Raw genomic sequence first — 288,358 nt, forward strand, 5'->3', positions numbered from 1 at the left:
CTGATCAGCAGCCTGCCTCCAGCCCAGCTGCTGCTGCAGAGATCATACTGCGTAGGAGCACCCACAAACGTATTACTAAGACAACCTAGCCACACTTTGGTCTCATGGGTGTAGTATATGTCTTGTGGTAATTAATTAAAATATCCTTTGTTCAAATCATTAGGCATCATTGTCTGAAAGCCATGTGCCATTATGCCTTAATTGTGAACTGCTGACCTCACCCTTCCCCCTTTGGGCTATGCCAATGTGACCACAGCCCTCATTAATATGCCAATATGATGACAGCCCTCATTAACATATGGTCTCCCATGGTCACAGGCATACATGGCAGCTGCTTGCAAGGCAGGAACCACAAATGGAATGTAGGTGACAGAATTCAGGTGTTAAGGTGAGACTTTACTTCACTCTCTGTATATGGACACCAGGATGGCTGTAAACGGGTCATTGTGAGGTTGTCTCTTGCCTCCTTCATGCATCACTCAACCCATCTGACCTCCTGCCTTGGAAACTGAGGATCTGACAATTCTTTCGACGAAGTCGCTGATGGACCTCAGAGCCCAGCCTTGATAATGGTCCACCCTCTGTTCCAGCAGTGTGATCGGCTATCCCATCACACAGCAGTTTGACAACCCTATATTGCTCCTCCCCGCACTCCTAAACCCACATTTAGCCCCTTTGCCGAGTCCCTTGACCCCCTTACAGATATCTGGGAACCCTAGGCCCCCTTGCAGAGCATGCAGCAACGCAGTCTCACAATGGCCTCCAACCACAACCCCCCTTCCCCTATGCAGCAATGCTCAAGGCTGCCGACCTGTCGCTGCAATGTGGCCTCTCGCCTCAGTGCCACCAGATTTCAATGGGCATGAATTCGAAGGCACGTGGGTGCCTTCTGCTGTTCACAAAATCGCTCACCAATCATTAAATCGGTTTTAATAATTAAAGGCATGTAAATCAGCATTTCAGGAATTTAAAATAGGTTCTCGTCGCGTTGCAGCGTCACTGACAAAGTCTGGAACCTCCGTCATGATGTCGGATATCTGAGCGGACGGTTGTGATGCGATTCTCCAATCCTTCCACACCACCATACCCACCCTCAGCGGCTGTGTTAAATTCAGCCCAATGTCTTGTTTATAAAACCTAGGATCCCATAAGCCTTTACAGCTGAGCAGATAGGCCACAAAGACACATCAAATAGAACAGAAGCTTACAGTATAAAAGGCCTGTGTCAGCTGTTTGAACGAGCTGTTGAATTTAGATTCACATCCCAGCATTTTACTGATAATCCTGGCAATTAGATCTCATCATGTAGAAATCATAGAAAGTTTAAGGCACAGAAAGAAGCCACTTGGCCCATCATGTCTGTGCCGGCCAAAAAACGATCCACCTATTCTAATCCCACCTTCCAGCATTTGGTCTGTAGCCCTGCAGATTATGGCATTTAAGGTGCATATCTAGACTCCTTTTGAATGAGTTCAGGGTTTCTGCCTCAATTACCCTTTCAGGCAGTGAGTTCCAGATCCCCACCACCCTCTGAGTGAAAAAAAATTTCCTCAGCTTCCCTCTAATTTGCCTACCAATCATTTTAAATCTATGCCCCCTAGTCACTGACCTCTCTGTGAAGGTAAATAGGCCCTTCACCTCCACTCTATCAAGGCCCCTCAAAATTTTGTACATTTCAATCAGATCTCCCCTCAGCCTTCTCTGTTCCAAGGAGAACAACCCCAACCTATCCAATCTTTCCTCATAGCTGCATTTTTCCAGTCCTGGCAACATCTTCGTAAATCTCCTCTAGTACATCTCCAATTACCTTTTAAAAGTTACTATAGGATCTGGTTCCATCAGCCTTTCAGGTCATGTGTTCTAGATCAGAACAACTCTCTGTGTGAAAAGAAAATCTTCTCATTTCCCCTTTAGTGCTTTTGCTATCTTAATCTTGTTACCCACCCACTTATCAGAGGAAGCAGTTTCCTCCTACTTGTTCTATCAAAACCCCTCATAATTTTGAATACCCCTGAGATTGCAAAACAGAACAATCCCAGCTTCTCCAATCTCTCCACATAACTGAAATCCCTCATCCCTGGTATTATCCTGATAAACCTGTATCCTCTCCAGGACCTTAATATCCTTCCTAAAGTGTGGTGCCCACAATTGTACACAATACTCCAGCTGAGGCCTAACTAATGGTTTGTAAATGTTTAGCATGACTTCCTTCTTTTTGTATTCATTGCCCTATTTATAAAGCCAAGCATCACATATGCTTTCTTAACTGCCTTGTCAACGAGTCCTGCCATTTTCAAGTATTTGTGAATATGCACCCCAAGGCCCCTCTACTCTTGCAACCCCCTCTAAATATTACCGCTTCGATTATACTGCCTCTCCATGTTGCTCCTCCCAAAAAGCAACACTTCACACTTATCTGCATTAAATTGCATCTGCCATGTGTCTGTCCATGTGATTTCTATACAAACTGTCTGCTCTGGTAGACTATCTTCCCATGTAATGTTTTTCTACATTAAAGACGATATATAAAGTCAAATTGATTTTTTAAATGGTCTTTTCTTAAATGGAAGTAGAATATCTTCAAGTGTCTTCTCTGGGGGTTGTGTAGCAATATTTTTCAGATATTTCTCTGGACTTCCAAGGATGTGAGGGATATTTATGTTGAAACATTTATTGATACTTGGTAGACATCCTTTAATCGTTCTTCCTTTTCCCCTGAATCTCCTGCAGGGACCTTTCCCTTTCACCAGGTCTAAGCCCACCACTAGTAGCCACAATAACTGAGGAATTTGGAGGGAAGGACTAAAGAATATGCCCCAAAGATGGTCTTTGCCAGGTCTCTAAACAGTTTTGACATTAGGCTATCACCAGCATTATGAAGTATTAACTCCTAATCCTCCGCAAATGCAGATAAGATGTGATAGTGTCTGTTCCAATATTTCAAATTGGCAAGTTCTAAGGCTGTTGCAGTTTCTTTGAACTTAGTACATGCAATTGATGTGACATCAATCATATCTCGTTCTTCCCATTAGGAGAGGTCTTTTCCCCCAAATTGTTGTCTTTGAGATACAGTTACCAGAATCAGTAGTAGTTGCATTACCACTACTTCCACTTTGGATTTTTTTCTTCTCTGCTTAGTGGAAGATCTCCACTAGTCATAATGAATAACAAAATCATAAACACATTTACAAGGAAAGTGTTTACATTTTTTCTAGCTGTACCACAAACAGAAAATCTTGCCTGATGTGGGAATTCAAGACTCTATAGGGGTGAAATTGGTCTACGCCAGCAGAACAAAAAGGCGCTCGTAGCGAATGGGCAGACTGTTAAAAACTGGCGCAGTTTTTATTTTCCATTGATTCGGACAATATTGCCAAGTTTTTTAAATTTCAAACTAAGTAAAAGTGACAGTGAGACTAGGAAACGGGTCTCCAAAAAGAGTTTGAACTATCATTCTGTGAATTTCTGTGGAAAGATTGGACACAGTGACAATAAAACGCCTGCTGATTCTCTCCAAGCCTGTTTCGCACTGCTGTTGTAGATCAATTTCACCCCCAATTGTCTCAGTTGTGTAGATTACTGCATACATCATGAGTAAGTTATGATCCAATGAGGAAGAACTATAAATTCCAAGGATAATTTTAAATGACTTTTGCCCAGCAATATTTTCAGATCAATTTTATTACCAGATTAGTAACCAACAGTATTCATTTTATGTCATATAAGCACAAGGTTGATTTAAAACACTAGATCCCACATGATCAGTTCATAAAGATTTTACAGCAAATATTTCATTAAGTGTATGTCATTACCTTTGCTAAACCTGCTATCAAAAGTTACTTGTTATTTCTCAAAGTTACCTGCATTAGTCATTAACATTCTATAGACCAGTAAGAAATGATCTATGCCTTGCCATGCTGATTGGTGGTCTTATGCAAAATTAAATCAGTTCTATCAAGCAGTTCAGACATTAGCATAAGCTTTGCACACAATTCAAACAAAACACTCATTTACTTGACAATCAGCATATTAGAGGTGTCATCAGGTTTGCATTGCCTGTGTACTAGTGTAGAAATATAATGTTACAATTGACAATATAGAACTTTCAAATGTTACGGCTTGAAAATGTAAAAGACACATAGGCACTTGATAAAAGATAACATCACAATGGGATAAGGCACAAAGACTAAACTCACAATGTCTTTGGAAAAGAGACAGAATCAGCATCACTGTAGAATGTTCAAATACATTAATTTCATCATAGACACTGATACCCAAATTGCACTGTCCATCACTGTATTTCCATATCTGTTTTAGCACATTTACACTGAACATACATTGATGTTTAACACCTATTCTTAACATTTTGGATTTGTTGTTACACAGATTTGCACTGTAATGTCACTTTAATACATTAATTTAATAAAATGGTAATTCAGTTTTGACTTTTCTGATATCATCAATCTAGATCCTGATTTTTATTCTTGATCTACCTCAATTTGCTCAATCAAACACTTTCAAAGCATTAACATAATTAATAAGAGGGTAAAATAAAATCTTTGCCCAACAAATGTCTGATCAGAGGGTTTGGATTTAGTCTAGAACTTAAATGTTTAAAATTAGCTTATCTTGCTACAATTAGATTTCAACTTTATTATTGATAACATGCAAATCTGAATGAGGAAGAAAAGTTGAAAAATACAGGTAGAAAGTGCCAGGACATTCGTTCACAAAATACAAATCTGAAAGTCAGGATTAAATCAATCATTCACCACTTCCCTTCTGATTTTCATATTCCAAAAGTGCAGAGTTACATCAGCATGAAGAACTTATCAGTCTGTTTCAGTAACGATTTTTAATAAGTCTGTTGGGACTCTTGATTAAAAATATTTGGAATTAAGTTCCACAGTGTTGATTGTTAAAGTTGAATAAAATCAGAACCGTGCTTTTGATATTTAAAAGGTTCTGTTATGTGTTATTTTATCTGTGCTTTAAACATAAATGATAAAGTAGGACATGAACAACATTTTGAAATGAATTCCTCATAAAACGGACACCTACGGTGTACTTAAGGGATGCCTTAGCTGCCTAAAATCTACTGGCTGAGTTGATCAGATTTTCAGAGGGCATGGAGAATTCCTGGAGGTGAAGCATCACATAAAATACTAACTGGTATTTCTGTACAAAACTTTTAACACTATAATTTATTCTCAAACTTTGTTACTGCAAGTTCGTTATTTTTATATCTCAGAGGCATTAAATATAATTTAGGAGCTTAAAAAGGCATCACAAGATGGATAACAATGAGGATTGTTAGTGTTTTACGATCACTTAGTTCTACATATTCTGCAATGGTATAAGGTTCAGCTACTATAAACAGAATTATAGGCAGAAATCTATCAATCGATACACATGAGCACAGTAACTAAGAAGACAAATCATCAAGAAATAGCTGTAAGTATGGTATAAAACATCTTCCAAAAATCTAAAGTGTGTCAATGTAATGTTTAAAATCATGAAAAATTTAACATAAATTGTATAAAAAGATAACCGATACATGCAATTCGATTATGGATTCGATTATGACTTGTTATCTCCCAGTAGGTTAGAGTAAAATTCATGGACAGCCCACAAAGAAGTAAGGATTCATGATGACATTTTCAATCATAGTTTTTCGCATAGGCGATTAAACAATTGTGTGAATTAGTAGAGCAAAAATATTTTTAGAAGATTTGCACAGCTGGCAGATGATGGCCGTGAAACTGTGCACGAAGGAAGAAGTGATGGGTCTGGCTTCGAAGTATCTCCTACTTAATTCTTTCTCAGCAGTCCCTTTTGATATGCAAAGAGCCCTACAGCAGCTGCAGAAGTGAGGAATGTTGACCATCCAAAAAGCTTAAAACATCCTGAAATTGAAGGCAAATTTCTCTCCCAGAACGTTTGCTTGATTGGGAATGCAGGAACATCCTGAAAGAAATATTTAGAGCTACATCAGGGGCCTAGTTCAGTGAAAAAATATTTTCAAACCCAAGCATTGCCTCAAACAAACAGGAGGCTAAAGCTGCAGCAGACTCAATATATGAGGGGACAAAGGCAGAAATATAATGTTACCTCACAACTGGATGGTTATATGCTTAAGTTCGCAACAGTCTAACACAAGAACATCACAGAATTTTATCAGTCTTTGTGCAAGCCAGCTTGGAAAATGGAGGAGGCCAATTCAGTGTACTTTCAGTGTTACAGAGAGAGCAAAATGGTCACCTTAATTGTCAAGTTGTTGGGCTGAATTTTATGAGTGTGCCACACTTTGTGGCAGTGCGCTTTGAACTTGGCGGTGTGCCCGCACTCAGAGCATAGAGCATACCACAGAGCCCCCGCAATATTACGTGCGGGGGCTCATTAGCATCATTGCGATGCATCGCACCCCCCCCCCCCACAATATTACATGGGGAGAAGCAGGACATCCAGCGCAGTGAGGCATCTTTTGTCAGCTATGTAGCAGGTGCTGGGGCCCTATTTAAAGTGCCCCAGCACCTGCTTTCTGACAGCTGCCAAAGAAATACTTACCTCACTGTTGAAGTGTGGGGCTGCTGTCAATCTGGCAGCAAAGCAGAAAGTGCTGGAGAAACTCAGCACATCAGGCAGCATCTGTGGAGAGTGAAGCAGAGTTAACTTGACCAAGTTGGCCTAGCCGCGTGTGAGGCTAGCATGCGTTTCAGCTAGTCGGCAGCTCTTAAAGTCAGTTTGTCCCTCTTAAAGGGGAGCTACACTGACAGAAAGGAAGCTGCTGCTGACTGTCAGTACTGCAATTGGAAGCAATGGAAATGGAGCACCAGGGCAGAGAGGACACCCTGGTTCAAGGGCGTGGCGCTGGTGCCTTAGTGATGGAGGCTGACAGGAGGAGAGGGGCTATGTTTCCGCAGGGCTGGTGGGTCCAGGAGACCATCTAGGAACACATCATGAAGGAAATGGGAGCAGGTCGCCAGGAAGTCCAGTGCAAGGAGTCTGGCGCCAAGGACAGGCAGTAATGACAGAAAATGTTCAATGACCTCATGTAGATCAAGGTCAGTGAATGCATCTTGAAAAGAACATCTCCTACCCACCACACCACCAACCTCTCACCCTGCTCAATGCACCACACCCCTATCACTCACTCTAGCAGTCAGGACTCAGGCTGCACATTCACATACTCCACCTCACTGTCACACACTCAATGCAGCCAGCTTCACACCCACCACTCACTGCCTCCACATATCTCCAGCTATTCAGCTATGGCAGGCACATCAGCCAAACACAGTGTAACAGATTCACTGACAATCTTCCCTCTCTCTTGCAGGACAAGGTGGCACAATATAGAAGCAAGACAGCATAAGTAGCAGAAAATAGGCATGTCTGCATGCCTGAGTCCTATGGAGGAGATGATGCTCCTGATAATGAGTCCGGCTGCAACAGAGACCACTGCATCTGTCATTGCTCAGAACACTGAGGATGGTGATACATATTACCTTAGCCGCTTTCTTAACTCCCACCTCACTCTCATCCTGCTATTTGGCATAAAGTGCAAGCTGCTGATGGTTTGACCATGGACTTTGCTTTCTAGCCCACTCCTTTCCCTCATCCCAACCCTTCCTTCCTGATTTTTTGCTTTCAGATACCCAAGAACTGCCACCGACGCAGCTACAGCAACCCAGGAGGGAGAGAATGAGATGCACCAGACCTCTGAGGTAGAAGCACTGACACTTGCAGCCATCAGCTCAGATACTGCACAAACATTAGAGGCTAGTATAGAATCAGGATTTGCATGTGGTTAGTCACCAGGCACAAGTGGGCTACATTGAGGCCGGGGTAAAGGATAGTGCATGTGCCTGCTCCTCCGGAGGGCACATCACAGATGAGTTCTGCTGTAGTGGACTCATATGAGGACTTCGACGGGGTGGCATACAGGAGAATGCTGATGAACATACACATGGAGATGTGTGGTGCATGAGATATCCTCCTGTTACTGTCAAGGAACACAGAGGAGTCTGGCTCCAGCTTGGCAATGGGCATCATGCAGAGCTTGGAGGCCATATTTTCCACCATGGAAGTGGTGGACAATTGCATGACCCCATTTACGGTCCCAATCATGATGTAGCATCTGGTGGCCACTATCTCAGCTTCCACTGCAGCACAGGCGGAAGCCATCCAACATCTCAGTGCTACAATGGAAGCTTAGACTGAGGTCATGAGATCCAGGCTTGCTGCCATGCAGGCTCGGACTGCTGCCCTTGTGACTGTGGATATCAGTGCTCAAAGGGGCTTTAAGGTTCCTGCGGCAGTCCAGCAATCTGTGATCCAATAGATTACTAGGATTGGTGAGGTGTTGCCCTGTGGGTGCAACAGTGGCTCCGTGGTGCACAAACCTGCTGCACTCTCAGAATGACAGCATTCATCATCTCACCACTGCCACTCCACCACTGCCCTTGCTGTTGCCACTCAGCCAGCTCACCCATAGTGTTGCTGCCCTTGCCAAGGTGGTATAGTCCAAATCTGGGCCTTCTAGGCTCACAGTTGCTCGAGGGCATCCTGCAAGGCGATCTGCAGTTTCCCACTGTGAAAATCAGCAGCCATCCACCAGCAATGTTGCAGCCACAGGGGTAGTAGACAGGTACTAAGGGAATGCACAGGGGTGAATAGTTCATTTTTGTTTGTATAAGTGGATGTAATTTCAGATAAAGATGTATGGAAATGTAATTGTTTGTGGCTTTTCTTGCAGTGTCTTGGCTAAGGTGATGGGTCATCCCATATGGATGGCAATGTGGGGAATGGTGGAGCCATGGTGGTGATGGAATGTTTCCCTAAGAGGAGTCAGATCAGGCACTCTTGGACAGCCTGTCTGGCGTGAGGGGGCCAGGCTGCAGATTCGCTGCCTCCTCACTCCTTAAGGTGGCCACCAGATGCCTGGTTGCAATAGCTGCTCCCTCATGATAGTGATATTGTGGAGGATGCAGCGACCACCACAAACTTGGAGGAACAGTGTGTACTTGAGTGCTCCCCCTGAGTGGTCCAGTCAATAGAAGTGTGCTTTAGAATGCTGATGGTCTGATCCATGAGGTTTCTAATGACTGCATGGCTTTCATTGTACTCCTGTTGTCCTTACCTGATCATGTTGTTTTGGCGGGGGGAGGGGGGGGGGGAGGAGTGGGGTCATCAGCCAGGTGTATAGTGGGTATCCCTTGTCTCTGAGATGCCACCCTCTGGTTCTTCTTGGAGGCATGAAGACAGTGGCAATGCCAGACTGCCTCAGAATGTAGGCATCGTGGCTGTTCCCAGGAGATCGGGCATTCACTGACATGATGCTTTGCGAATTGTCGTACACCAACTTAACATTGATGGAATAGTAGCCCTTTTGGTTCCTGTATCTCTCCCTGTTGACATGGAGGCCTGCAAAGTCATGTTTGTGCAGCCAATGGCTCCCTGCACCATTGGGAATCCCGCTATCCCAGCAAATCCACATGCCTACTCATCCTGCTGAGAGACAACACAATGTAATTGCCTCTCTCCACATCTAGGGTCTCTGTCACCTCCCAAATGCAGAGATGGACAGTATACTGGGAGATATTTGAGATGTCACCTGGCTCCCACCTGGAATGATCCGGTCACATCCATATTTAACAAGACTGTGACCTTTACAGCCACTGGCAGCGCCATCCTCACACTGGTGTGAGGTTGCAGGTCCTCTTGAAGGAGGTGGCACAGTTCTGTGACTATCTCGTTGTTGAATCTGAGTTGGCTCAGCTATTGCTCCTGGGTGAGGTGGAGGTATGAGAAGTGCTCTCTGAAACACATGGGGTGGGTAGGGCCTTCTGTGGAGATCCCTCCTTCTCCTCCCTCTTCACAAAGCTTCCCCTCTCTGCAGCCTCTGCTCCATTTGTTGGTCGTGTTGCAGACCCAGAAGCACTGCAACTACAGCCCCCAGACCTGTTGCAGACTTTTGGCTTGTACAGGTTATCAAATCCTTTACCCTCCCTGAATGTATGCACCAACTCACCAAAAGACCTTTAAAAACAAGGCACAGTACTTTCACAAACTTTGCCACAGCAAAAGTCAAAAGCACCTTACCAGCAAGCTGGATGGTTGTCCTTTAAATAGTGCTGTTGGGGGTTCCACATACAGCTGAACATGTGTTCAGCTGAGACCGATTAACACAAGCGTACATTGGACCTGCATGGTCAAAAGTTGCGAAAACTTGTGTTAAATCAGCCAGAACAGGGGCGGCACAGTGGCGCAGTGGTTAGCACCGCAGCCTCACAGCTCCAGGGACCCGGGTTCGATTCTGGGTACTGCCTGTGCGGAGTTTGCAAGTTCTCCCTGTGTCTGCGTGGGTTTCCTCCGGGTGCTCCGGTTTCCTCCCACATGCCAAAGACTTGCAGGTTGATAGGTTAATTGGCCATTATAAATTGCCCCTAGTATAGGTAGGTGGTAGGGAAATATATAGGGACAGGTGGGGATGTGGTAGGAATATGGGATTAGTGTAGCATTAGTATAAATGGGTGGTTGATGGTCGGCACAGACTCGGTGGGCCGAAGGGCCTGTTTCAGTGCTGTATCTCTAAACAGCTGACTGACGTCACTATCAGATCTCTCCTGATGTTTCTGGCACAGCATGTTGTGCTGCGTGGGTATCAACGGAAGTGCTACACACACCATTTTTTCCACATTGGGGCTCCCGTTGTGCCAGCACCAGTGGCACTATGCAGCCTAATTTCACAGCCTTAGTTTGAAAATTAGAGGATCTTTACAGCACCATCGACATCTGAGACAAATATGATGCACTAGGTAGTGCTAAATTGATCCCCACAGTTGTAACACCGAAGATTTAAAGGATGCAAATACCCTCACATGTTTTATAAAATTGCAGTAAATGTTTACTATTTTAGGTGCCTTCCCCTTATCAGCTACTCCGGTGATGTTCCGAATGGGGAGGCATTGCCTCAGAGCAGCTTCATTCATAAGTGATGGATTTAGACCAATTCAGAGCTCCTAACCCCCAGAACAAATATAATCTGAGAAGCACACTACTGACAGGGTCCTATGATATATGCAATCTTTGCAGAGAATTTTCACAGCAATAGAAGGGAGCTACCAATAAGTACAGATTTTAACCGATTAATTTTTAAAAATGTTTTAATTAAGGTTACATATAACAATAAAACAGGAAACTATTTTCTAAGGCACCAAAGACTTTCCTCTGAATGTAATACAAATTAAAGATATCTGAGAAGTTATTTAAAGAGACAATGGAAAGAACTGCTTAATGGTTAACTGCGGCAGTTTTAAGGAATTGGGCAGTCTTCAGTGTGGAAATCATGAGATGGTATATGAAGATTGTAAAATTGCTTCATTAGAACATATGCAAGTGCACATGACAAAAACAACTGACTGAACCCACTACAGTTTGCATCAACACTACTATAGTACTATTTTAAGAATTTTGTATTCATTCATGGGATGTGGCGTCACTAGCTAGCCCAGCATTGATTGCCCATCCCAAATTGCCCTTGAGAAGGTGGTGGTGAGCCGTTGCAGTCCATGTGAGGTAGGTACACCCACAATGCTGTTAGGGAGGGAGTTCCAGGATTTTGACCCAGCGACAGTGAAGGAACAGCGATATAGTTCCAAGTCAGGATGGTGTGTGGCTTGGAGGGGAACTTGCAGGTGGTGGTGTTCCCATGCATCTGCTGCCCTTGTCCTTCTAGGTGGTCGAGGTCGTGGGTTTGGAAGGTAAAAACAATTCAATTAAAAGCACTGGAGGTCCCAGTTGATGAACATGAAGACTGATAGGTGAAATGTGAGGTTGCAATTGTCAGTTCAGGAAGTCCATGAAACCATAGACAGTATACAATGAGACCTCATAGAAATGTTCAGAAACTTACCAAAGATGCTGGTTCAGCCTGCCAGATCTCACTTTTTGAAATCTTTCCCATTTCATGCAGGATCTGAAGGAAAAATCAGAGAAGTTTGTCTTAATAAATACAGATTATATTTCCAGTAATAGATTTACCCTTCGTAACAGAGAACTGGGTGACAGCTACAAGGTATTGACTTTTGCCAGTTGACTGCAGATATCAAATACTATTGTAACAGACAGTAATGTAAATTTAGATCAGCACACCTACATTATTCTCCAATCCACATCACCAGGGAAACATTTCAACATCTTCACAGGTATTTAGACTATCACCAGGACAACACTTCTATTCAGACTAACCCCTTGGGCCGTGCCTAGAATATATGGGGGTAATTTTCCAAGTATTCACGGCAACAGGAAGTACCACCCCCTACCGGTAAATATCAGGAAATAGTAAGCATGCTCCAATATTGTTATCGCTGGTCAATATCTGAGGGGAACAAATGGAAGAAAATTTGCCTAAATATTCTAAATGTGATGGTTGGAGGCTGGAGAAAATTACAATCAAACTCTTCAGAAGTAGCACCCTCACCTCTGAGTCAGGAGATCATGGATTAATTTCTCAGTACAGCATTTGAGAACATAATCTAGGTTGATACTTCAGTGTAATAGTGTGGACATGCTGCATTGTTTGAGGTGCTGCCTTTTGGAAGAGATGTTAAGCCCTATCTACCTATCTACCTGTTCAGATGTAGAAGTTTCCATGGCACTATTAAAAGAAGAGCAGGAAAACACCAAGTGTCCTGGCCAATATCATCAAAACAGATTAACTGGTTATTTATCTCGCTGCTCCTTATGGGACCTTGCTGTATACTAATTAGCTCTGCATTTGCGCACAGAATGACATTGATTACCCTTCCAAAGTAATTCTTTGCCTTTGAAACACTTTCAAAAATCGCGAGAACATGAAAAGTACTAATTAAATTCAAGTTTGTTCTGCCTTTCGACATTGATCTCATTTTCAAGTCAAATGGCAAAGTAAACTGAAGTCATCTTTCGGGAACCAGAATCAGCTTCAAGTGAGATTTTATGCAACAAATTTCAACAGCTTTCAAATTAAACATCATACTATAAAACTGTAAGTTCCGCAGTGCCTGACTAAACACCATAAATAAATTAACCAGAAGTGAATTAGTGCATGGGCAACTTTGACAGCGAGCACATCCCCAGGCTGAAGACAGCCCAATAAACTGGAAAATCTCCCTCCCTCTCAGTTGAAGCAGTGACATTGAAGCAGTGACACAGAAAAATCTTTGTCCACAGGCTACAGCAGCGATCAAACTGCTAATGATAGGAGATTGATAGAAGAATGAAGGATTCATGGTAGTTGATACTCTAATAAAATCTTTCATATTGACATGAAAAATATAACCACATTAAATTATAAAGACATTACATTACCTGTTTGCCATTGATTGGGAAGCTAAAATGCTTTAAAATTCAAATTAATTGTAGACCTTCAGCAAAAAATTAAAAAAGGAATTCAACACGTATTTTCCCAAACTCTACGCGGCAATTCTGCAGAACAAGCCTATTTCCTTGATGAACAGCGGCTTAAAGCCTTTTTTCAGTGAATTTCATCCATGCAATTAACTCTGTTTTCATCCTTTTTAGTAGCATGTGAATTCAAATTGCTCATTATACCACTGACTATCAAGGAATATTTGAAATTAACTCAATATTAAAACTTGTTAAGTGTGGACTGGTTTGGACTCTTGATTCTGTTATGAAAGTGCTTCTATCTTTTAATATTTTGTTGAGGACTCACGTTTTAGAATTGTGGAGATGGATTCATTGAAGGGTTGAAGTGATTCCATAGATGCTGGACTTTGTTTTTTTAAAGGGTCACTGGAAGGACTCTGTTTAAAACCAAGATTTACTGAATGTCACATGCCTTCAGCTAGGCAAACAACAGGTACCTTCTAACTATGGGAGTTGTTTACAAGAGAAGTGACATGTCAAGATTTATGGTGCTCAAGAGTGGGTTTTATTTCTGAATAATGTTTTGAGTCAGTTGGGTTTGTAGCCTGCTGAAAGAAACACCCAGCTCATCTTTTCTTCACCTCTCTGAGAAACCCTGAAAAATCCAGTGTGTGATAGCTAAAACCTTTGATGCCGCAATTCTCCTGAGAAGATTCTGGAAGACTTCCTCTCGATATCTCCTGAACGAACTGCTTCTGAAAAGATCCCAGTGACCAGTTACGACCGAGGCGGGAGGAGTGCACTGTTTATTCTAGTTGCACTTTTCCATGGGTCACAACATATATTTAATTTTTTTCCCACTTACCTAGATGGTCAATCATAGACTCTATTTTTATCCCAGAATAAAACACATCAACCAGGTTTCTTTAATAAACAACAAAACTATCAGTTTATTATAAAACAAGTCTTAACCAGTAATGAAGTAAAGCATAAACGCATATATTGAAATATTAAAGTTCCCTTTTTACCATAGCCTCTCACACTCACACACCTTTTCAGGCAGTCCTTTGGGAACGAGGATGACTTTCTTCCACTCCAAGATTGTTGGTCTTTTGGTGACTGAATAGTCCAATTATGGATCCGCACACTCTGCCACAGGTGGGGCAGGTAATGTTTGATGAGACGAGTGGATGGAATGCTCGAATTTCTGAACACTCCTTCCACTGTTTGCGCTTGGTCACTGCCTGGGCATGTTGATATTGTTCAAACTGGCTGGCAACTTCACAGATGCTTATTCTTCATTTTGGGCAGTCTTGGGCAAGAGATTCCCATGAATCAATGGAGATATCACATTTTTTCAGGGGGGCTTTAAGGACATCCATGTAGCGTTTCCTCTGCACTCCTGGTAACCTCTTGCCATGACAGAGCTCGGAGCTGAAAGCTTGTTTTGGGAGTCTTGTGTCAGGCATGCAGAAGATGTGACCCACCCAATGTAATTGACTAGCCATAACCAGTGTCTCGATACTGGGGGTGTTGGCCTGAGAGAGGACACTGATATTGGAGTGCCTGTCCTGCCACTGAATTTGTAGGATCTAGCGGAGGCACCGCTGGTGATATCTCTTTAGGACTTTGAGATGGTTGCTGTACAGTGTCTATGTTTCCGACACATACATGGGGGGCAGGTAACACTGCGGCTCTGTAGACCATGAGCTTGGTGCCAGATTTGAGGTCTTAATCCTCAAACACTCTTTTCCTCAGACGACCGAAGGCTGTGCTGGCACACTGGAGGCGATGCTGAGTTTCATCGTCGATGTCTGCCCTTGCTGAGTAGACGCTCCCAAGGTATGGGAAGTGATTAACATTGTCCAGTGGTTCACCGTGGATCTTGATAGTCAGGGGGCAGTGTTGTGCTGCGGAAGCAGGCTGGTAGAGGACCTTTGTCTTCCGGATGTTTAGCTTAAGGCCCATTCTTCCATACGCCTCCGTGAATGTATCGACGAGGGTTTGAAACTCGGCTTCTGAGTTTGCGCATACGCAAGCCTTGTCAGCGTACTGCAGATTGATGACAGAGGTTGGGGCGACCATGGTTCTGGACTGGAGGCGATGTAGGTTAAATAACTTCCCACTCGTCCTGTAGAGTAGATCTACTCCAGCAGGGAGCTTCATGGAAATGAGGTGGAGTGTTGCGGTGAGGATGATGGAAAAGAGCGTTGGTGTGATGACACAGCCTTGCTCGACTCCAGTTTGCACTCAGATCGGGTCAGTGGCAGATCCATTGGCAAGGATTACAGCTTGCATGTTGTCGTGCAGCAAGTGGAGGATGGTGACAAATTTGTCCAGGCAGCCAGGACTCTTATGGACAACCCCAGCAGACCTGAACGTCGCACCGCTATAATAGCACAAGAACTCTGCCGCTACAACATTGATATCGCTGCCCTGAGCAGGCAGGAGAAGATGAGCTCAAGGAACAAGGTGGTGGATTCACTTTCTTCTGGACGGTAAACCAGAAGAAGAGCGCCGACTGCACGGGGTTGGCTTTGCCATAAAAAATGACCTTGCCGATCGCCTCAGCGAGCCCCCTGGTGGAATAAACGAACATCTCATGACCCTCCGGCTCATCCTAGCCCAGGACCAGCACGCCACAGTCATCAGCACATACGTCCCAACTCTAAATGCAACAAATGAGGCCAAAGAGGAATTCTACTCCAGCCTTGATCATTTGCTGTCCCGTGTTCCCAAGGAAGACAAGCTGATCCTCCTTGGAGACTTCAATGCCAGAGTTGGGAGGGACACAAACATTTCAAGAGGTGTGATTGGCAAGGAAGGTGTTGGAAAGGCTAACACCAACGGAGTCCTTCTTCTGATGAAATGCCTTGAACATGGCCTAATCATAACAAACACCCTATTTCGTCAGAGAGACAGATACAAGACCTCATGGCAGCACCCTTGCTCCAAGCTTTGGCATTTGCTTGACTATATCATCGTTCGAGCGAAGGACCATCACCCGTGCCACAATAGGAGCCGATGACTGCTGCAGCGAGCATCACCTAATCTGAGCTACTATCTCCATAAACCCAGTCCAAAAACTGTAGTGGCAGCAGAAGCACTGCCGCAGGAAAATCAATGTCAATGGTATCGAGGACTCTGTGAAGAAAGACCTACTCAGGTAACGTCTTACAAGCAACTTCGCAATGCTCAACGAGCAGGAACCACAGAATGTTCACAATACCTGGTCTGCCCTCAAAGCTACCACAATCAGCACTTGTGAAGATACTCTTGGTTTCTCAACCAGGAAACATCAAGCCTGGTTTGATAAGAACAACTCAGAGATCCAGGAGCTACTAAATCACAAGCGCAAGGCTTTCCTGAACTGGAAGCATCACCAAAACTCGAGGGATACAAAGCAGGTATGCAGACAATCGAAGGCCGAGGTTCAACAAAAGCCCATGGCCTAAAGAACAGCTGGTGGGTTGAAAGAGCGCAGGAAGTACAGCAATTCACCGACAGTCATGACATGTGTGGATTCTTTAGTGCAGTCAAGACCATTTATGGCCAAGCACCCAAGGACCTACTGCACTGAGAGCAAAGAATGGAGCAGCACTGATTGAGGACAGAGAGGCAGTCAGCACTCATTGGAAGGAGCACTTTGAGATCTCCTCAATCACGACTCAGTCCTTGATGTGAGTGCCCTCGACCACATTCCACAGCGTGCTACCCACCACTTCAGCACAACCTGGCACAGTGGCGCAGTGGTTAGCACCGCAGCCTCACAGCTCTAGCGACCCAGGTTCAATTCTGGGTACTGCTTGTGCGGAGTTTGCAAGTTCTCCCTGTGACTGCGTGGGTTTTCGCCGGGTGCTCCGGTTTCCTCCTTGACTTGCAGGTTGATAGATAAATTGGCCATTATAAATTGCCCCTAGTATAGGAAGGTGGTAGGGCAATGTGGGGATGTGGTAGGAATGTAGGATTAGTATAAGTGGGTGGTTGATGGTCAGCACAGACTCGGTGGGCCGAAGGGCCTGTTTCAGTGCTGTATCTCTAAATAAAAAATAAAACAAACCCCAGTTGACATGAGATTGAAAAGGCCGTCTGACAGCTAAAAAACAATAAGGCTGCCAGCGTAGACGGAATTCCTGCCGAAATTCTAAAACGTGGTGGAAAGGCACTCTTGACACAAATACATGGACTCATCCACCGAGTTTGGCATTATCTGCATATTTAACCACTTTGCATTGAACTTTTGAATCCTTATCATTGCCATAAATTAGAAACAATAGTGTTCACAACAGTGATGGTACACTCCATTCAATACTTTCACCCACCCAACATAGCTCCTCTCCTTAGTATCACACATGTTGGGTGGTAAAAGTACAAAATAATCAACAACAATTTGCATTTATATAGCACCTTTAACATAGGAAACCATCCCAAGGTGCTTCGTAGAATCGTAATAAGGCAAATAATTGAAGCCACATCAAAGGAGGAGATATTAGGATAGGTAATTAAAAGCTTGGTCAAAGAGGTAAATTTTAAGCTGGAGGGGGCGCTTAAAGGAGCAGAAGTGGACAAAGGTTTAAGGAGGGAATTCTAGAGCTTAACGCATTGCTGCCAATGGTGGGCCAAAGGCATGGAGGATGCACAAAAGTCCAGAATTGGAGGCAAAAGAATTCTTAGAGAGTTGGAGGAGGTTACAGAGCTAGGTAGGGATGTGACCATGGGGGGATTTGAACATGAGGATGAAAATTTTAAAACTGAAGCATTGGTGGACCGGGAACCAATGTATGTCAGCGAAAACAGGGGTAAAAGGTGAGCGGGACTTGGTGCAGTTAGAATACAGGCAGCAGAGTTTTAGATGAGCTCATGTTTATGGAGGTTGGAAGATGGGGAGGCTGACCAGGAGAACATTTGAATAATCGATTCCAGAGGTAACAAAAGCATGGATAAGGGTTTCTGCAGTAGATATGCTAAGCCAGGGGTGGCGATGGGTAATGTTATGGAGGTGGAAGTAGGCAGTCTTTGTGATGGAGAGAATATGAAGCAAGAAGCTCACATGGTATGTGGCACACTCATTCCGGATTGGACATGTGTACTTCCTGATGGTTGCTGACCTGCCTTTACCTGCCGATAAAAGTACAGCTGCTTCCCTGCTTAGCACCGAGTTAAAATGCAATCTGGGTCCTATTGAAGTCCGATTTGAATTGGTTCATGAGGCTCCTGTTTGCATCCAGTGAGCACCTCCGTCACCTAACTGCATTCAGCAGATAAAGTCAGTCAGCAGTATTCGAGCAAGAACGGGGCAATAAGGCACAACACTTCATACTTTAAGGCACCCCCTATGCCATTCGAATTGGGCAGGATATGTTAAAATTGACCCAAAACTAAGGAAAATATGGACAGGTGTGCCATCAAAATCTCCTCCACAGTATGCCACAGAGAAAATATTAAAATATATAAACTGGTGTAAATAAAAGCAAATATTAACTGCGCTAATACATGCTGAATACTGTGAGCAGTTCTCAACTATGTACCTCAAAAAGCACATTGACGTATCAGAATATATGTATCAGCATGTTCTATAACATGCACCAAATCTCCTGCTGCTATCTCTGCCTCATTTATACTGTAATACAAATCTGTCAACAAGGGATAACTGTGTGTAACTGGATGTGTGGTATTGCTATGGTTACCTTACAGTTATAACAAGGATTATTCCTGATTGATGACAGTCTTAGAGAATGAGGATTATTTTACCTAAGTACAAGAAGAGGCTGAAGGGAAGATATATTTTCAGTATTTAAAATAATTAAGGGAATAAACCAAATAGATACCAGAAGACCTCTCAGTGCAGTACACTGACTAAGGAGAAAGAAGCTAAAGTGAGGAAACCACTGCCAAAGTGAGAAATTGTATTTTTCAGTGGGTTATCATAATTGGTTTCAGGAATGAATTATCTCCCAATGCAGTGAGTCATAGAGTTATGCAGTACAGAAACAGGCCCTTCGGCCCATTGTGTCCATGCCGACCATCAAGCACCTAAACTATTCTAATTCCATTTTCCAGCACTTGGCCTGTAGCCTTGCATGCTATGGCATTTCAAGTGCTCATCTAAATACTTCTTAAATGTTGTGAGGGTTCCTGCCTCTACCACCTCTTCAGGCAGTGTGTTCCAGATTCCAACCACCCTCTGGGTGAAATTTTTTTTCCTCATATCCCCTCTAAACCTCCTTCCCCTTATCTTAAATCTTTGTCCCCTGGTTATTGACCCCTCCGCTAAGGGAAAAAGTTTCGTCCTATCTAACCTATCAATGACCGTCATAATTTTGTATACTTCAATCATGTCCCCCCTCAGCATTCTCTGAAAGCTGAATGAACAATTACACCAAAAAAAGAGAAATCTGAGGGGGTTTACAGTTTGCAATGAGTATGACATGTTAGGGTGTGTGGTGAAACAAACAATGAATCTAAAATATCCCTAAAAACTTAGTTAACAATTGTAACATGCGGTTTAGCAATCAGGGACGATAAAGGAGAAAGCCACAGTCTGTTTAGCACAAATGGATAGGAGGAGAACAATGCTAGCCTTGGAAAGGAAAGGGTTAATGAGTAACAGTTTTGTAAATTAAATAATAGAAGATTCACTAATCTTCAATACATTAGACTGTTTCATACAAACTAGTGGCTTCAATTTTTTAATAAGTTTCATTAGTTATTGACACAGCTTGAAAATGAAAAGCCTCGGGACAGCAGTATAACCCATCTAAGGCAAAGAGGTGCCACTAGCCAACTCACTGTGCACCACATTCTTTCATTTGTTGCCTGAGCTTTCCCGTTCTTTTAACTAGAGGCAGATACAGAGAGGAAGAAGACTGTGCCATGATTGTGTCTGTGCATGTATGGGGAGGGATCATGCACATACAATTGTAAAGGAAATTCAGAAAACAGGAGGGTGAAGTTTTCTGTCTGCCCGTGTGACTCCTATTTCATCCCTTTGACAGACTGTTTGTTTGGATTGCCTGGCATCTCAGGATTCTTCAAACATGGCAACAGCAAATACATTAATGGCATTAGTGTGTTAATACTCAACAATTCTAATCTAAATTATATTTTCAAATTAGTTTAAAAGTAGTGAAAATTGCATTTCAAAATTACTTCTACATGAAAACAAATTAATTCTGACATTCTCTAATGTACTTTCAAATTAAAGTACAATAGTAATTTAATTCTGACATGCATTATGTCCCCCTCAAAAAAAAATATTTATCACTGCTTAATTAAAGCTGCAGAGTACTATTGGAGGCATTAGGAACAAGCTTAACATTGTGATTTGAGCTCTCTGTGTGGAACAAAAGTTGCTGTTTCTCCAGATGTAATCTCCAACATTCTTCCTCTTGGTTGGTCATGCCTCCAAATTTGGTATCATCAGTAAACTTCAATATCATTCCTCTTATGACTATGCCCAAATCATTTATCTAAATGGAAAGCAAAATAGGTTCTAGCACAGAAAATGGTGGAAATACTCAGCAGGTTTCGCAGCATCTGTGGAGCGAGAAACAGAGTTAATGTTTGTGAGCTGAAAGGTCATTGACCTGAAACATTAACACTGTTTCTCTCTCGACAGATGCTGCCAGGCCTGCTGAGTATTTCCAGCATTTTCAGTTTTCATTCCATGATTTCCAGCATCCGCAGTATTTTGCTTTTGTATTAGGTTCCAGCACAGATCCCTGAGGCACATCATTACCTATTTTCTGCCAATTTAGAAACATTCATGTATCTCATTTCTTTGCTTTCTGTCTCCAGACATCTCTCTATCCATATGGTTACACAAATTCTTATTGAAAGCCTTATAAACACAGATTCCCTTTTATCTATAAATTGACATCCTCAAAAATTCAGTGAAATTAATCAAGCACTACCTATCCTCTACAAATCCATGCTGACTGTCCCTTTTAGCCCATGCCTTTCCAATAGTTAACTGATACATTGCATATTTTATGAACTGTAGAACTTTACCAACAACCAAGGTATCACTAAAGTAAAAGAAAATACTGCGGATGTTGGAAATCTGAAATAAAACAGAAGGTGCTGGAAATATACAGTAGGTCTGGCAGCATCTGTGGAGAGAGCAAGAGTTGACGTTTCGAGACAGATATGACTCTTCTTCAGAACCGAAGGAAAATAGAAACGTTAAAATAAAAGCAAAATACTGCGGATGCTGGAAATCTGAAACAAAAACAAGAAATGCTGGATTCACTCAGCAGGTCTGGCAGCATCTGTGGAAAGAGAAGCAGAGTTAACGTTTCGGGTCAGTGACCCTTCTTCGGAACTCCGGGTTCCGAAGAAAGATCACTGACCCGAAACGTTAACTCTGCTTCTCTTTCCACAGATGCTGCCAGACCTGCTGAGTGAATCCAGCATTTCTTGTTTTTGTTTGAAAATAGAAACGTGATGGGTTTTATGCTGTTGAAAGAGGGGAGGGGGAGGAAGAACAAAAGGGAAGGTCTGTGAGAGGGTGGAGGGCAGGAGAGATTAAATGACAAAGATGTCATGGAACAGAAGGCAAAGGGAGTGGTAATAGTTGTAGTAAAATACAAAGCACTTGTTCAGAGAGAGTGTTAATGGCAGAATAATGAACAGCTCTGCCTGAAAGCAACAACATGAAAAACAAGTTTAATAACAGTACACGGTTAAAATAAAAACAATCAAAATGGGGGTCGTGGTCTGAAATTGTTGAGTCCAGAAGGTTGTAAAGTTCCTAATGATGCCACCACCAAACACATCTTCCCCTCCCCTCCCCTGTCAGCATTCTGAAGGGACCATTCCCTCCATGACACCATGGTCCACTCCTCCACCACCCCCGACACCTCATGCCCTTCCCACAGCACCTTCCCATGCAATCACAGGACGTGTAAGACTTACCCTTTTACCTCTTCTCTCCTCACCATCCAAAGCCACAAACACTCCTTCCAGGTGAAGCAGCGATTTACTTGTACCTCTTTCAATTTAGTATACTGTATTTGCTGCTCACAGTGTGGTCTCCTCTACATTGGGTGACTGCTTTGCAGAACACTTCCACTCGGTCCGCAAGCATGACCCTGAGCTTCTGGTTGCTTGCCATGTTAATTCACCACCCTGCTCTCACACCCACATCTTTGTCTTCGGCCTGCTGCAGTGTTCTACTGAAGGTCAACGCAAGCTCGTGGAATAGCACCTCATCTTCCGATTAGGCACCTTACAGCCTTCTGGACTCAACATTGAGTTCAACAATTTTAGACCATGACCCCATTTTGATTTTTTTTTTACCATGTGATAGTCTTAAACTTGTTTTTCATATTTTTGCTTTCGGACAGAGCTGCTCATTATTTTCCCACTAACACTTTCTCTGAACAAATACTTTGTCTTTTACTACAACTATTACCACTCCCTTTGGTTCCATGACATCTTTGTCATTTAATCTCTTGCGCCTTTTACTCTATCACAGACCTTCCCTTTTGTTCTTCCTCCCCCCCCACCTTTTCAATGGCACAAAACCCATCATATTTCTACCTTCGTCCGGTTCTGAAGAAATCCGACTCGAAATTCTGTTCCTCTGCTAGATGCTGCCAGTCCGCTAAGTTTTTCCAGCACTTTCTGTTTTTATATCAAATGGTCAATAACTTCCAGCCCTTTGGTTCAATTCCTGTTTCCAAATTACAGATATTCCTCTGTTATACCTTCCCTCACCAACTTCAGTATTCTAACACGCAAATCATCTGGGCCTGTTGACTCTTCTGTTTTAATCCCATTAACTTTTTAAATATAGTTTTCTTTTGAATATTTATCTCTGTAGTGCCTCTTGCATATACTTTTCAGGTACTCTCAAGGTCCTACTTTCACCATCCTCTAAAAACGGAGGGAGTTTTTTTTCTGTTAATTCCTCCCTAAGTACAAGCTGGTTTTCTTGTGGTCTCATCTCTTTAGCCATTTTGTACCTCTTATGTGCCTAGAAAAGCTCTTATTATTTCCTATAATGTGGCTACCAATCTTTTTCGGTTGCTTCCTCTTAGTTTTTCATATTACGTCTTCACCTTCCTGCAACTCCCTTTTTATTTCCTTTCTGTATTTCTCAAAGTTCTTTCTATATGATTCCCTTATATTTATTATATACCTCATTTTTGCTCCAGTCTCTAGAATTGTGCAACCCAAGCCTTTGACACATCCCTTTACTCCTAGTTGAAATGCATTTAATCTGCAATTGTAGAAAGCATCTGGCTGATCTAAAATGCTATTAAATATGACAATGTATTTATTTTCAAAAATGCTATTAAAATGATATTCAAACAAAAATGGATGGAAGAAGGAAAGGAGAGAAGGAAGAAAAATAAAGGAAGAAAAAATTTGCTTTTGTATAGCACCTTTGACTTTCTCAGGACATCTGCTTCAGAGTCAATGAGGCACTTTTGAAATGTAGTCACTGTCATTGTGAAGGGAAACAAGGCATTCAGCAAAGCCCCACAAACAAGAAGATAAATAGCCAGATAAATCTGTTATTATGATGCTGGTTCAATGATAAATTTTGGCCAGGACAACATGAGAACTCTTCAGATAGTGCCATGGGAGCTTTTATTTCTATCTGAGAGGGCAGACAGGGCCTCAGTTTAATCGAGGTTGGCATTCAGTTCAGCATTCCTTCTGAGTGTCAGGATAGATTATGTACTTGTCTCTGGAGTAGGGCTTAGATCCACATCCTCTGACTAAAGGCGAGTGCTACCACTGAGTCAAGACTAACACGTGAGTATTAGTCAATCTGTAGGTAGGACTGTAAATTTCACTTCCCATGGGCTCAATGTGTCATCTGCAAAAATTACATCAAATGAATAATAGTTAAAAACCAGCAGCAGGTAAGAGTCCAGTAGTAAAGATGCATTTAAGTTGCAAGTTCCCTATGATATACAAACCTTCCATCTCAGTAATGAGGTGCCAGGAATGTTTCCACTTATGCAAAAGCTATTTCATTGCAGGATTTAGTCTCACTTGTCAAATAACACTAACTCCCCAGCGCCAGTTATATGTCCTCAATTTACTGAAGTCCTGCTGAACAGCACAATGTAAAATACAGTTTTATTACAGTAAAGGATTCATTTTGCCCCTACCTCTCTGGCTGCTCTCTCCCCAGCCTGCACAGCACCCTCCATGTATCCACTCCACTCGGTGGCTGTCTCAGTGCCAGCAAAGTAGATCTTCTGAAATGGCTGCCTCAGGATTCTTCAAAGACAAAAATATTCATTAACATGATGCTTAGAATACTGAACACTACTACAATTAATCAATAGAAATGTAAATGTACACATATGCAGCTAGTCAGCACAAACCAGGACAACTATGTTTTTAACTGTAATTGTAAAAATTGGTGCCAATTTTTGTGTGTGCATCTCCTTTTCTGAGCTCCTCCAGGGAAGAACGGAACATCATTCAATTCATTGGCACTCACTGGCAGCATCGTCACAAGACACTTACAGATGAGAAAGGCCATTTGGGCCTTCTTAATTCATGTATCCAGAACAACCTTACAACTCGCCCATTGAAATATCAAATTATTTCTTAAATGATTTTAGGGATTTTGCTTCTACCATTCTGCCAAGAATGGTGGAAGTCCATTTCAGGTTTTGATCACTCCACATGAAGAACCTCCTGATATCAGTCCTAAAGTTACCTTTCACTAGCTTGAGCCTGTGTCCACTTAAGAGAATCTGTTTATTTTAAAAGTTATATTCCAGAGGAACCATTTTCCCTATGATTTACTGTCTTAAAAACATTTATAAGATCATCTCTTAAATGCATCCTATCCAAGCTGAAAACCCAGGTCTTTCCAGTCTTTCCTCATGATTCAGACCTTGACACTAGAGATCAGTAGTCTGATTCTTTTCTGCACTGCCTCCAGCGATCATGGAATCGTAGAAATTTACAGAACAGAAGGAGGCCATTCAGCCCATCATGTCCACACCAGCCAACAAGCAGCCATTCAGCCAAATCCCAATCTCCAGCTTTTGGTCCATAGCCTTATCGTTAATGGCACTTCAAGAGCATATCCAAGTACTTTTTAATGTTATGAGGGTTTCTGCCTCTAAAAACCCTTTCAGGCCCTGAGTTCCAGATCCCCACCATCCACTGGGTAAAAAAGCTCTCCTTGAATCCCCTCTAAACCTCCTATCTCTTACCCTAAATCTGTGTCCCATGGTTACGGACCCCTCAACCAAGGGGAATAGGGCCTTCCTATCCATTCTATCTCGGTCCCTCAATATTTTAAACACTTTAGGTCTCTCCTCAGCCCCCTCTGTTCCAAAGAAAACAACCCCAGCCTATTCAATTTTTCCTCATAACTATAATTCTCCAGTCCAGACAACATCCTCGTAAATCTCCTCTCTAGTGCAATCATATCTTTCCTATAGTGCGGTGACTAGAACTGCATGCAGTACTCCAGCTGTGGCCTAACTAGTGTTTTATACAGTTTCAGCATAACCTCCCAGCTCTTATATTCTATTCCTCGGCTGATAAAGGCAAGTATTCATATACCTTCTTGACCATCTTTATCTTCCTGTCCAGCCACCTTCAGGGATCTGTGGACATGCACTCCAAGGTCCATCTGTTCCTCTACCCTTCTCAGTATCCTATCATTTATTGCATATTCCCTTGCCTTGTTAGCCTTCTCCAAATGCATTAACTCACACTTCTCTGGACTGACCTCCATTTGCCACTGTTCTGCCCACCTGACCAGTCCATTGATATCTTCCTGCAGTTTACAGCTTTCTTCTTTATCATCAATCACTCAGCCAATTTTTGTATTGTCTGCAAACTTCTTAATCAGAACCCCTACATTCAAGTCCATTTCATTGATATATACCAAATAGCAAGGGAACTATTACTGAAGCCTGCAGAACCCCAGTGGAAACAGCCTTCCAGTCACAAAATCACCCATTGACCATTACCCTTTGCTTCGTGCCTCAGACAATTTGGATCCAACTTTCACTTTACCTTGGATCGCACAGCCTTTTACTTTGCACGACCAGTCTGCTTTGTGGGACCTTATCAAAAATTCATACAGACCATATCAAATGCACTACCCTCATCTATCTTCCTTGTTACTTCCTCAAAAAATTCAGTCACGTTAGTCAGACACGACCTTCCCCCTTAATAAATCCGTACTGACTGTCTTTGATTAATTTGTGCCTTTCTAAATGAAGATTTATCCTGTCCCTCAGACATTGAGCAATATTTTTCCCACCACCCAAAGGTGAGACTGACTGACCTGTAATTACTCGGTCTATTCCTTTCTCCCTTTTTAAATCATGGTACAATGTCAATTGTCCTCTAGCACCACGCATGTAGCCAGAAATGATTGGAAAATGATGGTTCGAGCCTCCACTGTTATTTCTCTTGCTTCCCTTAACAACCTTAACATTTCGTCCAGGTCTGGGATTTATCCACTTTCAAAAATGTTAAATCCCTCAATACCTCCTCTCTCACTACGTTAATTTAATCTCATATTTCACACTCCTCCTCCCTGATTGCAATGTCTGTATCGTCCCTCTCTTGTGAAAAGAGACACAAAGGGTGGTATTTAATGTAGGCGATGGGGATCTTGCCCGCCGGGTGGAGGGTCAGTGAGAGACCTGCATCACCTCCTTTCGAGAAGGCCAGACGAATTAAGCACCAATCAGGCACTTAGGTGGACAGCGGCGGGCCTTCCCTGGAATCAAGGACTCCGGCGGCAAAAGGCCCTTCCACCAAGAGCTGCTGGCCAATCAGAGGCCAGCAACTCTTTTGTCAAGCAGTGTAAATGAGGAGGCGGTGGCTGTTGTGAGAAGGACGTCCACCTGAGGCCCAGGTCGGTGCTGGATGCCGGACTCAACTCAATGATGGCAGGAGGGGTTTTGCAGCGGCAGGGGTGTGGTGGGTTGGCATCAAGGGCAGGGGAGTAGCTCTGAGCCGGTCCCCCACTTCCCAATGCCGGGTCCCTCGATCAGGCACTGAGTGCCTTTGAACGAGGGACCCCCGGCAGTCAGCAAGCAACCCCGCATAGGTTTGCATGTTGTGCTCCCCGTGTGGCAACAGGCCCACCTGCCACTGGGTTAATACCAGCAGCGGCAGGAAGAGGCCCTTAAGTGGACATTAATTGCCCCTTAAGGGTCTCAACTGACGGTGGGGCGGGTGGCCGTCCACAGGCCTTCCCGCCATGGACTTAATTGGGATAGAGGCGGGAAGGTGGTGGGGCCCCTACCTGTCACCATCCTGCCCAATTAAATGCCCTCCCCAAGTCCAAACTTGCCATGGGGGAAGAGCATAAAATCCAGCCCAATCATACCCACGTCAGCCGCCTCCACACGGGTTACCCTCAAGGTCCCTAATAGGCCCTACTCTTTATGTATTTGTAAAAAAACTTTCTATTTTCCTTGACTCTAGTGCAAATATCTTTTCATGCCCTCTTTCTTTCCTAATTTCCTTTTTAATTTTGCCCTACATTTTTTATACTACTCTAGGTTTTCTGCAGCATTAAGCCCTTGGTATCTGTCAAAAGCTTCCCTTTTTTTCTTTATCTTCTTTAAATCCCTTGACATCCGGGGGGGTCTGGATTTATTAGTCCCACCCCTTTTCTTTAAAGGAAATTACTTACTCTGAACCCTCACTGGCTCTGAAACAAAACATAAAATGCTGGAAATACTCAGCAGGTCAGGCAGCATCAATGGAGAGAAAAGCAGAGTTAACGTTTCAGGTCGATGATCTTCCATCAGATATCTGATGCCTGACCTGCTGAGTATTTCCAGCATTTTCTGTTTTTGTTTCAGATTTCCAGAGTCTGCAGTATTTTTCTTTTGCTTTGCCTCTATCTCTTCCTTGAATGTCTCCCATTGATCTGGCACTGATTTACCTTCAAGTTGTTGTTTCCAGTGCATTTTAGCTAAATCACATCTCAGCTTCGTAAAATTAATTAGCTTTTCCCCAATTGAGAACTTTTATTTCTGGTCTTTTTTTTGTCCTTTTCCATATCTACCTTAAATCTAACTGAATTATGATCACTTCCACCAAAGTGCTCCCCAACTGATACCCGTTCCACCTGTCCAGCTTCATTCCCTAAAACTAAGTCCAGAACTCCCCCTCTCTTGTTGGACTTGTTACGTACTGGCTATAAAAATTCTCCTGAGTGCATTTCAAAAATTCTGCTCCCTCTGTGCCTTTCACACTAATGTTATCCCAGTTCATATTCAGGTAGCTGAAATCCCCCACTATTACTGCCCTATTGTTTTTGCACTTCTCAAAGATTTGCCTTTATATTTGCTCTTCTATTGCCCTCTGACTCTTTGGGTATCTATAGATCACTCCCAGTAGTATGACTGCCCCTTTTCTGCCTTCACTTCAACCAGTATGGCCTCATTTGATGATCCTTCTACATATCATCTCTCTCCACAGCTATAATTGTTTCTGTAATCAATATTGCAACCACTTCTTTTTTACCCCCCACTCTATCTTGTCTGTAAGCCCTGTAACCAGGAATGTTGAGCTGCCATTCCTGCCCTTCTTTCAGTCATGTCTCAGTAATAGCTATAATATCATACTCCCACGTTGTCAATCTGTGTACTCAGCTCATTTGCCTTATTTTTTTTTTATTCATTCATGGGATGTGGGCGACGCTGGCCAGGCCAGCATTTATTGCCCATTCCTAATTGCCCTTGAGAAGGTGGTGGTGAGCTGCCTTCTTGAACCGCTGCAGTCCATTTGGGGTAGGTATACCCACAGTGCTGTTAGGAAGGGAGTTCCAGGATTTTGACCCAGCGACAGTGAAGGAACAGCGATATAGTTCCAAGTCAGGATGGTGTGTGACTTGGAGGGGAACTTGCAGGTGGTGGTGTTCTCATGTATTTTCTGCCCTTGTCCTTCTAGTTGGTAGAGGTCATGGGTTTGGAAGGTGCTGTCTAAGGGGCCTTGGTGCATTGCTGCAGTGCATCTTGTAGATGGTACACACTGCTGCCACTGTGCGTCGGTGGTGGAGGGAGTGAATGTTTGTAGATGGGGTGCCAATCAAGTGGGCTGCTTTGTCCTGGACATTATTCCACAGACTTCTTGCATTGAGGTATATACCATTTAGCATTGCTAAACTCCCTTGTTATGTATTTTCTAGCCTTTGTTTCCTCTGCCTTTCAAACACGCAAACTAATTTTCTACCTTCCATTTCCAGCTTTTCTTCTCTCCCTTCTGAATCTACTCTCAGGTTCTCATCCCCCTGCTAAGCTAGTTTAAACCCTCCACAACAATACTAGCAAAACCCCCTATGTGGATATCGTTACGACCGAGGCAGGAGGAGTGCACTGTCTTTTCTAGTTTCTGTTCCTCACAGGTCACAACATATATTTTTTTAAATGTTTATCCAGTTACCGATGCAGTAAATCATATACTCTACTCTTTATCCCAGAATAAAATACACCAACCAGGCTTCTTTAATAAACAAGAAAATTATCAATTTATTAAAGAACAAGAATTATCCAGTAACGAAGCAAAGCATTAACACACATTGAAATATGAAGTTCCCTTTTGAAATCCCTCATACACAAACTGAAAAAAATAAAGAAATTCTCTCTGCAGGGCTCTGTTACTAAAAAAACACAAAGAAGAACACTTTGGCCAAGTATTTGCTAATTCTTGAAGAAAAAAAGAGAAGATATGGAAGGATGTCAGTTGATCCGTTGGTCTGGCATCCGGGTATACAGTGATGGGTCACTGGAATCTTTTCAAAAGCAGTTCTAGCGATGTCAAGAAATAGTCTAGTAGGCTTTCCAGGAGAAATGTGGCATCGGGGGCTTCCACTAGCACACGCTGGTTTCGCAGGGTTTTTTCCAACAACAGGAAGAGGAGCTGACACACTGGACCTCTCAGGGTCTCTTAGAGAGGTGCAGGAAAGCTGAGCTGGAGTGTCTTTCTTGGCAGGTTCTACTTCAACTGCTTTTCAAACACTGTCCACACCCCAACTGAACCAAAACAATATCTCAGAAACGAAACCACAAAAAGCAGGTCAGAACCTCATGACCACTATAAATCTTAACATGTCACTTCTCTGCAAACATCTTCCCCAGATCACCAAGGTTTCTGTTGTTTATTTATCATAAGGCATGTGACATCCAGTAAAGGTTGTTTTAAAACACAACATCTCAGTGTCCTTTCAGTGAACTGTCAACAAAACAAAGTCCAGCAATCTAAGAAACCTTCAGCCTTCCAAATTCGAATCCATTTCCACCATTTAAATATGGTCCTCAAAAAAATAACAAAAAATGGAAGCACTTTCGTAACAATATTGGTCCCGGTCCTGTTGAGATGCAACCCGTCCTGCTCGAACAGACCCCACCTCCCCAGAAGTGGTCCCAAAGTCCTCCCTCCTGCACCATCTCTCCAGCCATGTATTCATCAGCTTTATCTTCATATTTCTGTATTCATTAGCACTTGGCACCGGGAGAAAACTACCTTTGAGGTCCTGCTTTTCAATCTCTCTCCTAGCTCCCTAAACTCTGCCTTCAGGACCTCATCCGTCTTGCTGCCTATGTCACTGGTGCCGATATGGACCATGACCTTGGGCGGTTCACTCTCTTGCCTCAGAATGTCCTGCAGCCATTCAGTGACATCCTTTACCCTGGCACCAGGGAGGCAACATACCATCCTGGAGTCACGTCTGTGGCCGCGGAAGTGCCTGTCTGTTCCCTTCATTATCAAATCCCCTACCACTATTGCTCTACACTGGTTGAACATGTTAAGCATTGAGTGCACTAGAACTCCAGGTCTCTTTCAACCTCATTCTTACTTATTTCAACCCCATTTACAGAACATGTGTTCATTTTTTCTTCAAGTATGATCATATCAGGTATAATACCAATACACCTTAAAGTTCCATTCACTTACTTTGTTCCAATAATGAATCTTAGTTCTAATGTTCTCACTGCCTATAATGAAGATGATCAGATGATTTTAGCAATTAATAAATAAGACATGTGGTTGGTGTAACTAGGCAAACATTCTAAAGAGCACATCACCACCAACAGAAACAACAGAAGTGCTGTTTGGAATATATACAACCTTTTAATCTGATCCACAGATATGATAGCAAATGTTACTGACTCCTCTGACCAGTATGGAGAAGCATGCTTTCATTCTGTGTAATGGCAATAAACCTGAACAAATGGTCCATATTAGAACCCTGATTGAATTAGCAATTTTCTGCTCTATAAGGCTTAATCTGAATCCATTCACACTTCAGTGAGTGTTTAACTGCTGATGGAGATAATGAAATTATTGCACTTACTTGCCATACTGAGTCATAATTCCCGGAGGGAAGTATGCAGTGTAACATCCACCTGAATATTGCTCCTCACACCAGTTCTTCTCTTCATAATGAATAGGCTAGACAAAAATACAAAAAGATTCAAAAAAAAAAACACACAATTCTGTGATATGTTGCACCTTTCTGCTTGAATGCTTAATTTAATGTCTAGAGATGCTTGACAGCGGATACAGATCTTTGAGGGAGTGCTTTTCAACAGAAAATCTAAGAGCACATGGTTCAAGAAACCTGGAGAGAATCTGCAGGGAACATCAACGGTGGCAACTGCAGTGCAGGTAATGGTTGCAAACAACTGTGACCCTGGGAGTCAGAGCTCAAAGATGACTAGTGTTCTGCACTTGGACAGCATTATGAGGAAATGCGTTCCAGTAGTGGCATGCATGCAAAAACAGTGATACGCACCTGCCACTAAAGATAAGAGGAGGGAAGGTCATGTCTTACCAACTTAATAGAATTCTTTGAGGAAGTGACAAAGTTGATTGATGAGGGAAGGGCTGTCGATGTCATATACATGGACTTCAGTAAGGCGTTTGATAAGGTTCCCCATGGCAGGCTGATGGAGAAAGTGAAGGCGCATGGGGTCCAAGGTGTACTAGCTAGATGGATAAAGAACTGGCTGGGCAACAGGAGACAGAGAGTAGCAGTAGAAGGGAGTTTCTCAAAATGGAGACGTGTGACCAGTGGTGTTCCACATGGATCCGTGCTGGGACCACTGTTGTTTGTGATATACATTAATGATTTGGAGGAAAGCATAGGTGGACTGATTAGCAAGTTTGCAGACGACACTAAAATTGGTGCAGTAGCAGATAGTGAAGGGGACTGTCAGAGAATACAGCAGAATATAGATAGATTGGAGAGTTGGGCAGAGAAATGGCAGATGGAGTTCAATCAGGGCAAATGCGAGGTGATGCATTTTGGAAGATCCAATTCAAGAGTGAACTATACAGTAAATGGAAAAGTCCTGGGGAAAATTGATGTCCAGAGAGATTTGGGTGTTCAGGTCCACTGTTCCCTGAAGGTGGCAACGCAGGTAAATAGAGTGGTGAAGAAGGCATACGGCATGCTTTCCTTCATCGGACGGGGTATTGAGTACAAGAGTTGGCAGGTTATGTTACAGTTGTATAGGACTTTGGTTTGGCCACATTTGGAATACTGCATGCAGTTCTGGTCGCCACATTACCAAAAGGATGTGGATGCTTTGGAGAGGGTGCAGAGGAGGTTCACCAGGATGTTGCCTGGTATGGAGGGCACTAGCTATGAAGAGAGGTTGAGCAGATTAGGATTATTTTCATTAGAAAGACGGAGGTTGAGGGGGGACCTGATTGAGGTGTACAAAATCATGAGAGGTATAGACAGAGTGGATAGCAAGAAGCTTTTTCCCAGAGTGGGGGATTCAATTACTAGAGGACACGAGTTCAAAGTGAAAGGGGAAAAGTTTAGGGGGGATATGCGTGGAAGGTTCTTTACGCAGAGGGTGGTGGGTGCCTGGAACGCGTTGCCAGCGGAGGTGGTAGATGCGGGCACGATGGCGTCTTTTAAGATGTATCTAGACAGATACATGAATGGGCAGGAAGAAAAGAGATACAGAACCTTAGAAAATAGGCGACATGTTTAGATAGAGAATCTGGATCGGCGCAGGCTTGGAGGGCCGAAGGGCCTGTTACTGTGCTGTAATTATCTTTGTTCTTTGTTCTAAAGGCATCAGTCGTTCATTACACTTGGCCACAGACTTTCAATGGGATTTTGCACTGGAACTTACTGTGAATTAGAGAGCCAAAACATTGCAGCGTCCTCGACAGGGCATGTGGAACCTGTGTGTATCTTCGTAACCAATTAGATTGAAGAAACATTAATGAACAGAGCAGAGTCTGAGGCAGGAAATATTAGGTAGAATATTTAATTCAAAGTCAAATCATGCATAGAAAGCCAAATAAAGAGAGGAAAAGAAAGGTGGGATTAAGAGAAAGAAAAAGTAAAAAAAAAAAATTCCAACAATAATTCAAATTTGAAGGAATATGACTCCACACTTGTAAAAGTTAATTTTCAGTGCCAGAAAGGTTGTTCGGGAGTAAATAAGACTTAACATGCTGTTAATAATTCACTTAAACTGGGATGGACAAGTCCTAGCTTTTTCTGGTGAGTTTAGTGGGTACCTATCATATAAGTACAACAACTTCACACCGTTCCATGTATTTCAACGCCAAGCCTCTCAGCGAGACATTGTTATCACACAGCTTTTGGAGGAGCAAGGCAATTTGAACATCACTTTCTGATTTCCGCGTTTAAAGTGCTATTAGCCTCTGCAGCAAAATCTAGCCCAATATGTCTTGCAGTTTGTTTTTTCCTATGGCACAAGTGGCGCACCCACCTGACAGGCCTAATCATATGAAACATTGCTTTAGCACCCCAAGTATCTTCTGCAAGAGAGCTCTGGTTCACCTCTGGGTCTCTTTTGCTGGGGTACATGAGTTGAGCAGATGTGTTGTCAATTATATTTACATCATACAGCCCACAGGGACACTTTTACAAGGTTTGGTGGCAGTGAGCAGCCTCACTAACTGATGAATCAATGTACTGGTATTGGTGTAACTTTGTACTCATGGTCAAATGCAGGATGTTCTCTGATTAATCTCTGAATAGATGTTTTTGCATGATTGACAGCTGCACGTTGAGAGTTATAATAAAGAGCACAGTTCCAAAACTCCACAGAGCTTCTGGTGCATTCCCAGTGGAATTCAGCTCCGAGTGCAGCAGAAGGCCCACCTTAAGCTGGGATCCCATTAGCTAGGTCTTGCCCTGCGCTGGTAGTCTCCCAGGGGCCTTGTGTGAGGTAGAACATTGGTCCTCCAAATAATGGCCCACCACATTTGATGGGAAAGGAACTTGCAGGCTGGCAGTTTCACAGCCCTGACCTGAGATTTGCTCTGCAGCTGGTACATAAGAGAAAGATGATATATTGCCTTCTGGTTAATGGACCACGAATCCACCTCCAAATCTAGGCCTGGGTCCTGTCCTTAACCCTGGAAGACTGTGCCTTGGCTACATGACTGTTCAACCACTTTCTGGCCTTTCCTGCAATTTATCCACCAGGTCATGAGGGAGCTCATCATATTATAATGAGAGCCAGTTACACTGCTGCTCCAACTTTTGTGCATTTACAATCACAAAGCACTCATACCTAGTTAAGTTGAAAATGATAAGGCATGGCTGTTGTCAGGATCAGCTGTGACAAGTGGAAGTGAAGTGTTTGACAGCCTGAACAATGTGTAGAATTCCAGTCACAATTTTTGCAGCTGGGAATGATTTTTTTTGAAGCTACTTTTTGGCATTCTGTCTATACAAAAATGTGCATGGGGTAGTCATTTTATTTCAATACCCCATACAGATGCTAGCAGCACTAATGCCATAACACAGCCACCCACCTGCCCAGAAGGACATAATTACAGTGGAAGTAAGGCAACTGTGCCGGAAGCGAGGGTGTCTGCAATTTAGGCCTCCTCTCCAGAAATAACTCTTTAGTGCCCCGAGTGGCATTTTTCTATAATAATATATAAATAATAAAAAACTTACCTATTTATCTTTGGGAGTCCACATGTCACACTCATGCAAGGCACAGTTGTGAACTAAAGTGAACTGCAGCAATTACGAAATTAAAAAATGAACTGATAAATACACTTCAAAAATGGACACACTTTTGCTGCCGACAAGGTGGAGTAAGAGATCAGGTGACTTCTCCTGTACTGCAAATATACATAGTGACTGTTGGAGACTAAACCTATCATCGCGTCTGGACTAGGCCTGGGGAAAACACATTAAAATGCTAAATGGCTCCTAACTTCATAATTGGGTTGACAAAGGCCTTCGCAGACAAGGAGACTCTGGATTCAAAGCCAAGATAACAGATGGGATATAACACCACTTTATCAAGATAAGCCACATTCAAACCCCATTGTATAACAATGGCCACACGTTCAAAAGAGCATCCATGGTCACCTGGCTGAAACCAAGCATGATAAGGTTTATTTCTTCAAAAAGAGCTCTCTGAAAGACAGAGACAGAAAAACCAGCCAGCCAGGAAACTGAGAAGTCCATTCCTGCCAAGAAGAAGTCCCTGTCTATAATATATTTAAACCACAGGGGCAGAGAGTGCAAGGTGACCTTGAAAAACTCCCCACTTGAGAAACTGCAACAGGATTCTCACTACCGACTTTGACTGAATCTTAACCAGAGGAGTTTGCAATACTTCAGTGAACCAAGAAAAGTTACACCAGGCCTGTACCGCTGTTTAAAAAATTCCTCCCGCAAAACCAAGAAGGTTTCAAAGTGAACTCTTTTTACAAAAATTACACTTGAATGCATGCTTTCCTCTAATCTCTATCTTCTTGTGTGTGTGCATGCGTGAGTGGGTGAGGTTGCGAACACTTTTGGCTATTGCTTAATAAATAATTTAGCTTTCTTTTAATCCTAACGAGGAAACCTGTCATTTGTCTGTTTATTTGACCAATAAAACACTCAGTAACTAAAGCAATATTTTTTTAAATATTGTCTACGGTCAGTTGAGAGGTAAAGTGGGAGTCATCCACACCATCTTCCCACTATCTGTATTACAGCGCATGTTCCCACATACGTCTTTGGTGGCTTGGTTTGTCTGGTCTTAGGAGACTTACTGCTACCAGTGAAACTCTGGGTCCCTCTGAGGAACCTACCCCTCCTGGTCTTGCTCTTTTTTACATCAGTGGACTTGTAAGGGGAGGGCAAAGGCTCCATCCCTTGCAAGGCCCCACAGAAATCACAATGGTAGGCCAGGGCTCAGCATTCTGGGTCACATCCTAATTTCCAGCCATTCTGGTGCAATCCCACCAGAGTTACGAAGGAAATATCCCAGAAGAGCTGGCTCTCCTGTATTTTGGTGGGACTACTGACTTGAAAAATAATTGCTGCTTCTGCTGTGATTGGTGGACATTATTGCACTGAATGTAAATGAGTGCATGGTGAAGCACAGCTTCAATTTCTTTCTTAAAATGTAATGCAAGGACATGTTTAATGCAGATGGTTGAGTCTCCATGGACTAGATGGCACTCCTCAGTTAGGGGATTCTAATGATTTAATCATTTCAGTGCATTGCAGTTCATGCCAGGTATCAGACTCTATTATGGTAGATCTGCTGCCTGGGAGTTGAACTTCAAATATGTATATTCTATGGCCCATTTGCTGCTCAACTGCTCCCTTCTGGTCCTTTGCACTAAGATGTTAAGGATGTTACATCCATACTGTGGGCTAGAACACTATTCTCAACTTATTGATCCCTGGTATGGCCTGTGGTTTAATAATTATTTTTAGTGTTTATCCTAGTTCTGTATGAGTTTCTCAGGACCGGCCTTTAACAAGCAAAAAGCAGTTTTCAATAATTACTAATTTACGTGAGATGATATTGATACCAGGGCACTATTCAGAATAGTGGTACAAAGAGATGGTCTTATATAACTATTTTTCTAGAAAAAAGTAATACTGGAACATATGGCCTGTGAAGGTCCCTCCCCTTCAAGATGAAATGTGTTTTTGGGAGATTCATCATCCTAAATAGAATTGAACATCATCAAGTAAAAGAGACTAGACCTTTAAGAACACAAGAGAAGAAATAGCTTACATGCAACGCCTCCTCAGACTCAAGCACCTTGGCATAAATCTCACAGATCTTCTGCTTCCTGCATAACAAATATAATCCAGGTCACATGCTATAAAATAAGCAGTGGCAAACAAAATAGATGCAGTGTATAACATGAAGTTTTATAGGTTTAGGATGTTCCATGGTATGACTTCCAGATGCAGACATTTGTAGTTCAGTTACTAATTTTTCACAGATTTGTAAATAACATTCTCGTTATATCATCCTAAATCACAAAATTAGTGATTTATATGCAGTACTTGTCATGCAAGGCCCCCACCTGCCAAGAATTAGGCACATTAATTTTGTCATCAACATTGATTTTAAACTGTTTCTGGAGCGAAGAAATGACTTGTTAAACAAAGCAGCCATGGCTGGAAAAGACATTTGCATATTAACAGACATTGCGTGGAAGGACAAAGTGCCATTCTCTGACACATTTAACCAACAATGGACCTTGATCACCAGGTATTGTGTGTAAGAGGAGCATTCCAGAGGCTGCTAAGGTGATACAATCCAGGACTGGTTAGACCAGCTGGTCACATGACTAACTGGCTGTTCCAGGGTTTTTTGAACTAGCCACAGAGCGTTTGAACTCAAGAAAAACTGTTTACTCCTGGACTGAGAAGATCTCTCCTGTCTGCTCCCATCTCTTTCTCACAAGCCTCTGAATCCACTGAAGACACATCAACCTCAAGAGAGAAAAGCCTCCTACAGCCAACAAGGATTAAGAAGAAGACTGGGCTGCAACGAAAAGCAATGTCTACCTACAATTAAGGGCTCTACAGTGAGCTCGAAGAACTGTAACAAAAACTCTTCAGGTATTGCCTCAAACTTTTCCATTTTATTTTTCTTCTGCTCTTTTCTGTCTCTATTTGCAGGTGTCTATCACTTATGCATGCTAGCGTGGGCGCGTCATGTATCCGATGGCATCAACTGAATTAGAGTCGAATTTCAAGTTTAATAAATTTAAACTTTTCTTCTTTAAACCTAAGAAAATCTGTTTGTGCTGGTTTCTTTGCCTTATAATTGGAAAGCAGTGAACAAGGATTCACCAAGGGGGAGCTAAAAACACGGTATTTTAAAAATGAAACCCTGTCACGATAAGACCAGGTGAAGGCTGAGAGGGACCCCTAGACACCTTTCTCAACTGGTCGTAACATACTTTCATAATGAACACTATTGCATCAATAGACCAAAACTCTCATCACCAATCAGACCAAGTAAGCAGAGATTAATGTACTGATTAAGAATGAGTGAACAGCGATAAATCTGAATACCAACAGAGCAACATAGCTGGACAACATTTCTATAAGTCTCAGGTCCAGCAGTTTAGCATTGACTAATGGAGCTTGTTTTAAGTAAGTAAATTTAAAAGTGCACTTTACAAAAATTATTTGCTGTTTACCATTACTGGCAAATACAACATGCATTTATATGGCACTTTTATTGTGGGGAAACTGCTCAAGACGTTTCAAAGGAGTCTAATCAGACAAAAATTAACACTAAGCCAAAGAAGATATTGGGATAGGTGACTAAAGGCTTGGTTAAAAGGGCAAGTTTTAAGGTGTGAGTCTTAAAAGAGGAAAGAGATTTTGGGAAGAAATTTCAGAGTTTAGGGCCTAGGTGGCCAACACATTTTCCATTAAAGTCTCATTATAAGACGTGACATTAACCATGTATAGCTTCTTATGAGGTTCACTCACCGAGCTTCCTTTGTAAGATTTATCAGACGCCGTGCTTTTCGAGCAAGGATAAATCTGAAAGAAAAAGAGTTGGAGAAATATATGCATCTAAAATACCTTGAACTGTAAATGTACTTTTCAAATCATACTTCAAAAATTGCTTTCAATGCAACTGTTCATGCAGCACCTACATATGGATAGCAGCCATTTTGTTGCTGCACAGAAATACTTATTAAAATTAAGAACCCATGGGCCTAGAATTTAGGTGTTGCTGCTCCCATTTTACAGGCATAAAATGGTCACCTAAGCATCCAATACGGTGAGTTGCTGTGCCAGAAGAGATGTGTCTGCAATATTGGTAAACATTGAAGTACGATGTACAGGCCCCATGCCTGAAACAGGCACGAGACCCTTTGCTTATGCCAATTGACAGCTTAATGTCTGTTTTAGGAACACTTGCTGAAAATGGGCTGACCTGAACACATTTGGTCTAACTGGCAGGATGGTTGGAGACTGCCACCAAAAATGTAATTAAAAAAAAACTCACCTGAATATGGACCTGGCTCCACAGCAGTCCCAAAGACCAATGCTGGCTCCTGCCCAGCCTGCTCTTGATGAATTATAAACTGTACACTGTGCAATCATCAGTGAAAAGGCCCAATTCTAACCTTATGATGGTGGGAAGGTCATAGAAGAAGATTGTTGGACCTAGGAGACTGCCCTGATAAATTCCCGCTGCAATGTCCTGTGCTGAGATGATTGGCCTCTAAAAACTACAACCATCGTCCTATGTGCAAGGTATGACTCCAACCATGACAGCGCTGACCTTTTGATCCCCACTGACTGGGTCGAATGATGTCTTTGGAATTTAGCTCTAGTGTCCATGTCTAATTAATGTTCCAGTGGACTCTGACTAGAGAAACATCATATTATGAGTAACTGTCCATTATCCCATGATGCTACAATTTTGCAGCAGTCAACTGTGTCCATATTATTTGAAGGCTTAAATAGACTGAATGAATGGCTGCTGACAGGCAAGCATAATCCTCTATAGCCATGACAGATAATTTCACTGAGCTACCCTTGAATTTCAGCTGAACATAAATATAAAGGAGTTTAATTCCTCAATTAGAGCAGTCAAGAATAAAGCAGAATGTCAGACACCTAAAAAATGTTTTAGCTTTTGCAACATATCTGCAGCCAAGGGAGAAATATCCAGGAAAAGACAAGCTCAAAATCTAGAATTCCGAGGCGTTAGTTTTAATTAAGTAAAAAAAGACAACTCATGAAGTGGGATAACCTTATTCCATGCGAATAATTAAGTGACTCTGATTATAACTATTGCTTCGCACATTCACCACATTGTGGAATGCAGTAGTTCAATAATTTGAACAAGCCTTGCCTCATGTGTGTTAATTCGGTCAACATTCAAAGTGATAGAAAAAATACACATGCAAAAGACACAGATATCCTGTTCAAGTCAAAAGGAGGTTACATCCCCAGGTCCCACTAGCATGCAGTACATATATGGTAGCATGAGACAACCCCACAAAAGTAACTCACTGATACTGCTTTTGGAGTCACTGAGCCACTGAGTCCAAGAAGGTATCCACAGCAGACGTGAATTCACAATTAGCGGCAGCTACCCCAGATGCAGTGTTACAATAATTTCAGCAAAAATGGAACAGAAAATCTATTATCTAACAATATCCATATAGAAAAAGATCAAGCTCGCATTGGTAAGGTTGGCAGCTGTTAAAAAAGAAAAGAGGTTTTCAGCTATAAGAGCACAGCCCAGATTTTAACTCGGCAGCAGTCGTGGGTGGTGGGGGTGGGGTTGTGCTGGTGGGGGCTGATCTGCGGTTGGAAGCAGAATGTCGGGTCCCCGTGCTCCTCTGGGACTCACAGATACACAAAGAGATACAGCACTGAAACAGGCCCTTCGGCCCACCGAGTCTGTGCCGACCAACAACCACCCATTTATACTACTCCTACATTAATCCCATACTCCCTGCCACATCCCCACCTTCCCTCCATTCCCCTACCACCTACCTACACTAGGGGCAATTTACAGTGGCCAATTTATCTATCAACCTGCAAGTCTTTGGCTGTGGGAGGAAACCAGAGCACCCAGCAAAAACCCACGTGGTCACAGCGAGAACTCCGCACAGGCAGTACCCAGAACTGAACCCGGGTCGCTGGAGCTGTGAGGCTGTGGTGCTAACCACTGTGCCACTGTGCTGCCCCTCACAAGCAAACTAATAAAAAGAAAAAACATTTACTTTTGTGGGCTTTTTCTGGCAGCAGACTCTTTTCACGAGGTTGGCCTGGTGGGCAAGGCACAATGGCTTCCATGTACAGGCCTTGAATTAAACTAGATGCCTCATACTGTTCAGCAAGCCAGCTGCTCAGCCCACCCTGGGTGACGGGGGTGCTGGGGGAGGAGGGTGCCGTCAAGCAGAAGTCAGAGATGTGAAAACAATGAGGCAGTAAAGTTGAGATATTACCAGCACCACTAATGGCATCAGGTATGATGTGAATAGTTGCAATGCAGCTTACAAATGCTGGCAAAAGAGATAGTTCTTTGTAAGGTGCTACCTTGTTCTGGAGCAGTGACAGTGCTGGCTGGCTATTCTTCAGCAGTTACAACAGCAGAAAAGACACAGATCCAGGAAAACCTTTTCGAATCAAACTTGCAACGTAGGATACCATGCATGTGTACATGAATGAGTGTAAGTGAGTGACAGAGAAAAAAGGGAGAAGAGAAGGATGTCACCTCAGTGCTATAAGAATTCACTTTTGACTTTGCATTGGTGATACAGATTTCCAAAGTTAAAACTAGCAGCTGCATTGTAGAAATCCTGAACAAAATGTCCCTTCATCTTTCATCTTTGGTCCATTTACTAAAATTATTCATTACAAATTTTGGATTTTCTAGGTAAGAATCAAATTCATGGCTTTTTTTTAAAAGAGCTACAGTGACTTGAGTTTAAAGTTGGCTTGTTGTTGCTGTCACACTAGCCTGACTCTCTGCCTCGATATTATCTTATTGGAAATCTTCCTCACAAGGCAAGTGGGAATAACAAATGTAACTATACAAATCAGCTGTATGTTTTTGTACAACTATGCAGCAGTATGCTATTCTAATGCAGAAAAACTCTAAAAGTAATGCTGTAAAACACAATGGGATAGACTTCACTGTGCAGTAATACAAAATGGATGACAGTGAGTCAGTGGCCTCTTCTACATTTCAACCTATTTTTATTTCCTTTGCTGATTCAATAACATCCTTTTTTTTATTCATTCATGGAATCTGGGCAGTGCTGGTGCCGTTGAGAATGTGGTGGTGAAGCCACCTTCTTGAACTGCTGCAGTCCCTGTGGTGTAGTTACAAGGAGGGAGTTCCAGGATTTTAACCCAGCGATAGTGAAGGAACGGCGACATAATTCCAAGTCAGGATAGTGTGTGACTTGGAAGGGATCTTGCAGGTGGTGGTGTTTCATGCATCTACTGCCCTTCTCCTTCTAAGTGGTAGAGATCGCAGGTTTGGAAGGTGCAGTCGAAGGAGCCTTGGTGAGTTGCTGCAGTGCATCTTGTAGATGGTACACAGTGTTGCCACTGTGTGTCAGTGGTGCAGGGAGTGAATGTTGAAGGCGGTGGATGGGGTTCCAATCAGGCTTTGTCCTAGATGGTGTCGAGCTTCTTGAGAGTTGTTGAAGCTGCACTCATCCAGGCAAATGGAGAGTATTCCATCACACTCCTGACTTTTGTCTTGCAGACAGTGGACAGGCTTTGGGGACTCAGGAGGTGACTTATTCGCCACAGAATTCCAGTCTCTGACCTGCTCTTGTACCCACAGTATATATATGGTTGTTCCATTAAGCTTCTGGTCAATGGTAACCCCAGGATGTTGATGGTGGGGGATTCAGAGACGGTAATGCTGCTGAACATCAAGGGGAGGTGCTTAGATTCTCTCTTGTTAGAGCTGGCACTTGTGCCGCGAATGTTACTTGCCACTCATCAGCCCAAGCCTGAATGTTGTCCAGGTATTGCTGAATGCCAGCACGGTCTTCTGCAGTATCTGAGGAGCTGTGAATGGTACCGAACACTGTGCAATCATTAGCCAACATCCCCCCCCTTGACCTTATTATGGAGGGATGATCATTGATGAAGCAGCTAAAGATGGTTGAGCCTAGGATACTATCCTCAGTAACTCCTGTGGCAATATCATGGGATGAGATGATTGGCCTCCAACAACCACAACCATCCTCCTCTGTGCTAGGTATTTCTCCAACCAGTGGAGAGTTTTCTTCCTGATTCCCACTGACTCCAATTTTGATAGGGCTCCTTGATGCCACATTCGGTCAAATGCTGCCTTGATGTCAATGGCAGTCACTCTCATCTCCTCTGGAATTCAGCTCTTTTGTCCATGTTTGGACCAAGGCTGCAATGAGGTCAGGAGCTGAGTGGCCCTGGCAGAAGTCAAACTGAGCACTAGCGAGCAGCTTGTAGCTGAGTAAGTGCCACTTGATAGTACTGTCAACGACACCTTCCACTACTTAGCTGATGATTGAGAGTAGACTGATGGGGCAGTAATTGGCCGCATGGATTTCTCCTGCTTTTTGTGGACAGGACATACTTGGGCAATTTTCCACACTATCTGGTAGATGCCGGTGTTGTACTGGAACAGCTTTGCTAGGGGTCCAGCTGGTTCTGGAGCACGTGTCTCAGCGTCTCAGGGCGGAACAGTGGCGCAGTGGTTAGCACCGCAGCCTCACAGCTCCAGGGACCCAGGTTCAATTCTAGGTACTGCCTGTGAGGAGATTGCAAGTTCTCCCTGTGACCGCGTGGGTTTTCGCCGGGTGCTCCGGTTTCCCCCCACCGCCAAAGACTTGCAGGTGATAGGTAAATTGGCCATTGTAAATTGCCCTTCGTGTAGGTAGGTGGTGGGGAATATGGGATTACTGTAGGGTTAGTATAAATGGGTGGTTCTTGGTTGGCACAAACTCGGTGGGCCGAAGGGCCTGTTTCAGTGCTGTATCTCTAAAATAAAATAAATAAATAAAAAATACTACACTATCACAGAAAGTCAAGATTTATTGCAGTACTTTTCATTACAGAATAATATCATGCAAAAAAGTAATGCAATCCAAAAATAAACAATTGCCAAGCAGAAGTAAATCACTGTCCATTCATAAGGTAGGTTGTAATAAAGACTGAAATACTGGAAATACACAACAGGTCAATCAGCATCCAGAAAGAGAAAAGACAATTTATGATACTTCAGGTGTGTATGCTTCATCAGAACCAATCTGAAAGCTTTCTATTTCATTCTGATTACTGGTTTTCTAGAGGTACCTAGTGACAGTTAAGGTGCCTAAGCCAGTTCACTACTTACCCCATGATAGCAGGGACAGATCCATCTGGTTTGGTGTCATCCAGAGTCAGACCAATAGGAGAATCCTCATCTTGAATTATCATGCTACCACAGTAATCTAATTAAAAAGAGAAATAAATCACATCTACTCTGGACAGCAGTTTTGAACTGATTGGTCACATGCTTAATATCTTTTGTTTAATATCTTTATAAATGATCTGGAGCAATGAGTCACAAGCATGGTGGTTAAATCTGCAGATGATACAGAGATAGATTAAGATTAAGGTAGTAAATTGCAAAGCTAAACAGGATAACCTGTAGGAGGATTTGTACATACTTGGGAATTGGGCAGACAAGTGGCAGATGAAATTCAATGCAGAGAAAGGAGAAGTGCTTCAGTTGGGACAAAAAAATCCAGGAAGGGACAGATGTGAGGAGGAATTTCTTCTCTCAGAGGGTTGTTACTGTTTGGAATTCTCTTCCCCAGTGAGGAGTGAAGGCTGGGTCATTGAATATATTCAAGGCTGAGTTAGACAGATTTTTAATTGACAAGAGAGTCAAGGATTATGGGGGCAGGCAGTAAAGTGGAGTAAGGCCACAATCAGATCAGCCATGATCTTATTGAATGGCACAGCAGGCTCAAGGGGCGGAATGGCCTACTCCTGATCCTATTTCTTATGTTCTTCTGTTAAATGGAAATAAAATAATGTGTATGGAAAAGGAAAGCCTTCTGGGTTCCTGACTGGCAGTAAGTTGAAGCTATTGCAACAGTGAATAATGCAAGTCAGCTGTTAGTATGTATTATATGGTCAAGATTGAGCCAAAATTGTGAGGTGATCCTGCCACATTATAAATCATTGGTGCGACACACTTGGAATACTGTGTACAGACTGGTCGCCGCAGAACAAAATGGATATTGCAGCTATTGAAAGGATACAGAAGAGGGCATATAACCAGAAAATACTGCCCAGGCAGCATCTGTGGAGGGGGAAACACAGTTAATGTTTCAGTTCAATGACCTTGCGTATAGACCTGAAACAGACATGAGAAGGTAGGCTTGTGGTAGACCGTGGCAGAGAACCCCTTAGCAGATTTCTCAACTAGTACGTCAAGGAAAGGGAGCTCATTTGACTGCTCCACTTCAAAGGTGAATTTGAGTGCAGGATGGAGCCCATTAAGACGTGTAAGGAAATTATTACATGCAGCTACGATTCAAATATAGCAAATGTATCATGCCTCTACCAATCAGAGTCCACTTGCCAACCAATCAGCACTCTCTTCTCATACAGTATAAAGTTGTTGCTTTCCCTTATATTGGTATTCTTGCAATTTGTCCTGTTGAGTGCAAGACGAAAAGCTTTGACAACATGTCTCTATTTTCAGCAATATTCAAGTTCTGTACTACCAGACGACAATTCCATTATTGTTGTCTCATGCAACCACCAGGATATGAGTAGGAGAAATAGAAGGAAAAATGGGGGTTAAATTCAATAACCCCCAAAAAAGAGCACGTGATCCTGATGCGGGATTAACCATGCCCATTGCTTCTGATGCAGGAAGCAAGCCAACTTGGTGCTTCCTGCTCATTAACATGATTGTAGCAGGTAACCAGTACAAACCGTGCTACAGAATAACTGCACGCTGGAGCAAGTACTGGAAGTCTTCTATAACTGATTTTGATGTGGGAAAGACACAAGAATAGCACAACGTGGGAGAGAGCAGGCTCCAAGATTTCCTGACGATGCACAGGAGGCCTTGGTCGAGGAGGTGCAGAGGAGGAGAGATGTGCTCTATCCACAGGGGGCCAGCAGGTCCTCTAGATAAGCTCTCAGAAGACAGCAGGACCAGGTAGTCATGGCAGTCAATACAAGGAGTCTAGCCCCAAGGATCTGGAAGCAGTGCCCCAAAAAGGTCAATGACCTCACATTAGTGATTAAGGTCATTGAATGCATATTCAAATACCGTATCCCACTAACTGTGCCACTTGCCTCAGACACTGTTCAATGCACCACATGCTCATCACTCATCTACCAACAATATCTATCCATCATGATTCATAATTAACATTCATAACTTCACCATACTCACACACATGTAACACTGCCTCAAGCCTCACACCTACATCTCTTAGCTTGTACAGGCTACCAGCTAATCAACCATGTTACTCAACCATGTTACACAAACATGTTACACCACACTCACCGGCACACTTCATTCTCTCTTGCAGGACAAGGTAGTGCACAACCTGAGGCAGGAGGTGCAAATCGGCAAGGGACAGGAGACGGTGCTCACTATCATTGGAGCAGCCATTGCTGGGGCCATGGCTAGCCGCAGGGCTAAAATCATCGAAGATGACGGTATCCTCATACCTAATCCTCCTTCTCACATTCCACTTACCTCTCATCCCACAATCTCTTCTGATTTACAAGTTGCAGATGGTGTAAGCACGCACCTCTTACTTTCCCACCCTCTCATCACCACAGCCCTTCCCTTGTCCCTTTCTCCTTTCAGATACCCTAGAAATGTTACCTAGTCAAGTCTTGATTGTGATTATGAAGAAACACCATCACTCAATCTCACACATGCAGTCACCAGCTCAGATACTGACACTGTGCATATTTTAGAAAATTGCTTAGAGGTGTGATTGTCACATAGTGAGACATTAGGCACAAGTGATATGCAGCCAGTGCAGAGGACAAGGGTAGCATAGATGTCAGCTCGCCAGAGGGTGAGGGCACACACAGGTTCTGCTGCAGAGATCCCAGATGAGAACATCAATTGGGAAGGCCAATGGGTATGCACAATGAAATACTTGGCATTGGCAGGCCTGCCAGAAAGTCTGCATGTAATGTCAAGGAGCATGGAGGAGTCCAGCACCAATGTTTTGGTTTAGATTAGTAAAGGAGAAGAGTAAGGAACAATCTAAAGTAGAACTTCTAAATTGGAAGAGGGCTAACTTAAATAGGATGAGAGGGGATCTAGCCAGGGTAAAATGGAACCAAAGACTGACAGGAGAAACAGTAACAAAGTAATGGGTGATCTTTAAGGAGGAGATGTTTCGGGTACAGGCTAGATACATTCCAACAAGGGTGAAAAGTAAGGGAACCAAAGCCAGGGCTCCGTGGATGACGAGGGAGAAAAAGAATACAATGAAACAATAAAAGTGGCTGTATGATGCAGGTGAATTCTTCAAGCGAGAACCAGGCCAAATACAATAAGTTGAGAGGGGAAGTGAAAAAGAAAATAAGACTGACAAAGAGAGAATGAGAATAGAATGGCACTTAACATAAAAGGGAACCCAAAAATCTTCTACCAGTATGTAAATAATAAGCGGGTAATAAGAAACGGGGTGAGGCCTTTTAGGGACAAAGAGGGTTATATATACATGAGGCACAGGCAGGGCTAGAATACTTAATGAGTACTTTGTATCTGTTTTTACTGAGGAAGAGGATGCTGATAAAGTATCGGTAGAAGTAGAGATGGTACAGGTAATGGATGGGGTGAAAACTGATAGGCAGGATGTACTAGAATTGCTGGGTATATTTAAAGTGGATAAGTCGCCTGGTCCAGATGGCTTGCATTCCAGGTTGTTAAGAAATTGGAGATAGGGGAGTGGCTTGACATAATCTTCCAATCTTCCCTAGATATGGGGAAGGTGCCAGAGGATTGGAGAGGGGCAAATGTGACATCCTTGTTCAAGCAAGGGTGTATGGATAGTCTTAGTAACTACAGGCCAGTTAGTTTAACATCAGTGGTGGATATGGTTTTAGAAACAATAATCAGGGAAAAAATCAACAGGCATTTGGAGAGGTTCAAGTTAATTAAAGAGAACCAGCATGGATTTGTAAAAGGCAGATCATGCTTGACTAATCTAATTGAATTTTTTGATGAAGTAACAGAGAAGGTGGATGAAGGAAAAGCAATGGATGTTGTCTATATGGAGTTTAAGAAAGCATTTGACAAAGTACCACATAAAAGGCAGGTTAACAAAATTGAGGCTCGTGGAATAAGAAGTCAGTATCAGTTTGGATAAAAATTGGCTTAAGAACGGAAAACAGCAAGTCATAGTAAATAGTTTGTTTTTCAGACTGGGGGATGGTAGACAGTGATGTTCCCCAAGGTTCAGTGCTAGCGTTACCGATTTTTTTGATATATATAAATGACTTGGATATTAGGATACACAGTAAAATGTCAAAATTGCCGATGATACCAAACTTTTTTTTTTTGAGATACAGCACTGAAACAGGCCCTTCGGCCCACCGAGTCTGTGCCAAACATCAACCACCCATTTATACTAATCCTACACTAATCCCATATTCCTACCAAACATCCCCACCTGTCCCTATCACCTACCTATACTAGTGACAATTTATAATGGCCAATTTACCTATCAACCTGCAAGTCTTTTGGCTTGTGGGAGGAAACCGGAGCACCCGGAGAAAACCCACGCAGACACAGGGAGAACTTGCAAACTCCACACAGGCAGTACCCGGAATCGAACCCGGGTCCCTGGAGCTGTGAGGCTGCAGTGCTAACCACTGCGCCACTGTGCCGCCACTTGGAGGTGTGAGAAACAGTGAGGATGATACCAGTCAATTGCAACAGGACATAAGAGTCATAGAGTCATTTCCAGCATAGAAGGAGGCCATTCAGCCCATCAAGTCCAGGCTGGTTCTCCACGCAGCAATTCAATCAGTCCCATTCCCCTGCTCAATCCCCATAGCCCTGAAAGTTTATTTCCTTCAAGTGCCCATCAAATTTCCTTTTGAAATCATTGATTGTCTCCGCTTCCACCACCCTTGTAGGCAGCGAGTTCCAAGTCATTACCACTCACTGTGTAAAAAAGTACTTCCTCATATTCCCCCTGCATCTTTTGTCCAATACCTTCAATCTGTGTCCCCTAGTCCTTGTACCATTAGTTAATGGGAACAGTATTTCCTTGTCTAATGTATCTAAGCCTGTCATAATCTTGTACACCTCTACCAAATCACCTCTCAAACTCCTTTGCTCCAAGGAGTACAACAATAATTTTTTCAACCTAACCTTGTAACTAAAATCCCCCATCCCTGGAACTATTCTGGTAAATCTCCTCTGCACCCTCTCAAGGACACTCACATCCTTCCTAAAGTGTGGTGATCAGAACTGGATGCAATACTCTAATTGAGGCCTAACCAGAGCTTTATAAAGGTTCATCATAACTTCCCTGCTTTTGTACTTAATGCCTCTATTTATGAAGCACAAAATCCCATATGCCTTGCTAACCACTATCTCAATATGTCCTGCCATCTTCAAAGATCTATGCACATGCACCCTCCAGGTCCCTCAGTCTATATTGCCTCACCCTATCCCTTCTGCTAAAATACATCACCTCACACATGTCTGTATTAAATGTCATCTGCCACCTGTCTGCCCATTCAGCTAGCCTATCTATATCCTTTTGCAGAGATAGACTTAATGGCACAGTTTTAAAGAGTGTGCAGAAATAGTGGGACCTGGGGGTGTATGTGCACCATCTTTGAAGGTGGCAGGACATATTGGGAAAGATGTGAGGGTCCTTGAGAGGATGCAGAGGAGATTTACCAGAATGATTCCATGGATGAGGGATTTTAGCTACAAGGTTAGGTTGGAGAAGTTGGGGCTGTTCTCCTTGGAGAAAAGGAGGTTGAGGGAGATTTGATAGAGATGTACAAGATTATGACAGGTTTAGATAAGGTAGACAAAGAAAAGATGTTCCCATTAGTTGATGGTACAAGGACAAGGGGACACAGATTTAAGGTTTTGGGCAAGAAATGCAGGGGATGAGGGAAGAACTTTTTTACACAGTGAGTGGTAAAGACCTGGAACTCACTGCCTATGAGGGTGGTGGAAGCAGAGACGATGAGTGATGGCAAAAGGAAACTGCATGGGCACTTGAGGGAAATAAACTTACTGGGCTACAGGGATAGAGCAGGATATTGGAACTGATATTATTGCTACACAGAGAGCCGGCATGGACTCAATGGGCTGCATAGCCTCCTTCTGTGCCGTAATGGCTATCACTCTAACTTTGCACAGGCGTTTGCACAGAGGTTGGGAATTCGAAAATGGCAGAGCTGCCATCAAATTAGCATTACACTTTGATTGGCATCATGATTTGCCTACTCTGCATTCTGGTGGACACTCACTGTGCACATACTAATGCCTGCACCAATAAAGTGCCCGGTGCGATTTGTACGACAGGTGTGTGTGCATATTGTTGACGCCATTTTGGACCTCTAAGGCCACTCACAGCATCCAAAATTTGTGCTGTTAGTCTTTTCTCATCTACCAATTCCTATGTTTTCATGTTAAAATGTTTTAATAGAATCAAAGGAATTCTTCCTCTGCTTCATGGTAGCTTGTTCTCCTGCCTCTAACTTCCAATTTGATGTCACAGGACACATAAGCAACAATTATAACTAATTGTGATAAGTGCTAAATCAGAATTTAATAAAAAGTTCATAAATTTAGACATAATATAAATAATAGAAAAACTTTTAACATAACCACTGTGCAATGCTATTCCCAAACATGTCAGCATGTCAGAGTCTTATTTTAATTCTGTCCATTACTCTTTTAGAAAAGCACCCACCTTTCTTCCTCCAAAAGTTTTCTCTGTAGTATACCATGCATTTTATCACACATCCCATGGGAACACGTTGAATGAGCTGGTTTCGCAGAGTTGGCAGGGGTGGTTCATAGTGAATCTTTGCACTGAGGGCTGGTGGAATGGCACTGATAACATATTTACCCTAAATGACAACAAAAAAGTATAACTTTCTTTTCACTTTTCCTCTTTTATTACCTCCACACACTCGCTCTGCCCACAAAGATCTTACATAGTTGAATAAACAGGATTCTCCAATAACAGAAAACTCTGTGGAGATTCTACATCAGAAGTTCCTCCCCTTCATGGGGTTGAATTTTGGGATAAGAACAGAAGATGGGCTGGAAATTGCAGGGGGGGTGGTGGTGGTGGTGGGGAGGGAACCCGAATCTACCAATTTTATGCTTTACTGACCAAGACATGACAAATTCTGGAGATGTGACGGGGGTGGGGGGAGGGTATTGACTTACAGATGGTTCTTCTGCCTATCCTCCCACACACTTTCGTTTCAGTCTGATAGTGTGCGTGGGAGCACTCCCAGGAATCACATCAGATACAATGCCTTAAGGCCCAGGTGTTGATGTCGTTCTCAGCTAAAATCAAAGGGCTACTGGAAATTGCAGCTCTAATTTTGCCAGGATTATAAAATTAGTGATATGGAGTAGCTGGCATCAAATTCCACTCATGGAATCATCACAGCAATTTCAGCTTTGGGCATTTACAAGACCACTTGAGTGTGTTTCATTTCCTTTCTCTTTTAAAGGGAAGGGGGAAAAAGAGCCCCAAGATTCCACCTCATTTTCAGGGCCTCTTTAGTGTAAAATCAGGGCAAGTACTTTTCATGGGAGACACAGTGGGGCAAAAGCCATTTCCTTGAGTTTTCTACTCCAAAATCCACCGCCCTCAATTTTCACATGCCTTTTGTCACTCCACAATCACACTCCGAAGCTCCAGTTACAGAATTAATGTATATTAAAATTAGGACCAGTGGCATTACAGCCACACTCACAGTTATCTGCCCACACTGCTCTGTCTGTGGCTATGAAGTTGACAACTGCATTTAATCTTTATGGCCATTTCCAGCAGCCATGGATTATCTCTGTAATATCAGCCAGAGTACATTTCGAGCATGCATTAGTTAGACGGATGATGCACCTTTTAGGATAGCTGGGGAATTTATTCAGTTTGGAATCACAGTAAGGCAGCATTGGATAGGTGTTTTTTTAAACAGGGTTTCTGATCTTCCCAAGGTTCAAGATACAACAAATGACACTCATGTCGATTTGTGAGCCCCTACATTTAACTACTTCAGATTCCTCAACAGAACAGGTTTCCATTCCCTCAATGTACAGATTGTGTGGGAAATGTAAGAATTCTAAATGTCAATGTAAGATTTGCTGGAAATTGTCAAGATATACTCATCCTTTGTAATTTAGCACTCCATTAGCGCTTCAAGGAAGAAAACCATGTCAACGAATAATTTTTGGGTGGCAAGGTACACTCCCTGCTCCCATTGATCATGACTCCATTAAGAATTGCACAAATGCCAGCAGAGGAGCACTACAATTGAGGCACATGCCTACACCACTGTGGTCATTGAGAAGATCATCGTGCTCTTAACGGCCTTAAGGATGGTTTTCACATCCTTGCAGGTTGAGAAAGGGGCTGCAATATAATCCAACCTGTGTATCCTACACAGTAGTAGCCTTCTTTGTCATGCACAACTTGGCCATATCTGGACTTGGGTCTAGATTATTGCATTGGAGACAGACATACATGGTGGGGAGCATCATGAGGCCTCCTCTGTGACTGCTACAAGAGGCATTAGAGCACAACTAATCAGTGAGGTCTTCTCTTCTGTTTAACACGTCTACCTTAACTTCTTCTCCCCCCACCTTCAAATAATCCAATATCGATCCTAGAACATTACAACATAGTTAGAGCATGAACATGTCAATGATGCACCCTTGTAAACTGGCTCCACAAATGACCCCCCCCCCCGCCCCAAGATTTGGGATAGATTTTTTTTGGCTTCGAGCAAAGGCAAGTGGGGCTTTCACTCTGCTGCATTTATGCTGACAGACAAGCCCCCATGAATTTCTCAGCCCCTATTCACTATCCCTAATTTTCTGGAGTGCTTTGGAGTAAAGTACATTACCAGTTGTTACTGTCCATTTTCCTCACCACAAAAGTCTCATGATCCAGTGTCTCCACAATGACTGTACCCTGTGTTTGATCAATCCAAATTACAGGCTTTTGCAGTTTTACGCAGTCTCCCAGACGGTTCATCAATTGTTCACAGATCTGACCAGAACCACCAACAAACTTTCGCTCCTACAAATGCAAAATATGTATTAATGGACTACTTGAAAACTGTGGATCACTATAATAGTTCATTAACTATGGCTCAGTTACACTCATGAATTAGACATTTAAGACATCAAAAAGCAGATTAAAGAAAGACTTGCATTCATATAGCACCTTACAGGACCTCAGGCCATCTTAAAGCACTTTAAAGCCAATTAAATACTTTTGAAGTGTATTTAATGATGTAATGTAGGAAACATGGTAGCCAATTTGCACAAAGCAAGGTCCCACAACCAGTAAAGTGATAATGACCAGATCATCTGCATTAGGGATAAATATGGGAGAATACCCCTGCTCTTCTTTGAAATAATACCATGCAATCTTATACATCCTCTTGAGAAAGAAGATGGGGGCTCACTTTAAGGTCTCATTTGAAAGACAGCACTTCCAACAGTGCAGCACTCCCTCCATACTGCAGTGAACTGTCAGTTTAGATCTTCTGCTCAAGAGTGGGACTTGAACCCACAGCTTTCGGACTCAGCAGCGAGAGAGCTACCACTGAGCCATAGCTGAAGACGAGGACTATTTTGGCTCACCAACCCTGTAGATGCCATTAAGGGGACAGATCTGGAGCCAAGTAGAACTGCTCTCCATTTTCCTATCCTTGTTCAAAATCTTGGGGTCAGGCTAATCTACATAGTTTGGTGCGCACTCACAATGCTCTGGTGCAACTTAGGCATTGGTCCCAGAGTTGGAGATAGGGGTTGAATTGGGTGGGAGAAACGTGGGAGGTGGGGGAGGAGAGTGTGGAACTGGCAAGTTGGACAAAGTAAAATCCATATATTCTGTATTAGCTCATTATCCTCTCCTTCCAGGGTCCCACTTCACATTTAACAATTTTCTTTTTACTGAAAATTTTTAGAATACTTTTCTGTTCTAATTAATATTTTTGAGACAGTCTCCTCTTACTCCCTCTTTGGTTTCCTTATTCATCTCTTAGCTTTTTCCTTCATTTCCCCGTAATTTCTCTTACTTCTATAATATATATTATACCTGTAGGCTCCATATGTTCTATTCTTCAATTTTATTGTTTGCAGATTTTCTATTCCATTTTCCTCCACAATTAGGGTGATAGTAGTACAACTACCCTGATGCAACAAAACTCCTTTGTTTTTAACCTCTAATCTTTAACTATACCAACTCTGTCTGAACCTCTTTTTTGCATAAAACCAGTCTTCCAGCAGAATCTTTACCCTCTTTAACCAAAATTGCCACTTCACCTCTTTTCTTGCCTATTCTGTCCCTCCTAAAAACATTATGACATAATATGTTACTTTTTTGTGCAGTGCTGAATCTGAACCCGTGAACAGGCCAGGAAAAGTTTCTACACCTCTGCACATCTGCTCTCCCAGGATGCAGGCCCACTTGATTGGTGTCTCATGTTAGTTGGTAGCACTCTTCCCTTTGAGTTAAAAGACTGTGAGTTCAAGTCCCACTTGAAGACTTCACCACAAAAATCTAGGATGGCAATCCAGTGTAATACTGAGGGTGTGCTGCACTACCAGAGAAGTCATCTGCTGTCTGTCCTCTCAGTTGGATGCAAAGCATTCCATGATTCTATTGTGAACAAGAGCAGGGGAGTTATCCCCAGGGTCCTGCCCAATACTTATCTCTCAATCAATAACACAAAAACAGATTATCTGTGCTGTTTGTGGGATCTTGCTGTTTGCAAATTGGCTGCTATGCTTCCTACATTACAACAGTGGCTACATTTCAGAAGTACTTTATTGGCTGGAAAGCTCTTTGAGATGTCTGGTGGTTGTGAAAGGCATTATGTAAATTCAAGTCCTTCTTTTTCTTTACTAATATCTATATATTAGCATCTGTGATATGAAAGGCTTCAGCTGGCACTTCCCAGAAGGACTCCTTGTGGCAGTCAGGAATACTGCCTTACTGGCATACAAGCATTGTATCAGAAAATCTATAAAAGACTGCTTCCTCCAAAAATCTTTCAGATTATTGGGCTGAGCAAATCTATATTCTCATGAAAATTCCGTAATTCTGTGTTGACTGTTTCTATCTTTCTTGTTTTCTTATCACTTGTATTCATCAGTATCTTCTGTTGTCCTTCTATCTCTGTGAAATTATATTACTTGTAAATAAATATGACTTTGATTTACCCTGAATGCAACAGTCTGACAGCAGGGTGTTTTACCACCTTTTAGAATAGACAGGATATGGGTAGCCCACAAGTATTCTGATATAATATTCTTTCTTTCTTTTTCTTTTGGGCCTCCTTATCTCGAGAGACAATGGATACGCGCCTGGAGGTGGTCAGTGGTTTGTGAAGCAGCGTCTGGAGTGGCTATAAAGGCCAATTCTAGAGTGACAGGCTCTTCCACAGGTGCTGCAGAGAAATTTGTTTGTCGGGGCTGTTGCACAGTTGGCTCTCCCCTTGCGCCTCTGTCTTTTTTCCTGCCAACTACTAAGTCTCTTCGACTCGCCACATTTTAGCCCTGTCTTTATGGTATAATATACCACAGTTAAAAGGTAATTGTGAGCCATGTGGAATGCAGTCTCACTCATGTCATGTTTAAGGTTTGAGACTTCAGTTTATTGGACACTCGTCGGTTTACGGAAATTGCCAGGAGTATCAAATTACCAAGAACATCAAGCAGAATGTACTATACCCTGAGATGAATGCGGAAATGAGATGCTACAACCTGAAAAATACTAGACCAAAAAAACAAGATGCTACAGAACCAGAACCATTCACATCCTGGGGGGTTACCATTGACCAGAAACTGAACTGGACAAGCTATATAAATACTGTGGCTACAATAGTAGGTCAGAGGCTGGGAATTCTGTGGCAAAGTAACTCACCTCCTGATTCCCCAAAGGCTGTCCACCATCTACGAGGCACAAGCCAGGAGTGTAATAGAATACAGTTCACTTTCCTGGAGGAGTGCAGCTCCAACAACACTCAGGAAGCTTGACACCATCCAAGACAAAGCATCCCACTTGATCGACAGCCCAGCCACCATCTTAAACATTCACTCCCTCCACCACCGCTGCAAAGTGGCAGCAGTGTGTATGCCATCTACAAGATGCACTGCAGCAACTTGCCAAACTTCCTTCAACAGAACATTCCAAACCCATGACCTCTACCACCTGGAAGGACATGAGCAGCAGATGCATGGGAACACCACCACCTGAAAGTTCCATTCCAAGCCACACACCATCCTGACTTGAAACTATATTGCCGTTCCTTCACTGTCACTGGGTTAAAAACCTGGAACTCCCTTCCTAACAGCACTGTAGGTGCACCTACACCAGAGGAATTGCAGTGGTTCAAGAAGACAGCTCACCACCACCTTCTCAAGGGCAATTAGGGCTGGGCAACAAATGCTGGCCATGCCAGCAATTCTCACATCCCATGAAAGAATTAAAAACTAAATTAGATAAGATTTGTAACCAATAGATCATATGGAAATTACAAAGATGAAAACAAATCCAAATAATTTTTTCTGCAATTACTTTTTTAGAAATTCGTTTTCATGGAATGTGGTTGTCACTCTGATGAAAGGTCACAGACCTGAAACATTAACTCTGATTTTCTCTCCACAGATGCTGCCTGACCTGCTGAGTATTTCCAGCACTTTCTGTTTTTATTTCAGATTTCCAGCATCCACAGTCTTTGCTTTTATCAGATTGAGGGGAGATTTGATAGAGATGTACAAGATTATGACAGGTTTAAATAAGGTGGACAAAGAAAAGCTGTTCCCATTAGCTAATGGTATAAGAACTAGGGGACACAGTTTTAAGGCTTTGGGCAAAAGATGCAGGCAGGATTTGAGGAAGAATTTTTTTTACACAGCGAGTGGTAATGACCTGGAACTCGCTGCCTACGAGGGTGGTGGAAGCGGAGATAATGAATGATGTCAAAAGGGCACTTGACGAAAATAAACTTTCAGGGCTACGAGGTTAGAGTAGGGGACTGGGACTGATTGAATTGCTCAATAGAGAGCTGGCATGGACTTGAGGGACCGAATGGCCGCCTCTATCTCGTTATGAGGCTATGACCCTCTTCTACTGCATATTCTCAGTTAAGTTATCCACCAGAACAACAATACGATATCTAAGGAGAATTCAGGGGCAATCATTAACAATTTTTTTTTTTTAATTCATTCATGGGATGTGGGCGTCACTGGCTAGGCTAGCATTTATTGCCCATCCCTAACTGCCCTTGAGAAGGTGGTGGTGAGCTGCCTTCTTGAATCGCTGCAGTCCATGTGGGGTAGGTACACCCACAGTGCTTTTAGGAAGGGAGTTCCAGGATTTTGAACCAGCAACAGTGAAGGAATGGCAATATAGTTCCAAGTCAGGATGGTGTGTGACTTGGAGGGGAACTTGCAGGTGGTGGTGTTCTCATGCATTTTCTGCCCTTATCCTTCTAGTTGGTAGAGGTCGCGGGTTTGGAAGGTGCTGTCTAAGGAGCCTTGGTGTGTTGCTGCAGTGCATCTTGTAGATGGTACACACTGCTGCCACTGTGTGTCAGTGGTGGAGGGAGTGAATGTTTGTGGATGGGGAATCAAGCAGACTGCTTTGTCCTGGATGGTGTCAAGCTTCTTGAGTGTTGTTGGAGCTGCACTCATCCAGGCAAGTGGATAGTATTCCATCACACTCCTGATTTGTGCCTTGAAGATGGTGGACAGGCTTTGGGGAATCAGGATGTGAGTTACTTGCCACAGCATTCCTTGCCTCTGACCTGCTCTTATAGCCACGGTATTTATATGGCTACTCCAGTTCAGCTTCTGGTCAATGGCAGCCCATAGGATGTTGATAGTGGGGAATTAATGCATCAATTGCTCGAAGAAAGTCAATTGATCTAAGTAAGTCACTTTTTCCCCACTCTACACAGGCAATACACATATCCAAATTTCTCCATTATTAATTATTAATCTTTTGTCAAGATATACTGGAACAAGTAAATCAGGACCAACATTTAAAATGCTTGCTCACCTGTCCACCATTGGTTGTCGAAAATATCCGTGTTGTCCCACCACACTGTTTGATATACCACAGGAACCAGAGAGCAGAGACTTCATGTGGTTCACAGGTGACATTTACATTTACAAAGAGTGTAGCAAAGTGCTTAGCAATCCTAGTGATTAAAATTAAAAGGGAAATGTCTAGAAAAACTCTTCAGATGTTCACAGAAAACAAGTTAGCTGACTTGTGGTATAATTCCTCAATTATGCAGATCAAGTAGAACTAGAAATATTCAAAACATTATACTAACAAAATATTTGAAATGCAACAACAGCAAAGCCTCTACAAGAAGGTGACAAGTTCAACAAAAAGGCACATGACTACAATAATCCATGGGATAGAAATTATGATTAACAAAGTTCATATACAGTCTCTTAATGCACTCATACAACATTTGTGTATTACTTTTTAAAGGTGTTAACCTGTTTAATACCTGTGCAAAAACAGTGCATGCAGAGATGCAGTATGAGTGCATTAAGTGTACATATATGAACTTTGCATTTGGGAGTTTCTGCAGTACAATGTGTCATTAAAAGTACAACAATTAATACACGTCCGTCATTGACAAGAAGGGCTATAATCTTGTTGACCCTTTACTTTATTAAGTATAGTATGAAATAAAGCACGTAGATTAGTTTAACAGAAAAGTTCTCTGCAACCCTGGACTACTGGCTGAACCAGACCATCTGTCATCCCAATGACATGCTCAATCTTAATCTGAGTTTTAAAGCCCAATGCCTATCCATCACCAAGTCTGCTAAGTGCTACCTCTGCAGCATTGCCCATGTCCAGCCCTAACTCAGCCCTTCTACCACTGAAATCCTGAATCATTAGTCTGTCAGCTTCAGACTCAATTACTGTTAGAAAAAAAGTTAGCATTGAAAAGAAAATGGTGCAGTGGTTATTTTGTATACAGATAATGATTTTTTATAATTATCCCGTCCTCCCAAAGCTCTACTACATGTATTCAGTCCCATATTTAGTCCTGCTTGCTCACCACTCTTGTTTTTCACTGAGCTACACTGAATCCATGCAGCATATTTAAAATCCCTATCCTCATCTTTAAATCTGTCTATGGCCTTGACCTATCCTATCATTACAATATCCTCCAGCCCTAGGTAACCTCCTGAAAGGTACATTCCTTTGAATCGACCTTTTGTGCATCTACCCCCTACCACCCTTCTCTGCACTCTTGGTGATACAGCTTCAATGCATGAATATAGCCTGATGACCTTTTCTCATCTTCAGTACATAAGAAAAGATCTATAAGATAGCAACACTATGCTTACAGCATATTCACGAATCAATACTTTTGAATGCTGTATATTTTAAAAGGAACTGATGTTAGGGCACACAGCGACTTTTCAAATAATCTTTAAATTACTTTGGCCCTCATCAGATAAATAAACGAAAGTCCATACATAGAACAGGAATTCCTCCTAAAATTATCAGAAATGTCATTAATTCTCAGGAGAGCAAGGGCTGTGCAAGTGAATAAATTAGTTTTACCTTCTCTAGCACTGTGACGGGATTGAGCATTGGGGCAATATGGAGTGAAGTAGGATGATGCAATTCACTATTGTGCTCAATTCTCAATCTGCGTTGTGCCAAGCAGAGGAATTCTGCACCTCAGCACAAGGAAGGGAAAAGGTCAGATCAGCTACTCCATCCAGGGCAGTAATTCATATCACCTGATGGCTGGCCAAAGGCAGTGTTGGCACAAGTATGCAATCTGGCCATCCATTCATCCCTCTCTGGAACAGGGATGAGGATCCAGCTGGACTAAAGAATGTGTACATTGAACCTGAGCTAATTTCTAATAAAGGGACGATTTAAAAGAGAACTTACTTGGTCCAGCAAAGTTTGTCAATCAACTGTTGCATTGTTATTTTATCCCATTGTTCAGCATGGGGTGCTTTCCATGGTGCATCAACTGGTATCTGGAAAGACAAGATTTATTATACTTTACAGTAATATTGTTATTAATTGGATGAGATAAAATATTAGATTCCAGAGAAATAGTTATGTTTTATGTAGGTTCTTGTCTGCATGCACCATGCTGACTCCATGCTCACCCACATCTTCCCACTTTCTGATCCATCTCTCAGCTTGTGCCCCTTCCCATTTTTTTCATCTGTGCTGTAGATCAATTTTCATCCACGATTTCATATTCTGCTCCCTGTCACTTCCTAATCCATGTGCCAGCTTCATTCTCACCAACTCAACCCACTTTCTGAATTGTGTCCCACCTGCATTCTTACCTCTTCACAGTATTTAATCTTCACATCCATACATTCCCAGACACCCTTTGATCTGTATCCCAGCTCTACTCTTGCACGTGCACTCTCCAATCCATGCTCTAGCTTCATTACAGTCTCTTTTCCACACTTTTATCAATGTTTCAGCTCCATTACCTTGTCGCATCCATGAGGTTGAAGGCTTCGTAGACAGCACATTTACGAATGTGGTCATCCCGCAGCTTAAGAGTAAGCAGGGAGAGAGGGAAGGGGTGACCACCAGGCAGTCAAGAAGAAGCAGACAGGACATGCAGGAGTCCTCTGAGTGCATCACACTGTCCACCCAGTATGCAGTTCTGAATACTGAGGAAAGTGATGGTTCATCTGGGGAGTGCAACCAGATCCAAGTCCATGGCACCACAGTTGGCTCAGCTGTACAGGGGGGCACAAAGAAGACTGGAAGGGCGATAGTGATAGGTGATTCGATAGGGGAACAGACAGGCATTTCTGCCACTGCAGATGTGAATCCAGAATGGTATATTGCCTCCCTGGTGCCAGAATCAAGGATGTCACTGAATGGATGCAGAGAACCCTGAAAAGGGAGGGTGAACAGCCAGCAGTTGTGGTCCACATCAGTACCAACAACATAGGCAGAAAGAGGGATGTGGTCTTGATGTCAGAATTTAGGGAGCTAGGTAGGAAATTAGAAAGCAGGACTTCAAAAGTCGTAATCTCCGGATTACTCCCAGTACCACGCGCAATTGAGTATAGAAATAGGAGGATAGTGCAGATGAATGCATGGCTGGAAGGATGGTGCAGAAGGGAGGGCTTTAGATTCCTGGGACATTGGGACCAGCTCTGGGGGAGATGGGACCTGTACAGGCCGGATGGGTTGCACCTAAACAGAGCTGGGACCAATTTCCTTGTGGTCGATTTGCTAGTGCTATTGGGGAGGATTTAAACTAATTTACCAGGAGGTAATACTAGAGAGGAATACCTAGGTGCACAGAATACTGGGATAGACAGATGGCACTGAAGTAGGAAACAGTAAGTTATTAGGTGAGTTCAGAGAAACAGGGAATGTAATAAATTCTAAATTAGGTTTACTGTGCATGTATATGAATGCGCCGAGAGTGGTAAATAAGATTGGTGAGTTGCAGGTGTAGATAGCCACATGGAAAGATGATGTTATAGTTATAATGGAGACCTGACTCAAAGGAGGGCAGGGCTGGGCATTAAATATTCCTGGATATAAGGTGTTCAGGAAAGATAGGAAAGGAAGGAGAGGGGGCAGTATTAAGGAGAACATTGCAGTTCTGGAGAGAGAGGATGCCCCAGAGGGGTCAAGGACAGAATCTATTTGGCTAGAAGTAAGGAACAAAAAAAAAGTTGCAATTACATTGCTCGGTGTAGTCTATAGGCCACCTACTAGCGGGAAAGATGTAGAGAAAGAAATTTGCAAGGCAATTACAGAGAAGTATAAGAATTATCGAGTGGTTATAAGATGGGACTTTAATTATCCAAATATAGACTGAAATAGTAGTAGTGTAAAGGGCAGAGAGGGGCAAGAGTTCCTCGAGTGTGTTCAGGAGAATTTTTTACAGCAGTACGTTTCCAGTCCAATTAGAAAGGAGGCACTGCTAGAATTGGTTCTTAGGAATGAGGTGGGCCAAGTGGATCAAGTGTCAGTCGGGGAACATTTAGGGGACAGTAACCATTGTATCATAAGGTTTAGGGTGGCTATGGAAAAGGACAAGGAACAATCCAGAGTAAGAATAATTAACTGGGGGAAAACCAACTTCAATGGGGTAAGAATGGATGTGACCCAGATAAATTGGAATCAAAGGTTGGCAGGCAAAACTGCAACTGAATAATGGCTGCCTTTAAAGAAGAGGTAGTTCGGGCACAGTCAAGGTATATACACATGAAGGGGAAAGGTAGGGCAAGCAAATTCAGAGCTCCCTAGATGACAAAAGAGATAGAAATTAAGATGAAGAAAAGTGTGCTTATGACAGATGTCATTAGATGTATTTCATTGAAGCATATAAAATTCTTACAGGGCTCGACAAGGTTGATGCAGGAAGAATGTTTCCCCTAGCTGGGTGGGGGGGGTGTTCTAGAACCACGGGACACAAGTCTCACAATAAGAGGTAGGTCTTTTAGGACTAAGATGAGGAGGAATTTCTTCACTCAGAGGGTGATGAATCTGTGGAATTCTCTACCCCAGAGGGCTGTGGAGGTGCAGTCATTATGTGCAAGACAGAGATCAATAGATTTCTAGATATTTAATATATCAATGGATATGGGGATAGTGCAGGAAAATGGCATTGAGGTAGATGATCAGCCATGATCTAGTTAAATGGCGAAGCAGGCTCGTGGGGCCGAATGGCCTACTCCTGTTCCTATTTCCTATGTTCCTATGTCAGGTGGATAATACAACTGATTACCAGGCTGAATATAGAAGATTCAGAGGGGAATTGAAAAAGCAAATCAGAGGACCAAAGAGAGAGTATGAGAAGAGACTGGCAGTTAATATAAGTCTTCAATAGACATATAAATAGTAAAATGGTGGTAAAAGGAGGAGTGGGGCCGATTCAGGACCAAAAAGGGGGTTTACACACAGAGGTAGGGGGCATGGCTAAGGTATACAGCACTGAAACAGGCCCTCTGGCCCACCGAGTCTGTGCCAACCAACAACCACCCATTTACACTAATCCTACATTAATCCCGTATCCCCTACCACATCCCCACCATTCTCCTACCTACATTAGGGGCAATTTATAATGGCCAATTTACCTATCAACCTGCAAGTTTTTAGCTGTGGGAGGGAACCGGAGCACCCGGTGGAAACCTACGCGGTCAAAGAGAGAACTTGCAAACTTCGCAGAGGCAGTACCCAGAACCAAACCCAGGTCACTGGAGTTGTGAGGCTGCAGTGCTAACCACTGCGCTACTGTGCCACCCATTAAATGAATACTTTGCATCTGTCTCTACCAAGGAAGAATCTGCTGCACAGGTCACGGTGAAAGAAGTAGTTCAGACACTTGAAGGATTTAAAATTGATAAGGAGGAGGTATTAGATAGGCTGTCTGTACTTAAAGTGGATAAGACAGTGGATAAGATAAGACAGATGAGATGCATCCAAGGATACTGCAGGAAGTGACAGTGGAAATTGCAGAGGCACTGGCCATAATTTTCCATTCTCCTTAGACTCAAGGGTGGTGCCAGAGGACTGGAGAATTGCAAATGTTATACCCTTGTACAAAAAAGGGTTTGAAGATAAGCCCAACAACTACATGCCAGTCAGTTTAACCTCGGCGGTGGGGAAGCTTCTAGAAATGATAATTCGGGATAAAATTAATAGTCACTTAGACAAATGCGGATTAGTTAAGGAAAGCTAGCATGGATTTATTAGGGCAAATTGTGTTTAACTAACTTGCTTGAGTTTTTTAATGAGGTAAAAGAGAGGGTTGATGAGGGTAATGCTGTTGATGTGGTGCACATGGACTTCCAAAAGGCATTTGATAAAGTGCCGCCCAACAGACTTGTGAGTAAAGTTAGAGCTCATGGAATAAAAGGGACAGTAGCTGCATGGATACTGTCACTGAACTGTATCTATTTTCTCCTTGGATTAAAATAGTGTGCCTTTAAGACTATTTAAAAACAGTGTGCCTTTAAAAACTACGAGGCACTGTTGGCCTGCTGCACCTGCTCCTAAGTCACAGCAGGAGAGAGAAGTCACATGGTGTACTGTAACAATTTCCAGCTGAAACTAGTTTTGAGAGACACTAACGAAGCATGCTTACTGAAGAAAGGAGCTGCCTATTTCTCTCAGCAAAAATTCTACAATGAGCTACAGGCCATGTTAATTGCCTAAGGGGGAAAAGAAAATCCTTTGAAGGTACCGTTTGTATTGCTGGAGGTAGCAAAATTCCTTTTCTTTACTTGCAATCTAAGAGTCTTTGCTGCAAGATTGACTCTCTCTTAACTGTGTTTGCTCGAATTCGGAGTAAAGTTTTGACTGAGAGACTGTCAGTTTTAAAATTCAAGTAGACCTATTGCTGTGCTCATCGTTTAAAGAACTATTTGACGCCTGTTGCAGCCAAAGTGTTTTGAAGGCCTATCTACTAAGAGACTGTTTCATCAAATCCACGTGGAGACGAGTAGCATTTGATTATTTTTACACTTGGATACCTCACCCATCAGGAATGTAACCCACAAAGACTAACAACCCAGTTATAATATTTATTCTTAAGAAACAGCTAATTTTTAAAACATCATTCTTTTTTAAAAACAGTTAGCTGTGATTTTTGAGTATATGCGTGTGAATAGGGGAGTTAGGTTAAAGTAAACCACTGCAGAGGTTTGAACTGAGAGTTTTAAATTGGAAAAAACAGTGTTTGAAATCAGAAAGCTCCTGGCTCCTGGTTTGAGAACATCTCTCTCCTGTCTGCTCTCATCTCGCTCTCACCAGCCGTGAAAACCATTAAAGACATGTGAACCTCAAAGAGAGAAACGTCTCCTACGTTGAACAAGGTTTAAGAAGAATACTGGGCCCCAACGAAAAGTAAGAGCTGCTTACAATCAAAGACTCGACAGTGAACCACAGAAACAGTAACCAGAAACCCCCTTCAGAGACTGTCTCAAACCTCTCCACTTTGTTATTCTAATGTTCTTTTCTGTCCCTATTTGCATGTGTGTATCGCGTGTGCAAGCTAGCATGGGCGTGTTGTGTATCCATAGGCGATAACTGAATTAGAGTTTAAATTTAAGGTTTAATAAATTTCACTTTTCTTCTTTAAACCTAAGAAAGCCTGTTTATGCTCATTTCTTTGCCTAAGATTGGAAAGCTGTGAACAAGGACTCACAAAAGGGGAGCTCAAAACATAGTGTGTTTAAAAATAATACCCTGTTACAATAAGACCAGGTGAAGACCGTAACAGACCACTAGACACCTTTCTCGCCTGGTCGTAACAGAAATTTGGGTGCTAGCGTCTGGAATTTTACCCACAGGCGAACGAGCGAAATTGGAAGTGGGAAGCCAAACTGTTCCCAATCAAAAAGAGCAAAATATCAATACAGGTTTTCTTGTGGTTGTGTGTGATTGAATACTAACATGTCTGCCACTGAGGTGAGTAACTCTCCAAGTCAGGGTGAAGTAATTTGTGATAAGTTAAAAGCACTGTCTATGGAGGAGTTGAGAAAAATGGGTGAGCAATGTGGGATCACTGTACATGGTAAGGTAGGAAGTCTGAACTCCTAGGGCCAGTGGCCAACCATTTTTCCCTTGAATCTGAAGAAGCAGAAGCGGGGTTAGAAACAGAATCCGACAGAGTATTGTTAGCAAAGATACAATTGGAACAAACTAAACTTGAATTTGAGGAAAGGGAAAAAGAGAGAGAGAGAGGCAGGAAAGGGAGAAAGAGAGAGCCTTCCAAAAGGAATGTGAAAAAACAGAAAGACAGGAGAGGGAAAGAGAGAGGCAAGAGAGAGAGAGAGAGAGAGAGAGAGAAAGAATATTCCAGAAAGAATCCTAAGAGAGAGAGCTGAAGGGGCTTGAGTTAACTAGGGGGTGACAGAGTAACCCTAGTGAAAGCATGGTCAATATGGAGGAGCATAATTTAGGGCTGGGTACAAAATTGCTAAAACTCGCTCAATTAATTCCAAAATTCAATGAGGAAGATGTGGAAGAGTTTTTTGTGTTGTTTGAGGAACTGGCAAGGCAGCTAAAATGGCCAGCTGAGACCTGGTCCCTTCTAATACAAAGCAAACTAACCGGAAAAGTCCATGAAGTTTATTCCTTGTTGCCAGATGAGAGTTCATCAAATTATGAACTGACCAAAAATGCTATCCTCGGGGCATATGAATTAGTACCAGAAGCCTACTGCCAAAAGTTTAGAACCCTCAGAAAAGCAAGCTAATCAAACTTATCTGGAGTTTGAAAGAAGCAAGCAGCTGGCTTTTGAACAGTGGCTGAGGGCTTTGAAATATAACTCAGCTATGAGACTCTCAGTGAAGTAATCCTGTTAGAGGAGTTTAAAAACTCTCTCCCATTCTCAATAAAGACCCATGTAAAGGAGTAGTGGGTTCAGGGAGCCTGGCAAGAGGCCATTCTGGCCGAGGAGTTAGCTTTAATTTATAAGTCGGTTTCCCGGGGAGAACCTTTCCTAATCCCCCCCCACAAATCCGAAAAGGAAGGTGATATCCGACCAGGCAGTCCAGGAAGAGAAAGGAAATGAGGAGACAGAGGGGCTCTCCTCCAGCCAAAAAGGAAGGTGTTGTGAGCAAGAGTGAGACCCGGAGACCTGTGTGCTTCCATTGTAATAAGGCAGGACATATAAAAGCTGACTGCTGGAAACTATAGGGGAAACTGGTAGGGTTAATCAGGGCACACCCGCTCAGTGAAGAAGAGACCCAGATGGAAAACACAGAACAAGCTGTGACTTTAACTGCAGTAAGAGTGTAACCCAGGAAGGTTACTATGGTCAGTGCAGGAAAAGTTAATAGAATTCCTGAAGGTTATCAGGGTTTTGTATTTGAAGGGAAAGTAACCCCATATCCCTCGCGTGGGGAAAGCAAGCCCATAGTAATTCTCAAGGACACAGGGGCCACTAGATCCCTTTTACGGGGAAAAGGCCTGACCTTTTCTCCAGAGAGTGCAGTGAACACCAAAATGGTGGTGAATGTTATTGGAGGGCAGTGTATGCCTGTACCTGTACATCGGGTGCACTTGGAGTGCGACTAGTTTCGGGACCGGTGACTGTAGGGATTGTCCCAATTTTGCCTGTGGATGGGGTTGACCTGCTCCTAGGTAATGATCTGGTGGGGGTGAAGGTGGTATCCCCCCCAGTAGTGAAAGAAAGACCGCAGGAGACAGGGCAATAGCAGGAGACGGTTCCCTGTAGTTTCCCTGAATGTGTAGTGGATCAGGCCATGATCAAACCAGTTCCCCTAGAGGAGACTGTATTAGCACTGCAGGCAGACGACCATGAGGTCTGTCTGTCCAAGACCTTCTTTGGAGAGTTAGGAAACCCAGGGAATGAATTAAATGGATTTTCGCTAGCTGAGACTCAGCAAGCCAACCCAGTATTGAGAAAGTTAGAACAGGCTGCCCAGTCTGAAGTGAAGCAGAGGGAGTCCCTGATTGCTACTATTTAAAAAATGAGGTACTGATGAGGAAATGGAGTTCTCTTCAAGACCCGAGGGCAAGGAGCGGACAGTAGTTCACCAGTTAGTGGTGCCACAGAGGTACCAGGGAGAAATATTAAGAAGGGCCCACGAGATTACAGTGGCTGTACATGTCGGTATACGAAAGACCAAAGATTGCATAAGACAGCACGTTGACTGGCCAAAACTCCACAAAGATGTGGTGGAATACTGCAGGAGTTGCTTCATGTGCCATGTTGAGGGGAAACCCTAATCTACAGTGAAACCTGTACCCCCTAAGTCCTGTACCGGTGTTAGGAGGACCCTGCAGTGGAGGGCTGGTGAACTGTAAAGGACCCCTACCGAGAACAAAAGGGGACAGGCAGGCTCACGGCTAGCAGAAGTTTAGAAAGAGAAGGGGATAAAGTGACCAAGAGGGCAGGTTAAAAGAAGTCCGGGAAGAATCCCGGGTGAAAACCCTTAACGTCTGGTCAACCAACCCCGATAAATGTGAAAAGTTAGACCCCCACACCCTCCTACGTAAATGCAGGCTCTAGAAGCACGCCACCAGAGTTGCTAACAGCATTTACAGGAACCTGCAGAGACAAAGAGAAACCTCTAGGGGGCAGAGAAAACGTGAGGATGATGCCTCACCTAGTTGAAGTGCCAGGGAGTGCAGCCGTCTGCACAAATACCTGCAGATAGGAGAGTCCCAGAGAAGAAAGGGGAGAGTAATGAAGACTCCTTCCCCATAGTCAGAGGAAAAGAGAACCACCCAACCCCTGAAGTCAAAGGTTTTTGCATTACTCAGAGAGTTCAGGATCGACCTGCCCACTACCAACTCTCCTGAGCAAAAAAGCAGAAAATTAAAACAGCCCTGGCACCCAGAAAGGACCATTTTTAATAGGCTTTAAGATTGGTGAATGAATGGAAATGAATGACAGAAATGCATGGTTTTGCTTTCTGTATCTTATATTTCTTTCAAACCCTGTAATGAGATGCGCCGGTTTTCCTCAAATCACATTTCATTCCCCTGGATGTGGAGGTGTGAGGCAAACCCCCACCTGCCAAGACTGAGGCACACATTATTTCGCCACATGAACATTAAAACTTACAATTGCAAACCCCTGACTGGAAAGATATGTGCATAGTAACATACAGTGTTGAAACAATGGGGACCCAGTTCTTCCCCAATACACAGAAGAAGTGGTCAGACCAGTTTTAGTCGCATGACTAACTGGCTGTTGCAGAGGTTTGAACTGAGAGTTTCAAATTGGAAAAAACAGTGTTTGAAATCAGAAAGCTCCTGGCTTGAGAACATCTCTCATCTCTCTCCTCTCTGCTCTCATCTCGCTCTCACCAGCTTCAGAAACCATTGAAGACATGTGAACCTCAAAGAGAAAAAAGTCTCCTATGTTGAACAAGGTTTAAGAAGAATACTAGGCCCCAATGAAAAGTAAGAGTTGCCTACAATCAAAGACTCTACAGCGGGCTGGAACCACAGATGTAGTAACCAGAAACCCCCTTCAGATACTGCCTCAAACCTCTACAGTTTGTTATTCTTCTGCTCTTTTCTGTCCCTATTTGCATGTGTGTATTGCGTGTGCAAGCTAGCATGGGCGCGTTGTGTATCCATAGGCGTTAACTGAATTAGAGTTTAAATTTAAGGTTTAATAAATTTCACTTTTCTTCTTTAAACCTAAGAAAGCCTGTTTATGCTCATTTCTTTGCCTTATAATTGGAAAGCTGTGAACAAGGATTCACAAAGGGGGAGCTCAAAACATTGTATGTTTAAAAATAATACCCTGTTACAATAAGACCAGGTGAAGACAGTAACAGACCCCTAGACACCTTTCTCATCTGGTCGTAACAATCTTAATAGTGTTTAAGATTTAGTTTTAATAAATAGTTAATTTGTTGTTGTCTAAAGATACCTGGTTTGGTCTGTTTTATTCTGGGGGTGACTAGAGTGCTTAATTTGGCTGTTTCCTGGTTGGGTGGGAAAACTTTAACAACATACTATGACCTGATAGAGAGATACAGCACTGAAACAGGCCCTTCTGCCAGCCAAGTCTGTGCCAACCAATTATACTAATCTTACATTAATCCCTTTTTCCCTCTCACACTAGGAGCAATTTTTTTTTACAATAGCCAATTTACCTATCAACCCACAAGTTCAATTCTGGGTACTGCCTGTGTGGAGTTTACAAGTTCTCCCTGTGTCCGCGTGGGTTTTCTCCGGGTGCTCCGGTTTCCTCCCACAGCCAAAAGACTTGCAGGTTGGTTGCTAAATTGGCCATTATAAATTGCCCCTTGTATAGGTAGGTGGTAGGGAAATATAGGGACAGGTGGGGATGTGGTAGGAATATGGGATTAGTGTAGGATTAGTATAAATGGATGGTTGATGGTCGGCACAGACTCGGTGGGCTGAAGGGCCTGTTTCAGTGCTGTATCTCTAAACTAAACTAAAAAAGTCTTTAGCACATGGGAGGAAAGCAGAGCACCTGAAGGAAACCCACACAGTCACAGGGAGAACTTGCAAACTCCACACAGGCAGTACCCAGAACTGAACCCAGCTTATTGGAGCTGTGAGGCTGCAGCGCTAACCACTGCACCACCGTGCCACCCTACAGGACTGAACTGACAGTGTGTTGCTCCTGCCTTGGTCGTAACCATACAAAATTGGCAGAGTGACAGGAAACAGACAGTAGTGGTTAATGGTTGTGTTTTGGACTGGAGGAAGGTTTATAGTGGAGTTCCCCAGGGGTCGGTGTTAGGAGCCCTGCTCTTCCTGATATATATTAATATCCTAAACCTTGGTGTACATGGCATCATTGCAAAAATTGCAGACAATACAAAATTTGGAAGTATTGTGAACTGTGAGGAAGATAGTAGAGAACTTCAAAAGGATGTAGATAGTTTGGTGGAATAGATGGACAAGTGGCAGGTGAAATTTAATGCAGAGAAATAAGAAGCGATTCATTTTAGTAGGAAGAACGCAGAGAGACATTATAAAGGGTACAATTCTAAAGAGGGTACAGGTGCATAGGGACCTGGGTCCCTATCACTAAAGATGACAGGACAAGTTGACAGCATGGTTTATAAAGCATGCAGCATCCTAGGCTTTATCAATAGAGGCACAGAGCATAAAAGCAACTAAGTTATGTCAAAATTGTATAAAACACTGGTTCTGCCTCAACTGAAGTATTGGGCTGGATTTTACCAAGCCTACGACATTGGGCTTGATGGTGGGGCGTGGGGGTTGGATATAGGTCCGGCAGTGGCCCGCTATAGAGGCTAATGCCGGGAGGGCCTGGCCCGATCCTCCTGGCAGCGGCCAGGCTCCATGGTAGACCCCTGCACCACCACCACCGCATCCCCCCCACCCCGCCACCACTGCTGAGCAACGGGACCTGAATTTCAATATTTAAATCAATAAAATGAATAGATTTAAATAAACTTACCTTCCATATCCTGGGCCCGCTGCGATGTGCGGGGACTGTCACTCCCCTGTCTTCAATTCCCGGTCTAAGGAAAACCGGCGCGACACTGGAAGAAGGTGGGGCGGGGGTGCGGAGGTAAGAGTCTCAGTGTGCAGGGGTGTCAAATAAACGTAATGGGTGTAGGGGAAGGGGTGAACTTTAAACATTGTGCAGTCTTGGGTGGGGGGCGGAGGTCAGATTTAAAAGGTAAGTGTTTGGTGGGGGAAGTTCAAATAGGTAATGTAATTGTTATTGGGAGGCGAGAGTGGGTCGTTAGAAATTTATTTGAGGGGGGGTTTTGGGAGTGGGGTGTAGCTTTAAAAATGTAAATATGCCGGCAGGGCTGCTGCCCTTGAAAAATGGCGCCAGCACCTGCGCACAGGCAGCTAACGCCCTTGCCGACATGGACAGCCCATTCCCTCCATGTGATTGGGAGGGGGGAACGGCGGGCCACCTCGGCTATTTAAATGAGCCGCTGCGCGGGAAATTGCAGTGGCTCTTTGGTGTGAGCTCGCGCTGACATCAGTGGCAGATTCTTAAAATCCAACTCATTGCATCCAGTTCTGGGCACGATACTGCAGGAAGGACGTGAAGGTGTTAGAGAGAGTGCAGAAAAGATTCATGAGAATGGTTCCAGGTATCAGGAATTTCAGCTATGTAGATAGATTGTAGAAGTTGGGACTGTTTTCCTTGAAGAGAAGAAGTGGAGATCTGATAGAGGTAATCAAAATCCTGAGGGGTCTGGACAGAGTAGATAGGGTGAAACTCTTCCCATTGGTGGAAGGATCGAGAACCAGAGGGCAACTGAGGAAAAACGTTTTCACGCAGTGAGTGGTTAGGATCTGGAATGCACTGTCTGAGAGTGTTGTGGAGGCAGGTTCATGGAGGCATTCGAGAGGGAATTGGATTTTTATCTTAAAAGGAAAAATGTGCAGGGCTACAGGGAGAAGGTGGAGAAGTGGCTCTAGGTGAATGGCTCCTTCAGAGAGCCAGCACAGACACAACTGGCCAAATGGCCTCCTTCTGAGTTACAACTATTCTATAATTCTATGATTTTCCCACTCTTTGATCCATGTTCAAATTCTATTCTGGGCTGCCTCTTCCCACTCTCTAATCGGCTTCCCAGCTCCATTCTTACTGAACGCTTTCTATTGATCTGTGGGTGAATTCCATTCAGGCTTGCCTCTTCCCACATCCTGATCCAAAACCCATCTCCGTTCTCATCGACTCCTTCGCAATGTCTGATCCATGCCTCGGTTCTGTTCTTCCACTCCTTGCATTCATTCTGAGCTGTTTCTCAGCTCACTCTGTACTGGTCCACATCCTGACTTCTGATCCAAACACTTCAGCCCCAATTTTATGCCGGAGGTGGGGAGAGGTGTTTCCCTCAGGTCCTGCCAAATTTAACATCGAAGACTTGCAAGTTGATAGGTAAATTGGCTATTGTAAAAATTGCCCCTAGTATAGGTAGGTGGTAGGAGAATTGAGGGAAGGTGGGGATGTGAGAGGGAAAATGGGATTAATGTAGGATTGGTATAAATGGGTGGTTGATGGTCGGCGCGGACTTGTTGGGCCGAAGGGCCTGTTTCGGTGCTGTATCTCTCTATGACTCTATGACCAGATTACCATGTTTTGTCTCCGTTTCCCAGCTGCAGCCTGATGCTAAAGGACTACCCAGCAGACAGACATCCAGCCTTTCAATCTGGAGCAGAGAGGAGGTAGAAAGGGAGGGAGAGATTAGAGGCAGATGGGAGATTGAAGGCTGGGGTCCGGTGAAGATCAGGGTCTGGAGCAGAGGGGAGATCAGAAGGATCGTGGGTGTCCGATCGGAGTGGGTGGGTGAAGCAGGTCAACTGGATCCTGCAGGTAAGTGGAAAGGCACGTACCTCCTGGATCCAGAAGTCCTCACCTCAGCTGCCAGGTTTCCCCAAGCCTAGAGCACCCTGCTGGCCAGGGATAAATTTAAAAAGATAGTTAATTCTAAGGCACACAGCTGCATTATAATATTTAAATGGCCAACCCGCCTCCTGAGTCTGGGCTGAATGCCTGCCTCCTGCCCCACCTTCGTTAAAATTGGACTAGTAATCCAGAGCCCAGGCTAATGCTCTGGGGACATGGGTTCGAATCCCACCATGGCAGATGGTGAAATTTGAATTCAATTAATAAATCTGGAATTAAAAGCTAGTTTAATGATGGTCATGAAACCATTGTCGATTGTTGTAAAAAAAACCCCATCTGGTTCACTAATGTCCTTTAGGGAAGGAAATCTGCTGTCCTTACCTCGTCTGGCCTACATGTGACTCCAGATCCACAACAATGTGGAGGACTCTTAAAATGCCCTCTGAATTGCCAAGCAAGCCATTCAGATCAAAGGCAATTAGGGATGGGCAATAAATGCTGTCCTAGCCAGCGACGCCCACATCCTACAAACGAATAAAAAGAAATTGGAAGAGGGAAAATTGGAGACAGATTTGGGGTTGGGTTTCCGATTTTGAGCATCCCCACCTGATACAAATCCACCCATTTTTGGGGGTTAAAATTCTCCCCATCCCTCTCTATTGACAGATGTAGAAGCAGCACAGCATAACTACGGTTTTGTGCTATAATGTAAGGCAGTACACAATTAAGGCAAAAATTACAAAACACAGAATGCCACCAAAATGTATTTAGAAAATTAAAAGCAATATCAAAAATCAATAATGTTAAATAAGACAATGTTCTATTTAAATTTAGGAACACAGGAACAGGAGTGGGCCCTTTAGCCCCTTGAGCCCATTCTGCCATTCAATGAGATCATGACTGATCTGTGAATTAACTTCGTGTACCCACCTTTGCCCCATATCCCTAATACCTTTGGTTAACAGAAATCTATCAATGTCAGATTTAAAAGTAACAACTGACCAAATATCAACAGCCATTTGTGGAACAAAGTTCCAAACTTCTACTACCCTTTACCTGTAGAAGTGTAAAAGGACTTTGCTGAATGCCTTTTGGAAGTTCATATAAATAACAACCATTGAAATTCCCCGGTCCAATAGTTTAGTCACCTCTTCATAAAATTCAACCAGGTTCATCAGGCATGATCTACCCTTTATAAATCCATGCTGGCTCTCTCTGATCAGCTGAAAATATTCAAGGTTGAATACAATCATAATAGGTAAATGTTTATGCACCATTAGGCTGTTAACTAAATCTGGCTCGTTATTCATTATTAAATCTAATTTGGCCTGTACACCTATGGGTTCCCAGACATATTATTACATATCCTAAACACCCTTAAGAAATTCACTACCTTTCTGACACAAACTAGTCTGCTTATCCCAATCTATAAGAAAGATAAAATCCTCCATTAAAACCACTCTCAAAATCACCTTTTTAGAGATGTACTTGCACATCAAGTACATTTTAACTCCTGGACTGCTGACAGGTCTTCTTGCGGTTCCCTGGCCTCAGTGGGACCTGAAGTGCCCTTTGAGATGAAGCGTACTAGCTCCTGAAGGATACAAATGGGCCCACCAGAGTGTCCAGGCTAGGGAAGTGCTTGGATGCCTCAAAACAAAGAACCTTTAAAAAATGTTGACAAAACATGATTTCTCCGGGATGATTGAACCTAAGGCGACTGCCAAATACTGGGGCTTCTAGCCTTTCTGGACTGGATGATATTCAAGGTGCACCCGTAGGGTCCATATTAATGAGCTGCCCTCCCATGGACTCTACATACTGTCACCAGGACAGCACTGTAGGCACGAGTGGGAGCAATCCCAACCTAACTCATGGAATCATATCCTGGAGCAATTTCAAGGCTTTACAGTCTAACTTTGACCCATTTCCAGCTCTCTTTCTACATGCTGCTGAAACAGACTCATTGGAAACAGGAAGGTGTTGGAAATCTTCATAGTTTGAAATAATCTTTTGATTTTTTTCCCCCTAAAAAGCACAAAGCAGCATTGGCATAACACTACTTCCAGTTTATGACAAAACTGGCCAGAACATATTTAAATAGATGCAGTCACATTAATAATTCTTGAAAGAGTATATATATTTTTTTTATTCCTTGCATTCCCTTTTTAAGGATCTGCACCCACTTTGCGTCACTATGGTTTGATCTGTGACCTGTACCTACATCATGTGGTTTTAATTCCCAGAATGTTACAAAAAGAGATATTAGCTTGGACTTCACTGAGGTGGTACTCCTTCCTGGCTTTCTATGTCCACTCCAAGCCTGACCTATTTTCCTAGGCCTGGGCACCTTAGAGATTCCTGCCATTTAGAGGGTGCCTGCCAGTGCCAGCAAGGAAACTCTGGCACTGACGCCATTGCAGCACTAGAAGTCCCAACAAGTAGCTTAAAAGGATGGAAGCGCCCCTCAGATTGGGAAGTGGTCTCCCAATGAAGACTGAGGCCTTCAGTAGGTAAGTCTCTGGGGTTGTGTGCAGAGAGAGGAGGTTGCTAAAAGACTTTCTTCCTCCATTTGGGTATTTATCGCTGCATTCTGAGGCCTACCATCACCTTTCATATCATAGCCCCAAGAAGCGGCAGCAACTGTGGTAGGGAGCAGGGAACACTATCAGGACGAGAGGCCCCAGGACACCATACCCCATAACCCTCCCACTATTTAAATGTGGCAGGTGGGGAAGCAGGCAGCAACATGGGTCCTAGTGGGTCCACGGGAAGGAACTGCCAGGTAAGTTGTGGGGTGGTAACAGGCCTCACCTTTCCAACATTCTGCACCACAATTACGCCCAATTTTGGGATTGCAGAGAAGAATGTCCCCACTGTTGCTTGTGCTCAAAAGGGAAATCAACACAAACATTTTTATATTTAAGCTTCATCACTGGGATAATTCTTAGATTAATAGCACAACTTTGTCAAATATATTATTTAAGGACCTTTAAAATTACTCTTTACCTCCTTTCCCATGTCATCCAGGGTTCTCCACAAGTTGTTGTAATCCATGTAGGCAAATGGATTCCACATAGGTGGAAAAGAGCCCTTGAAAGGATAGGATTTTCCCTGAAACAAAAAGTAAATCAAAAGTAGCGTCAGTTTTCCTTAAAAACACCTTTTGGAGCTGTCTGAGTAATTAAGGCGTAAGTGATGCCTAAAATTAATTACAATGCCAAACATCAAATAACACACTGATACATTCCAGTGGATTTCCCAGAAAGTATCACAAGTGTTCAAAATGAACTGCCTCGCAAATGAAATATTGAATGCCACTAATAAACATTGTATTCAATTTAAGAGAATGTGGGTTAGAAAATCAGAAGTGAATGCCAAGGATCCCAACCAGTGCTGCTCCCGAGTTTCCAGTAAGTAAAAATTATCAGTGTAAAGTCAAAAACAGTAAGAACTGAATGCACTGATCCCTGTAACCAATTCTCCAATTGATAGTCTTTTCAAGAAAGGCTTCACATGAGACTTTGCCTCACAAAATGTGATCTATTGTTTCACATTCCTGGATCTAACAATGGTGCAAGATAAACGTATACATGAACAGCCTGTAAGCTAAATTCCTTTTTATTAGATTTCAGGATTTGTATTGGTGGTTTGGGATCACAACGACGAATTCAGATTCTTCCTGTGAAAACCAAAATCACCTATGATGTACGAAAAAAGTAATTACTGTGGGAGTGCAGTGGGGCATGAGCTTGTCCAAAACAAAGTTGCAGCTATGTACAATAGTCCATCAGTTGTATTCTGGGGGAAGGAAAGCTGATGCACACAAAAGTGCAATTTTGGCAGTGGTGGAATTAGAAATTTTCAAAGGGGGATGTGAGCTCTGATGGCACATTTCTTAAAGGACCACACCCACCCCCCACAATAAATTTTGTTTCTGATTTTTTTGGTGATGTCTGCAGCATTTTCTAATGTACTGGGATTCAACATTTGGAACCAAAAATGATTTATTCTGGATGGATATATACCAGTTGATCCCTTGTGGCATTGCACAGTGGGATAGGTTTTAATTTCCAGTGGCTTTTCGGCAGGGTGCTTGGGCTGCCTGATATCATCAGTCTGAAGCTCGAGACATTCTGATGGTTGGACTTCATTTAAGTTTAATTTCCAATGGCGATCTGCCTCATTGCAGGGCAAGTAATGGGTGATGCTGGTGCCCTTTAAAATGTGCTTGCACATCATAAAAGTGAAGGGTTATTTTACTCTCCTGAAATTGTTGCTGTAGTTCAAAACTCACAAATTTACAAGATGTCATGTTCATAATCTTCTAGCTTCAGCAACATAGCCATGGAGATCCTTGTGGGATCGTAGTCTGACAGGAGGGTGACAAGACAGACTTTGAAGCAGGTCTGAAGCCGGTTACTGACAATGTGGATATACAGACCATCACTCCCAGGGCATGGGTTTGATCTTGACACAGTCAAATCAAAATATTCTACAACTGTGGTACAGGTTGCCAGCTGGTGCAGTGAATGCTAAATTCCTTCAAGCAGGAGCTGGACCTATTCCTGACTTTAGGCATAGATCACCCCATACAAGAAATAGTTACCATCATGTTAATCAAGATCCAGGCTGTCTCCTGGCTTGTTTGAATCACTTAAGGGGGTCAGAGAGGTATTATGCAGATTTGTTCTCCTAATTGGTCTGGTGTTTTAGCTGTTTTATCGCCTCTCCCAGGAGATTACATGGCTCCGGGTTGGTTGGGAGGTGTTTGTTTGGGATAGACTGGGCTGGCCAATTGATCCTTTCCATCACTTTTCATATGTTTATATATATGAACACTGCAATTAACTAATGTCAAAAGGGACACAAGGGGGCAGCAGAGAATCAGCATTGCTGAAGGATGAAAAATAAGGAATTGCAATAAATTAATATTTATGTTTATAAATTAAGCTCAAAGCTATAGCTTATATTTTTGATTTGGAAAATCTAGCATGGAATACACCCAAAGTTAATTACATTCTGTCTATACTAGTGGCCTTATTATTCAAATCTGTACATGTGATCAAATATTTTTCACAGTGAGTACTGCGCCTGCATTGAAACTGTTATCAAGATGTAATCAACAGCCTTATTCTCTTGTAGGCACAAATGACAGGAAGTTACAAGAGATACAGCGGAACCTATGATTGCCACACTCAATTTTACAGCCAATCTTATATTAAAAACATGTTTCAGCATTATGCAGGCTGACAAAATAAGGGGAAAAAAAGACTTAAAAAATGGAAGCACGACAGAGGTATAAATAGACAAATGAAAGTATGGGGAACACATCCAACTCCATTTTTGAGTGTAGCGATGGTATGCTCAAAATTAGAGTGCAGACCTTACCACCCTGTTCCTGCCACTATTTCCATTGGGGCCTATAGACAGGTACCAAGCTCTTGATAAAAACAGATTCATTATACAAGGAAAAATCAGGGTCCTGCGACATCAATAGGCCCCCAATTCAATTTTCAAGTTCCAGTGGATGGAGCCCAGTGTTCTTTAAATGGATGACTGAAGGCCTCCAAAAATGGAGCAGGTAGTCTTTTTTGTGATTTTTGAGAGTTCAGGAGAAACATTAATGCTTAGGTGCCAAGGTAATTCCTGCCTGGCTTGCAAATTGGCCCCCTCCTGAAGTCCCCAGCATTACAGATGCCAGACTTCAGCCAATTCGATTCACTCCGCATGATATCAAGCAACGACTGAAGGCACTGGATACTGCTAAGGCTATGGGTCCTGACAATATTCCAGCAATAGTACTGAAGACCTGTGCTCCAGAACTTGCCGCGCCCCTAGCCAAGCTGTTCCAGTATAGCTACAACACTGGTATCTACCCGGCAATGTAGAAAATTGCCCAGGTCTGTCCTGTACACAAAAAGCAGGACAAGTCCAACCCAGCCAATTACCGCCCCATCAGTCTACTCTCAATCATCAGTAAAGTGATGGAAGGTGTCATCAACAGTACCATCAAGTGGCACTTGCTTAGCAATAACCTGCTCAGTGACGCTCAGTTTGGGTTCCGCCATGCCCACTCAGCTGCTGACCTCATTGCAGCCTTGGTTCAAACATGGACAAAAGAGCTGAACTCAAGAGGTGAGGTGAGAGTGACTGCCCTTGACATCAAGGCAGCATTTGACCGAGTATGGCATCAAGGAGCCCGAGCAAAACTGGAGTCAATGGGAATCGGGGGAAAACTCTCTGCTGGTTGGAGTCATACCTAGCGCAAAGGAAGATGGCTGTGGTTGTTGGAGGTCAATCATCTGAGCTCCAGGACATCACTACAGAAGTTCCTCAGGATAGTGTCCTAGGCCCAACCATCTTCAGCTGCTTCATCAATGACCTTCCTTCAATCATAAGGTCAGAAGTGGGGATGTTCGCTGATGATTGCACAATGTTCAGCACCATTCACGACTCCTCAGATACTGAAGCAGTCCGTGTAGAAATGCAGTAAGACCTGGACAGTATCCAGGCTTGGGCTGATAAGTGGCAAGTAACATTCGCGCCACACAAGTGCCAGGCGATGACCATCTCCAATAAGAGAAAATCTAACCATCTCCCCTTGACATTCCATTGACAGCATTACCATCGCCTGTAGTAACTCACCTCCTGACTCCCCAAAGCCTGTAGTATGATGGAATACTCTCCACTTGCCTGGATGGTGCAGCTCCAACAACACTCAAGAAGCTCGACACCATCCAGAACAAAGCAGCCCACTTGATTGGCACCCCATCTACAAACATTCACTCCCTTCACCACTGACGCACAGTGGCAGCAGTGTGTACCATCTACAAGATGCACTGCAGCAATGTACCAAGGCTCCTTAGACAGCACTTTCCAAACCCGCGACCTCTACCACCTTGAAGGACAAGAGCAGCAGATGCATGGAAACATCACCACCTGCAAGTTCTCGTCCAAGTCACACACCATCCTGACTTGGAACTATATCGCCGTTCCTTCACAGTCGCTGGGTCAAAATCCTGGAACTCCCGACCGAACAGCACTGTGGGTGTACCTACCTCACATGGACTGCAGTGGTTCAAGAAGGCAGCTCACCACCACCTTCTCAAGGGCAATTAGGGATGGGCAATAAATTCTGGCACAGCCAGTGACGCCCACATCTCATGAATGAATAAAAAAAATGCAATTGGTTACAGATTAGATGCAGAGATTTGATGACAATCTAAACGACATGCTGTCCATTGTTGGACGATGCCGAAAGGGTTGTAATTTTCCATGGAGTGGCTCTTGGGGGCTGGAGTGGGCTATCAAGATTTGAAAAGCCTGTTTTATGAAACTGTAGGGCAGGCTTTTATACAACCACTATTTAGGAGAATTCCACCCACTGCCTTCCCTCAGCTTCTCACTCCCAGCCTTGCCACTGCCTTCTCTCAACTTCTCACTCCCGGTATCGCCACAGCCTTCCCTCAGCCACTCACTCCCGGCGTCGCCACTGCCTTCCCTCAGCTTCTCACACCCAGCCTTGCCACTGCCTTCCCACAGCCACTCACTCCCGGCCTTGCCACTGCCTTCCATCAGCCACTCACACCCGGCCTTGCCACTGCCTTCCCACAGCTTCTCACTCCCGGCCTCGCCACTGCCTTCCCACAGCCACTCAACCCCGGCCTTGCCACTGCTTTCCCACAGCCACTCACTCCCGGCCTTGCCACTGCCTTCCCTCAGCCACTCACTCCCGGCCTTGCCACTGCCTTCCCTCAGCTTCTCACTCCCAGCCTTGCCACTGCCTTCCCACAGCCACTCACTCCCGGCCTTGCCACTGCCTTCCCTCAGCCACTCACACCCGGCCTTGCCACTGCCTTCCCACAGCCACTCACTCACGGCCTCGCCACTGCCTTCCCACAGCCACTCACCCCCGGCCTTGCCACTGCCTTCCCTCAGCCACTCACTCCCGGCCTCGCCACTGCCTTCCCTCAGCCACTCACTCCCGGCCTTGCCACTGCCTTCCCTCAGCTTCTCACTCCAGGCCTTGCCACTGCCTTCCCACAGCCACTCACCCCCGGCCTTGCCACTGCTTTTCCACAGCCACTCACTCCCGGCCTCGCCACTGCTTTCCCACAGCCACTCACTCCCAGCCTTGCCACTGCCTTCCCTCAGCTTCTCACTCCCGGCCTTGCCACTGCCTTCCCACAGGCACTCACTCCCGGCCATGCCACTGCCTTCCCACAGCTTCTCACTGCCGGCCTCGCCACTGCCTTCCCACAGCAACTCACTCCCGGCCTTGCCACTGCCTTCCCACAGCCACTCACTCCCGGCCATACCACTGCTTTCCCACAGCTTCTCACTCCCGGCCTTGCCACTGCCTTCCCACAGCAACTCACTCCCGGCCTTGCCACTGCCTTCCCTCAGCCACTCACTCCCGGCCTTGCCACTGCCTTCCCACAGCCACTCACTCCCGGCCATACCACTGCCTTCCCACAGCAACTCACTCCCGGCCTTGCCACTGCCTTCCCTCAGCCACTCACTCCCGGCCTCGCCACTGCCTTCCCACAGCCACTCACTCCCGGCCTTGCCACTGCCTTCCCACAGCCACTCACTCCCAGCCTTGCCACTGCCTTCCCTCAGCAACTCACCCCCGGCCTTGCCACTGCCTTCCCACAGCCACACACTCGCGGCCTCACCACTGCCTTCCCACAGCAACTCACTCCCGGCCTTGCCACTGCCTTCCCACAGCCCCTCACTCCCGGCCTTGCCAATTCCTTCCCACAGCCACTCACTCCCAGCCTCGCCAATGCCTTCCCACAGCCACTCACTCCCGGCCTTGCCACTGCCTTCCCTCAGCCACTCACTCCCGGCCTTGCCACTGCCTTCCCTCAGCAACTCACTCCCGGCCTTGCCACTGCCTTCCCACAACCACTCACTCCCGGCCTCACCACTGCCTTCCCACAGCAACTCACTCCCGGCCTTGCCAATTGCTTCCCACAGCCACTCACTCCCGGCCTTGCCACTGCCTTCCCTCAGCAACGCACTCCCGGCCTCGCCACTGCCTTCCCACAGCCACTCACTACTGGCCTCGCCACTGCCTTCCCTCAGCAACTCACTCCCGGCCTCGCCACTGCCTTCCCACAGCCACTCACTACTGGCCTCGCCATTGCCTTCCCTCAGCAACTCACTCCCGGCCTCGCCACTGCCTTTTCTCAGCAACTCATTCCCGGCCTCGCCACTGCCTTCCCTCAGCAACTCACTCCCGTCCTCGCCACTGCCTTCCCTCATCCACTCACTCCCGGCCTCGCCACTGCCTTTCCTCAGCAACTCACTCCCGGCCTCGCCACTGCCTTTCCTCAGCAACTCACTCCCGGCCTCGCCACTGCCTTCCCACAGCAACTCACTCCCGGCCTCGCCACTGCCTTCCCTCAGCCACTCACTCCCGGCCTCGCCACTGCCTTCCCTCAGCCACTCACTCCCGGCATCGCCACTGCCTTCCCACAGCAACTCACTCCCGGCCTCGCCACTGCCTTCCCTCAGCCACTCACTCCCGGCCTCGCCACTGCCTTCCCTCAGCCACTCACTCCCGGCCTCGCCACTGCCTTCCCACAGCCACTCACTCCCAGCCTTGCCACTGCCTTCCCACAGCAACTCACTCCCGGCCTTGCCAATTCCTTCCCACAGCCACTCACTCCTGGCCTTGCCAATTGCTTCCCACAGCCACTCACTCCCGGCCTTGCCAATTCCTTCCCACAGCCACTCACTCCCAGCCTTGCCACTGCCTTCCCATAGCCACTCATTCCCGGCCTCGCCACTGCCTTCCCATAGCCAGTCACTCCCGGCCTTGCCACTGCCTTCCCATAGCCACTCATTCCCGGCCTTGCCACTGCCTTCCCTCAACAACTCACTCCCGGCCTTGCCACTGCCGTCCCATAGCCACTCACTACTGGCCTTGCCACTGCCTTCCCTCAGCAACAAACTCCCGGCCTCGCCACTGCCTTCCATCAGCCACTCACCTGGCCTCGCCACTGCCTTCCTTCAGCCACTCATTCCCGGCCTTGCCACTGCCTTCCCTCAACAACTCACTCCCGGCCTTGCCACTGCCGTCCCATAGCCACTCACTACTGGCCTTGCCACTGCCTTCCCTCAGCAACTCACTCCCGGCCTCGCCACTGCCTTCCCTCAGCAACTCACTCCCGGCCTCGCCACTGCCTTCCCTCAGCCACTCACTCCCGGCCTTGCCACTGCCTTCCCATAGCCACTCATTCCCGGCCACGCCACTGGCTTCCCATAGCCACTCACTCCCGGCCTCGCCACTGCCTTGCCTCAGCCACTCATTCCCGGCCTCGCCACTGCCTTCCCTCATTCACTCACTCCCGACCTCGACACTGTCTTCCCACAGCCACTCACTCCCAGCCTTGCCACTGCCTTCCCACAGCAACTCACTCCCGGTCTCGCCACTTTCTTCCCAAATCCACTCACTCTCGGCCTTGCCACTGCCTTCCCTCAGCCACTCACTCCCTGCCCAGCCACTGCTTTCCCACAGCCACTTACTCCCAGTCTTGCCACTGCCTTCCCTCATCCACTCACTCCCGGCCTTGCCACTGCTTTCCCTCAGCCACTCACTCCCGGCCTTGCCACTGCCTTCCCTTATCCACTCACGCCCGGCCTTGCCACTGCTTTCCCTCAGCCACTCACTCCCGGCCTCACCACTGCCTTCCCTCAGCCACTCACTCCCGGCCTCGCCACTGCCTTCCCTCAGTCACTCACTCCCGGCCTTGCCACTGCCTTCCCTCATCCACTCACTCCCAGCCTCGCCACTGCCTTCCCTCATCCACTCACTCCTGGCCTTGCCACTGGCTTCCCATAGCCACTCACTCCCGGCCTCGCCACTGCCTTTCCTCAGCCACTCACTCCTGACCTCGCCACTGCCTTCCCTCAGCCACTCACTCCCTGCACAGACACTGCTTTCCCACAGCCACTCACTCCCAGCCTCGCCACTGCCTTCCCTCAGCCACTCACTCCCTGCCCAGACACTGCCTTCCCTCAGCCACTCACTCACGGTCTTGCCACTGCCTGCTCTCAGCCACTCACTCCCGGCCATACCACTGCCTTCCCACAGCAACTCACTCCCGGCCTTGCCACTGCCTTCCCTCAGCCACTCACTCCCGGCCTCGCCACTGCCTTCCCACAGCTTCTCACTCCCGGCCTTGCCACTGCCTTCCCACAGCAACTCACTCCCGGCCTTGCCACTGCCTTCCCTCAGCCACTCACTCCCGGCCTTGCCACTGCCTTCCCACAGCCACTCACTCCCGGCCATACCACTGCCTTCCCACAGCAACTCACTCCCGGCCTTGCCACTGCCTTCCCTCAGCCACTCACTCCCGGCCTCGCCACTGCCTTCCCACAGCCACTCACTCCCGGCCTTGCCACTGCCTTCCCACAGCCACTCACTCCCAGCCTTGCCACTGCCTTGCCTCAGCAACTCACTCCCGGCCTTGCCACTGCCTTCCCACAGCCACTCACTCCCGGCCTTGCCAATTGCTTCCCACAGCCACTCACTCCCGGCCTTGCCACTGCCTTCCCACAGCTTCTCACGCCCGGCCTTGCCACTGCCTTCCCACAGCAACTCACTCCCGGCCTTGCCACTGCCTTCCCACAGCCCCTCACTCCCGGCCTTGCCAATACCTTCCCACAGCCACTCACTCCCAGCCTCGCCAATGCCTTCCCACAGCCACTCACTCCCGGCCTTGCCACTGCCTTCCCTCAGCCACTCACTCCCGGCCTTGCCACTGCCTTCCCTCAGCAACTCACTCCCGGCCTTGCCACTGCCTTCCCACAACCACTCACTCCCGGCCTCACCACTGCCTTCCCACAGCAACTCACTCCCGGCCTTGCCAATTGCTTCCCACAGCCACTCACTCCCGGCCGTGCCACTGCCTTCCCTCAGCAACGTACTCCCGGCCTCGCCACTGCCTTCCCACAGCCACTCACTACTGGCCTCGCCACTGCCTTCCCTCAGCAACGCACTCCCGGCCTCGCCACTGCCTTCCCACAGCCACTCACTACTGGCCTCGCCATTGCCTTCCCTCAGCAACTCACTCCCGGCCTCGCCACTGCCTTTTCTCAGCAACTCACTCCCGGCCTCGCCACTGCCTTCCCTCAGCAACTCACTCCCGTCCTCGCCACTGCCTTCCCTCATCCACTCACTCCCGGCCTCGCCACTGCCTTTCCTCAGCAACTCACTCCCGGCCTCGCCACTGCCTTTCCTCAGCAACTCACTCCCGGCCTCGCCACTGCCTTCCCACAGCAGCTCACTCCCGGCCTCGCCACTGCCTTCCCTCAGCCACTCACTCCCGGCCTCGCCACTGCCTTCCCTCAGCCACTCACTCCCGGCATCGCCACTGCCTTCCCACAGCCACTCACTCCCGGCCTCGCCAATTCCTTCCCACAGCCACTCACTCCTGGCCTTGCCAATTGCTTCCCACAGCCACTCACTCCCGGCCTTGCCAATTCCTTCCCACAGCCACTCACTCCCAGCCTTGCCACTGCCTTCCCATAGCCACTCATTCCCGGCCTCGCCACTGCCTTCCCATAGCCACTTACTCCCGGCCTTGCCACTGCCTTCCCATAGCCACTCATTCCCGGCCTTGCCACTGCCTTCCATCAGCAACTCACTCCCGGCCTCGCCACTGACTTCCATCAGCCACTCACTCCCGGCCTCGCCACTGCCTTCCTTCAGCCACTCATTCCCGGCCTTGCCACTGCCTTCCCTCAACAACTCACTCCCGGCCTTGCCACTGCCGTCCCATAGCCACTCACTACTGGCCTTGCCACTGCCTTCCCTCAGCAACTCACTCCCGGCCTCGCCACTGCCTTCGCACAGCCACTCACTCCCGGCCTCGCCACTGCCTTCCCTCAGCAACTCACTCCCGGCCTCGCCACTGCCTTCCCTCAGCCACTCACTCCCGGCCTTGCCACTGCCTTCCCATAGCCACTCATTCCCGGCCACGCCACTGGCTTCCCATAGCCACTCACTCCCGGCCTCGCCACTGCCTTCCCTCAGCCACTCATTCCCGGCCTCGCCACTGCCTTCCCTCATCCACTCACTCCTGACCTCGACACTGTCTTCCCACAGCCACTCACTCCCAGCCTTGCCACTGCCTTCCCACAGCAACTCACTCCCGGTCTCGCCACTTCCTTCCCAAATCCACTCACTCCCGGCCTTGCCAATTCCTTCCCACAGCCACTCACTCCCGGCCTTGCCAATTCCTTCCCAAAGCCACTCACTCCTGGCTTTGCCAATTACTTCCCACAGCCACTCACTCCCGGCCTTGCCAATTCCTTCCCATGGCCACTCACTCCTGGCCTTGCCAATTCCTTCCCACAGCCACTCACTCCTGGCCTTGCCAATTGCTTCCCACAGCCACTCACTCCGAGCCTTGCCACTGCCTTCCCACAGCAACTCACTCCCGGTCTCGCCACTTCCTTCCCAAATCCACTCACTCCCAGCCTTGCCAATTCCTTTCCACAGCCACTCACTCCCGGCCTTGCCAATTCCTTCCCACAGCCACTCACTCCCGGCCTTGCCAATTCCTTCCCACAGCCACTCACTCCCGGCCTTGCCAATTCCTTCCCACAGCCACTCACTCCCAGCCTTGCCACTGCCTTCCCATAGCCACTCACTCCCGGCCTTGCCACTGCCTTCCCTCAGCAACTCACTCCCGGCCTCGCCACTGCCTTCCTTCAGCCACTCATTCCCGGCCTTGCCACTGCCTTCCCTCAACAACTCACTCCCGGCCTTGCCACTGCCGTCCCACAGCCACTCACTACTGACCTTGCCACTGCCTTCCCTCAGCAACTCACTCCCGGCCTCGCCACTGCCTTCCCACAGCCACTCACTCCCGGCCTCGCCACTGCCTTCCCTCAGCAACTCACTCCCGGCCTCGCCACTGCCTTCCCTCAGCCACTCACTCCCGGCCTTGCCACTGCCTTCCCATAGCCACTCATTCCCGGCCTTGCCACTGCCTTCCCATAGCCACTCACTCCCGGCCTCGCCACTGCCTTGCCTCAGCCACTCATTCCCGGCCTCGCCACTGCCTTCCCTCATCCACTCACTCCCGACCTCGACACTGTCTTCCCACAGCCACTCACTCCCAGCCTTGCCACTGCCTTCCCACAGCAACTCACTCCCGGTCTCGCCACTTTCTTCCCAAATCCACTCACTCCCGGCCTCACCACTGCCTTCCCTCAGCCACTCACTCCCGGCCTCGCCACTGCCTTCCCTCAGTCACTCACTCCCGGCCTTGCCACTGCCTTCCCTCATCCACTCACTCCCAGCCTCGCCACTGCCTTCCCTCATCCACTCACTCCTGGCCTTGCCACTGGCTTCCCATAGCCACTCACTCCCGGCCTCGCCACTGCCTTTCCTCAGCCACTCACTCCTGACCTCGCCACTGCCTTCCCTCAGCCACTCACTCCCTGCCCAGACACTGCTTTCCCACAGCCACTCACTCCCAGCCTCGCCACTGCCTTCCCTCAGCCACTCACTCCCTGCCCAGACACTGCCTTCCCTCAGCCACTCACTCCCGGTCTTGCCACTGCCTGCTCTCAGCCACTCACTCCCGGCCATACCACTGCCTTCCCACAGCAACTCACTCCCGGCCTTGCCACTGCCTTCCCTCAGCCACTCACTCCCGGCCTCGCCACTGCCTTCCCACAGCTTCTCACTCCCGGCCTTGCCACTGCCTTCCCACAGCAACTCACTCCCGGCCTTGCCACTGCCTTCCCTCAGCCACTCACTCCCGGCCTTGCCACTGCCTTCCCACAGCCACTCACTCCCGGCCATACCACTGCCTTCCCACAGCAACTCACTCCCGGCCTTGCCACTGCCTTCCCTCAGCCACTCACTCCCGGCCTCGCCACTGCCTTCCCACAGCCACTCACTCCCGGCCTTGCCACTGCCTTCCCACAGCCACTCACTCCCAGCCTTGCCACTGCCTTCCCTCAGCAACTCACTCCCGGCCTTGCCACTGCCTTCCCACAGCCACTCACTCCCGGCCTTGCCAATTGCTTCCCACAGCCACTCACTCCCGGCCTTGCCACTGCCTTCCCACAGCCCCTCACTCCCGGCCTTGCCAATACCTTCCCACAGCCACTCACTCCCAGCCTCGCCAATGCCTTCCCACAGCCACTCACTCCCGGCCTTGCCACTGCCTTCCCTCAGCCACTCACTCCCGGCCTTGCCACTGCCTTCCCTCAGCAACTCACTCCCGGCCTTGCCACTGCCTTTCCTCAGCAACTCACTCCCGTCCTCGCCACTGCCTTCCCTCATCCACTCACTCCCGGCCTCGCCACTGCCTTTCCTCAGCAACTCACTCCCGGCCTCGCCACTGCCTTTCCTCAGCAACTCACTCCCGGCCTCGCCACTGCCTTCCCACAGCAACTCACTCCCGGCCTCGCCACTGCCTTCCCTCAGCCACTCACTCCCGGCCTCGCCACTGCCTTCCCTCAGCCACTCACTCCCGGCCTCGCCACTGCCTTTCCTCAGCAACTCACTCCCGGCCTCGCCACTGCCTTTCCTCAGCAACTCACTCCCGGCCTTGCCACTGCCGTCCCATAGCCACTCACTACTGGCCTTGCCACTGCCTTCCCTCAGCAACTCACTCCCGGCCTCGCCACTGACTTCCATCAGCCACTCACTCCCGGCCTCGCCACTGCCTTCCTTCAGCCACTCATTCCCGGCCTTGCCACTGCCTTCCCTCAACAACTCACTCCCGGCCTTGCCACTGCCGTCCCATAGCCACTCACTACTGGCCTTGCCACTGCCTTCCCTCAGCAACTCACTCCCGGCCTCGCCACTGCCTTCCCACAGCCACTCACTCCCGGCCTCGCCACTGCCTTCCCTCAGCAACTCACTCCCGGCCTCGCCACTGCCTTCCCTCAGCCACTCACTCCCGGCCTTGCCACTGCCTTCCCATAGCCACTCATTCCCGGCCACGCCACTGGCTTCCCATAGCCACTCACTCCCGGCCTCGCCACTGCCTTGCCTCAGCCACTCATTCCCGGCCTCGCCACTGCCTTCCCTCATCCACTCACTCCCGACCTCGACACTGTCTTCCCACAGCCACTCACTCCCAGCCTTGCCACTGCCTTCCCACAGCAACTCACTCCCGGTCTCGCCACTTCCTTCCCAAATCCACTCACTCCCGGCCTTGCCAATTCCTTCCCACAGCCACTCACTCCCGGCCTTGCCAATTCCTTCCCACAGCCACTCACTCCCGGCCTTGCCAATTCCTTCCCACAGCCACTCACTCCTGGCTTTGCCAATTACTTCCCACAGCCACTCACTCCCGGCCTTGCCAATTCCTTCCCATAGCCACTCACTCCTGGCCTTGCCAATTCTTTCCCACAGCCACTCACTCCTGGCCTTGCCAATTGCTTCCCACAGCCACTCACTCCGAGCCTTGCCACTGCCTTCCCACAGCAACTCACTCCCGGTCTCGCCACTTCCTTCCCAAATCCACTCACTCCCAGCCTTGCCAATTCCTTCCCACAGCCACTCACTCCCGGCCTTGCCAATTCCTTCCCACAGCCACTCACTCCCGGCCTTGCCACTGCCTTCCCTCAGCAACTCACTCCCGGCCTTGCCACTGCCGTCCCATAGCCACTCACTACTGACCTTGCCACTGCCTTCCCTCAGCAACTCACTCCCGGCCTCGCCACTGCCTTCCCTCAGCAACTCACTCCCGGCCTCGCCACTGCCTTCCCTCAGCAACTCATTCCCGGCCACGCCACTGGCTTCCCATAGCCACTCACTCCCGACCTCGACACTGTCTTCCCACAGCCACTCACTCCCAGCCTTGCCACTGCCTTCCCACAGCAACTCACTCCCGGTCTCGCCACTTTCTTCCCAAATCCACTCACTCCCGGCCTCACCACTGCCTTCCCTCAGCCACTCACTCCCGGCCTCGCCACTGCCTTCCCTCAGTCACTCACTCCCGGCCTTGCCACTGCCTTCCCTCATCCACTCACTCCCAGCCTCGCCACTGCCTTCCCTCATCCACTCACTCCTGGCCTTGCCACTGGCTTCCCATAGCCACTCACTCCCGGCCTCGCCACTGCCTTTCCTCAGCCACTCACTCCTGACCTCGCCACTGCCTTCCCTCAGCCACTCACTCCCTGCCCAGACACTGCTTTCCCACAGCCACTCACTCCCAGCCTCGCCACTGCCTTCCCTCAGCCACTCACTCCCTGCCCAGACACTGCCTTCCCTCAGCCACTCACTCCCGGTCTTGCCACTGCCTGCTCTCAGCCACTCACTCCCGGCCATACCACTGCCTTCCCACAGCAACTCACTCCCGGCCTTGCCACTGCCTTCCCTCAGCCACTCACTCCCGGCCTCGCCACTGCCTTCCCACAGCTTCTCACTCCCGGCCTTGCAACTGCCTTCCCACAGCAACTCACTCCCGGCCTTGCCACTGCCTTCCCTCAGCCACTCACTCCCGGCCTTGCCACTGCCTTCCCACAGCCACTCACTCCCGGCCATACCACTGCCTTCCCACAGCAACTCACTCCCGGCCTTGCCACTGCCTTCCCTCAGCCACTCACTCCCGGCCTCGCCACTGCCTTCCCACAGCCACTCACTCCCGGCCTTGCCACTGCCTTCCCACAGCCACTCACTCCCAGCCTTGCCACTGCCTTCCCTCAGCAACTCACTCCCGGCCTTGCCACTGCCTTCCCACAGCCACTCACTCCCGGCCTTGCCAATTGCTTCCCACAGCCACTCACTCCCGGCCTTGCCACTGCCTTCCCACAGCCCCTCACTCCCGGCCTTGCCAATACCTTCCCACAGCCACTCACTCCCAGCCTCGCCAATGCCTTCCCACAGCCACTCACTCCCGGCCTTGCCACTGCCTTCCCTCAGCCACTCACTCCCGGCCTTGCCACTGCCTTCCCTCAGCAACTCACTCCCGGCCTTGCCACTGCCTTCCCACAACCACTCACTCCCGGCCTCACCACTGCCTTCCCACAGCAACTCACTCCCGGCCTTGCCAATTGCTTCCCACAGCCACTCACTACTGGCCTCGCCATTGCCTTCCCTCAGCAACTCACTCCCGGCCTCGCCACTGCCTTTTCTCAGCAACTCACTCCCGGCCTCGCCACTGCTTTCCCTCAGCAACTCACTCCCGTCCTCGCCACTGCCTTCCCTCATCCACTCACTCCCGGCCTCGCCACTGCCTTCCCTCAGCCACTCACTCCCGGCCTCGCCACTGCCTTCCCTCATCCACTCACTCCCGGCCTCGCCACTGCCTTCCCTCAGCCACTCACTCCCGGCCTCGCCACTGCCTTCCCTCAGCCACTCACTCCCGGCCTCGCCACTGCCTTTCCTCAGCAACTCACTCCCGGCCTCGCCACTGCCTTTCCTCAGCAACTCACTCCAGGCCTCGCCACTGCCTTCCCACAGCAACTCACTCCCGGCCTCGCCACTGCCTTCCCTCAGCCACTCACTCCCGGCCTCGACACTGTCTTCCCACAGCCACTCACTCCCAGCCTTGCCACTGCCTTCCCATAGCCACTCATTCCCGGCCACGCCACTGGCTTCCCATAGCCACTCACTCCCGGCCTCGCCACTGCCTTCCCTCAGCCACTCATTCCCGGCCTCGCCACTGCCTTCCCTCATCCACTCACTCCCGACCTCGACACTGTCTTCCCACAGCCACTCACTCCCAGCCTTGCCACTGCCTTCCCACAGCAACTCACTCCCGGTCTCGCCACTTCCTTCCCAAATCCACTCACTCCCGGCCTTGCCAATTCCTTCCCACAGCCACTCACTCCCGGCCTTGCCAATTCCTTCCCACAGCCACTCACTCCCGGCCTTGCCAATTCCTTCCCAAAGCCACTCACTCCTGGCTTTGCCAATTACTTCCCACAGCCACTCACTCCCGGCCTTGCCAATTCCTTCCCATAGCCACTCACTCCGAGCCTTGCCACTGCCTTCCCACAGCAACTCACTCCCGGTCTCGCCACTTCCTTCCCAAATCCACTCACTCCCAGCCTTGCCAATTCCTTCCCACAGCCACTCACTCCCGGCCTTGCCAATTCCTTCCCACAGCCACTCACTCCCGGCCTTGCCAATTCCTTCCCACAGCCACTCACTCCCGGCCTTGCCAATTCCTTCCCACAGCCACTCACTCCCAGCCTTGCCACTGCCTTCCCATAGCCACTCATTCCCGGCCTCGCCACTGCCTTCCCATAGCCACTCACTCCCGGCCTTGCCACTGACTTCCCTCAGCAACTCACTCCCGGCCTCGCCACTGCCGTCCCATAGCCACTCACTACTGGCCTTGCCACTGCCTTCCCTCAGCAACTCACTCCCGGCCTCGCCACTGCCTTCCCTCAGCAACTCACTCCCGGCCTCGCCACTGCCTTCCATCAGCCACTCACTCCCGGCCTCGCCACTGCCTTCCTTCAGCCACTCATTCCCGGCCTTGCCACTGCCTTCCCTCAACAACTCACTCCCGGCCTTGCCACTGCCGTCCCATAGCCACTCACTACTGGCCTTGCCACTGCCTTCCCTCAGCAACTCACTCCCGGCCTCGCCACTGCCTTCCCACAGCAACTCACTCCCGGCCTCGCCACTGCCTTCCCTCAGCCACTCACTCCCGGCCTTGCCACTGCCTTCCCATAGCCACTCATTCCCGGCCACGCCACTGGCTTCCCATAGCCACTCACTCCCGGCCTCGCCACTGCCTTCCCTCATCCACTCACTCCCGACCTCGACACTGTCTTCCTTCAGCCACTCACTCCCGGCCTCGCCACTGCCTTCCTTCAGCCACTCATTCCCGGCCTTGCCACTGCCTTCCCTCAACAACTCACTCCCGGCCTTGCCACTGCCTTCCCATAGCCACTCACTACTGGCCTTGCCACTGCCTTCCCACAGCCACTCACTCCCAGCCTTGCCACTGCCTTCCCACAGCAACTCACACCCGGTCTCGCCACTTTCTTCCCAAATCCACTCACTCCCGGCCTTGCCACTGCCTTCCCATAGCCACTCATTCCCGGCCTCGCCACTGGCTTCCCATAGCCACTCACTCCCGGCCTCGCCACTGCCTTCCCTCAGCCACTCACTCCCTGCCCAGCCACTGCTTTCCCACAGCCACTTACTCCCAGTCTTGCCACTGCCTTCCCTCATCCACTCACACCCGGCCTTGCCACTGCTTTCCCTCAGCCACTCACTCCCGGCCTCACCACTGCCTTCCCTCAGCCACTCACTCCCGGCCTCGCCACTGCCTTCCCTCAGTCACTCACTCCCGGCCTTGCCACTGCCTTCCCTCATCCACTCACTCCCAGCCTCGCCACTGCCTTCCCTCATCCACTCACTCCTGGCCTTGCCACTGGCTTCCCATAGCCACTCACTCCCGGCCTCGCCACTGCCTTTCCTCAGCCACTCACTCCTGACCTCGCCACTGCCTTTTCTCAGCAACTCACTCCCAGCCTCACCGCTGCCTTCCCTCAGCCACTCACTCCCTGCCCAGACACTGCCTTCCCTCAGCCACTCACTCCCGGTCTTGCCACTGCCTGCTCTCAGCCACTCACTCCCGGCCAGACCACTGCCTTCCCTCAGCCACTCACTCCCGGCCTCGCCACTGCCTTCCCACAGCTTCTCACTCCCGGCCTTGCCACTGCCTTCCCACAGCAACTCACTCCCGGCCTTGCCACTGCCTTCCCTCAGCCACTCACTCCCGGCCTTGCCACTGCCTTCCCACAGCCACTCACTCCCGGCCATACCACTGCCTTCCCACAGCAACTCACTCCCGGCCTTGCCACTGCCTTCCCTCAGCCACTCACTCCCGGCCTCGCCACTGCCTTCCCACAGCCACTCACTCCCGGCCTTGCCACTGCCTTCCCACAGCCACTCACTCCCAGCCTTGCCACTGCCTTCCCTCAGCAACTCACTCCCGGCCTTGCCACTGCCTTCCCACAGCCACTCACTCCCGGCCTTGCCAATTGCTTCCCACAGCCACTCACTCCCGGCCTTGCCACTGCCTTCCCACAGCTTCTCACGCCCGGCCTTGCCACTGCCTTCCCACAGCAACTCACTCCCGGCCTTGCCACTGTCTTCCCACAGCCCCTCACTCCCGGCCTTGCCAATACCTTCCCACAGCCACTCACTCCCAGCCTCGCCAATGCCTTCCCACAGCCACTCACTCCCGGCCTTGCCACTGCCTTCCCTCAGCCACTCACTCCCGGCCTTGCCACTGCCTTCCCTCAGCAACTCACTCCCGGCCTTGCCACTGCCTTCCCACAACCACTCACTCCCGGCCTCACCACTGCCTTCCCACAGCAACTCACTCCCGGCCTTGCCAATTGCTTCCCACAGCCACTCACTCCCAGCCTTGCCACTGCCTTCCCTCAGCAACGCACTCCCGGCCTCGCCACTGCCTTCCCACAGCCACTCACTACTGGCCTCGCCACTGCCTTCCCTCAGCAACGCACTCCCGGCCTCGCCACTGCCTTCCCACAGCCACTCACCACTGGCCTCGCCATTGCCTTCCCTCAGCAACTCACTCCCGGCCTCGCCACTGCCTTTTCTCAGCAAATCACTCCCGGCCTCGCCACTGCCTTCCCTCAGCAACTCACTCCCGTCCTCGCCACTGCCTTCCCTCATCCACTCACTCCCGGCCTCGCCACTGCCTTTCCTCAGCAACTCACTCCCGGCCTCGCCACTGCCTTTCCTCAGCAACTCACTCCCGGCCTCGCCACTGCCTTCCCACAGCAACTCACTCCCGGCCTCGCCACTGCCTTCCCTCAGCCACTCACTCCCGGCCTCGCCACTGCCTTCCCTCAGCCACTCACTCCCGGCATCGCCACTGCCTTCCCACAGCAACTCACTCCCGGCCTCGCCACTGCCTTCCCACAGCCACTCAATCCTGGCCTCGCCACTGCCTTCCCTCAGCCACTCACTCCCGGCCTCGCCACTGCCTTCCCACAGCCACTCACTCCCAGCCTTGCCACTGCCTTCCCACAGCAACTCACTCCCGGCCTTGCCAATTCCTTCCCACAGCCACTCACTCCTGGCCTTGCCAATTGCTTCCCACAGCCACTCACTCCCAGCCTTGCCAATTCCTTCCCACAGCCACTCACTCCCGGCCTTGCCAATTCCTTCCCACAGCCACTCACTCCCAGCCTTGCCACTGCCTTCCCATAGCCACTCACTCCCGGCCTCGCCACTGCCTTCCCATAGCCACTCATTCCCGGCCTTGCCACTGCCTTCCCTCAACAACTCTCTCCCGGCCTTGCCACTGCCGTCCCATAGCCACTCACTACTGGCCTTGCCACTGCCTTCCCTCAGCAACTCACTCCCGGCCTCGCCACTGCCTTCCCACAGCCACTCACTCCCGGCCTTGCCACTGCCTTCCCACAGCCACTCACTCCCAGCCTTGCCACTGCCTTCCCTCAGCAACTCACTCCCAGCCTCGCCACTGCCTTCCCTCATCCACTCACTCCTGGCCTTGCCACTGGCTTCCCATAGCCACTCACTCCCGGCCTCGCCACTGCCTTTCCTCAGCCACTCACTCCTGACCTCGCCACTGCCTTCCCTCAGCCACTCACTCCCTGCCCAGACACTGCTTTCCCACAGCCACTCACTCCCAGCCTCGCCACTGCCTTCCCTCAGCCACTCACTCCCTGCCCAGACACTGCCTTCCCTCAGCCACTCACTCCCGGTCTTGCCACTGCCTGCTCTCAGCCACTCACTCCCGGCCATACCACTGCCTTCCCACAGCAACTCACTCCCGGCCTTGCCACTGCCTTCCCTCAGCCACTCACTCCCGGCCTCGCCACTGCCTTCCCACAGCTTCTCACTCCCGGCCTTGCAACTGCCTTCCCACAGCAACTCACTCCCGGCCTTGCCACTGCCTTCCCTCAGCCACTCACTCCCGGCCTTGCCACTGCCTTCCCACAGCCACTCACTCCCGGCCATACCACTGCCTTCCCACAGCAACTCACTCCCGGCCTTGCCACTGCCTTCCCTCAGCCACTCACTCCCGGCCTCGCCACTGCCTTCCCACAGCCACTCACTCCCGGCCTTGCCACTGCCTTCCCACAGCCACTCACTCCCAGCCTTGCCACTGCCTTCCCTCAGCAACTCACTCCCGGCCTTGCCACTGCCTTCCCACAGCCACTCACTCCCGGCCTTGCCAATTGCTTCCCACAGCCACTCACTCCCGGCCTTGCCACTGCCTTCCCACAGCCCCTCACTCCCGGCCTTGCCAATACCTTCCCACAGCCACTCACTCCCAGCCTCGCCAATGCCTTCCCACAGCCACTCACTCCCGGCCTTGCCACTGCCTTCCCTCAGCCACTCACTCCCGGCCTTGCCACTGCCTTCCCTCAGCAACTCACTCCCGGCCTTGCCACTGCCTTCCCACAACCACTCACTCCCGGCCTCACCACTGCCTTCCCACAGCAACTCACTCCCGGCCTTGCCAATTGCTTCCCACAGCCACTCACTACTGGCCTCGCCATTGCCTTCCCTCAGCAACTCACTCCCGGCCTCGCCACTGCCTTTTCTCAGCAACTCACTCCCGGCCTCGCCACTGCTTTCCCTCAGCAACTCACTCCCGTCCTCGCCACTGCCTTCCCTCATCCACTCACTCCCGGCCTCGCCACTGCCTTCCCTCAGCCACTCACTCCCGGCCTCGCCACTGCCTTCCCTCATCCACTCACTCCCGGCCTCGCCACTGCCTTCCCTCAGCCACTCACTCCCGGCCTCGCCACTGCCTTTCCTCAGCAACTCACTCCCGGCCTCGCCACTGCCTTTCCTCAGCAACTCACTCCAGGCCTCGCCACTGCCTTCCCACAGCAACTCACTCCCGGCCTCGCCACTGCCTTCCCTCAGCCACTCACTCCCGGCCTCGACACTGTCTTCCCACAGCCACTCACTCCCAGCCTTGCCACTGCCTTCCCATAGCCACTCATTCCCGGCCACGCCACTGGCTTCCCATAGCCACTCACTCCCGGCCTCGCCACTGCCTTCCCTCAGCCACTCATTCCCGGCCTCGCCACTGCCTTCCCTCATCCACTCACTCCCGACCTCGACACTGTCTTCCCACAGCCACTCACTCCCAGCCTTGCCACTGCCTTCCCACAGCAACTCACTCCCGGTCTCGCCACTTCCTTCCCAAATCCACTCACTCCCGGCCTTGCCAATTCCTTCCCACAGCCACTCACTCCCGGCCTTGCCAATTCCTTCCCACAGCCACTCACTCCCGGCCTTGCCAATTCCTTCCCAAAGCCACTCACTCCTGGCTTTGCCAATTACTTCCCACAGCCACTCACTCCCGGCCTTGCCAATTCCTTCCCATAGCCACTCACTCCGAGCCTTGCCACTGCCTTCCCACAGCAACTCACTCCCGGTCTCGCCACTTCCTTCCCAAATCCACTCACTCCCAGCCTTGCCAATTCCTTCCCACAGCCACTCACTCCCGGCCTTGCCAATTCCTTCCCACAGCCACTCACTCCCGGCCTTGCCAATTCCTTCCCACAGCCACTCACTCCCGGCCTTGCCAATTCCTTCCCACAGCCACTCACTCCCAGCCTTGCCACTGCCTTCCCATAGCCACTCATTCCCGGCCTCGCCACTGCCTTCCCATAGCCACTCACTCCCGGCCTTGCCACTGACTTCCCTCAGCAACTCACTCCCGGCCTCGCCACTGCCGTCCCATAGCCACTCACTACTGGCCTTGCCACTGCCTTCCCTCAGCAACTCACTCCCGGCCTCGCCACTGCCTTCCCTCAGCAACTCACTCCCGGCCTCGCCACTGCCTTCCATCAGCCACTCACTCCCGGCCTCGCCACTGCCTTCCTTCAGCCACTCATTCCCGGCCTTGCCACTGCCTTCCCTCAACAACTCACTCCCGGCCTTGCCACTGCCGTCCCATAGCCACTCACTACTGGCCTTGCCACTGCCTTCCCTCAGCAACTCACTCCCGGCCTCGCCACTGCCTTCCCACAGCAACTCACTCCCGGCCTCGCCACTGCCTTCCCTCAGCCACTCACTCCCGGCCTTGCCACTGCCTTCCCATAGCCACTCATTCCCGGCCACGCCACTGGCTTCCCATAGCCACTCACTCCCGGCCTCGCCACTGCCTTCCCTCATCCACTCACTCCCGACCTCGACACTGTCTTCCTTCAGCCACTCACTCCCGGCCTCGCCACTGCCTTCCTTCAGCCACTCATTCCCGGCCTTGCCACTGCCTTCCCTCAACAACTCACTCCCGGCCTTGCCACTGCCTTCCCATAGCCACTCACTACTGGCCTTGCCACTGCCTTCCCACAGCCACTCACTCCCAGCCTTGCCACTGCCTTCCCACAGCAACTCACACCCGGTCTCGCCACTTTCTTCCCAAATCCACTCACTCCCGGCCTTGCCACTGCCTTCCCATAGCCACTCATTCCCGGCCTCGCCACTGGCTTCCCATAGCCACTCACTCCCGGCCTCGCCACTGCCTTCCCTCAGCCACTCACTCCCTGCCCAGCCACTGCTTTCCCACAGCCACTTACTCCCAGTCTTGCCACTGCCTTCCCTCATCCACTCACGCCCGGCCTTGCCACTGCTTTCCCTCAGCCACTCACTCCCGGCCTCACCACTGCCTTCCCTCAGCCACTCACTCCCGGCCTCGCCACTGCCTTCCCTCAGTCACTCACTCCCGGCCTTGCCACTGCCTTCCCTCATCCACTCACTCCCAGCCTCGCCACTGCCTTCCCTCATCCACTCACTCCTGGCCTTGCCACTGGCTTCCCATAGCCACTCACTCCCGGCCTCGCCACTGCCTTTCCTCAGCCACTCACTCCTGACCTCGCCACTGCCTTTTCTCAGCAACTCACTCCCAGCCTCACCGCTGCCTTCCCTCAGCCACTCACTCCCTGCCCAGACACTGCCTTCCCTCAGCCACTCACTCCCGGTCTTGCCACTGCCTGCTCTCAGCCACTCACTCCCGGCCAGACCACTGCCTTCCCTCAGCCACTCACTCCCGGCCTCGCCACTGCCTTCCCACAGCTTCTCACTCCCGGCCTTGCCACTGCCTTCCCACAGCAACTCACTCCCGGCCTTGCCACTGCCTTCCCTCAGCCACTCACTCCCGGCCTTGCCACTGCCTTCCCACAGCCACTCACTCCCGGCCATACCACTGCCTTCCCACAGCAACTCACTCCCGGCCTTGCCACTGCCTTCCCTCAGCCACTCACTCCCGGCCTCGCCACTGCCTTCCCACAGCCACTCACTCCCGGCCTTGCCACTGCCTTCCCACAGCCACTCACTCCCAGCCTTGCCACTGCCTTCCCTCAGCAACTCACTCCCGGCCTTGCCACTGCCTTCCCACAGCCACTCACTCCCGGCCTTGCCAATTGCTTCCCACAGCCACTCACTCCCGGCCTTGCCACTGCCTTCCCACAGCTTCTCACGCCCGGCCTTGCCACTGCCTTCCCACAGCAACTCACTCCCGGCCTTGCCACTGTCTTCCCACAGCCCCTCACTCCCGGCCTTGCCAATACCTTCCCACAGCCACTCACTCCCAGCCTCGCCAATGCCTTCCCACAGCCACTCACTCCCGGCCTTGCCACTGCCTTCCCTCAGCCACTCACTCCCGGCCTTGCCACTGCCTTCCCTCAGCAACTCACTCCCGGCCTTGCCACTGCCTTCCCACAACCACTCACTCCCGGCCTCACCACTGCCTTCCCACAGCAACTCACTCCCGGCCTTGCCAATTGCTTCCCACAGCCACTCACTACTGGCCTCGCCATTGCCTTCCCTCAGCAACTCACTCCCGGCCTCGCCACTGCCTTTTCTCAGCAACTCACTCCCGGCCTCGCCACTGCTTTCCCTCAGCAACTCACTCCCGTCCTCGCCACTGCCTTCCCTCATCCACTCACTCCCGGCCTCGCCACTGCCTTCCCTCAGCCACTCACTCCCGGCCTCGCCACTGCCTTCCCTCATCCACTCACTCCCGGCCTCGCCACTGCCTTCCCTCAGCCACTCACTCCCGGCCTCGCCACTGCCTTCCCTCAGCCACTCACTCCCGGCCTCGCCACTGCCTTTCCTCAGCAACTCACTCCCGGCCTCGCCACTGCCTTTCCTCAGCAACTCACTCCAGGCCTCGCCACTGCCTTCCCACAGCAACTCACTCCCGGCCTCGCCACTGCCTTCCCTCAGCCACTCACTCCCGGCCTCGACACTGTCTTCCCACAGCCACTCACTCCCAGCCTTGCCACTGCCTTCCCATAGCCACTCATTCCCGGCCACGCCACTGGCTTCCCATAGCCACTCACTCCCGGCCTCGCCACTGCCTTCCCTCAGCCACTCATTCCCGGCCTCGCCACTGCCTTCCCTCATCCACTCACTCCCGACCTCGACACTGTCTTCCCACAGCCACTCACTCCCAGCCTTGCCACTGCCTTCCCACAGCAACTCACTCCCGGTCTCGCCACTTCCTTCCCAAATCCACTCACTCCCGGCCTTGCCAATTCCTTCCCACAGCCACTCACTCCCGGCCTTGCCAATTCCTTCCCACAGCCACTCACTCCCGGCCTTGCCAATTCCTTCCCAAAGCCACTCACTCCTGGCTTTGCCAATTACTTCCCACAGCCACTCACTCCCGGCCTTGCCAATTCCTTCCCATAGCCACTCACTCCGAGCCTTGCCACTGCCTTCCCACAGCAACTCACTCCCGGTCTCGCCACTTCCTTCCCAAATCCACTCACTCCCAGCCTTGCCAATTCCTTCCCACAGCCACTCACTCCCGGCCTTGCCAATTCCTTCCCACAGCCACTCACTCCCGGCCTTGCCAATTCCTTCCCACAGCCACTCACTCCCGGCCTTGCCAATTCCTTCCCACAGCCACTCACTCCCAGCCTTGCCACTGCCTTCCCATAGCCACTCATTCCCGGCCTCGCCACTGCCTTCCCATAGCCACTCACTCCCGGCCTTGCCACTGACTTCCCTCAGCAACTCACTCCCGGCCTCGCCACTGCCGTCCCATAGCCACTCACTACTGGCCTTGCCACTGCCTTCCCTCAGCAACTCACTCCCGGCCTCGCCACTGCCTTCCCTCAGCAACTCACTCCCGGCCTCGCCACTGCCTTCCATCAGCCACTCACTCCCGGCCTCGCCACTGCCTTCCTTCAGCCACTCATTCCCGGCCTTGCCACTGCCTTCCCTCAACAACTCACTCCCGGCCTTGCCACTGCCGTCCCATAGCCACTCACTACTGGCCTTGCCACTGCCTTCCCTCAGCAACTCACTCCCGGCCTCGCCACTGCCTTCCCACAGCAACTCACTCCCGGCCTCGCCACTGCCTTCCCTCAGCCACTCACTCCCGGCCTTGCCACTGCCTTCCCATAGCCACTCATTCCCGGCCACGCCACTGGCTTCCCATAGCCACTCACTCCCGGCCTCGCCACTGCCTTCCCTCATCCACTCACTCCCGACCTCGACACTGTCTTCCTTCAGCCACTCACTCCCGGCCTCGCCACTGCCTTCCTTCAGCCACTCATTCCCGGCCTTGCCACTGCCTTCCCTCAACAACTCACTCCCGGCCTTGCCACTGCCTTCCCATAGCCACTCACTACTGGCCTTGCCACTGCCTTCCCACAGCCACTCACTCCCAGCCTTGCCACTGCCTTCCCACAGCAACTCACACCCGGTCTCGCCACTTTCTTCCCAAATCCACTCACTCCCGGCCTTGCCACTGCCTTCCCATAGCCACTCATTCCCGGCCTCGCCACTGGCTTCCCATAGCCACTCACTCCCGGCCTCGCCACTGCCTTCCCTCAGCCACTCACTCCCTGCCCAGCCACTGCTTTCCCACAGCCACTTACTCCCAGTCTTGCCACTGCCTTCCCTCATCCACTCACGCCCGGCCTTGCCACTGCTTTCCCTCAGCCACTCACTCCCGGCCTCACCACTGCCTTCCCTCAGCCACTCACTCCCGGCCTCGCCACTGCCTTCCCTCAGTCACTCACTCCCGGCCTTGCCACTGCCTTCCCTCATCCACTCACTCCCAGCCTCGCCACTGCCTTCCCTCATCCACTCACTCCTGGCCTTGCCACTGGCTTCCCATAGCCACTCACTCCCGGCCTCGCCACTGCCTTTCCTCAGCCACTCACTCCTGACCTCGCCACTGCCTTTTCTCAGCAACTCACTCCCAGCCTCACCGCTGCCTTCCCTCAGCCACTCACTCCCTGCCCAGACACTGCCTTCCCTCAGCCACTCACTCCCGGTCTTGCCACTGCCTGCTCTCAGCCACTCACTCCCGGCCAGACCACTGCCTTCCCTCAGCCACTCACTCCCGGCCTCGCCACTGCCTTCCCACAGCTTCTCACTCCCGGCCTTGCCACTGCCTTCCCACAGCAACTCACTCCCGGCCTTGCCACTGCCTTCCCTCAGCCACTCACTCCCGGCCTTGCCACTGCCTTCCCACAGCCACTCACTCCCGGCCATACCACTGCCTTCCCACAGCAACTCACTCCCGGCCTTGCCACTGCCTTCCCTCAGCCACTCACTCCCGGCCTCGCCACTGCCTTCCCACAGCCACTCACTCCCGGCCTTGCCACTGCCTTCCCACAGCCACTCACTCCCAGCCTTGCCACTGCCTTCCCTCAGCAACTCACTCCCGGCCTTGCCACTGCCTTCCCACAGCCACTCACTCCCGGCCTTGCCAATTGCTTCCCACAGCCACTCACTCCCGGCCTTGCCACTGCCTTCCCACAGCTTCTCACGCCCGGCCTTGCCACTGCCTTCCCACAGCAACTCACTCCCGGCCTTGCCACTGTCTTCCCACAGCCCCTCACTCCCGGCCTTGCCAATACCTTCCCACAGCCACTCACTCCCAGCCTCGCCAATGCCTTCCCACAGCCACTCACTCCCGGCCTTGCCACTGCCTTCCCTCAGCCACTCACTCCCGGCCTTGCCACTGCCTTCCCTCAGCAACTCACTCCCGGCCTTGCCACTGCCTTCCCACAACCACTCACTCCCGGCCTCACCACTGCCTTCCCACAGCAACTCACTCCCGGCCTTGCCAATTGCTTCCCACAGCCACTCACTCCCAGCCTTGCCACTGCCTTCCCTCAGCAACGCACTCCCGGCCTCGCCACTGCCTTCCCACAGCCACTCACTACTGGCCTCGCCACTGCCTTCCCTCAGCAACGCACTCCCGGCCTCGCCACTGCCTTCCCACAGCCACTCACCACTGGCCTCGCCATTGCCTTCCCTCAGCAACTCACTCCCGGCCTCGCCACTGCCTTTTCTCAGCAACTCACTCCCGGCCTCGCCACTGCCTTCCCTCAGCAACTCACTCCCGTCCTCGCCACTGCCTTCCCTCATCCACTCACTCCCGGCCTCGCCACTGCCTTTCCTCAGCAACTCACTCCCGGCCTCGCCACTGCCTTTCCTCAGCAACTCACTCCCGGCCTCGCCACTGCCTTCCCACAGCAACTCACTCCCGGCCTCGCCACTGCCTTCCCTCAGCCACTCACTCCCGGCCTCGCCACTGCCTTCCCTCAGCCACTCACTCCCGGCATCGCCACTGCCTTCCCACAGCAACTCACTCCCGGCCTCGCCACTGCCTTCCCACAGCCACTCAATCCTGGCCTCGCCACTGCCTTCCCTCAGCCACTCACTCCCGGCCTCGCCACTGCCTTCCCACAGCCACTCACTCCCAGCCTTGCCACTGCCTTCCCACAGCAACTCACTCCCGGCCTTGCCAATTCCTTCCCACAGCCACTCACTCCTGGCCTTGCCAATTGCTTCCCACAGCCACTCACTCCCAGCCTTGCCAATTCCTTCCCACAGCCACTCACTCCCGGCCTTGCCAATTCCTTCCCACAGCCACTCACTCCCAGCCTTGCCACTGCCTTCCCATAGCCACTCACTCCCGGCCTCGCCACTGCCTTCCCATAGCCACTCATTCCCGGCCTTGCCACTGCCTTCCCTCAACAACTCTCTCCCGGCCTTGCCACTGCCGTCCCATAGCCACTCACTACTGGCCTTGCCACTGCCTTCCCTCAGCAACTCACTCCCGGCCTCGCCACTGACTTCCATCAGCCACTCACTCCCGGCCTCGCCACTGCCTTCCTTCAGCCACTCATTCCCGGCCTTGCCACTGCCTTCCCTCAACAACTCACTCCCGGCCTTGCCACTGCCGTCCCATAGCCACTCACTACTGGCCTTGCCACTGCCTTCCCTCAGCAACTCACTCCCGGCCTCGCCACTGCCTTCGCACAGCCACTCACTCCCGGCCTCGCCACTGCCTTCCCTCAGCAACTCACTCCCGGCCTCGCCACTGCCTTCCCTCAGCCACTCACTCCCGGCCTCGCCACTGCCTTCGCACAGCCACTCACTCCCGGCCTCGCCACTGCCTTCCCTCAGCAACTCACTCCCGGCCTCGCCACTGCCTTCCCTCAGCCACTCATTCCCGGCCTCGCCACTGGCTTCCCATAGCCACTCACTCCCGGCCTCGCCACTGCCTTCCCTCAGCCACTCATTCCCGGCCTCGCCACTGCCTTCCCTCATCCACTCACTCCCGACCTCGACACTGTCTTCCCACAGCCACTCACTCCCAGCCTTGCCACTGCCTTCCCACAGCAACTCACTCCCGGTCTCGCCACTTCCTTCCCAAATCCACTCACTCCCGGCCTTGCCAATTCCTTCCCACAGCCACTCACTCCCGGCCTTGCCAATTCCTTCCCACAGCCACTCACTCCCGGCCTTGCCAATTCCTTCCCAAAGCCACTCACTCCTGGCTTTGCCAATTACTTCCCACAGCCACTCACTCCCGGCCTTGCCAATTCCTTCCCATAGCCACTCACTCCTGGCCTTGCCAATTCCTTCCCACAGCCACTCACTCCTGGCCTTGCCAATTGCTTCCCACAGCCACTCACTCCGAGCCTTGCCACTGCCTTCCCACAGCAACTCACTCCCGGTCTCGCCACTTCCTTCCCAAATCCACTCACTCCCAGCCTTGCCAATTCCTTCCCACAGCCACTCACTCCCGGCCTTGCCAATTCCTTCCCACAGCCACTCACTCCCGGCCTTGCCAATTCCTTCCCACAGCCACTCACTCCCGGCCTTGCCAATTCCTTCCCACAGCCACTCACTCCCAGCCTTGCCACTGCCTTCCCATAGCCACTCATTCCCGGCCTCGCCACTGCCTTCCCATAGCCACTCACTCCCGGCCTTGCCACTGCCTTCCCTCAGCAACTCACTCCCGGCCTCGCCACTGCCTTCCATCAGCCACTCACTCCGGGCCTCGCCACTGCCTTCCTTCAGCCACTCACTCCCGGCCTCGCCACTGCCTTCCCACAGCCACTCACTACTGGCCTCGCCACTGCCTTCCCACAGCCACTCACTCCCGGCCTCGCCATTGCCTTCCCACAGCCACTCACTACTGGCCTCGCCACTGCCTTCCCACAGCCACTCACTACTGGCCTCGCCACTGCCTTCCCTCAGCAACTCACTCCCGGCCTCGCCACTGCCTTCCCACGGCCACTCACTCCCGGCCTCGCCACTGCCTTCCCACAGCCACTCACTACTGGCCTCGCCACTGCCTTCCCTCAGCAACTCATCCCCGGCCTCGCCACTGCCTTCCCTCAGCAACTCACTCCCGGCCTCGCCACTGCCTTCCCTCAGCAACTCACTCCCGGCCTCGCCACTGCCTTTTCTCAGCAACTCACTCCCGGCCTCGCCACTGCCTTCCCACAGCCACTCACTACTGGCCTCGCCACTGCCTTCCCACAGCCACTCACTACTGGCCTCGCCACTGCCTTCCCTCAGCCACTCACCCCCGGCCTTGCCACTGCCTTCCCATAGCCACTCATTCCCGGCCTCGCCACTGGCTTCCCTCAGCCACTCATTCCCGGCCTCGCCACTGCCTTCCCTCAGCCACTCACTCCCTGCCCAGCCACTGCTTTCCCACAGCCACTTACTCCCAGTCTTGCCACTGCCTTCCCTCATCCACTCACTCCCGGCCTTGCCACTGCCTTCCCTCATCCACTCACGCCCGGCCTTGCCACTGCTTTCCCTCAGCCACTCATTCCCGGCCTCACCACTGCCTTCCCTCAGCCACTCACTCCCGGCCTCGCCACTGCCTTCCCTCAGCCACTCACTCCCGGCCTTGCCACTGCCTTCCCTCATCCACTCACTCCCGGCCTCGCCACTGCCTTCCCTCAGCCACTCACTCCTGGCCTTGCCACTGGCTTCCCATAGCCACTCACTCCCGGCCTCGCCACTGCCTTTCCTCAGCCACTCACTCCTGGCCTCGCCACTGCCTTCCCTCAGCCACTCACTCCCTGCCCAGACACTGCTTTCCCACAGCCACTCACTTCCAGCCTCGCCACTGCCTTCCCTCAGCCACTCACTCCCTGCCCAGACACTGCCTTCCCTCATCCACTCACTCCCGACCTCGCCACTGCCTTCCCTCAGCCACTCACTCCCTGCCCAGACACTGCCTTCCCTCAGCCACTCACTCCCTGCCTCGCCACTGCCTTCCCTCAGCCACTCACTCCCGGCCTCGCCACTGCCTTCCCTCAGCCACTCACTCCCGGCCTCGCCACTGCCTTCCCTTAGCCATTCACTCCCAGCCTCGCCACTGCCTTCCGTCAGCCACTCACTCCCGTCCTCACCACTGCCTTCCCTCAGCCACTCACTCCCGGTCTTGCCACTGCCTGCTCTCAGCCACTCACTCCCAGTCTCGCGCTGCCTTCCCTCAGCCACTCACTCCCAGTCTCGCGCTGCCTTCCCTCAGCTACTCACTCCTAGCCTCGCCACTTCCCCTCCTTGGCTCTCGCACCCTGCTTCACCACCCACCGCCCCCCCCACCCTGGCCACTCGCTCCAGGCCTCGCCTCTTCCCTCCCCGCCCCCACCCCCCTCGGCTGATCGCTCCCCATCGCGCTACCCAAAGATGCAGCGGGGAACAAGCTGCCAAAGTGCAAGTCGGGGAGCAAGCAGCTGAGGGAAGGCAGAGGTGAGGCAGGGAACAAGTGGCGAGCAGTTGAGTGCGTGAGGGAGCGGCGACGATAAGTGTGGTGGCAGAAGGCAGCAGGGTACTGTTGGGGGATTTGGGCTTAATTTGTTTTTTGTGATAAATTGAGCAGGGCCATCTTTATTACTGGCAGCTGCCTTGACGTCACAGACAGTGAATGTTTCAGCAGATGCGGCTGTATTTGCGCATGTGCCAGTACTGCGCCACCTAGTGGTTGCGTTGTCAGCAAACACAGCCTTTTTAGAATCAAGTATAAATATCAACTGCAGCACCACCTACAAATATAACTGACATTACAAGTAAATGTTGACACTGATCACACACTTTCACATTGACAATGGTCTTTTCAATGCATTTTAAAATGTAATTTCACAATCCACTTTTAATAAAATAACATTTAATATATAATAGAACATGATCAACCACACTCAGGCAAGCTGTCAAAGGGATTTGGATTGATTGTGGCTAACAGGATCCTTACCCACTAATCAGTGGCATATAAATTAAATTCAAAGATAAGGAGAGATGCCTCTTTGCATAATATACTAAAATTGTCATTTCTATCTATTATATTAAAATCACTGAGTGGATCAGAACAATCCATTTTACAATTCCTATGTCAACCATCACCTGCATGACCAGGTATACCTGTAGGTGGCACTGCGAAACATGATTCTCAATATTAAATGTTACCCTACATTAGCTGCTAATTACTGGTAGATAATATAGTGAAAGTGAATTGTAAAATAATCAAGTTGGCCTGATATTCACGGGGAGGTTGGGGAGGGTGCGTGGGGGAGACTGAAAACAGCCTGCAAGGCCAGGGATGGGGAGATCCTGCTGAACTTAATAGATGGACTGAATGGCCAATGGTCAGGAGTGAAAACCAGCACCAGGAGGCCACAGCCAGGGACCTGCCAATGGGGGTGGGAAGGTCAGTGTTTGGGTGAGGGGACGGTGAGTGGGGAGAGAGGCTATTGGGACTGGAAGGGTTGAACGGTTTGGGGGAAGGTTGTCAATCACATCAGGGGGAGCGAGATATGTTGTGATCGGCAGGGGGATGTTGAAAGCTTGCTTGAGGTGCTGGGGTACTGAGCAGGAAACTGTAAATTGTAACGTGGATGTGGTTCAAAAAGATGCATAAAGGTACAGAGTATCTGCTGTCACGCAGAGTGGTCATAAACGGAGTGCATTATAAACTGAATATAAAAGTTGGGAATCTGATGAGAGTGGAACTCTCTGGTAAGTAGTAGTTGAATAGTCTCAAACAAATTCAGTTTAACTTTCTGAATTTAACTTAGAACTGTAAAAACTGTAAAAGAAACTACAAGCTGGTGAAGACTTAACTGAAACTGCTTTTCAGTGGCAGTTAACAGTTAACAGTAAACCAGCTGTAAATGTTTGCTTGAATAGGGGCTAATTACTGTGAGCAGAAAGCTGAGTGAGCACTTGCAACTTGGGTGCGGCTCAAAAAGGTGTGCAAAGGTAAACGGCATCTGTTGATGCATAGAGTAGTCATAAACGGGAGTGACCGCAAAAAAAGTTCAGAAGTTGGGAATTTGGTGAGAGTGTGAATTCGCTGCAGAGGGGCAAAGAGGTGCTGCTCTTTGCCTCCAGTACTTCTAGTGGTTTGTGTTACAGGCAGATATTTAATTTATCTATAATTAAACTCGATCAAGTAATTACTTAAAAAACTATAAACTATTAAACAGATCCTCTAAGCTGGTTAAGAAGGCATATGGAATCCTTTCCTTTATTAGCCGAGGTATTGAATATAAGAGCAGGGAGGTTATGCTGGAACTGTATAAATCATTGGTTAGGCCACAACTTGAATACTGTGTGCAGTTCTTGTCACCCCATTACAGAAAGGATGTAATTGCACTAGAGAGGGTACAGAGGCGATTTACAAGGGTGTCGCTGGGCCTGGAAAAATGCAGCTATGAGGAAAGAATGGATAGGCTGGGGTTGTTCTCATCGGAATAGAGAAGGTTGAGGGGAGATTTGATTGAAATGTACAAAATTGTAAGGGGCCTGGATAGAGCGGATGTGAAGGGCCTATTTACCTTAGCAGAGCGGTCAATGTCTGGGGGCATAGATTCAAAGTGATTGGTAGAAAGACCAGAAGGTAGATGTCATGCAAGAATGAGACTCATTAGTTTCGCCACATGAACATTGATTTTTTAAACTGTTACTGGAGTAAAGAAAGAACTTGTTTTTTTTAAAAAAACACCAGACCCTTGGTGAAAGACATTTTTGCATAGTAACAGAAAGTGCCTGGAAAGGACAAAGGAGCCACTCCCTGCTCCAATTTAATCCACAATGGACTTTTGATTACCAGAATTTGAAGGTGAAGAGGTTACCATTCCAGGTTAACTGCTAAGATGGCCGAATACACAAACAGACGTGGTCAGACCAGTTTAATCACATGACTAGCTGGCTGTTGGAGTTTTTTAAATCTGAACTTGCCACAGAAAATTTGATCTCAGAAAGCTGCTTGCTCCTGGACTGAAAAGATCTCTCTCCTGTCTGCTCCCATCTCTTTCTCACGGAACTGAAGACTCACTGAAGACACATGAACCCCAAGAGAGAAAAGTCTCCTACATGAACAAGGTTTAAGAAGAATACTGGCCCCCAACGAAAAGCAAGACTACCTACAAAAGGACGACAGTGAGCTCGAAGCACAGTGACAAGAGATTCTTCTGATATTGCCTCAAACCTCTACTTGGAGGGGAGAAGATAAGAAATAACAAGGGGCCAAGAGCCAGGGGGCGGCACAGTGGCGCAGTGGTTAGCACCGCAGCCTCACAGCTCCAGCGACCTGGGTTCAATTCTAGGTACTGCCTGTGTGGAGTTTGCAAGTTCTCCCTGTGTCTGTGTGGGTTTTCTCCGGGTGCTCCGGTTTCCTCCCACCACCAAAGACTTGCAGCTTGGTAGGTAAATTGGCCATTATAAATTACCCCTGGTATAGATAGGTGGTAGGGAAATATAAGGACAGGTGGGGATGTGGTAGGAATATGGGATTAATGTAGGATTAGTATAAAATGGGTGGTTGATGGTCGGCACAGACTCAGTGGGCCGTAGGGCCTGTTTCAGTGCTGTATCTCTAAATAAAAATAAATAAATAAAACCACTGGTGGGAGTGTTTACAGGTCCACTCACAGTAGCTATACTGGTCACCAGACTAGTAATCAAGAAGAGGAGCTTTTAACAAAGGCAATTCAATCATTGCGGGGAACTTTAATATCAAATTAGCAAAAGTAGTTCAGAGGACGAGTTCATGAAATGTATTTGAGATAGTTTCCTACAGCAATACATCGTGGAACCAATGAGGGAAGAGGCTATTTTCGATCTTGTCTTGCATAATGTTACAGGATTATTTAGTAATCTGACAGTAAGGAATCCTCTGGGGAAGCACAGTTCAAGAGTGACATACGGAAGTCTGAAGCTAGAGTAATTGACTGTAAAATCAGGCTCCATGGCACCAGTAGCCCTCTCTGTGCTATTACTCATGTTTCTTCCTGCTCCTAAGGGTGTTTCCCAGCCACTTGAATCAGCTGCTGCAGCCAGAACGCACCTTCCCTTTAAGAGGTGTAAACTGGCTTTAAGAAATGCAGGTTAGCGTTAATTAGCGCTAGCCTCACATGAACATGGGCCCCCGACTAAGCATGCAGCACATTTAGTGCTGGGCTGTCTTTTTGTGTACTTGCCTGCATTACTGACAACGGGCGCAGGTTAATCATGCATCGCGATCCCCGTGCGCATTAATGGACCCTATCAAATCTATTCAAAGGAGCGAGGAGGAGAGAAAACAGGGAACGGCAGGCCAGTTAGCCTGATGTCAGTCATCATGAAATTGCTGAAATCCATTATTAAGAAAGTAGTAACAGGACACTTAGAAAATCATAATATGATTTGTGCAGAATCAACATGATTTTATGAAAGGGAAATCGTGTTTGGCATATCTATTGAGGATGTAATTGGCAGGGTAGATAAAGGAAATCCAGTGGATGTAATATATTCAGAATTTCAAAAGGGATTTGATAAGGTGCCATATGAAAGGTTGTTATGCAAGATAAGGCTCATGGGGTTGAGGGTAATATATTAACATGGGGAGAGGAACAGAAAACATAGTAGGAATAAACACACCATTTTCAAGTTGGCAGGCTGTAACTAGTGGAGTGTCACAAGGATCAGTACTGGAGCCATAATAATTTACAATCTATATGCATGACATAGATGATGGGAAGGAGTGTCCTGTATTTAAGTTTTCTAACAATCTGAAGCTTGGCAGGAAATTAAGCCATTAGGAGGACACAGAATCTACAAAGGGATATAGACAGGTTGGTAAAGATGGTGGCAGATGGAGTATAATGTGGGGAAATGTAAGGTTATTCTCTTTGGTAGGAAATTAGAAAGCAGAGTATTTTTTAAATGGTGAGAAACTATTAAATGTTGGTGTTCAGAGGAATTTGGGTGTCCTTATACATGAAACACAAAAATTTAACATGCAGGTACAGCAAGCAATTAGGAAGGCAAATGGTATGTTGACCTTTATTGTCAGGGATTGGAGCATCAGAGTAAGGAACTCTTGCTGCAATTGTACAGGGCTTTACTGAGACCACACCTCGAGTACTATGTACACTTATCGTCTTTGCACCTAAGAAAGATATACTTGCCTTAGAGGGGCTGAAACTAAGGTTCACTAGATTGACTCCTGGATTGAGAAGGTTATCCTATGAGGAGAGATTGAGTAGAATGGGCCTATACTCTATGGAGTTTAGCAGAATGAGAGGTGACCTCACTGAAACATACAAGACTCTTAGAGGAATTGACAGGGTAGATACTGAGAGGCTGTTTCCCTTAACTGGAATGTCCAGACCTAGGGGCGTTGTCTGAGGATAAGGTGTCGACCATTTAGAACTGAGATGAGGAGAAATTTCTTCACTCAGAGGGTTGTGAATTCTCCACCCCAGAGAGCTGTGGATGCTCTGTTGTTGAGCATATTCAAGGCTAAGATCAATACAAAGAACAAAGAACAGTACAGCACGGGAAGGGAACAGGCCATTCGGCCCTCCAGGCCTGCGCCGATCTTGATGCCTGTCTAAACTAAAACCTTCTGCACTTCCGGGGTCCGTATCCCTCTATTCCCATCCTATTCATGTATTTGTCAAGATGCCTCTTAAACGTCGCTATTGTACCTGTTTCCACCACCTCCCCCGGCAGCAAGTTGCAGGCACTCACCACCCTCTGTGTAAAAAACTTGCCTCACACATCCCCTCTAAACTTTGCCCCTCGCACCTTAAACCTATGTCCCCAAGTAACTGACTCTTCCACCCTGGGAAAAAGCTTCGACTATCCACTCTGTCCATGCCGTTCATAACTCTGTAAACCTCTATAAGGTCGCCCCTCCACCTCCGTCGTTCCAATGAAAACAATCCAAGTTTATCCAACCTCTCCTCATAGCTAATGCCCTCCAGACCAGGCAACATCCTGGTAAACCTCTTCTATACCTTCTCCAAAGCCTCCACATCCTTCTGGTAGTGTGGTGACCAGAATTGCACGCAATATTCTAAGTGTGGCCTAATTAAGGTTCTGTACAGCTGCAGCATGCCTTGCTAATTTTTCCACTCTATGCCCCGACCGATGAAGGCAAGCATGCCGTATGCCTTCTTGACTACTTTATCCACCTGCGTTGCCACTTTCAGTGATCTGGGGACCTGTACACCCAGATCTCTCTGCCTGTCAATACTCCTCAGGGTTCTGCCATTTACTGTATACTTCCCACTTGTATTAGACCTTCCAAAATGCATTACCTCACATTTGTCTGGATTAAACTCCATCTGCCATTTCTCCACCCAAGTCTCCAACCGATCTATATTCTGCTGTATCCTCTGACAATCCTCATCACTATCCGCAACTCCACCAACCTTTGTGTCGTCTGCAAACTTATTAATCAGACCAGCTACATTTTCCTCCAAATCATTTATATATACTACAAAGAACAAGGGTCCCAGCACTGATCCCTGCAGAACACCATTAGTCACAGCCCTCCATTCAGAAAAGCACCCTTCCACTGCTACCCTCTGCCTTCTACGACCGAGCCAGTTCACACACAGCTCACCTCTGATCCTGTGTGACTTCACCTTTTGTACCAGTCTGCCATGAGGGACCTTGTCAAAGGCTTTACTGAAGTCCATGTGGACAACATCCACTGCCCTTCCTTCATCAATCATCTTCGTCACTTCCTCAAAAAACTCGATCAAGTTAGTGAGACACGACCTCCCCTTCACAAAACCAAGTTCATTTGTTTCCAAATGGGAGTAAATCCTGTCCCGAAGAATCCTCTCCAATAATTTCCCTACCACTGACATAAGGCTCGCCTTACGTAATTTCCTGGAATATCCTTGCTACCCTTCTTAAACAAAGGAACAACATTGGCTATTCTCCAGTCCTCTGGGAACTCACCTGTAGCCAATGAGGATACAACGATTTCTGTCAAGGCCCCAGCAATTTCCTCCCTTGCCTCCCTCAGTATTCTGGGGTAGGTCCCATCAGGCCCTCACATTTTTGAACCATAAAGGAATCAGGCAAGATAGTGGAGTTGAGGTTGAATCAACCATGATTGTTTTGAATGACAAAGCATGCTCGAGGGACTGTATAGCTCCTATTCTTATGATCTTAAGGAGGGCTGTAAATGGCACACCTTGTGGAGCTGGCAGCTCCCACCTCCCTTTCACTACCAGGTTACCGACCCCTGGGAAATCTGGACAGTAACTGTAAAATTTAAATAGGCCTCCCAATTGCCCTGGTATTCAATTTTCTATGTTGTAAATTGCAATAATTTTCTTCACTGCAACTTCCCTTTAAGACAGACAGCCTGCCTTTAAGAAAAGTAGGCTAGCTACACAGTATGGTTTGTGAGCAATGCTATTTGGCTCCCCTGCTAAGCACAGAGGAAGCCATCAACGTTAGGAGGAAGGAAGCAGTGTGGACTCACTCAGCCAGATCTACAATCATGCAGATAAGGTGGGTACATCAGGTACCCTGCGCAGGCAGGCCATAAATGGTGATCCCCGTACTCAAAAAATGGAACAAACCATTTTTTGGCCCCTACTGTTTTAAACTGAATCATTGATATGGAAAAGTGCCTCTTTAGATCAGAGACTTTTGAAGGATTATTTTCTATTTTGAACTTTGCCCTATCACTTTTTGCTTAGCATTGCAACTGAGAAAAGTCTTTGGAAAACAAAGTGGAATTTATGATTGGCAGCAGCCAATCTGAAGCCTTGATTTTATTTTCAGCACAGATATCTCCCATATGCAATAAAGGTTTATAAGAGACCAAGTCTAGATATGGTGCCAAATTGGATTTTATCAGCAACCGTATAAAGTTATTTACCTGAATGAATCTTTAACAGTAAAGCCACAATGGTGTACTGTCAAATTTTAATGAAATAAAGCACAGTTCTTAGTGACGGCACTAAAATGTTTTTGCAAAGTGGGAGTTCAGGTAGAAAATCCATAAAAAAGGAAAATGCATTGTCGTTTTGAATCAAAGAAGCATTTTAATATACAAACACAGAGGTGATGGTGAATTTGCATTGATTAGGACACAAATTAAATATTGGCCTTGATTTTAACCCCACCAACCGATGGATGCAAGCAGGTCAGGAGGTCAGATATCAGGATTGAGTAATCTGGCCTCATTCTCAACAGTTTAAAATTTATTACAATCCAAATAAGGCCATCAAAAAGAATCCTGCAAAAGGCACGCAGGACCTAATTAACCTCCAAATGTCACAGCCCGCGACATCATCAGCGCCTCAACTTAACTGTATGTTAGGGAAGGCCTGTTCTGTGGGATGCCTGGCAACAGATCCAAGGAGGCAGGAGCCAACTTCCCATGCTAAGTATAAGATCTGCTCCTTTTAGCACCACTTGTGAGCCAGAAAGAGCAGGAATGACTCTCCCCCCCACAGGCCCCCGCCACCGCCAGATATCACTGCTGATGATGGCTCCAATCGCAGGCTTCCCCCCCCAGCAGAGCCTCCCCCCTCTCCCCACCGAGGATGGCCCCAATCTTGCAGTTGCCCCCACAATGCGCTTCCCCATCTCTCCAATCATGGCCCCAACATTGAGCCGTTTAAAATCAGGGCCTACACATTTTTGGCCTTGCCCGGTTTTTCACCTGCTATTGAACTTCTCTGCAACCTTCCTGTCTCACCATTAAGAATCAGGGTCATTGGACTGGATTTTTTCTGTCCCAGCATTGGGGTCCATGGCAGGCGGAGCCTGAAGATGCATCTGGAAGGACCCAGCCCAATATTACCGGTGGTGTCAAGGCCTCGTGGCGGCCCCCCCCCCCCCACCCCCAGCCCCCCGCCATTCGGCGATGGGACCCCCCCATTTGAATATTTAAATAAATTAAAATGAATTAATTAATTACAGCCAAAAGACTTGCAGGTTGGTAGGTAAATTGGCCATTATAAATTGCCCCTAGTATAGGTAGGTGGTAGGGAAATGTAGGGACAGGTGGGAATGTGGTAGGAATATGGGATTAGTGTAGGATTAGTATAAATGGGTGGTTGATGGTCGACACAGACTCGGTGGGCCGAAGGGCCTGTTTCAGTGCAGTATCTCTAAAACTAAAACTAAAAACTAATGATACTTACACTGCTGCCTGAGGTCCCGCTGCGGTTTTCAGCCTGGTGGTCAGCACTCCCGCGCCTTCGGATCCCCGTCTGGAGAAACGGGGCACCACACTGGTTGGGAGCGAGGAGGAGGTAAGTTTATCCATGTTGGGGGGAGGAAATGGGGTCAAAGTAACATCAGTGGTGTACGGGATGGTGGGAAGGGCTTGAGGCTAAAATTTATGCAGTTGGGGTGGGGAGAAGGTCACATGGACAAGGTAAGTGTTTTGGGGGAGAGAGGGCAAATAATTAATTAAATTGTTATAGGCGAGGTGGGAGAGGGGCAGAAGAAATGTCTTTATTTATTTTTATTTGCTTCAGCTTTAAATATTAAAATTTACCGGTAGGGATCAAAGCCCTTAAAAAATGACGTCAGCGCCCGCGCACAGGCAGCTGATGCCATTGACGGGGATAGACAGCCAGCCCTCTCCATGTGATCCGTGCTATTTAAATGAGCCGCCGCATAGAAGATTGCGGCAGCTCCGCAACATGCGGCCCGCGCAGGCATGCCGCCGTTCTCTTTGCCCGCCACTGACATTGGTGGCGGGCGCAGAAGATTTAGCTCATTGTGTGCAGTTCTGGGTTCTGCGTAGTTGGAAGGGTTCATTAGACTGTCATCTGGAATGAGAAACTCATTGTCGGCTGTCTCTCAATTCGAGGATAATTTCTACTGAAGGCCATGAGTTTCCGCCATGGGTCTTCAGGTGATTGAACAGACCGATTCTCAACCTGCAGATTTTTGGGCACATGGGGCAGGGCGTCCCATGAGGTTATGGGATCCAGAGTGCAGGATTTGCTTCCTTTTCTTTCCCTCTCTGCCGCTGCCCAGCCTCATCATTAAGGCGTTTCGACTAAAAGAATGATGCAGCTTGAGGGTCAGTTGTCGCCATTTTGAACAATTGATAGTAATCTCCTCCCAGCCATCAATATCAATGCTGCCACACTTCAAAGACAGCTTCAGAGTGTCTTTGAAGCGTTTCCTTTGTCCTCCCCTGGAACGCTGGCCATTTGAGAGTTGAGAAGAACAGGACCTGGCGGGGGAGATGGTTTTCGGCCATCTGGACACAGTGTCCAGTCCATCAAAGCTGGTTTTGCAGGAGTTTTGCCTGAATGCTTGTGCAGCTGGCTTCATGAAGGACACTAGCATTTGTTCGACGGTCCTCCCATTGAATCCGGAGGATGCAGCAGAGGCATTGCTGATGGAATTTCTCTAGTGCTTTTATGTGTCGCTGATACACAAAGCCCTTCAAAACACTCCTGCAGGAGATGCAGAGACCAAGTGGGCCCACATCAGAGACGCCATCTGTGACTCAGCTACAACCACCTGTGGCAAACATGTGAAGCTGAATGCAGACTGGTTTCAATCTCACTTTGAAGAGCTGGAACCTGTCATAGCCGCTAAGCGCACTGCACTGCTGAACTACAAGAAAGCCCCCAGCAACTTAACATCCATAGCACTTAAAGCAGCCAGAAGCGCTGCACAAAGAACAGCCAGGCGCTGCGCAAATGACTACTGGCAACACCTATGCAATCATATTCAGCTGGCCTCCGACACCAGAAATATCAGAGGAATGTATGACGGCATTGAGAGAGCTCTTGGGCCAACCATCACGAAGATCGCCCCCCTCATATCTAAATCAGGGGACACAATCACTAACTAACACAAGCAAATGGACTGCCGGGTGGAGCACTACCTAGAACTGTACTCCAGGGAAAATGTTGTCACTGAGACCGCCCTCAATGCAGCCCAGTCTCTGCCAGTCATGGATGAGCTGGACGTACAGCCAACAAAATCGGAACTCAGTGATGCCATTGATTCTCTAGCCAGTGGAAAATCCCCTGGGAAGGACGGCATTATCCCTGAAATAATCAAGAGTGCCAAGCCTGCTATACTTTCAGCACTCCATGAATTGCTTTGCCTGTGCTGGGACGAGGGAGCAGTACCACAGGACATGCGCGATGCCAATATCATCACCCTCTATAAGAACAAGGGTGACCGCGGTGACTACAACAACTACCATGGAATCGCCCTGCTCAGCATAGTGGAGAAAGTCTTCGCTCGAGTCGCTTTAAACAGGCTCCAGAAGCTGGCTGAGCGTGTCTACCCTGAGGCACAGTGCGGCTTTCGAGCAGAGAGATCCACCATTGATATGCTGTTCTCCCTTCACCAGCTACAAGAGAAATGCCACGAACAACAGATGTCCCTCTACGTTGCTTTCATTGATTTCACCAAAGCCTTTGACCTCGTCAGCAGACGTGGTCTCTTCAGACTACTAGCAAAGATCGGATGTCCACTAAAGCTACTAAGTATCATCACCTCATTCCATGACAATATGAAAGGCACAATTCAGCATAGCGGTGCCTCATCAGACCCCTTTCCTATCCTGAGTGGTGTGAAACAGGGCTGTGTTCTCGCACCCACACTGTTTGGGATCTTCTTCTCCCTGCTGCTCTCACATGCTTTCAAGTCTTCAGAAGAAAGAATTTTCCTCCACACAAGATCAGGGGGCAGGTTGTTCAACCTTGCCCATCTAAGAGCAAAGACCAAAGTACAGAAAGTCCTCATCAGGGAACTCCTCTTTGCTGACGATGCTACATTAACATCTCACACTGAAGAGTGTCTGCAGAGACTCATCGACAGGATTGCGGCTGCCTGCAACGAATTTGGTCTAACTATCAGCCTCAAGAAAACGAACATCATGGGACAGGACGTCAGAAATGCTCCATCAATCAATATCGGCAACCACGCTCTGGAAGTGGTTCAAGAGTTCACCTACCTAGGCTCAACTATCACCAGTAACCTGTCTCTCAATGCAGAAATCAACAAGCGCATGGGAAAGGCTTCCACTGCTATGTCCAGACTGGCCAAGAGAGTGTGGGAAAATGGCGCACTGACACGGAACACAAAAGTCCAAGTGTATCAAGCCTGTGTCCTCAGTACCTTGCTCTACGGCAGCGAGGCCTGGACAACGTATGTCAGCCAAGAGTGACGTCTCAATTCATTCCATCTTCGCTGCCTCCGGAGAATCCTTGGCATCGGGTGGCAGGACTGTATCTCCAACACAGAAGTCCTCGAGGCAGCCAACATCCCCAGCAGATACACCCTTCTGTGCCAGCGGCGCTTGAGATGGCTTGGCCATGTGAGCTGCATGGAAGATGGCAGGATCCCCAAGGACACATTGTACAGCGAGCTTGTCACTGGTATCAGACCCACCGGCCATCCATGTCTCCGCTTTAAAGACGTCTGCAAACGCGACATGAAGTTCTGTGACATTGATCACAAGTCATGGGAGTCAGTTGCCAGTGATTGCCAAAGCTGGTGGGCAGCCATAAAGGCGGGGCTAAAGTGTGGCGAGTCGAAGTGACTTAGCAGTTGGCAGGAAAAAAGACAGAAGCGCAAGGAGAGAGCCAACTGTTTAACAACCCCGACAACCAATTTTATCTGCAGCACCTGTGGAAGAGTCTATCACTCTAGAATTGGCCTTTATAGCCACTCCAGGCGCTTACCCATTGTCTCTCGAGACAAGGAGGCAAAAGAAGAAGAAGAAGAAGAAGAAGAAGAAGAAGAAGAAGAAGATACACAGTCCAGACCTCACGGCAGTACAGGAGTGTGGTGACATCAACTGCTCTGTACACTAGGACGTTTTTTGACTTGCAGAGGTCTTTGTTGTCAAACACTTGCTGCAGTGATTTGTAGAAGGCTGAGCTGGCACAGATGATCTGGTGTTGGATCTCCTCGTCAATGGTAGCCTTTTGAGAGAGGTGGCTGCCAAGGTTTGGGAAGTGCTCAATGTATTCCAATATATAATATATTTGGGAGGTGGAATATTTGGCTAGCCAGGTGTGGGTTGATATATGAGTTTTGTTTTGGCAACATTCAAGGATTCTGAGTCTGGCTTCTCATCCCGACCTCGCTCTCATGGGTGGCCCTAACAGGAGCAAGGAGCTCCTGATGGCATCAGGACCGTTGGAGCGTACAAGCCCCTCTGTCAAGTCAAGGTGGTGATCCACACAGGGAATGAGAAACTATAGCTATGAAGCGAAGCTGAAAAGTTGGAGCTTATTATTTCATTGGAAGGGAGAATATACAGGCTTTCAAAATTCTGAAAAGTTTTGAGGATAAGTAATGAAAGAGTGTTTCCACTAGTTGATGGATCAGTAACAAAGTTACAATTATCATTAGAGACATGAAGGGGAAATTAAAGGAATCTTTCTCACACAAGACCTATTAGAATGCTTTACCAAAAGAGACTATTAAGTTCCAGACTAGAACAGCATTTAAAACTGAACTGAATAATTATTTGACAAAAAAGAATAAAATAACTTGGGGAAATAGGATTAGCATGGATAGCTCCAGTTGAACAGCTAGTACCAGCACAGTTGTGATAGATCGAATGGCTCTTCTCTGTTATAATTTCTATGATTCTGACCAGAACAACAGCTGCTGCACTCCAAACACAAACCCACCACCTGAAATGTTTTGAGATGTATTGTGGTACGGCACTATGTAAATATGAGTTTATTTCCTTCTTTTAAAACTTTCAGGTACAAACCAAGTCTTCCTGAATCTCCAGAAAAACCAGAACTGTAAACTGATTTGTGCTAAAATTACTCTTTTTTCCTCATCATCACTACTCAGGAGTTTATCTAATCTGCAAGCAAAGATCAACAGAGCGGAGAGAAAAAAAAGACCTTTCCCCTTCCTTGTTAGAGCCAATCACAAAACAGGCACCTGATACTATTCCATTCTGTAGTTTCATTAGGGGAGATGGCATAGGCAGAAATTATCCAGCTGAGTGTTTCAGGTCTTATTTTCATATACTGGCAGAGGAAACACTGTCCTTCCTCCCACCTTATTTATGTCAAATCTATTTTTTCAGACCTCCCACAGTGAACTGATATGCAACATAATAATGAAATAGTATATTTATTTACTCACAATACCCTACTAATAATCAGGTCCCATGGTGCATATTCACTTTCTATTGCATTTAGTGTCCCTCATTATTTCTTGATGTAGGATATATTCTGCACAGCTGTGTCCCCCGTGTATGGCCCTGAAATTTACAGGGAGGTGAGTAGGGAGCAGCGGTGGAAAGGGGAGAATTTCATTTAAGTTAGTTCACTCCAGTTCTTACCAGCCCACAAGCTGTGCTGGAAGTAGCAGTTAACAGGTAGATCTGGCCCTTCTTGCCTCCCTTCAATTACCAGGTTTCCCGAGCACCAAGAAACCCATGCTGGAGGCATTAAATCTGAAGGAATGTTAAATTCAGGTCAAAAGTACACTTATTTGCATCCAATTGCCAGCTTAAATGATGTCTTTGTTGTCTGCTCACTTGTGCAAACGATCACACCGACTCCAGTGAGCTGGTTAATCACATGCACCCGAATGTGTCTCAGTTGAAGCCGGGGAGTCAGCACAGTGGAGCTGGTTTAGTCATGCTTCATTTTTCCTCCAAATTTAGCTGCACATCTGGCTGCAACCTACTCATTCTTGCCTATTAAAATTCCCCCCAACTCTCACACAAGTTGCACAGTTAGTTATTTTCATGCCATAAGTTTTTGGCATAGTGGCAGGACTTGTTTGTTAACTTCTACAGCCACTGACAGAGGAATCCCTCCTAACAGGAGCCAACAAAATATGGCCTAATTAGCTGTGTCTCAATTGCCTCAAGACTGGTGTTAGCTGCTGCAAAGCCATTATACAGAAGTGGAGATATAGCCAAATGGGTTCTGTTGTCTGTGACTGCAGGGAGGCCTTCCAAACAACGTAACATCTCCTAGAATGTCCTCTACTACCAGAAGATCTGAGAGTCTTCAACTCCTGAGCCACAGTGGCAGGGAAAGTGTCATGACATGACAAGAAGCAGCCTCTGGCAAGTCTTAGAAAATCACTGGTATTTTCTCTTTTACATGGTATATACAGAGCTTCACAATTATTGTTCCTATAGCTCAGCTACTGATGGTAATTATTTCTCAAAGTGGCAGGTCCTTTTAACATCTATTTGAACACAGGCCCCTCCTACAGTTTTATCTGCCAGAGGAAGTTGACTGCAGATTATTCATCTCCCTTTTTTTTGTAACTTACAACACTTCCTCTGACACTTCAAGAATTAATGATTTCAGTGCGAGCCTCAAGCACACACATACGATAACTGGGATTGACAAAAGATCAATTGCCCTAACAAGCTCACTCCTTCCAGACTACAGAACTAACACTCCATCATGGACCACATCCCATTCAGGTACTTTCTTGTGGATATGTCGTATAAATATTCCTTGATCACCAAATATATTCGAACGAACTCCAGAAATGTCATTCATTCCCACATCTTGCGGTTCTCCGATAAACAATATTTCCCCTTCACACTTCCTTGTTGCGTTTACATGAGAACCATTACAACAAGTATTTAATTATTTCAATCTATATCTACCCCTATGATCTTCAATCCCATTCCTGTTCCTTCACTGTTGCTGGGTCAAAATCCTGGAACACCCTCCGTAACAGCATTGTGGGTGTACTTACACCTGAATGAATAAAAAATGAAATGACCCTCCCAGATATACTAGTTCAAATCCATTCCATATGTTCTATTTATCTTCTCCACTATTGTTTGATGGCATTATGATGCAGTCCCATTTGCACAGTCACCCCATCTTCTAGGACTCACCCAAGTGCCCCCAAGTGCCCTTTCCTCCTACACTACTGCCCAAAAAATCCACAGGTGGGGCACATTTTGCTATAAGCACTGAGATGCACTGTCATGGGCTTCCATTATCAGCCCTATCAAAGTTCGCGGCGTCAATGGGTGGTTCCTTAATGATTACATCAATGGCTGTTGACATACCACAAGGGCGCCCATCATTGGCACATTGACTGCCTGCCCGGAAGGGAGCTGCTGGGCTACACCTCCATCCCCCAAAACAAGTTAAAGGTGCCATGGTGGCACCCAGTTTAAGGCGCTACCTTAAAAATTGTGGCCCGGCAATGTACACCATTTGCTGTTAGTTACACTTGTCTTTTAATGTCGATTATAAGTTGCTAGAACTTTGAAATGGAAATGGCGTGATGCCCTCTAAAGGGCATCTGGGATTTGAGTGAACAGGGAAAGCAACTGTGTGCCTCCCTACCCAATAAGATTGAAGGACCTGTACAAGATAGACGGGTTGCATCTTAGCAAGACTGGGACGAATATCCTCACAGGGAGATTTGCTAGTGCTGTTGGAGAGGGTTTAAACTAAATGTCAGGGGATGGAACCTGAGAAGGAGCTCAGATTGGAGGCAAGCAAAACTGACAACCTGTCTGGGCTGTGGGAACTAGGAGCAAGTATTAGACAGAAATACCAAGATGTACAGAATACTGGGGGAGATAGATAGCATGAGAAAAGGGAATAGTACATTATTAGGTGGGGTCAGAGTAAGGGAGAAAGTAATAAAGTCTGAATCAGGGTTAATGTGCATATATATGAATGCACAGAGTGTGCTTAATAAGACTGATGAGGTACAGACACAGATTGCCATGTGGAAATATGATGTTGTGGCTATAACAGAGACCTGGCTCAAAGAAGAGCAGGACTGGGTGTTAAATATTCCTGGATACAAGGTATTCAGGAAAGATAGGAAAGGGAAAAAAGGGGGAGGGGTGGCTTTATTGATTAAGGAGAACATTGTAGTGCGGGAGAAAAAGGATGTCCCAGAGGGGTCAAGGACAAAATCAATTTGACTAAAGCTAAGGAACAAAAAAGGTGCAGTTACATTACTCGGTGTTGTCTATAGGCTAGTGGGAAGGGCGTGGAGGAACAAATTTGCAAGGAAATTACAGAGACGTGCAAAAATTATAGGGTAGTTATAATGGGGGACTTTAATTATCCAAATATAGACTGGGATAATAGTAGTGTATAGGGCAGTGAGGGGCAAGAGTTCCTAGAGTGTGTTCATGAAAATTTTCTACAACAGTATGTTGCTAGTCCAACGAAAAAGGAGGCACTGCTGGACCTGGTTCTTAGGAATGAGGTGGGCCAAGTGGATCAAGTATCAGCTGGAGATCATTTAGAGGACAGTGATCATTGTGTTGTAAGGTTTAGGTTGGTTATGGAAAAGGACAAAGAATAATACAGAGTAAGAAAAATTAACTGGGGGAAAGCCAACTTCAATGGGGTAAGAATGGAGCTGGGGTGAATAAATTGGAATCAAAGGTTGGCAGGAAAAATGGTAGCTGAATAATGGACTACCTTCAAAGAAGAGATAGTTCGGGCATAGTCGAGGTATGTTCCCTCGAAGGGGAAAGGTAGGGTAAATCCAGAGCCCCCTTGGATGACAAAAGAGGTAGAAATTAAGATAAAGAAGAAAAAGTGTGATTATGACAGCTGCCAGGCAGAAAATAGTATTGAGAACCAGGCTGAATATGAAAGGTCCAGATGGGAAGTAAAAAACCAAATAAGAGAAGCAAAGAGAGAGCATGTAAAGAGACTGGCAGCTAACATTGAAGGGAATCCCAAAGTTTTCTCTAAGCATATAAATAGTAAAAGGAAGGTAAAAGGAGGAGTTGGTCCGATTAGGGACCGTAAAGGGGATTTACACATGGAGGGAGAGGGCATAGCTGAGGTATTAAAGTAATACTTTGCATCTGTCTTTACGAGGAAGAAGATGCAAACAAGGCAATGGTGAAAGAGGAGGTAATTCAGACACTAGAAGGGTTTAAAATTGATAAGGAGGACATATTAGATAGACTGCCTGTCCTTAAAGTGGATAAAGTACCAGGACCGGATGAGATGCATCCAAGGATACTGAGGGAAGTGAGAGTGGAAATCCCGGAGGCACTGGCCATAATTTTTCAGTTTTCCTTAGACTCGGGGGTGGTGCCAGAGAACTGGAAAATTGCGAACGTTACACCCTTGTTCAAAAAAGGGTGTAAAGATAAGCCCAGCAACTGCAGGCCAGCCAGTTTAACTTCGGTGGTGGGGAAACGTCTAGAAAAAATAATTCGGGACAAAATTAATAGTCACATGGACAAATGCTGGTTAATTAAAGAAAGCCAGCATAGATTTCTTGAGAAAAAAATCATGTTTAACTAACTTGCTGGAGTTTTTAGAGGAGGTAACAGAGAGGGTTGATGAGGGCAATGCAGTTGATGTGTTCTACATGGACTTTCAAAAGGCATTTGATGTAGTGCCACACAACAGACCTGGGTGCAAAGTTATAGCTCCTGGAATAAAAGGGACAAAAGCAACATAGATACAGAACTGACTGAGTGACAGGAAACAAAGAGTCGTGATTAATGGATGTTACCGGGCTGGAGGAAGGTTTGTAGTGTAGGTCAGTGTAGGGACCCTTGCTCTTCCTGATATATATTAATGACCTAGACCTTGGTGTACAGGGCACAATTTCAAAGTTTGAGGATGATAGGAAACCTGTAAGCATTGTGAACTATGAGGAGGATAGTGTAGAGCTACAAAAGGATATAGACAAGTTGATAGAATGGGCAGACAGGTGGCAGATGAAGTTCAATGCAGAGAAATGTGATGTGATTCATTTTGTTAGACAGAACATGGAGAGACAATATAAAATAAAGGGTACAATTCCAAAGCGGGAGTAGGAGCAGAGTCCTAGGTGTATGTGTGCATTATTCATTGCATTTTCTACAGCAGTATGTTGGTAGTCCAACAAGAAAGGAGGCACTGTTCGACCTGGCTCTTGGGAATGAGGTAGGCCAAGTGGATCAAATATCAGTAGGAGAGCATTTAGGGGATAGTGATCATTATATCATACGGTTTAGGCTGACTTTTATTTTATTCATTCATGGGAAGTGGGCATCGCTGGCTAGGCCAGCATTTATTGCCCATCCCTAATTGCCCTTGAGACGGTGGTGGTGAGCTGCTTTCTTGAACTGCTGCAGTCCATGTGAGGTAGGGACACCCACCGTGCTGTTAGGAATGGAATTCCAGGATCTTGACCCAGCAACAATGAAGGAATGCCGATATAGTTCCAAGTCAGGATGGTGTGTGGCTTGGAGCGGAACTTTCAGGTGGTGGTGTTCCCATGCATTTTCTGCCCTTGTCCTTCTAGTTGTTAGAGGTCGTGGGTTTGGAAGGTACAGTCGAAGGAGCCTTGGTGCGTTGCTGCAGTGCTTCTTGCAGATGATACGCACTGCTGCCACTGTGCGTCAGTGGTGGAGGGAGTGAATGTTTGTGGATGGGGTGCCAATTAAGCAGGCTGCTTTGCCCTGGATGGTGTTGAGCTTCTTGAGTGTTGTTGGAGCTGCACCCAATCAGGCAAGTGGAGAGGATTCCATCACACTCCTGACTTGTGCCTTGTAGATTATGGACAGGCTTTGGGGAGTCAGGAGGTGAGTTATTCGCCGTAGGATTCCTAGCCTCTGACCTGCTCTTGTAGCCACGGTATTTATATGGCTATTTCAGTTCAGTTTCTGGTCAATGGTAACCCCTAGGATGTTGATAGTGGGGGATTCAGTGATCGTAATGCCATTGAATGTCAAGGGGAGATGATTTGATTCTCTCTTGTTGGAGATGGTCATTGTCTGGTACTTGTGTGGCATGAATGTTACTTGCCACTTATCAGCCCAAGCTGGATATTGTCCAGGTCTTGCTGCATTTCTACACGGACTGGAAAAGGACAAAGAGCAATCCAGGGTAAGAATAATTAACTGGGGGAAAGCCACCTTCAATGGGGTAAGAATGGAGCTGGGGTGAATAAATTGGAGTCAAAAGCTGGTAGGAAAAGTGATAGAAACATGGGAAAAAAAATAGGAGCAAGAGTAGGCCATTCGGCCCTGCTCCTTTTTTTCTCTATGTTTTTACCGCTTTTCCTGCCAGCTTTTGACTCCAATTTATTCACCCCACCTCCATTCTTACCCCATTGAAGTTGGCTTTCCCCCAGTTAATTAGTCTTACCATGGATTGTTCTTTGTCATTTTCCAGTCCGTGTAGAAATGCAGATGAACAATGGGCTACCTTCAAAGAAGATACACTTTGGGCACAATCAAGGTATGTTCCCTCAAAGAGGAAAAGTAGGGCAAACAAATCCAGAGCTCCATGGATGACAAAAGAGGCAGAGATTAAAATAGAGAAGAAAAAGTGTGCTTATGACAGATGCCAGGCAGAAAATACTATTGAGAACCAGGCTGAATAAAGAAGGTCCGGGGGGAAGTGAAAAAGCAAATAAGAGAAGCAAAGAGAGAGTATGAAAAGAGACTGGCAGCTGGCATTAAAGGAAATCCCTAAGTTTTCTATGGACATATAAATAGTAAAAGGGTGGTAAAAGGAGGAGTGGGGCCGATTAGGGACCAGGAAAGGGATTTACACATGGAGGCAGAGGGCATAGCTGAGGTATTAAATGAATACTTTGTGTCTGTCTTTACCAAGGAAGAAGATGCAAACCAGGGAATGTTGAAAGAGGAGGTAAGCCAGATATTAGAGGGGTTTAAAATTGCTAAAGAGGAAGTATTAGATAGGTTGTCTGTACTTAAAGTGGATAAAACACCAGGACCGGATGAGAAGCATCCAAGGATACTGAAGGAAGTGAGGGTGGAAATCACAGAGGCACTGGCCATAATTTTTCAGTCTTCCTTAGACTCAGGGGTGGTGCCAGAGGACTGGAGAATTGTAAACATTACACCCTTGTTCAAAAAAGGGTATAAAGATAAGCCCAGCAGCTACAGGCCAGTCAGTTTAACTTCGGTGGTGGGTAAACTTCTAGAAAAAATAATTCAGGACAAAAGCAATAGTCACATGGACAAATGCGAGTTAATTAAGGAAATCCAGCATAGATTTCTTAAGGGAAAATCATGTTTAACTAACTTACTGGAGTTTTTTGAGGAGGTAACAGAGAGGGTTGATGAGGGCAATGCTGTTGATGTGGTGTACATGAACTTTCAAAAGGCATTTGATACAGTGCCACACAACAGACTTGTGAGCAAACTTGTAGCTCATGGAATAAAAGGGATGGTAGCAACATGGATATGCAATTGGCTGAGTGACAGGAAAAAAAGAGTAGTGGTTAATGGATGTTTTTCGGGCTGGAGGAAGGTTTGTAGTGGAGTTCCCCAGGGATCAGTGTAGGGACCCTTGCTTTTCCTGATATATATTAATGACCAAGACCTTGGTGTACAGGGCACAATTTCAAAGTTTGCAGATGATATGAAACTTGGAAACATTGTGAACTGTGAGGAGGATAGTGTAGAACTTAAAAAGGACATAGGCAAGTTGGTGGAATGGGTAGACAGGTGGCAGATGAAGTTCAATGCAGAGAAATGTGAAGTGATTCATTTTAGAAGGAAGAACATGGAGAGACAATATAGAATAAAGGGTACAATTCTAAAGGGGGTGCAGGAGCAAAGAGACCTAGGTGTATATGTGCAAAGGTCATTGAAGGTGGCAGGATAGGTTGAGAGAGCGGCAGTATTCTGGGCTTTATTAATAGGGGCATAGAGTACAAGAGCAAGGAAGTTATGTTGAACTTGTATGAGACACTAGTTTGGCCTCAGCTGCAGTATTGCGTCCAATTCTGGGCTCCGCACTTGAGGAAAGACGTGAGGGCATTGGAGAGAATACAGAAAAGATTCACGAGAATGGTTCCAGGGATGAGGAAGTTCAGTTATGAAGATATATTGGAGAAGTTAGAACTGTATTCCTTGGAGAAGAGAAGGCTGAGAGGTGATTTGTTAGAGGTATTCAAAATCATGAGAGCAGATAGAAACTGTTCCCACTCATAAAACTATCGAGAACAAGAAGGCACAGATTTAAAATATTTGGTAAGAGAAGAAAAAGTGACATTAGGAAAAACTTCTTCATGCAGCAAGTGGTTAAAGTCTGGAATGCACTGCCTGAGAACGTGACGGAGGCAGGTTCAATTGAAGCATTCAAAAGGGAATTATAGTTATATGAAAAGGAAGAATGTGCAGGGCTACGGGAGAAGGCAGAGGAATGGAACTGAGTGAATTGCTCTTTCAGAGAGCTGGTGTGGACATGATCGGCCGAATGGCCTCCTTCTGCACTGTAACAATTCTGTGATTCTGATTCTGTGAAATTAACAGCGCAAAGACTGAGAATTCTAAGTTATAATAGTGAAGTCAATGTCAAAAAAGGTACAGGAAGAGAAATAAAAAGAGGGAAGGAAAGATTGGATTAAGAGGGAGAGAATACATAGTCTCACCAGACATACATACTCGAATCATACACATGTCCCAATGAAGACACAGGGCAGAGGAACTCTTAACATTCGGTGTCCCTACCCCAGCCCCCTTTGCTTAGCTGCTGTGTGACGTCCCATACCCTGTAAATACCGAGACAACAGACCATTTGAGACTCAGTCACAAGTGCAAGGCACGCTATCCATGCCTCTGATTATGAATCACCTATCACAACTACTTTTGTCTTCTTCTTTACAATTTTACCCTCCAGCCTGTTCTAGTCCAGAAAGACAGCTGGTGATGGATAGAACTAGAGCCAGTCTTTACACACTTCTATATTTATTTACAGAATTACACCTTACAAGCAAACAACCTCTAATCCGAACAACCACAGTCTATGAGTATTTATAGGTGCTCAAGTGAATCCCCAGTTAATGCCCACCACATACATACAATTAACATAAAACTAACAGATTCTCTCTCTCTCTTTAAATAAAACTTAAGAGTTAATATATAAACCAAAAATTCAAAACTAATTAAATCAAAAACCTCCATCTTCTGTACAAAGCATTACATTGCAAGACACCTCTCCTCTAGGACCCCTAACAATTTCTTCATACATGTATTCCTTTTTGTAAAACAAACAATTGGACAGTTGATGACTTGTATCCACCCATTTAATTATAGCTATTTCCTATCACTCCAGCATTTGTTTCAGTCCAGCAATGTCAAACCGTAACCTTTTCTCACATACTCTTTTCAAATGGTGTACATTATCCCACAATGAACGATTATTTACATAACATGTAACAGGTACACTATCTTCAGTACACCCCTTGTAAAGAATCTCACTTAAAACATGTGACAAATGGAATCCCATATCCACTGCCTTTACGAGCCAGTGTTTCATCAGCTAAAGTATTTTTCACAACCCTTTTTATTTTCTCAGCTTCCAAAGCTAAAGGACAACATTTTCCATCTTTACCCAAAAGAAATATGATGAAACCAGCTGCAGCAGAATACTCATCAGGAAGATTGGCAAGTGAAGCAATGCTAAAAATGACTAGATTCATGTTCTAGGTCACCTAAGGATGGGAACTAAGTAAGCATTTCTTCAGATTTTTAAAATGTTTTATTTGCCTTTAAAACATTCTCTATTTCAGGGTGTTTCATTGTGGTACTTAACTCCAACACAGGTTGGCGCAACATCGAGGGCCGAAGGGCCTGTACTGCACTGTAATGTTCTAATTCTAATTCTAAAACTAGCATCTGGTCTAGTCTGAATACCCAACCAGTTCAACTGACTAATCAAGCTTCGCAATTGCTCAGTCTCTTTTAGATATAATACCATCTTTCTGTGATGACCTACCACAATTAACCTAGATGGGAGTAACACTCTCTAAAAAGGATTGTTGATTTAAAGTCACTCCAAATCTATTCTGCTTAATATCTAAACCAATATATTGAAAAGCCCCACAAGTCTGACTCCCAATTTTTAATTCTACTCTAATCATATTAATAACATTTCTCAAGTTCCGCAGTACCACCCCATGAGAAATCATCAATATGCAGCTGGCTCTTCTTGATGTTGGGGGTCGAGGCAGGCCTCTCCCTGCAGAATTTTACGGGCCCCCCGCCACGACCCACAGCGTCGAGGGGCTCGTAAAATTCAGCCCCATATTTATTTACTTCAATATGCGCTATCAGTTCGTCTACTTTGTTATGAATGCTACGTGCATTCAGATACAGAGCCTTTAGTTTTGTCTTTTTGTTATCTTTGTAACATCTAGTCTTGACTGTTTTAGTGCATTCTTAGGTTTTTTTCTCTCTGTCCCTTCCTGCCATTCTCTGACCCTCATTTCCCATATTACTATTCTGCTCTCCTGCCTTGACTCTACCTCTTGATTTGCTACATCTACCCAAGCTTGATCCCTCATCCCCCTTGTTTAGTTTAAAGCCCTCTCTACTTCCCTAGTTATTACAGTTTGCTAGAACACTGGTCCCAGCACTGTTCAGGTGCAGACTGTCCCAATGGTACAGCCCCCACTTTCCCCAGTACTGGTGCCAGTGCCCCACAAACCGAAACCCGCTACTTCCACACTAATCTTTGAACCACGTATTCATTTCACTAATCTTATGTGCCCTCTGCCAATTGGCATGTGGCTCAGGTAATAATCCAGAGATTATTACCCTTGAGGTTCTGCTCTTCAATTTAGTCCCTAGCTCCTCATACCATCTGAGCAGAACCCCTTTCCTAGTCCTACCTATGTCGGTGGTACCTACATAGACCATGACAACTGGATCCTCCCCCCCCCACCCCCCAAACCCCCCACTCCAAGTTCCTGTCCAGCCCTGAGGAGATGTCCCGAACCCTGACACCAGGCAGGCAACACAGCTTTCTGGACTCACACTCTTGGCTGCACAGAATAGTGTCAATTCTCATCATTATACTATCCCCTAAAACCACTACATTCCTTTTTTGCTCCCCCCACTGAATGGCTTCCTGTACCACAATGCCATGGCCAGTCTGCTCATCCACCTTGCAAACCTCGCTTTCGTCCACACAGGTTGAGAGCACCTCAAACCTGATTGACAATTGCAAAGTTTGAGGCTCCTCCACTGCTGTCTGCTCAGTTCCCTTACCTGCCTCATTCACGGTCACATCCTCCTGTCCCTCACTGCTGACCAAAACAGTTGACCCTGTTCTAAAAGGTGTGACTGTCTTCCAGATCAAAGTGTCCAGGTATTTCTCCCTCTCCCTTATGTTGCGCAGTGTTTGCAGTTCGGCTTCCAGATCAATAACTCTGATCCGGAATTCCTCTAGCTGCTTACACTTTCTGCATACCTGTTTGTCCTGGATCATCTTGGCATAGCACCTGTCCTGCCATTGTTACTTATGCTATTAGTTAATTTACTTTAATTACTTTCTTAATTAACTTAGAATAATTCCAATGTATCATAAAATTTACTGTGCTTATTAAATGCTAGTTTAACTAAAGTTATACTTTTCTTAATTACACAGATATGTGTTTTAGGTATTTATTTTAATTATTTTACTTAATATTTTATTTATTTTAAAAAGAAGACTGGTATTTTAACTTCTACTTAGCGGATAGACTTAAATGTTAGAGAAAAATTAAAAATCAGCAGAAAAAAGAAAATAAAGAAAGAAAATACCCACCAGAAAACTCCCTGACCAGCTCCCTGTGTCTCACTGCTCTCTCCCCTCTCGCACTGTTTGTAGCTCCGAAGTCTCACCCAGCCAATCACCTACCTACTTCTCTGTGATGTCCACTTACAAAAACTAATCTACCTTACCACTATTAATATACCCTACACCAATACTAAAATGTTACCAATAGTAGTAATAATTGGGGTGGCACAGTGGCGCAGTGGTTAGCACCGCAGCCTCACAGCTCCAGCGACCCAGGTTAAGTTCTGGGTACTGCCTGTGCGGAGTTGAAAGTTCTCCCTGTGACCGCGTGGGTTTCTGCCAGGGGCTCCGGTTTCCTCCCACAGCCAAAGACTTGCAGGTTGTTAGGTAAATTGGCCATTGTAAATTGCCCCTAGTGTAGGTAGGCGGTAGGATAATGGTGGGATTGTGGTAGGGAATATGGGACTAATGTAGGATTAGTACAAATGGGTGGTTGTTGGTCGGCACAGACCCGGTGGGCTGAAGGGCCTGTTTCAGTGCTGTATCTCTAAAATTAAAAAAACCCTTACTGCTTTAAAATAAAACAGTAGACTCACGAGCTGTTCCCTTCTGCTTGTGTGCCTTAATTAATTAAAGGGTAGTTACATAAATTTTAATTTTAAGGTTTTTTTTCTAATTTGTAGCTGTTTTTACACGCACCCTAACAATAGTGTACTAAGCTAGCTATTTACAGATACTCCCTAACAGCAGTTACTCACCAACCAATCATCTTACAGCTTTCCTGTGACATCACTGTTCACTTTTTTTTTTAAAACTCACATATGCCTGGACTCCTGTCCGCTGCTCTCCCGGAAGGTAAGTGCTGTAGGCCGCGATCTTCGGGCTTTATTTAACTGCTCCCCGCTCCGTGTTCCTCCCGCAGGTCTGCTCCTGTCCACTGCTCTCCCAGAAGGTAAGTGAAGATAAGTGTAGCAAGTCCGCAACTAACATATTCAGCACGGGACTAAAACTCCTTATGACCAGTACAATTCGTCCGGTTTCATCATTATCTTCATCCTTTTCCTCAGAATTCTCTGCATCATATGTCATTTCGAGGACCCTGCCTTTCTACTTTGGGGAGCTCATCACATAATGATACTTCAAGTCACACTTGTTGCTTCGGCATTCTTGGAATTCAGTCAGCAATTATTGCTCTTACAATTCTGTCAACAGCTGTAATAACCAGATCTGCTAAAGGTGGTTTCATCCTCATTCTCTTTGTCTTTAACCCTTCCATTATATTGATCAGAATCTGGACCATTTCAAAATCTGGCAATCACTGAATCCTCTATTCTTCATAACAGAATGTCCCATTTGTTCCACAGACAAGGCAACAGACATCTGATCCAACAGGATCTCCCTCTCAAATAACTAAACACCAGTTAGAACCAGAAGCCTGTCCATATGAGACACCTTAGCACAATCCAGCAATCTAAACACTAGTACTGATCCCCAAATTGAATTTTGTTGATCTTTTATACAATCTGTTAAAGTCCATGAAAATGTTCCTCCATGGAATGACCAACTGTTTTCTGAAATATATCGATGTCTGACCATGCCTCAGATATTTAACAGATCATCTTTCTGGTAAATTTTCTCCAAGAACTCTAAAAAGAGGTCCAAACCTTCATCACTGTGCAACTGACAGGCAGCCAGCTCATAAAATACTTCACTTCAGATCTTACTTCTGGTAGGAAGCAACAAAGCCAAGGCCATACCTTGCTTCCTCTTTGGTAGGGACGTGACCCGTGTCCACATATCCACTTCATTCTTCCCCTGGTCTTACAGTTCAGACCCCGAGAACATCGGAGGGTAATCATATCGAGACAATTTACACATTTACACCTAGGCCCAATCATCTTCAGCTGCTTCATCAATGACCTTCCTTCAATCATAAGGTCAGAAGTGGGGATGTCCGCTGATGATTGCATGATGTTCAGCACCATTCGCGATTCCTCAGATACTGAAGCAGTCCGTGTAGAAATGCAGTAAGACCGGGACAATATCCAGGCTTGGGCTGATATGTGGCAAGTAACATTCGCGCCACACAACTGCCAGGCAATGACCATCTCCAACAAAAGAGAATCTAACCATCTCCCCTTGACATTCAATAGCATTACCATTGCTGAATCTCCCACTATCAACATCCTAGGGGCTACCATTGACCAGAAACTGAACTGGAGTAGCCATATAAATACCGTGGTTACAAGAGCAGGTCAGAGGCTAGGAATCCTGTGGCGAGTAACTCATCTCCTGACTCCCCAAAGCTTGTCTACCATCTACAAGGCACAAGTCAGGAGTGTGATGGAATACTCTCCACTTGCCTGGATGGATGCAGCTCCAACAACACTTAAGAAGCTCGACACCATCCAGGGCAAAGCAGTCTGCTTGATTGGTGCCCCATCCACAAACATTCACTCCTCCACCAGCGACGCACAGTGGCAGCAGTGTGTACCATCTACAAGATGCACTGCAGCAACGCACCAAGGCTCCTTAGACAGCACCTTCCAAACCCGCGACCTCTACCAACTAGAAGGACAAGGGCAGCAAATGCATGGGAACATCACCACCTGCGAGTTCCCCTCCAAGCCACACACCATCCTGACTTGGAACTATATCGACATTCCTTCTCTGTCGCTGGGTCAAAATCCTGGAACTCGCTTCCTAACAGCACCATGGGTGTACCTACCCAAAACGACTGCAGCGGTTCAGGAAGGCAGCTCACCACCACCTTCTCAAGGGATGGGCAATAAAATGCTGGGCTAGCCAGTGACACCCACATCCCATGAATGAATAAAAAAAAGCTTTCTGCCATTCTTCACAATGGGTACTAGGAATGTAGTTTTCTGCCTGAATTTTTTTTCGTAGCTTCCAATCTTCACCATTAGGCAACCATCCTTCTGTTACAATGTTCTAGTCCAGAAAGCCAATTGAAGGCTAGAACTGTCACCAACCTTTAAAGAATTTTATACTTATTTACAGAATTACACATTACAAGCACACACCTCCTAACCCCAACAATCACAATTTTAGTCTGCATCTATTTATAGTGGCTCAAGTGAATCCCCACCACCTGCATACAATTGAACACAATTAATATACAATTAACACAGCCCCAGGGAGGTTATGTTAGAGCTGTATAAAACGCTGGTTAGGCCACAGCTGGAGTACTGTGTACAGTTCTGGGCACCACACAATAGGAGGGATGTGATTGCACTTGGAGAGGGCACAGAGGAGATTCACCAGGATGTTGCCTGGGCTGGAGCATTTCAGCTATGAAGAGAGACTGATAGGCTCGGGTTGTTTTCCTTGGAGCGGGGAAGACTGAGGGGGGACCTGATTGAGGTATACAAAATTATGAGGGACATTGATAGGATAGATAGGAAGAAACTTTTTCCCTTGGTGGAGGGGTCAATAACCAGGGGGCATAGATTTAAGGTAAGGGGCAGGAGGTTTAGAGGGGAGTTGAGGAAAAAAGTTTTCACCCAGAGGAGGTTGGAATCTGGAACACACTGCCTGAAGAGGTGGTAGAGGCAGGAACCCTCACAACATTTAAGAAGTATTTAGATGAGCACTTGAAATGCCATAGCATACAAGGCTACAGACCAAGTGCGGGAAAATGGGATTAGATTGGATGGGTGCTTGATGGTCAGCGCAGACGCGTTGGGCCAAAGGGCCTGTTTCTGTGCTGTATAACTCTATGACTCTATGACCTGCGGGATGAAGCCTCAGTTCCCACATTCTATCAAGTTCCGAATCAATTCCACCCACTGCAATTTTTGAACGGGTCTCAAAATAGGTGTGCAACACTCCTGCTCAAAACTGGCAGTAACCTCAAAAATATTTAAATTAGGTAATACTCCATATTTAAGATAAAAACAAGAAATGCTGGAAATACTCAGCAGGTCATATTTAAGAACCAGATTCTGGACTGTGTATATCAAAAAGGGTATCAAAGGCATTGGAATAGGAAAAAGATTTACAATGATGATACCAGAACTGAGAGGTTATACCCATCATGAAAGACTGAATAACTGGAAAAGGAGGCTGAGGGGTTACATATTAGAGTATTTAATAATAAGGGGTTTTATAGGGTAGACATTGAGAAAATGTTGCTGCTTGTGGGGAATCCAAAATGAGGGAGTCATAAATATAAGGTAGTAATATTCCAATCGTGAATACAGGAGAAACATCTTGTTACGACCAGTTGAGAAAGGTGTCTAGTGGTCCCTTTCAGCCTTCACCTGGTCTTACCGTAACAGGATTTAATTTTAAACACACCGTGTCTTTAGCTCCCCCTTGGTGAATCCTTATTCACTACTTTCCAATTATAAGGCACAGAAACCAGCACAAACAGGCTTTCTTAGGTTTAAAGAAGAAAAGTTGAAATTTATTAAACTTAAGCTCTAATTCGGTTGATGCCTACGGATACCCGACGCGCCCACACTAGCATACATACACATTACACATATGCAAATAGAGACAGAAAAGAGCAGAAGAAAAATAAAGTGGAAAAGTTTGAGGCAATATCTGAAGAGTTTTTGTTATGGTTCTTCGACCTCACTGTAGAGTCCTTGATTGTAGGTAGATCTTGCTTTTCGTTAGGGCCCAGTATTCTTCTTAAACTTTGTTCGCTGTAGGAGACTTTTCTCTCTTGGGGTTCATGTGTCTTCAGTGGATTCAGAGGCTTGTGAGAAAGAGATGGGAGCAGACAGGAGCGATTTTGAGGCAAACAGACACTCTGAGTTTAAACTGTTCGTACAATTCAGAAAAACCCAGGTTGCCAAGCAGGTTGGACATGTGACTAACTGGTCTAACCACGTCTTGGATTGTATCACCTTAGCAGTCTCTGGAATGCTCCTCTCACACACAATACCTGGTGATCAAGGTCCATTGTGGGTTGAATATGTCAGGGGATGGTCCTTTGTCCTTCCAAACACCATCTGTTAATATGCAAATGTCTTTTCCAGCCACGGCTGATCTGTTTAACAAGTCCTTTCTTCACTCCAGTAACAGTTTAAAATCAATGTTTACGACAAAATTAATGTGCCTCATTCTTGGCAGGTGGGGGCCTAGCATGACAATCTTTACCGAGAGAGTGGTGAGCATGTGGAAATCTCTACTACATGGAGTAGTTTAGGTGAGTAGCATAGATGCAATTAAGGAGAAGCTAAAGTAGTGTGGGAGAAGGCTTGTATGGAGCATAAACACCAGCATAGACCAGCAGGGCCAAATAGCTTGTTTTTGTGCTGTGAATACTATGCACTCTACGTAACACTTTGTATACTGTGTGCTAAAACCAAAATGGCAAGAATTAATGCCAAGGTCTTTGTATGACATGCAGTAATGTAATCCTTTGACACTGTCAGTGAACTTCCAGCATCTCATCTTCCTTCCCCCATTTTGGCAAATACTCTGATGTAACCATATTTGCATTGACGTCTGCCAAAAGTATGAAATAAAATAATACCTTACTCTGACAGGTGCAGAAAATGAGGTCAGCAACACAAGGCAATTCCTGCTTTGCCACACTTATGACAGTACATCACATCCAAGTGTATTTGCATCCCCTGGTGTCTAACATGCTATGTTATATGTTGGTGATTCTAAAAGTCTTTAGGGGCAGACACAGAGGGGAAGCTAAACTGGTCCTCTCACACAGAAGAAAGTGGGGAGATTGGGCATGCAAGTTGTAAGGAATGAGAAACACAGAACAAAAGTACCAGAGAGGAGTCACCCCAATCTGCTGCACACCACCTAACACAAAAAGCATTTCCAGAGGATGAGGAGCAGGGTTCCCACATCTCCACCCCACCCAACCAGGGAAGAAGCTGAAAAAGAGTACAGAATAAATATGTTTGCATGTGAATTGTTCTGTTTAAGCCTGCTGGTGATTAGTTGCACAATTTCAGCAGAGATTGGAAACTATGGCCCCAATGTTTATGAGTGGGCAGGGAGCACACGTCTTTGGTCAGGAAACCCAGAAATGCCAAGAATGCAGTGATCCTGCCAATTTTAACAGCAGGATTTCACTTGAATTTTTTAAAATTAGTCTTCCATATGGTAGCTGATCAGATTGAGAGGGTGACTAGTTGCAGGACAGGAAACCTGCAGTAGAAGGCCGTAAACGAGGAATGCTGGGGATGGTCCCTAGCAATTGAAAAAGATCGGGTGTTGGTGGGGGTTTTCATTACTGCAGCTAGAGTGGTGGGGGTAGGGGGGCTGGTGAAAGAGATGGCAGGTGGGGAGATAGTAGGTGCTTGGAGTGCAGTGGAGAGATCATGCGGGTGGGGTAAGCCGACTGCAGGGAAGGGCATAAATTGCAGCGGGACTGCTTGAGGGACTGGGAGGAGATATGCCTGTGCCTCCTAGCCCACAAGCAGTGCTGGAAAAGCACTTAGCTGCTGGACTGGGCAGCTCCCGACTTCCTTCAACTGCCAGGTTTTTTGAGCTCTGAAATACCCAGTCACAGCCTCAAAATTTAAATGACTTCCATAACTGAGGGATGGAGTCTCATTTAAATATTATAATCACAGACCTGCCTCTCTGGAATATGTTGCTTGACCGACCCCAACCTGGAAGTAGGCACGCTCGTGGCAGGTTGGGGTCAGATTTCACATTTATGTCCCTACCGGACCCTCTCCCGCCTGTTGTGATGGGGGTTAAAATTACTCCTATTTTTCAGTAATTACTTTTTTTTAAATGAGGTTTGTTTGCAATCTATACCAAAGTGTTTAAAATTGGTTTGAATTTTTCTTTTAGTTCCACAGTTTATTTGTATAACATTTAATTTCCACAGCTATAATAGTATTATCTGTTTCCAATAGATTGTTTGATCAGTTCAAGACTTTATATTATTCCATCGTTTCTCTTCCCCTCAGCTTTCAAACGGATGTGAAAATGCTATTTACAAAATCACATTGCTGAAATAATAATGAAGTCAGTGCCATTATTTTATACATTGTGTGCATAGCAGTTTCTGAATGGACTACTTGATTTAATGACACAGTTTAGTGTGACTCTGGAATCTGGTTTTGATTGTTGATGTTTAATTTCTCACAGAGATGATGACAATCTCTCTTGATATTAGTTTGCCATTCAGCTGTTCCCAGGGATTGTGTTAGTTTAGTGCGATGGAGGTGATTTAATTATTCAGCTATTCCCAGGGATTGCGTTAGTTTAGTGTGATGGAGGTGATTTAAATTATTTGTATAACTGGGTTAAGCAGAAAATTTTGACTCAAAAGGTAGCTTAATGCTTTTTGAAAAAACAAACTTACTGTGCTTTGTAAAAGGAGCCATGCTTCACAGACAAATTTTCCCTGCTAGCAGCGTGGTAGGGAGCAGGTTAAGGCAGAAAATTGGTGCTGAATTACTGATCTCAGCTGGACTATCACCAGGAGATGTTGAAACATGACAGCCTGAAGGAAGGATGGGTAACCCTAGGCTGATGTCATAAACTGCTTGGCAAAGGTTCAGGATGCATAGGGATGGTGCACAACACAGGGAGACCAGAAAAAGAGATAAAGCATATATCTTAAAGACTGTTAGTTTCCCCTTTAATAATTGAATCATGCTTCAATCACTGATAGAAAGTGCTGAATGGCCTAACCATTAGTGATTAAAAGGGAATACAGCAGGCAAGGTAGAAAAAGCTAAGTTTTGCCCTTTAAGATTTTTGTGGGGTCAGAAAGAGCAAGCCTGTTGCTAACACCGGCTGTACCATCTGATCCCACCCCCTGCCTGAGGAGTAAACGTCTGGAATGGAAACAGAAAGTGCTGGAAATACTCAGCAGGTCTGGCAGCATCTGTGGTGAGAGAGACAGAGTTGACGTTTCAAGTTAAATATGACTCTTCTTTGAACATTGAACCTGGATCAGTGTCTGTAATACAAATCTTATATATGAGACTGAGTCCTTGAAATATTTACTTCTGCATCAATAGAACATGAAGAACTGATCAAAACTGCTAAATATGTTTTTCTGTTTGGCAAGGAGTGGTTAAATCAATAGTTAAAACATACAATGACTCACCTTCTCCAGTGAACCAAGACATGAGCTCCGTCTCTGCAAATAGGTTCAAATGAATGACAAATTCTTCAGTCAAATAAGTGGCACATCCCCCTCCAGCCCCGAAGGCAGCCCTACCAGATCGTGGTGACTGCAATCAAACTGTGTATAAGGCAACCAAAAACAGTGCAACACCAGCAATATCTGCATCTTAGCACTCAAACTTAACTTCCTGGATTCAGAAAACAGGCCAGAAAATGCCCAAAAGTTAACCAGCAGCCTGAAATAACAAAACAGCAATCAATCTGTCAGTGCTGCATGGTCCCTTTAAATAGCATGGGTGAGGGGTCCTTCCTGCCCATTAGTGTCACTAGTAGCTCAGCAGGATTAGCATATGGTGAATCAGGGGCTGGGGATCCATTAATCAGAAATGTGTCCACCAACAAGTATATGACCCTTGCTTGCGCAAATTATTCATTGTGCCCTGGATGCCTAAAGAGAAGCACAAGCCAATATGGCAGGCGGTGCATTTTTGGCTCAAGGTGAGTGTGTGCTTCCTGCCTGCCATATTGAAGGCCTATCCACCCATTTGGTGTCCCAAAAATAGGCATGGCCTGAATGAATTTCTAGGCCTGAGTTTACTCAGAGCTGACTGTAATATAGCATTGTATTGAGTTGGGTAAGTAAATAATTCAGAGTGAGAAAAGTGTTTATGGGAGATAAGTGTGCAACTGATTTACGTGCTTCTGAGTTTGAACTGCACCACTGGCAGCATCTGCTGCAGGTAGTACTAAGCTCCTCAGCAGCAGACATGACAAAGTTTCAATGTGTGCTGCTCCTGGAATTGATCTTAATGAAACAAACCCAAAATGGTTCACAGAAATACCCAAATGTTTGGTCCATATTACAAACTAACTACTTCCATGGGATCACAGTCTGATAGTCTGTACCGAAAAGTATCCTAGTTATACTTGGACAGTTGTGCTGCATTTTAAGAAGCAGCGCACATACAAGCCGGAATTTTACGCCGACCCCAAACAGTGGGCTGGAGGCAGGATGGGGAGGGGGCAGCGCGTAAAATGGAGTGGGAGGCTTGAGGGGCCCTTCCCAACCCGCCCCCGCCTCCATTGCCATTTTATGCGGGACGGCGGCAGCAGGAAACAGCCCGCCCATCCAGGCCAATTAACAGCCACTTAAGGAGCTTCAGCCACAGCCACAAGGATTTTAGCGTTGGCAGGCAGGTGGCGCAGGCTTGAGAAAAGCCGCCTGATAGAAGTAGGCAGCCTTCTGACAGCCTGGGGGAGGGCCTCCTGATTGGGCACCCTGTGCCCAACAGAGGGCCGCCTCCGAAGCCCCAACCACCCTCAACACCCAAATGGCCCCCTGTCCACCAACAGAACCCACTTGCCTCGCCGAGGCCCAACCGATCATCCCCAGCGAGGCCCCAAAAACCTACCTTTTTCTGGGGCCATCCTTCCTCTTCATGTAGAAGCTGGGCTGCAGTCCCAGCAGTGGCCACCACTCCCAGTGGCACTGCTGGGACTATGGGCTGCCGGCCCGCTGATTGGCCAGCAGCTCCATTAGGCGGGACTTCCTGCCTCAATGAGGTGGACCAATTAAGGGCCTGGGGACCGTTAAATCCAGACTGGATCCCCAGGTCCAGCAGAGGCAGGATCGCCACCGACTTGTTTGGTCAGTGGACAGCTCCCATCCGCCATGCGAAAAATTCCAGCCATAGAGTAGAAATCCCAAGGGCTCCAAAGTCCAAAATGCATTGGACCATGTTGATTCCAGCAACGCTTTCGGCAAAACTGCCAGTGGAGGTAGTTACATCCTATACCTAGGAGCAATAAACACTCCATGCTCCAGTATGCATTATGACTTCATAATGAAAGAAAAAGGAGGACAGGCTTGCATTTAAATACTGGCTTTCTATACCTCAAATATACAAACCACTCATTTTTAAATTCATTTCTTGACAAGGGCGTTGCAGCAACACCAGCATTTATTGCTCATCCTTGGTTGCTCTTCAGAAGGTGATAGTGAGCCTTCTTCTCGAGAACTGCAGTCGTGTACTGAAGGTGCTCCCAATATGTTGCTAGATAGTTTCAGAATTTTGACCCACTAGCATTGAAGGATCAGTGATACATGCTCAAGTTCAGTGTGTGACTGTAGATGATGGTGTTTCCATACACCTGCTGTCCTTTTCCTTCTAGGTGAGGAGGTCATGGGTTTGGGAGATGCTGTCAAAGAAACTTTAATGAGTTGCTGCACTCCAACATTGCAGTACAAACTGCAGCCGTGGTGCACTGGTGGTATAAAGAGTGGATGTTTAAGTTGGTGAATGGACTGCAGACCAATTGGACTGTTTTGTTCTGGATGTTGTCATACCTGAATATTATTATATCTGAACCCATCCAGGCAAATAGAGAGCACAGGTCTTCAGCACTACAGTCGAGATGTTGTCGGGACCCATAGCTTTGCTATGTCAGTGCATTCAGCCATTTCTAGGAAGCATGTAGAGTGAGTCAAATTGGTTTAAGAATGGCATCTGTGGTGGTGGGGAGCACAGGAGGAGGCAAAGAAGAAACATTCACGTGGCACACTGCCTAAAGATGTTGCAAACACTTCAGCCTTGTCTTTTGCACTCAAGCTTTTGTTGGTTCTGCCATTTGTCACAAGCCCAGTCTGGCAGATATGTCCGTCAGGACTCAGCCAGCTCATTCATTAGTGGTGCTACTGAGCCACTCTTGATGATGGACATTGAAATCCGCCACCCAGAGTGCATTCTGTGCCCTTGCTACTCTCAGTGCCTCTTCCAAGTGGTGATGAACATGGACTACTTATTTTTTTTTAATTATTTGTTCATGGGTGTGGGCATCGCTGATTTGGCCAGCATTTTTTGCCCATTCCTAATTGCCCTTGAGGAGGGGGTGGTGAGCTGCCTTCTTGAACCGCTGCAGTCCTTGGGGTGTAGGTACACCCACAGTGCTGTTAGGAAGGGAGTTCCAGGATTTTGACCCTGCGACAGAGAAGGAACAGCGATATAGTTCCAAGTCAGATAGTTTGGAGGGGAACTTGCAGATGGTGGTGTCCCCCATGCATCTGCTGCCCTTGTCCTTCTCGGTGGTAGAGGTCACGGGTTTGGAAGGTGCTGTCGAAGGAGCCTTGGTGAGTTGCTGCAGTGCATCTTGTAGATGGTACCCACTGCGGTCACTGTGCATCGGTGGTGGAGGGAGTGAATGTTGAAGGTGGTGGATGGGCTGCCAATCAAGCGGACTGCTTTGTCCTGGATGGTGTCGAGCTTCTTGAGTGTTGTTGGAGCTGCACCTATCCAGGCAAGTGGAGAGTATTCCATCACATTCCTGACTTGCGCCTTGTAAATGGTAGACAGGCTTTGGGGAGTCAGGAGGTGAGTTACCCGCTGCAAACTTCCCAGCCTCTGACCTGCTCTTGTAGCCATAGTATTTATGTGGCTGGTCCAGTTTAGTTTCTGTCCAATGGTAAACCCCAGGATGTTGATAATGGGGGATTCAGCGATGGTAATGCCATTGAATGTAAAGGGGAGATGGTTAGATTCTCTCTTGTTTGAGATAGTTATTGTCTGGTGTGGTGTGAATGTTACTTGCCACTTTTCAGCCCAAGCCTGGATGTTGTCCAGGTCTTGCTGCATATGGACAATGACTGCTTCAGTCTCTGAGGAGTCGCGAATGGTGCTGGACATTGTGCAATCATCAGCGAACATCCCCACTTCTGACCTTATAAAGGATGAAGCAGCTGAAGATAGTTGGGACTAGGCCACTGCCCTGAGGAACTTCTGCAGTGACCTGGGACTGAGATTATTGAGCTCCAATAACCACAACCATCTTCCTTTGTGCTAGGTATGACTCCAACCAGCGGAGAGTTTTCCCCCTGATTCCCATTGACTCAAGTTTTGTGAGAGCTCCTTGATGCTGCACTCGGTCAAATGCTGCCTTGATGTCAAGGGGAGTCACTCTCACCTCACCTCTGGAGTTCAGCTCTTTTGACCATGTTTGGACCAAGTCTTTAATGAGATCAGGAGCCGAGTGGCCCTGGCGAAACCCAAACTGACCGTCAGTGAGCAGGTTATTGCTGAGCAAGTGTTGCTGATAGCACTGTCGACAATCTCTTCCATCACTTTGCTGATGATCAGGAGTCGACTGATAGGGCGGTAATTAGCCAGGTTACATTTGTCCTGCTTTTTGTGCACAGGACATACCTGGGCAATTATCCACAGTGCTGGGTAGATGCCAATGTTGTAGCTGTACTGGAATAACTTGGCTAGGGGCGCGGCCAGTTCTGGAACACAGGTCTTCAGTACTATTGCCGGAATGTTGTCAGGGCCCATAGCCTTTGCAGTATCCAGTGCCTTCAGTCGTTTCTTGATATCACGTGGAATGAATTGGATTGGCTGAAGTCTGGCATCTGTGATGCTGGGGACTTCAAGAGGAGGCTGAGATGGATCATCCACTTGGCACTTCTGGCTGAAGATGGGTGCAAATGCTTCAGCCTTGTCTTTTGCACTGATGTGCTAGGCTTCCCCATCATTGAGGATGCGGATATCTGTGGAGCTTCCTCCTCCTGTCAGTTGCTTAATTATCCACCACTATTCACAACTGGATGTGGCAGGACGACAGAGCGTGGATCTGATCCGTTGGTTGTGGGATCGCTTAGCTCTGTCTATCGCATGCTGCTTACACTGTTTGGCAGGTAAGTGGTCCTGTGTTGTAGCTTCACCAGGCTGACACCTCATTTTGAGGTGTGCCTGGTGTGCTCCTGGCATGCCCTCATGCACTCTTCATTGGAACAGGGTTGGTCCCCTGGCTTGATGGTAATGGTGGAGTGGGGGTATGCCGGGCCATGAGGTTACAGATTGTGCTTGAATACAATTCTGTTGCTGCTGATGGTCCACAGCGCCTCATGGATACCCAGTTTTGAGTTGCTAGATCTGTTCAAAATCTATCCCATTTAGCATGGTGGTAGTGCCACACAATACAAGGCTGAGTATCCTTAATGTGTAGACACAACTTCGTCTCTACAGGACTGGGCAGTGGTCACTCCTACCAATACTGTCATGGACAGATGCATCTGCGACAGGTAGGTTGGTGAGGATGAGGTCAAGTATGTTTTTCCCTCTTGTTGGTTCCCTCACCACCTGCTGCAGACCCAGTCTAGCAGCTATGTCCTTTAGGACTCAGCCAGCTTGGTCAGTAGTGGTGCTACCAAGCCACTCTTGATGATGAACATTGAAAACCCCACCCAGAGTACATTCTGTACCCTTGCTGCCCTCAGTACTTCTTCGAATTGGTGTTCAACATGGAGGAGTACTGATTCATCAGCTGAGGGAGGGTGGTAGGTGGTAATCAGCAGGAGGTTTCCTTGCCCGTGTTTGACCTGAAGCCATGAGACTTCATGGGGTCTGGAGTCAATGATGAAGACTCCCATTCAACTGTATACCACTGTGCTGCCACCTCTGGTTGGTCTGTCCTGTCAGCAGGACAGTACATATCCAGGAATGGCAATGGAGGACAAGAGTAAAATACTGCAGATGCTGGAAATCTGAAATACAAAGAGAAAATGCTGGAAAAACTAAGCAAATCTGGCAACTCTCTTTCTCTCGCCACAGGTTTCATTTCAGGTTGAAGACTTTTCATAAGAATCAGGTGATGGAGGCGTCTGGGGCATTGGCTGTAAAGCATGATTCTGTGAGTATGACTATATCAAGCTATTGCTTGACTAATGTGACTAATTTGCCTCATTTTCCCTCAGTTTTACACATTTCAATTATGTCTCCCCCTCAGCCTCCTCTGTTCTGATGAAAGGTCACTGACCTGAAATGTTAACTCTGCTTCTCTCTCCACAGATGCTGCCAGACCTGCTGAGTATTTCCAGCATTTTTTGTTTTTATTATGTTGCTTTACTAGTCTGTGGGGCAGCTCTCCCAATTTTGGGACCAGTCCTCAGATGTTAGAGAGGAGGATTTTGCAGGGTCTACTCGGCCAGGTATGCCTATGACGTGTTTGAGTCCAATGCTTAGGTTATATCTTCCTATTCGCTGTAGTGGTTTGATACAGCTGGGTGGCTTGCTAGTCCATTTCAGAGAGCAGCTAAGAGTCAACCATATTGGTGCAGGACTGGAGTCAATCATAGAATCATTGAAATTTATAGCATGGAAGAAGGCCATTCAGCCCATTGTGTCCACACTGACTGACAAGAAGCCATCCAGCTTAATCCCATTTTCCAGTTCTTGGTCCGCAGCCTTGTAGGTTATGACAGTTCAAGTGGATGTCCAAGTGCTTTTTAAATGTTATGAGGGTTTTTGCCTCTACTACCCTTTCAGGCAGTGAGTTCCAGATCCCCACCACCCTCTGGGTGAAAGAATTTCCCCTCGAATCCCCTCCAAACCTCCTACCTCTTACCCTAAATCACGCCACCTGGTTATGGATCCCTCAACCTAGAGGACTAGGGCCTTCCTATCTACTCTATCCCCTAGACCCCTTAATTTTATACATTTCAATTAGGTCTCCTCTCAGCCTCCTCTGTTCCAAAGAAAGCAACCATAGCTTATCCAATCATGCCTTGTAACTAAAATTCTCCAGTCCAGGCAACATCCTGTAAATCTCCTCTGTACCCTCACTAGTACAATCACATCTTTCCTATTGTGCGGTGACTAGAACTGCAAGCAGTACTCCAGCTGTGGCCTAACTAGTGTTTTATATAGTTCCAGCATAACATCCCAGCTTTTCTATGCCTCGACCAATAAAGACAAGTATCCTGTATGCCTTCTTGACCACCTTATCTACCTGTCCAGCCACCTTCAGGGATCTGTGGACATCCACTCCAAGATCACTCTGTTCCTCTACACCTCTACCATTTACTGTGTATTTCCTCGCCTTGTTAGCATTCCCAAATGTATTACCTCACACTTTTCTGGGTTGAACTCCATTTGCCACCGTTCCACCCACCTGACTAGTCCACTGATATCTCACTACAATCTACAGCTTTCTACTTCATTATTAACCACACGGCCAATTTTTGTATCATCTACAAACTTCTCAATCATACCCCCTACATTCAAGTCCATATCATGAATATATACCATAAAATTCAAGAGACCTAGTATTGAGCCCTGCAGAACCCCACTTCCAGTCACAAAACACCCATCAACCATTACCCTTTGCTTCCAGCCTTTGAAACAATTTTGGATCTGACTTGCCACTTTGCCTTGGATCACATGGGCTTTCAAGTATAGGTCAAACCAGGTAAGGACGGCAGCTTTCCTTCACGTACAATGAACGCCTTGATAAGCAGTCACTGTTGGTTTGTAGGCAAAGCTGGCAATTATTTTGCACATTGCAACCTTCCACAAATAACAATGAGATAACTGAATTAATCTATGGTACTTAAGGCAATGCAGTACTTCCTCAGTACTGCATTGGAGTGGGACTTGGAACCCTGCAGTAATGCACATTAGAACCTGTGAGCATTAATCCAGCAAATCAGTTGGCAAAACTTAGTGCAATTTCCCTCTGCAGTGGTGCAAGGTTTACTGTAAAACGTTTTTGGGAGACATTGTAAGCCAACGTAAATTTAATCCAGATACCAGTGCAATGACACTGACAACTTTGCAAACTATCAGATTTCTTTCTCAACTGCTCAACTCCCCTCTGCCGTTTTTCAAAAACAGTGCCATGAAATCTTTTACATCAACCTGAACAAGCAAATGGGACCTTGATTTAACATCTCATGAAAAAGAGCAGCACTTGCTCAATTTCATTCAAAAGATGGTTTCTCCTCCAACAATGTAGCACTCCCTCAGTACTGCACTGGAGTGTCAGACTAGATCACTAACTATTTGTATGCTTCTAAAACAACAGACCTCCCTGTTGAGGTGAACCACAAGATTATTGTTGGGTTCACATATTGCTACATACAGATTTTTAATGATTCCCTGTGCTTTGGGTAAGCTACTAATTTTGAAAAATTCTTCATTATCAACCATACAGCCAATTTTTGTATCACCTGCAAACTTCTCAATCATATCTATTCTTGCTGCTGGTGATTTCTGTTGAATCGAGATTACTGCATGGCAAAACAGGCCTGCAGTTGTATGTATAATGTAGCATTGGACAGCACAGTGACGGAATCACATGTTACCAGGAAGGCTTATGTGGCAAAGAACTTGAGGGAGACTTTACTGGAGTATTCAAACTCAATAAAAACTTTCAGCATGTTGACCCTGCAGAACAGGATGAGTGAACAGACAAAGTTGGAATTTTTTGGGAATTTTCCTCACTTTTGAATTCTATTTTAAAAAATTACACCGGGGTAGATTTTGATCTTCACCAACTGGGTAGTAATCTGCTGAGGTGGATCATGAAACATTTATTAGAATCCGCCTGTGATCAACCCCACTATTTCAAACAACATTTGCTGAATATTTGGAACGTACAGCTGGGGAAGGCAATCAAGGCTGATAACATCAGTTATTTTAAAAGGAAGCTGCACAGGTGTTTAGTAAGAAAACTGATTGAGGGATTATAGGTAGTGAACTGTTTATTCTACTTTTTAACTTTGGATAGAATTAAATGGTCCTTTTCAGTCCTGTACAATCCTCTGTTGCTCAGAAACTTACACCTGAGCATGCAGAAGTGCTTTAGCAAACTGACTGCCTTTCACTGAAATAGTGGAAATTTTAACTATCGCTGATTGGCAGGAAAGGGATGCATTTAAAATTAAACAGTTCCATTTCATGTTGAGTCCCCATTTTAACCCCATTGGTCATGGTGGTGGATGAGGCTCTTGCCAAACTCTGGCACAGGACTACGTACACTGCTGGACTGAGCTCTGGGTGTATATTCAGAATCTGTTCCAGATAGTTTCAAATTTGAGTTTGTTATTTATCATTGTATTAAATAAGTCTAACTGTATCAGCTGCAATAAAAATTTGCATGTCAGAAGTGCCAAGTGCCATTCAGAAATGGACAGCAATTGCTGTGCCTATATACACTTCCACTGTTTTCAAATAGGATAGTATATTTGAGTAGGGTTAGAATGGATCTGGTGCCATGATTTTTTTTTATTTTAGAGATACAGCACTGAAACAGGCCCTTCGGCCCACCGAGTCTATGCTGACCAACAACCACCCATTTATACTAACCCTACAGTAATCCCATATTCCCTACCACCTACCTATACTAGGGGCAATTTACAACGGCCAATTTACCTATCACCTGCAAGTCTTTGGCTGTGGGAGGAAACCGGAGCACCCGGCGAAAACCCAAGCGGTCACAGGGAGAACTTGCAAACCCCGCACAGGCAGTACCCAGAATCGAACCCGGGTCCCTGGAGCTGTGAGGCTGCGGTGCTAACCACTGCGCCACTGTGCCGCCCCACATCAATTACTTTTTAAGTTCTATGAAATATTAATGACTGGCCATTTTTGTACATAGCCTTTACAATTGGCTGCCTGAATCCACAAGTACATTAAACTCAATTATAAACTGACTCACAAAATTCTCAGTAAAAACTAAAAGGAAAATAAAACAGACCTAAAATAGACAACAGTGAATGGTGCATATTTAAAAAAAAACATGAAACAAAGCAAGACCTTTCAAAGTATCAAATTTGCTGTTTCCACAGAGCACATTCATTCTACTTTAGTTAACTATCCATCTAACAAAGAATTTTATAGCTCATGGTAAACTGGATAATTTACCCTTTTATAATGGCAACAGTGTACCATATATGCACCAGAAAATCCAATTTATATAAGTAAAATAGGTAGTGGTGGGAACTGTGCAGCTCAGAAGCAAGCAACATTTTAAGTTTACTTTGCATCTGTGACAAAATGTGATAGCTGGCGTATGATGAACACATGTGCCTAAGTATCAGTTTTATCGTACTACTGGAAGATCTTCTGTGGTGTTGCTCCACTGTTAAGTCTGATGATGAGCTGTTTATATGGAGAGAAGTGTTATTTAGAGGAAAATGGATCAATTCAAACCCTAAGATTTTCTTACCTTCTTGTAGTAAACTAGACGCTCAACCTCATTCACTTTGTAGGTTTCCAGGCCCATCTCCTTTGACAGGCGTAGGATTCGGTTTTGAGTTGGACCCACATAAGCTCCACCCAGGTCCACATATTTTACATTGTTATTCTGGTGAAAAATAAAAAGTAGTGCAATCAGAGTGCTGCTGAAGAGACAATTAATACTTTCATGAGCTTTCCACTGTGTAGGCTTAAATCACTGTCAGAATTTGTAAGCATTGCAGGGCACTTGTCAGCTACCATGGACTTACAATCACCATGTGGCAATCTGCAAGTATATGAAGTGAATTCACTCAGCAGCACTAAACTTGGTTATAATTACCCTTGTTACTTCAGTTCTGAAAGGATATACACCCAAATGATTCACTTAATTACTGCTTTTATTTAGGAATCAACTATAATTGTCAATATTTGCACAGCAATGTCTGAGTGGCCATCAAAGAAAGTGTTAAAAATAATCTGGCAGCATATTTTTGAAAGATTTGCAACTCTAAATCAGTAAATATCCTAGGTCTCAGGAAAAATAATCTAGCTACACACAGTGAGCCTCTCTGTTCAGATTCAAAATGATAACTGGCAGGCACAAGGTAATTCCAAAAATATCCAGTCAGCCAGCCAACTCAAATAATGAGTTTCCTGCATCTAAGATACTTAATAGAATAAGATTGCAATACTGAAAGGGCACCAACGCTGTCTGCTGACTGACTTAAGTAGACTAAACTACTTGTGTAGTATAATGGTTAAGATGCTATTTCTGGCTATCACCTTAGATGGTAGCATTAAAGTACCTGTAACAGGACAATGCAGTGGTGTGTGAAGATATCACTCCATTACTCCAAGGGCAGAAAGGATTAAAATGAATGGTGAGGCAGTGGAAAAGTTTTTAGTTAGACTTTTAAATGACAGAAAATGTGTGTCGTTGAAACTTGAAGGAATCAGTATTCAAAAGAGTAATAAAAAGTATGGGCTAAATTCTCCTCCCATTGGTAGGGTTATCAACAAAATGGAAATACACCCGCCAATGTGAATCCATTACTAACCTGCTGCAATTCCCTCCTGGTTCCCTCATTTACTGTGCAAAGCAAATCTGGAGCAGTAAAGCAGCTCCTGATAGATTTACCGACTGTGGGAGGGACCGAAATACAGTTCTTGGGCAATCTCTAAAAGGTTGCAGCCAATTAACGGAAGCATCACTTTGAGCGGCAGGAAGGAAAACAGCAGTCATTCCTGAAGCAGCATCAATGGCATCCGCCTTGGCAAGATGGTTGGGGGGAGGGTCAGCACCTGTGAGGGCCCAAGATTGTCAGATCCATCTCTAAAATAAAAATGCAAACTGCTATGCACCAAGGGCAGGAAGCCACCAAACTGGATGGTGCAGGCTGACTGAAGGTGGTGCAACCTCCACCACCCCAAAAACTGCCTTGCCGTGCAGGAAGCAGATCAATGATTACACAGCAGTGGCCAAAGTAAATCAAGGCATTCTTGGCGATATACAATGTTACGGCCAGGTGAAGAGGAGGTCTCAGGCTCCCCTTTTGCCCTTCCTCTTGTTTGACCGCAACAGGGTTTATTCCTTTTTAAAACAGTCGTTGTGCTGACCATCCCAATGAGTGTTTTACCTTTTTCCTCGAATGCAATTGCAAAAGAACTAATCAGACAGGTTTTCTTGAGTTTAAACAAGAGGTAAGTTTATTATACTTAACACTCTAACCCGATTTAAAAATATGCTACACATTCCCGCACCCATTCACACAAGAATCACACACACACACACACAAATAGATTACAGAGGGAAACAGATTTGCTGGTTGGATTAAAGTCCAGAATAAATGGAACTTAAATACGGTCTATAAATCCAGTAGTCCTCGGCTGAAACTGTAGTCTTGAAGTCCTCGCTGGTTAAAATGCACTTGGGTTGGCCTGCTTTGCTCAGAGTTTTCCTGAAGGCAGAATTGGTAGTTGATTCTCTTTCCCTGCTTGCTGGCTGTAGCGGTCTGTAGGCTTGGAGGGTCCCCAGTCATGGCCAGTTCTTTCCTTGATATTTTCAGGGGAGAGAGAGAGGGGGAGACACAGGTGAGCAGCCGCCTGCTTCGTTGCTGTATACTCAATTACTGCCTGTCTGCTGTGTGACAAAACGTCCAGTTTCTTCACAGATGAGCAAGCAGTCACATGGTTCTATCAATCCCCTTTGTTTTTAATGAGGTCTAAAGTCCAAAACCCAAAACTCCTCTTAGGTGGGTTTGCCAGCGTACAACACCCGAAGGGACATCTCCACATATGAATACTTCAGGATCACTTTGAATGGCTCGCTAACGAGGATCATCTGGCTAATCTACTCAATTAGCCAAAGCATTATTCTGGCTGGGCTTCTTGTTGGACTCTTTGTCTCCAGTCCCATCTCCTGGTGTTTCAAATGTAAATTGCAGTAGCCATCTTGGCTGCTAGTTTTTTTTAAAGTTAACTTGTAGAATTTTCCCAGTAAAAGTCTAAGGTAAGTTTCCAACCAACGAAATTAATATGTCCCATTTGGCATATAGGGTTTTCCTGACAACATTGTCCATTACTCATAAAGCCTTCACTCTTCACTTTACTTATCATACTCTCTCTCTCAGTATCTAGTATCAGGAGAATGCACTTCTTCAAAGGAAAACTTTTCAAACTCTAAAGTAACAACCCTAAATCACTCTGGCAACTCACACTGTCTGCAATAAGGGATATTTGTCTAAAGAAACAATGCATTTCCACAGTTCATCACCATGGAGTGGATACACTTATATGGGGAAAGTCTCGATGTCATTCACATGCCCCTAGCATTGATTTCTATCTATCCAACTGAAAACATGGTCTATAATCAGTGCCAAAGAAATAGAACTGGGGTAGGAGCAGCAGTGCAGAAAATGCCCAGTGCCCATGAAAAGGAGGCACTGCACATCATGGGCAAACGGACAGGAGATCCACTGGGTGAGGGCACAGTTGCAAGCAAGGTAGCTACGGAATGTTGTGAAAAACTGGGTAATTCTCATCAGGTATAGTTTTAGCTTTCTCAAAGTACTGCAATGCTCCTTCACTCCGTAACTATTTCTTCTGTGGGTGCAGTTAAAAAGCTCTTCTATGTTCTGCATTACAGCAGGTAATAGAGTTATAGGCCAGAATTTTATGCCCCCCCCGCAAAGAGCAGGATGGTGGTGGTGGGGGGGAAGGGGCGTAAAATGGAGCAGGAGGCTAGGGGAGCCATTCTTGACCGGCTTCTGCCTCTACCACCATTTTATGCAGGGCAGCGGTGGCGAAAAATGGCCTGCCCGCCCCAGGCCAATCAAGGCCCTTAAGTGGCCAGTTAACAGCCACTTAAGGGGCTCCGCCTGCTGCCATGGGCATTTTATTCTTGGTTGGCGGACAGCCCAGGCCCGAGAAAAGCCGCCTGTAAATAGTAGGCGGCTTCCTGACGCCCTTGGCGGGGGGGCCTCCTGATCAGGCACCCTGTGCCCGACAGAGAGCCCCCGATGCCCCAACCATCCCCAACGCCCAACACACTTCCTGTCCTCCCTATCGACCACCCTTACCTCACTGGGGCCAAACCAATTGCCCCCGCGATGGCCCAAAAACTTACCAGTTCTCCAGGGCTCCCCGGCATCTTCCGTCTTCAGTTGGGTTGCAGTCCCAGCAGTGGCCACCGCTCCCTGTGGCGCTGCTGGGACAGAGAGCTGCCGGCCCGCTGATTGGCCGGCAACTCCATTAGGCGGGACTTCCTGCCTCAATGAGGTGTAAGTCCCGCCTCAGACCAATTAAGGGCCTGGAACCGCAAAATGCAGTCTGGATCCCCAGGCTAGACGGAGGCGGGATCGCCACCAACTTTTCGGTCAGTGGACGGCTCCCGTCTGCCAAGGGTAAAATTCCGGCCATAAAGTCATTTACGGCATAGAAGGAGGCCATTCGGCCCATCAAGTTCATGCGGCTCTCCCTGCAGCAATCCAATCAGTCCCACTCCACCGCTCGATCCCCATAGCCCTGCAAGTTATTTCCTTCAAGTGCCCATCCAATTTCCTCATGAAATTATTGTCCCCATTTCCTCCACCCTCGTGGGCAGTGAGTTCCAGATCATTACCACTCGCTATGTAAAAAAGTTCTTCCTCACATTCCCCCGCATCTCTTGCCCAAAACCTTCAATCTGTGTCCCCTAGTCTTGTACCATCAGTTAATGGGAACAGTTTTCCTTATGTAACTTATCTAAGCTTGTCATAATCTTATACATCTCTATCACATCTCCCCTCAATCTCCTTTGCTCCAGGGAGAACAACGCCAGCTTTTACCACCTAACCTTGCAACTAAAATACCCCATCCCTGGTACCATTCTGGTAAATCTCCACTGCACCCTCTCAAGGGCCCTCACATCCTTCCTAAAGTGTGGTGACCAGAACTGGAAACATACTCCAGCTGGGGCCGAAACAGAGCTTTATAAAGGTTCAGCATAATTTCCCTGCTTTTGTACTCAATGCCTCTATTTATAAAGCCCAAAATCCTACATGCTTTGCTAGTCACTCTCTCAACAAGTCCTGAGACCTTCAAAGATCGATGCACATCCACCCCCAGATCCCACTGTTCCTGCACACTCTTTAGAACTGTGTCATTAAGTATATATTGCATCACCCAATCCCTTCTGCCAAAATGCATCACCTCACACTTGTCTGTATTAATTTCCATCTACCACTTGGCTGCCCATTCTGCTCCCCAATCTATGTCCTGTTGCAGACAGTTCATATCATCCTCACTCTTTGCCGCATCTCCAAGTTTGGCATCATTGGCAAATTTCGAAATTCTACACTGTATTCCAAGATTCAAGGCATTTCTATAAAGCAAAACAAGCAGTGGTCCTAGCACTGATCCTTGGGGAACACCACTGTCTACCATCCTCCAGTATGAAAATTAACCATTTACCAGGACTCGCTGTTTTCTGTCCTTGAGCCAATTTTTTATCCAATTGGACACTGGCCCTCCTATTCCATGAGCCTCAATTTTGTTAATCAGCCTCTTATGTGGTACTTTATCAAATGCTTTCTTAAAATCATATAAACAACATCTACTGCATTCTCTTCATCAACATTCTCTGTTAATTAATCAAACAATTCAATTAGATTAGTCAAGCATGATCTGCATTTACAAATCCATGCTGGCTATCCTTAATTAACTCAAACCTCTCCAAGTGACCCTTCCCTTGACTATTGTTTCCAAAACATTACCCATCACTGATATTAAACCAACTGCCTGTAGTTGCTAGGACTGTCCTTACACCCTTTCTTGAAAGGGTGTCATATTTGCCACTCTCCAATCCTCTGGCACCTCCCCCATATCTAGGGAAGATTGGAAGATTATGGCAAGCTTTTCCACTATCTCCACCTCCACATATTTTAGCAACCTGGTATGCAAGCCATCCAGACCAAGTGACCTATCTACCTTAAGCATAGCCATCCTTTCCAGTAGCCACTCCATCTCAATTTTTACCCTATCCATTGCCTCTACTCTCTGCCCTTCTACTGATAGTTTGTCAGATTCCTCTTCCTAAGTAAACACTGATACAAAGTAATCATTAAGTATATTAGCCTTGCTCTGTGCTTCCAAGCATATGTTACCCTCTCTGTCCCTAATAGGCCCTGCTCTACCTCTTACTACCAGCTCACGATTTACACACTGGTGGAAGATTTCTGAGTTCCCTTTTATGTTGAGTGCCATTCTATTCTCATATTCTCTCTTTGCCAGTCTTATTTTTCTCTTCACCTCCCCTTTCAACTTATTGTATTTGGCCTGGTTCTAACTTAAGAATTCACCTGTCATGCATCATACACCCTCTTTTTTTGTTTCATCAAAATCTCTGTCTCCTTTGTCATCCTGGGATCCCTGTTTTTGGTTCCCCTACCTTTCGCCCTTGTTGGAATGTACCTAGCCTGTACCTGCACAGATGCCTTGTAGTAAGAGGCCAGCCATAATGATAGCCACCCAGACACATCCGCTGGGGCAATAGCTGCAGGAAGCGGAGTCACAACTTCTGCCACTTCATCACCAACTGCTTCCTCGCATCTTACTTGCTCAAGAACCCACATCAATACAGAAATTGACCCACATCAATGCGGCATAGTGGCGCAATGGTTAGCACCGCAGCCTCGCAGCTCCAGCGACCCGGGTTCAATTCTGGGTACTGCCTGTGTGGAGTTTGCAAGTTCTCCCTGTGTCTGCGTGGGTTTCCTCCGGGTGCTCCGGTTTCCTCCCACAGCCAAAAGACTTGCAGGTTGATAGGTAAATTGGCCATTATAAATTGCCCCTAGTATAGGTAGGTGGTAGGGGAATATAGGGACAGGTGAGGATGTGGTAGGAATATGGGATTAGTGTAGGATTAGTATAAATGGGTGGTTAATGGTCGGCACAGACTCGGTGGGCCGAAGGGCCTGTTTCAGTGCTGTATCTCTAAATCAAATCAAATCAGAAATGCCTACTTGGGAGCTAGTGGTCAGAAGGGTTGTCATTGGGTGAACCACTGAGTACTAACGAGAATGAGCTGGCAGGAAGAGTGTTGTTCCTCCATGAAGGTGGGTAGGGGATGCAAGTGGTGCAGGGGAGAGAAATGACCACCCTAGGCTGAAGAACCTATGAACAGAGATCAGTCCTCAAAAGGAGAATGACTAGTGGGCATTGATCTTATCTGGAGGTAATGGAGATGGTACTCACTGTTACGATCAGGTGAGGAGGGATTGAAAGGCTCCCCTCTTGTTCCTCTCCTTGTTTGACTGCAACAGGATTTATTTCTTTTAAACAGTGAATGTGTTTACCAATTCAGTGAGTATTTAACCCTTTCTGTGCTATGATCATAAAAGAAACAATTGAACGGATTTTCTTGAGTTTAAACAAGAGGTTAGTTTATTGTACTTACAATCAAAACCATTTCTAAGTAAAATAATAAACAATGCTCTAACTTTCACGCACACACACACACACATACACGAGAATCAGATACATACACACACAACTAGGTTACAGAGTAAAGAAGGATAGTTTGGTTGGATTAGAGTCCAGAACAAATAAAATAATATACAGTCTGTGGAGTCTGGTAATTCAGTTGTCTTCTGGCTGAATCTGTGATCCTGAAGTTTCTGGCTGGTAAAGGTGGCCATCTGGTTCAGGGTTTTCCTGGAGACAGTGATGTAGATGATTTTCTCCCTGGAGTCTCTGTCTGCAACAATGATAAACTTGGATGTTTTGCAGCCCGCAGACAGAGCTCAAACTTACAGTATTACCTGGAGAGAGAGAGAGAGAGAGAGAGAGACAGCCCTACTCGGGTGCTGCATTTGTAAAAACTCTGACGCTTGTCTGATGTGTCCAAAAGAAACTCCAAGATTTCACACAGATGGAGAGACTGTCACATGATTGTCCCAGTGTATTCTCTTTTGCACTTTAATGAGATCCAAGTCTAAGAATTCCAATCTCGCTCAGGTCTCATTGTTTCAGTGTTTACTTTTTGAGGTTCATCTCCACTCCTGTTAATGTTCCAAGATGGCTTTGAATGTCTTGCTAATGAGGGCATTACCAGGTAGCTCATTCAAACTGCTCAATCCATTGTTCTAGATGTTCTAGGGCTATTCAGACAGGCATCTCCACCTCTATACCTTGGAATGTGAGGTATTTCAATGCAAATTGCAATAGCCATCTTAGTTGTTTTCTTTTTAAAATTTGAATTTAGGTTTCCAGCTTTCTTTTAAAAAGTTTAATTTAGGTTTCCAACCGATAATATAAAAATCATCATTCAGCATAGCATGCTTATGACATCATACAGCCGACTTAGATGATGTTCAAATGGGAGGAGTCCACTACCCTTTGCAGCATCTCAATGACTTGCACAACATGCTGGAGACTATGACAACCTCAGAGATTTTGTAGCATTAAGATTCCTCGAGTACCTTTAAAGCACTCTGGTGGTTTCCTGAGTGATGGCTAATGTTGCTGTCATAGGTGCTTTGAACAAGACACTTTCATGGGACTTCCAAGACCTGGCCTGTGCCCAGACAAATGGGCTGCAAGGAGTGGGTGCTCATATTAACTGGGATAGTTTTAGAGTGAAAGGAATTGAGGGAGCAGAATTCTTGAGGTGCATGCAGGAGAACTTTTTTGCCCAGTATGTAGCAAGTCCAACAAGAGAGGGTGCAGCTTTAGACTTAGTTTTAGGTAATGAAGATGGGCAGGTGGAAGGAATAGTAGTGGGAGAGCATTTTGGTGGTACTGATCATAATTCAGTCAGTTTTAACATAATTATGGAAAAGGACAGAGATAGACAAGGAGTTAGAGTTCTCAATTGGGGCAAGACCAATTTTACTAAACTGAGGAGTGATTTCGCAAAAGTGGACTGGAAACAGCTACTTGAAGGTAAATCAGTGTCAGAACAGTGGGAGGCATTCAAAGGGGAGATTCTAGGGGTTCAGAGTAAACATGTTCCCACAAAGAAAAAGGGTGAGACAGCCAAATCTAGAGCCCCATGGATGTCAAGGAGCCTACAGGGTAAAATAAGGCAGAAAAGGAAAGCTTATGTGCAACACCGAGAACTCAATACCACAGAGAGCCGCGAAGAGTATAGAAAGTGGAGGGGTGAAACCAAAAAGGAAATGAGGAAAACAAAGAAAGGGCATGAAAGAATATGGCAAGCAAAATCAAAGTGAACCCAAAGATGTTTTATCAATACATGAAGAGTAACAGCAAACTAAGGAGGGCTGAAGGGCCTGTACTGCGCTGTAATGTTCTATGTTCTATAAGGAGAGAGTAGGGCCCATAAAAGACCAAAAAGCTAATCTATGTGTAGGGGCGAAAGATGTTGGTTTGGCTCTTAATGGATACTTAGTGTCTGTCTTCACAAAAGAGGGGGACAATGCAGATATTGTAGTTAAGGAGAAGGAGTGTGAAGTATTGGATGTAATAAACATAGGGAGCGAGGAAGTATTAATGGGATTAGCATCCTTGAAAGTTGATAAATCACCAGGGCCAGATAAAATGTACCCCAGGCTGTTAAAAGAAGCAAAAGAGGAAATAGCAGAGCATCTGACCATCATTTTCCAGTCCTCACTGGATACAGGTGGGGTGTCGGAGGATTGGAGAACTGCTAACGTTGTACCTTTGTTTAAAAAGGAAGCGAGGATAGACCGAATAATTACAGGCCAGGCAGTCTAACCTCAATAGTGGGCAAATTACTGGAATCAATTCTGAGAAACAGGATAAACTGTCATTTAGAAAGGCACAGGTTAATCAATGATAGTCAGCATGGATTTGTTAAAGGAAGATCTTGTTTGACCAACTTGATCGAATTTTTTGAAGAAATAACAAGGAAGATAGATGAGGGTAGTGCAGTTGATGTGGTCGAAATGGATTTTAGCAAGGCTTTTAACAAGTTCCCAAATGGCAGACTAGTTAAAAAACTAAAATCCCATGGGATCCAAGGAAATGCAGCAAGGTGGATACAAAATTGGCTCAGTGGCAGGAAACAAAGGGTAATTGTTTTTGTGACTGGAGGGCTGCTTCCAGTGACATTCCACAGGGCTCAGTACTGGATCCCCTGCTTTTTGTGGTATATATTAACGATTTGGATGTATATGTAGACAGCATGTTCAAGAAGTTTGCAGACGACACAAAGATTGGCCGTGTGGTAGAAAGCGAGGAGGATTGCTATAGGCTGCAGGAAGATATTGATGGTCTGGTCAGATGAGCAGAAAAGTGCCAAATGGAATTCAACCCAGAGAAGTGTGAGGTGATGCATTTGGGGAGGTCAAACAAGGCAAAGGAATACACAACTAATGGGAAAATACTGAGAAGTGTAGAGGAAGTCAGGGGCCTTGGAATGAATGTCCACAGATCCCCGAAGGTAGCAGGACAGGTCGATAAGGTGGTTAAAAAGGCATATGGAATCCTTTCCTTTATTAGCTGAGGTATAGAATATAAGAGCAGGGAGGTTATGCAGGAACTGTATAAATCATTGGTTAGGCTACAACTTGAGTAGTGTGTGCAGTTCTGGTCACCTCATTACAGAAAGGATGTAACTGCACTAGAGAGGGTGCAGAGGAGATTTATGAGGATGTTGCCAGGACTGGAAAAATGCAGCAAGAGGAAAGATTGGATAGGCTGGGGTTTTTCTCCTTGGAACAGAAAAGACTGAGGGGAGATCTGATTGAGATGTACAAAATTGAGAGGAGCCTAGATAGAGTGGAGTTGAAGGGTCTATTCACCTTAGCAGAGAGTCAGTGACGAGGGGGCATAGGTTTAAAGTGATTGGTAGACAAATTAGAGGGGAGATGAGGAAAAATGTTTTCACCCAGAAGGTGGTGAGGGTTTGGAACTCACTGCCTGAAAGGGTAGTTGAGGCAGAGACCCTCAACTCATTCAAAAGGAGTCTGCACCTCAAGTGCCATAATCTGCAGGGCTACGGACCAAATGCTGGAAGGTGGGATTTGAATAGATGGATCGTTTTTCAGCTGGCACAGACATGATGGGCCAAGTGGCCTCTTTCTGTGCCTTCAAGTTTCTATGATTCGATGATATCACTGCCTTTCCAGGAAGTGACATGGAAGCTCTGACTTCAAGAGCCCCCTCCGATACCTACACAAGAGGGAGTTTCAGATATGGGCCTGGTACTCCTTTCCACCATGAGAAAGGTTGTCAAAATAAGTCCTCTCGAAAAGTTGTCAAAATAAGTTCTCTTGAATTCTAAGACAATAAGAGATTGTTCCATCTACCCAGAGTTCAACCTCATCTTGCTAAAGGAGCAACCCATAGGAGCAGTAGAGTAGGAAAACATGAACAAGTAAGTTAGCTGGCATAAATTATAAAAAGTGTTAAGTAGTTGTAGATAGGGTAATTGGATGTTGTCACCTTTTGGAGAATATTATTATCATGTGAAGTTACCATAGCTTATGCACATACGGCTGTAAGTTGATTACTGCATATATTTTTGCTATACATTAAGAAAGGAAGAAAGAATTTGCATTTTTATAGCACTTTCACAATCTCAGAACCTTTCAATGCATTGTGCAGCCAATGAAGTACTTTGAAAGCATGGTCACTGTCTGACTCAAATGTATAGAAATCACACATCACATAAATCACTCCACGTTTACCACCATGGATGGAAATTATATTCCACCAACTGAACATCGACCATTTGCTCCAATTAGTTCAATTATCTTTGTGGTTGCAGGTTGAAACAAATGTTTAAAATAACTAAAATATGTGTCTAAAAAATATTAAACATCTGAAAATTAAGGTAATGAACATATGAGTACTTTTATCCTACTGTTTCTCAATGCCTATGAAACTACAAATATTTACAAGTGACCTGTCATCATTCCTCATTGTGGAGGAGCACCCTCCAATGACAGGAATGAATTAAAAGGAATTTTCCATTACTCTGTTTGAGCTGTATGGTGGGTGGGGAGAATGCACAAGTGTCCAGAGACAGGGAAGGGGAGGGTTATATAGGTTACATAGATAAGAAGAAAAAAGACATATAAGGGAGACAGTTGTGGAGAAAAGAATCCAAGGACTTTATCTGTGCTCTCCAGGATGACCCTGGAGTAATTTGTGGTTTTTTGCAGAGCAGAGTGAGACCCATCATCACTTGATATGGTCCAGTCAGATCTAGTGATCTATGGCTAAAGCAGATGTGCAGCAGACACATTCAAGACAACACCCCTTAGATCTGAAGGTGCGGAGTTCGGGCCTATACCAGACTCAGTGGAATGGAAGTAGTGGAGGTTTTGCTCAAAGCAAGGGCAGTAAAAGGTGGAATTAAAAAAGTGGCTGAGCAGATCAAAGCTACAGAGGTAGTGGGGGAAATTTAAACCTTGGAAAAAAGGTGGCTTTGGATTGGGCAGGTGGTTAAAACTTTGGAAATTTCAAACATGAATATAACCTGCCTTGAACCAGCTCACTTCTGGTTTTAACGGAGGCAGGGCAGATGGGGTGGGGGTGACCTACCCACTCTCACCAGGCGGGCCCTTTATTTAAATATTTAATGGGGCTGCTCATCTTAGATTTTATCACTCTTTCAGCTTTAGCACTGGCTGACTGGGTTTCTTGGGCCTCAGGAAATCTGACAGCTGAAGGGAGGTGAGGACAGCTAGATGAAACAGGTAGGACTGCTGGTGGATCACAAGGAGCAGGAGTCTGCCCCACCGGATCCTCTAGCCACCTATTACTGGCAATCGGACACCCCCAAACCTTCCATCTCCTACAATGTCTCAGATCTTAAGCACGATCCCTCCCAGTAGCCCTGATACCCAATCTTCTGCCCGCACCTCCATCCTGCATCTTCTCCCCGATCTCTGCCTCTTCCTCCCACAAACATTCCCCAGCTGCCACCCAGTGCCACACACCCACCCACCCGAGAGACAGGCAGCTGGCTGGTTACAGCCAGGTAAAGGAGTCCAGGACTGGTAATCAGATCCAGGAGTTAAATTCGACAGATTCGTGGGAAACATGTATTTTCCAGGAAACCTGACTGCTAAAATTCCTTCCTGCTCATATTGGGACCAGTGTGTTGAATGAAGGACCTAAAGGCTAGTTTGAAAGGGCAGTTGTCAATCACTTGGGCAAGTGTTTTCAGGAGCGGACACAAAGGAATTGGAAAGGAGTAAAGGGCTGGGAGTAGTGAGGGATATAAGGAAGTAGTTAGAAATGGCCTTGACAAGCGCCCAAGACCACGGGTTTTATGTGACTTAGTTCATATTTTCAAAGAACTGACTGGAAATTTCAGACAGCTGAGAAATATGTGGTGAACTGAATTGCTTCCTTCCATGCTCAAACATTCGAGGATTCTAGATCAACTAAAGTCTGAGTTTTAAAATTACTTGATACCTTTAGATATTCAGCCTCTAATTATTAAAGTTATTGAAATCTTCAATGAAGTTTCTTCAGCAGAAAAATAAACTTCAGAACCCAAGCCATAATTCCTGCCACTTTCCTGCCTCCGCACCTGCCATTGATTTGTTAAAAGGTGGTTGCTACAATATAGCATACACAGAGAGAGCTTTTTTGCAGTGTTTCGTACTTACTCTGGTTGTAAATGTCCTGCCTCCAACCCTGTCACGGGCCTCCAGCACCACCACCTTCTGCCCAGATTCTGTTAGCAGTTTGGCTGCTGAAAGACCTAAGGGATGAAAAAGATAAAGTGGAAACCTTCATTAGTGATTTTTATAAGGTATTTTGAACTCAGGGAAAAGATGAACTATATTTAATAAACATGCAAAAGGATGTCAGGAGGTCCTCACTTCCACCTTAATCAGCCTATCCTGGCACTGCTGAGCCTCACAGAACTCAATTGTAACTAACCGTGAGTGCGGCAGCAGTCCAACTCAGGAAACTGAAAGCAGCTTCACCACTGGCCCTCACTTTGATTTATTCAAATGAGATTACTGGCGACTCACCATGCAGATTGCGGTCATGTTCCAGAAGTGCTAGGAATCTCAGGGGATGCCATTTAAAAACCAAATTTCCTCAGTGGAAAACTTTCTTACACCAGTAGATGCTAGCTCAATTAATACCTTTAATTCTGAAACTGATAGATTTTTGCTAGCCAAGAATTTTAAGAGCTATAGAGCCAAGGTTGGTACAGAGAGTTAGGATGCAGATCAGCTATGAATGGCTCAGCCTGTTCCTATGTTCTGCAGTGGACCAGAAATGGCTATGAAATTCGCCCCCATATCACCTAAGCATCCTACTGCTTTGTGGTAGATGGTTTACTAATGAATTCTGCTAATCCTGAATCACCACACACCTGGTGTGATACTTAAGAAAATATAGAGAAACAAAGCACAACACAATCACTTTTAAGCATTTAGTTTATTCTTTTAGTATCTCAGGAACTGAGAAAAACAGTCAAGCAATCATTTTTACTTTCAGCAAAAAATAGATAAGTGCATCCAAAGTTAAACAGGTGAAATGTAACTCTTTTCACATGAGTTGACTCAGTCTGGACTGGGTTTTCAGATAGCACATTTTTTTTCCTGTACATATTTCACACATGATGTTCCTTTAGTTTCTAGATGAACCATTCTAGAACCAAATAAAAAAATCAATTCAGAAAATACTGCTAATAATGTGCAGCTACACAAAATACTAATACATTACCATATGAAATCATCTTTGTATACATGTTTTTGCAAAAACAAACTCAGTATGTAATAAGCTTAAACTGCAATTAGCAAACAAAGTTTTAATAACCGGAGACTGAATGGTGAGTTGGAGTAGATTCTGGGATTTGCATTCAAATCCAGTTCAATCTGATAATGACGATGACAACAATTTGTATTTATATAGCACCTTTAAAATAAGACAGCATCCCAAGGCACTTCACAGGAGTGTAATCAAGTCAAAAATGGCCAGAGCCAAAAGAATGAAATATTATTCGGAGGGGCGACTAACAGACTAATCAAGGAAGTGCATTTTATAGAGGGTCTTAAAGGAGGAGAGGGAGGTGGAGAGGAGGAGGGTTTAGGAAGAGAATTCAACAACATCGGACTTAGATGGCTGAAGGTACGTTCGCCAATAGTGGGGCAAAGAGGGAGGGAGTCAAAGGAACAGAGGTTTTGGATAATTGTAGGGCTGGAGGAGGTTACAGCAGTAGCGTGAGGCAAGGTCATAAGTTGATTTAAGCACGAGGATGAGATATTTAAAATTTGATGTGTTGGGAAGCTGGGAACTAATAAGTCAGCAAGAACAGAATGCTAGTGAGGAGGAGCAAAATACTGCAGATGCAGACCTGAAAGGTTAACTATTTCTCTCTCCAAAGATGCTGCCAGATCTGCTGAGTATTCCCAGCATTTTCTGTTTTTATTATGCTAGTGAGCAGGATTTGGTGCTTTCTAGCAGGTTTTTGATAAGCTGAAGTTAACACAGGGTGGAGGATGGAAGGTGGTCTAAGAGAACTGTATCTAGACAGATCCATGAATGGGCAGGAAGAAAAGAGATACAGACCCTTAGAAAATAGGCGACATGTTTAGATAGAGGATATGGATCGGCGCAGGCTTGGAGGGCCGAAGGGCCTGTTCCTGTGCTGTAATTTTCTTTGTTCTTTGTTCTTTGAATAGTCAAGTCTGGCAAAGATGTGGATGAGGGTTTCAGTAGCACATGGCCTGGAGTAGGGATAGAAACAGGCAATGTTATGGAGATGTAAGTAGGTGATCTTTGTCAGTTCCTGGTCAGTAAGAATGGAACCAAGCGAGGATAGTTTCATTGAGCTGGAAAACAGAACTGAGACTTTGAAAGAGAATGCTGTAGTTAAAGATGACAAAGTCTGCAAAAAGGCTGAGGAAGCCAAGAAGAGGTAATGCAATACAATCACAGTCATAGAAGATGCCATTTGTGACTTTGATAAGGGGCTTTCAGTGTTGTGACAGGATGGAAACCAGATTGGAGAGATTCAGATATGTTGAGGGAAAGGTGGGCCTTGATTTGGGAGGTGCCAGCACGTTCAAGAACTTGAGAGGATAAGGGAATTGGAGATGGTTTACAATGACATAGGGGATCATGGGATGTTTATTGGAGAAGGGAAATGAATGATAAAAGGGAGGAGGACAGTGCCCAAAGAGAGGGAACCAATTAAAATGGCAGCTAGCATGGGGACCAGAAAGGGGAGTAGTCAGCCATTTGCTGGGAATAAGGTCAACAGGGCAATAGGTGGGTCTCATGGATAAGATTAACTTCAAAACAGCATGTTAAGAGATGAGAGAAACTGGAGACAGATGTGTGTTCAGGGTCAGGGAGATTTGGCTTTATGAGCAAAGGGATGTGGGGGCAACAGATGAGAGAGCTGAATGAGACCAAGATTGAAACTATCCAAAGAAGCCCATGAGCCCCTTGTTGGGATGAGGGTGGTGGAGCAGGAGAAAGGGCTTAAGGAAATGGCTGGTAGAGGAGAAAAGAAGCCAGGGGTTTTCCTTGCTTTCCAGGATAATGCTGATGTAGTGGTTGGTTTTGGCATAGGATAGTGAGATAACACATAATGTGGTTTGGCCAGATCTGGTGATGGATGGCAAAACCAGTTGCATGCCAGAGAGGCTCATGTGTGCACCTACTGGACTTGAAAGAGTGAAGATTGACTGTAAAACAGGGAATAAGCAGGATGGGACAGAGAACAGGTTCTGAAGGGAATAAGGATATAAAGGTTTAGGTGAGGCAGTGGTTAAGCAGACCAACAGCTGCAAAATAGCATGCCAAATGGAAAGTGAAAAATTTAGCAGTTGGGAGTGTGAAAGTGCAGTTGTAAGTGACTTGGGAGATATGTTATTTCAGGATCAGATGCATAGGAAATGGAATTACTTAGGTTAGAGCTATCTGTGTCATGGAGGGATAGAAGACAGTAATCAAAGATGGTCTTGTCAGTGATGAAGCCTATTGAAATAGAGATGCCTGGGAGATGGCATGGTTAGGAGGTGACTATAAATATGGGTAATACAGTGGGTCTCAAATGTTTTTGTCCCCAACCACTTAGGCGAGGCAAAAGACCCCACGGGACCAGTCCTACCCCACCCGCTTCCGCTTGCCATCACAAAAAAACTCATCAGAATTAATGGGAAAAACAGCACTGCTTCTGATAAGACATCAATGAGATGATGTCTGATTCCAAGCTGGAGAGCTTCAGTGTCATGTCAGACTCCACGTTCAGCCAGTTCCTCTCCTTTCAGCCCCACAAGTGTTGAAAATTCAATCTCACAGTTGTATGTTGTAACAGTAACATAAATCTTGCTTATAAAACTATATTGTTGGTGCTCACGCTTATGACTTGTGCCGTGCACACGGGAGCCAGTCTGGTTCTATGACGTCACGTGACGGGTGGGGATGAGGGTTCTGGCCTGTTGTCTCGTATGGCTTCAGCCATGGCATTGTACAACAGTGACTTGTATTTTGGAGCAGCCCACGGACCGCAATTTGGGAACCACTGGAGTAAGAGAGTTTATATGCAGGAAGAGATTTAGGGAGAACAGGAGGACAAGAGATAGGCAAGGAGATAATTGAAGGCTGTATGACTAGGTAACTGAAGGCTGTATGACTAGGCATTGATAGCATAGATAGAAAGAAACTTTTTAACGTAGCGGAGGGGTCAATAACCAGGGGGCATAGATTTAAGGTAAGGAGCAGGAGGCTTAGAGAGGATTTGAGGAAAAAAAATTTCACACAGGTGATTGGAATCTGGAACACACTGCCTGAAGGGGTGGTAGAGGCAGGAATCCTCACAACATTTAAGAAGTATTTAGATGAGCACTTGAAATGCCATAGCATACAAGGCTACAGGCCAAGTGCTGGAAAATGGGATTAGAATAGATAAGTGCTTGGCCGGCATTGTCACGATGGGCCAAAAGGCCTGTTTCTCTGCTGTGTAACTCTATGACTCTATGAATAGATAACTGAAGGCTGTATGACTAGCCTGGACTTACCTTGACCACCCTGGAGAGATCATTAAGCCTCTTCCTTCATTGTGTGAAGTTCTTGGGATGGTGGAAGCTTCAGTGACAGTTTTTACTACCTCCATCCACACAACATAAGTAATGCTCTTATGTAGCTTCCTACTCTCCATTCTCAAAAGTCCCTCCTTTTTCACCTTGACTTCTACACAGATGTATCTGAAAACCTGAGAATACTTGCACCTTTTCCTCCGCTGCCACTTAACAGATGCCCTCCATTAAGAGATCGCAGTTAAAGGTGGCACCAGTGCTGAATTTCCTTCCTTCCCAACAGTCGTAATCCTATTAGGGCCTGCCTGCCAAGAATGAGGCACATTAATTTTTCCACATGGACATTCAACTTCAAATTATTGCTAGGAAGAAGAGAAGGCCTAATACAAGGAATTGCCAGGCCTGGCCGGAAGGACATTTTTTGATTAGTAGCAAACATTGCTTGGAACAAAGGAACAGTCCCTGCTCCCAATACATAGAAAAGACCTGGTCAAACCAATTCAGTCACGTGACCACCCTGCTGGCCAACATGGGGAGTTTTAAATTGGAGAAACAGTGTTTTGAAGACAGAAAGCTCTTGGCTCCTGGACTGTAGCAGACCTCCTTTCCTCCTGTCTGCTCCCATCTCTTTCTCACCAACTTCAGAATCCTTTGAAGACACATGAACCCTAAGAGAAAAAAGTCTCCGACAGTGAACAAGATTTAAGAAGAATACTGGGCCCCAATGAAAAGCAAGAATTACCTACAAGCAAGGACTCTACAGTGAGCTCGAAGCACAGTAGCAAGAAACTCATTGCCTCAAACCTTTCCGCTTATTTTTTCTTCTGCTCTTTTCTGGCCCTATCTGCATGTGTGTATCACGTATACATGCTAGCATGGGTGTATCGTGTATCTGTAGGCATTAACCGAATTAGAGTTTAAGTTTAAGTTTGAATAAATTTCACTTTTCTTCTTTAAATCTAAGAAAGCCTGTTTGTGTGCATTTCTTTGCCATATAATTGGAAAGTGGTGAACAAGGATTCACCAAGGCGGAGCTCAAAACACAGTGTGTTTAAAATTAAATCCTGTTACAATAAGACCAGCTGAAGGCTGAAAGGGACCCCAGGCCTCTTTCTCACCTGGTCATAACAGGCAAGATCACCATTCAAAACCCTCCCTGTATAGCTAATGAGAGACTCAAAGAAAATTGCAGCCACTTTAACAGTCTGTTCATATGGACAAAATGCCACTAAATTGACAACGACAGGAGAATCTAGCCCCTGCTGATACCCAAACATAGCTCAAACTTCAATGCAATTTTTTTAAAAATCAATACTTGGATTTTATTATTGTGCTCACTCCAAGATAACCATTTATTTCTACTTATTAAGAAAATATAATAATTTTGTAAATTAAATATTCGCCACATGCAACACTGCATCAGATGAGCTCTTCATGTCTAATCCTGTTTTGTATACCTTAATTTAAAATCTAAGAATATTTCATTCAGTTGTGTGCTCCCTTCTAACCTTCGCCAAGATGGATCATTTGTACTCAGCCCACAAAGGTTAGTCTTTCTATTATGAACTAGATTTAGAACACCCAAGCAAGAGTTCCAGCTGTCTAGGTGCATGTAACCTCCTGGGCAAACTACTGAAGTAACAATTGATTTGTATTATCACTATTATTCCATGATCAATGTCACAATTCAGACAATTTTAGTTAGTTTGCTTAGATTGATAGAACAAGGTCTTGTCATTATCAGCAAAACAAAGTAAAAATAGGATATATCCCACAGTGCCTATTACTTTTAGTGCTTTCTGTTAAATTGTAATTGCTTCAACGAAGGTTTTGAATTATTTCTACAGCAAAAAATTGCCAGAAAAATCACCCTTTTTTGGGGCCTTAAGTATTTAAATTGGCTGTCCACTTCCGTTCAGCCAATCCACATCCAACTCTGCCTCTGGGAAACTTCCCCAGTGGCGGGAATGCGTCGATGAGCTGTCCTGTTGTGGCTACCCGCTATTTTCCAGTCCCCACCACCTCCGCTGGAGCCAGAAAAATTCTACCTGATGAATGATTGTTCAAATGAGTTAACCACCGAAACTCAGCAGCACTTGGATCACTGCAGTGCTGACTAATATTGCACCAGCAACTAAGATAAGTCCAAAGAGTTAGTCTGCAGCAGAAATACGGCAGGAATATGTCTTAATGCTAGCCCACTATTGCAATATGACATTTCTTTTTTCAATTCAAAGAGGGACAGTTTTGTGTTGAAGACCCACCTCTACAAAGAACTGGGTCAGCTCTCGCAAGTCTCATTAAGGACCAGCAGATGGAGAAGATTTCCATCTTACCAATTTGGGCTCAATCCAAACTTTGGTCCATCAAATCAATACACAAATCAGGTCCAAAAATTGATGCGCTACCTTTTACTGAAAACTCATTTATAGTGGGCAAGACCTTTGGGTCCATTTCTTCTTGTCCCCAAGAAGCACTGCACCTATGAAATTAGGATGATAACAGAAAAATTTAATCTAAAAATATAAAATACGTGTTTGCTGACACCAAGTTGTCCCCTCCATTCAAATGTGTCTGAACTTTTACTCCCTCAGTTGGCAAAATTGATTTGGTGCTTTACCAAACTATAATTTGGCTACTCTATATGCCCTCGTACAGTTTATTGGTGTGAATTTGTTTCCCCACAATACTGCAATCTGATGACTTGTTGGAAGTTCCATTTTTCCACCAACAGCATTTTGAATGTAACTGTTGGGTCTATATTAGATCCAACAAACTTTAAAATATAATAAAACATGAGGTTAATAGAATTATAGTTGTCTGTTATCTCCATAGAATTCCACTACTTAAAGACAGTACAGTAAAAATACTAGACAACACTGCCAAATCGTCACTGTATCTGGCACAAACAGTTGTGACACAGGCTAGACACTTTTCAATTCCCTCTGCCCAGTAGCTGGGCTGGTGAAGCTGGGTGAGTTAGGGATTATCTTGCTGTAATTAAAACTGCCTTTCAGCTGAAAAAGGGGTAGGATTTTTCTCCATATATTTGATAAAAAGGTTAGCTAGTGCAAAGCACTTCACTTTCAACTTGCAATAACTGAACGTGGTGCTGATTGTGTGACAATTTAGTCAATTTTTGGATAATTTAGACCTGCACATCTAATCAAATAGCAAAATCAAAAATTCAGTTCTTCCAATTGGATACTTTGCTTTTAAATATTCTTTGCTAATAAATTAATTTGTTACGTGGTGCAGATTACCATTTCAGAGCTAATAAATAACACCAGAGTGTAGCGCTGACCTAGAATATCTGACAGCACTGGGGCTCAAATCAATATTCATAATGTTAGTATGACTCAATTGATAACATTCTTCCCTCTAGGTCAGAAGGTTGTGGGCTCGGGCTTCACTTCAGGACATGAGCATGAAAGCTTGACTGAAACTTCAGTCCAGTACTAAAGGAGTGCCGCATTGCCAGAGGTACTATCTTTCGGGTAAGGCCTTCATCTGCATACTCAGGTGGTGCAAAAGATCAAAAATACTACTTAAAGAAAAATAGGGAGCTCTCTTAGGGTGTTGATTCTTCCCTCAACCAACTACCAAAAACAAAGTTAACAGAAGATTTATATTTTTCCAGGATCTGAAGTATTTTGTTTCATATTTATCTTGACTTGTGTAACATGGCGGTGCACAAATTGATTGCCAAGCTTTCCTACACAATAATAGTGACTGTACTTCATAAATAGTTCATTGGCTGGGAACCACTTTACGATGTCTTGAGAACATGAAGGACATTCTACAAATAAATGTTATTTTTTGATAGGCTTGTAAAGCCATAGAGTACAGTATATTGTCACTGTACTGAATTTTCATTCAGCTATGTCATTTTGTAACACATTACAATCACATCAATGGAAAAGTAATATTCTGGTACAGTCACACAAAAGTACTCATTATAGTACCTCACCGTGTAAGTACTTTTCAGCAAATGGTGGTGTTGAAAGTTATGCTCAGAGGCATTGTTGATCTGAGCCATGCCTGGAAGCACAAAGGGAGGCTGAGGTATCTCCTTGCAGGGAGGAGGAGCAAGCCAAACCTGGGTGATTGGTAGCGTCTGCAGGATTCCCACCCTCTCAGCAGTAGAGGTGGATTGAAGGTGGTTGATAATTAAGAAGAAAGCAAAAATTTGATTTAACAACCACAAGTACTTTCAGCAATAGCAAGCCAAGGCATCAAAAATTATTGTGCAACTGAATTATATTTATTTTCATTTTTAAACTACAAGCAACAGTCTTGGGGCATTCTCACCAAGACTGTGAAAGAAGCCCAGAATGAGGAATTGAGAGTCCCAACCACAATACTACAATTTGCTTTTACTGAACTGAAAGCCAGAATGAAATAGTTATTGAGTCTGCTGACCCAGTTTAGTCCTCTCTCTGTACCAGCTGCACTTAACCTCCCTGAGCACAGGACTGTTGAATCGCTCCTTGCATTGAAAAGCAAAATGCTTCTTACTGAAGAAACTTAAAATGACTTGGCTGTGCAAAATATAACATACAGGAATACAATAGTGGAGAGAGGACATTGATTAACTTCAATCAAAAGAAATCCAAATTAGATTTGATGGTTCTTCATATTCAATACAGAATATTGCAAAATGGAATACTACAGAAAACCAAGTGTGTAGGCTATTTTTGGGGACATGGGCATGATTACAGGCACATGAGTCGGGGGAGATGACGGCGTAGTGGTAATGTCACTAAACTAGTAATCCAGAGACCCAGGCCAATGCTGTGGGGACACAGGTTCAAATCCCACCAGGGCAGCTGCTGGAATTTAAATTAAATGAATTAATAAATTCAATTAATAATAACAATAAAAAAGTCTGGAATTGAAAGCTAGTCTCAGTAATAGTGCCATGAAATTATCATCAATTGTCATACAAACCCATCTGGTTCACTAATGTCCTTTAGGGAAGGAAATCTGCTATCCTTGTCTGGTCTGGCCTATATGTAGGTCCAGACCCACAGCAATGTGGTTGGCTCTTAACTGCCCTCTGAAATGGCCTAGCAAGCCACTCAGTTGTCAAGGGCAATTAGGGATGGGCAACAAATGCTGGCCTTGCCAGTGATGCCCACATCCCATGAAAGAATTTTTAAAAAGTCAATTGCAGTACCAGACCTAAAGCTACAAGACTGGAGGTCCTTGAACTGAGCACTCACTAACACAGCTGTGAGCTGTCCTTTTTGGTTTTATTACAAAATCACTGCAGGTTTGAACTTCAGATTGGGTCAACTAGCAGAGATGGGTCACTCCCAGAGTTCTGATAATTTACAGCATAACTATAACTTTTAGAAACTGCAGCTGCTATTTCAAGTGGCTGCTAGATTGTCTTCACGAAATAAAAATTCTAGCTAACAACACAAGTAACTTGTATTTTCAGATGCTGTAGTGGCGATGCATTTGCAAGCAGTGAACCAAAAAAGAGAATTTGCTCTGTTTGAAACCCGAAGGCACCCTCCCCATAATGAGAACTAGATACTCTGCTTGGCGTCAGGTGATGGCTAGAGTAATGCTGTTTTCAGCAGCCGAAGGACATGTAAACAGAATGAGAAAAATGATCAATAGCCTCAGAAAGCCTACCAACAGTCAATATTCCACTATACCAAGTAGATAAGCAAATTATGCATCTCACAAAGGCCTGTAATTTCCAGGAACATTTTTGGTGTAACTATGGCATAAGAGCAATGTAGTGCTGATTTTTGCGAAGCAATCAGTACAAACTGATTTATGCTTAAACAGAGTATATATAAATTTCCTTCATTGTTTGCGCTGCTTGCAAGACATTTTTCCCACTGATTACATAGATTGACTCCATACAAAAGACCAGCTTATGAAAGTTTCCTGCATTTATGTCAGTAATGTGCTGGTGTAGATTTACACCCAAACATTTAGGCATAGTACAGCCTGTAGTCACCTGACATTGGCGTAACTGAAATTTCTAGAGTTTGGTAGTGATCTGCTTCAATATTTTTAAAAATAAATTATTTCTGAGATTGCCACTATTCTAACAAAGTGCTGTCAGTGTATTGAAAATTTTTCAGATCCCACCCACATCTCCACACATTCAGAAGGTCTAAGCAGCTAAGCATATCCCTGTTCTGTGTAATAGAAGAGGAAGAAGATGATTAGAGGCGAGCTGCTTTGGCAGCGAGGCACCATAGAAGGCGGCAATACCCTGCTTGCTATTACACCCATTGGCAGTGCTACATTAGTGCTAGTTTCTGTTTTACACTGGTTTTTATGTTTGGCATAAATTCCCAGCTGGCAAGATTGGCAAAGAAACATGCATAAAGGTTGCAAGGGTGCAAGACTGATCAGCATTCTGGCAGAGTAGGCCTTCAGACACATTTTGCATTCAGTATTCTAGGCCCACAGTTTTTTGTGTCCAGCTGTATTTGAACCTAGAGTTTCCAATTATGCTCGACCCAAAGTCAGTCATATATTGACAACACAGGGCTGAAATTCCGGGGCTCCTATTCCACTGCCAGAAGAGCAACAGAGCAGAACCCTGACATGGATGTCAACCAAATCCCAAATTTCAGGGATAAGGTCATTAGAATCTTCATGATTGGCAGGAGAACACATTTGATTCAGTTGGCATACCCTGAGGCCCTTCCCACTTCAAAGAAAAAGCAGCTTCAAGGGGAGCCATAAATCTGGCACATTAAAGCAACCAATGCCCTCCAGGATCAATTGCCTTACTTCTAGCAGGTTATGGGACCTCTTCAGGAGCCTAATTAGGATTCACACCAGCTCTCAGCTGCAATGAATTCTACTGAGGCTGTTTAAGAGTGTAATGGTGAAATTCTTGGAGTAGCCAACAAAATCCCTCTGGAGATGCCCCTTTGATAGGGGCGGGATGGCAGATCCACCCAAGGTGTGCCGCCCCACCAGAAAATAGCTGAGGCTAAATAAAAATAGTCATGAAATCCAGGTGTAATCTGGTTTTCTCTCATTTTTTGGTTCCTTGACAGGAGATCCATCCGAGTGGTGCCTTGGTCCATAACACCACTCAGGCCTCATGTGTATGTCAGTCCCATCATGGGCAAGCTCCTGGTTAGAAAACACCTGATTGGGAGCCTGCCAACTAGTAGGCAGAAGATCAGGCAATGCTGCAGGATTGCTATGCCTGCAGCAGTATAAAGGACTGAAAAGACAGAAGTTAATTTAGGTAAAAATATCAGAAAGAGCTGCAGGAAGGCAGAGAACAGATTGTCCCTCTGTAGAGCCTATCAAAATTGTCCTGCAGGTAATCAGGCAGAAGGAGGATCCGCTTTCACCTGGAGATGTTGCTTCAATCACACCCTCGAATACATTCAGCCCAAAATAATCCTTTTCTAATGTAACCACACAATGCAGGTGCGAAAGCCACAAACCAGAAGGCTGACACTTGGGTATCACGATGTTATTACGACGAAGAACTTCTCACTTATTGTACCTTGGTTGTAGTAGAAAATAGCTCATTTACAAAAACACCAGGAGGAAGACTCTCAAATATGTGACCATTAACCCTATATAAGAAGCCCCATCAATCTTCAGACCAAAGATGGTGCTGGAGATAATAAAGTTGGAGCACTGTTTCCAGCTCTTTTCCTGCTCTTTTCTCTCATCCTATTCTTTCATGCACTAATTCTAACCAAAGCAAATACTGAACCTCTTTAGAGGCATCAAAAAGGTGTCTGATGCACATGCACTTTTCTGGTTATTGTCTGTGCTGGATGCCTTGTAATTCCAGCAATGCCATTTTTGACCTAAACACTCCAGCTGATGTCCTCTCTTAACCTCACACAGCTGAACATGCATCCAGCAGCATGAAGGACCCCTACCAACACTATGTAAAGGAATCATCAACTACTTTCAGGTTAGTTGCTGACTGATTTTTACTGGTAGTTGCTGAGTTAATAGAAGTGTTTGGAGGTTTGTGCTGTTAGTTGAAGTTGCTGAAATCTTTCTGAGAGTGATGTGGCTCGTGGTGCAGGCATTGGTCCTGACTTCAAGGGCTCTGCTCAGACCACTTGCTCCCAGTCATGGGTGTTGTAGTTTCTATCTCCCCGCCCTGCAGCATGAAGGGAGAATGAACAGAGGCAACACAGAGTATGACAAGCTGCTCGAAGAGGAAGGGGAGATGGGCTCTCAGTAGGAGGCCATATTCATCCAAGGCCTTCAGGGAGCAATTCTCTTATCTCAACCAATGGAAGAAACAGTGTGCTGAATTTTGTGTGGCCATTGAAAGTGGGAATGGTGGCTTGGTGGGTGGAGGTGGTGGGGGGGGGGGGGGGTGGTGGCGGGGAATGGAGAATCATGTCGGAACCATCCATCCAGAAATCCAGCATGGGCAGTCAGTTCCAGATTAAGTCAGAGGCAGGAAAGCACCAACCCTGATGCGACAGGACTCTCATTTAAATTGCTGAGCAGATCACTGTAATGAATTTGCACCTAATCCACCTCAATTTAATTCTGGACTTGTGATTTAGTGGAAGGCGAGCAACACTCATGTGCCTTCAGGTTTACAGCCATTAAGAGCTGGTGGCACAGAGGCAAGAGGCTTCAGTGCTGCAACGGGGAGGCAGCCATCAACAGTACTGCATAGGAGAAGGAGAGGTGCAGAGACTCTGTCGGGCTGTGTTGCTGTATGCTCTGCAAGGGGTGGGGGGTCAGGGTCTTGGCGTCTCTTACGGTGGATTGCGGGTCTTGGGATCTCTGACACGGGGTTCCAGCTCTCATTTGCTGTGCAAGGTGGGGCGGGGGGAGGGGGGGGGGGGGAGCTTGGGGGTTTGGGTGCCTGTACTGGGTGACCAAACTGCTGTGTAAGATGCTTGGTCGCCCATACTGTTGGATCATAGCATCAGCTATCAGCAAGGGTCGGCACTGAGGTCCATCAGGGAATCCACTGGGAGAACTGTCAAAAGCTCAGTTAGCAGGTCAGGGTCCTCTCTACAACAGCAATCTGAAGGCGCACTGCTCACTGGCATGGGTCTCATACACCCTGTCTTTTTTGAACCCTGTGGTGTTATGCGGCATCTCCAAAGGAAAGAAGGCCAAGTTAGAGCTGTGCCTGCCTGTGAAGCTCCATGATGAGAGCAACTGCAGCCGCCCATGCCAAGGAGGGCCAACCAGTGCCAATGAATGTACCGGACTCAGCTCTGCTACCTCCAAATGTCAGTGAAGACTACAGGTCTCCAAAGATGTTTTTTACGCATCTGGATCTTTTCAAGGATCCACAAGGGACATGTGTGGGGTCTCACAGACAGCAGCCATCCACTGCACCCTGTCCAAAAGCAGCAGTGACAATGTGCGCTACTGGACTGACCCTGACAGTCAGGCTGAGAGGGCCATTGGCTTTGTGGCCGTCACTGGATTCCCCCAGGTGCAAGGTGTGATAGATTGCATGCACGTGGCCGGCAAGGCTCTCACGGACCAGCCAGCCGCCTTCATCAACAGGAAAGGCTTCCATTCAATCAACGTTCAACTGGTCTGCGACCACCGAAGGTGTTCCTGCAGGTGTGTGCCTGTTTCCACGGAAGCAGCCACAACGCCTACATACTTTAGTAATCCCAGGTGTCACAATGGTTCATGCCCCTCACTCGCCTTCAGGATGGATTCTCGGGAATAAGGGCTACCCCATTGAAGACATGGCTGCCAAGGCTCCACCTGAGCAGCTATCAAGCAGGCTATTGGGCCGCTGAAGAAGAGATTCCGGTGCCCAGATCGATCCCTGCAAATGCCCCAGCAGTGGTGTCCCGTATGGTGGTGGTCTGCTGTGCTCTGCACAATCTAGCACTGCAGAGGAGGGAGGCCTTGCATGACGATGAGATGACTGAGTGACACTCCTTCACCGACAAGGAGGATGCGATGGAGGATAAAGCGCCCTGGGATGTTGAAGCCCATGCACCAGATGCTAAACAGATTCAGCGATGTGCCAAGGAAGCAAGAGACAACCTCATAATCATCCATTTCCAGCCACCATGATGGTCACTCAGAGTAAAACCAATAAAGTTTCACCTCAGTTGACGTAGACTGTCGCCTCCTTTCTATCTGTGCTCCCTGACTCATGCCCAGCTGCAAACCGCACTAATGTCCATGGAGATCAAATGTTAATGAGGGCTGTAGTTACATTGGCATTCCACTAAGGGGGAAAAGTGAAGTCAGTGGCTCACAATTAAGGCGAAATGGAATAATGACTGTTAAACAATAATCATTAATTGCATGAACAAAAGAACTTTATATTCATTACATTTCAGATGGCAGACACCTGTGACTCTCCAAGTGTCTCTATGTGGTTTTCTTAACAGTTCTGGTCACCGCATTATAGGAAGGATGTGGAAGCTTTGGAAAGGGTGCAGAGGAGATTTACTAGGATGTTGCCTGGTATGGAGGGAAGGTCTTACGAGGAAAGGCTGAGGGACTTGAGGTTGTTTTCGTTGGAGAGAAGGAGGAGGAGAGGTGACTTAATAGAGACATATAAGATAATCAGAGGGTTGGATAGGGTGGATAGTGAGAGTCTTTTTCCTCGGATGGTGATGGCAAACACGAGGGGACATAGCTTTAAGTTGAGGGGTGATAGATATAGGACAGATGTCAGAGGTAGTTTCTTTACTCAGAGAGTAGTAGGGGCGTGGAACGCCCTGCCTGCAACAGTAGTAGACTCGCCAACTTTAAGGGCATTTAAGTGGTCATTGGATAGACATATGGATGAAAATGGAATAGTGTAGGTCAGATGGTTACACAGGTCAGCGCAACATCGAGGGCCGAAGGGCTGTACTGCGCTGTAATGTTCTATGTTCTAAGTTAACATGTTTGCAAGTGCTCCCGGGTGTGATCCCAGCAATAGCAGCTGAACTGGAGGCAGGCTGCTGATCAGACTGCCCCTTGGCCTGTGTTGACTTTGGTGGGTGTCCTTTGGTTGTCTGAGGCCTGGAGGGTCCCAGCTGCCTGAAGGTCTCCTGGACTGGTTCTCAGGACTCTCCTCAATCATCGCAGCTGGGTTCACTGACGGAGGTGATCAGCAGATGCTATCCACACTCGGAGTGCCCTGAGGGGAGCCCCCAGATGTGCAAATCAGTCTCTCCTCCTCTCTTTTAAGGCTCATTTGAACTTCCCTGCTCACCGGAGAAGGACGAGGAGCTGGAGAAGACTCCAGGTGCCTCGTCCTTCTCTTGCCTTGCCACTGCTGAATCGAGCTCACGGTCAAAGCGATAGTTTGCATGCCTACATGTATTTGTAGGATCTGGTTCTCCATGACAGATGCCAACCTCTCAATGGAGGAAGCCATGTGCTCACATGACTGGGATATGACAGCGCTCATGGCATGGATGGACTCTTCCATCGTCCACTCATGTCTTTGTATGGCCTCTGGCATCTCCACCTGATGTTGCCTCTTCCTGCAACTCCAGCATGTCCTGTGCTGTCAAAACCAGAAGCTCATCATCAGCCTGGGACTCAGCATGGGCCTGGCCACCCACAGTCCTCTGACTGTCAGAGGCCTCAGCCAGCTGCTCGGACATGTGTACAGTGCTCTTACGAGCTTGTGACCCTGATTCTACAGCTGAGTAGAAACCCACCGAGGTGAAGGTATCGGCGCTGGTGGAGGGTGCAGGAGATTCATGGGACGATGCATCGTCCGACTGCTGATCAGCCTTGGAGGTGGAATTCTGCCCCCGTTCCACTGGAGTCTCCTGTAGTCACCGACCTGCATGAGAGAACACAAACGCGTGTGGGTTAGGATTTGCAAATCTCAATGTGCTAACCATGCATGATATGGATTTCCAGAAGTGAATTGTATGTTGATGGAAGTCAATCCTTATTCTCTTGCACAGAGACTCCGGTCTCACCCTCCACTATGGAGCAGCCGCCCTATGTTCCCGCCAACTCTAGTGCCTCCTCCTCAGCCATGGAGAAAGGTTGAAGATCTGGGATGCCTCCACCAGTCCGGGAGGTCTCGCTGCTGTTATGCGCCCTCTTGTCCTGCAAGTGGAAAGAGGGAGATAGTCATACTTCGCAGAGAGATCAACATGGCAGTTCTGCTAGTGGCAGCCCCTTGTCCCCTACTGGGGTTTGAAGCTCATCCACCTGTCAACTCTCAGGGGAGTTAATGAGGGTGAGCTGTGAAAGAAGGTAGACTGTGGCCGAGATGCTGCCATGCATTGTCAGGATGAGGTGATTCTTAACCCCTTCTGCCCACACTTTTGTGTTGCCTCCCTTTCCATGTTGTGCTTCCTCATGCATAGGCGCATGCAATCCCTAAAAAGATGTCAAGCAATCACCTTGGCAGAAAGCAGGAAGTCATTGACCCTCTTGTAGCATTGAAACTATGTTCAGGGCGTGACCCCACGGCTGCTGACCTCCTCAGCTATCATCATCCAGGCTTGCTTGGTCAGACAGTAGGACCTTTTCTTGCCATCGCTGGGGAAGAGGACCTCCCTTCTTTCCCTTGCAGCCTGGAGGAGAATCTCAAAGGGGGCTTCGCTAAACTGCAGGACCACCCGGTGTCTTCCCTCTGCCATGGTCACTGCAGGCACTCTTTTAAAGCAGGCAGAAGTGAATGCAGGGCTGGCAGGCCTTTAAATATGTGCCAGGTCCAGCTCCAGAGTCATCTGACGCTGTAGTCGGTGTCTCGCCTCCTGCCCCACTGCATGATGGGGGGGGCTCCAATATGTAAAACAGCCAACCGCCACGTGATCGTGATGGGGAGGCCATCCATGTGATAATCAGGAAGAGTGCCCATTTCCAGTCCCGCCACTGGGATGACTAGGTTCAGCCCAGTAGCTCAATATCTCTCTTTCACTAAGGAGATGCTCATTGAAATCTGTCACTTCTTGCAGGCAGAACTGAAGCCTCAGAGCCGGGTGAGGACAGCATTGCCAAAGACTGCGAAGGTGACCATGGCCATGAACTTCTTCGTATTAGGCTTCTTCCAGGCTGGAAAAGGCGACATCTCCAACATCTCACAGTTCATCATCCACTGTTGTATAAGGGAGGTTCCTGGGAGATTTAAGAAGAGCATGCACATGGCTCCACCAAGATTGCAGACTTCCCCATGGTGCAGGGACACTTTGGCTTTGCACATGTTGCTATGCAGGCACCGCATGTAAATTCAGAGAAGTACCACGAATGCAAATAGTTCCACTCCCTCGTTGACCAGCAGTTATGCGACCAAACTCAGCGCATCATGCAGGTCAATCCTGGCAGCAGTCATGATACCTTTATTCGGTGACAGTCCACCGTACCATCTGCATTTGAGCTGCCACGAGAAACCAGAGGGTGGCTACTGGGTTATAAAAGCTACCCGCACACACCGCATGCATATAACGGGCGGGATTTTGTCATGCTTGCAGGGCTTAAAACTGTTCAGCCAGCAGAGTTTTCGAAATGCAAAAGGTGGAGAGCTGGCTCGTGCAATTGGTTCTTTACCTTTGGAACCTGGGCTTTAATCCAGCCTAGCTAGATACAATGGCCTTTAGCCTCCTGGAGCCTCAGTTCCTACTAGGGCTGGACTCATAACACAAGACTGGCATTCTTGGGCAACTGAACTCTGTTGGCTGATGTCGAAAATGGTGGGGAACACAACTGGGGACAAATGGTAGGATTTTTAAAAAGTTTTTTGTGAAGCACTTTCAGGTGCAGTAATATAGTTTTTGTAAACAGCTCTGGCCTGTTGAAAGATTAAATAAGCTACTAATGAGGTTTATAAATCAACTATCAATGTACATTGGTTTATGTTTGGAAAAAATAGCAACTCATGATTTTTAAGAGTTTTATGAGACGATGGGGTTGACATGTCTGCAGGCTATCGCTGGCCTCTCCTAAATAGCGACAGGGATCGCACCTATGTCTCCACAGGATTTCCCTCCGATCCACATGTTACTACTGCTTCTCGGGGGTTGCCATGGGGAAGAAGGCAATAGGCTTGGAGAAACAGCGGTAGTGATTGTGTGAAGGGAGAAAGTCCATATAAATTCAAGTTCTTTCCTAGCTTTCTTGGCATGGCCTCTCCTTCCTCCATTTCAAGCTTTGGGGTGCTTCATCCACTTTACAGTGGCTCATTGGCTCTTCTGGTGCTGCAGCTGTCCTCTTCACACTGGTAAGCATCCTTTTGGCGGAGCGAACTGTGCCAAGAGACCACTATGCATTGAAAATGCATGCCCACCCAGAAAAATGGGTATGATTGGAAGTGCAAGCAGAGGTCATACTCTACTGGTGCTCCAGCCTGAAAGTGAGAGGCCCAATCATGACATTAAAACATACAGTCATGGAAAGTTCCTAAAATGGTTCCAAAAATAGAAAACTCACAGCAACTTCAAAAAGAGGCTGCAGCAGGATAGAGTAGCTTCACACTAAAACCCAAGATTTATGAACCATCCTGGTTCTACAGCTGACATCAAGGTATTCAACCAAGATTTGAGATGATTTGCTATTACACTATGGCCAATTGTAAGCCCTGGTGGATTTACAGTTTGCCTGTTGTAGGATATTAAATTATGGAAAAAATCAATCAGAATATAAGACGGAAAACTATTTTAATAAGTCTGAGATATGGCTAATAGCATCAATCGCTTACCTCAAACAATTTTTAGTAGGTTAAAAAAATGTTCACTGCACAGAAAATATTCAATTACATAGTCTATAGCAATGATAAAGACAATATCACACTGTAAAATAGAAATACAAGTATAAGTAATATGTAGTTTCCTTTTAAGGCAAAGCACACCCATTATTATCAGTTTATCAAGCAGCAATATTTTCAATTTATAAGTTTTGTCATTTGATGTAACTGCAGACATCGCTATTGCTTTTTGTTGCCTGTTCATCAAGGTATAGAATCATTTTACTCTTCTTCTTGGATGTTATTTTAATGGCATAAGCCTGGAGCGATATTAACATAAAAATGCTTAACACATTTATACAAAATTGCTCTCTGCATTGTATTAATGGAAGGTTAACCTATTCATTTTAAATGGGTTACATAGTTGAAAGCACAGAAACAGGCCATTTGGCCCAACAGGTCCATGCCAGTATTTATCCTCCACATGAGACTCCTCCCACCCCTCTTCATCTAACCCCATCAACATACCCTTCAATTCCTTTCTCCTTCAAATGCTTATCTAGCTATCCCTTAAATTCATCTACACAATTCTCCTCAACTACTCCTTCTGGTAGCGTGTTCCACACACACTCTTGCCATTCTCTGGGTAAAGGTGGTTTTGCTGAATTTCCTACTGGAAACATTAGGCAATCTTATATTTATGATCTCTTATCTTGGACACCCCACTAGTTGACACATTGGGCAGAACTTTCCTGACCACTGGATGGTGGGGAGGGGGGGGAGGACGGGGGCGGGGGGGGGGGGAGGACGGGGGGTGGGGGGCGCAGGAGGGCGGCCAGGAAAATAGCTTTGAGCCATGTCGGGGAAACAGATCGACTGCACAGTGGCGCAGTGGTTAGCACTGCAGCCTCACAGCTCCAGGGACCTGGGTTCGATTCTGGGTACTGCCTGTGCGGAGTTTGCAAGTTCTCCCTGTGTCTGCGTGGGTTTCCTCCGGGTGCTCCGGTTTCCTCCCACATGCCAAAGACTTGCAGGTTGATAGGTTAATTGGCCGTTATAAATTGCCCCTAGTATAGGTAGGTGGTAGGGAAATATATAGGGACAGGTGGGAATGTGGTAGGAATATGGGATTAGTGTAGGATTAGTATAAATGGGTGGTTGATGGTCGGCACAGACTCGGTGGGCCGAAGGGCCCGTTTCAGTGCTGTATCTCTAAACTAAACTAAACCATGGAGGCAGGCAGCCAATCTATATATTTAACGTCCCAATTAGGCGTAATTTAGAGGGCTCACCAGCATCTTGCTGGCAGCGGAGCGCCCGCACCACCCCCCCCCCCCCCCCCCCCCCATCACCGTGTACAGAGGCTGCCAGCTCAATGGAGGCATCCTCCCTGCAGCAGTCCAGGGGGCTTTCAGAGTCAAAGGCTCCATGCCAGTAATAGGGGCTACATGCACGAAAGAACGCAATCTCTGCTGAGGCAGATGCAGCAGAGGGGTTTCCCCTCCATGATGACTCACCTACCAGTATAGATCATGGCTTTTTAATATTTCATGTACAGGCCATTGATGGCATCTCCATGTTGAGATGCCCTCGCAGTCACCAACATGCATTAGCAGAGCATACTTCTCCCAGTGGGGCTGCCGATGTTGTAGAGCTGCCGGCAGCATTGAAACGGTGAGCTCGGATACGATCAATTAGGAGGCTGACTCCCAGAAGATTGCAACAGAGGCCTCGTTGCCTTCAAGTGCGGGCTGGGGTCCCAAAGCCCACAACAAAATTCTGCCCATTTCTCTACATCTTAAAGACCTCTATCTGGTCATCCCCTCAACCTTCTCTTTGTTAGTGAAAAGAGCCCCAGCCTGTTCAATCTTTCCTAATAAGCAGACCTCCTCTGTTCTGTTTTCATCCTTGTGAATTTTTTTGCACCTTCTCCAGTGCCTCTATATCCTTTTTCACAATATGGAGACTAGAACTGTTCATAGTACTTCAAGTGTCTAACCAAAGTTCTACACAAGTTTAACATAACGTCTCTGCTTTTCAATTCTATCCCTGTAGAAATAACCCCAGTGCTTTGTTTGCTTTCTTTTTTAAGAAAATTGGCCTTATTAACCTGCATTGCTACTTTTAGTGATGCACATCTGTATCACTAAACTTTTTTCCCAAAATATACTTTATTCATAAAAATCTGTAAAAAAAAACATTACAGAACAGTTCAAACAGTTCCAAGTTGACATTCCAGAAAGTGCAAAAGAAATCAGTTTCCTTCGATACAGAAGTGAGTTGCCGCACAACCCTTCCATTCCATTTTACCTGCAATGTACATTTACATTACACAGCAAAACCATATTTTGGTGCATACAGCCCAAGGGGTTTTACAAAGGTTCCAGCCCCTCAGTTCACTATGGCGGGAAGACCTTACACAGTGGTCTTTCGCCATTGAGCCTTTGCGGAGACTGCCCCCAACTTTAGTGCGTCCCTCAGCACGTAGTCCTGGACCTTGGAATGTGCCTGTCTGCAGCACTCGGTTGTGAACAACTCTTTGCTCTGGAAGACCAGCAAGCTTCGGACAGACCAAAGAGTGTCTTTCACCGAGTTGATGGTCCTCCAGTAGCAGTTGATGTTTATCTCAGTGTGCATCCCTGGGAACACACCATAGAGCACAGACTCCTGTGTTACAGAGCTGCTCAGGATGAAACTCAACAAAAACCACTGCATCTCTTTCCACACCTGCTTTGCAAAGACACATTCCAGAAGGAGGCGGGCAACAGTCTCTTCCCCACTACAGCCACCTCGAGGGCAGCGTGCGGAGGGGGCGACACTCCGGGTGTGCAGGAAGGATCTGACGGAGAGGGCCCTTCTCACCACCAGTCAAGCAACGTCTTGGTGCTTGTTTGAAAGTTCTGGTGATGAGGCATTCTGCCAAATGACTTTGGCAGTCTGCTTGGGGAACCATCCGACAGGATCCACCATCTCCTTTTCTCATAGGGCCTTGAGAACATTCTGTGCAGACGAATGCCTGATGAATTGGTGGTCAAAGGTGTTTTTCTGCACAAACTTTTCCACGAAGGATAGGTGGCATGGCATGGTCAGACAGAATGGAGCGTTCCGCGGCAATGTGGCCAGACCCATCCTTCGCAACACCAGTGACAGACAGATAGAACCTCAGCACGTACTGACACTTGGTGTTTGCATACTGGGGTTCTACGCACAGCTTGATGCAGCCACACACAAAGTTGGCCATCAGGATGAGGGCAACGTTGGGTACGTTTTTTCCCCCTTTATCTAGAGGTTTGAACATCGTGCCCCTGCGGACATGATCCATTTTCGATCTCCAGATAAAGCGGAAGATGGCCCAGGTGACTGCCACGGTGCAGGACTTGGGTATGGGCCAGACCTGCCACGTACAGTAGCAACGTGAGCTGTATCCCTAAACCCTCTGCTCCTTTACCCAATTTAGACTCTTATTATCGAAATCAATACTTAGCCTCCCTATTCTCCCTACCAAAATGCACCACCTCACACTTACAACTTTTTAATTACAGGTCATTCATTCTAGATTTCCCATTGAGCCCAAATGATGTTAGCACAAACTTCAGCTTTGAAAAGTAAATACTACTGCAGTTTTTTTTTAAAATAAGGTTTACAGCCGTTTTTGCATGCAACTTCAGTGGAAGATTTCTATTCTGAACAGTAAGTTGGATATGGAAAATAAATAAAAGCTGGGAAAAATGGCAATTTAAGTCTTTGATGATCACTTAAATGTACGATTCAAATATGCAGTTTTTACATGGGTAAGTATCCAATCAATAATAGATTTGAGGTAAGATGTGGGCATTTTGGTTAAGACATTAACTTGGCACATTTGTGTCCCAATCCATTGCCAATTGGTGAAATCAAAATTGTGTGCCAACTAGACAGTCCAGCCTTTCTACAGAAAATAAGACTGTATGGAACATGATTAATCTTTGCCAGAATCAAAAAGAATTGTATTTATATAGCACCTCAGGACATTCCAAAGCACTTTACAGCCAAACAACCACCGAAGCACTTTATTTTGAATTGTTGTCACTGTTGTAATGTGGGAAATGTTGCAGCCAATTTGCACGCAGCTAGCTTCCACAAACAGCAAAGAGATAATGACCAGATAATCTGTGCTTTTGGTGTTGATTGAGAAATAAATATTGGCCAGGACACTAGGGGGAACTCCCCTACTCTTCTTAGAAATAGTGTAGTGAGATCTTTTACGTCAATCTGAGAGTAGATGGCTCTTCCGTTCAACATCTCATCCAAAAGACAGCACTTCCGACTATGCAGCGCTCGAGTGTCAGCCTAGATAACATGCTCAGGTCTTTGGAGTAGAAATTCCTTATGGGCACTTAGTCCTGAATCATTTTTTATAAAATTACCCCATTCAAAAAAATTACTAAAACTAAGTTACCAAGCTTGATTAATCCTAGGAATTTTTTTTGATGTGGGCGTCACTAGCCAGGCCAGCATTTACTGCCCATCCTTAATTGCCCTTGAGAAGGTGGTGGTGAGCTGCCTTCTTGAACTTTTGCAGTCCATGTGGGGTAAGTACACCCACTGTGCTGTTAGGAAGGGAGTTCCAGGATTTTGACCCAGCAACAGTGAAGGAACGGCGATCTCGTTCCAAGTCACGATGGTATGTGGCTTGGAGGGGAACTTGCAGGTGTTGGTGCTCCCATGCATTTGCTGCCCTTGTCCTTCTAGGTGGTAGAGGTCGCGGGTTTGGAAGGTGCTGTCTAAGGACCCTTGGTATGTTGCTGCAGTGCATTTTGTAGATGGTACAGACTGCTGCCATTGTGCATCGGTGGTGGGGGGGAGTAAATGTTGAAGGTGGTGGATGGCTTGTCAATCAAGTGAGCTGCTTTGTCCTGGATGGTGTTGAGCTTCATGAGTGTTGTTGGAGCTGCACCCATCCAGGCAAGTGGAGAGTATTCCATCACACTCCTGACTTGTTCCTTGTAGATGGTGGGCAGGCTTTGGGGAGTCAGGAGGTGAGTTACTCAATGCAGGATTCTGAGCCTCTGACCTGCTCTATCAGCTACAGTATTTATAAGATTTCTCCAGTTCGGTTTCTGGTCAATGGTAACCCCTAGGATGTTGACAGTGAGGGATTCAGCGATCGTAATGCCATTGAATGTCAAGGGGATATGGTTAGATTCTCTCTTGTTGGAGATGGTCATTGCCTGGCACTTGTGTGGTGTGAATGTTACTTGCCACATATCAGCCCAAGCCTGTATGTTGGCCAGTTCTTGCTGCATTTCTGCACAGACTGCTTCAGTATCTGAGGAGTCGTGAATGGTGCTGAACATTGTGCAATCATCAGCGAACATTCCCACTTCTGACCTTATGACTGAAGGAAGGTCATTGATGAAGCAGCTGAAGATGGTTGGGCTTAGGACACTACCCTGAGGAACTCCTGCAGTGATGTCCTGGAGCTCAGATGATTGACCTCCAACAACCACAACCATCTTCCTTTGCGCTAAGAATGACTTCAACCAGCAGAGAGTTTTCCCCGATTCCCATTGACTCCAATTTTGCTCGGGTTCCTTGATGCCATACTCAGTCAAACGCTGCTTTGATGTCAAAGGCAGTCACTCTCACCTCACCTCTTGAGTTCAGCTCTTTTGTCCATGTTTGAACCAGTCTAACTACCTTTTGAATGCATCAATTGAACCTGCCTCCACCACACTCTCAGGCAATGCATTCCAGACCTTAACACTCGCTGTGTGAAAAAGTTTTTCTAATGTCGCTTTTGCTTCTCTTACCCATTACTTTAAATCTATGCCCTCTCATTCTCGATCCTTTCACGATTGGGTACAGTTTCTCTCTATCTACTCTGTCCAGACCCCTCATGATTTTGAATACCTCTATCAAATCACCTCTCAGCCTTCTCTTCTCCGAGGAAAATAGTCCCAACTTCTCCAATCTATCTTCATAACTGAAGTTCATAACCCCTGGAACCATTGTTGTGAATCTTTCCTGCACTCTCTCTAATGCCTTCACATTCTTCCTAAAGTACGGCACCCAGACAGGACGCAATACTCGAACTGAGGCCGAACTAGTGTCTTTGGGAATGAAAAAATAGATTTTAATTATCAATTGAACTAAGAGAAATTTCAAAAAATATCTGCATAACAACTAAAATCCTACCAATGGAAATAATATACAAATTAATGCAAATTATTTCACTCCATTAAAGTTATATCCTTCAAAAGTTACAATTATCAGTGTTCACACAGGTATTCTGAAATACAGATAATTTGTAACAATATTATAAATGTTAGCTAGGATATGTTGGTGGCAGAAATATAATTGAAGGGTTTTAAACATGTCAAAAATTATGCTTTTGAGGTTTATGATACTCTCAGAACAGCTCAATTTTAACAAGCCACTTTATTTTCTGTGCTATTTATACTTCTGTCATTAGGACTTGTCTAACAGACTGGAGACAGGTTTTACCAGATACAGGGAGCCTGCATACTTAATATGATTCTGAGACATTTAGTTTAGTTTAGTTTAGAGATACAGCACTGAACCAGGCCCTTCGGCCCACCGAGTCTGTGCTGACCATCAACCACCCATTTATACTAATCCTACACTAATTCCATATTCCTACCACATCCCCACCTGTCCCTATATTTCCCTACCACCTACCTATACTAGGGGCAATTTATAATGGCCAGTTTACCTATCAACCTGCAAGTCTTTGGCATGTGGGAGGAAACCGGAGCACCCGGAGAAAACCCATGCAGACACAGGGAGAACTTGCAAACTCCACACAGGCAGTACCCAGAATTGAACCCGGGTCGCTGGAGCTGTGAGGCTGCGGTGCTAACCACTGCGCCACTGTGCCGCCCCTTTACCCCGCAGTTCCTGAGACACCTTCTGGTCTAGGTTGTTATGGAATTATGTTATAAGTAGGAACTTGGGTTGCACAATACATCAACAAAAACTGACCTCCAACAACCACAACCATCTTCCTTTGCACTAGATATGACTCCAACTAGTGGAGAGTTTCCCCCCGCTTCCCATTGACTCCAGTTTTGCTGGGGCTCCTTGATGCCATACTCGGTCAAATGCTGCCTTGATGTCAAGGGCAGTCACTCTCATCTCACCTCTTGAGTTCCGCTCTTTTATCCATGTTTGAACCAAGGCTGTAATGAGGTCAGGAGGTGAGCGGCCCTGACGGAACCCAAACTGAGCGTCACTGAGCAGGTTATTGCTAAGCAAGTGCCGCTTGATGGCACTGTCGACGACACCATCCATCACTTTACTGATAATCTAAAGCAGACTGACGGGGCGTAATTGGCCGGGTTGGATTTGTCCTGTTTTTTATGTACAGGACATACCTGGGCAATTTTCCACATTGCTGGGTAGATGCCAGTGTTGTAGCTGTACTGGAACAGCTTGGCTAGGGGCACGGCAAGTTCTGGAGCACAGGTCTTGCCGGAATGTCGTCAGGGCCCACAGTCTTTGCAGTATTCAATGCCTTCAGTCATTTCTTGATATCAAATGGAGTGAATCGAATTGGATGAAAACTGACATCTGTAATGCTGGGGACTTCAGGAGGAGGTCAAGATGGATCATCAACTCGGCACATTTGGCTGAAGATTTTTGCAAATGCTTCAGCCTTATCTTTTGCACTGATGTGCTGGGCTCCCCCATCATTGAGGTTGGGGATATTTGTTAAAATCTAAGGCAGCTGCTTATTTCCACATTATTGAAAAAAAGGCTCCCATGATAAGACTGTAATCCACAAAGTGCAGCTCAAAACTTTGTTAGTTAGGACTCTAGATAATGAAGTTAATGTCTCTGCTTGCATAAAAAATTCCAGCTACAACAAATTAATAAAATTCACTATGTAAATTATTAATAGATTATACATAAAAACTTTCTTGATTAGCAGTTGAGTAGGTTCAACCCCTATTTTCACTTTCATTTGTTCAGACAAGCTTTAAAGCCTAGTTTTAAAAGGTGGATTTTTACATATAGAATTTTTAAATCAGATGTAAAGTCATGCAAGGAAAGAATAACACATGGCCCAGGACCGGGTGCCCGGAACAACACCCAAATATGCGGTCCCATGATCTGGGAATTGCTGCAAATGAGCTGCCCAAGGAAAAGAATCTGCAAGTCGAGTTCATGCATTGCGCCTGTGGTTTGCACACACCTCACGGGTTCTCGGAATGTTTTGCAGGAAGTGGCAGTTTCTGGTGCCATACACTTCCTGCTCTCATTAGGCTTGCCATTTGTCAATCCTCCCACTTTACTTGGGAGTCTCCCAAAACACACGATTGATCTCCCGGACACAGGTGCTGGCGATCTGAGAGAAAGGTACTTTGTGGGTAGTATCATAACACCTTCGAAGATTTTCTAAGGTTGGAACTAAAAGCGGGTCCCGACCCCACTGGTGATACTTGGCTACCCGCCTGTACAATCTTCCCCCCCCCCCCGCCCCACCCAGCACCCATCCCTGGAGGCCACCAATTAAGACACTGCCTGTAGGATTACCATCCAATCGGACAGGCAGAACGGGCACCTGTCTGGGCCAATGGGAGGGTCTGTCATTTTGTCCTGCCAGCAGTCCCACCAGGAGAGGTGGGAGCTGCTGCGACAGGCAGGTGAATGCGAGAGTGCATCAAGGTGGAGAAGATATATGAAATTATTAAAACGATTTGTGGCCACAGCTGCCAGGCCATCATTGTAGAGGGGACACAGGATGGCCTGCAGTTGGAGCTGTCACTCTGTGGTAGAAGTGGTTGGGGGGAATAAATAAAGGAGACTTTGCTGTCTCCCCCATATGCCTGCCACCAGGAGGCCGCCTCCAGTGACCTGCTGGACTTTACCCATAGCACTGGGCCCATTAACCAGCGGGAAGATCCCAGTGGCATCCCCAATCTGACCCCCAAGTGGCCAACTAATTGCTACTAATGGGCCACATGCTGCTGCTGGGTGGGTAGCTGCCTCTGTTGCAAACCCACTTCCAGCAAAATCACCCAGAGGTGGAAATACGTCGGCCCACCGACCTGACGGCAACCTTTCAGATTTCTCTCTCAATCCCGCCTCCATGGATCTCATTAGATTTTGCCCCCTATGCGCAGTTCGAGTCTGTATCCTCTGTAGTACTTATGTTGAATTCCCACCTGTGTCATCTTACCAGCTCCTGACCCCGAAGCTTTTCCTGATACCATTGCTACTGCTCTCTCACCCTGGCTAGTCTTTGTCCCCATGGCAGAGGAGTTAGCCATACACACGCTGTAAGAAGGCTTCAAGCCCAGCAGCATCTTCAGGCTTCCAACAAGTGCCAAGTGAGTCAAACAGAGGCCTCATATAGCAGTGTCCCAGACCCAACCAGAACCTGAACCCCAGCTTGTCCTCGAAATGAAATCAAACTGAGCCTTAGCAAAACATTTCAGCTACTATCGCATCCCCACCCACTGCCCCAACCACCTCCCGCCACCCCCCCCCAAGACAGACTGCCAAGTGGTATCAATCACACATCCAGCCTCTTAAAATATTCAGTTTCATTTAAGTAGGGTTAACCTCCCATTTTCACACAGAGCTCAAAACCTAACAATAGACATGTTTGGTCATGGCTACAGGCAGAGATAGGCACTTTGAAATTTCCAAGGAAGATTCTATTCATAGCCCTGATGTTGTCGCCAGTGCTAATGAAAATTCCTTAGAACCTTCAGTACACAAACCTCTCTCCAGCTCATAAAATACAAAAATATCTCAACTGATAAAAGATACATTCAGCACGAAACTTATGCAATGAGTAATACTTGGAATGGGTTCAAAGTAGGGTAATAGCATTAAAACAAAACAGGTATCATTCAATGAGTAGTTAAATACTGTAAAGGGACTGTATCAATAGAAAGATAATCTGGATGTGCCAATTACAAAAGCAGATTTGTAAGTTGGAATGGGACCATGAAAACCTACCAAGGTCCCAACCTCGATAAGATAAAGGGAATACATTTTTTAAAATTTGTTCTTGGGATGTGAGCATTGCTGGCTAGGCCAGCATTTACTGCCCATCTCTAATTGCCCTTGAGATGGTGGTGGTGAGCTGCCTTCTGGAACCCCTGCAGTCCATGTAGTATTATACCCACAGTATTGTTTGCCCCAACAAACAAATTTCTCTGCAGCACCTGTGGAAGAGCCTGTCACTCCAGAATTGGCCTTTATAGCCACTCCAGGCGCTGCTTCACAAACCACTGACCACCTCCAGGCGCGTATCCATTGTCTCTCGAGATAAGGAGGCCCAAAAGATTGTTAGGGAGTCCCAGCATTTTGACCCAGCAACAGTGAAGGAACAACCATATAGTTCCAAGTCAGGATGGTATGTGACTTGGAGGGAAACATACCGGTGGTGGTGTCCCCATGCATCTGCTGACTGTGTTCTTCTAGTTGGTAGAGGTTACAGGTTTGGAAGGTGCTGTCGAAGAAGTCTTGGTGAGTTGCTGCAGTGCATCTTGTAGATGGTACACACTGCTGCCACTGTGCACCAGTGGTGGGAGCAGTGAATGGTTAAGATAGTGGATGGGGTGCCAATCAATTGGGCTGCTTTGTTCTGGGCAGTGTTGAGCTACTTACATGCTATTGGAGCGGCACTCATCCAGGCAATTGGAAAGTATTCCATCAGACTCCTGACTTGTGCCTTCTAGATAGTGGACAGGCTTTGGGGAGTCAGGAGGTGAATTACTCTCCTCAGAATTCCCAGCCTCTTACCTGCACTTGTAGCCACAGTATTTATATGGCTGTTCCAGTTAAGTTTCTGGTCATTGGTAATCCCGGACATTGATGGTAGGGGATTGAGCGATGGTAATGCCATTGAATATCAATGGGAGATGATTAGATTTGCAAAGACTTGCAAACTGCAACAAATATCATATGATCAAACATCGCAAAACTGAATGTTACATCATCAATAATTATATGATCAAACCCTCCAAAAATAAAGGCAGAGTTGGCAACCCTAACTCCCAGTCTTGTGAAAATCGCTTTGGTGTTAGTGATATGTACTTATTCTTCCGGTCCTTCTGCATTCCTTGTTGCTCCACAGCTAAATAACTTTGGTTGTGAAGTAAAAGTGGACATAATTTAATGTTTTGTATTTACTTTAAATCAAATATGTACTGTTAATGTAAATGTGCTGGCTGGCAACAGGTTAAACTGAAAATGTAGATATTAAGATATTATCTATGTTTGGGGATAATATAGAGCAGCAAACCAAATACACAAGTAGTGTCTCTAAGGGTCTTAGCTTAATTGGGTAACATTCTCCATGAATGCTCAGGATGAGAAGTACTGTCAATCAACAAAGGGTACTGCTTCTTGCTTGACTTTTTGGTTGATTGAATCTCATCCTTTCACTATTATTCTTTGCTCCAGAAATATATCTGATGACCCAATGTTCTTGGTGCCCAAGGCTCTAAGAATCTGGCTCTGAATCATGGATTACATAATTAATTTATTATACAGCATGGAGAAGTATAATGGTATTTGAGAGAATACATTCAAGAAGCAGAAAATGTTTAGTTGAGTGCAGTTTTCACAAGGTGTATCACTTGGCTGCAGACTGAAGAATGACAATAACATGACAAACTGCAGCAAATAACAAGGTTTTGTGTATTTGCTGGATGTTACATGCCAGTTATTAGATCAGGTTAGACCAAGACAATAAACCTTGGTGCCTATAGCTGTTTCCACAGTTACCAATTACCATGCAACAGGCTGTAGATACCCGGGTTAAATTGGGAAAAAATGGAAGCTCGCCTTTGTTATAGATTACAAAATACGCTATCATTTTCAGAATAGCCAGCTAGACAATTTGTTTAAAATTTCTAAAACATAAAAATGACAAATTTAAAATTAGAGCAGCCTCCGATTTAGTCCAGACTTTGTTACTTGCTTTATTACTGATACTTTTTGTCTTTTTGTTTTAAGTGCAGAGATCAAAAAGCAGTTTTAATAATCCAGTAACCAAATGCCTAAAGGCAAGTGGGAGACTGAATCTTCAAATTATATTCTGCAGCTTGCTTCCTTTCCAGAATATTAAACAGGTCCTGAGTGCATGCACAAGCTTCATGCAGCTGGAAGTTGAGCAGAACGAGCATTGCTCCTGATCCAATGCTAAATTCTTGCATGCTCTTGGCAAAGTTGGAAGCAAAGCACAGCCAATTTTTCACAGCTTTGCCCCAAGGACAGTCCAATTCCCCAAGCACAAAGAGGAAAACCCTGTTTCACTAAGATTTCCCTGACTGTGCACACAAATGAGGTAGGGAATCATTCCCAGCTTCCTGCCTCATTTCACTGGAGGTTTGTTCACTGGATGCCCAGTGAAACCTGGTATTATTGTCATGAAGCATTCCAAATTTGATGCTCCATGTGCTGTATACTGGGTCTTACTGATAAACGAGGAATTTTGTGACAAGCACAATGCAAGCAGCAGAGAAGGGCAGCCCGAGGACCACCTGAGATTGGTCTTCATTAAAATTTTAATAATTCAGGTGAGCCGCCAATGCCTGTCACACCTCCAGAGATCTGTAACTGTTTTGTGACCTCCAATTTGGGTCAGCTGCCTTGTCGGCAACGAGGCTGAACCCTTAGATGGGTGTAACAGGAAGAGGGGTTGAAAAAGGGCCATCAGCAACCCACTGTAGTGCTAAGAAGCTGAGAGAAGCATTTCTGCTCCTCCTGGCACTATATTAAGGTAAGCATATGAAGAAGCCTTGCCCTTTTGGTGGTTGCCTCCAGGAGTCACTTTAAGGACTGTTGTTTATCCAGATCAGAGTTTCAGACAAATTTCTGGAAGATAGCTCTCTTAAAGCAGGTGTTCGGGCCCTAGAGCCTAACGCCTGTTTTAGGCAGCCACAAAGGGCACCTCAAAAACCATCCAGCTGATTAGGAGGTTGGATATCTTTCAGGCACTTTTGGGATAGGACATGGCCCTGCAAAACTGGTCCCTTTTGCCACCATTTTTTTGCCCAGGAAAGGCTGCAACGTAATTCAAATTCTTCCCCCAAAAGCTATAAATGTGCTTGTGCTTCAAATATAAAACAGCTGCAATACTTCACAAAATAGTGCCCAAGTAATTCATTCAATTCATAGTCAGTGGTCGAATGGCCTCCTTCTGTGCTCTAAAGTTTCTATGTTTCAGGTTTACATTACAGCCCAACAAAAAGAAAAATACTTTCGATGTTGGAAATCAGAAATACAGAAAATGTTGGAAACATTTAGCATTTATAGAGAGAGGAGAATAGGGTTAACATTTCAAGTTGATGGCTTTTTAATCAGATCATGCATTCTTTGATCATCTTTTCAGGTGTGTACCCAAGTACTGGATCCCTCAATGCTGAAACACTGGGAAGCCTTCTCCTCAGGTCACTCCACTTTTCTCCAGCTCACTTTTGCTCTGTTGATCACCCAGTGCCACATCCTCGCCAACACTGTCTAATTCCTGTCAAGTGAAAGTATCTAAGCTGATACATATATGTGAGAAGACAAGTGACGTAGTGGGTGAATTTGAGGGGGGTTCGGGCATAGGAACATGACAAAGGAAGTCTCTACAGGAACAAATGGGTGGCCTCAAGTCCAAATTCATCCCCTTCATCTCCCTCCTCATCTCTGCTCCTCTTAATTATTATTTTCCTCTTTCCATGCCTTCTGTTGCTGGTATACATGGTACAAGCCACGCATGGGTGAACATTAGTCCCTTTGTATTAAAGAAAGAGGAGGTGGAGGCATTCAGTTACTAACCAGGCGCTGGCAATCTGCCTCCAACTTCACCATCTACCATGGCAGGAGCAGAGTATCACCCAGGAGCATCATGGCCTGCTCCTTTTACAGTGAGAGCTGGTTAAGATTGGGGTTGCCTCCTCTGGTGGCCTGCCTTCTGCAGGCATTGTGCACCATTTTCTCCTGCAACAAGGTTGAGTAATTTAGATGAACACTAGCAGAACAGCGTTGTGCACCAAGTGGCATGGGACAGCTGCAATAAGAGATGTGGTGGTTTCAGTCTTGTTCAATGGAATAACAGGTTTTAGGGTTTTGTATGCAAATAATTGATGTTAGGGGAGCTGGGGAGCTGTGCTATATGATCCCAAGTTAGTGCCCACTTTAACCAAAGTTCATTGTGATGGATTAATTGTACAGCCATTACAAGGTGGAGATTGTACTGCTGCCCAAGGAAGCAAACAGAGAGTGTCCAGGGTCTTGCTTTGTCTGTCTTAGTCAAGTCACTGAACTTGTTGCAGCTATGGTCTCCAGTCAAGGAAGTGAGAGTTAACACTCAGTGCCACCTCTCTCCTCATGGTGTAAGTAACCTTTTGGGCAGATTTCCTGTCAGACACCAGTACAGTGTCTTTCCTGTACTCTATTTCATCCAGCAGGATTTGCAGGCTTGACACAGAAAAACTCTTTTTCTCTGCCTCTGTGCCCTTGTCCATCTTTTGGCTGCATCTGCCAGCTTCTCATGTGTTAGATACGCTTGTAAAGTGGTACACAGTCATGCTACATACAGTCAAGCTAGTTTACAAACAACTGATTCTAGCTCTGTTCCTTATTTACCTGATGCTCCCCAACATTTTGCTGTGATCTTCAGCCAGAACTGGCCTTCTCAAGGCTGCACTCGAATGCACCCGAGCAAATTACTCCCCGCTTGGATGGGTTTTACACCAATCATTACTCCAATGGTTATGCAAATTAAGTGACCTTTTAAGTGAGCTTTTCAATTTTGTACCATTCCCTCAGTCCCAATCCTGTTGACCAGATCCAACTCCCACCATGCAGTTCGCCTCCTGACATTATGTCTCTCCCCCCGCACCCTTCCCCTCACCCCCCACCCCCCCAGGCACCATACTATCACTTCGTGGCTCCTCTCCCACTCACATGCAAACCACCGACCTGCCTCACTGCCTCTTCCCTCTGCTCTTCATGCCCCATCCACTACCCCATGAACCTCTAGCCTCTCCTGCACGACAGCTTGGTCTCAAACCCCATTACCAATCCCAACTCCATCATCACAATGGGAAAGCGCTAAACAAAAAAAAGTCTGCACCAGAATTAAACAATTTCTTTTTTCAAACACTATAAATATTAATAAAATATAAGCATTTGAATAAATTGCTGGCTCCTAGTTTAGCACTGGGAATCCAGTGAAGAAGGAAGCTAGGGACAAAGGGAAAGGCAATGCGCTGAAGCCCCAGGGCTGGAACAGGGAGTTGCACACCACAAACAACAAGGACTTCCTGATGTGGCATGATTCCTACAAATTACAACATTAAATCAATTGGGACCAAAAAGAAATTAATGACATTAATTTTTAAAGTAAATGATTTTTCAAAATTGAAAAAGTAGCTTACAGCTAGTGACAGGAGAGTTTGTTTGGAGAAAACTGGGAGACAGCGTGTGAAGGCACAGCAGCACCATCTAATGTAATTGGTCTACAAGGTTAAGTAATGGCAACTACAGAAAGATAAACAAACCATACTGTTAATTTAAAAGCAAAAGACATAACAGAAGTATGACACTGTGAGTAAAAAGTGTGACAAAGAGAACGTGAGCACTAAACATAAGACTTCTAAGAAATTAGAGATTATTTCATTCGTCCCTTCACTTCAAGATTCAATTTAAGGTTGGTGAAGACTGATTTTGTTTATAAATTCTTGATTACATGATGAAACAGTCAAAATGGATGTGGCAAATATTCTGAACTCTAAGCAACATTTCTTTCAACAAGTTTACTTTCAACAGGGGCAGCAACACACTAACCGAGCAATCTCTTAAATAAGAACCAGGGCCTTACATTTCAATATAAAAACAAAAAGTGCTAGTGGGCGGCACAGTGGCGCAGTGGTTAGCACCGCAGCCTCACAGCTCCAGCGATCCGAGTTCGGTTCTGGGTACTGCTTGTGCGGAGTTTGCAAGTTCTCCCTGTGATTGTGTGGGTTTCCACCGGTTTCTTCCCACAGCCAAAGACTTACAGGTTGTTAGGTAAATTGGCCATTGTAAATTGCCCCTAGTGTAGGTAGGTGATAGGAGAATGGCGAGGATGTGGTAGGGAATATGGGATTAATGTAGGATTAGTATAAATGGATGGTTGTTGGTCGGCACAGATTCGGTGGGCCGAAGGGCCTGTTTCAGTGCTTTATCTCTAAATAAATAAATACTCAGCAGGTCAGGCAGCATCTGTGGAGAGAGAAGTAGAGTTAACGTTTCAGGTCTGTGACTTTTCATCAGAACTGGCAAACGTTAGAAAAGAATTAGGTTTTGAGCAAGTGAAGGGGAAAGCGGTGGGGGAGAGAATAAAGGGGAAAGTGTTTGATAGGGCAGAGGGCAGGAGAGATTAAATAACATAGCTGTCCTGGGACAAAGGCAAAGAGTGTGTTAATGCTTGTGGTGAAAGACAAAGCATTAGTCCAGAGAGAGTGTTAATAGCAGAATAATGAGCATTTCAATACCTGTTCTTTTCTCTTGTCCTTGCCTAAAACCATCAGTCACTGCAAATTACATAAAGAGCTTGGTAATCACTAAAAACCAACAGATTTGTCATTGCAATTATGGTTCTAGTAAAAGAAAATGTCATTAGCATCACAAAATTGAAAAATTAATCCTGACAGTAGTCGCCCTCTCATCATTATTTATTAATTCTTCCCCTAAACTCTGGTCTGTCAGTCTGGACTGGGTTTTAGCTGCTCTCTAGCTTTGAATGAGAAAATATTGCAGATGCTTGGCCAAACAATGTATAATTCCGTACATGAATCTACTGTGTGAATTGAATTCATATGGTAGCCCGCACTCTTGTTATGATTTTGAAAGGGATTACTTTACATTAGAAGTCCATTGCTGGGCGATGCCTGCCACTCATGTGTAGTTTTAATCAAAGGAATGAAGTTTATCCTTGGCTTGATATAGTGGGGAGGATTTTAACTCAAACCAGGATTCTAGCAGGACATCTCTGGCGAGTTGATTTCTAGCCCAAGGGAGAAGGCAAGGGGTCACTACGATTTTTACCACCCAGCAGTTTAAAAAAAACGTTGGTTCACTTCCCACCCAAAATGGGTGTTTCTTTTTATTCCTTTGTGGGATGTGTGCATCACTGGCAAGGCCAGCATTTGTTGCCGTGTGTAGCAGGTGTGGCTGCCAGCTGCCAAATATCAAGCAGCCTTTGACCACCCACCGGCTTCCTTGCGATTGTTGGAGAGGTGGTTTCAGGAGAGTCCTGTGAGGGGGCGATGGGAATGATATGGTGGGCGGGGGTAAGCTTTAGACTGACTTGAAGGGCTGCTTCTGTCTGCAAATCAGGTGCAGATCTTCTTGGGCCAAGCAAGAATGTTGCCTAGCTTCTCCATTCAGGCCCCAATTAAAATTGCAGGAGGGGCCTATTTGCACAATAGGATCCCAATTTGCATAAATTTACAATCCTCCCACCTCATTTTCCTGTAAAACCCTTCAACTTAATATTGGGAATGAGTGGTAAGGAACTCGCTCTTTACTAACTGCCCACTGCCCCGTTTTTGCCAGGTGAACAGGGTTAAAATAGACCGCAGTGTGTTAAGTTTGGTAGTACAAACCAATTTGCAGTTTTAATTTTTTTTTACTGCTACCACCCCAGTAGTGAAATTCACAAGGATTTAACACCACTATTACAGGAGATGTAGCTGAAGACTACAGTTGGAAATAAAAATGTGGCATAAAACAGTTGTTTACTGGGCCATTTCAGAGGGCAGTTAAGAGTCACCCACGTTGGTGGGGGCTCAGCAGTCACATATAGGTCAAACCGGGTAAGGACAGCAGATTTCCTCCCCTGAAGGATATTAGTGAACCAGCCGGGTTTTTTACACCAATCTGGCAGTTTCATAAGACTAGCATTTTATTCCTGATTTATTAATTAATTGAATTTAAATCCCCCTAACTGCTGTGGTAGGATTTGAACTTGTGTCTCCAGATCATTAGTCTAGGCCTCTGGATTACTAGTCCAGTACCATTACCACTATGCTAACATCTCCCATCTACATAATTGTTTGACAATATTGTTGACCACTTTACTTTCCCAAGTTCTATTCTCAGCCCCTCAAAAATTGGCTTTTGTCCAATCAATTACTCTGTTCTTTGTCATACTTCATGTCTTCCTCAATTATTATCCTAAATCGCATATTATGGTTACTATTGACTAGATGTTTCCCTACTTTTACTTCTCTTCTCTGCTCTGGTTCATTTCCCATTACTAGGTCCAGTAGTAAATCTTCCCTGGTTAGGCTTATATACTGGGTTAGGAAGGAGTCCTGTACATATTGTAGGAACTCCATTTCCTTTTCTCCTTTACCTATCTCTTCTAGACTATTGATTTTGGGTTAGTTGAAATTCCCCATGGTTATTATTCTGTTTCTTATTCATTTCCCTAATCTATTTGCATATTTCTTCCTCCACCTCCCTTCCACTATGAAGTGGTCTGACCCCTATCAGGATGATTGATCTTTTATTATCTTTTATCTCTATCCACATGGATTCTATTTATCTTCCTGATGTTTGTGTCACTTTTTTCTACTCCCATTATCTCCAATAGGTACAGCTACTCCACCTCCCCTTTCCCTCGCTATCTTTTCTAAATATGTTATGCCCTGCAATGTTTAATACCCAGTCCTGATTTTCTGTGCCATTTCAGTAATCCTACTGTATTTGATTCCTCACAATGTATGACTTTCTCAGGTTCTCCTGTTAACACTCCCGTTCTATAGCTCGATTTATTCCCTGGCCATTTATGTCCTCCCCTAGTTTAGTCTGTCCTCTTCTCTCTTTTCCTGTTTCAGTAATATTTAGGCTTGTTTAATTTATTGTAGATCCCTTATCCCAACTTACAAGTTTAAAGACTTTGCCACCTCCCTACATATCCTTTCTATTAGGCCACTGGTCCCATTCAGTTCAGGTGGAGCCCATCCCATCAGTACAAGCCCTTGTCCCAGTACTGGCAACAGTGTCCCCATGAAAAGAAACCTCTCTTTCCCAAAACAGCCCTTGATCTGTCTATATCTATACCACTTTGCACGTGGTTCGGGCAATAATCCAAAGATTATGACCCTTGAGGTCCTGTTTTTTAATTAAGTTCCTAATTCCTGATAGGGACTATGTTGTTGGTTCCAATGTGAACTGTGCCAACTGGATTTTCCCCCTCCTTTTCCAAATGCCACTCTAGCCATCTCGAGATATCCCGTACCCTGGCACCGGGCAAGCAATACACTCTTCAGGATTCTTCTTCAAGCCTGCATAGGCTACTATCTATCCCCCTAACTATAGAATCTGTAACATTTTTCAGATCAGACGAAGGGTCATCAACCTGCAGTTTCTCTCTCCACAGATGCAGCCGACCTGCTGAGTATTTCTAGCATTTTCTGTTTGTATTTCAGATTTCCAGCATCGGCAGTATTTTGCCTTTGTATCAGGTTTTTGCTGCCGCACAAAATCTTTTATCCCTGCTTGAAGTTAAAAACATTGGATTGTCAAAAGTGTTCCATCCCTGTAGAAACTGCAGAAAAGATGTAAATAATGCTACTTTCAGAGTGATGGAGAAAACTGCTCTTCTTTTCAATTCTTTGAGTGGAAATAGAGGATTTCATTTTTTTCCATAGATCAATTAACAAGAGGAACAATAAACATTACTGCACCATGCAGGATTTTAGACAGATTGTAAAGCAGTACTATGGCCATCACTGTGATCGATCCCCAGTGCTCCAGTAACATAGGTTGTGTAATCATTGCGAAACCTTGTTTTAGTAGTTCCTTCAAAAATAAAGATAACAAATGTTTTACTGTTGATAAAAAGAAATGATCCCTTTAAGTTGAAAGTTACATATTAATGTCTGCTGACAACTATACATGAGTTACGACTTATAGAACATGTAATTTTTATACTCCTGACTCAAGAAAAGTCCTTAAAAAACAGAAGAAGTGGGTTGAAAGCTTAAATATTATAATGAGGCTGCATCCTCAGTTGTATTTACTGTTTGAAATTTAACTCCCTCCAGCCAGGATTTCCTGAGCCTCAGGAAACCCGACAACTAAACTGAGACGAAATACTGCTGGATCAGGAGGTAAGTGCATTTTCAACCACCTGGTCAACCAATTTCCTGCCAGAACACACAATCGGACACCGTGCCCATAGCCTCCAATCTCCCCCCACCCCAATGCCTTCAACCTCCCCCTCCCACCTCCAATCCCCACCCCTGTAAACTCCAAGCTGCCCCCATACCTTCCCAGTGGCCTCCAACGACTGGTGCTGCTGCACCCATCCAAGCAAGTGGAGATTATTCCATCACACTCCTGACTTACGCTTTGTAGGTGATGAAGAAACTTGGGGGAGTCAGGGGTGAGTTACTCTCCACAGCATATTCAGTAGCCACAGCATTGACGTGGCTGGTGATCCCCAGGATGTTGATGATGGGGAGTCAGCGATGGTAATGGCACTGAATGTCTACAGTAGGTGGTTAGGCTCTTTCCTGGACATTGTCTGGAACCTGAGTTGTGCAAATGTTGCCTGCCACTTAACAGCCCAAGCTTGTGTGTTGTCTTAATTCTTAGGCTGATTACCTTTAGGGATTAGGGACTGCTGATGATACATTATAAACACTCTACACTTCAAAAGTACTTAATTGGCTGTAAAGTGCTTTGGTACATCCTTACATCATGAAATGGGCTTCTATAAATGCAAGTTCTTTCTTATAATTTACACAAGAATCTGTAACTTTATTTATGGGAACATAAAGTGAAAGATGAAATAGTGATTTGGTCCATCTTCCTTTTTTTTCGACAAGATGCCCTTCCTGTTTATGTTCCAAGGATCCAAAAAGGTAATCAAGCAAAACTCCAGAATATCTATCCACCAGCCTAAGAATTATTGTCTCTCACAATATGTTTGACTGTATTAGTCTACATCTATGATAATCTCTCATGCACTTTTCATTAAATTAATTGTTTTTACTAGGAATCTCTTCCATTATCCATTACTCTGTTGGAGATAAAAATAAGTCTCTTTTAATTTCTAACCTTGTTTGAAGGCTATTATAGAGAACAGCAAACAGGTCTTGATGTGGCAGCACATTTAAACAAGTACAACTTAAATAATGAGGTCACAGATGTACTATGTTCAGTTGAGTCTCTATCATGTTCTATATATATATTTGGATAAGTAATTTTAATTTTAAAAATTTTATTTAAACAATTATTTTAAAAACACTCAAAAGAAAATTAAGCCAAGCTAGCAGACACAAATCATATATCTATTCTGCAGTCACCCACAATTGCACAATCAGCATGACAAGTTTACACGGGCAGTTCCCATTATAAATATGGATACCAGAATTTATAACAAAAAGGTGTGCAAGTGTGACAAGAAAGTCAAATACTACAGATAGGAAGTGGACACAGATGTAAGATTTTTAATTTAATACAGATAGATGGTTACATATGGGACCTATCAAGTTCTAAAAACGGGGCAGGAGCAGAGGGACTTGGCGGTACATGTGCACAAATGATTGCAGGTGGCAGGGCAGGTTGAGAAAGCAATTAATAAGGCAGACCGAATCCTGGGCTTTAGAAATAGAGACATAGCTTAGCTAAGCCATGAACTTATGGTGAACCTTTAGATACACTGGTTTGGTCTCACCTGGAGTCCAATTCTGGGCACCACATTTTAGGAAGGATATGAAGGCATTGGAGAGGGTGCAGAAAAGATATACAAGAATAGTTCCAGGGATGAGGAACTTCAGGTACCTGGATAGTTTGAAGAAGCTGGGGTCCAGGCAGAGTATGTAGGGAGAAACTGTTCACATTGGCGGAAAGGTCGAGAACCAGAGGACATCGATTTAAGGTGAATGGCAAAAGAACCAAAGGCGGCATGAGGAGAAATAATCCTAGGAAGTGAGAGGTTAGGATCTGGAATGCACTGCTTGAGTGTGGTGGAGGCAGATTCAATCAAGGCTTTCAAAAGAATAAGCATCTGAAGAGAAAGAAATTACAGGGCTATGGGAAAAAGGCAGGGGAGTGGGACTAACCGAGTTGCTCTTGCAGAGAAGGGCAGCACAGTGGCGCAGTGGTTAGCACCGCAGCCTCACAGCTCCAGGGACCCGGGTTCAATTCTGGGTACTGCCTGTGCAGAGTTTGCAAGTTCTCCCTGTGACCGCGTGGGTTTTCGCCGGGTGCTCTGGTTTCCTCCCACTGCCAAAGACTTACAGGTTGATAGGTAAATTGGCCATTGTAAATTGCCCCTAGTGTAGGTAGGTGGTAGGGAATATGGGATTACTGTAGGGTTAGTATAAATGGGTGGTTCTTGGTCGGCACAGACTCGGTGGGCCGAAGGGCCTGTTTCAGTGCTGTATCTCTAAAAAAAAAATAAAAAGAACTGGCATGGGCACCATGGGGCAAATGACCTCCTTCTGTGCTGTAACCATTCTATGAAATTGTTTTCTTGATGAAGTAACAGCAAGGGTGGATGAGGACTGTGCAGCTGATGTTTATGTATTTGGGTTTTCAAAAGGCATTTGCTTAAGTACCACATCTTGGGCTTGTTACCAAAATTGAAGCCCAAAGGATAAAAGGGGCAGTAGCAGCATGGCTGTAAAATTGGGTAAGGTATCGAAAACAGAAAGATGTGGAGAATGGCAGTTTTTTGGACTGGACCCAAGATTCAGTACTGATATCACAGTTGTTTCTGACATAGATTAATGACTTGGACTTGGGCACATGTTTTAAAATTTGCAGATAGGATGAAATTTAATAAGCATAATAAACAGTGAGGAAGATGATAATAGACTTCAAGTGGACATAGGCAGTGGAACAGGCGACCACATGGCAGATCAAATTCATGCAACAAAGTATGAGGTGATATATTTTAGTAGAAGAATGAGGAGAGATGGTACAAACAAAACTTTCAAGGGGGTGAAACAATGGAGAAACTTGGGGGTATTTGTGCACAAATCTCTGAAGGTGGCAGGACAAGTTAACAAAGCAGTTCATATAATCCTGGGCTTTATAAATAGTGGCATAGAGTACAAATCCAGGGGGTTATGCTAAACCTTCATAAAACACTAGTTTGACCCCAGCTGGACACCACACTTTAGGAAGCAAATGGAGGCTTTGGAGAGGGTACAAAGGAGATTTCCGAGAACGGTTCCAGGGATTACAGTAATGTGGATAGCTTGGAGAAGCTGGAGTTCTTCTCCTGAGAGTAGAGAAGGTTAAGGGGAGATCTGATCAAGGTGTTTAAAATCATGAAGGGTTTAGATAGAGTAAATAAAGAGAAACAGTTTCTAACAGCTGAAGGGTTGATAACCACAGGGCATAGATTTAAGGTGATTAGCAAAAGAACAGAAGCAACATGAAGAACAATTACTTTACATACCAAATGGTTCAGATTTGTAATATACTGCCTGATAGGGTGGGAAATTCCTTCAAAGGGGAAATGGATAAATACATGGAGAGAAAAACTGCAGGAATATGGGGAAAGAAGCAGGAGTGAGACTAACTGAATTTCTGGATTGGATGGCATGGACTCAATAGGCCAAATGGCCTCCTTCTGTGCCATTATGACTCTATACTCTTCAAAAAAGCCAACGCAGATTCGATGGGCCCAATGGAGGCAGCAGTGGAGGCTGATAGATCAGAGCTGGGAAAGAGTGGACCTAATTGGAGGCAGCAGCAGCGGCAGCTGAGAAATCACAGCAGGAGAAGAGTGGACCTTTCACAGTGTTTTCCAAAGAAAGAAAGGAGTGACGTCAGAAGGCAGGAGGTAGGTGATTGGTTGATGAGTTTTATGGTTTATTTCTCCCTAACCTGGAACTGTGGTTTAAACTAGGACCAGGAAACTATAAAGTACAGTATTAAATTTACAGCTTAGCTTAATTAAGGTTAAGTATAACAGTAAGTGAATTAAGAAGAGTATTAGCACAGAGCAGGTCTAGAAGTATTAATTAAAATTAATAGTTTATACAAGCTACTAACCAGATTCTAAAAGACGGAATAGAAATGTTTTCTTAGATCATGGATGGGCAGCGGAACTTCAGGATGGTTCATGTGTCTTGGGGACCATGTGTGCAGGAAATGTCTCCAGCTGTTTTTTGAGCTCGGCATTTCTGAGCTTGAGGGGAAGCTGGAGTCACTGCAGAGCATCAGGAAGGATAATAGTTTGCTGGACCACACGTTCCAGGAGGTGGTCACCCCAGAGGCAGATAGTGCAGGTGTCTTCGGGGAATGTGCCACTCTCAAACCGGCACTCAGCTTTGGAGACTGTTGGGAGTGATGGCACCTTGAATGAGAGCAGTCCAGACCTTGGCACCAATGGGCAAGGGATTCACAAGAGGGAATAGCAAAGAATAGAAATCCAATTGTTATAGCAGATTCCAGAGTTAGGGAGTCAGACAGGAATTTCTGTAGCCGTCATCGTGAATCTCGCTTGGTGTGTTGCCTCCCCAGTGCGAGGTTAATGGACATAATGGAAAAGGTACAGAATATTCTGCAGGTGGAAGGGAGTGAGCCAGAGGTTGTGGTACACATCGAGGCCAACAGAGAGCGTGCAGATATTTAGGTCCAACAGTTAGATTTTCAGGAGCTAGGGAGGAAGTTAAAAAGTAGGACATTGAAGGTAGTAATCCCTGGATTACTCCCAGCGACATGTACTAGTGAGAGTAGAAATAGGAAGATAGGGAGGATCAATGCATGGCTTGAAGCATGATGCAGGAAGGTGGGCTTCAGATTCTTGGGGCATTGGGACCAGTTCTGGGGCAGGAGGAACCTATTCAACAGGACAGGTTGCACTCAACAGAATTGGGATTAATGTACCTGTGAGGAGGTTCATTAGTGTGGTTGGGAAGGGTTTAACCTAAGTTGCCAGTGGGATGGGCACCAGCATATAGAAGTAGAAAAGAAGAATATGGTGCATAAAGGAGTGGGAGTGCTGGAGAGTACTAGAGAAGGAAGAAGGACCATATTCGATAGGAACAGACTAAGAAGGACTATGAGGAATTCAATGACAGGTTTACAATGCATGTATGTAAACACACAAAGTGTGGTGAACAAGGTTGATGCACTGCAAGCACCTACAGTCATGAGGGGAATATGATATAGCGACAAAAACGGAAATGTGGCTTTAAAATAGTGAGGATTTAGGTTCCTTAATATTCAAGAATACAAAGTGTTCAGAAAAGGTGGAGAAGGGAAAAAGGGAGGTGGGGTGGCAGTACTGATTAGGGAAGACATTGTAGTGTTGGAAAAAAGGGATTTCCTTGAGGGGACAAGGACAGAATCCATTTGGTTAGAGTTGAGAAGCAAAAAGGGTATGATCACACTACTGGGGGTATTCTATAAGCCTCCAAATAGCATGTGTGTGTGTGTGTGAGAGAGAGAGAAAGAGAGAGAGAGTTAGAGGAGCAAATCAGCAGGGAAATTAGAGAGGTGCAAGAAATATAGAGTGCTGATAGTGGGGGACTTTAATTACCCAAATATTGATAGGGATAATGTTAGAATAAAAGGTAAGGTGGGGGAGGAATTTCTGAAATGTGTTCAGGAGAACTTCACAGGATCACAGAATTGCTACAGCGCAAAAGGAGCCCATTCGGCCCATCGTGTCTGCACTAGCTCTCTGAAAAAGCAATTCAATTAGTGCCATTCCCCCACCTTCTTCCCCATAACCCTGCACATTCTTCTTTTCCATATAACAATCTAATCCCCTTTTGAATGCTTCAATTGAACTTGCCTCCACCACTTATGCCAATTTATAATTTCTGCATCCTTCCTCTTGCAGGAGAAGAGGGCCCATAACAGGAGGGAGGCGGCCAGGACTGGTGGAAGGGTCCCTGACATTCGTCTTCCAAGCCGTGCTGAGGGAGGGGCTTTAGAACTGGTGATGAGCCTGGGCGGAGGTGCAATATCTGACGGGGAGGCTGGAGTCCCTGTGCAAGAAAGTCCATCGGCATATTCTTGAATTATAGAGAATCATATCAGGCATGTTTGGCATTATGGGATATGTGCAGCCTAACCCACACAAGTTTCTGTTCTCTCATGTAGATTGGCGTGCACAGGTGACTGCAACCATAGAGGGACATCCATCAACCTCTGAGGAGGAGGACCACTCAGAGAATGCACCGTCCCATGACTCTCCTGCACCTTCCACCAGTGCAGATACTTTCACCTCAGTGGGTAATCAATCAGTAAGAGGACTGTGGATGGCCAGCTGCATTCTGAGCCCCAGGCTGATGTTGAGCCTTTGGTGTCAGCAGCACAGGGTATGCTGGAGTTACAAAGAGGGATTAGGTAACATATGGTGGAGATGCCAGAGGCCATGCACAGCCACGTGCAGACAATGGAGAAGTCCATCCACGTCAAAACTGCTGCCATGGTTGGTGATCCTCATGGACAGCCAGATTCCATTTCTGTGATTCTGTGATGCTCGAGGGCCTGCAAACCATCGCCTTGACCAGGAGCTCAGCCAAGTGACCTCTTTCTGTGCTTTAAACTTTCTATGATTCTATGAAGGCAAGAGAAGGACCAGGAGCCTGGAGACCTCTCCCACTCCTTGTCCTTCTCTGGTGAGCAGGGAGTTCCAGCGAGGAGAGACTGCCCTCTGCATCTGGGGGCTCCCCTCAGAGCACTCCGAGTGTGGACATCAGCTCCTCAGTCCCTCTGCAGGAGCCGTGACGTCTGAGGACAATCCTGCACCAATGCAGGAAGCCATCATGCAGCCAGGGCCCTCCAGGCCTCAGGCACCCAGAGGATGCCTGCCGAAGTCAGCTCAGGGCAAGGATCGTCCCGATCAGCAGCCTGCCTCCATCTCAGCAGATAGTGTGTAGGAGCACCCACAAACGGATTAAGAAAAGCACCTAGCCACACTTGGGATTCATGGGTGTTGTAAATATGTTCTTTGGTATTTAATTAAATGTTCTTTTGTGCCAATCATTAGCCATCATTGTGTGAAACCCATAGTCCATCATGCCTTCATTGTGAGCTTCTGACTTCCACCCTATCCCTTAGTGCAGTGCCAATGTGATCACAGCCCTCATTATCATGGCAACGTGACTGCAGATCCCATTAACACATTATCCCATGGGCATTAGTGTGCATTCAGATAACACAGATGGAGAGGAGGCTGCAGAGTACATGCATGAAGGTGAGTCTTTATTGGATTCTCAGTGTGTGGACATCAGGGTGGCTGAAAGCAGGTCATTATGAGGTTGTCTCTTGTGCGCTGTTCAACATGCCTGGCCTCCATCACTGTGTTCCATCACCCATTGCTGCTTGCCCCTGGCTCTCCTCTGCATCCTTCTCGTCGGAGGATGATTGTCGCTCATGCATATCTTCCTTATGTAAGGCCGCCCTACTCTGTAGTGCTAGATTGCACAAAGCACAGCAGACCACCATGGTACGTGAGACCCTTGACGACGCATACTAGAGAACTCCACTAGATTGATCGAGGCAGCAAAATCTCATCTTCAAATGCCTTGCTCTATGGTCACTCGGGTGGAGCCGTGTAGGCATTGTACCTCTCCTCTGCTGCAGTGCGAGGGTTCCTCACGTTTTCAATGGGTAGCCCTTGTTCCCAAGAATCCACCCCTGAAGGTAAGCGGGGGTATTGTAAAGCTGAGGCACCTGGGACTGTCAAAGTATGTTGGCATCATGGCTGCTTCCCAGGAGCGAGCACACACCTGCAGGAAACGTTTTTGTTGGTCGCAGACCAGTTGAACGTTGAATGAATAGAAGCCCTTCCTGTTGATGAAGGCGGCTGGTTGGTCCGTGGGAGTCATGATGGCCACATGCATGAAATCTATTACACCGTACACCTGTGGAAATCCAACTATGGCCCCCTCGGCCTGACTATCAGGGTCGGTCCAGTAGTGCACATAGTTGCTCTTGAACAAGGCATTGGTCACCTCCTTGATGCAGCAGTGGACTGCTGCCAGGGAAACCCCACACATGTCCCTGGTTCATCCTTGGAAAGGGCAAGATGCGTAGAAGTTTAGTGCTATGGTAACCTTCAGGACCACTGGCAATGGGGTGACCCCCACATCCCAGAGGTTGCAAGTCATTTTGCAGAAAGCCACCTAAGTCGCTGAGGGCCTCCCTGGACAGCCACAGGCTTTGCTGACAGTGTCGTTCGGACATTTGGAGGTAGCAGATGCTCTGGCATACATGGGCCCTTCTTGACCTGGTCAGCTGCTGCTGCTCTTGTCGTGGAGCTTCAGGGTCAGGCGCAGCTGCCTCTTGGGCCTGCCTCCATTGGAGGCACCTCAAAATGCCAAAGGGATCCATAAACACAGGGTGTTTGAGAACCATGGCAGGTGATCTGGGGTTCTTCAGATCACTTCAGATGCAAAGACGACCCGCCTTAGCTATGTTTATCACTATTTGCTTGGAGGGATGCCTGATGTACCTCAGAACTCAAACTTACTGATGAGCCACCATCTTTTCCAGTAGTGTGAGCATACAGTTGCTCTAGCCATAGTCCCAAAGGATCATCGGCATCGCTCTCCATTAGAGAGACAGTTGGTGATGTATAGCTTGAGGGTCCTCAAGTATGGGATAAGTTGAGGAGGCAGCCCTCCCTGAACTACCACAGCCGGTAAGGGAATTGAACCCGCGCTGTTGGCGTCTTTCTGCAACACACGCCAGCCGTCCAGCCAACTGAGCTAACCGACCCCCGCACAGCAGTTATGGAACCCTATAATGCCCACCCTCACCCAACCTAAACCCGTGCAGAGATCCTGATAAACCCAACCCCCTTGCTTAGCCCCAATACACCCAACCCTTTTGCAGAGCCCCTGATACACATAGGGCCATCATGTCTGCATCAGCTCTCCGAAAGAGCAATGCACCTAATGCCATTCCCCTGCCTTTTCCCCATAACCCTGCACATTATTCCTTTTCATATAACAGTCTAATTCCCTTTTAAATGTGTCAATTGAACTTGCCGCCATCACACTCTCAGGCAGCGCATTCCAGACCTTAACCACTCGCTGCGTGAAAATATTTTCCTCATGTCGCTTTTGCTTCTCTTACATAGGTACATAGGAAGTTAGGAACAGGAGTAGGCCATTCAGCCCCTCAAGCCTGTCCCGCCATTCAATGAGATCATGGCTGACCCGCGGCCGAACTCCATATACCTGCCTTTGGCCCATATCCCTTAATATCTTTGCTTAACAAAAATCTATCTCAGATTTAAAATTAACAACTGCTGTTTGTGGGAGAGAGTTCCAAACCTCTACCACCCATGTCGCTTTTGCTTCTCTTATCAAATACTTTAAATCTGAGCCCTCTCATTCTTGATCATTTCACAAATAGGAACAGTTTCCCCCTATCTACTCTGTCCAGACCCCTCATGATTTTGAATCCAAGGACAACACTTCTAACTTCTCCAATCTATCTTCATAACTGAAGTTCCTCATCCCCGGAACCATTCTCGTGAATCTTTTCTGTACTCTCTCCAATGCTCTCACGTTTTTCCTAAAGTGCGGCACCCAGAACTGGACGCAATATTCCAACTGAGGCCAAACTAGTGTCTTATACAAGTTCAACATAACTTCCTTGCTCTTGTACTGTATGCACCTATTAATATAGCCCAGGATACTGTATGCTTTATTAACCACTCTCTCAACCTGACCTGCCACCTTCAATGAATAATGCACATATACACCTAGGACTCTTTGCTCCTACACCCGCTTTGGAATTGTACCCTTTATTTTATATTGTCTCTCTATGTTCTGCCTAACAAAATGAATCACATCACATTTCTCTGCATTGAACTTCATCTGCCACCTGTCTGCCCATTCTATCAACTTGTCTATATCCTTTTGTAGCTCTACACTATCCTCCTCACAATTCACAATGCTTACAGGTTTCCTATCATCCTCAAACTTTGAAATTGTGCCCTGTACACCAAGGTCTAGGTCATTAATATATATCAGGAAGAGCAAGGGTCCCTACACTGACCTACACTACAAACCTTCCTCCAGCCCGGTAACATCCATTAATCACGACTCTTTGTTTCCTGTCACTCAGTCAGTTCTGTATCTATGTTGCTTTTGTCTCTTTTATTCCAGGAGCTATAACTTTGCACCCAGGTCTGTTGTGTGGCACTACATCAAATGCCTTTTGAAAGTCCATGTAGAACACATCAACTGCATTGCCCTCATCAACCCTCTCTGTTACCTCCTCTAAAAACTCCAGCAAGTTAGTAAAACATGATTTTCCCTCAAGAAATCCATGCTGGCTTTCTTTAATTAACCAGCATTTGTCCATGTGACTATTAATTTTGTCCCGAATTATTTTTTCTAGACGTTTCCCCACCACCGAAGTTAAACTGGCTGGCCTGCAGTTGCTGGGCTTATCTTTACACCTTTTTTTGAACAAGGGTGTAACGTTCGCAATTTTCCAGTTCTCTGGCACCACCCCCGAGTCTAAGGAAAACTGAAAAATTATGGCCAGTGCCTCCGGGATTTCCACTCTCACTTCCCTCAGTATCCTTGGATGCATCTCATCCGGTCCTGGTGCTTTATCCACTTTAAGGACAGGCAGTCTATCTAATATGTCCTCCTTATCAATTTTAAACCCTTCTAGTGTCTGAATTACCTCCTTTTTCACCATTGCCTTGTTTGCATCTTCTTCCTCGTAAAGACAGATGCAAAGTATTACTTTAATACCTGAGCTATGCCCTCTCCCTCCATGTGTAAATCCCCTTTACGGTCCCTAATCGGACCAACTCCTCCTTTTACCTTCCTTTTACTATTTATATGCTTATAGAAAACTTTGGGATTCCCTTCAATGTTAGCTGCCAGTCTCTTTACATGCTCTCTCTTTGCTTCTCTTATTTGGTTTCTAACTTCCCATCTGGACCTTTCATATTCAGCCTGGTTCTCAATACTATTTTCTGCCTGGCAGCTGTCATAATCACACTTTTTCTTCTTTATCTTAATTTCTACCTCTTTTGTCATCCACGGGGGCTCTGGATTTACCCTACCTTTCCCCTTCGAGGGAACATACCTCGATTATGCCCGAACTATCTCTTCTTTGAAGGTAGTCCATTATTCAGCTACTATTTTTCCTGCCAACCTTTGATTCCAATTTATTCACCCCAGCTCCATTCTTACCCCATTGAAGTTGGCTTTCCCCCAGTTAATTTTTCTTACTCTGTATTATTCTTTGTCCTTTTCCATAACCAACCTAAACCTCACGACACAATGATCACTGTCCTCTAAATGATCTCCAGCTGATACTTGATCCACTTGGCCCACCTCATTCCTAAGAACCAGGTCTAGCGGTGCCTCCTTTTTCATTGCAGTAGCAACATACTGTTGTAGAAAATTTTCCTGAACACACTCTAGGAACTCTTGCCCCTCACTGCCCTTTACACTACTACTAACCCAGTCTACGTTTGGATAATTAAAGTCCCCCATTATAACAACACTATACTTGTTGCACTTCTCTGTAATTTCCTTACAAATTTGTTCCTCCACATCCTTCCCACTAGTTGGTGGCCTATAAACAACACCAAGCAATGTAACCGCACCTTTTTTGTTCCTTAGCTTTAGCCAAATAGATTCTGTCCTCGACCCCTCTGAGACATCCTTTTTCTCCAACACTGCAATGCTCTCCTTAATCAATACCGCCAACCCTCCCCTTTTGTTCCCTTTCCTATCTTTCCTGAACACCTTGTATCCAGGAATATTCTCAATACCCAGTCTTGGCCTTCTTTGAGCCAGATCTCTGTTATAGTCATTACATCATATTTCCACATGTCAATCTGCATCTGTAACTCACCAATCTTATTAATCACACTCCGTGCATTCACATTCATGCACACAAACCCTGATTCAGAATTTATTACTTTCTCCCTTACTCTGACCCCACCTAATAACTTACTATTCTCTACTCTACTGCTGTCTATCTCTCCCAGCATTCTGTGCACCTTGGTATTTCTCTCTGTTATTTCCTCCTGGTTCCCACACCCCTGCCAAGTTAGTTTAAACCCTCCCCAGTAGCACCAGAAAATCGACCCACAAGGGAATTTGTCCCAGCTTTGTTCTGCTGCAATCCGACCGGCCTGAACAGGTCCCACCTTCTCCAGAACTGGTCCCAGTGTCCCAGGAATCTAACGCACCATCTTTCCAGCCTCGTATTCATCGGGACTATCCTTTTATTTCTATACTCACTTCAGCGTGATACTGGGAGTAATCCGGAGATTACTACTTTTGAGGTCCTCCTTGCTAATTTCTTACCTAGCTCACTAAACTCTATCTGCAGGACCACATTCCACTTCCTACCTATGCCATTGGTACCAACGTGGACCACAACTGCTGGCTGTTCACCCTCCCACCTCAGGATGCTCTGCAGCTGTTCAGTCACATCCTTGACCCTGGCACCAAGAAGGCAACACGCCATCCTGGGTTCATGTCTGCGGCCACAGAAGCGCCTGTCCATTCCCCTGACTATTGAATCACCTGTAACTATCGCTCTTCAAGTCTTCCTTGTGCCCCCCGTGCAGCTGAGCCACCTATGGTGCCATGGCCTTGGCTCTGGCTGCACTCTCCAGATGAACCATCACCTTCCTCAATATTCAGAATTGAATAATTGTTGGAGAGTGAGACGCAGTCAGGGGGCTCCTGCACTACCTGCCTGTTTATTCTTGACATCTGACAGTCATCCATTCCCTCTCTCCCTGCATACTCTTAAGCTGCAGGGTGACCACATCTATAAACATGCTATCCACGAAGCTCTCATCCTCACGACTGCACTGCTCAAGTTCTACAACCCGGAGCTCAAGCTGCTGCAACAGATTACACTTCTTGCACATATGGTTATCCAGGACCTAAGAAGCAGCCTGGAGTTCCCACATAGCACAGGATGTGTACTGCAGAGGTTGGAATAGCCCTGCCATTGTTCTATCTATTAGATAGTAACCTTGGCATTACAGCTAAACCTTGCTACTTATAAACACTGCTGTTGCTAATACTAATAACCTTACCAATAGTAGTAATAACCTTACAGAGCCCCCAACAGACTGGACCCTGTTGTGGAGCGTACATCATCAGAGTGATAATGGCCACAGAACACCGGCCTCCCCCCACCCCCCGACTTTCCCGATGCTGCACTGGTCAGGATACCTTCCCACCTAGGCACTGAAGCCTCTCACCTCGGTGCCGCCAGCTTTTAAAGGGCGCAAACCTGAAGGCACGTGAGTGCCGCCCACCATTCACAAAATTACAGTCCACTCATTAAATGGCGAATAATTACATTTAAATTTATGTTAAACAGCATTTCAGCAATTTAAAATAGCTTCCCGTCACGTTGGGGGTGTCAATTCCACCATGGTATTTTCCCATCAGGAACCTACATAATGATGCCAGATTTCCAGGCAGATGGCTCCACTGCAATTCTCCATCCTCCCATGCCACCATACACACATTAAACAGCCGCACAAAATTCAGCCCGTGGTGTGGGGTATTCAACTATATTACTAAGATAATGGAAATACCTTTCTCTGTAATTTAGTGTGTTAGCCACCTACTAAGTACTGTTTAGTTAATGTTGATTTTGAGTTTAGTTGTTAGGGTAAAAGTCTTAAAACGTGAAATTTTGTCATGTAATTCTTTAATTGGTCAGGGGAGTTCATATTTCTTGTTTTAAAGTTAACGGTCTCTACTGAGGTTGTAACAGTATACCTAAAGCTTAAATTACAAGCAAAACATGTCTCATTACACTTGCAGTGTAATTACTTCTTTTTCACTCATGACAGATTCAAGGCTGTTTTTGCGTTTGGGACATTATCAAATTATTTTAAGTTACTGATCAAATTCTAGGTTTGCAGCTATGTATCTGAACCATCCAGAAAAGATTCTACATTTGATTCTAGGCCAAACCTGAATTAGCTTGTCTCTAACATGACCTGCTGAAATGGAGGATTTAAACAGTCACCATAATATTGTCAAAAACAAAAAACTTGCAAAGTTCTTCAAATCAGAAACTGCAGAATTTAGGAGCCATCTGAATCCCAAGATAAATCGACTGCTTGGAACCAAACCTTTGAGACATTTCTGGGAAATGTGATAAGGCACTATAGCGTAACATAAAAAATGGCTTGCATTTATAACGGATTGTTAAGAGTCATTTTATTTGTCTTTCATCTCTCTTCGCCACCCACACCACCCTCCACCAACAAAAGTCAGCAGATTAATGCATAATGACATCCATACTGAAAGATTAAGTGACACTAACCCAATAAGTGGAAGTTTATTAGGTGGCTCTACTGATCATCAGAAAATAATATGGTTGAGAAGATTACCTTAGCATACCCAATTTCACAGGTTACTTTCACCAGAGAATGTTATACACACTGACCCTGAAATTGGTTGGAGACAACCCCATTATATCTAGCTACTGGTGTAGCCACAGAATCCAACCAAGGTAGGGTTGTTTGCCTGATTGGAGCAGATCATAGAATGGTTACAGCAGTGAAGGAGGCCATTTGGCCCATCATGTCCAGACCGGCTCTCTGCAAGAGCAACTCAGCTAAACTCCGCCATGTTTTCCCCATAGCCCTGCAAATTTTCTCTTCAGATGCTTATCTTTTGAAAGCCAGGATTGAATCTGTCTTCACCACACTCTCAGACTGTGCATTCCAGATCCTAACCACTCACTGCGTAAGAACATTTTCACTTATCTTGCGTTTGATTCTTTGAGCTAGTCACCTTATATCGGTGTCCTGTGGTTGTTGACCCACCAACGGGAACAGTTTCTCCCTATCTACTCTGTCCGGACCCCTCATAATTTTGAATACCTCTATCAAATCTTTTCTCAACCTTCTCTTCTCTAAGGAGAAGAATGTCAGCTTCTCCAATCCATCCACAAAAATGAAGTCCCTCATCCCTAAAACCATACTCTTAAGTATTTTCTGCAACATCACTTAAAGCCCTAACATCCTTCCTAAAGTATGGTGCTTGGAATTGGATGCAATACTCAAGCTGAAGCCAAACCAGTGTTTCATAAAGGTTCATCATAACTTCCTTGCTTTTGTACTCTGTGCCTCTATTTATAAAGCCCAGAATGGCTCCTTCCTGGTGGGCCAGAAACACGTTGATCAAGAAAGTTCTCCTGAATATACTTCAGAAACTTTTCCCCCTTCTCTGCCCTACACTATTGTAATCCAAGTCCATATTAGGAGAATTAAAGTCTCCCATTAACAACTACTATAAAGTTTTTGCAATCTCTCTACTTTCCCTACAAATTTGTTCCTCTCTATCTATCATGCCTGCCCAGATCATCTGACAGATAAGAACATAAGAAACAGGAGCAGAAGTAGGACATTTGGCCCCTCAAGCCTACTCGACCATTCTAAGATTATGGCTGATCTGATAGTGGCCTTAACTCCGCTTTCCTGCCACACACCTCCCAAACCTCCCCCCCCCCACCCACTCACCCCCTCCACCCTCCCCCCCACCCCCGGATTACTCTTTACTTCCCTGTAGATCAAAACTCTGTCTGGCTCAGCCTTGAATATATACATGGAAGCTTTGGAAAGGGTGCAGAGGACATTTACTAGGATGTTGCCTGGTATGGAGGGAAGGTCTTATGAGGAAAGGCTGAGGGACTTGAGGTTGTTTTCGTTAGAGAGAAGGAGAAGGAGAGGTGACTTAATAGAGACATATAAGATAATCAGAGGGTTAGATAGGGTGGATAGTGAGAGTCTTTTTCCTCGGATGGTGATGGCAAACACGAGGGGACATAGCTTTAAGTTGAGGGGTGATAGATATAGGACAGATGTCAGAGGTAGTTTCTTTACTCAGAGAGTAGTAGGGGCGTGGAACGCCCTGCCTGCAACAGTAGTAGACTCGCCAACTTTAAGGGCATTTAAGTGGTCATTGGATAGACATATGGATGAAAATGGAATAATGTAGGTCAGATGGTTTCACAGATCGGCGCAACATCGAGGGCCGAAGGGCCTGTACTGCGCTGTAATGTTCTATTCTATTCTATATCCAATGACTCAGTCTCCACTGCTCTCTGTGATGAGAGTAAACCAAAGATTAATGACCCTCTGATAGAAGAAATTCTCCCTCATCTCTGTCTTAAATGGGAGGCCTCTTATTTTGAAACTGTGTCCTCTAGTTCCAGATTTCCCCTCGATGGGAAACATTTTCTCAGCATCTACCCTGTCAAGCCCCCTTAGAATCCTATATGTTTCAATAAGATCACCTCTCATTCTTCTAAACGCCAATGAGTATAGGCCCAACCTGCTCCACCTTTCCTCATAAGACAGCCCCTTTCATCGCAGGAATCAACCTAGTGAACCATCTCTGATCTGCCTTCAATGCAAGTATATCCCTCTTAAATAAGGAGACCAAAACTGTACACAGTACTCTAGGTGTGGTCTCACCAACACCCTGCACAATTGCAGCAAGACCTCCCTACTTTTATACTCCATTCCCTTGCAATAAAGACCAACATTCCATTTGCCTTCCTAATTATTTGCTGCACCTTTATGCTAACATTTTGTGATTAATGTCCAAGGACATCCAGATCCCTCTGCACTGCAGAATTCTGCAGTCTCTCTCCATTTAAATAATATTATGCCTTTCTCTTCTTCCTGCCAATGTGGACAACCACACATTTTCCCACATTATACTCCATCTGCCCAGATCCAAATTTTTGCCCACTCATTTAACCTATCTACATCCCTTTGCAGACTCTTTGTGTCCTCCCCACAACTTGCTTTCCCACCTATCTTTGTATCGTCTGCAAATTTGGCTACAATACAGTCAGTCCCTTCATCCAAGTCGTTAACATAGATAGTAAATAGTTGAGACCCCAACACTGATCCCTGTGGCATTCCACTAGTTACATTTTGCTAACCTGAAAAATGACCCATTTATCCCAACTCTCTGTTTTTTGTTAGTTAGCCAATCCTCTACTCATGCTATTATTTTACCCCAACACCATGAGCTCTTAACTTGTGCAGTAACCTTTTACGTGGCACCTTATCAAATGCATTTTAGAAATCCAAATACTGGTTCCCCTTTATCCAGCCTGCTTGTTACATCCTCAAAAGAACTCTAATAAATTTGTCAAATACAATTACCCTTTCATAAAACCATGTTGACTCTGCTTGGTTTTGTTATAATTTTCTAAATGTCCTGCTACTACTTCCCTCATAATGGATTCCAGCAATTTCCCAATGACAGATGTTAGGCTAACTGGCCTATAGTTTCCTGCTTTCTGTCTCCCTCCTTTCCTAAACAGAAGTATTACATTTGCAGTTTTACCACTCCGCTGTGACCTTTCCAGAATCTCGGAAATTTTGGAAGATTACAACTAATGCATCTGCTATCTCTGCAGCCACTTCTTTTAAACCCCTCAGATGCAGGCCATCTGGTCCAGGGGATTTGTCAGCCATTAGTTTTCCTAGTACTTTTTCTCTAGTGATAGTGATTGTTTCAAGTTCCTCCCTCCCTTTTGCCTCTTGATTTTCTACTTTTCGGGATTTTTTTGAGTCTTCTTCCTTTTAGACAGATACAAAATACTTGTTCAAAATCTCTGCCATTTCCTTGTTTCCCATTATTAATTCCCCAGCCTCATCCTCCAAGGGACCAATGTTTACTTTAGCTACTCTCTTCCTTCTTATATTCTTGTACACGTTCTTACTGTCTTTTTTTTTGGTTTTTGCTAGGTTACTCTCATATTCTAATTTCTCCTTAAGTCAACCTTTGCTGGTTTCTAAAATTTTCCCAATCTGCTGGCTTACCACTAATCTTCACAGCATTGTACACCATTTCTTTCTGCTTGATATCATCCTTAACTTCCTCAGTTAGCCATGAATGGTGCATCCTTCTCATATTTCTCAATGGTATAAATCTTTCTTGAGAGTTATGAAATATCTCCTTAAATGTCTGCCACTGCTTCTCTACCATCTTACATTTTAACCTATTTTCCCAGTCCACTGTAGCCAACTCTGTCTTCATACCATTGTAATTGCCTTTATTTAAGTCTAAGACACTAGCTTCAGACCCAGGTTTCTTACCCACAAACTGAATGTGAAATTCTATCATGTTATGATCACTCTTGCTTAGAGGATCCTTTACTATGAGCTTATTAATTAATCCTGTCTCATTACACATTATCATTTCTAAAACAGCCCGTTCCCTGGTTGGTTTCAGAACGTATTATTCTAAGAAATTATCCCAAATACACTTTATGAACTCATTCTCAAGGTTACCAATTTGATTTGTCCAATCAATATGAAGATTAAAATCACCCATGATTATTGCAGTACCTTTCTTACAAGCCCCATTATGTCTTGATTTATACTGTGTCCTACACTATGGCTACTGTTAGGTGGCTTATAAACTACTCCCACCTAGAGTCATACAGAGATACAGCACTGAAACAGGCCCTTCAGCCCACTGGGACTGCGCTGACCATCAACCACCCATTTTTATACTAATCCTACATTAACCCCACATTCCCTACCACATTTCCTCAATTCTCCTACCACCTACCTACACTAGGGGCAATTTACAATGGCCAATTTACCGATCAACCTGCAAGTCTTTGGCTGTGGGAGGAAACCAGAGCACCTGGCGAAAACCCAGGTGGTCACAGGGAGAACTTGCAAACTCTGCACAGGCAATACCCAGAACCAAACCCAGGTTGCTGGAGCTGTGAGGCTGCGGTGCTAACCACTGCGCCACTGTGCCGCCCTATGACTTCATTCCCTTGCTGTTGCTTATCTTGGATCCAAGATTATTTCTCACCACTGTACTGACCTCATCCTTTATTAACAGAGCTACCCCACCTCCTATTCCTTTCTTCCTATCCTTCTGAAATATCAAATACCCTTGAATATTCAGTTACCCCTTGGTCACTCTGCAACCATGTCTCTGTAAAAGCTATCATATCAGACACATTTATTTCTATTTGTGCTATCAATCTTTCATCTTGTTATGAATTCTGCACACATTCAGATAAAAGCCTTTCATTCTGTCTTTTTACCATTTTTCACTACTCTGACCCTCTTATGTTTGTATGCTCTGTCCCTTCCTGTCACTCTGGTTATTATTACCCGTATCGCTACTCTGCACTATTGCCTTGTCCTTTCTCATTAACTAGCTAAATCTCCCCTCATGTGAACCTTCCCCTCCAACTATTTAGTTTAAAGCCCTCTCTACAGCCCTAGTTACATGATTTGCCAGGGCATTGGTCCCAGCATGGTTCAAGTGAAGCCTGTCCCAATAGTACAGTTCCCTCTTTCCCAGTACTGGTGCCAGTGCCCCATGAATCGAACCCCATTTCTCCCGCACCAATCTTTGAACCACACATTCAACTCTCTGATCTTATATACCCAACACCAATTTGCTCGTGGGTCAGGTAGTAATCCAGAGATTATTACCTTTGTGGTTCCATTTTTTAATTTTCCCTCTAGCTGCTCATACTCCCTTAGCAGAACCTCTTTCTATGTCGTTGGTACCTAAGTGGACCACGACAACTGGATTCTTCTCCTCCCACTCCAAATTCAAAATGTTGGAACAACATCCCAATGTCCCCACAGGGCGACCCCACGGCCCGAGAAATGCCAAAAATAAAGACCATCTGGAACCAAAAGACGCATTTGGAAGCATCCAAGATCAATAACTTTTACTGTTGGTGCTTCCCGGCTACATCAGCTCTCAGCTCAAATGGCAAAATTTTGTGTGGAAGCCCACGCCCCCCACAACATACATCTCAACATAGGGAGGGCAGGCGAAAGGTACGCCCACATTTCCCATACCAGAATTTTTAAAATGGGGCACAAATCATGTGTAAATGTTTCATCCCGAGTTTATGGTCCCCTGGGTGAAATCAACTTTTTCTGCCCTTTCCAGTCTCAGGAACTTCAGAGCCTAGGTTTTTAAGGGAGACCATCACAGAAACTGTGTAAATGGTTTAAAACCAATTTAGACATTTTTTTCTGCTTCTATTTCCAAATGAAACATTGCAGCTTTAAAAATAAAAAGCGCTGAGAGATAAATCCTACAATCTTACAGATAAATCCTGCAGAACCAAACCAGTATACAAATCAAATTGTAACCTCAGTGCTGTTTTGGAAAACCAAACATAAATTGCTCAGGAAGTGAATCAACAATCTATGAATTGGGCACAACAAGACAGTGGAAAAGAAGTTAATCTCTACTTGTAGTAAAGGTCTGTTATAAATTGTAATTGAAATTTATACCTTTGTTTTACAACACAGAAAGGACTGAATTCAGAGGGAGACGCTTTTTTGTGAAATAGTCATCAATACTGGGGAATTTGGTATAAGTTCCTGAACAATATGCATTTCTGTCTCTTCTATGATGGAGCCCGTGGGCAAGTTTTCTCTTTTAGCAGATTTCTTGTTTATTAGCTCTTACACTGTAGAATTTTACAGAACCATTTTTAAAAATCTTGAGGACCCAGCATAGCTGCCAAAAAACAAAGAACATGTGAACTCTAGTTTACTGCCAAGTGGAAATGGGTGAAGATCCTCAACAAATTAGAAAAACTGAAAGAAAAATGACCTACAGCAATGGAAGAACTGGGTAACAAAGAGAACAGGTCATGTGCTTCGTGTGAAAAATCTTTATCTGCACGTAAACAGACATAATTCATTTGCAGGCGCTGGTTCATAGGAAGTTAAAATGTTGAGATCACCTGCTGCACATCATATTAAACTTAATTCTCAGTTGTGCATATTATAATCGGCATATCAATAAACTACATAAATATTTTTGTGCCCAGAAAAATAACCATATGAATTAATCAAATAGCCTGAAAAGCAAATTATTACCCCATGTTACAGAAGATGGCCTACACATTTTAAAGTGGCTATCAAGTGTCAAATGATATTTGTCAAGTAAATGTTGTTTCAAGATACTTGACTGATTGATAAAACCATTTCAAGATGCTTACATCTGTGATTCGTTTATTCAAAAATCACAACAGCAATTGAGAAATTTTGCCTCTAAATCAAACTGAGCCAATACAATTTTTACTACATTCCCAACAAGAGGAGAGGAAAATTCTTTTTCCCCAGAGAGGATGGTTTTGGATTAGGCATTATTCAGACACTACCCTCTGCAAACGAACATTAACAGTGGCAGCAAGTTAAAGGTTTAACCAAAGGCTAGGAATTACTTTTGGCACTATCAGTGCACAAACCTTTAATATCCTTATATTGAAGCTTAATAGAACCATAAAAAAATTATGGCACAGAAGGAGGCCATTCAGCCTATCGTGTCCGTGCCAGCTGAAAAACTAGCTGCCCAATCTAATTCCATCTTCCAGCACCTGGTCCATAGCCTTGCAGGTTACAGCACTTCAGGTGCATGTCCAGGTACGTTTTAAAAGAATTGAGGGTTTCTGCCTCCACCACCATTCCTGGCAGTGAATTCCAGACACCCAACACCCTCTGGGTGAAAATGTTTTTCCTCATGTCCCCTCTAATCCTGCTACCAATCACCTTAAATCTGTTCCTCCTGGTAAATGACCTCTCTGCTAAGGGAAACAGGTCCTTCCTGTCTACTCTATCTAGGCCCCTCATATTTTTGTACAGCTCAATTAAGTCACCCCTCAGCCTCCTCTGTTCTCAGGAAAACAACTCTAGCCTATCCAATCTTTCCTCATAGCTGCAACTTACAAGCCCTGGCAACATTCTTGTGAATCTCCTCTGCATTCTCTCCAGAACAACTATGTCCTTCCTGTAATGTAGCGACCAGAACAGTACGCAATACTCGAACTGTGGCCGAACCTGCATTTTGTACAGTTCCAGCATTACATCCCTGCTTTTGTATTCTTTAAGTACTCTTGTATAAAGCCCAAGCTTTGTGATTTATCTTCCTTCATTTTCCTCAACCTGTGATCGCCTTATCTGAAATTTTTATTTTATTTTAGTACTCCATCCCCAAAAATTTCAATTTTCATGTTGGAAAGGCTGCCTATAAGTTCCTCCATTACCACAGAAAATTAATAATTTAGTATCTTTACTATCTGGATATCATGACACCTCTGGGATCTTAAATGGTGCCACCATTTTTTTAAAACCTGGTGGCTGTGAATATATATTTCTGCAAATGCTTGATGTTGCCTGCGATCTTAATCTCATCTTTTATTTTAGTTCTCCACCAATTTCTTAGTCTGTTTTCCTTGTTTTTAGATTTATCTTGGTTCATTGCTCCTGAAATAGAAAGCTGATGGTAGCACAGTTTCCTTTTTGCCCTTATTCCCCACATTATTTCCATTGTTGCCCTCCTATTTCATGTATAATTCTGAAGGATATGAGCTATCGGAACTTGCTACTGGGCCAACTGCTTATGCTTAAAATGAAATTCTCCCTAGCGTACTGTAGTGTTTCCAGATGTGCCCAGTTTATGATCTGTGCATCATATCTAAAGAACTCACTTGGCAGATTACCAATATCTGAGGAAGGGAAAATGACCATGAATGGCTTTCAGTGATATCCAGCAGAAGCATCAATCTACCAAGATGTCAGTCCCGTTATTTTCTGACACAGATCTGCTTCATGCAAGAATAGATGCATGCCTAGACATGTCATAATATTTAGATCAGTGCAGTTGGGAGCCTGATTAAAATTTAATGCTAGCCAGCCAGGTTTCCCAGGGTTTGAAAAACTCGACAGTAAGTGGAGATGGGAGTAGTCGGATCATGTAGACAAGTGCTTTTTACACCAATGGGACCCAGGTGGAGCAGGAGTGCTCACACCAATCTCTCAAGCAACCTTCTGCTAATCGTGACCTCTCCTTGTTGCCATGCTCAGACAAGCCCCCCAACCACCCACCACCCACCAGATACAAACTCACAGAAGCCTACATTTTCACGTATATACACAAGTGCTAATGCTTCTGGCTATTCTTATCCATTTGAAGTCAAAAAAGAGAAGGAAAATATAAGATTGAAGTATAATACAATATTGTCTGCTCTGTAATAGTCTGTGAAGATTATAAGGGATTACTTAAAGAGGAAAGTAAATCTACAAGCATTTTTAATCAAGATACACTCCCATTTCCTATCAAAAAGAAAAATGTGCTTTGACAGTTTTTTTTAAATTAGATTTCTCACTTGTTGGGAGGCATGTGCCATCAGACCTTCCTCTCTCCTTTACCATTTCACTGAAAGCCAATCTGGAGCCAAGGGATTTGCAAGTCTTTTACTCTGAATTCTCAAACAATAACATAATTTCCATGGGTCACATGACTCTAGATGGGTTCTCAGGCTCCATCATGGACTGACAGAACTAAGGTTCACACTCTTAATCCCCTACACTCTGAAGATCCCAATAATGAGAACACATGATTAAGTTTGGTGTGATCCACTAATCTGAGACAAAGGGCTGGATTTTGTTCCCAACCCGACATCGGGTTCAGTGGCAGAGGAGGCGAGAGAATCGGAGCTGCAGCAGCATGGGGCAGGATAGGCCAACATCGGCCTTCCTGCCCAGAGGCCAATTGAGGCCCTTAAGTGGCATAATGATGGCCATGCAGGGAGGGCGCCTTTGAAAATAAGGGGCCCTTCCTGCGGGCTTGGAGGAGGGGGGGGGGGGTCACTCCTTCATGGGCAATTTGTGGCCCACGGAGGAGTCCCACCACCCCCAGAACCACTGCACTCCCCAGGAGCCCCCTCCCCATCTGGGCCTTCCGGTGTGGCCCCAGCAACACCGCCTCACCTACCTCAGTTCCGGAGTTCCAACGCTGGGCCTGGGTCCAAGGCCTTTGCAGTACTGGCAGTGGCCAATGCTTCCAGCGGTGCTGCTGATACCCTGTGATTGGCCGGCAGTTCTTGAGGCGGGATCACTGTCGCTATTAAGTGTTTAAAGGGACGGGGATCCTCCCTCCTTCAACTTTGATGGCCAAAGACTAGAGGATCTCTCCAGGGACCTGAAAAAGTGCAGAGGCGGGTTTCCCCCCAACATTTTGGCCCAGTGCTCAGACCCCCACCTCCTGCATAAAATCTAGCCCAAAGTCTGCCTTCATTCTGCAGCTATTGCATATTACAATCAATGGGTTCTAAGGTTTCTAACTGAATTGCAATGTTCATTTTAAGGATCGAAAAAACTTCTGAGGAGCAATTCATTGTGTTTCATAACACTCAACACTGTTTAAGGGAACAGAATGTGAAATTATGTTAATTGAAGATCTGTGTGTGCATTAGATCTTATGGAAAACGTTTCAGAAGGCAGAAAAACGAGTACTTGCACCACCCAAATGTAGAACATAGAACAGAACAAAAGACAGCACAGAAGGAGGCTAATCAGCCCATCGTGTCCACATCGGCCGAATAAGCTAACGACTCAAACTAATCCCACCTTCCAGCACCTGGTCCATAGCCCCGCAGGTTACTGCATCTTAGGTGCATGTCCAGGTACCTTTGAAAAGAATTGAGGGTTTCTGCTTCCACCACTGATCCTGGCAGTAAATTCCAGACACCCACCACCCTCTGGGTGAAAGGGTTTCTCCTGATGTCCCCTCTAATCCTTCTATCAATCACCTTAAATCTGTGTCCCCTGGTAACCGAACTCCCCGCCAGGGGAAACAGGTCCTTTCTGTCTACTCTATCTAAGCCCCTCATAATTTTGTTCACCTCAATCAAGTCACCCCTCAGCGTTCTCAATTCCAGGGAAAACAACCCTAATATATCCAATCTTTCCTCATAGTTGCAACCCTCAAGCCCTGGCAACATTCTTCTGAATCTCCTCTGCACTCTCTCCAGAGCAATTGTGTCCTTTCTGTAATGTGGTGACCAGAACTGTACGCAATACCCCACCTGCGGCCTAACCAGCGCTCTATACAGCTCCAGCATCACATCCCTGCTTTTATACTCTAAACCTCGGCCAATAAAGGAAAGCATTCCATATGCCTTCTTCACCACTCTATTTACCTGTCCTGCCACCTTCAGGGACCTGTGGACATGCACTCCAACGCGCTTCTTCTACACCTCTCAAAATCCTCCCATTTATTGTGTATTCCCTCGCTTTATTTGCCCTCCCCAAATGCATCACCTTACACTTCTCAGGATTGAATTCCATTTGCCACTTTTCCGCCCACTCAACCAAACCATTGATATCATTCTGGAGTCTATGACTCTCCTCCTCACTATTAACTACACGGCCAATCTTTGTGTCATCAGCAAATTTCCCAATCATGCCTCACACATTTAAGTCCAAATCATTAATATATACCACAAACAGCAAGGGACCCAATACTGATCCCTGTGGAACACCAATGGAAACTGCTTTCCATTCACAAAAACATCCATCGACTACTACCCTTTGTTTCCTGTCACTGAGCCAATTCTGGATCGAACCTGCCACCTTCCCCTGTATCCCATGGGCTTTCATTTTACTGAGCAGTCTGCTATGTGGGACCTTGTCAAATGCCTTACTAAAATCCATGTAGACCACATCCACTGCACTGCCCTCATCAATCCTCCTTGTTACTTCAAAAAAACTCAATCGAGTTAGTAGGACATGACCTTCCCTTAACAAATCCATTCTGACTATCCCTGATTAATCTGTGCCTTTCTAAGCGACAGTTTATCCTGTCCCCCAGAATAGATTCTAACAATTTACCCACCACTGAGGTCAGATTGACCGGCCTATAATTACCTGGCTTATCCCTCGCACCCGTTTTAAACAATTGTACAATGTTCACAGACCTCCAATCATCTGGTACCTCACCTGTATCTAGTGAGGATTTGAAGATGCATCTGCTATTTCCTCCCTGGCTTCCTTTAACAGCCTGGGATGCAAAACATCTGGTCCTGGCGATTTATCCACTTTCAGGAATATCAAACCCTCAAGCACTTCCTCTCTCATTATGCTTATCGTATCTAATATATATGAAGGGTACGTTGGTTTAGATTCTGATATCAGAAGTACCCAAACTATAAGGTAGCATTTTCTTGCTGACCACATTTAGTAGCAAACCCATGAATGAAGAGGTTCCGCTGCTCGATTCTATTTACACTGCTAGATTCTGCTTTCGAGAACCTGTTGACTGAGAGTTGACTCCAATTCTGCAGGTGCAACCAACAGCAACATAACTGGATTAAAAAATGGAACTCAGCATTCAGTCCATCCGTCCCCAATCCCAACTGAATGCCAGTACAATATGGGAAATCACTTCGCCGCAATCTTCGAGGAGGTTAAAAAGAAAGAATTGAATAGTGAATTACTTCTTTGGTATTAGAATTAATATTGGCATTACGGTTTAGCGCAAACCAAATATGATAAAAGCTAAGAAATAGTGTAACAGATTATTGGACAACCGCAACTCAAAAGGCCCACATTAAAACCCAGAACTAATAAAAACACAATAGAGATCTGAAATGATGAAAGCCAGTATAACGATGGGTTAAATCTAACAATAAGAAGGCGCACTTGGCCGCACATCTCGCAATGAATGTTTGTATAAAATGGTGCAATCAGTTCGTCTATTGATCGCTGTTTATTCGAGGGCGGTATACACAAAAACACTGCAGTCTTCATTGAATGACCAAATTGGGAGATCAAAAACAAAAGCTGCTGAAATGCAAAAGCGATCTTTGTGCTGCGGGATACCCACTGGATCCGCAGATCATCGGGTTCTGGCCGAGTTTCAGACTTCCCGGCCAAGGCTTTCAGGACGAATATCAACAGCAGCTCAGCACTGACCTTAATCTCACCCTTCACAATAAACCCTCTAAACTGCAAACAGTCAGTATTAGCAACTACTGAACGACGGGAAATTCGTACAGATGCAGAATGCACTTGGTTTCACATCCATTTTTCACTCCATTTCAACGTGGCTTGTTTGCACTTTTTCTTATTTCCATCTAATGTTTTTTTACACCAAAGTTATTTGAGTCAAGTTGACACTAACCTGAGATGCCGCCGCCGATGATAATCACGTCACATTTATCGCTTGTCATGTTGCTGCACAGCCGAAGCTTCGTCCTTGGTGTCAACACTCAACCCAATAGCGGCTGTAGGGGCCGCGCACGCCTATAAGCCTCTGAGAGGTCCCACTCGTGCAACTCCGCCTCCGGGATCGGCACTCCAACCCCAGCAGCTCTGCCTCTGCGAGTGTCACTCCGACCCCAGCGTGCAGCTCCGCCTCTGAGATCGGCAATCCAACCCCAGCAGCTCTGCCTCTGCGAGTGTCACTCCGACCCTAGCGTGCAGCTCTGCCTCTGACCCTTCGGCTGTGGCTGCTAATATTTCCCCCACCAAAACACACAGCTTATCTTGCTGCAGTCTGATCCGTCTCCTCCCCATGGACTTTTCTTTTCTTTATGTTTTAACCATGTGCACCTTTGTACACATAAATCAAAGTTTCCACACATGCATTCATTTGAGTGCCGCTCCAGACCCCAGTTCCACCATCGCCCACATTTTACAGATCCTGACAGGCTCGAGACCCTGCTGTATGACCTACAGCTTCAACCCTGCACCATTCCAGGCATCTTTTGCAATGGTTGTCCCAAAGTAGCAATATTAACTGTCTCATCCCCTTCTCTGGTCACATACCAATCAACTGCAACAGGACATAAATAGGCTAGAATAATGGGCAGACAAGTGGCAGATGGAATTTAATACAGAGAGGTGTGAGGTGATCCATTTTGGTAGAAGGGATGGGGAGAGGCAATATAGACTCAAAGGCACAGTTCTAAACAATGTATTCTAAAGAGTATACAGGGACAGTGGGACCTGGGGTTGATGTGAATAGATCTTTGAAGGTGGCAGGACATTTGGGAGAGTAGTTAGCAAAGCATATGGGGTCTTGGGCTTCATAAATAAAGGCATTGAGTACAATAGCAGGAAGTTATGCTGAACCCTTAAAAAGCACTGGTTAGGCCACAACCAGAGTATTGCATCCAGTTCTGGACATCACACTTTAGGAAGGATGTGAAGGTCCTTGAGAGAGGGCAGAGGAAAGTTACCAGAATGGTTCCGGGGATGAGCAATTTTAGTTACAAGGTTAAGTGGGAGAAGCTGGGTTTGGTCTCCTTGGAGATTTGATGGAGGTGTACAAGGTTATGACAGGTTTAGATAAAATAGACAAAGAAAAGCTGTTGCCATTAGCCGATGGTTCAAAGACGAGGGAACACAGATTTAAGGTTTTGGGCAATAGATGCAGTGGGATGTGAGGAAGAACTTTATACACAGTGAGTAGCGATGACCTGGAACTCACTGACTACAAGGGTGGTGGAAGCGGAGATGATGAAAGATTTCATAAAGAAGTTGGATGGGCAGGTGCTTGAGGGAAATAAACTTGCAGGGCTACAGGGATAGAGCAGGGGAATGGGACTGATTGTATTGCTGTACAGAGAGCCGGCATGAGCTCGATGGGCCGAATGGCCCCTTTTTATGCCGTAATGACTCTATGACTCTATATCACACCCATCTCACTTCCTGTTCTCCTCTTCATTTCACCTATTCCTCCCATTGACTCTCTTGGTGTGCACCTGTCTAACATTACATTATCTATACCACCTGGAATGCTGATTTCTGTGCTGGTGTTTGGAAAGATATGAGTGATGGTGCATCTTCAGAAGGGTTGTTCACCCTGCATCTATGCAAATTCATGACTCAAGATGTAAAGGGATGGGTAAGCAATAGCAGCCGATTGACAATACATGCAGCCACAGGTTGTCATACTGTGTGCGTGAGCTAGAGCATCAAGTGAAAACAGAAAAGGAAGGGGAACTACCCAAACACTATTTCCAACGCTGCACGTCCTCCATCTAACAATGATGTTGAAAGCAGCATCCTTCACTGAAGCCAAAGTTTACAATGTTGTGGGACCTCCTCCTGTTCTTGAGATCCACCTCCAATTATGTACCAGTTTCTCCCGTAAGAAGCATGCAAGTGGGTTAGTGTGTCCCCTGTTGAAGGGTGTGAAAATGTGTTTAGCAGCTTATCAGAGTGACTTGGGTGTACTCGTACAAGGAACACAGAAAGCTAGCATGCTGGCAAAGTGAGCAACTGGGAAGGCATATGGTAAGTTGGCCTTTATTGACAGAGGACTGGACTACAAGAAGAAGGAAGTCTTGCTACAATTGTATAAGACTTTGGTGACCATACCATATGACCATACGAATTAGGAGCAGAAGTAGGCTATTCAGCCCGTCGAGCCTGCTCCGCCATTTAATAAGATAGATCATGGCTGATCTGTTTCTGTCTCGAATCCACACTCCCATCTACCCCTGATAACCTTTGATTCACTTGCCTAACAAGAATCCATCTACTTCCACCTTAAAAATATTCAATGACCCTGCCTCCACCACTTTCTGAGACAGAGTTCCAAAGTCGCACAATGCTCTGAGAGAAAGAAATTCTCTTCATCTCTGTCCTAAAAGGGCAACTACTAATTTTAAAACAGTGCCCCCTAGTTCTGAACTCACCCACAAGAGGAAACATCCTTTTCACATCCACCTTGTCAAGATCGGTCAGGATCTCATACCCTTCAATCAAGTCTCCCCTCACTCTTCTAAACTCCAGTGAAAACAAGTCCAGTCTGTCCAACCTTTCCTCATAAGACACGCTTGGCGAACTGTGCGCAGTTTTGGTCTTCATATTTAAGGAAGGATATACTTACCTTGGAGGCGATACAGAGAAGGTTCACTAGATTGGTTCCCAGGATCATAGGGTTATCCTATGATGAGAGGTTGACTAAATTGGGCCTACACTTTCTAGAGTTTAGAAGAATGAAAGCTGATCTCATTGAAACATACAAGATTCTGAAGGGGCTTGACAGGATAGACACTGAGAGGTTGTTTAGAACACAGGGGCACCGTTTCAGGATAAGTGGTCAATTATTTAGGACTGAGACGAGGAGAAATTTTTTCACTCAGAGGATTGTGAATCTTTGGAATTCTCTACCACAGCGGGTTGCAGATGCTCCATCGTTGAGTATATTCAAGGCTGAGATAGATAGAGTTTTAATCTCTGAGGGAATCAAGGGATATGGGGAGCAGGCAGGAAAGTGAAGTTGAGGCAGAAGATCAGTCATTATCGTATTGAATGTCAGAGCAGGCTCATGGGGCCAAATGGTCTGCATCTGCTCCTATTTCTTATGTTCTAATGTTCTTATAGTGTACATGCTGAGATGGAAAAGCTGCAGATGTGTTATGATGTTGGGTCTTGATGATGAGTGCTAGCTGAAGCAGGTGCAGAGAAATGACTTGTTATTCAGCAGAGGAAAGGATCAGTAGTGCTAGGAATAAAGTCTGGTGTTCCAGGGCTATGTTCTAGTGTCAAGTCAATGTGTTTTGTTGAATGATAATTTTTTCGTCCACTGGCTGGAGATCTGAATTTGTTTTTTTCAAAATACATTTTAAAAAGACAAGCTGCCAGCAAAGTCATCCTTTTAGCTTAAGATGATCACCTAATTTGCAACACTATATCCGACACTGCAATGCTTGTGAGGAGAGACGAAATGTCTGCTCAGTCCCCAGCAAGAACCAAGACCCAGGAAGTTCAAAGGAACTACCTGTTCTCTCAGAAAGCAGAGAAATACTGCTAACTGCTATGTTTGAATGACTGAGTAACTGTCACGTATCAAGCCCCTTCCAATCTGTGGTTTTAAACTGGTGTTTCTCTCTGCAGCAGAGGAAAAGCAACAGGACTCTGACATGAGCAGACCCTAAGTGGGGGTCCCTCTCTCTCTCTCTCTCCATTACAGCTTGAAAGCTTTCAAATCCTGCTTTTTGACTGACCACCTTTGCATACTCCAGCTACAATCAGAAACCCTGTTGAAGGAAATCATTTGCATCGCTATCTCCAAGAAACTCACCAAACCAGTCAACTACCTCTACAAACTAAAAGCCTCAGAAGCACTGAAGTTAGCTAGAAACCAGCTGAATCACCAAACTCCACAGACTGTATACCTTTTTTATGAACTCTATCTCAAATCAATTTACCTGTCCCCACTCTTTAACCTATTTATGTTTAGTTTAGTTTAGAGATACAGCACTGAAACAGGCCCTTCGACCCACCGAGTCTGTGCCGACCATCAACCACCCATTTATACTAATCCTACACCAATCCCATATTCCTACCACATCCCCACCTGTCCCTATATTTCCCCACCAGCTACCTATACTAGGGGCAATTTATAATGGCCAATTTACCTACCAACCTGCAAGTCTTTTGGCTGTGGGAGGAAACCGGAGCACCCGGAGAAAACCCACGCAGACACAGGGAGAATTTGCAAACTCCACACAGGCAGTACCCAGAATTGAACCCAGGTCGCTGGAGCTGTGAGGCTGCGGTGCTAACCAGTGCGCCACTGTGCAAACCTCTAGTGTGTGTGAGAGAGTGAAAGTTGGCATGTTGTTTATTATTTTATTACTTCAGTTTAGGTACAATAAAGTTAACCTCTTCCTTTGTTAACTCAAGAAGATCTGTCCGATTGGTTCCTGTTATGATCATAGCAAGTAAGTAATCAAACACCAACTGAATTGGTAAGTACATCCACTTTAAGAAAGAATTAAACCAGTTGTGGTCTAACAAGGAGAGGGAAAAGAGGGAAGCCCTTCAACCCCTCCTCACTTGACTGTAACATCTAGCCATTAGTCATTAATTCTAGTCATTAAATTTCCTTCCTGTACTGCGGCCAAGACCTAGAAACTTTTTTTTAATTCATTCACAGGTTGTGGGCAACAATGGCAAGGCCAGCATTATTGTCCATCCCTATATCACTGAGTGGCTTGCAAGGCCATATCAGAGGACTGTTAACCATTGCTGTGGGTCTTGAGTCACAGATAGGCCAAACTGGTTCAAGATGGCAAATTTCCTTCTCTAAAGGACATTAGTGAACCAGATAGTTTTTTTTATGGCAATCCATTAGTTTTCATCGTCACTATTACTGATAGTAGCTTTTTATTTCAGACTTATTTATTAACGGAATTTAAATCCTCTATCTGCAATGGTGGAATTTGAACATGTGTCTCTGGTGTGCCAGGAGATCGGAGACTGGATATAAAGGAACAGGAGCAGACCCAGGATTCAAAAAAGCGTGCCATGAGATAGGAGGTCAGATATTATGGAGCAAGAGCAAACCTGGGATTCAAAAACATGCCAGGAGATTGGAGGCCAGATATAAAGGAGTGGGAGCAAATCAAACATAGGAAAACGCAAAGAAATGACATCACAGTGACATCACAATCAATACAGTGGGAGAAGGAGCAGAACCCAAGTGTTTTAAGGTAAGTATGTAGGTCAAGTATCTATATTTTACTTTTTGTAACTTCAGTATTTTTAGCATCTGATCAATTAGTTTAAGAATCAGAGACTGCTAAGTTAAAAGACCATGAATGCCAAGCAGAGAGGTAGAAACACCTAAAGTATACAAGAGAAAAAGCTGTTTGGTGAGTAGCTGGTATGTGGTTTTTTAGTCTTAAGTTTATTTCTGTTAAGTTTAGTTAGCCTAATAAATAGACATATGGCAGGGCACCTCAGGCCCATGGAATAGACATCCTGTTCCACATAGGCACTCCAGGACACCTCTCGTGTCCTGGACAACCACATGTGCAGGAAGTGTCATCAGCTGGAGGATCTCGAGCTTCAGGTTTCAGAGGTTGAGCAGCAGCTCCTGTCATTGCAGTGCATCCATGAGGCTGAGAGCTACCTGGATAGCACATTTCTGGACATGGTCCCCCCACAACTTAAGGGTATGCAGGCAGAGACCACCAGACAGTAAAGAAGGATCCGGAAGGTGGTGCAGGAACCCCCTGAAAGCATCTTGCTCTCTAACCAGTATTCAGTTCTGAATACTGGTGAGGGTGATGGTTCCTCTATGGAGTACAGCCAGAACCAAGTCCATGGCATTCTATGGCTCAGCTATTCCGGGGGTTGGAGAAAGATTAGGAAAATAATAGTGCTAGGGGATTCTGTAGTTAGGGGAACTGACAGACATTTCTACAGCTGCAGACTTGATTTCAGGATGGTGTGTTGTCTCCCTGGTGCCAGGGTGAAGGATGTCACTGAGCAATTGCAGATCAATCTGAGTGAGGAGGATGAACAATGACATAGTTGGAAAGAGGGCTGAAGTCCTGCAGGCAAATATTAGAGAGCTAGGAAAGAGATTAAGAAGCAGGACTTCAAAAGGTAGTAATCTCAGTATTATTCCTGGTGACATGTGCTAGTGAGCATAGAAATAGGAAGACAATGCAAATTCCAGTACAGTGTTACTGGAGGGATGGTGCATGAGGGAGGGCTTTAGATTGCTGGGATATTGTGACCGGTTCTGGGGGAGGTGTGACCTGTTTATACTGGACAGGTTGCAGCTCAACAGGACCACCAATGTTCTCGTGGGGTGGTTTGTTAGTGTTGTGGGAGAGGATTTAAACTAATTTGCAAGGGGATGGGAACATGTATGTTGCATTAGAAAAGAGAAACAAGGTGCACACAGGATTGGGAGAGACAGATAGCACTAGAGTAAGAAATAGTAAGGTATTAGGTGGGATCAGATAAAGAAGAAATATGGTAAGATCTAATTCAGGTTTACAGTGCAGGATGTAAGCACACGAAATGTGGAGAATGACATTGGTGAGCTGCAGGCACAAATAGCCACGTGGGAATATGATATTGTGGCAATAATGGAGACCTGGCTTAAAAAGGGGCAGAACTGCATACTAAATATCCCTGGATACAAGGTGTTCAGGAAAGATAGAGAAGGAAAGAAAGGATGAGGGGTGGAAGTATTGATTAAGGAGAATATTACAGTGTTGAGGAGAGAGAATGTCCTGAAGCGGTCAAGGGCACAATCTATTTGGTTAGGGTTAAGAAACAGTAGAGTGCTGTTACACAACTCGTTGTATTTTAAAGGCCACCAACTAATGGGAACAAGATAGAAGAGCAAATTTTCAGGGAAATTACAGAGAGGTGAAAGATCTATAGAGTAGTTGTAATGGAGGATTTTCATTGGGGAGCAGTGATCATAGTATCATGAGGTTCAGATTGGTTATGGAAAAAGTCAAGGAGCAATCTAAAGTACAAATACTTAATTGGAGGAGGGCCAATTTCAGTGGGGTGAGAATGGATCTGTCCCAGGTAAATTGGAATGAAAGATTGGCAGGCAAAACTGTAATGGAACAGTGGGCTTCATTTAAAAAGGATATGGTTCAGGTACAGTCAATGTACATTTCCACGAAGAGGAAAGCCAGGGCAACCAAATCCTGAACTCCCTGGATGATGAGAGATAGAGAGTAATATGTTCCAAAAAATTGGGTTGAATGACAGATGTCAGGTTGATAATACAAGTGAGAACTATGCTGAATATAGAAAGTTCAGAGGGGAAGTGAAAAAGGAAATAAGAGAGGCTAAGAGCAAGTATGAGAAGAGATTGGCAATTAACATAAAGAGGAATCCAAAAGTCTTCTATAAAGGTAGTAAGAGGAGGGTGGGGCTGATTAGGGACCAAAAAGGGATCTGTGCATGGAGGTAGAGGGCATGGCTGAGGTACGAAATGAATACTTTGTATCTGTCTTTACGAAGGAAAAATATGTTGCCCAAGTCATAGTGAAGGAGAAGAAAATTGAGATACTGGATGAGCTAAAAATTGATAAAGAGGAAGTATTCAGAAGGCTGACTGTACTTAAAGTTGATAAGTCACCAGGATCAGATGGGATACATCTGAGGATGATAAGGGAAGTAAGGGTGGAAATTGCATAGGTACTGGTAATAACTTGCCAATCGTCCTTAGATGTAGGGTGGTGCCAGAGGACTGGAGAATTGCAAATGTTACACCCTTGTTCAAAAAAGGGTGTAAGGGTATACCCAGCAACTACAGGCCAGTCAGTTTATCCTCGATGGTGAGAAAGCTTTTAGAAACAATAATCCGAGACAAAATTAATAGTCACTTGGACAAGGGTGGATTAATTAAGGAAAGCCAGTACGGATTTGTTAAAGGCAAATCATGTTTAACTAATTTGATTGAGTTTTTTGATGAGGTAACAGGGAAGGTTGATGAAGATAATGCAATCGATGTGGTTTATATATGGACTTGCAAAAGGCATTCGGTAACGTGCCACATAATAGGCTTGTCAACCAAGTTGAAGCCCATGGAATAAAAGAAACAGTGGTGGCTTGGATACAAAGTTGGCTGAGTGACGGGAAACAGAATAGTGGTGAATATTGTTTTTCAGACTGGAAGAAGATATACACAGTGGTGTTCCCCAGGGGTCAGATTCGATAGAGGTGTTCAAAATCCTGTGGGATCTAGACAGAGTAGATAGAAAAAAACCAATCCCTTTAATGGAAGGTTGAGAACCAGAGGACACCAATAAGCTGATTGGCAAAAGAACCAAAGGTGACATGAGGAAAAACATTTTTACACAGTGAGTGGTTAAAGGTAGTAATAAACTCAATTATTTAAGAAAAAATCTGGAATTGAAAGCTAGCCTCAGTAATGGTGCCATGAAATTATCACCGATTGTCATAAAAACCCATCTGGTTCACTAATGTCCTTTAGAGAAGGAAATCTGCTGTCCTTACCTGGTCTGGCCTACATGTGACTCCAGACCCTCAGAAATGTGGTTGATTCTTAACTGCCCTCTGAAATGGCCTAGCAAGCCACTCAGTTGTCAAAGGCAATTAGGGCTGGGCAACATATGCCAGTCTTGCCAGCAATGCCCACATCCCATTAAAGAATTTAAAAAAAGATCGTGGAGGCTGATTCAATTGTGGTTATCAAAAGAGAATTAGATAAGCACCTGAAGAGAGACAAGTTGCAGGGTTACAGAGAAAGGGCTTGGGAGTGGGACTAGCTAAATTGCTCTTGCAGAGAGCCAGAGTAGATTCCTTTTCTCTAACCATTCTATGAATTTCTGACCATTAATCCAGGCCTCTGGATTACTAGTCCAGTAACCTAACAACAATGCTACCTTATTCCTCGATGCTGTTGGCATTGTCCTTTCAAGTCATAGCTGCTGGCCAATTCACTGATGCACCCGTTGCCCATCTGAAGGAAAGAAGTCTTCCTTCTTCGTCCTCACCTTATCCATGAGGATCTCCACAGCAGTATCCAAAAATCAGGACACCCTGGTCATTGTCATTCTGCCTGCCACCTCAGATATGATCTGCTCATTCACCACCACTAAAAATTTCACCTCCCCTTTAGGAGCACAGTCTGGCTTTAAAAAGTGGTGGAGCAGTAGAATTTTCCACCCTCCCAAATGATGGCCTGCCTGTAAGTAGCACGATTAGCTTGCTTCCAGCATTTAAATAAGGCCCAATCACAAAGATTGTTTGGCCCTCTTGTCAATGTCGTTGGGGAAGTGGAGTGGATGCCTTGCCCACTGCCAGCCTGATCTGTGCCAGAAGTGAAAATCAGCCCCAAGGTCAAGTTCATTCATCTTGGGCAAATTGTACAGCAGTTAATGCATGCCATGCTGTGCAGCAATGCACCTCTGACAACGAATTACAAGTTTGGAACCTGCAAACAGGCAACTGAATCACAGAATCATAGAATGGTTACTGCACATTTCCAGGCCGGCTCTCTGTGAAGCAACTCAGCTGGTGCCACACCCCTGCCTTTCCCCGTTGCCCTGCAACTGTTTTCTCTTCAAATAATTATCCAATTCTATATTGAAAGCCACAATAGAATCTGTGACCACCATACTCTCAGGCAGTGTATTCCAGATACTAACCACTTGCTATGTAAAAAAAGTTTTTTCCCTTGTTGTCGCTGTTTTTTTGTGCCAATCATCTTCAATCGGTCTCCTCAGATTCTCAACCCTTCCGCCAAGGGGAACAGTTTATGTCTATTGTGTCTAGACCCCTCATGATTTTGAACACCCCTATCAAATTTCCACTAACTTTCTCTTCACTGAGGAGAGGAGCCCCAGCTTCGCCAATTTGTCCTCATAACTGAGTCTCTCATCCCTGGAACCATTCTCGTAAAACTTTTCTGCATCCGCTCCAATGCCTCACATCCTTCGTAAAGTGTGGTGCCCAGAAGTGGACACAATACTCCAGTTGAGGCTGAACCAGTATTTTATAAAGGTTCAATATAACTTCCTTGCTTTTGTACTCTATGCCTCTATTTATAGAACCTATGATCCCGTATGCCTTAAAATATAACATTGTTACATTTGCATTTATATAAAGTCTTATCATATCAAAATATCTCAAAAATATCTCAATTAATTGGGGGGAGGCGGTGGTGTAACCCAGAACCCCAGGCTAATGCTCTGGGGACATGGGTTCAAATCCTACCACGGCAGATGGTGGAATTTGAATTCAATTAATTAATTTGGAACTAAAAAGCTAGTCTAATGGTGACGAAGAAACCATTGTCGATTGTTGCAAAAATCCATCTGGTTCACTAATGTCCTTTAGGGAAGGAAATGGGTCAAAATCCTGGAACTCCCTTCCTACACTCCAAGGACTGCAGCATTTCTAGAAGGCAGCTCACCACCACCTTCTCAAGGGCAATTAGTGATGTGCACTAAATGTTGGCATAGCCAGCGATGCCCACATCCCCCGAACAAATTTTTAAAACGTAGCCATCATGTAGGCAAACATATCACAATTTTCTAAATAGTTGGCAACTCCGCTGAAGACTTGCAACATTTAATTTTGTAACAAGTGCCTACTGCAATGTTATGACTTATTTCCAGAGCTCAGGGTTGCAATGCAAATGTGTAATTGTTTATTTGGAAGCAGTCACTTCACATTTCTTGTATTTCCAGCTTTATTGTAAAACAAATTGTTGACTTTCATGGAAATGGATGAGACTTTCCTGCCTACTTTTTGGAACTTTTTTCTCCTACATCTAGGTATTCTTGTGCCACATTCCATTTTTTTATTCATTCATGGGATGTTAGTGTCACTGGCTAGGCCAGAATTTGCTTTCATTCCCTAATTGCCCTTGCGAAGGTGGTGGTCAGCCACCTTCTTGAACTGCTGTAGTCCATGTGGTGTAGACACACCCATTGTGCTGTTAGGAAGAGAATTCCAGGTTTTTGACGCAGCAACAGTGAAGGAATGGCGATATAGTTCCAAGTCAGGATGGTGCGTGGCTTGGAGGGGAACTTGCAGCTGATGGTGTTCCCAAGCTGCCCTTGTCCTTCTAGGTGGTAGAAGTCGCGGGTTTGGAAGATGCTGCCTGAGTAGCCTTGGTGCGTTGCTGCAGTGCATCTGAGGGATAGGATTAATCTCCACTTGGAGAGGCAGGGATTAACCAGGGATAGTCAGCATGGTTTTGTCAGGGGGGGATTGTGTCTAACAAATTTGACTGAATTTTTTGTGTAGATGTGTAGATGAGGGTAAAGCAGTTGATGTCTTCTACATGGACTTCAGTAAGGCTTTTGATATGGTCCCGCATGGGAGATTGGTTAAGAAGGTAAGAGCCCATGGGATCCAGGGCAATTTAGCAAATTGGATCCAAAATTGGCTTGGTGGCAGGAGGCAGAGGGTGATGGTCGAGGGCTGTTTTTGCGATTGGAAGCCTGTGACCAGTGGTGTACCGCAGGGATTGGTGCTGGGACCCTTGCTGTTTGTAGTGTACATTAATGATTTAGACGTGAATATAGGAAGTATGATCAGTACATTCGCAAATGACACGAAAATTGGTGGTGTTGTAAATAGTGAGGAGGAAAGCCTTGGATTACAGGACAATATAGATGGGCTGGTAAGATGGGTGGAGCAGTGGCAAATGGAATTTAATCCTGAGAAGTGTGAGGTGATGCATTTTGGGAGGACTAACAAGGCAAGGAAATATACAATGGATGGTGGGACCCTAGGAAGTACAGAGGGTCAGAGGGACCTTGGTGGACTTGTCCATAGATCACTGAAAGAAGCAGCACAGGTAGATAAGGTGGTTAGGAAGGTATATGGGATACTTGCCTTTATTAGCTGAGGCATAGAATGTAAGAGCCGAGAGTTTATGATAGAGCTGTATAAAATGCCGTCAGGCCACAGCTGGAGTACTGTGTACAGTTCTGGTCACCACACTACAGGAAGGATGTGATTGCACTTGGAGAGGGTGTAGAGGAGATTCACCAGGATGTTGCCTGGGCTGGAGCATTTCAGCTATGAAGAGAGACTGGAAAGGCTAGGGTTGTTTTCCTTAGTGGAGAGAAGGCTGCGGGGGGACCTGACTGAGGTATACAAAATTATGAGCGGCATTGATAGGTTAGATAGGAAGAAACTTTTTCCCTTAGCAGAGGGGTCAATAACAGGGGGTATAGGTTTAAGGTAAGGGGCAGGAGGTTTAGAGAGGATTTGAGGAAAGATTTTTTCACTCAGACGGTGATTGGAATCTGGAACGCACTGCCTGAAGAGATGGTAGAGGCAGGAACCCTCATAACATTTAAGAAGTATTTAGATGAGCACTTAAAATGCCATAGCATACAAGGCTACGGGCCAAGTGCTGGAAAATGGGATTAGAATAGTTAGGTGCATGATGGCCGGCACAGACACGATGGGCCAAAGGGCCTATTTCTGTGCTGTATAACTCTATGACACTATGAGTTGGTACACACTGCTGCCACTGTGCATCAGTGGTGGAGGCAGTGAATGTTGAAGATGGTGGATGGGGTGCCGATCAAGTGGGCTACTTTGTCCTGGATGGTGTCGAGCTTCCAGAGTGTTGTTGCAGCTGTACTCATCCAGGCAAGTGGAGAGTATTCATCACACTCCTGACTTGTAACTTGTGGATGGTGAGCAGGCTTTGGGCTGTTAGGAGATGAGTTATCTGCCACAGAATATCCAGACTCTGACATGCTCTTGTAGCCACAGTATTTATATGGCTGGTCCAGTTAAGTTTCTGGTTAATGACAACCCCCAGGATGTTGATTGTGGGGGATTCAGCGAACGTAATGCCATTGAGTGTAAAGGGGAGATAGTTAGATTTAGATTTTCTCTTGTTGGTGATGGCCATTGACAGGCACTTGTGTGGCTTGATGTTTCGAAGGTAAGCAGATCATCTGCTTCTGTGTCTTTCTTGATTTGGTTACCAGACTGTGTAAAAGAGCTGTTTGTGATGATTTCTCTGCCATCTTTTTTCTCTAGTGGGGAAGCACCAACATATCTAGTCTTTGTTGCTCTTCAGCAGAACAGCCAAGATCAGGAAATCATCACGTCGAGGATCACAGGCATGAACCCATGTCCTACTAGATATTCATCCACTAATTTAAGATAAGAATTTTTAAAATACATATGGTAAATAAATCTCAAATTGAGATTCATTAGGGACTTAACAGTTGAAAGCTGGCAGACATGTCATCACATATTGACAACATGGCGAAAATATTAACCCACAAGAAAGGGTGGGTTGGGGTCGGTGTGTGTTTAAAATGAATGAATTTTCGATTGGACCACAACCTGGCTCCAATGCACCTAATTTCAGGTTTAATGGAAGCACGGTTGGATGTTGCAAAAATCTACTCACCAAAGTCATGGATTTAATTATTGTAGGCAAGTGGGTAGTTATTGGTGCAATTAACGTTCTTAGAAGACCTTTATGAGGTCATTGTAAGATGGTTTTAACTTTGCTCTGAATTTCATATATGCGCCACAGGCTTCCCAGTGCTCAGGAAACTGACCAGTGAAAAGGAGACAAGATTGATCTGCAGTTCATTTGGGTATTTAAATCCAAATTAAAGCTCACCTATTGCAGTTGGTATTTCAGTTCCCTCCGGCAAATATTTGCAGAGAGTGCTTGTTTGACGAGAGCACAATGGGAGGCCTGTTGGATGTGTGTAACAGCATTCCAGAAGACGAAGACCGTAATCATTTATGGTGCTATGGTGGAATAATCACATGCAGAGGAGGAGGTGCACAGAAGGAAGGTTCACTGATGCGGAGGCGAGGCCGCAGGAGGCACTATCCACATCACAGGGTTTACAGACAGAGGCACAGCTTCCTTGACCTTTAAGAAGAGCAGTGCTTCCACAGGCTGAGGTTGTCACGTCAGGTGGTGCCAGACATCTGCAGCTTCCTAGAAAAAGACATGCTGGACCTGGCAGACACACATTACCAGTGATTGTGAAGATCATCACTGCCCTCAATTTCTTTACCTCTGTTTCCTTCCAGGGCCCAGAATCATCTCAAGTGTCTCGCAGTCTGCTGTCCATAAATGCATAAGACTGGAGACGGATGGGTTGTTTGGCAGGGCTGAGAGTTATGTAAGTTTCCTGTGATGGGTGGGCAATCACATTTGCCTCCTTGGATGGATTCCCACAGGTCCAGGGTGCCTTGAACTGCACAAATGTGGCTATCCAAGCACCATCGCATCAACCAGGAGATTTTATAAACCACAAGATATTCATCCATCAATGGGCAGCTGTTGTGCAGTAAGAAAAAGAAAGGATTCATGCAGGTGTGCATCAAATTCCCTGGGAGCTGTCACAATGTTTTCATACTGTGGAGATAAACATTCCAGATAGTTTCATTCCAGGAAGCTCGTACAAGACACTGGAAATCTCCTTCAAACGCGGCTTATGAGACCTGTGATGACCTCCACCAATGAGGCTCAGGAGAGCTATAACAAGTCACATGATCAACAGGTGTATCATTGAGCATGTCATTGGAGTGTTGAAGATGTAGAGGCAGGCATGGCCATCGGGAGACGAGGCATAATGTTAGGTACTGACTGAGGAGTGGACAACGGATAAGAAGTGGGAGCGCTTTGAATTGAGTTGCCACTTCCATCTATCTTTCACTATCATTCCTCTCCTGGACCAGTGCCACATCACTCCTACCACTCTGCTGTTAATCAGCTTGGTGGAGATTAGTGACGCGTTGTGTAGCTGTGGATACGATACCTGTCATTCTGTTTAAGGATGCAGACATCTCTTACATGGCGATGGTCATGACCTACATGGACTTATTTGAGAGCAGTGTTTGAAGCTCCATGGAGATGGCTACTGTCACCATGGCAGACATTCTCACAATTACATGCACCACCAATCCACTCGTGATCAAGTTGGACTCCCCCAACCTCTTTGGTATTGTGGAGAATGTGTGTGGCATGTTTGAATGTACTAGCGAAGTTCCTAATGCATCTCTAGCATTCTCTTTCTCAACTATGGCCCGCTGAGGTTCAGCATCTTTGTCCAGCTGAGCAGAGCTTGAAGAGAATTGCACCCTACAATGCAGATTCTCCATAGCTGCCTCTGCCACCATTATCTACTCTTGCTCACTTGTGAGATGTGAATAACCCAACTTACTGTCTGAGGGGTTCCACCCAATGTGAGTTTTTGTGCTGGTGCATGGCTGTACATCTCGTGCCGGTGCATCCTCAGAAGGAATGAGGTCCTCTGAGAAATTGTCCTCATGGATGTTCTGCGACACTTGCTGTAGGTGTGAAGGCCCAAAAAGACAAAAGAAAGGGATATGATTTAGTCATGGCCAGGTCATGATTTTGCTAACCATATTCAGTCTACCCATAGTTCAGTCATTGATTAAATAAAGTCAGCATATGTGCGTCAGAGATATTTCTAATTCTGTCACCAGCTTTCTGTGAGTGCTCTGTCTCTTCATCTCTGATTGAGGGGCACAAATGTGCCACTTATCTCCAGGGCTTCGTCCTCTGCATCGGTGAGCTGGACTATTTGTGGCCACCCACTTCCAGTCTGTTCCTCTCCCTTATGTTTTGCGATCTCCTCCTACAAGGGGTGAGAAAATAGACCCATGAGTGAGTGAAGGTCACATATTCACCTGATGGATCAGTGCATTCAGTGAGGGTGACTATTAGATAGATGCATCACATTGCATAAGAATTGGGGTACGTGGCAACAGTGGATGGATAAATGGGGAGGCGATGAAGTGCAAAGAAAGTGAAGGCTGGGAGCTGCTGAAAGTTGACGGGGAGCGAGGAGTGATGTGATAGAGAATCCATAGCAAGACAGAGTGAAAAAGGCAGAGGCTTAAATCACAGGATGTAGTCAAATCAGCAAATGCATGCACTTTTCCTGACCTGGTTTTGTAATTAAACTGTATCCTATATTGCATTGAAGACCTGCGCACAATGTTCCTGCTGTTTATCTCCTCAGCTACCTCCAACCACACCTTCTTAGTGACAGCTGCAGGTTTCTTCCTCCCATTGCTATGGAAAAGTATGTCCCTTCTGTTCCTGGCTGCACATAGCTGTAATTCCAGCAATGCACCATTGAATCTGAATGATGCCCTTACTCTATAAGTACCATCTACCCTGAGCACCTCTAAGTTCCATTTGTGCATTGTCCCTTTAAATCCAGCTGAGATTGTGTCATGGAGGTGTGAAATCCGGAAGTCAAAATTAATTGGTACAACTTAGTTGAGGCCCCAGATTCCAACCCACTCATTTGACTTCTGAATTTCGCCCACAAATTCCCCTTTTCCAGTGGGAAGCTGCTGTCATATTAATATCGGGGGCTATATACCTAGGTGTAAGCCTGCTGGACTCAGATTTTATATATTTTAAACTTTTCTGGAAACTTTTCACTTATTTCTTTAAAAATAATCATGTGAAAATCATAGGAAAAAATGAATTTTCTTTGCTTAAGTAAACATCAAGCAAAACGTAGTAAAAACAAGAAATGCTGGAACCACTCAGCAGGTCTGGCAGCATCTGTGAAAAGAGAAGCAGAGTTAACGTTTCGGGTCAGTGACCCTTCTTCGGAACTGGCAGAGCCAGAAAAGCAAGGGTGCCAACACTGACTCCTGGGGAACTCCACTACAAACCTTCCTCCAGCCCAAAAAACATCCATTAACCACTACGCTTTGTTTCCTGTCACTCAGCCCATTCCATATCCGTGTTGCTACCGTTCCTTTTATTCCAGGAGCTATACGTTTGCTCACAAGTCTGTTGTGTGGCTCTGCATCAAATGCTCTTTGAAAGTCCATGTACACAACATCAACAGCATTGCCCTCATCAGCCCTCTCTGTTACCTCCTCAAAAAACTCCAGTAGGTTCATTAAACATGATTTTCTCTTAAGAAATTCATGCTGGCCTTCCTTAATTGACCCACATTTGTCCATGTGACAATTAATTTTGTCCCAAATTATTTTTTCTAGAAGTTTCCCAAACACCGAGGTTAAACTGACTGGCCTGTAGTTGCTGGGCTTATCTTTACACCCTTTTATGAACAAGGGTGTAACTTTTGCAACTCTCCAGTCCTCTGGCACCACCCCCTCAAGGACGACTGAAAAATTATGGCCAGTGCCTCCGCGATTTCCTCCCTCAGTATCCTTGGATGCATCTCATCTGGCCCTGGTGCCTTATCCACTTTAAGTACAGACAGCCTATCTCATATATCCTCTTTATCAATTTTAAATCCTTCCAGTGTCCGAATTACCTCTTCTTTCTCCATTGCCTGGGTCGCATCTTCTTCCTTGGTAAAGACAGATCAAAGTATTCATTTAATACCTCAGCTATGTCCTCTGCCTCCATGTACAAATCTCCTTTACGGTCCCAAACAGGCTCCACTCCTCCTTTTACCACCCTTTTACTATTTATATGTCTATAGAAAACTTTGGGATTTCCTTTAATGCCAGCTGCCAGTTTCTTTTCATGCTCTCTCTTTGCTTCTCTTATTTGCTTTTTCACTTCCCCTCTGGACCTTCTCTATTCAGCCTGGTTCTTAATAGTATTTTCTACCTGGCATCTGTCATAAGCACACTTTTTCTTCTTTATCTTAATTTCTACATCTTTTGTCATCCAGGGAGCTCTGGATTTTTTCACCCTACTTTTCCCCTTCAAGGGAACATACCTATTTGTGCCCAAACTATCCCATTGTTCAGCTACCAGTTTTCCTGCCAACTTTTGACTCCAATTTATTTGCCCCAGCTCCATTCTTACCCCATTGAAGTTGGCTTTTCCCCAGTTAATTATTCTTACTCTGGATTGTTCTTTCTCCTTTTCCATAGTCAGCCTAAACCTTATGATACAATGATCACTATCCCTTAACTGCTCTCCTATTGATATTTGATCCACTTGGACAACCTCATTCCCAAGAACCAGGTCTAGCAGTGCCTCCTTTCTCATTGGACTAGCAACATACAGTTGTAGAAAATTTTCCTGAACACACTCTAGGAACTCTTGCCTCTCACTACACTTTACACTACTATTGTCCCAGTCTATGTTTGGATAATTAAACTCCCCCATTAAAACTACCCTATAATTTTTGCACCTCTCTGTCATTTCCTTGCAAATTTGTTCCTCCACGTCCTTCCCACTAGTTGGTGGCCTGTAGACAACACAGAGAAACTGCACCTTTTTTGTTCCTTAGCTCTAGTCAAATTGATTCTGTCATCTACCCCTCCAGCACCTCCTTTTTCTCCAGCACTGCAATGCACTCCTTAATCAATACTGCCACCCCCTCCCCCTTTTTTCCCTTTCCTAACTTTCCTGAATACCTTGTATCCAGGAATATTTAACACCAGGTCCTGCCCTTCTTTGAGCCAGGTCTCCATTATAGCAACAACATCATATTTCCACATGTCAATCTATGCCTGTACCTCACCAGTCTTATTAACCACAGTCTGTGCATTCACATACATGCACATTAACCATGATTCAGACTTTATTACTATCTCCCTTACTCTGACCCCATCTAATAACTTACTATTCCCTACTCTAGTGCTATGTATCTCACCCAGTATTCTGTGCATCTTGGTATTTCTCTCTGATATTTGCTCTTGGTTCCCACACCCCTACAAGCTACCATTTTGCTTCCCTCCAATCTGAGCTCCCTCTCAGGTTCCCATCCCCCTGCCAATCTAGTTTAAACCCTCCCCAATAGCACTAGCAAATCTCCCTGCAAGGCTATTAGTCCCAGTCCTGCTAAGATGCAACTTGTCCATCTTGTATAGGTCCCACCTGCCCCAGAACCGGTCCCAATGCCTCAGAAATCTGATGTCCTCCCTCCTACACCAGTTCTCCAGCCACGTGTTAAATAGCTCAATTCTCCTATTCCTATGCTCACTTGCACGAGGGACTGGGAGTAATCCTGAGATTACTGCTTTTGAGGTCCTGCTTTTTAATCTCTTTCCTAGCTCCCTAAAATCGGCTTTCAGAACTTCATCCCCCTTCCTACCCCATGTCATTGGTGCCAATGTGGACCACGACCTCTGGCTGTTCACCCTCCCCCAGAAGAATGTCCTGTTGCCATTCCGTGACATCCTTGACCATGGCACCGGGGAGGTAACACACCATCCTGGAGCCCTGTCTACAGCCACAGAAACGTGTGTCTGTTCCCCTAACTAAAGAATCCCCTATCACCACTTCTCTTCCACTCTTCTTCCCTCCTGTGCAGCTGAGCCACTTGTGGTGCCACAAACTTGGCTCTGACTGCATTCCTGTGAAGAACCATCATCCTCACCAGTATCCAAAATGGAAAACCAATTAACAAGCAAGATCGTCTCAGGCGACTCCTGCACTACTTTTCTGGTTCTCTTCGACTGCCTGGCGGTCACCTATTCCCTATCTGCCTGCATGCTCCTAACCCGTGGTGTGACCACCTCCTTAAACATGCTATCCACATAGTTCTCTGCCTCGCAGATGCACCACAGTGACTCCAGCCGCTGCTCCAGTTCCGAAATCCGGAGCTCAAACTTTTGCAGCCAGTGTCACTTCCTGTAGATCTGTTTGTCTAGGACACATGGTGCATCCATAACTTCCCACATGCCACAGATTGTACGTTCCACTCAACCGAGCTGTCCTGCCATACCTTAACTTTACAGACGATTTATTATAAGTAGAATAGCTTACTAGTTACTCACCAACCAGCTCATTTCACTGTACCGAAGCAAGAACCAAATACTGGAGGGTGAAAAAAGTAGAAAAAAGAAGCACCTCCTCCCCCTTCACCGAACCCGCCATTCACCAAACTCGTATCTCCACATTCAGCTTGCAATCTGCATGTTGTTTGTCCTGCCACATTCAAAAATTTATGCACACACACCCCTATGTTTCTCTGTACCTGCACCCACTTTAAAATTGTACCATTTCATTTACATTGCCTTTCCTCACTCGTCTGACCAAAATGCATCACTTCACACTTCTCGGCATCTCACTGCATCTGCCATGAGTTACCCAGTCTGCCTATGTCCCCTGAAGTCATTGTCCCCTATCACTGTTTACCTCGTTTCTGAAATTCAGGTCATCTTAAGCTTTGAAATTATATTCTGCATACCCAAGTTCCGACCATTAACATATATCAAAAAGAACAGTGGTCCTAATACTGACCTCTGGGAGCACCACTGTATACTTCATTCCAGTCTCTAAAACAGCCATTGATCACTACTCTCTGCTTTCTGTCTCAGCCAATTTCATATCCATGCTACCACTGTCCCTTTAAACCAATTCAATTTTGCTAACAAGTCTAATATGTGATGTTTTATCAAACACGTTTTGAAAGCTGTCATGAATGTGCTATGCTGAATGATGCTTTTTAATTTCGTAGTTGGAAACCTAAATTAAACTTTTAAAAAGAAAGCAGCTAAGATGGCCTCCGCAATTTGAATTGAAATACCTCACATTCCAAGGTATCAAGGTGGAGACACATGTCTGAATAGCCCTCATCCAGAACAATGGCTTGAGCAGTTTGAATGAGCTGCCTGGTATCAATGTCATTAGCAAGACATTTATAGCCATCTTGGAACATTAACACTAGTGGAGATGAACCTCAAAGAGTAAACACTGAAACAATGTGATCTGAGAGAGATTGGAATTCTTGGACTTGGATCTCATTAAAGTGCAAAAGAGAGTACACTGGGACAATCATGTGACAGTCTCTCCATCTATGTGAAAGCTTGGACTTTTCTTTTGGCTACCTCAGACGAGCATCTGAGTATTAGCCAGTGCAGGACCCAAGTGGGTCTGTCTCTCTCTCTCCAGGCAACACTGTAAGCTTCGAACCCTGCCTGCGGGCTGCAATTATCAAAGTCTATCATTGCTACAGACAAAGACTCTGTCATCTCCATCACTGTCTCCAAGAAAACTCTGAACCAGATGGCCACCTCTACCAACCAGAAACTTCAGGACCATGAGTTCAACAGGAAGACAACTGAATTACCAGACTCCACAGATTGTATATTATTTTATTTGTTCTGGACTCTAATCCAACCAATCTACTCTTCTTCACTCTGTAACCTTTGTGTCTGTGTGATTCTCGTGTGTGCGTGTGTGTGCATGAAAGTTGGAGCGTAGTTTATTATTTTACTTAGATTGGGTTTTGGTTTTAAGTACAATAAACTAACTTTCTTGTTTAAACTCAAGAAAACCTGTCCAATTGGTTCTTTTATGATCATAGCAATAAGGGGTTAAACACTCACTGAATTGGTAAGCACATCCACTGTTTAAAAGAAATAAACCCTGTTGCGGTCAAACAAGGAGCGTCAAGAGGGGAGCCTTTTGACCCCTCCTCACCTGATCGTAACAAAGCCCATATAGACAACATCAGCTTCACCACCTTCATCAACCCTCTCCACTACTTCATCAAAGAGCTCATAGGATGTATAGGATATGCAACATTGAAACAAGCCATTCAGTCCAACCTGTCCATGTTGGTGTTTATGTTCCATTCAAGCCTCCTCATCTAACTCTATCAGCATAACCCTCTATTCCCTTCTCCTTCATATGCTTATCGAGCCTTCTCTTAAATGTATCTATATTTTTCACTTCAACCATTCCCTGTGGTAGCGAGTTCCACATTCTCACCACTCTCTGGGTAAAGTTTCTTCTGAATTCCCTATTTGATTTCTTGGTGAGTATCTTATATTTATGGCCTCTAGTTTTGCTCTTCTCTACAACTGGAAACATTCTCTCTTTATGTGCTCTATCAAAACATTTCTATTAGGTCACCTCTCAGCCTTCTCTTCTCAAGAGAAAAGAGACTCTGCTGGCTCATCATCTCCTGCTAGGGATACCCCCACATTTCTTGTAAATCCTTTTTGCACCCCCTGCAATGCCTCTATATCTTTTTTATAATATGGCGACCAGAATTGTACTCAGTACTCCAAGTGTGGTCTGACCAAGGTTCGATATAATTTTAGCAATAATTTCTTTACTTTTCAGTTCTATCCCTCCAGAAATAAACCCTAGAGATTGGTTTGCTTTTGCTATGGCTTGTTAACCTGTGATTTGTTTATTTGTACTCCCAAATCCCTTTGCTCCTCTACCCCATTAATATCCTTATTTTCTAAGTAATAAGTGACCTCCTTATTTTTCTTGCCAAAATGTAATACCTCACATTTATCTATGTTGAATATCATTTGCCAATTATGTGCCCATTCTGCAAGTTTGTTAATACCTTCTTTTAATTTGTTGCAGTCCTCTTTAGTATTAATTACAATTTCCCATCACCCCCAACCCCCACATTGGTGTCATACACAAATTTAGAAACTGTGTTTTTGATTTCAAATTCTAAATCGTTAATATAAATCATAAACAACAGTGGTCTCAGCAATGATCCTTATGGAACACTACTTCCCACCTTCTGCCACTCTGAATAGCTACCCTGACTCTCTGCTTTGTGTCTCGCAGCCAGCTAGCTATTCATTCTTCACCTTGCCCCTGACTCCACATTCTCTGACCTTATTCATTAGGCTATTATCTGGTACTTATGGGAATGTGGGTTCACACTACTTCAGGTACCTGGATATGCATCTGAAGTACTGTAACCTGCAAAGCTACGCACCAGCTGCTGGAAGGTAGGATTAGATTGGGCGACTAATTCTTTCAGCCAGCGCAGACATAGTTCTGTGCCATAGTTTTTCTATGGATCTATGGTTTGTTGTACTTTAATGTACCTTGTTGTTTGTGGGATTCGCACACGAGTTAAACCAGCTTTCAGTTCTGCTGAACAGGGGTACTTTGTAAAAGGGTGTGCAGCTGAAGGAAAGGGAAAGTTATTCATCCATGTCTTGAGGGTCTGGGACATGTTGTTTGGTCACTTTTTATAGTAATAAAGTGATTGAAAAGCTTACATGGACCCTATTACCATGGTAATGGAATCATTGGGAGATATTGATATTGGCTCCATGTTATCTGAGGTCTTCATTGTCTGTCTTTTGCTGTGTTATGTTTATTGTTAGTATGCATGGAATGCAGAGATCAAAGGTGGAATTAGTGTAAGTGTTTTGAGCAAACCACAGTTTTCTGTACTCAGGCTGGAATTGTTGTGCATGGTACCTGAGTTCTTATAATGAATTGTGAACTCAATAATAAAGGATCATATAATTTTATGGAACTGTATTGTATGATTTGGCTGAGTACTCATGTTGGATTGTGTAACATGAGCTCAATAAAGTCAAAGATCTGATTCTGCAGTTGTTACAGCTAATATCTTTGTTTAAAGTAACAAAAGAAAATAGAACCGAAAGCAGTCCTTATCAAAGGCCTTTTGAAAATCTAGGTAAACTACATCTACTGCATTACTCATCAATCAAGTCAGTAAAACACAATTTGCCTTGAATAAATTTATGCTTGTTGTCATTCATTGGCCTATATTTTTCCAAGTCATAATTAATCTTCTCTCAGACTATTGTCTCTAAAAGTTTCCCCATCATTTAGTTGCCAGATTGATCCCTTTTTTGAACAGGTGTGTAACATTTGCTATCATCCATTCCTCTGAAACCACTCCAACATCTAAACAGGATTAGAAGATTATGGCCAGAGCCTCCGCTATTTACACCCTTACTTCCCTCAACAACCTAAGATGTATTCCATCGAACCAGTTGACGTATACGAGAACACAAGAAATAGAAGGAGAATGACCCATTGAGCCTGCTCCATGATTCAATATGATCACAGCTGATGTTGGGCTTCAATTCCACTTTCCAACCCGCTCCCCATATCTCTTGATTCCCTGCAAGACCAAAAATATCTACTCTTTGAGTTGCCAACTTATTAAGGACCTGCTTTTAATCTAATTTTTGCTTATCTAATTTTTCTCTGACTTTCTCCTTTACTATGACATTGGCAGCATCCATTTCTTTAGTGATGACAGATGCAGAGTATTCACTTAATATTTCAGCCATGCCCTCTGCCTCCACAAGATAATCTTCCTTTTTGGTTCCTAATTGGCCCCACCTTTCCTTTGACTACCCTTTTACAATTTATATGTTTATAAAATACTTTTATATTCCCTTTTATGTTACCTGCTAATCTACTCTCTTTGCTGCTCTTATTTCCTTCTTAAGTTCTCCTCTACACTTTCTATATTCAGCTTGGTTCTCGACTGTATTATGAGCCTATCATTTATCATATGCCTCCTTTTTCAGTGTAATTTGAATCTCTATATATTTAGTCATCCAGGGAACTCTAGTTTTAGATGTCCTTCCTTTCCCCCTTGTGGGAATGTGTCTTGTTTGTATCTGAACTATCTCATCTTTGAAGGCCTCCCACTGTCTTGGGAACTTCAATCTATGGTGTCAATATGCCATTCGACAGAAATTAATCCTGTTTTCGGCTGCAATCGGTAATGGCAGTAATTGCCAAGGGCTGCTATAATCAGAAATGGATGTTAAGTCATTAAAAGATTTTAAAATATTTTCTAAATAATTATTAACTATCAATTCAAACAGATTCAAAATAGAAAACAAATTCAAAGATGGCTTAGCTTTAAGTTCAGAGTAGTAGTTCCATATTTGAGAGGATGACAGGGAAGTATCTTGCATTGCAATATAATCAGATACAGAAAATGTGAAAGAAAATAAGCCACAGCAGTTCTAATATCTTCTGTTTCCTTAGCAGTTAATGCACCGAAACTGTTCATTTTGTTCTTATTTGAATGCAACTGGAATTATGAAACATTTCTGAGTTGCTCGGGCCTTGTATTATGAAGTTATATTTCTCTTCCTTTCACTTTCAGTTATATAGCTTGTTGCGTTAACCTTCCATAAATGTTGTAACTTCTCATTAATTGCATTCTTCACAGCTACAGGATAGTATGTACCAGTAAGTAGCTGTCAGTTTTTTTCCATTTGCACCATGCAACAGCACTGCCTTTAGTTTTGGGTTTGCAGCATTCACATACAAACCTGAATGGTTGTTTCAGGACAACACTGAATGAGATAAGGGATTCCGATCTGGAGGTGTGACCACAGTGTTCTTCACACTGGGAGAAAAGCACCATCTGAAAGAAATTCAACAGCATGAGCAACATTAAACTACATGTACTGCAATCTAAGAAGCCTCTCGCCAACTAGATTGCACCTCACTGACTGGCTTCAAACTCCAATACTTGAAGACCCTTCAATTCAATGTATATACTTCGCGACAGAGGCAGAGTTCCATTTTGCCTCAAACAGAAAAATATATTTTTTACTGTCTTCAGAATAACCAAAATGTTTTAAAATTGACTGAGACATAAAGGTGAATTCACCCAATTTATCAATCAGTGTTCCAATTCATCAAAGCTTTCTGCCAGCAGTGGAACCTTACAAAATATGGCCCATTGATTGTTTTTTGTCTTGGTGTCAGAGGCGAAACAAATGCACAAAGCTATCGAAAGATTAGTATTTCTTCCGTGGTAGATCCAGTTTTTCTTTGTCTTTACTGCCTGATCCAATACTATTCAGGTCAAGTCTGTTTGGTTGGACCATCTTGTCTTTGAAATATTAAGGGGATGAAATTGGTCTACGTCAATAGCAGGAAACAGATATATAGTGAATCAGCAGCCAATTTTTCACTGCACAAGTTTTTATTTTCCATTGACTTGGAAAATATTGCCAAGATTTTTAATTTCAAACCAAGTGTTGCGACCTCAGTGAGATCGTTAACGTGAAAAATAGGAACCCCCAGACCAATTTTAAAAATTACACAACAAGATTTCATGGTTTAAGACTTTCATTATACTAACTAAACCAAAAGAAATCCCCATTAACCAAATAGCACTTTGTAAGTAGTTGATACCCTAGATTACAAAGAAAGGTATTTTCTTCACTTATTAAAATACTTGAAAACCTCACACCACACTTATACGTTACACAGACCTCTTTGATGGTGAAATCTTTGCAGTTAAAAGTACCAAACTCCTCCCAGTAGCAATGAGTTGGATCTCCCAGACCTTTTCAAAAATCAATGTCGTCTTCACTCACTTCTCCAAACTCCTTCAACCTGGACATCCGTGAACAAGGTGATTCCTGATGGTCTTGTTAGTCTTCAATTTCTCTGCAAACTTCAACATTCAAAACAGGTTCAAGTGTTTGCAGCCTTTCACTGTATCAGGTTTCCGATAGCAGGTGTCCGCTCTCTCTCTTTCTCTCTCTCTTGAGGCTGCAACCACTGGTTTCTTCGCTCACAGCCTGTCTGCCTTCAGAAAATCTCTTAAATTTATCTGGACTCAAAATGCAATAACTTATTATCCTGTTCCGAGTCCAGAAGTCTGGTTTCACAGAGCCACCAGGGCCTTCCATAGTTCCCAGGTGCTAACAGCTGCTTGGTACATTTGCATCTTTAGAATCACTGACTCCTTGTTTTATGATCTGTAAGTCTGGGAGGGTGAAACCCATTGTTCTTCAGGTGTTGCCGCTGCAGTTGCAGTTTTTTCAAAAACAGTCTTTGATCTGTGTTCTCTGTTGTCCTGGTAACCAGGAATTCTGTCTTGTCCTTTTGCAAAGTGGATGTGAGGTCACCTGACCTTCTGGAATCCATCTTAAACATTTAAAAATCACAATTTTTAAAACATAATCATGTTACAAAGTCCAGCAATCATAACACCAATTAAAAGTGACAGTGAGACCAGGAAATAAGTCTTCAAAGAGAATTTGAACGATCGTTTTATGATCTTTAGTGGAAAGAAGATCGGGCATGGTGAAATGCCAATTTGCTATGAGCCCTTTCACATGGCTGGTGTAGACCGATTTCACCCCCTTAATGTTTTCAAATTTGCAGACTCATGTCAGAAATTTGGGGCAATTTTCCTCCACAGTCAGGCAGATCACAGAGGAAATAGAATAATAAGGATATTGCCACTTCACCCAATCCCAGTGACTAGGGACCACCGCTGCATGCTCCTTCCCAACCCACTACATGCTACTGGTTGCAGAGATAAGGCTTGGGTCTCTATGGTTTTTCTTCTTTTCACCTGTGCCCCTGTCACTTCCCAACTTCCATGACGAGGGTGGTAGTACGAGTCGTGAGATGACATCATGGAGAGTGAAAATAAAGTAATGGTCTCCTCACTCTTTGTGTTTCTTGCCCAATAATTACCTGTTGAGTGCTCCATTCTCAGCCCAGGCTTTCAGTGGGACATCTTGTGTAATCTTCCAGGTGTTTCTAGAGTCATACATCACCGAAACAGGCCCTTCAGCCCAACGAGTCTGTGCTGACCATCAACCACCCATTTATACTAATCCTACATTAATCCCATTTTTTCCCTCTCACATCCCCACCTTCCCTCAATTCTCCTACCACCTATCTACACTAGGGGCAATTTTTGCAATGGCCAATTTACCTATCAACCCACAAGTCTTTGGCATGTGGGAGGAAACCAGTGCACCCGGAGGAAACCCACGTAGTCACAGGGAGAACTTGTAAACTCCACACAGGCAGTACCCAGAACCGAACCTGGGTCGCTGAAGCTTTGAGGCTTCAGTGCTAGCCACTGGTCCACCCCCTTTAAGTGCCCTTGCCGGACCTCATGGTGCTGCAGCATCATCCCTCCTCCAGCAATACTGTGATTCTCTGCTGTTATAATTACAGGCTCCCTCTTGTCAGCGAGAATCTCTCTAGGAGTTTACAATGCAAATATAGCAAGCCCAAACCCAGGAAAATAGGTCAGAGGCTGGGCAGATGCAGAGAGCTGGGTGAAAGTCACTCCCTGACGTAACAGGAGGAGAATGCCTTGCTCAGAATGGTTTCTTTTGTGGGCAAGTGTCCTGAACAACTAACTCAACAGGCAGCCAAAAGAGTGTTGCTCATATTTTAGCTACAATTATCCACGTAACGATTAACCAGTTCAAAAGTGACCACAATGAACTTCAAAAGAATCAGCACTCAATTTTTTTAAAGCAAAGTACATAGTAAACTGGTATTGTACTACTGCTATCTTGCTGATAGTTTCCACTTCTGTGTAATTAACTGGCTTTCAAGTAAATGTTTCTATTAGTTTTAGCCTGAATGGAATGGTATGACAGTGTGATATTTACAAACTTTTGAATTGAGCAACAACCCATGGAATAAATAGGCCACATAATTTCTGCTAAAAAATACTGTGATAAAAGGGTAATTGTTTATTATGCAGTACACTGGCCAATCACATGATGCACAAGGTATCAATTTTAATTCAGAAGACATGCTTTTGAAAATGGCTTTTTCGTATGATACACTTATACACCCAGAGTAAGGTGCATGTTACTAAAAATGTACAGAATTCCTCACTACAACTATGGGGTACCTACAATAAGCTTTGAATCAATAAAAGTAGGATGACAGGTAGGAGAAGCTTTGAGTAATTTTTATGATTTTAGCACAGTGGGAATACGAAGGCAAATTGCAGCATTTTAATACGGCAGTTGCCGCTTGGCTAAAATCAAACAATTCAGAATTAAACAGGGATTAAACTGAGGGTCTTCTTGCTTTGTATGGCTTGGTTAGATGTCATTATATATACCATTTATCACTGAGCCATTCCAGGCTTACACACAAAACGGGCTGGATTTTACAGTCCCCCGATGTTGGGGGTTGTGGTGGGGGTGGGGGGGGGAGGCGGCGGGAGCCGGAAAGTGTCTCCAGGCGAGGCCTGCCACAGGCCTCAATGCCGGGAAGGCCTGGCCCGATACTGCCAGCGGCGGCAAGGCCTCATGGCAGGACCCCCCTCCCCACCCCACCGCTCGGCGATGGGACCAGAATTTACATAAGCAAATTTATTTAAATACCTGCATTAATGAGCGTCTCACTCCCGACGTCCGTGCCGCACCGATATTCGTGCCGATGGCCAGCACTCCCGCGCCTTCGAATCTCGCTTGGTGAGTAGGTGGGAGCAGGTAATTTCTCCGTGCGGGGGCATTGGTGGGGGTTGGGTGGGTTCAAACTATTCTGATTGGTCTAGGGAATGGTGGTAAGGGATTGAAGGTAAAAGTTTATAAACTTTTGGGGGGGGAGGTCGGGTACTCGAGGTAAGTATTTTGGGGGGAGAGGACAAGGAATGAACTGCATGGTTATTGGGGGCGGTGGGAGAAGGGCTAGAAACATTAATTTAATTTTTCGAAGTACATTTAACATTACTATATTTTTAAATATTTAAACTAAGTTGAAGGGCTCGGAGCCCTTTAAAAATGGCGTCATGCCTGCGCAGTGGTGCCGGACACCGTTGCTGGAGATGGAACGCCCGCCCCTTCCACATCATCGGGGGGTGTCCGCCCCCAGCCATTTAAATGAGCCGCCATGTTTAGTATCGCAGTGGCTCTGCAACGAGCAGTCCGCATGTCACCGCAAAAAGCAGCAGCAATGTAAAATCCAGGCCAACGTTTTCTTGCATAATTTGCAATTCATTTAAGAATAACTACAGATTGGGCCAAATTATGGATTTTTATTTTACTTGACTTGAAAAATGCAAGTTTTTTTTTAACCTTGTATTTATTTATTTTTTAATGGTGTTTTGCCAAAGTAACAAGCATTTGGATAGGATTCTTCCAGTTTAATGATATTCCATATTAAATGCAGATTACTCTCCTTTGGCATTGCTCACAGTTAAAACAAGGAAATGATACTTCTTTTAGATGTGTTTGTTATACAGGCCTGAACACATTTATATATTTTACAATATATCAAAACAAACTATTTATCTTGCTTCATTTTTGATTATGCTGCAGGAATGTTATTGCAGTCTCAATGTGTGAAAGTACAGGTATGGTAGCATACTGGTTATGTTACTGGATTAATAATCCAGAGGACTGGAATAATAATTGGATACGTGAGCTCAAAATCCCACCGTGGCTATTGAGGACATTTAAGTTCAGTTAATAAAATAAATCTGGAATAAAAAGCTCCTATCAATAATGGTGACTATGAAACTCTTGGATTGTTGTTTCAAAAAATCAATCTGGTTCACTCATCTCCTTTAGCAGAGGAAGTTTGCCATCCTTTCCTAGTCTGGCTTATATGTAACTACAGACTCGCAGCCATGTGGTTGATGCTCAACTGCCCTCTGAAATAGCCTAGCAAACCATTCAGTTGAAAAGAGATGGGCAATAAATGTTGTCCTTACCAGTGATGCCTATATCTTGTGAGTGACTAAGGAGACCAATAGCCATTATAGCAGGAGCAATATATCACGCCAGATTCAATGATGCGTATGCAGGCCCCTAACCTACCAAGAATGAGGCATATTAATTTCACCACATGGACATTAAATTTCAAATTGTTGCTGGCAAGAAGAGAAGGCCTGTTACAAGGAGTTGCCAGGCCACTGGCTGGAAAGACATTTTTGCATATCAACAGACACTGCTTGGAACAAAGCAGCTAGCCCCTGCTCCACTGCAATACACAAAGCCAAAAGTGGTTATACCAGTCGGCCACGTGACCACCCTGCTGGCCAACTTGGGGAGTTTTAAATTGTAGAGACAGTGTCTGAACTGGAGAAAGCAGAATGCTCCTGGACTGAAGAAGACCTCCTGTCTGCCTGTCTGCTCCTATCTCTTTCTCACAGAACTGAAACCCACTGAAGACACATAAACCCCAAGAGAGAAAAGTCTTCTACAGTGAACAAGATTTAAGAAGAATACTGAGCCCTAATGAAAAGCAAGAACTACCTACAATCAAGGACTCTACAGTGAGTTTGAAGACCTGTAACAAAAACTCTTCAGATATTGCCTCAAACTTTTCCACTTTATTTCTTCTGCTCTTTTCTGTCTCTATTTGCATGTGTGTATCGCGTATGCATGCTAGCATGGGTACATCGTGTATCCATAGGCATCAAATGAATTAGAGTTTAAGTTTAAGTTTTAATAAATTTCAATCTTTCTTCTTTAAACCTAAGAAAGCCTGTTATGCTGGTTTCTTTGCCTTATAATTGGAAAGCGTTATTTACCAAGGAGAGCTAAAAACATGGTGTGTATAAAAATAATACCCTGTTCCAGTAAGACCAGGTGAAGGCTGAAAGGGACCCCTAGACCTCTTTCTCACCTGGTCGTAACTGATGTGACTTTTTCATGTTCTGGCTGTAACACAATAATTAACTGGCTCAATCTCTAGAACACATCATGTTTTAGAAATATATACGGCTGAATTTTTCCAGCTGGAGTTGGTGGAGGATGGGGGGGCCAGAAAAATAACTGAACAGCTGTGTCAATACGGCTCCCCAATGCATTCTGGGACTGGAAACCAGGTTGACTGCCCACTCCATGCAGGCAGGCAGCCAATTAGTCCAAATAAGGACACACACAGGGGCCATTTTGCAACAGGGCTGGTATTTTATTGACATCAGAGAGGCCTCCTACCATGTGCGGAGGCTGCCAGCTCAATTAAAGTGGCCTTGCAGCAACAAGGCGAGGGACCATCGGAGCTGAAGGCTGTAACTGTGGCCATCAACAGTCATGTGGTGGGGTTTTCCCTCCACCCTGATGGCCCTACTGGCTTCAGGCCTCTTTATTTTATTCTGTCTACGCAGGCAACCAGGGCATCTCCAGATTGAGGCACCCTTCCACTTGTCTGCCTGTCTCAGCAGCGCCCACCTCTCCGAGTAGGGCTGCTGGCCTGACATTGCTGCGGGCCCTCTAATTGGGCCTGCAGCCTCAGGAGCCCGCCTGCCATCCTTAATAGGATGGCAAGTGCGGAAGCGGCCAATTTGGAGGCTGCCTCCCAGAAGGTTGTGCCAGCAGGCAAGCAGGCGACATGAGTGGGCTTGGGGACCCCCATATGGGGCCGTCAGGGTTCCAAAGCCCATTGAAAAATCCAGCCCATAGAATCATTTGTTTTGATCATCATGTAACACATCTAATTCTCTAATGAGCTGCTCATTATTCTGCTATTTATACTCTCTCTGGATTAATGCGTTGTCATTCACCACAAGCATTAACACGCTCTTTGCCTTTGTCCCAGGACAGCTTTGTTATTTAATCTCTCCTGCCCTCTGCCCTATCACACACCTTCCCTTTTGTTCTCTCCCCCACCCCTTCCCCTTCACTTGCTTAAAACCTAATTATTTTCTAAACTTTGCCAGTTCTGATGAAAGGTCACAGACCTGAAACGTTAACTCTGCTTCACTCTCCACAGATGCTGCCAGAGCTGCTGAGTATTTCCAGTACTCTTTGTGTTTATTATCTATGCTGCATTTGCAGTTTTAAAAACTGTCAGGAAAGACTTAGTAAAAATTTATTATATTTCAATGGCCATGTCAATGTGCATCATTTACTATCCAGTTTGAGGGCAGATAACCTGAGTGGCCAATGTCATTTGAAAATTCTCTGTATCAGATAATTACAATATGTTAAAAGTGCAGGTAAGAGATTTGGCTTGAACATAAATTGGTTAGTCTGGAGTACAGTCTTACAGATAGTGACTAAACATTTTGTAACTGAATAATACATGAGTAAGAACCGCTCAACTATTTGCAGAAAAGCTTTTTGTTAATAATTATCTTGTCAGCGCTGAATCAGAATTGACAGTGATAAACTGAGATATAGACATAAGTGAATTTAAGACAATTGCTTTATTGGAGGAACTGAAGGGCGCTCTTTATTTGTAATTGTGTTTAGCTAATTTTGTCACTAGCTTTGGTGAGCAAATGACATTTCGTCCATGAGACATTCTGTTGTTTCCGTATTTTAGAATTCAGGACCTGGTTTAACAGCCTGTCAAGATGAATAAACTAGTCTTGGCTACTTACCATTAATCTGTTTGTCCCTTCCTGCTCCACTCTGCTTTTCTGTTTTACATGACTCTTCTGAAGTACTATCTGCTTCACCATATAAAATTCTCCTGATTTGGAGATCACTGCCCTTTTGTTAGCTGCCCTGTCTTCAGACACATATTACAAGCAGGTGGAGAAGCCGCACAAATGGAGACCATCACAGGTTAAATTGTCTTGTGACAATATCAGTGAGAGAAATGGTCTGTCTTCCTCTGGCTGATTTTTCTACTGCATCGCCTCAATAACCACAATAACAATCCTCTCCTTGAGTTTCATTGTTTATTGGATGAATTTGCACTGGCACAGTGTGAATCCACAGAGGTTATCCAATTAAGGTTCATCTACCACCCCGTGATATGGTGTAGCTAAATCTATTCTGTGAAAAAGTAACTCGCATTCGCATTGCATACTATTTTGCTTTCTAGCTAGCTAATACATCCAAAATGACTGGTGGGTTGCACTCGCGGAAAAAAACTCAACTGTACGTTGGTACTGGCGACATAAGAAGTTTCTATGAAGCACTAAAACCTATGGACTAGCACATCAAACCCAAAACCCCTTGAGGAGCGCCGATGGCAAGACCTTACACATCGACAAGGAGTCAGTCCTGGATCGCTGGTCAGAGCACTTTGAAACTCTCTTCAGCGCCAAGTGCACAGTGCATGATACTGCCATCAATTGCATCCAACAACAGCCTGTCAAAGAAGAACTGGATGAGAGCCCAACTCTGGAGGAAACTATGACTGATGAAGAACAACAAAGCCGCCAGAGCCAATGGAATTCCACCCAAGCCTTGAAGCATGGTGGCTCTGCCCTACACACCAAGCTTCATGAGCTTTTCACGGCCTGCTGGGAACAGGGCAGGATCTCGATGATGTCGCTATCATCACCTTGTACAAAAACAAAGGAGAAAAATCGGACAGTTCCAACTACTGTGGGATCACCCGCCTTTCTATTGCTGGGAAGATCCTGGCTAGAATACTTCTGAACAGGGAGGTCAGTTTCAGTTTAAAGTTAAAGTTAATTCCCTTTTGTTTCGGAGGACCAGGGGACTGCTGGGTAAGTCAAAACCTATATATTTGGGCAGTGGCTGACACGTGTAGTGTCTCCCACCCACCCTCCTCCTCTAACCAAAAAAAAAGGACTATGGTGTGTTGATAAGGTAAGCTTTTTATTTTATTTCTTCTGTATCGTGTGATTGGTAAAAATTTACTTTCTTCTTTTACTTTTTTGACTTATCTATTAATTGGTTATTTGAAAAAGACCACAGCAGAGAAGAATCAAAGTATTTAGCTCATAAATTTATATAAATTAATAAAGTAATTAACTAAGTAGAGATGGCTGGGCAGGTGATGTGCTGTAGCTGTATGATGTGGGAGCTGGCTGATCCCATTGTGAACGGCAGGGACCACATCTGCGGGAAGTGCACCCAACTCCAGCTCCTCGAGAACCGCGTTAGGGAACTGGAGCTGGAGCGGGATGAACTTCGGATCATTCGGGAGGCAGAGGGGGTTATTGAGAGGAGTTATAGGGAGGTAGTCACACCTCAGGTAAAAGAAGTAGGTAGATGGGTTACCGTCAGGGGAAGGAGAGGGAACCAGCAGGCAGTGCAGGGATCCCCAGTGGCCGTTTCCCTCAACAACAGGTATACCGTTTTGGATACTGTTGGGGGGGACGACTTACCAGGGGTAAGCAATGGGGTACAGGTCTCTGGCACAGAGTCTGTCCCTGTTGCTCAGAAGGGAAGGGGGAAGAGGAGCAGAGCATTAGTCATTGGGGACTCCATAGTTAGGGGAACAGACAGTAGGTTCTGTGGGAACAAGAGAGACTCACGGTTGGTGTGTTGCCTCCCAGGTGCCAGGGTTCGTGATGTCTCGGATCGTGTTTTTGGGATCCTTAAGGGGGAGGGGGAGCAGCCCCAAGTCGTGGTCCACATAGGCACCAATGACATAGGTAGGAAGAGAGATGGGGATTTAAGGCAGAAATTCAGGGAGCTAGGGTGGAAGCTTAGAGCGAGAACAAACAGAGTTGTTATCTCTGGGTTGTTGCCCGTGCCACGTGCTAGCGAAGCGAGGAATAGGGAGAGAGAGGAGTTGAACATGTGGCTGCAGGGATGGTGTAGGAGGGAGGGTTTTGGTTTCCTGGATAATTGGGGCTCTATCTGGGGGAGGTGGGGCCTCTACAAACAGGATGGTCTTCACCTGAACCAGAGGGGTACCAATATCCTGGGGGGGAGATTTGCTAGTGCTCTTCGGGGGGGTTTAAACTAATTCAGCAGGGGGATGGGAACCTAAATTGTAGTTCCAGTGTACAGGATGTTGAGAGTAGTGAGGTCAGGGATAAGGTTACAAGGACGCAAGAGGGCACTGGCAAGCAAGAACTTGGTTTAAAGTGTGTCTACTTCAACGCCAGGAGCATCCGGAATAAGGTGGGTGAGCTTGCAGCATGGGTTGGTACCTGGGATCTCGATGTTGTGGCCATTTCGGAGACATGGGTAGAGCAGGGACAGGAATGGATGTTGCAGGTTCCGGGATGTAGATGTTTCAGTAAGAACAGAGAAGATGGTAAAAGAGGGGGGGCTGTGGCATTGTTAATCAAGGAGAGTATTACGGCGGCAGAAAGGTCGTTTGAGGACTCGTCTACTGAGGTAGTATGGGCCGAGGTTAGAAACAGGAGAGGATAGGTCACCCTGTTGGGCGTTTTCTATAGACCTCCGAATAGTTCCAGAGATGTAGAGGAAAGGATAGCGAAGATGATTCTCCACAGGAGCGAGAGTAACAGGGTAGTTGTTATGGGGGACTTTAACTTTCCAAATATCGACTGGAAATACTATAGTTCGAGTACTTTAGATGGGTCAGTTTTTGTCCAGTGTGTGCAGGAGGGTTTTCTGACACAGTATGTAGACAGGCCAACCAGGGGCGATGCCACATTGGATTTGGTACTGGGTAATGAACCCGGCCAGGTGTTAGATTTAGATGTAGGTGAGCACTTTGGTGATAGTGATCACAATTCGGTTAGGTTTACCTTAGCGATGGGCAGGGACAGGTATATACCGCAGGGCAAGAATTATAGCTGGGGGAAAGGAAATTATGATGCGATTAGGCAAGATTTAGGATGCGTAGGATGGGGAAGGAAACTGCAGGGGATGGGCACAATCGAAATGTGGAGCTTATTCAGGGAGCAGCTACTGCGTGTCCTTGATAAGTATGTACCTGTCAGGCAGGGAAGAAGTTGTCGAGCGAGGGAGCCATGGTTTACTAAAGAAGTTGAAGCGCTTGTCAAGAGGAAGAAGAAGGCTTATGTTAGGATGAGACGTGAAGGCTCAGTTAGGGCGCTTGAGAGTTACAAGCTAGCCAGGAAGGATCTAAAGGGAGAGCTTAGAAGAGCGAGGAGAGGACACGAGAAGTCATTGGCGGATAGGATCAAGGAAAACCCTAAGGCTTTCTATAGGTATATCAGGAATAAAAGAATGACTGGACTTAGATTAGGGCCAATCAAGGATAGTAGTGGGAAGTTGTGTGTGGAATCAGAGGAGATAGGGGAAGCGTTAAATGAATATTTTTCGTCAGTATTTACAGTAGAGAAAGAAAATGTTGTCGAGGAGAATACGGAGATACAGACTACTAGGCTAGATGGGATTGAGGTTCACAAGGAGGAGGTGTTAGCAATTTTGGAAAGTGTGAAAATAGATAAGTCCCCTGGGTCAGATGGGATTTATCCTAGGATTCTCTGGGAAGCCAGGGAGGAGATTGCAGAGCCTTTGACCTTGATCTTTATGTCGTCATTGTCGACAGGAATAGTGCCGGAAAACTGGAAGATAGCAAATGTTGTCCCCTTGTTCAAGAAGGGGAGTAGAGACAGCCCTGGTAATTATAGACCTGTGAGCCTTACTTCGGTTGTGGGTAAGATGTTGGAAAAGGTTATAAGAGATAGGATTTATAATCATCTTGAAAAGAATAAGTTCATTAGAGATAGTCAGCACGGTTTTGTGAAGGGTAGGTCGTGCCTCACAAACCTTATTGAGTTTTTTGAGAAGGTGACCAAACAGGTGGATGAGGGTAAAGCCGTGGATGTGGTATATATGGATTTCAGTAAGGCGTTTGAAAAGGTTCCCCACGGTAGGCTATTGCAGAAAATACGGAAGTATGGGATTGGAGGTGATTTAGTGCTTTGGATCGGAAATTGGCTAGCTGAAAGAAGACAGAGGGTGGTGGTTGATGGCAAATGTTCATCCTGGAGTTTAATTACTAGTGGTGTACCGCAAGGATCTGTTTTGGGGCCACTGCTGTTTGTCATTTTTATAAATGACCTGGAAGAGGGTGTAGAAGGGTGGGTTAGTAAATTTGCGGATGACACGAAGGTCGGTGGAGTTGTGGATAGTGCCGAAGGATGTTGTAGGTTACAGAGGGACATAGATAGGCTGCAGAGCTGGGCTGAGAGATGGCAAATGGAGTTTAATGCGGAAAAGTGTGAGGTGATTCACTTTGGAAGGAGTAACAGGAATGCAGAGTACTGGGCTAATGGGAAGATTCTTGGTAGTGTAGATGAGCAGAGAGATCTTGGTGTCCAGGTACATAAATCCCTGAAAGTTGCCACCCAGGTTAATAGGGCTGTTAAGAAGGCATATGGTGTGTTAGCTTTTATTAGTGGGGGGATCGTGTTTCGGAGCCACGAGGTCATGCTGCAGCTGTACATAACTCTGGTGCGACCGCACCTGGAGTATTGCGTGCAGTTCTGGTCACCGCATTATAGGAAGGATGTGGAAGCTTTGGAAAGGGTGCAGAGGAGATTTACTAGGATGTTGCCTGGTATGGAGGGAAGGTCTTACGAGGAAAGGCTGAGGGACTTGAGGTTGTTTTCGTTAGAGAGAAGGAGGAGGAGAGGTGACTTAATAGAGACATATAAGATAATCAGAGGGTTAGATAGGGTGGATAGTGAGAGTTTTTTTCCTCGGATGGTGATGGCAAACACGAGGGGACATAGCTTTAAGTCGAGGGGTGATAGATATAGGACAGATGTCAGAGGTAGTTTCTTTACTCAGAGAGTAGTAGGGGCGTGGAACACCCTGCCTGCAACAGTAGTAGACTCGCCAACTTTAAGGGCATTTAAGTGGTCATTGGATAGACATATGGATGAAAATGGAATAGTGTAGGTCAGATGGTTTCACAGGTTGGCGCAACATCGAGGGCCGAAGGGCCTGTACTGCGCTGTAATAGTTTAGTTTAGTTTAGAGATACAGCACTGAAACAGGCCCTTCGGCCCACCGAGTCTGCGCCAACCATCAACCACCCATCTACACTAATCCTACACCAATCCCATATTCCTACCACATCCCCACCTGTCCCTATATATTTCCCTACCACCTACCTATACTAGGGACAATTTGTAATGGCCAATTAACCTATCAACCTGCAAGTCTTTGGCGTGTGGGAGGAAACCGGAGCACCCGGAGGAAACCCACGCAGACACAGGGAGAACTTGCAAACTCCGCACAGACAGTACCCAGAATCGAACCCGGGTCCCTGGAGCTGTGAGGCTGCGGTGCTAACCACTGCGCCACTGTGCCGCCCACCTGTTCTATGTTCTATGAACAGGCTTGTGCCTACCATTGCGGAAGAAAACCTCCCAGAGAGCTGGTGTGGTTTCAGAACAATCAGACATGGTATTTGCACTCAGACAATCACAAGAAAAGTGCCGTAAGCAAAACAAAGGCCTGTACGTCACTTTCGTAGACCTCACCAAGGCATTCGACACTGTGAAAAACGTGGATGCCCAGCCAGGTTCTGGCCATGGTGAAGCAGTTTTATGAAAATCAGTATGGACAAGTCAAGCAAAGCAGTGACCTCTCAAGTCCTTTCTGTATCTCCAATGGCGTAAAGCAGGGATGTGTGCTGACTCCGACCCAATTCACTATCTTTTTCAGCATGATGCTGTAGCAGGCAACAGAAAACCTTATGAAGGGAGTTTACGCACACTTCTGGACTGAGGGAGGCCTTTTCAACCTCAGGCATCTTCAGGCTTACACAAAGACACAGAAAAACACATCCATGACCTTCTTTTCGCCGATGACTGTGCTCTTCTGGCCCACAGTCAGTCAGACCTGCAACACATTTTTCTGAGGCGGCACAACTCTTTGGACTAAAAATCAGTTTAAAGAAAACTGAAGTCCTGCATCAGCCTGCACCCCAAGAAGAATATAGACCACCAAGCATCGTCATCGAGGGAACCGAGCTGAATGCCATCAAGCAAATTACTTATGTGGGAAGCGTCATCACGTTTGATGTCACCGTAGAAAAGGAAGTAGACAATAGACTCTCAAAAGCAAACAGTACATTCGGCAGACTCTACAAACGTGTGTGGAGCAACCACAGCCTCAGAGCACAGACCAAACTCAAAGTGTACAAAGCCATAGTCCTCACCACCCTACTGTATGGCGCTGTCATGTATGCCGCTGTCATGTACACCTTCTACAGCGCATCCATCAGCGCTGCCTCCACAGCATCCTCAAGATCAGCTGGTAGGAACACATCTCAAACATTGAAGTCCTAGAAACAGCAAACATCACCAGCATCGAGGCCATCCTGCTGCAAAGCCAACTGTGTTGGGTGAGTCATATTGCCCGGATGGACGACAATCGCCTGCCCAAGATCGTGTTATATGGAGAGCTGACCACGGGTAAAAGGAACAGAGGGGCCCCATGCAAATGTTTCAAGGACTCCCTGAAGAAGTCCCTCTCTGTGTGTCACATCGACCATCACTAGTGGGAAGCACAGGCCATAGATCGTGATGCATGGAGATGCTACATCAGGAGGGCTACAGACACCTGTGAGACTGACTGAAGAACCAGCATGAAAGAGAAAAGGAGGAGAAGGATAGATCCAATTGCCCCTAGCAGTGACTACACCTTCACTTGCACCCGCTGTGGGAGAATCTTCCAGTCATGGACAGGCTTGACTAGCCACCAGCGGGCCTGCAACTGATGACCACAACCTTCCCAAAACCTTCGTCTATGACAGTTGTGCTGCTCTGCATTGATGGTTGTATGCTTAGCTACTTTAATTATAAGGAGAAATGTGTTTTAAATCGAACTGTGTTTTGATGGCATTAGATTGGCTCTACATTTTATGTACAAGTTAATTGCCCCCATGTCCGTGGTGCAACATGTCGGTGCCTATCCCGGATTATTACAGACTTATTGGGACTTTTGTTCTCAGTGCTTTGAAATGAGGTTTGAACTCTGCTACTGACTACAAGGGAGTTTCACCAAGATTAACAGCAAAGCGTCTTAGAAAAAGAGATTTAGAAGTTTATATGCGCTTGCCATTTGTACAACATCACTTACTTCTAGTCATGCTCTGAATAAGATAACATAGCAATAATTGGCTTATCACATGATGGGGAGATAGATCTCTGCAAAGGAAAGAAAGCTAGGTACAGAAAACAGGTGCTGAATTTTACCAGCCCCTCGACACCATGGGTTGTGACTGGGGTGCGGGGGGCCAGGAAAATTCTGCGGGGAGAGGCCTGCCTCAACCCCCGACATCGAGAAGGGCTCGCCACATATTACCAGCGGTGGGGGGATCTCGGTGTGGCCCCCCCCTACCCCCGTAGCAGCCTCTCTACATAATTGAAGTCCCTCATCCCAAACCATTCTAGTAAATCTCTTCTGCACTCTCTATAAGGCTTTGACATCCTTCCTAAAATGTAGCGTTGTAAGAAACGGGACCTTCAATAAATGATATTTCTCATAATAATATAGAGTTCTTATAGAAACAATTCTCTCTTATTAAGAAAGATTCTATTACAGGCAGCTAGGACAGCGCAGGCCTGTTCTCTCTGCCAAGGACATGACTCTGGCACAGGCTCTGAAACAAGATATTCCTAAAGCTGAAAAGATGGAGCCTTGACCCTCTCTAGACAAATGTCTGACAGAAGTTTACAAACAATACCAAGCATGAGATATGATGAAAGGTAACTTCAGGGGGGCAGAGTGATGGACAAGGGGGAGGTGACCACCCTGACACTTCAGGTACCTGTCTTATATTCATTGGTTAGAAGGGTTCGAACAAATGATTGACATAGGGTGAACTACCAACCCTAGAAATAAAGTACATAAAGAGGAGCTCAGGAGGGAAATAGTCAGTCTTCTTCGGACAGAAGGCAAGCTCCCCAAAGCCTGGCTTCGGCCAAGTGTTAGTCTTTGGCCTAACACTTTCGTTAGCTTAAGAAGACTGAGGGTCCCAAGGACTGAAGAGACCCCCAACACCTCGCCTGCCTCATCCGTCAGGAAGACTGCCAACACCGTTCTGCCCCACTGTATGATCTGGGATCGGTAATCCATTCAGTCTGTTACGGGTTGTATGTCTTTTCTGTCTATTTAGCTTATGCATCATCATATTTAAACTGCTACTTTTTAATATACATTATATTTAAACTGCTGCTTCTTAATAAACTATTTTAAAATCACATTATGAGCTCAACTCACTTCTTACAATCTTACAAATTGGTGTTAGGAGTGGGATTTACAGTGGTCAAGGTTTGCTGTGAGAAAGAAAAATGTCAGCTTCAATGTCCTCTGCACAGAACTAAAAGTCATTTCGCCCTTTTGTGAGAAACTTGAGATGTTTTTTGATTTTGAACCAGTATGTCTAAGTTGTGTGAAAGTACACAAGTGTGAATGTGAGTCTAATTATTTCCATTTAAGATTGTGCATTCAGAATTGAAAAAATATAAAATCTGAATTATATTTTAAATTAAAGATATTGGTGTGATGTTTAATTTTTATTCTTAAATTTAGTTTTGCAACTGTGAGAGCACTTAAGTTGTTTTGTAAGAGATAAGCTTCAGCCTTGAAGGCTTGAAGATGTCTTGCAGAAATCCAATTTGAAGTTTTTAAAACACTCTGCTTTAATTGGACTAGTGTTTAAAAAAAAACTGCTTTATTGCAGTTTAAATTAAAGACATTGTCTTATCGACTGTGTTTTTCCAAATAAGGTTAAGTAACAAATATCAGGAATTGAAAATGTCCCCTTTTCTACTGTTAAAAGGCTGCAAGGTTGCAGTTTTGCCTTTAACTCTTTGCTGTAAGAATGTTGAACATTTTATTCAACACAACTTTTGTATTGCTGAGTGTAAATTTAAATATTGGGCATTATTAAATTTTAAGTTTCTAAATTGACAGATATGATTAGACAAATTAACCCACTGAGCTCTGGTGCAGAGCCACAATGGATTCTTTGTGGGGTGTTTTTAAACAGGTGTTGATGGTTTCCAGGACCACATTAGTACTGATGCCACAGCAAGAGACCTAGCAGTTTTTTTTAAAAGAATTTAAGAACTTATATATAGACATCAAATGTCACAGCATGGTGTCAATTTGGAATGAAAGGCTTTGTCTTTCAAAGACTTGGCCTTAACCCATTCAGGTCGTTTGTTGTCTTCCAAGGCAAAGTGCTTGAGAAGGGGAAATATTGAAGCCACCTCAAAATGTGAAACCATCACGCCGTGGCATAATTGTTTCTGAGATTTGAATCAATTAAATAAAGTGATATGAGCAGCTATTTCAAACACTCAAAGGGAAAATTTACCTGAAATTTAAGGGGAAATCAAATTTCCATTCAACAAAAAAAAACTGATGGAAAAGCAATCTAGGTGGTTCCTGAGTATCAAAGAAAATGCAGTAAGTTTCTTTTGGGGAGAAATTAATTGAACATTAACAAAACCTGTAGCCCAATAACACTGTTATTTGAATTTGGGATATATGTGAAATGATAAAAGCCTAAGACGCAAGACAAAAATAATGGGCTGACTTTTATGGGTCCCCCTGAGGAAGGGTTGGAGGCAGAGGGGTCCATAGAATCACGAGAGGCAGCGGGAGCAGAGGGCCCGTTGCCGCCCCGCCGCCAAACAATTTTGCTGGGGCCGTGATAGGCCGATGTCAGCCTTCCCGCCCAAAGGCCAATTGATCCCCTGAAGTGGCCTATTAATGGTCACTTAACGGCCTCTTCCTGCCATTGCTAGGATCTAACCAGTGGTGGGGGGTGCCTCCGCCATGTGGGGAAGGTGTCTTGTAAAACGAGGCAACCTCCCTGTGGGCTTGGGGGGCGGTCCCTCCCTCGTGGGCAATCTGTAGCCCACAGAGGAGACCAGCTGGCAAAACCCCCACCTCCATGAACCCCCTCCCCTTGGACACGCCTACCCTCTCACCCCACCCCCTTACCGGGATCTTCTAGACTGGTCCTGGCGACCCCGCCTCCCTTGCCTGAGGTCTGGGTTTCCAGCACTGGGCCTGGGTCCAAAGCCGCTGCAGTACCGGCAGTGGCCACGGCTAGCAGTGGCGCTGCCAACACTGCTGAGCTGCCAGCCCTGTGATTGGCCGGCAGCTCTTACAGGCAGGATCCCTGTCTTTAAAGGGTCGGGAATCCCGGGGTGGGACACTTAGGCAGCAAAACAACTGAGGATCGCTCCCAGGGGTGGGGGCACAAAACAGACAAGGTGGAGTTTCCCTCACCTTTTTGGCCTGTCTTCGGGAGCCCTGCCTCCTCCACAAAATCCAGCCCACTGTGTTAATGCCTGGCACCACTGGGGAATGTATGATTTTTGTTCTAATGATATTATGAGAATATTGCATTGGGCTGTAAAGTTCCTCCAGGGCTCATGAATGAGATGCAATGGTAACTACTGTGCAAAACTGGATGAGAGCAAATGATTGAAGATAAGAGATAGAGACAGAAAAAATGAAATCACACCACCAAATAGGAATTGGAAGAGTTAGGGAAGTGTGTTTAAGGTTGTACTTGATAGCTTTCTCTTACCTAGGAGTTTTTTTTTAAAAAAGGGAACTGCATTTGATAGTCTGTCCACTACCTGAGACATCGGGACCATGGATCCCATATGCTTTTTAACAACCTTCTCATCTTGTCCTGCCACTGTCAAATATTTGTGTACATACATCCCCGGTCTCTCTGTTCCTGCATGTCTTTTAAAATTAAATCATTTAGTTTATATTGCCTTCTCCTCAATCTTCATTACGACACAAAATAATAGTTCATGATGTAGGGGATAACATATTTAACATGGGTAGAGGATTGGTTAGCTGCAGAGACACAAAGATAGTTAGGAAGGTAAGTTGTCAAGAAGACATAAAGTGACTCCAAAGCGATATAGACAGGTTAAGTGAATGGGCAGAAAATTAGCAGATGGAGTATAATGTGGGAAAATGTGAACTTGTTCACTTTGGCAGGAAGAATGGAAAAGCAGATTATTTAAATGGAGAGAGACTGCAGAACTCTTCGGTACAAAGGGGTGGCTGTTCCCAACCCCCTCCTGCCCCCACTGCAATTTTACGTGGGGAAGCAGTCCGCCCACCCCAGGCCAATCAAGGCCCTTAAGTGGACAATTAACTGCCACAAGGGTTGCTTCCCGCTGCTGTAGGTATTTTACCCTGGGCGGTCGGACAGCAAAAGCCCAAAGAACCCTGCCTGGTAAAACCAGGCGTCCTTCTTGCAGGTTGGGGGGGGTGGGGGGCATGCCTGATCGGGAGCTCTGTGCCCCACGGAGGGCTGCCCCCGAAGCCCCAACTATCCCCAACGCACAACACTCCCCACACCAACCAACTGCCCTTGCCTTGCCTGGGCCTGGCCAATTGTCCCCGGTGAGGCCCTAAAAACATACTTGAATTCGGGAGCCATCCTTCCTGTTGCCTCCAATGGCTAGATGTAGTCCCAGCAGTGGCCATCACTCCCAGTGACACTGCTGGGACTAAGAGCTGCTGGCCCACTGATTGACTGGCATCTCCATTAGGCGGGAATTCCTGCCTCAAGGAGGTGAAAGTCCAGCCCAAGACCAATTAAGGGTCTGGGGAGTGAGAACTCCCGGCCTGGCTCCCCAGGCCTAGTGGAGGCAGGCTCGCCACTGACTTTTTGGCCAGTGGGCGGGGCCTACCGTCCAATATAAAATTCCAGCCAACCTTTCACCACTTCTCTCTACTTTTTGTCCCTTGCCAATTTTGTAACCACACTGCCATTGTTCATTTGCTAACAAGTCTATTATGTGGTACTTTGTCAAATGCTTTTTGAAAGTTCATACAAACATCAACCACACTACCCTCATCAATTCTCTTCCTTACTTCAAAGAATTTAATCAAGTTAGCCAAACATGATTTGTCTATAACCAAATCTTGCTGACTTTCATTTATTAGCCCATACTTTTCCAAATACCAGTTAATTTTGGCTCAATTATTGTTTCTAAAATTTTCCCCATCACCAACATTAAGCTAACTGGCCTGGATTTATTGCTTTCCTATATCCTTATTTTAGATTTTTGAGATCATGGCTTAGCATGGAGATTCCTTCCTGTGTACTGTCCCCATATCCTATAGTATTTTTAGTAAGCAAACTCAGTGAAAGATTTACCCCAACAATGATTTCCTAAAATCTTAATAAAATCTTATATCTTGCTTGGTTTATTATTTTAATTTATCAGAAAATAAAATATTGGACTTCCAATAATATGGTGTTTTGTCCAGATGTATTTGTACAAAGTACTTTTTCTTATTTAGCTGTTTTCTGATGTTTGAAGGTTTTTTTGAGTTGGTTGCTCAATGATTCATTTCACGTGGTGACCAAAACCATTTCCTTTTTTAAAAAACACATCAGGCAATTTGGCAAAAAGGGAAATAAAAGGAAATATTATCATAATATCTCGCGTTTTCTTTCGCGAATGTATAATTATTCTAATAACAGCGGCACTTTCACCCAAATGTAACTAAAACTGTTTCCACAATCGGTCAACCTGCTCGCCTGTTCCAAGTTCGAATTCTTTTCATCCAATGTCTGTTCAGTAACTGTGGGGAACTTCAACAAATCTAAAAGAAAATCTAGTCGACATTTCTGTGTGTTTCAAACTTTAAGTGATAAAAAAACTTACCTTCTCAATTAAAAACCGACTCGGCAACAAAAACAGTCGCAGCCCCGATCAGCTCGTTATTCGTCTGACGTTTCTTTCCCGCTTATGCTTTCACTCCACGACTTCTGGCTACTTTTATAAATGTGGAGCAAGAAGCTTAGTGGGAGTTAAACACTGATGTCAAATGAACACAAGGTCATTCAAGCCATAGATCAGCCGGGAGAGCAACAGCCTGTCATCTGGGAATTCCACTGCCTCACAGGGCACAGTGGTTAGCACCGCAGCCTCACAGCTCCAGCGGCCCGGGTTCAATTCTGGGTACTGCCTGTGTGGAGTTTGCAAGTTCTCCCTGTGTCTGTGTAGATTTTCTCTGGGTGCTCTGGTTTCCTCCCACAGCCAAAAGACTTGCAGGTTGGTAGGTAAATTGGCCATTATAAATTGCCCCTAGTATAGGTAGGTGGTAGGGAAATATGGGGACAGGTGGGGATGTGGTAGGAATATGGGATTAGTATAAATGGGTGGTTGATCTCATAATGAAGAGCTGGAACCTGTCATAGCCGCTAAGCGCATTGTTGAACTACAAGAAAGCCTCCAGTGAGTTAACAGCCGTAGCACTCAAAGCAGCCAGAAGCACTGCACAAAGAACAGCCAGGTGCTGTGCAAACGACTACTGGCAACACCTATGCAGTCATATTCAGCTAGCCTCAGACACTGCAAACATCAGAGGAATGTATGATGGCATTAAGAGTGCTCTTGGGCCAACCATCAAGAAGATCGCACCCCCCCCCCACCCCCAAATCTAAATCAGGGAACACAATCACTGACCGATGCAAACAAATGGACTGCTGGGTTGAGCACTACCTAGAACTTTACTCCAGGGAGAATGCTGTCACTGAGACTGCCCTCAATGCAGCCCAGCCTCTACCAGTCATGAATGAGCTGGACATACAGCCAACAAAATCAGAACTCAGTGATGCCATTGATTCTCTAGCCAGCGGAAAAGCCCCTGGGAATGATGGCATTACCCCTGAAATAATCAAGAGTGCCAAGCCTGCTATACTCTCAGCACTACATGAACTGCTTTGCCTGTGCTGGGACGAGGGAGCAGTACCTCAGGACATGCGCGATGCCAATATCATCACCCTCTATAAAAACAAAGGTGACCACGGTGACTGCAACAACTATAGTGGAATCTCCCTGCTCAGCATAGTGGGGAAAGTCTTTGTTCGAGTCGCTCTAACCAGGCTCCAGAAGCTGGCCGAGCACGTCTACCCTGAGGCACAGTGTGCCTTTCGTGCAGAGAGATCGACCGTTGACATGCTGTTCTCCCTTCATCAGATACAGGAGAAATGCCGCGAACAACAGATGCCCCTCTACATTGCTTTCATTGATCTCACCAAAGCCTTTGACCTCGTCAGCAGACGTGGTCTCTTCAGACTACTAGAAAAGATTGGATGTCCACCAAAGCTACTAAGTATCATCACCTCATTCCATGACAATATGAAAGGTACAATTCAACATGGTGGCTCCTCATCAGACCCCATTCCTATCCTGAGTGGCGTGAAACAGGGCTGTGTTCTCGCACCCACACTTTTTGGGATTTTCTTCTCCCTGCTGCTTTCACATGCGTTCAAGTCCTCTGAAGAAGGAATTTTCCTCCACACAAGATCAGGGGGCAGGTTGTTCAACCTTGCCCGTCTAAGAACGAAGTCCAAAGTACGGAAAGTCCTCATCAGGGAACTCCTCTTTGCTGACGATGCTGCTTTAACACCTCACACTGAAGAGTGCCTGCAGAGTCTCATCGACAGGTTTGCGGCTGCCTGCAATGAATTTGGCCTAACCATCAGCCTCAAGAAAATGAACATCATGGGGCAGGACGTCAGAAATGCTCCATCCATCAATATTGGTGACCACGCTCTGGAAGTGGTTCAAGAGTTCACCTACCTAGGCTCAACTATCACCAGTAACCTGTCTCTAGATGCAGAAATCAACAAGCGCATGGGAAAGGCTTCCACTGCTATGTCCAGACTGGCCAAGAGAGTGTGGGAAAATGGCGCATTGACACGGAACACAAAAGTCCGAGTGTATCAAGCCTGTGTCCTCAGTACCTTGCTCTATGGCAGCGAGGCCTGGACAACGTATGTCAGCCAAGAGCGACGTCTCAATTCATTCCATCTTCGCTGCCTCCGGAGAATACTTGGCATCAGGTGGCAGGACCGTATCTCCAACACAGAAGTCCTTGAGGCGGCACTTGAGTCAGCGGCGCTTGAGATGGCTTGGCCATGTGAGCCGCATGGAAGATGGCAGGATCCCCAAAGACACATTGTACAGCGAGCTCGCCACTGATATCAGACCCACCGGCCGTCCATGTCTCCGCTTTAAAGACATCTGCAAACGCGACATGAAGTCCTGCGACATTGATCACAAGTCGTGGGAGTCAGTTGCCAGCGTTCGCCAGAGCTGGCAGGCAGCCATAAAGGTGGGGCTAAAGTGTGGCGAGTGGAAGAGACTTAGCAGTTGGCAAGAAAAAAGAGAGGCGCAAGGGGAGAGCCAACTGTGTAACAGCCCCGACAAACAAATTTTTCTGCAGCACCTGTAGAAGAGCCTGTCACTCTAGAATTGGCCTTTATAGCCACTCCAGGCGCTGCTCCACACACCACTGACCACCTCCAGGCGCTTACCCATTGTCCCTCGAGATAAGGAGGCCAAAGAAGAAGAAGAAGATGGTCGGCAAAGACTCAGTGGGCCCTCTTTCAGTGCTGTATAACTAAACTAAATAGCAGAGCTCCCAGCTATCTCTCAGATCACCAATACCTCATTTATATATAGGTGTTTGTTGTTTGTTTATTAATGAGAACACAGACGTGTACACCATCTCTCAGAGCTACATAATCACAGACATTATTAACTATCCTTTCAGGATGCCCAAGCCTTGTACACAAGACTAAGATTTTGATGCAGAGGGAGTTGGGGAGCCCAGAAGCATTATCTGCAATTCTTATTAGTACAATGTTACACACAACCAAGCTGAATTATGTCAAAGCAATGCAAATTAATTTATTAAGCTGCCTCTTTACAGACGGTGAGAAAACTTTAAACTTTTCAGGAGGTGACAGCATGCTCTAAGCCGAATGCAATTTCTAGAACACTGCCAAGATGTGTAGCTTACTGCATAATGGTCAATGACCTGCAATGACTTTTTTTCTGATTTCTCTCCTTTCTTTTGAAAATGACCTAATCACTCTTTGATATCTCTTCACAACGGTGTGACTGAGATTGTAAAGTCTAAGCCTGCAACCCTCCACTCCAACCCACTGCCCCCTAATTTTCTAACTTGTAGTGTCATTCTACCACTTGATCCATTATAATCATTGAAAATGTCATTCAATTTGTGGACCAAAAATGGTGTCATAAACTGTTGCACCAGCAGTATTGGTACCCATTAGCTTATTGTGAAAACTCCAGTGGGGTTTAATCATAATAGAATGTTAATATTAGATGTGTCACCCTATTACACATGAATAGGTACTTACATGGCCTGCTAATATCATATTGTGCAATTTCACCCATAGATTCTTACAGGTACTACGCAACAAGTCTGCATTTTTGGTGTATCTATTTCAGACAAGTAATTTTATTTTTTCCTTTCTTTTTAGCTCTACTTGATTATTCCGGCTGAGTGTTTGAATATATGTGTTGGAGAAGAGGGTAGATGGCCTGTGCTCTACCCTCCCTTTGTACCGTTTATGTGAGAAACATGATTGGCCTCTGCTCTGAACTCACCCAACCCAACAGCTCAGCAGAGGTTAGCAACTCACTATGTGGAGAATTGCAGAGCACCAGTACACTTCACCCCTCAACAAAAATAATTTAAAATATAATAAAAAAAGCTAATAGAAAACATAGAAAATAGGAGCAGGAGTAGGCCATTCGGCCCTTTGGGCCTGCTCCGCCATTCAAAAAAGAACATGGCTGATTGTCTAATTCAGTACCCTGTTCCCACTTTCTCCCCATATCCCATGCTCCCAGATCTGTTCTTAATCTAGTCCATTTAGCATGAAGGTAGTGCCACACAACACAATGGAGGGGTATCCTCAGTGTGAAGACAGGACTGCGCCTCCACAAGGACACTGCGGTGGTCACTCTTACCAATAGTATTGTGAACATATGCATCTGTGATAGGGAGATTGGTCAAGGAGGTTGTTCCCTCTTATTGGTTCTCAAGTTAGAAAAGTTCATAAAATTAGCCAATCTGAACAAGGAAAGTACCATTGGCTGCAACATCCCTGATTTAACGAAGGAACTTGGCAAGGGTTTGCATTGCTGATCATTACAAATGACTTTGCTGGATATTACATGGAGTGAATTGATGTGCTGTCCTTTAAAGTTAAGGCTCACTCATACAAACATACACACGTACAGACGAATTAGGAGCAGGAGTAAGACACTCGATCCCTTGAGCCTGCTCTGCCATTCAATAAGATCATGGTTGATCTGATTGTAACCACAACTCCACATTCCCACCTACCCCTGATAACCTTTCACCCCCCTTGCTTATCAAGAATCTATCTACCTCTGCCTTAAAAATATTTAAAGACTCTGCTTCCACTGCCTTTTCAGGAACAGAGTTCCAAAGACTCACAAACCTCTGAGGGAAAATATTTCTCCTCATCTGTGTCTTAAATGAGCGACCCCTTATTTTTAAACAGTGACCCCTAGTTCTAGATTCTCCCACAAGGGGAAACATCCTTTCCACATCCACCCTGTCAAGACCCCTCAGGATCTTATATGTTTCAATCAAGTTGCCTCTTACTCTTCTACACTCCAGGGGATACAAGCCTAGCCTGTCCAACCTTTCCTCATAAGAGAACCCGCCCATTCCAGGTATTAGTCTAGTAAACCTTCTCTGAACTGCTTCCAACACATTTACATCCTTCCTTAAATAAGGAGACCAATACTGTACACAGTACTCTAGATGTGGTCTCACCAATGCCCTGTATAACTGAAGCATAACCTCCCTACTTTTGTATTCAATTCTCCTTGCAATAAAGGCCTGCTACCCGACCCGAACCCGACCGGACCTGACGACGTATCGGGTTCGAGTCGGGTTGGGTTGCACTTCCGGGTCCAGCATTCGGGCTCGGGTCGGATCGGACACGTTCTACCACTACCTCAGGTAAGTGACTTTAATGTTACTTTACTTTTTGGACTTTAAAGGTGGTTTTGCTAGTTATTTTAAGCTTGTGCAGGTAAGGAACAAAGTGAAAAGCGGAAGGTAGGTTAACCGATGGTCGGGTTGGATGGGGTCGGGCATGGGAAAAAATGGAAGGACTCAGGCTGGGTCGGGCTCGGGGTCGGATTGGTTTCTGTCGGGCTCAGGTCAGGTCTCATTTGCAGACCCGAGCAGGCCTTTACCTTGCAATAAACGATAACATTCTATTAACTATCCTAATTACTTGCTGTACCTGCATACTAACCTTTTGTGATTCATGCACTAGGACACCCCGATCCCTCTGCATCTCAGAGCTCTGCAATCACTCACCATTTAGATAATATGCTTCTTTTTTATTCTTCCTACCAAAATAGACAATTTCACATTTTCCCATATTATACTCCATTTGCCAGATCTTTGCCCACTCACTTAACCTATCTACATCCCTTTGTAGCCTCCTTATGTCCTCGTCACAACTTACTTTCCTACCTATCTTTGTGTCATCAGCAAATTTAGCGACATACCTTCGGTCCCTTCATCAAAGTCATTTATATAAATTGTAAAAAGTTGAGGCCCCAGCACTGATCCCTGTGGCAAACCACTTGTTACATCTTGCCAACCAGAAAATGACCCATTTATGCCTACACTTTATTTCTTGTTAGCTAACCAGTCTTCTATCCATGAATAATAGGACGTCAATGGTTTCAGGAAAGGAGGTGATGGGAGAAATTTTTGATGAGAAAATCAGTAGAGGAAAAAGAAAAAAGACTCACATGATTTTCACACTCACACAACTGGGATTGGGAACCCGGTCCCTGAAAAGAGGCCAGTACAAACTCTTGTCCTATCATTCACATCCACAGTATGTTGCTTTTAGCCTATCATTCTGTGCTGCATCAGCCTACAGCTCTAACAAGCAACATTGTTATAATTAATCATCTGGACCCGCAACTAAGTTTGATCAAAAGAAATTACTGTTCATTTTGTCTATGGACATAAATATTTGGGTTTCCAAGTAAGCATGTGCAGTGTTCAGTGTAATGATATTCTTTCAACAGCTGCCAAAATTCATTTTTATTTGACATACTCTCATCATCTAATTCTAAGGCTTTTTCTCATAGTTGCTTTGGGAGGGGGTAGTCCATTTCATGTTGCTGCCTCACAATGGTTTCCTTTGGCCTCCAGCAGAGCACAGAAAGACATAGCTTTGTTTTTAATGCCAAATGGCTACTATTCATTGTGGAGGGACTCTGTGAGAGGCTGTCTACCTTGTTTAATTTGTCATTCCGTTCTTTGTATAGAAGTAAACCAACATTTCCTTAATCAGATGCTCCACCGCTATGGAGGCTGTTGTAATTTATTTTATTTCATTTACAGCAAGCAAAGGCTTTAACTTTTATCATAAGGTGAAATAGCAATTGTTTAAATTATTTTCGCTGGAATCAGGACAGCAGCATACAAAGCATCAGAGTTTCTGGAATGCATAGAATCTCTGTTGTGGTGTAGTTTCTGACTGAAGTTACATGCAAAATGCATCCTTCAAAACATATTGTTTTAAAATTTAATGAATTGAATTAATGCTAATAAAGACACAATACTTTTAACAAAAGTGGCAATATTTTAGCATTAATCAGAAGAAAAATAATTATAATGTGTTCCACAATGGCAGAAAATTAGACATTAGATAGAGAACTAAAGGTCAGCATTGGGTTGTTCACGTTTTCTTGTAAAAAGCAACAAAAGCAACAGTCTCCTTGGATACCTTTTATTCACAGAGGAAAGTACGTGCTAATTAAGTTTTACATTGAATTTTCAGATATGATAGAGTAAATACAGCAAAAAATTGTTTCTACTGTCAGGAGGGTCGGTAACCAGAGGATATAGATGAAAATAATTGACAAAAGAGCCAGAGGGAGATGAGGAGCAAGTTGTGATGATGTGGAATGCACTACTTGAAAGGGTGATGGCAACAGATTTAATAGTAACTTACAAAAGGATATCAGATAAATACCAGAAAAGGAAAAATTTGCAGGTCCATAGGGAAAGAGCAGGGGTGTGGGAAGTAATTGGATCACCCTTTCAAAGAGCCAGCATTGGAATAATGGCCCGAATGGCCTCCTGTGCTGTATTATTTTTATAATTCTATGTATTTTTGGTCTTATTGCACCTATTGCAGAGGGGAATTATCCCTTCAAGAACATGATTCCTGGCGAATTGTTCTTCCTTATATTCTGAAGCATTAGGCCTATTGCAGTATTCCTAGTGATTGCTCAGGTGTGCTCAACCAACTCAGCACAGACCAGATATCAAACTCTTATAAGATAATATCCCCATAATCAGGCCTGCGCGAGAGTTAATAACCATCAGGGAGGAATTAGCTTCAATTGACAATCAGTCTAGAGTAGATTTGAACCAAGCTTCTCATGGTATAAAAGCAGTGTGCCATCAAGTACTCAAAGGTATGGAAATGTGGAAGAGCAAAAGTTAGTTGATTAAACCTCTTAGTCATAAGTATTCATAACTACCATATTTATATCTAAAGTACACCTTACCCTAAACTCTAACTAGTAAGGTTCAAACAAAATCTCTATGGAAGGAATGGTCTGTTTTATGCTGCTAAAGCTACAATACTACTGTACACTAGGATTTGTTTTAAGAGACTTCAGGCAGTGCAGAATTTATATCAAATGCATCATTATGAATTAATGCAAATTCTGGCCTTCAGAAGGAATTTAAGGTGCTACATAAGAATTGAGTTACAAAACTTAAGACACCTGGGTGAAAATTTCTTTAGGTTCAGTTTTGGCATAGTGTATAACGAGCAGTGTATCACTACTGCTCATTGCGTGCTCCTGTCATAGTTGAATTTTACCCCCTATAGCATTTTAAATGGATTTGGATAGTTACTTGAAAAAGAAGAATAGAATAGATAGGACAATGGTATTAGAGTGGACAGTTCTAGTTGAAGAGTTAGCCCTGGCAGTGGCCTGATAAGCCTCTTTTTTACAGCAATCTTTTTATGCTGTAAATGTCGATGATTTTCATAAGAACTAGGAGCAGGATTCTTCATTAATGTTTTCTATGAAACTGAAAGTGTCTTCAGAGCCTCTTCATGCCACTCATAGAGGTAACACAATTCCAGTCCATGAGACCTGCACTCCGTTTAAAAAAAGAATTAATGTTCTGTTTATAATGCCAGGGAATTAAATTATTAATTTTGACAGGTTGGAGGAATGACACAAAGGTGCTAATCAATTACTTTAAATCCAATTCTGCATACTTTCTATTTTATTAGCTTGAAAATCAAAATGTATTTAAATTGTGGATCTTGCAATAACTACTAACTTTGGGCAGTTCCTTTAATTCAATAGCAAAATTCATGGGGTTCTGCAGCTTTAAAGACTGACTTGGATGTTCATGCAAAAACCTTACCGCTCTAGTAACATTTTTCATGTCTCCTCACTTCTTTTATATATAAATTTCTGAAGACATTTCTGAGACAGGAGCAAGCAGATGATTATGGTTTTACTGCTCACTTCTACTGCTCTTGAGTAAGGTTACAAAAATGTTGCACCCACATGCAACTAACAGTATGCATGGAGCTCTGTACTATGACCTCTATACTATGAAATATGCTGCTGGGATAGTCAGCTCTTTTCGATCCCTGAAAATTTGAAAGCAGAATAATAGTACATTTTTCTGCATTTTATACATTAAGCCTGAAAAATCAAAAGCACTTTGGTTACAATTACACCGCAGTCAGTGCACTATTAGCAGTACAGAAGATAGGTGATCTTGCTACAAATGGCAAAATGCCATCTCTGTAAAATTAGCATGGATATGCTATAGAATTCCAATTAGTGTGGTGGAAGATATCGTGCTGCACATGCATGAAACAAGAACTTAAACTGGCATAACAGGGTAAAAATTCATGGACATGGCTGTGAGAGACTACAGCATGAAGGGGAGGAGAAAAAGGGGACAAAAAGTGAGCAGCAAAATTAAAGTAAGTTCAATAGGTAAACATACCTAGAAAAAAATGAAGTGAGTTTGTTAATTAACCAAGTTTCTATTTTTGAATAAAATATCAAACCAGGCACATAATTCAGTAAAAGTTTATTTCTTGGAATTGCTAATTTTGTAGTTTTTTGATGGATTTATAATTTTTGCCCATGATGTGAAGAATAAGCTTTGCCAATCTGTAAAAAGACTTTTTAGATTTTATCCCTTTAATGTTACACTATTCCAAGAGTAAATTTCCTGTATGACTGAAGGAGAACACAGTGATGATGCAAGGCAGCAGTGGAGAGAATAAAGAATATTTGGAAATGTAGATACTGAACTAAAAAACTAATTATCCAGTTACTTGACTTGTTACTAAGCTAGGTAAAATGTGGATGGTATAGAACTGTTCACCCTGAGTTACTTTATCATATCCCTTTCTATAAAAGACCAATGACATTCTTGTGATCACCTGGCATTTGTTGAATAACATAACTTCGATTAGCTGTGGTTCATTTAATGTTATTTCCAGTTGTACGTGTGGAGGCGTGGAATGAATCTTAAAACCAGGAAGTGAAATAAGAAGCAATAAAGTCACAAGTGAGTTATGCTTAGCCATGAGTGAAGGCAGTTATCGTGTGATTTTGCTGTCTCTGACTCTTTTTACTTTAAATATTAGCCATGGTTTTATAAATGTAAATCTTATCTTTAGGCTAATTTTTAAACCATATTTGTAATGGAGAGTGAGTGGGATGGGGTGAGGGAATGGACAGTGTGGCTGACCTTTAAAATGCTTGCATTTGGTTCTAACATCTCTGGAGTTGTCTGGTTCGCACTTTGATCATTGCTGTAAGTGAAGACTGAAGACAATAGCCCTCAAAATTTTGCAATAATTCTTTTCCTGCCTGTCTTGATGACCTTTTTAACAGGTGACACAGCATAAATCTGCATAGTCCCCTCTTCCCAGGCTCCTTTCCAGTACCACCCATTCTCTTGCTGTAAAGTGGGCTGTCCTCCATTCTCCTTGGACCCTTACAGACCTGTCAGCCATTGGTTTCAATGCTTGAAAGCCTAAAAATTATACTAAAGCACAAAACTGGATTACTTATAAAATATGCTAATTCCTCCAAATGATGTCTTGCCTTTCAGCTGATAGCCTGTGCATTGGAAAAGAAAGACTTGCATTTATATAGTGCCTTCCAGGACTACAGGACATCCAAAATGACAGCCAATTAATTATTCTGAAGTGCAGTATCTGTTGTAAACACAGCAAGCTCCCACAAACAGCAATGTGATAATGACCAGGTAATCTTTTTTTATGATGTTGATTTTTTTTTATTCATGGGATGTGTGCATCACTAGCTAGGCCAGCATTTCTTGCCCTTGAACGGAGTGGCTTGCTCAGCCATTTCAGAGTCAAACACATTGCTGTGGGTCTAGAATCACACATAGGACATTAGTGAACCAGATGGGTTTTTATAACAAATAACAATGGTTTAATGGTCACAATTAGACTAGCATTTTTTTTAAAATTCCAGATTTATTAAGTGAATTCAAATTTCACCATCTACCGTGGTAGGATTTGAACCCATGTCCCCAGAGCAATAGCCTAGGCCCTTGGATTACTAGTCCAATGACATTACCACTACACCACCACCTCCCCTCGTCTTCAGAATGGCAAACTAACTAGTGGAGCACCACAGGGATCAGTTCTGGGGCCTGAACTAATTACAATCTATATTAATGACTTGGATGAAGGGACTGACTGTATTGTAGCCAAATTTGCAGACAATACAAAGATAGGTGGGAAAGCAAGTTGTGAGGAAGACACAAAGGGCTGAATTTTACCGGCCCCTCGATGTTGCAAGTCGTGACACGGGGGCTGGTAAAATGCTGCGATGTTGAGAAGGGCCCGCCACATATTATCAGCGGCGGCGGGACCTTGGTGCAGCCTCCCTGCCGCCTGCCGACAGTCCCTTCATCAGCATATGTGAATGAACATGCAAAATACTTAAATAAACTGACCTGCAGGCGGCAGCCGTCCCACTCCGATATTATGGCCGCCATTTGTGCTCCGCGCGCCAGCGGAACTCCATATGGAGTTCCGGGCGAGAACCTGGTGGGGAAGGGGGAGGAATAAAATTTACAGGGTGGGAGGGGTTCGAGGAGTGGGGAAATCAATTTTTATTGCATGTGGGGATGGTGGGAAGGACTGGTAGGGCAAAAGATTGGAGGTTGGGGGGCGAAAGTTCGGGTATTGGAACAAACAACTGATAGTCATTTCATTGCCTGCAATGACCATCGTGCGGGGGTTGTGGAAGGGCCTCCATCACTTATCTTTCAATGTATTAAAAATCTTTTATTTTCTCCCCTTTAAAAATTAAACTTATTTGTGTGATCTTAAAGCCCTTTAAAAAAGGTGCCGGCCCCTGCGCAGTGGCGCCAGACGCCGTTACCAGGGACATGGAGGCCGCCCCTTCTATGTCATTGGGGTGGCCACACCGCCCCATCTATTTAAATGAGCCCCCGCACGTAATATCGTGGGGGCTCAGGGACAGCGCATCCACATGGGAACAAAGAACAAAGAACAATACAGCACAGGAACAGGCCATTCGGCCCTCCAAGCCTGCGCCGATCTTGATGCCTGCCTAAACTAAAACCTTCTGCACTTCCGGGGCCCATATCCCTCTATTCCCTTCCTATTCATGTATTTGTCAAGATGTCTCTTAAACGTTGCTATCGTACCTGCTTCCACCACCTCCCCTGGCAGCAAGTTCCAGGCACTCACCACCCTCTGTGTAAAAAAACTTGCCTCGCACATCCCCTCTAAACTTTGCCCCTCTCACCTTAAACCTATGTCCCCTAGTAACTGACTCTTCCACCCTGGAAAGCACACCGTTCTTAGAGTGCGCCGCCGTGAACTGCGGTGCACTCATAAAATTCTGCCCAAAGAGTCTATAAAGGGATATAGATAGGTTGAGTGAGTGGGCAAAAATTTGGCAGATGGAGTATAATGTGGGAAAATGTGAGGTTGTCCACTTTGGCAGGAAGAATAGAAAAGCAGAATATTATTTAAATGGAGAGAGACTGCAGAATGCTGCGATACAGAGGAACCTGGGTGTCCTTGTACATGAATCACAAAAAGTCAGCATGCAGGTACAGCAAGTAATTAGGAAGGCAAATGGAATGTTGGTCTTTATATGAAGGGGGATGGAGTTAAAAAGTAGGGAAGTCTTGCTACGACTATACAGGGCATTGGCGAGACCATACCTCGAGTATTGTGTCCAATTTTGGGCACGTTATTTAAGGAGGGACATACTTGCATTGGAAGCATTTCAGAGAAGGTTCACTAGGCTGATTCCTGAGATGTGGGGTTTACATCTTATGAGGAAAGGTTGAGCAGGTTGGGCCTATAGTCATTGGAGTTTAGAAGACTGAGAGGTAATCTTCTTGAAACATATCAGATTCTGAGGGGGCTTGACAGGATAGATACTGAGAAGATGGTTCCCCTAGTGGGGGAATCTAGAACTATGGGCACAGTTACAAATTAAGGGTCTCCCACTTAAGATGAAGATGAGGAGGAATTTCATCTCAGAGGGTTGTTTGTGTTTGGAATTCTCTTCCCCACCAAGCATTGGAGGCTGGGTCATTGAATATAATCAAGGCTGCGTTAGACAGATTTTTCATTGTCGAGGGACTCAAGGGTTATGGAGGCAGGAAAGCGGAGTTAAAGCAAAGCAGGATTGAGCGGCCTATTGGCCTACTCCTATTTCTTCTTATTGTTAGCCAGGACATTGGGAGGGGTAACTCAACTACTCTTCTTCAAAATAGTACCACAGGATTTTTCATGTCCAACTGAGAGGGCAGGTGGAACTTCAGTTTAACAACTCATTTGAAGGACAACACTCCCTCAGTATTGCACTGGAGCAGCAGCCTTAATTTTTATACTCAAGTCCTGGAGTGGAACAT

General features: G+C 45.4%; 2 protein-coding genes across 3 annotated transcripts; both read right to left on the reverse strand.

Annotated features, from left to right (window-relative positions):
* Window positions 1–3,661: 3,661 nt before the first annotated feature.
* mao (monoamine oxidase) lies at window positions 3,662–229,653 on the reverse strand. 2 transcript variants are annotated; one of them, XM_068040668.1, is made up of 15 exons: window positions 229,362–229,653; window positions 163,407–163,501; window positions 150,308–150,445; window positions 76,211–76,315; window positions 60,286–60,377; window positions 58,408–58,549; window positions 53,263–53,412; window positions 51,064–51,223; window positions 44,475–44,571; window positions 39,098–39,151; window positions 37,374–37,431; window positions 31,688–31,785; window positions 24,501–24,612; window positions 11,915–11,977; window positions 3,662–5,967 (listed from the first exon to the last, which is right to left on the reverse strand). In XM_068040668.1, the coding sequence occupies exons 1-15, from the start codon at window positions 229,408–229,410 to the stop codon at window positions 5,812–5,814; spliced, it is 1,569 nt and encodes a 522-aa protein (XP_067896769.1). In that variant the 5' UTR covers window positions 229,411–229,653; the 3' UTR covers window positions 3,662–5,811. The 2 variants fall into 2 exon arrangements, with proteins under 2 accessions (XP_067896769.1, XP_067896770.1); XM_068040669.1 differs by lacking the exon at window positions 229,362–229,653 and adding an exon at window positions 179,618–179,689.
* Window positions 229,654–254,259: 24,606 nt separating this feature from the next.
* On the reverse strand, window positions 254,260–275,270 carry ndp (norrin cystine knot growth factor NDP). Its single transcript, XM_068039905.1, is given in 3 exon segments — window positions 254,260–254,430; window positions 254,432–254,550; window positions 275,197–275,270. Coding segments are annotated over 2 exon segments (216 nt in total). The 5' UTR covers window positions 275,197–275,270; the 3' UTR covers window positions 254,260–254,333.
* Window positions 275,271–288,358: the final 13,088 nt, after the last annotated feature.

The sequence above is a fragment of the Heterodontus francisci genome, chromosome 10 (assembly GCF_036365525.1).
Source record: "Heterodontus francisci isolate sHetFra1 chromosome 10, sHetFra1.hap1, whole genome shotgun sequence".
NCBI lineage: Eukaryota > Metazoa > Chordata > Chondrichthyes > Heterodontiformes > Heterodontidae > Heterodontus > Heterodontus francisci.

Bases quoted from the DNA above. Each gene is read 5' to 3' on its own strand.
- mao (XM_068040668.1), bottom strand. From the start codon at position 229,410: ATGACAAGCGATAAATGTGACGTGATTATCATCGGCGGCGGCATCTCA. The intron at 76,316-150,307 runs GTAAGAAAATCT...TTTTTGTTTCAG, and splicing joins GTCTAGTTTACTACAAGAAG to GGAAAATCCTATCCTTTCAA. The intron at 37,432-39,097 runs GTGAGTGAACCT...TTTGTTATGCAG, and splicing joins AATCTTACAAAGGAAGCTCG to GAAGCAGAAGATCTGTGAGA.